At 40.3% G+C, this 288,358-nt stretch overlaps 6 protein-coding genes across 14 annotated transcripts in view; 3 read left to right on the top strand and 3 right to left on the bottom strand.

The window, feature by feature from the left end:
- The window catches only part of CHST11 (carbohydrate sulfotransferase 11), a 155,101-nt gene extending 53,923 nt beyond the window's left edge, over positions 1-101,178 (top strand). For both annotated transcript variants that reach the window (XM_085227879.1, XM_085227890.1), the window contains exons 2-3: positions 8,896-8,981; positions 96,201-101,178. In XM_085227879.1, coding sequence (XP_085084005.1) covers positions 8,896-8,981; positions 96,201-97,049 — 935 coding nt within the window. In that variant the 3' untranslated portion in view covers positions 97,050-101,178. The remainder of the gene's footprint in view (positions 1-8,895; positions 8,982-96,200) is intronic.
- An 8,829-nt stretch (positions 101,179-110,007) lies between these two features.
- Positions 110,008-162,802, bottom strand: SLC41A2 (solute carrier family 41 member 2). 5 transcript variants are annotated; one of them, XM_085227866.1, is made up of 13 exons: positions 162,272-162,802; positions 161,813-161,906; positions 154,407-154,510; positions 152,177-152,919; positions 149,045-149,152; positions 143,301-143,372; positions 142,298-142,442; positions 140,610-140,756; positions 134,891-135,038; positions 134,287-134,366; positions 124,660-124,791; positions 122,447-122,595; positions 110,008-112,225 (listed from the first exon to the last, which is right to left on the bottom strand). In XM_085227866.1, the coding sequence occupies exons 4-13, from the start codon at positions 152,729-152,731 to the stop codon at positions 112,040-112,042; spliced, it is 1,722 nt and encodes a 573-aa protein (XP_085083992.1). In that variant the 5' UTR covers positions 152,732-152,919; positions 154,407-154,510; positions 161,813-161,906; positions 162,272-162,802; the 3' UTR covers positions 110,008-112,039. The 5 variants fall into 5 exon arrangements, with proteins under 5 accessions (XP_085083992.1, XP_085083983.1, XP_085083999.1 ...); XM_085227857.1 differs by lacking the exon at positions 154,407-154,510; XM_085227873.1 differs by lacking the exon at positions 161,813-161,906.
- Positions 162,803-162,925: 123 nt separating this feature from the next.
- NOPCHAP1 (NOP protein chaperone 1) lies at positions 162,926-166,474 on the top strand. Its single transcript, XM_003202388.5, has 4 exons — positions 162,926-163,074; positions 163,279-163,365; positions 163,931-164,067; positions 165,805-166,474. Exons 1-4 carry the CDS (start codon positions 163,005-163,007, stop codon positions 165,985-165,987), a joined length of 477 nt encoding a protein of 158 aa, XP_003202436.2. The 5' UTR covers positions 162,926-163,004; the 3' UTR covers positions 165,988-166,474.
- Positions 166,475-167,574: 1,100 nt separating this feature from the next.
- Positions 167,575-196,733, bottom strand: ALDH1L2 (aldehyde dehydrogenase 1 family member L2). Its single transcript, XM_085227839.1, has 23 exons — positions 196,668-196,733; positions 190,810-190,951; positions 188,403-188,637; positions 185,143-185,308; positions 184,404-184,505; positions 183,573-183,662; positions 182,473-182,607; positions 181,996-182,121; positions 180,409-180,500; positions 179,483-179,630; positions 178,609-178,728; positions 177,311-177,438; positions 176,159-176,309; positions 175,373-175,443; positions 175,129-175,234; positions 174,689-174,776; positions 173,643-173,736; positions 173,287-173,383; positions 172,388-172,486; positions 171,535-171,700; positions 170,283-170,388; positions 169,011-169,210; positions 167,575-168,322 (listed from the first exon to the last, which is right to left on the bottom strand). The coding sequence occupies exons 1-23, from the start codon at positions 196,716-196,718 to the stop codon at positions 168,267-168,269; spliced, it is 2,769 nt and encodes a 922-aa protein (XP_085083965.1). The 5' UTR covers positions 196,719-196,733; the 3' UTR covers positions 167,575-168,266.
- Positions 196,734-205,317: 8,584 nt separating this feature from the next.
- On the top strand, positions 205,318-245,674 carry WASHC4 (WASH complex subunit 4). 3 transcript variants are annotated; one of them, XM_085227801.1, is made up of 34 exons: positions 205,318-205,454; positions 210,288-210,427; positions 211,187-211,240; positions 211,399-211,464; positions 211,619-211,664; positions 214,198-214,265; positions 217,326-217,408; positions 218,687-218,729; positions 219,227-219,330; positions 219,995-220,115; positions 221,203-221,326; positions 221,421-221,548; positions 222,593-222,753; positions 224,363-224,489; positions 224,972-225,097; positions 225,611-225,718; positions 226,723-226,869; positions 226,977-227,056; positions 228,062-228,167; positions 228,849-228,965; positions 229,641-229,809; positions 229,951-230,105; positions 231,173-231,247; positions 232,046-232,150; positions 234,332-234,466; positions 235,239-235,347; positions 236,065-236,131; positions 237,098-237,184; positions 237,664-237,811; positions 239,368-239,464; positions 239,901-240,097; positions 241,283-241,382; positions 242,522-242,597; positions 243,310-245,674. In XM_085227801.1, exons 1-33 carry the CDS (start codon positions 205,394-205,396, stop codon positions 242,587-242,589), a joined length of 3,522 nt encoding a protein of 1,173 aa, XP_085083927.1. In that variant the 5' UTR covers positions 205,318-205,393; the 3' UTR covers positions 242,590-242,597; positions 243,310-245,674. The 3 variants fall into 3 exon arrangements, with proteins under 3 accessions (XP_085083927.1, XP_085083935.1, XP_085083918.1); XM_085227809.1 differs by having other exon boundaries at positions 242,901-245,674; XM_085227792.1 differs by having other exon boundaries at positions 242,522-245,674.
- Positions 245,675-245,704: 30 nt separating this feature from the next.
- On the bottom strand, positions 245,705-278,707 carry APPL2 (adaptor protein, phosphotyrosine interacting with PH domain and leucine zipper 2). Of its 2 annotated transcripts, XM_085227821.1 has the most exons (21): positions 278,463-278,707; positions 274,027-274,125; positions 264,975-265,034; positions 264,426-264,497; positions 262,367-262,454; positions 260,218-260,259; positions 260,041-260,099; positions 258,955-259,101; positions 256,671-256,753; positions 253,138-253,296; positions 251,763-251,951; positions 251,416-251,458; positions 251,280-251,336; positions 251,084-251,172; positions 250,034-250,186; positions 249,872-249,924; positions 249,051-249,225; positions 248,374-248,410; positions 248,116-248,256; positions 247,893-247,940; positions 245,705-247,268 (listed from the first exon to the last, which is right to left on the bottom strand). In XM_085227821.1, exons 1-21 carry the CDS (start codon positions 278,514-278,516, stop codon positions 247,140-247,142), a joined length of 1,977 nt encoding a protein of 658 aa, XP_085083947.1. In that variant the 5' UTR covers positions 278,517-278,707; the 3' UTR covers positions 245,705-247,139. The 2 variants fall into 2 exon arrangements, with proteins under 2 accessions (XP_085083947.1, XP_085083951.1); XM_085227825.1 differs by lacking the exons at positions 264,426-264,497; positions 264,975-265,034.
- Between the last annotated feature and the right edge of the window lie 9,651 nt (positions 278,708-288,358).

Raw genomic sequence — 288,358 nt, 5'->3', positions numbered from 1 at the left:
CTCAGAAACTGGGCCTCAAAATGTTATCAGTTTACTTCATTCCCACTTAATTCAAGAAGAAAAAAAAAACTACTTGCATAGCGGTCTCACATATGTTACAAAGTTCTGTTACGAAGCATGTCCATGACGTTTGGAGGAAGAATCTCTGTCTGGTTAAAAGGCTCAGCATATCCAACATCCTTTTTGGTGGTGATACTAGGTATGTCTTGTGTAACTACTGCTTGGTTTGATTCTCCTATAAATGTTCTCATTAAAGTGAAATCACTAAATGGTCTTTGCTCATTCACTCCTTTTTCCTCTTGAACTGCCCTTGGGAGCTGGGGTTGGTTTCTTGGCCTAACCACTTGAATATGTGTGGAACATGACAGCATTTCCTGGCTGTAGACAGAATGCACACAGAGGTTTTAAGTGAACATATTGAAATGATGGAAGCAATGGAAAGAGATAGTGAAAGGAGCTGAACTGCTGAAAGATAAGCAGCCACTGAAAAATAGTAGATTCCAGGCAAGCACAGCTCTGAATGGTTTTCTTGTGTTTGGGGAATTTCTCCTTAGAGAAAGAGAGATCCAAAGTGCTCTGTGTATCGCCCAAGGTTGGTTATAAAGCTGGGCTCTATCATGATAATACAGATTATGCAAATTGAGCCGAAGTTTTATAGTGCTAATGCATGTTTTACTCTTCTGTGTGTTGAAGTGCAGTGCGGGTCTAAGGGAACTGACAATGTCCTATTCATATGTAAAATGTTTTGAGGAATCTGTGGTTTGGAATATTTCGGAACAGCCGCATGTGAGAATTCTTCCATATGAAAGCAATATTATCTGTATTCAGCTTGTTGCTAACAGGGAGAGAAAGAAGAGTGTGTGAAAGCAGCCTCCCAGCCTGTGTATGGATGTATGGATCCTGCTGGAAGAAGGCTTCCAGCTTCCACCATGCAGTGCAGGTGAGGAGCTGGTGGGGCTGGAGGTGGCCCAGAGCGTTGTGCAAGCATGGGCCCAACCGACTGCTGGGAAAGTAAGGGATCTCACAATGGAGCTGATTGCTTCTCTGTGCCTTAGGATTACTTATAGTTTAGGAGTCTTAAACAGAATTGACAGGACAGCACAGCTGTGTATTAATTATTAGTCTGGACATTTTGCAACTCACAGGATTAGGCCTTTACTGTCTGTGGTACTCTTAATATCAACATTTGGCCTTAACATTGCCAAGGAAGCTACATCCTTATTTTGTAAGAGGTCATCTTCTTATCCAACAAGCTGCAGCCATAATCCTCTTTGACATTATGAGTAACTGCTCTGGAAGTGATTACTACAGGATTTCATACTTTTTTCCCTGCTTATCAAATTCTTTAATGCTTCATTTTTTTTGTAAAGAAAGTTACCATGCGTAAGTCACAATAAAGTATATAGAGGATATGGCCACGCTAAAAATATCAGAGACACTGCTTCAGAGGGAATAAATCCCTGTCCATGTGGACACCTTTGTGGAACAGAAATGGTTGTGACCCTTTCATTCAGCTTGTGTCAAGTGCGGTGTGCACATATGTGTGCAGGTAGCGCTTCCCCCAACGTTCCAGCTGAGACCAAAAGTCTGAGCATTTCCTTGCCCTGGGCTAAAATGATTGCTGCAGCTTTGTTTTGCATTCTGCTTGGCTTGTGAGAAGGCTTGCTGCGCTTTTTAGTATATCCATAGCAAACATGATTTTGTGTTTCATCTTCGCTGCACATCTGTTGAGGAACAGCAAAGACATAGTGGCTCAAATAGACTGCAGCTGCAGCAGCCATCTTTCTCATTTGGACTGTGATTCAAGATAAATGCTTTTAAAATTACAGCTTTCTAAAGAAGCCTTCCTCTTTTAAAGGTTTTTCTCTCATTCACTTTTTTTTTTTTTTTTTTTTTTTTGAGTGAGCTCATACAGCATATTCTTTGAGTAGACTGGAACTGACAGCATTATGGAAATAGTGGGAATTGCAGAAAATAGAGTTCCAGCTTCTTATTCTTTAAGAAGATGTAAATGTAGGTTTGTCTTTTTCTTTCCCCTGGACTTACATTTACGTAGTAAATTTCATTTCATTTGAAGTTAGATTAGAGCGATGGGAGATAGGCAGCTATCTAGAGGCTGGAAAACTTGGCTGGTAAGAACTGAACAGAGTATTCAGTTCTTCACAAAAAAGAGTACCTGAAGGCAGATATGCCTGCTTGTGTTGTTATAATGAGCATCTAATAATTGGTGGGAGGCACGTCTGGAAACTTGTAAGCTTCAGTGGAAAGGCTGGAAAATTTCTAGATTATCACAGCCTCATTTTGCAAAAAGTGTGGCTAATATGTAGTGGGTAAGTAGAAAAAGTGTAATGACCAGAAAAAGATGGGTTTTTTTGTTCTGTTTTGTTTTTTGTTTTTTTTGGCCTTTTGAAATACTGGATACACGGTGTTCATTCATGCAAATTCATAATACATAAGTTTTCTTGTGAAATACGTACAGTTAAAACCAATCACAAATTGTTAGCTTCTTCCTTTGTAGAAAGTTTCCTTTTTTGGGAAAAGGAAACAATTTTTTTTTTAACGAATCACATAAACTTAACAAAAATATGTTCTTTTTTTTTCTGTGAAGACTTAGAAATAGGTATGGGAGATCAGAAGTAGACCCTTTCTTCAGTGTTTTGAAGCATGTGGCATAACTGATGGATAGTGTAAACCTGGGGGTACAAAGAGATGAACAGGTAGCTGACGTGCCTGTGACCCGTCCAGAATAGACCCATGAAATATTTCAATGCCAGTGAAAACAAGGCTGTGTCAGAAAAGTTCTGACCAAGCCTAAAATAGTTGGCACCCACAAAATCTCCTTGCTGCATTAGAAGCAATTTTTTGCCTCTGTGGGACAGAGATGAACAAAACAGAGCTTCTAGTGTGGGAAATGAAGCTTATGGGAAAGTCTCTTGATTTAGGTTTGTGGATAATTTCATGAGACTTCTAAAGAAATTCCACATGGATTAACATTAAAAAAAAAAATACTGGAAAAAAGTTACTATTGTTCATTAGCAGGAAAAATGTTGTGTTAATTTATGCCACATGCAATGTCCATAGGGTGGCCCAGGATCTAAGTCTCTGTGTAATTTCACCAAGGATATTAATTTCCCCACTGTGCCCAATTAAACCCATTCCCAAACTAATCTGAGAACAAACAGGATAAAATACGAAGTTATTTCTGAAAATCTGTCGAAAGCAAAAAGTAATTAAATCTCACTCTATTCTTTGGAGGGCATTTACGACTTTTGTAATTAGTGATTAGAACTCAGAAAAAACGTTAAGACTTGTTTCCTTGCTCTGCTAGGATTTGTTTCATGCAATTTCAACCTATGTAGGCTTGCTGGTCAGTGGAATGAAGAGGGAGGCCACCTCTGTGGGCATACAGATGAATCCATAGCTGCAGCTCTTTGTTGGTGGTGGGAGCTTAAATGAGTACCTTAGAACAGACACTTCACTTCTTAAAATGAATGTGATCTGAAACAACTAATTTGCTTTGGGCATCTTTTTAACCTCTTTGCTTCTCTTTTTTTGTTCTGTGAACTGAGGAATGTTACTTCACTGGCTCACGGTCTCTTAACAAGTGGCTTTGCTGCTTGTGTCAGCCAAAATTATTCCACTAAGGATTTGACCTCATTTTTCAACCTTCACTGTCATTGTGTCCATCCACAGTCTTACTCTGGTAGGTTCCTCTGGCAGATGAATGGGAGTAGCAACACCAGACAGAGTAGGGTGGATGTGTGGAGGCAGTGAATCAGTATTGCTAAACTAAAGCATGTCATCCCCATTCCTTGGGTGGGGCTCTAAAACTCTGAGCTTTGGGTTTTTTTTTTAATCCTTGCCATATCTATGCAGCATTGAGCTTAGTAAGGTGTCTGGTTTGTCCAGGAGGCACAATGGTGTTAATGTTGTAAGGTGCTCCAGTCACACTCTTGCACTTGTTTTTCACACTGTGCAATACCCTGTGTTTTCAGTTACTGTAGAGCATGAGGTAAAATCTAGTTCTGCAGTAAAGTAGAGGAAAAAAATATTGCTTCATTCTCTGCATTTAAGGCTTTGGCATGATTACATACAATACCTAGTCTGACTTTTACTTTCTAAAAATAGATTTCTCAGTCTCTGACAAAAAAGCTGCAGTTTTGCCTTAAGAAAACAAGAGAGTCCAGTCAAGAGTTTTGTCATAAATCTTTGTACCTGTAGTATCCATATCAAGGACCAATAATACAGTCTAAAATCTTCTGCTGAGTGCAACGCAGTGCAAGGACCCAAACATCCCAAAACGTTACTATCCATCAATTGATCTTTGTGAAGGATTAGCATTCGTAAATGAATGCCAGGGAGCTATCTGAAATATTGTTACTGAGGCTCTGGAGCTGGTGCTGTGTGCCAACATTTGCATTCACTCCTTGTGCTCCTGGCTGCTGATTAAAAAATAACCCTATAATACTATTCAGTGTCTTTAGCCTGATCAGTCTGCTAAAGCAATCATAGGAATTTTTATGAAGTCTGAAATAAGGGCAGTATTTATTTTTCTGCTGAGTTTGATTTTTGTCTGCAATTTGGACTTTGCTTAAGTGAAGTCTTGCAGAACAGATTGTTGTAAATTATTACAGAAGGCTTGTTTTCCTGAAGCAGAATGATCCCGTTAATGACAAGCTTGTTCAGCATGATTTTAGCTAAGAATCCAAGAGGTATGTGTACAGGACTTTACAAATTGCCACATATTCAGTCCAAAAGCCTCTGACAAACTCTGGAAGAAGAATGCTTCCTCAGGTCACTTATTCCAACTTAGTATCTTCATGCTCGAAGAGCATTGCACGAACAAAATATGTGTTGAGCTGTGCTTGGCTTGTATTTGCATAGCTGGTGCTTTTAGAAGTATTTTTCTCTGCTGTTTTGGGGTCATTGCAAATGTCTATGCTGGCATTTGGAAGACAGACCACATCCAGATCTTCAGCCCAAGTGAATCTCTGAATCTTCAGTCTGAGTATAATTAAATTATTCTTAATTTGCTTTAAGAGTTGAGGAAGCTTGAGGACTGTGACATAGTTAAATATGTCTGGAGACACCAAAAGTGTTTTGCTACCACTATCTTGCTAGGCCAGATTGCACTGATTTTTCTGTCTTTGTTGAGTAGAGGATGTTTAATGAATGTTTAGCCTTTCCCGGCTGTTTGTGGCTCTAGGATAAGGTGCTATCTTTTGTACCTGCTCATTGCTGTCAATTGAACATGGCTCCATGGAAAACATTAACCCTGGACTGAATAGCTTCTTTGTTTCAAACAAGAATGGGATCACATCTTCAGTAGGAGTCTCAGCATATTGCTTCCAGTGCCATATTTTGCTCTTTTTCCTTACAAGACGTCTTCTTTCCCAAATAAATGCAATGAATTATGCATAGGAGCTTTCAGCAATGCTGTATTAGGGAATTTTGTCTTTGTACTTGAGACCAGTGTAATGAAAAAATTAAATATTAATACAACCTCAGAATTTTTCTCAAATGTTTATGATATGAGACAGTATATTTAAGAGGCATTGAATGTAGGTGGTGTTTTTGCATTTGTTTTTTGCTGTCTCGCAGGCTGGGAGTAATTAGGATTTTACAAGCAGTGTAAATTAAACATTACCAAATAGCAAAGTTGTTGCTAGAAAGCAAGCAGGGATCTTTTATTCTACAGAAATCTAGGAAATGGGAGTGTCTGACCTTTGCGAAATTTAGAATGGGAGTGGCATAGATAGCTGGTTTTGTATACTCAGCACTTGAAATGTCACTTACTTGTTTCTCTCAGAGCAATGAAAGAAGTGGCAATTACTTTGGGTGGCTCTTACTGCAGAGTGGCCTTTGTTACTTGATCCAACAGGCTTATGAGAAATGGTTTCACTTGCTCTTCTGACACTTGTGAGAAGGTGCCCTTTTTGGTTGTGATTGCACAGATTTTAGTAAATAGGACCAAAATTTCGAGTCATTCCTAAAGAGAGAAGAAAGTTTGCGTCTTTACAGCCCTTGTATTAAAGTGACAAGCTAACAGTTCGTTCAGTTGCTCCCAGTCCTGGCTGAATTCAGGGCATTGCTGATTCTGCTGCAGTTGCAGTATTAACAGCACTCTTTAATCATTTGAGGCATTATCTACTGTTGTCAGCTGCTTCTCCCACTTGGTGTGCCTGAACGGGATCTTTTAATCAGTCCTTGGAGCCATGCATATGCACTACTTCCCGTTAGATTATAATTAACTATAATTATGGATGGAGATCAGCCCAAGCCATAAAATGTAAATTTCGATATTTACTATGTTAATAAGAAGATTTGGTGAAGATAAAGGGCTTGATTTCTAATTTTCACTGTCACAATAGTGTGAAGGAGTCTATGAGACAGTGTTGTTGAAATGAGTGTAACTGCAGTTTGCACCCACATTGTGGTTTTCTTACTGCAGATTGCTATAAATCAAAGAGGTCATGTCATGGACACAATAAAATGCTGCCTCAGAGGAGCTGAGACAGCAGAAAACAGTTTGCAGGGACCCCAAGAGGTGAGTTTTCCACAGATGTGCTAGAAAGCATTCTGAAATCTTCGTATGATCCTTTGTGGTAGCTATTCACCTAAGGTACGAGTGCAATTTCTGCTCAGGAAGGGGGAATGTTCCCATTTGTGTCAATGCTGAGGTTACATTCCAGGCATAAGCATTATCCAGGTGCATATAGAGTTGCTGCTTACAGCTGCAGCAGCATGTGCTGTCACAGATGATATGTGGGGAAGCGAGCCATGTGCTGAGCTGCTGTGTTGCCATGCTAACTCCACAGTCATGTTCTAAAAGCTTTATTGGAAAAACACACCCATCAAGTAATATTGGGATTCATAACAAGGGTTCAGTGGTTTCTGTGACTTAAGTTCCACATGAGTATTTAGCTTTTCTGGGGAGACAGTTTCTTTCTTGTTTATATTTGGGAATCAGATCTTACACATTGTGCAAATAATTTCATGGCTGCTCCTGCTGCATGTAACGTGTTGCTGTGTTGCTGGTTAAGTGAAGCAGGAAGGGATGCATTTAAGCACATTACTGCTGATTGCATTTAATGGAAATGAAAAGTGAAGTACGAGGGAAATTAGGAAACAGCGCTCTGGAGTTCTTCATCTTGGAACAAAGACTCAGTGTTCCAGAACCCTGGTTAATCAAAGTGCAGTGAACAGCCGCTGAGGGTGTCTCACATCCTGGCTGTAGGATTTTCTTCCTCAAGCCACTTCCAGACACCAGAAGCTGACATTGCTCATGAAATTCTTTTCTAAAGTTTTAGTGGTTTTAAACATTTTTAGAGTTAACTTTCAACAAGGCACTACTCTGCTGTTGCCACTACAGCAGAGCAATTGCAACATTTGGCTGCGTGTCTAGAAAGGTTCAGAAGCTTATCAGGTATTTAAACATAAAAATTGCAGCCTCTTATTCCTATTCTAACTGTGAAGAAAACATTTAGCTTCTTTCCTTACTAAGCATGTATGTCTAAGCCCTGTTAGAAGACACACCGAATGGTTGTTTGCTCAGGGAAAAAGCGACATGGCACATTACGAGGTGATTACCTTCAACTTAAAAATAGATACGGTCTGAGTGAAGGAGGCTGTTATGTCTCCAGACTGGAGCTGCATACAGTGTTCTGTCTGCATGGAAACTCTTACACGTGTTCATACTATTTGACATATTGATTATGATCGTGTACAAGCACTCTGTTTTAAAATGTAGCTTGACAGTATTCTTTAGCTCTTGGCCTGACACCTGCAATAGTATTTCTGTCAGCGCTGCAGTTCACAGTCATTACTGCAGGACACTTCAGCAGTTTCCTACTACAAAATCTGGCAAGTGATGCCAAGCTGCCCAGAGCCCCATTCAACCTGCCCATGAGCCACTCCAGGGAAGGGGCACCCAAAGTGCTCTGGACAGCCTGTGCCGGTGCCTTGCTGCCTTCTCAGTGGAATATTTCCGTGACATCTAACCTCAGTTTCTTCTCTTTTAGTTTAAGGCCTTCCCCTATCACTATCCACCTGTGTAAAAAGTTGATTTCCCTTCTGTTTATAAGCCCCTCTTAAGTAAGACATGGAGTGTGGTTGAAGTGAAGTAGCTCTTTATTTAAACTTGTCTGCCTGTGGAGGGTCTAACCTGAAACTGGTGATCTCTGTGCCTGTTGGGACTCAGATCAGGATCCCTAATGGAAAGACTTACTATCCAAAATGATCCTGGATCAGCCCTCTGACAAAGCCTTTAGTTTGAAAATTTGCTTGTGTCCAGCTGGAATAGCAGTCTGTGTTGATTTTCAGACCAATTAAATATTCAGTTGCAATACATAGAGCTAAATACAGTTTGGATCAAGAAAGTGCAGCAGTGATTGGCATATGTGTATTGCATACTGCTGAGCATCTGTTCCAGGACAAGCCAAAGCTACAGGCCAGAAGCTTTAAAGTGTTTTAATATTAGGATCCTGTGGGCCTCTATATTTGGGCTCAGAAAGGCTCAAACGTTGCCTCTTGGAGATGTCAGTTGTAGGAATTTATCCAACTGATCCACGTTGATCAGGGAAGCAGGTACCTACCACTAGTCGAAATGAGGTCACTTTGGCTTCAGTATTTGTGCCAGAACTCTGGGGCACTCCAGCTGAAAGCTTTGGGGTAACAGCTTTTATAAGATGAGAACTAGAAAGCTTTGTTTTAGTACCTTCCACAGTAGATCAAAGATTTAACTCGTGGATAATTTTTACAGATTAGGAATTAGTACACAATACTGTCTGTAGAAATCCCCGGTTTATCAGAAAACCTGTTCTTGCTGTAGGTATTGCAATTGATTACTGCTAACCAGTGTTGCTAACCTGTATTAATTTCAATTTCCCTTTGCAGTAATGCGTAGAAATCCATTTGGGATGGACATTTGCTGCCGGAAAGGATCCAGAAGCCCACTCCAGGAACTATATAATCCCACCCAGGTGAGTGTCTTGTGGCTACGATCAAACTTTCCTGCCTGATGTACTTAAATTAAAGGTGGTTTTTTTGTTTGTTTGTTTGTTTGTTTGTTTTTAATCATATATATGCAGTAACTGCTGTGTGCTTGGAGAAATGATCCTGGGACCTGCAGAGCTGAGACGTAAAGTTCTGCGGTTTTAGCTCAGGGCCTGATTTCTGATGGTTTTTAGTTGTCTAATGATGCAGATTCCTCAAAGTACTTTTCTTAGGTACCTAATAGCCTTAGAATATTTTTGATCTCCTAGTGAGATGCTGAAGCATCCTAATTTAATCGATTGGTCAACACACAGAGTGGCAGGGTGGGGTGAGAGTAGGTAATATACTGTACATGAATCAGCAAGTGCAGGAAGGCAGAAAATTGCAATAGTAATATATGAAAGTAATTTGTATGGTTTTTAGGTAGCCAGTTGCCCATCCTGTCCTGGTTCATTTCTTCTAAAGATCAAGACAAAGCACAGTAGCTAACATTCTTCTTTACACTGTGCATTATTTGACACCTCATGGTCTTGATGGGAGTTTACAACAGTCTCCCTGCAATGTGAAGAACAGGAAAGTTATCTGTAATTTGTACTCTCATTTGTTCTCCTGCATCGATTTGTTCCCTACACATGGCGTGAATCGGCACATTCAGGAGCAGCATTTCCTGTTGGCAACTGAGGGGAAGTGCTGCCATTGAGAGAAAATGCCAGCTGACTATTAAACATATTTATTAAAGTTTAACAACCGCCTATTATACATTTATACATCAATGAATACATTGAGTTTGACTAAATAGGCTGTTAAGGAAAGTGACTATCCCAATAAATCTAACTTGTTAGATTTAACAAGCCAGTAAATGCTTTTAAATACTGTTTGATTATGAAGAGGCTCGCTATACAGTGTGCAAAATGAAATCTAAGTGATTTAAAGTATTTATATGAAGAATTGACAACAACCCAAAGATATGTAATATCTGATACATAAAGTTGTTAAGCTCCATTTACTCCATAGTGTGCTTTTCTCGAATGTAGGATGACTTTCTAATTCAATTGGAATTTTGTGCATGGGTGGGAGCATGAGCTTCTCATACTAATGTACTGGCCTTTATTGACCGTTGTAGGAGTTAGTGTTGCATAAATGGAAAGTGTAAAAAGCCCTGATGAGTAACAATTGGGTGCTACAAAGGAGAAATATTAGAATTTGCGGGTCAAATTTAAATATTTAAATACTCTTTGCAAATGCTCAAGAAGGATGGGTAAGGGAAGAAGCTGTACTTTTGATTGTTCTCTCTGGGGTATGCATTGTGTAAGGAGATTTTAACTGCCCGTTTAACACTGTTAAACACAACCCCATGAGAGAGAAGCATCTCCATCCATTGAAGGGCCGGTGCCCCTGGCAAGCTTTGTCAGCTGAGCTTCCTGAAGCAGAGGATGCAGCTGGCAACTTCATTCCCACCTCTCCTTCCTTTCTGCATGCCTTGACCAAGTAAAGCATCTGCCTGCCTTTCTGGGCTCTCCTAGGAGGTAGGCAGAAAAGTCAATGTTTGAGTAAGCACAGCATTTCTTGCAACCAGTGTTGAACTAAGCAGATGACATTTTTCAGTCTGAAGTGTTTCCATCTGCTCAGTGATACCCCTTCTTGTCAAGCTTTTATATTTTGTTTCTTTCTTTGTTTTTAGTAGGTATTCACTCACTTTTTAGATGGGGCTTTGCACACTGCAGACAGTAATATTGCAGACGCTGAGTGATGTATCAGGCAAGCAAGTGCATGCAGGAACAAGAAGAGGCAGCAAGTAGAAGCTGACATAAAAGACATCAGTCTGGAAATGACCCCTAGAATATTCCTTCAGATATGTGGGTCATATTTCTTTTTTTGCATTTTTGCCCAAAGAAATGTCTGTCTCACCTTTCTTAAGTGACAGATGGGAGACGGGTTGACAGTGGAGTTCTTGTCTTCCAGCTGTTCACGAGTGGTAGTGAGGAGGGGAGTGGAGATTGGGCCCCTAATTGGTCTCTGCAGTTCCTGACTGAAGCAGTCACGATTGGCCATTTGTGAAGTCAGCTTAGAAGCTGATAAAATACATATGCAGAAGAATGCTCTTCCTTACTGATACATATAATTGAAACATCCAGTAGGTCTTTAACTCTTGATGTTCAAAACTGATGTTGAATTCCAAGTGCTGAGAACATAGTGCAAGAAGCCCTGCACGTATGGCTTTGGATTGCTACAAGCTAGATGCAGTGGTAAATCTTTAAGGGCGACTTTAAAGAAACTTTAAATATCTGGTGTGTTCACATGCATGTTTTTTGCATGACCTAGTAATAGGAGTACCCAGCTATGGCTCATCATCCTCTGCTATACAGTACTTTCCACATACTTCAGGTTTCCTCAGGTAGGCAGCAATACACAACCATATCTAACTTCTATGCTGCTGTTCTTGGGCTGTCTCCAGCATCCCCAGGAGAGATAGGCAGAGAAGGGGACTTTATGGTCCCAGCTGGCTCCCTGCTTTGAGATGATATTAGGGCCCATATAGGGCTTGCAGCCTCCTCCTGGCTCCTCCTTATCAAGGGAGGAGATGGCAACACAGTCAGTTTGAAAATGAAGCCCTAGATAGGATCAAATATCTCTCTGATTTAAAATGCTATTGTAAAATGTATTTTAATATGAATAAGACTTTTTACAGTGTGTTCGGCATAAGGTTGCACTGCCTTTGTAAAACCAGATGGAGGCAGGTTGATTTACACCAGCTGAGGATTTGACTCTGGGTATTTACTGTGTTGACATATAACAGCCTTTCTGATCCTGCACTGTTTTGTTTCCATCTATGGAGTTGTTTGGGTTGGTTGCGGATGCCACCGTTCGTCTTTTGAGACTTTTTGGCTTTGTGAATGATCATGAAAAGAAAAAAGAAAAGGAGAGGGAGAAGAGGAAATTTTGGACTTGAATAAATTCAAATGTAGCAGTGATCCAAGGGTGACTGAGCCAGTGGTGTACAGGAGCTGAATTTTTGAGAACTGCAGTTAGATTTTCAGTGGACTGATTGTAATTGTTCAGGTGCTTGATGGAGAAGGAGGGAATAAATGGGGTAGAGATAGGACTGAGTTAGGATCAAATTAAGTGTCTATGACAAAGCCCATGTGTTATTTCTGTCATAGTTGAGTGCCTGGCCTTCTGGGTATTGTAAAAGTAGGAACAATACTTTTGCTCTTTTTCCTTATTAATAGGGCACAAAGTAAGAAGTGCATTTGTCTGTGGACAAAAGGTTTCTTCTCTAAGGCTCTTACTGCAATATTTTTTTTTTGTGAGCACTAATATACCATGAGGGAAAGAAAAGTCAATATAACTCAACTGGATTTACAGTGAGTAAGTGAAAGTGTGGTCCCTGAGTACATGCAGACAGCATGCAGCGTGTCTCTGAGACTCTATTATCTTTTTTTCTTTCATCTTTTGTTAGAAATTACTAATAAAGTGCAGAGGTACCAGTGGCAAATTTTGAGGGCTGAATGAAATGGTTGATTTCTTTAAAGGGTTTGTTAAAAAGCCAACTTGGATCTGTATTAACTAGAACTATTTTCCTTCTGCCAGATAGTTGTAATGTGGCGTAGTTGCAAAAGAGAAAATCTAGATGTCACATTCCTGCAAGGCTCTTCATCTGTGTTCAGTTACAAGTTTGCATTGCATATTGACTTTTTTATTTTTTTGTATATCAAACCCCAGGAATTTAAGAACATGGATAAACAAACATTTTTCAAATTTATTCTTGGAAGACAACATATGGAACTGTGTCTTGTAACCTGCATGACTGAGTATAGTCCCATTGCTTCAAAAATAACAGATAATTGGGTATTGACTTGTTGAGCTGGAGTTACCAGAAGTTCAGAATTGGATAACATCGTACTTGAGGCTTGTGCACCATTAGGGGTTGACATGGATTTGTTTGAAGCAATGAAAACAGTACTGAATTACAACATATTGCAAGCCAAAATAGACCTAATGTTGAAGGAAAAGGAAATAACTGCACCTTTAAGTCAGAATTTGTCTTCTCCTTGTCAAGGTTAACGGCTAATTCCCAGGAAATCTTTGTCTGATCTAACTACCTACACTGGTGCAAGCAGCATGGCAGAGATAGTACTTTATCCATTAGGATCCACATCCCAAGGACAACTTTGTTTCTATTTCACATTGCCTAACTAACTGACTAATGAGTCAACGTGACTGTTTAACCAAAGGTCAAACTGTTTGTCATTTGTTACTTTCCTTTTCAAACACATTTCTTTTTGTTGAGGAACTGCACCTCTAAGTGGCTGCTTTTTTGGTGTAACGGGAGCCAGGTTGCCTCATGAGTCGCTTAACCTGGTGAGTCAGGGCTGTAGACCTCACATTGCCTTTGTGTTATGAAATTGTATCGGACTGTTTCAGAGGAGTCATTCCAAAATGACCTATTTCTTTTATTATGTCCACTTTTTTTCTTCCCTTCCTTCCTGCCAAGTGAAAACAAAGTGAGCTGCTGCCTTGCAGACGGTGTTTATACATCTTCAGTCACTTCAGGCCGAAAGTGCTCCTTTTTTGGAGATGCTGTATGGTTATCTGTGGCTCAAGCTGTCTGGATAGCATACGCAAACATCAGCCCAGTTCAGCCCACATCCCTTAACTTTCATCTGGGTTGGTAATTTCCTATTTTCAAGTTGATTTCCACTCACTAGAATGACCCTGGTCAGCTGCAACTGTTAGTGGACAGAGGTTTGTGGGAAGCTTTGTGGTCTGAGCTCTGTGTACATGTTGTCCACAGCACTTTGAATCAAAGGTTCAAATGCTTAAAACCAGTGTTTCTGCCCTTGGTGATCTTGAGGTACTGGGAGCTCTGCAGCTTATTTCTGTGTTCAGCAGCTTTTTATTCTTAGAAATACAAGAAGCAAAGGGCAGGTCACTGAGTAAGATGAAAAGTCCAGTTTGTCACTGACAGCAGGTGACCAGGGCAGACTACCAGAAGGATAAATGACTCACGATGCTCTGCCAGCACACAACAGCCTGTGGCTCGCGGGCTTCCTGAGACAAGCATGTGTCTTCGTCAGCTACGTCACGCAAGAAGAGTCTGAGTTGTCAAACAGTTATAGCAATCAAGAGGAGGGAAAAAATGTGACTTGCCAGTTTCAGTAACAAAGGAAGATTACACCAGTGCTGTACACTAACTTTTCTGCTCTTTTCACGTGTATATGTTGTGGCTGCTTTATTTTCTCACAAGGACAGTAATACCCTGATAGAGTCATTAAGATTGGAGAAGACCACTAAGATTTTCCAGTCCAGCCATCAGCCCCTCCCTACCATGCCCACTAATCATGTCCCTCGGTGCTACATCCACCTGGTTCTTGAACATCTCCAGGGACGGTGACTCCACCATTTCTTTGGGCAGCATGATGTGAACTTTGGAGTACAAGAAGTAGTGCAGCTTGAAGAAGAATACATTAGAATTTATTGATGCTTTGCATTTGGAGTGAATAGTCGTAAGTGTATGTGTGTCCTTCTGTGGACAAGAAATGACCCAGAAGTTTTACCAGTACTGACAATGTACGCTGTGTGATTGATACTGATCTTTGTAGGCACGTTCATGTACATAATAGCAGCGTGGTAAGTGTAAATCTTAATTGCAGTATTTGATTGATCATAGATTAAAAACATCGTAATGGAAAAGATGCAGAATAGAGACATCGGGAAGAAAATTCAATGTACAGTGCCAAACTTTGGGAACATAATGCTGTTGGTAAACAACAATATTGTATCTAATTATCCTTCCCTGCTGCAGCAAATGCCTGCTGATGAAAGAGAAAGTAATTGATTTACTCTGTGGATGACTTCGTATGCAAAAACATTACTTACTGTCGTGCTTGCAAGTCGTAAAACAGCAGCTGGCTGGGGATGAAATATTACATTAACCTTAGCAGAAATACTACACTAGTGAGAATGCTTTGTTATTAATTACTGATTACAAATGATAAGAGCCTGTTTTAGATGCTGGGGAGATGACATAGGGAGGAGAAGGATTCAGGTACACTGTACTTCATATATTGTTCCTTGTGACATGATGGATGCCTTTGTCAGTCAGGAGGAATTAATCAGACAAGTATGTACAATAACTACCGGCACTTAGGGGCAGAATTATCTTCAGGACAAGCTCATTCAAGTTACTGCAGTGCATTGGGATGGATTTTTAGGCACCTGTGTTTAACTGAAGGCTTATTACCTGCATGAAATGAAACAGTACAATTGTCACTCAAAAAAGCTCCGATTTCCCTGTTAGAAAAGAAAGAGATCTCTCTTTCAATTGTTCCAGTCCTTGAGTCATTTTATTATTTTGAGGGTTCATGCATTTAAATATAAAGGCTTTCTGGAAATATACAGTTACGAGAAGAAGTAATACAGGAGACATGGCCAAAACCAAAGGAATTCTATGTGTTGGAGGGGAAAGAGGATAACACGATTTTCACAGCTGAACATCTGTGTGTGACACGTGGACTCCCTGTTAGACCAGCACCAGCTGGGTGGAGGAGAGACCTGGGCTGTGCAGTCTGGTCAGCATCAGTGAGGCTTTTTGTGTCTGCTGACTTGGACATGTTGCATCAGTGCGTTGCTTGCTTAGAACCAAGCAGTTCGAGTCACCTGCCTGTTTCTCTGCATTAGATTCCTTTCTTTCCTCCCTAGGTTAAGGTTTTATACCAGCTTGACCAGTGGAGAAAACTTGGATAATTACACTTCAGAATGCAGAGAGATGTGGCTCTGTTCTAATAACCTCAGTCTGGACCTTGTGGTTATTCACAGTGTAGCCTCTCTCATTTATTTCTGGTACAGATAGTCTCAGGACAGCTTTCTCCACTCACTGCAGAGTAGCAACTGCTTGTTTAAGCATTTGCCTTTTTCCCCCGCAGTCTTTGTTATCAGAGAGGTTTCTTAACTCTGTGCAGCAGAACCATACGCTGCTTTCAGCAGGGCAAGGCAATCTCTGCAAATCCCAGGAGCCCAGCTACAGCCACTCACTCCCAAAAGAACTGCAAAGAATCCCAGTAGGCATAATTATGACAATGAGAGAAGAGAGACATTTTAAAGCTATCTACAGTGCTTGTAATTCTCATTTACTATTTAAATTTAAAGACAGGGAGGAGCAGACATTAAATTGACAATTATTTTCCAGAAATCAGATTCCCCAAGTCCCATTCTGTATCAGATGCAGCTTCTCAAGCCCCACAGACTGACCTGTAACATTCATTCATGCTTTTTAGCTCTATACAGTATGAAATGTAAATTCACCTCAGTAATGTGACGGGCTGCACCTTGCCCAAGCTTTTTTCAGTCACGGTGCAGTAATCTGCAGGCAATGCAAGGTTAAAATACTGCCTCTGGAGAAATGTGGCTGCAGAAGCCACCATGCATTTTGACACTGGCATGCAAGGAAATTCCTAGTACTGCTGGGAGGCAAGCTGTAGAGTTTTAGGACAGAGATGTAGCTAGTTAAATCCAGCCTGGATTATGTAATGAGCCCTTGCTAAAGTCTATGTGGTGCCTGCTCCACTTGCCTGGTGTTCTGGTGAGGCTGGCTTACCCTTGTACTGCCTGAATGATCAGTTGACTAGTCATCACCTAGGCCAGCCATGCTTTGACTGCTTTTAGTCAGTAGCTTTCAGACCTTGATTCTTAATGATGTGGGAGAGATGTAAAAATTAAGTGAAAAAGCAGAGTTTACAAGGTAATAGCTTTATTGCATATGAATATAACAAAAACAGTGTTTATAAGGCACGTGTCACTTTCTTATTTAGAAAAACAACTTATAACAGTTGTATATCCTGGTGTGGCTAGGATTTGATTTGATTTTTTCCGTATGTTTGAGAAGCAACATGAAACTCAGTAGTGAAATGTGGCAAAAAAATTGTTTCCCTCATACTTTGAGTATAGTGTACTTGTGCTGGAGGGGGGCAGTGGCTTCCTCTTTTAGGTTTTCCAGTGTGCTTGTCAGCATGGATGTTTCTGTCCATTTGTAGCCTTGGGAGAAAAGTGAAACCTGATCTCTTGAAGGTCAATAGCAAAACTTCTTGTCTCTGATGAGGCAGAGGGAACTGGGTAATTGCAGCCATTGTTTTTTAGCAAAAGCATCTCTTTTTTAGCATTCCACATATCTCCTGTGCTGAGGAGTGTAAATCTGATGCTGAAAAAAATTTTTTTTTTCTTCTTTTTTGTTTGGAAGTAAGATGACTATAGGTGGACCAAAGAAAGTTGGCAAGCTTGCAGTGAAGTTTATATATCTTTCTAGTGCCTGGAAAACCCAGGAAGGAGTGTTTCTGTCATTTCAATCTGAAATAAATCTGAATGACATTCTGAATGTGGTTCCACCATAGAGCTAAAAGCAAAACGTGGTGAAAAATCGCAATATTACCACAGTCAAATTGCATGGAGATTGCGTGGCTGCGCAGCGAGCTAGCAAGCCTCTACAACATTCAAACTGATGACCTAATATAAATCCTTCCCCTCCTCTTGTAAGCGTGGGTTGTGTCTTTTAGATCATTTTTGGACAAGTGTCTGGGGATTAGTAAGAGGAAGTGGATATTAATTCAATTAGAGGACAGAAGACAAATGTACAAGCTGGCATGGGGAATTGACACTGGGAGCTGAAGGAACAAAGACATCTCTTGCTGTGAGAGGACAGTTTCATCTATTCAAGCCATGTTTGGCTTTTGCTGTGCATACATTTGACTTATGAAATGTTGGTTGAAGGAGTTGTATTTACATAGCAATGTAGTTAATGTCATATTTTGGAAACTAAGCCTTGATGTCAATAGATAGATGGAAAGCTGGAGAGCATATGCACAGTGGTAGCTTTCAGTTCATTCCGATACATTAAATATTCATAACAAGCTCAGCTGAAAGAGAAAAGAAATGTTTCATTGAACTGGTGAGGAGAAGCTGGAATCGCTGGAACTTCTCCAAAGCGTAATGTCTTACTTAATGTGAACTGAATGAAGGTTCCCGTGGTGAAGGTGAGGTGCAATACGAGGTACTTCCACAATTACTGCTTTCTTCCTTTAAAAGATTGTTGTGCCAATGACATCACTCTATAAAATAATAGCCAAGAATTACTGCTTTGAGCAGTTTATGTAGGCACAGCACAGGTTTTTTCCTTTTTTTTTTTTTTTTTCTTCCATAGCTTTGGACCCACAAAAGCCTTTGCATGGACTTTCTTATGTTTAAATGCTATATATTTACAATCTTGAAACCCTCCCACATCACGGTTTTCAGACATGGACATGCTGTCCCTGAGTGGATATCTATAGGCATCTGTCACCCTGTCTGCGTGCTCTGTGTCTGCCATGCTTCTGCCCTAGTGCATGAAGGGCCCAGGCCCTGGTCCCCCTGCCACACAGATCACTGTGGGCACTCTCCCCTCTGCTTCCCTACAGTTTCTGCCCCAGGCTGAAGTTGACTGATGGCAAGGATTGAGTTTGTGTGTTTGGGGATACATTTTAAGCATCAGAAATGTCTGTGCTGGTATAACGTGAGGCCTAGCTTCCCTGTGTCCCCATCCCCAGAAGCCATGGGCTCACTCACGCCACGCAGGGAGCGCTCTGACGTTAAGCCCAGAGAGTCAAGTGCCTGATCGTAGGGTGGGGTAGTGCTTCTCCCTATGCAACTGCTTCTGGCTGCTTTCTGTCATGTAAACATGGCTTAGTAAACTGTGGCAGCTGTGTGCAGGAGGCATGATTGTCTCCTTGCCAAGACCATCATCTTTTCTTGCCTTGTGCTCCCTATTTCATCCAATCCTGGAGTCTCCTCTGTCTAGTATCATAGAATCCTTAGAGTTGGAAGGGACCTCTGAAGGCCATCTAATCCAACTCTCTTGCAATGAACAAGGACACCAGAGCTAGACCAGGGCTTTCTCCATCCTCACCTTGAAAGTCTCAAGGGACAGGACATCCACCACATCTCTGGGCAACTTTTTCCAGTACCTCTAGTGTCTTCCACTTTGCTCATTCTCCCTCTCACTTTCTTACTTTTTTAAATGGAATCATTGAATCACAGAATTATTTATGTTGGAAGGGACCTTAAAGCCCCCCCACTTCTAACCCCCTGCCGTGGGTAGGGCTGCCACCCACCAGCTCACTCTACCCAGAGTCTCATCCTGGCCTTTATCTGATAAAGGCTGGAATATTTTTACATGAGGCGTTGTGCAGGTCTGTGGCCCATGGCTTTGTCTGAAAGTGCAACAAGTTAAAGATTGAAAATGGGCAGTTGATGGCAAAGAAGATGGAGAAGAGATACTTATTCCTCTGAAAATTATACTGTCATTCATTTAATCTTTTCAGCCAACCAGTGCAAAAACAAACCAGGCAAAAGAAAAGAATTTTGTCTATCAGCTGGTAATGTGAGCTCAGTGTCTTTTGAGTTTATAGAAAGCAGTACTGTTTTTAATGGGAATGGTGAAAAAATCTGTTGTGTCAAGGAAATAATGGCAGGCCAAGTCTTGTGCTTATTAAAAATGGAGAGGGTTTGAAAACAAGCAGTGCAAGATTTGTGGCTTCACCTCCAACAACCTCTTAAAAAGCCACGGGAGTCTGAGATGTGAGTGCATCAGAGGGCTTTGTTTGCAGAGGGATGTAATAGATCTCTCCGTGCATCCTGCTTGTGATTGCTGATTTGCACAGCAATGGGGATGCAGCAGGCAGTCTAGGAGAGTTTTAGAGCATCACCTTCCTGCCTTGCACAGGACAGAGTCTTCAGTTTTCACTTGAGCTGTTAAGTGAGTTAGTGTATAAAATATTGAAGCTGAAGAAAGAAATCTGCCTTTTTATCGAAGTGTAAATGATCTTGAAACAAAATACATGGGATAAAAGAATGATTTTCTTAGGCAGGTTCAATGAATAATTGATTTCTGCTTCTCATAACATTATCAGTGTAATTAAATTGGTGGATGAAGAAGTAAGACAGAAGGTATCATCTGTTAGACACTGAACCTCTTTCTTCAGTCGCTGGCAAAGCACTGCCATCTGGCATTTAAGACTGTGCAGCACTCATGCAGGTTCATGATCTGTCTTGCTGCTAACAAATCAGTGCTGTATGAGCACCAGCATGATAAAAAAAAATCCATGCGTTCAGTCATTATCTGAATCAGCAAATAACCTAAATAAGCTCCCTTCCTTCTTTGCCAAACTTGCTACTGTCTCTGGAAGCTATGCATAGAAATGATTTAAAGTAATGCACACTCTAGGTTCTTGATTTGTACAAAGAGGCTATGCATTGCTCCCTGTGGATGTGGATTTTGGCACAACTAGGCAGTGCAGCTATTCCTATGGGTTTGGCACAGAACTGTGGAGGTCGTTAACTTTGGTCACTCACCAAGATGCAGAAAGTGATCGCTGTTGTAGTTCCTTTTGCTGTTTTAAAAATCAGAAAAGCCAGATAGAATAAGAAAATGGAGTAGGAAAGCAGTCTGGTTGTGACTGAGCTTGTCCAGCTCCTATATGGGACTCTTATTCCTTCATATGGATTCTGCGTTGGAGAATCCATATGAAGGGTTGGAGGGTAATTGCAGAGACAAAGCAAAGATAAAACTGAAGATTTAGAAATTAAAGATAAAAAATTATTAACGTTACAGTTACCATTACTTTATCCTGCAAAATTAATTCTGACATGTAACACATCCACATGTCACTACAAGGTTGCCTTAGAGTAATGTGCTCCCTTGTGCATCCTCCCTGCCATGTGTGAAAGCCTCAAATCCCGCACTGGAGCGTTAGAGCGTCATAGACTCATTAAGATTGGAAAAGTGCAACCATCCGCGTAACACTGCCATAATGCTAACCCATGTCCCTCAGTGCCACATCCACACGGTTCTGGAACACTTCCATCACCTTCCTGGGCAGCCTGCGCTTCTGCAGCATTACTGCTTCTGAGAAGAAATTTTTCCTCATATCCAACCTGAACCTCCCCTGGTCAAGCTCAGGCCATTCCTTCTCATCATATCAGTAGTTAACCTGGAAGAAGAGGCCTACGCAGTATGTTTCCTTGTAAGGCTGGAGATTCATGTGGAGTAAGAAATCTAAATGCCGTACTGCTTTGTAGGTCGATGTTATGATCCAGTGTCTTTTGAAAGTCAGTGAAGATCTTTTTGCTGACTTTCACAGCTGTTAGACATTCCATTCTATCCTGCATAAGGGGAGTCTCATCCAAAGGCTCCCGAAGTCAGCAGAAAGATTCCCACTGCTTATTTTGGCCAGTTCCTTAGTTGAAGAGGCTTGAGGGAAATATTCCATTCATGTTGTTTGCACTCTGATTGTGCTATAAATACCATATTGAGCAACTGATCCTACAGAACTGATGCCTGTTCGGTAACACTCAGTCATGCATTCTGAATTCAGCATCTTTATGTGTAGTTTCACTGGACTGCTGTCCTGGTAATACAGCAGTCACCTTAATGTTGGAGCAGTGGTCATTCAGCAAAGTGCAGTGCTTGCACCTGTGTTCTCCCAGTGCTCTTGTTTGTACAATTTTGCGTGATAAGAACAGGGAGGAATCCTAAATTTTAATGCTGGTTTTGCCGTTCTTTGTCACCAGATCATTTTGTATCTGTCTCCACATTTCTAAAATGAGGGATGCCTGTTTTCCTTTTTCTTAGGGATAGTGTGGTGATATTATCACTGTCTGTGTAGTGTTTTGATTATAGAAAATGACAGGTATAATTACTGGTTCCTAGTTAGATTGCGTGTCTACCAGAACTACACACCTGCCATGAGATGTGTCTCTTAAATTCCTCAGTTACTTGAAGGGAAGCCAAGTGTTTGGTCCTGAATGTAATGAATCTGAACTGTTTTTTGATATACAGGCTTGTTACTGCAGTGTTCACCAGTACGTACAGAGTCTAAAATGTTAGCAGTGGTAACATCAGGGAGAGCCAGTGTTTGTGTGGAGGCCTTTACAGACCACGTGCAAACTTCCTTGTGTACAAACGTGAGCGTAGATCTCCTGCTACCACTGAAATCTATGAATTAAGGAAGTGCTCGGTGGTATGAACAGATTTTGTACCAGTCAAAAAAGCATTGATTTTGTATGCCCAGTGCTTTATTATACTACCAAATGTATGTTAGTAAGCTTGAACTCTGAATCCACAAAATCTCTTTGCATGACTGGGGATGGTTGGTTCTCTCTTTGTTCTCATTCCCTTGCTTTGAGCTTTAAAAAAATAAATGAATAAAAAGCAATTCTTGATGGGGAGACTAATTGTTTCAGCGTGGAATTAAGTGGCTAATTTATTAGAAATTCCAATGGCAGGGAGTGCATAATGTTACTCATTGTACACTAGTGTGTCATTGTCATGGATGCCATGTGTGCTCCACTGAAATGTGTTAATTAATATATGCATTTTTATTGGAAAGGGTTAATGCCTGCTTGGTTGTTGAACAGGATTTGAACGCACCAGACGCTGGGAGCCAAGGGCTTTTAGAGAGGCTGTGCTGCTGCTGTAGAACACAGGAGTCAGATTTTTAAGGGCTGAAACATTTAGAAAGTTTCTTTCCTTTCTGCAGCCTGATGTGAACACATGAACGAAGTACCATATGATGCTGAAATCTTGTGTGCCCTGAGCATCCTGCCAGGCCATGCCCTGCACTGTAACCTACACATGGGGCAGTCCCACAGCAAGGGCTGCATGTTACCCCCCAGCATATCTGATCTCTGAACTGAAATGGCTGGAAACATGATAATGTACCATAATGAATTATGATGAGTATTAAACCTGAGTAGCATCTGGCTCAGACTAAATAATTTCAGATAAAGTAAATGTATTTCCCATTGTGGAGGACTTCCCTGCTGCAAATGGTGTCTCCTGGTGTGTCTCCTGCGTGTTTCAGAAACAAAATTATTTATTGTGCTCATTTGCTTTGGAGCGAGGCATACTCCAACTCTGAGAATTAACAGCAGTCTCCTATGCTTAAAGCCTGAGGGCATAAATGTAACCTGTTGAAATATCATTCTTCAGTTATCCCTTGAATGGTCTGCCTTCCAACTCCTCCCCTCTGCCTGCCTATCAGAAAGATGATACATCTGCTCTTTCACTTCATTTCCCTAAACTGTAATCGAGCACTGTCTGAATAGCAAAAATGAAAAGAAATATCTGGCTGGAACAGCATTCATAGCTTTTATTGCTGAAAAATGCGTTAATGGTCCCTTATCAAATACATCAATTGAACAAATCATTCAATTTCCTTCCATCTTCAATTCTTTCTAAAAAGAAGTATGCTTAGGCACACTCTGACACTCTCTCCAAACTATAAAGGCCAAGCTTGATTTTTTTTTTTTTTTTACATTATAATTTTGTGAAACCTAAGAATAGATTTCAGTAAATAGCTCATTGACCCCTCATTTGTTTAAAAATAGCTAAAAGATTATAGCCCCTTACTACATCTGCTCTTAACTTGCCATTTGCATTGCTCTGTATAGCACAGCCTGCCACTGGAAATTATATTTAGGTGTAGGGTAAAAGCTTCAAACAAGCCTGTGTGTCTTCAGCTGAAATCTATTTCCAGTCTGGCTGGGGCAATTAGAAAAGCGAGCGATTCATTCAGGTTTCTGGCTGTGAAGTCTCAAGGCCAGGCATTCAGACACTTTGGAAAGCGCTTCCTTTTCTATCTGCAGTCAGAGGAAGAGAAACTAAGGGAGCGCTCCAATTGCTTGTCTTTGAGGCTTATTTTTTCCATTTTTGTAGAGGCTTTATGAAGATCCTTGAATCAGCAAAGGAGTGAAGCCAGGTATCTCGATCTACCAAATGCCTTTTTGCATTTGCCTTTTGTAAGGCAACCCTGCACAGGTGTGTGACAGAAGAGGTTCGCATCCAGTGATGCATGGTCCAACACAGCCAGCAGCTCCTGAATGAGAGGAGCCCTAATTGCAGGGCTGGTGCTGTCTGTATTAGAGGTGCTCCATGGGCTCGGTGCAAAGCAGAGCGTTTGGCTCCAGCCTGCTCATAGCATACATCCCTTTAGTACAGCGGAGACGGTTGTGTGTGTGTATTCAAGGCAGCATTCATCTCCCTGCAGTATTTGGCTCCAGTAATTATCAGCATTTGGCTGTTCTCAGAAGTGCTGAAATTCTATGGAGAACACGAGCCCCATTAAGGCTCCCTGCTTCCCTGTGCATACAGATAGAACATCGTGTGCAATCGCTGATTTTTCCAAGCTGGTTTTCAGTCTTGAAGCATCACACATGTACTTATTTTAGTGCATCTGTAAAGGTGCATGAGAAAAAAAAATTGCAAAAAAATCCGGCAGTTTGGAGAAAATAATAGTATGGGGAAATTAGTAGGTATTTTGGGACACTAGCTTCTGATAAAATTAAAAATCCGTGATTATTCAGTAGCTGAGGAAAATAAAGCCTTGACGGAAAAAAAATAAAACAAAATCCTGCTGATCTGCCCCTTTACAACAGAGCTAACATCAATAATTCTTACGTTGTGCATTAAGTTTTAATGTGTAGACAGGCTCTCTGTGCGTAGTGGGGTGTCTGCGGAGTCATCAGTGAGAGCTGATAAATGCCTGTCATATGAAGAATGCATTACAGAGAGAGTCAAGCTAAGTGAATCATTTAGTTGTCATTAGTCATTTTTCATTAATATTTGTAAGTGTAGTATTATCCACTGCGCATTAGGTAGGATAGAGAGGATAACACTTGCAGTGCGCTTTATCCCATGAACAAAGGCTTTGTCTGAAATATGTGGTAGGATGTGATCAGGATGAGTGCTTCAGCTCTGGTCACACTGGTGTATCGGCGTCTTTTTTTTTATTTAAGACTATAGAAATCCAGTTGGGAAAGGAAATAATTTCATCACGTGCTTTGGCATTAACCAGCACCCACCATTTACATTCATGGGAATCAAGTAAGTAATAACTGTGCTGGAAATGGAGTATCTGTCAGTGTTTTTAATACCAGGGATTAAAAATAACATCCAGAAAGGAATTTCCACAAAGGCATTATAGCATCCAGAGCATCTTATGGTGCGTTTGGGTTCTGAGCACCTTCAGCTGCTACCTTTACGGCTTTACAATGTGCAGTGTAAGTGGGGATGGGGGCAGGAGGGTACCTGGAAACAGCCATAATCCCAAGGATCCCACTAGGCTCTTCTCAGCCTTAAAGGGTTACAAAATAATTGTTGGATCTTACATTCATAAATTTTTCCCTAGGATAATGCACTTCTGCCAACTTATATTTTTCCTTTTAATCTGTTATTTTTTATTGCTTTCTGTTCTAAAGTCCCAGATACTGCATTCTATACCCGAAAACGATGGCATGGTCAGGCATATAGGTGAAGATATACCATTCCCAAAGTGCTGTGAAGTTAGCAGGTAAATTTGATAGAAAGGCTTGTCAGCATGGATTTAGCATTACTCCTAATGGTTTTTGCATCATTCTTGACTTGCATCAATACTGTCCCACTTGCAGAGCTATTTTCTAGTAACCTCAGAGGCTCCAAGAAAGAAATGTAAAAAAATAAAAAATAAAATAATAAAAAAAATTGGTTATGCTTACAAATTTCTTCAGTTTCTTTTCCCATTTGTGAGAAAATTGAAAATAAGTCTGATGGCTCAATATTTCTGAAAGCTAGAAGAGGACATCATGGTTCTCTTTAGTTAAATGAGATATTGCCTTCTAAAGCTTCGAAAGCTTTGGTCTCTGCTTTTGATGAGTTGTGAAATACCGGCTCCAAAACATGTAATTGTCTTGGAATGAAAATTTGCACATATTCCAGCTCAGGCTAATATTATCCAGTGGGAAATGTGTTCACACTGTAGGAGGAAATAGGTCCAAATTCTTTCTTGTTGTGAAGCAAATAAGCCTTGCTAGTATTTTCTATGTAAAGTGCCCCCAATTATTTTATTATATACACTCCAAAAGTAATTTGTGCGTATGTATGGACATGATTTTTTTTTTTTCCAGAAGGATGCTGAAGTGTCAGCTGTGGATCTAACCACAAATCAGATATGTTACGACTCCTGCTGCTGTTCCCAAGCACATTTACCATAGCAAAAAGAGCAGAGTTTAGCCATCAGTTCTTTGACTGCCAAGTAGCACTGTGCCTTGAGGGTTAGGACGTGTTTGTGGTGCAACCGCAGCATTTGTTTCTGTGCACCACTGAATGGCTTTGAGTGATAACACCATCTTGGCTCTGCACTGATGGCTCGAGGTGAGAGCTTTGTGTGTCCCATAGCTTGTCTTCAGGGCTTCTGAGCTTCCGGAGTCTATCATCAAGAACTTTTTTCCTTTCTTTTAGCTAGTGATAGCAACACCAGAAAAAAAAAGGTGTGAATGCTGACAGCTCCCATTAAAGAATTAGTTTAAGAAGTAATTATGGTGACTTTAGACTTGAGAAGATTTAGATAGTAGGTAAGATGTTTAAGAGCACGTGCTCTCTCCCTGCCCTCCAGGTAACCCCATTCCCATCCAACACTTTTGGAAAGGGTGTATCTGCGTTACACTCTGAGCGTGAGGAATTCAGGAGAATCTTTGGCACTACCAAACATAGCTTGTACATCTGTGGCTTGATTTGCAATTATACTTCATGGGGATGACCCAAAGAGCCCCAGTTGGCTGCAGGGATTTCGTGTGAGCCCTGCACTGCAGAACAGTGGTTAGGACATGGTGTAAATCTTTGGGGGATATAAATTTAAGGGATATTATCAAGCTGTAGACAATTTGCATACCAGACAAATCTCAGGAAAAGTGAGCGGGGCACATAAATTTACCACCTCTCTGTGCTATGTATGTATGCTGATTATCCAGCACCAACAACTTCTTTAATGAGAAGAAATATTTTACTCTTGCACGTTCTCCAGGGCTTAATTTTTGTAAGTGAACTGCTGATTCAGTTCTACCTCACAAAATAACTCAGCTTGGCAATAACTCAAGGCTAAAAATGTGAGCTCTGCTTGCCTGCTATTTATCAAACAAGCAATTACACAAAACTGTGCATCATTCCACTGAACAATGTTTAAATTCTTCCAATTGTGTTTTATAAAGTAACTCTCGTTTTGGCTTTTGTTACTTGGTGGCTTCCAGTACGCAGGCAGTCTGTGGCTCATCAGGAGTTGCTGGCAGCCCAGAGTGATGTCTTTTCCTCACAGTGCTTTCTTCTGGTCTCTGCAGGGTTTGAGGGGCCAGGGTTGATGAAAAAACAGTTATTTGCTTTTGCTACTACTGACTTGATGAACCCTGAAGCTAGATTGAATCATCCAACTAGGCCTTCATCTGCTTCTTCTTTCCCTCACTCCGCAGCCACTTGGCACCAAGTATTTTACTGCCAGTGCAAGGTCCCTCATATATCTTATTCGTACATCATCTATGCGTCATCTGTAATTCCTCAGATCTTACATAGAGAGCTGCAGAGATTTGCCCTAAAAACTAGATTTTGACTCTACAGCTTGAATGGAATGGTTTTCTCTTGGTCCTCAAAGACCAGTTGAGCATCCGTACTTGAAGTTTGGCCTGTGTCTCCGTTCAGTCTCATCTCTGATGCTGATGCTTTTTGCTGGGTTTGAGTAGCCATACCTGACGTTCCTTGGGCTGTCTGATGAGGACTATGTGCTACTGAGTTACATGTAGGTGGTAGCATTGTGCTGCAGTGTTGGTGAAAGGAGCTATTCCTTCGTGGGCTCATTTCTGAAGCTCATTCCATGACAGAGGTGAGATATGTTTTTAGGATCACTGTGAGTAGTGCTCCAGGCAGATGGGACCACAGAGAACATGAGAGCGTAACTCTAGCAGAAAATACCTCCTTTGCATTTTCACAGAATCACTGAGCGTGGAAGGGACCTCTAGAGATCACTTAGTCCAATTCCCTGCTACTAAAGCACATTCCCCAGAGTAGGTTCCATAGGAAAGCATCCAGGCAGGTTTTGAATCTTTCCAGAATAGGGGACTCCACAACCTCTCTGGGCAACTTCTTCCAGTGCTCTGTCATTTTCAAGGTAATTAAGTTCTTTCTCATGTTCATATGGAACTTGGTATGTTCCAATTTGTCCCCATTGTCTCACATCATGTCACTGCAAAAAAAAAGCCTGACCCCATTCATATTGACGCTGCCTCTAAGGTTGTGTGCTGATGACTGGAGGGGCATCTTGACCTTCTTGTTTTGAAATTTGGTTTGGGCTCTGAAAATTGGGCATTTTTTTCTGTTTCGCTTCTGTTTTCCCCTTCTGCAATCAGAAACACATGCTCAGCAGACCAAATAACATCCCCAGTAAGGCTGGAGCAGTCACTGGAGTTTCCACTGCAGCCTATCTTTACCCCTTTGCCAGTGTCTTAGAGGATGAATGCAGTAAATTTGCTGAACTTATCTTCGGTGCAGTGAGAATTGTGCAAGTCTGAAATGCTCTCAGCAGGATTATTTGGTGGTAGGGTGGGAGAAATAGGGTATAAGCTGGCCTTTTTTTCTTAATTAGGACTGATTCTGGGGGGCTGAAAACAGCAAAATCCTGCAAGAATTTTAGCAGTTGGTGGCTTGGGATTTATTTGTAATTCCTTAGGATGGTGTATCTATAACAGGTTTTGCGGAATTGCATGGTGCTGTTTTTGCATTTTGCTTTTTAGAGCTAAGGTATGTTTTGAAGAAGGAATATGCTGCTTGCTTTTAGTCTCTGTGAAAGTCTTAAGGTGATTTCCTGACTGGGTGGGTGTGCAGTGATTATCATTAAAAAAATGAAGTTTCATTATCAATTTAAGGTTAAACCTGGAACAGTGCAGGATTTGCCTGAATTTGGAACAGATAATGCTTCTGACAGTTGAGATGCTCTGATCTGAAAAATAATACCTCTGTAGATAACTGTATGAATTAATATTTAAGCCCATGTGGAAAATATGTCCTTCAGATAATTATCTTTTGACAAAAGTCTTGAAAAAAAGCTGTCAGGATACCATTTCTCTTGCCCAGTTATTTTTACTAGTATTGCAGACATCCACCAAAACTCAAACTGAAGACCTGAAGATTGCATTGTGCTGTCAACCAGTGTCACAAGAGCACAACTGCTTTTTGTCTTTGGCAGCTGCTGCTCCAAGTAATGACTTTGAAGATATACCCCTAAATTTGAACAATGCACAATAATTGAAATCCTTATGACTAAATCAGTTCAAAATGAAACAGATGAAACTCCTGCCTGTTAACAGAGATTGAATTGGGATTAATAAAATGTTTTAAAGAACAGGACTCCATTATGACTGCTGCAGTCATAAAGTAAGCCTTGTGGTTATGTCTCACCACCAAATGTCAAGGAACCTCTGATAGTGAAATGTAATTTTCAGTCTTGTTTTTTTACGTCACAGAGATTGAATTGGGTTTGCCAGGTGTTGTCACTGCTCTCTGTTTCCTGAGCAGTTTCCTGTTTTTTGACCCTTCTTTTGATGAGCTGACAGCTTGTGAGACATCTGGCAATTACTGTTCTTTAAGGAGCCTGGGCAAAGGTGAACAGGTGAGAGGAGCCTTGGTGACAAGTCGCTGGCTGGTCAGGTACTCATGCTAGAAAAGCACTGTGATAGAAGGGATGCTCAAGTGAAAACAGAGAAACCCCTGCTACCATCTAGAAATACTGAGCACATTTTAATGTAACCTTCAACGTGTCAAAAGTCTGCACTCATCACCAGAATGCATCTGCTGCTCAGTATTGTATGTTGATGGCACCTGTGACCATAATGGCTGGGCTCTGCTGCCTTATGTCCCCCCGGTTTCATGCTCTGCTGGATGCCAAGACCTTGTGCACAGTGACATTCACAGGCAAGAGCTTCTCTTCAAGAATGAACTTATGTAAGTTGGCAAATTGAGGCTTAGGTAGGGAATGCTATATTAATAAATCTTCATCCTTTTTACATAAGATAGTAGCAGCAGTTCCAGTCTGCCAATCTGACAGTGTGGGTGAATGCTGAGGAGGCAGTGATTGGGGAAACTGAGCTGTGTGGTTGTTCTTCCTTTGCTTTCTTCATTATTCATAAATTCATAGTTACTGTCTCTGTAGTTAATAATTCTCTGTGCTTCTTACTGCCTTCTATCAGAAGACCTCAAAGTACTTTATGAGCATCAATTAATTAGCATCCTCTCACCTTTCTGTGGGCATTTTTATTCCTGTACAGTGCCTGGTGTACAAGTGTGCACTGTGCTGGTCGCAGAACATGCAGCTTCTATTTTCAAGGTCATTACTCCATTGTACTAAAAGCAACCATCTAACCTTAAACTTATACTCCTGTGCTAGAATATAATCTAGACTTGTTTCATCTTTCTTTATGAGCCCATTTAGTAATAAAATCCAAGGAAATGTACACTTATGTATCTCATAAACTGAAAATTCAAGGACAGGAGCAGCAGAAAAAGTGATTAATTCTTAAGTTTTAAAGCAACTGCAAAAACAGAAAAAGGCAATTTTCTCTTAAAACATTAACATACACCTTCTCTGACTCTACCACTCAATACGTAAATTACTGCAGTGCAGATCAGGGCTGCATACCTGGCAGTGGCCATCAGAGATGGTTTATTAGAAGAGATGCTCCCTTGACTTTCTGGGATGCTGTTTGATGCTAGTGTGAACTCCATCTGACATTGTCCCCTGCCTCTCCCCAGTCCTGCTGGCAGAAGTATTACCTGGGTGCTTACTGATCTGCTGCAGAAATAGATAGTTGGTTTTTAGGTTATCACGGCAATGAAGGTGTGAGGGCATCCATTCCACTGGAAAGGATGTTAACTGTTTGTACAAAGCAATGATACTAACCACAGAAACTAACCAGCCTACAGAAGTGTTGCCTGATAGCTAAGAAGTAAGAGTTAGTGAGTGGGAAAACTGCAGTACCATGGGTCATCCCACATACTGCTCTCTGTCTGCTCTTTGGAGTTAAATTGGAAGCCTTTGTTTTCCTGGCTACTTGATTTTCACACAGCTCACCAAAAAGCCTGGCTTGCTGGAAAACTTCACATTTAGCACTGGGCAATCATTTCTTCCTAATACACACAGTTCAACAGCTCTGGGAGCTTGTAGTTTATAATTGGAGTGTTAAAAATAAAGCAGAGGGTGTTAGTTATATGGAAGAAAAGTTTTGATTTAAGAGATTGAAATAAAAGAAGTATTACTTGAGTGAGGCCAATAAGCATCCTTAAATTTCTGGAAACCTTCATTCTGGATTTACCCCCCACTCTCCTGATTTTGATTGTTATCCCAGCAGCCTTCTAATCTAGTTCCATCTTATCTAATAAGCTTTCTAGCTTTGTAGGCATTGGATGAAGTGTTAAGATAAGATTCACAGCTAACAAAGAGAAAGCTAGCCGCTTGAAATCTCTCCAACAAGTGAGTAAGTTTTCTGCATCTGAACATACTCCTGGCTGACAGGTTTTGAAGTGCTGAAAGTTGTACTCCACAACAGAAGGTCAGTGTAGCCAATGCTTAGAGAGAAGTTACAGTGATGGTTTTGGCCACCTTCAAGAAGACTTCATTTCCAGCCTCAGCTTTAGGGAACTTTTACTCACATTTTAATATCTTCATCGGCCTTTATCCACTGCCCTTCAGCAGAACTGTTCAAACGTTGCTCAAACATAAACCTACGCTTGCCTTCATCAAGTCAGGTGTATCTGATGTCACATTCATCACATCCATCCCCATTTGCCTGATCTTGATTGTAGTCAGTTTGCGAGGTGATGCGTTGTGTGATTCATTAAGTGCCTGGGACGTGCTAAGCCATTTTCTAGATTGACAAAATGGGCACGGTGAAAATGTCAGTAATCTTCACAGCAAATGTCAGTCATTTTCTTATCAGCGCACTCCTGTACAGCTATTGTGTTTCAGTTTTTCAGTTTCTTCCCACTCAGTTTTTGTGACACAAAGGAGTTGCAGTGGCAACTGGAGTTAAAGTCTACTGTTTCCACATTGGAAATCTCAATGTCACAAGAGCATTTTTCTCTCTCCTTTACTTGCTCCCTCCTTGCTCTTTTTCCCCATCTTTCATCGCAGCTGACAGCTGGATGCTGTTGGGCTGATGGGTTTTGAGTATACAAAGGGGTGGAAGGATGGGGTTGCCAAGGTCAAAATCTCTTCTGTATAAAAATGTGCTGCCTTAAGTTTGCGGAGCAGCTCGCTGGTGTTCTGTGCCTTGAGAGCACAGTGCTTGCCAGCAGGAGCAAACTGTTCCAGCACAGGAACTGAGAGTGCTGCAGGAGAGCCGCACATCGTTCTTTTCTTTCTCCTAAGCAGTTCTTTGCATAAAAGGAAAATTAATTTGTCATTAATGTAACCGTATTTGTAATCTAGAGGGAGTTCTGATTGAAACGCTGATAGCATTTGGCGGCAAACCTTAATATAATAGATAGTCCTCCTTTCCAATCGTTGGTTTTGCATACATTTGTTTCTAAGAAAAACACAAAGGTGGAATAAAGTAACTATTAAGAAAAACTCCAAATGCAGCGTGTAGACAGTGCCAGGAGGAGTATAACTCTTCCTTTTGTACAGACGCATTGTCTCTCTTTAAAACATTGAGTATATATTCTAGTGGAAACAGAATCCCATCTTTGCATGACCCCAGTATGTTCCTAAAGCCAGTGGAAGCATTTACTGGAAAGTAGAATTGGACCCCTTGTGTTTCATGCTTCTGGAGCAAGTAGACTAAAATGCTTTTGTCTGAAGTATAAAAGACACCAAATCTTTCAGAAACTGGAGAATTAATATAGAATGTGCTGCAATACCTGCAATACCTGCAATACCTGCAAAGTTAATCTTTTTTATTCATCAATACCTAACAACCGCAAAATTTAGGAAGGTGAAAACCTCTGACTATAGAAGTAAATTTCTTGTTGTTCTACTGCTGCATTGTTCACCCTGTTAATACCTCTCACAACTCAGAGGGCAAAGAGGAGAGAGCAGGCTGCCAAGCTGGGAAGGCACAGGGACTTCTTCCTGGGTCTCCATCGGTATCTTTCACAACCTGCTGTCTTTTGTCAGATAGGGAAGAGTAGACCAAGTTGATTTCTAGAAAATGTGTTTTCAGGATGGGTGACTGTTATTCATTGCTAGCTTGGACCATAGTGTTGGAACAGCTGTTCTGGGTTGGACGGGGAGGCTCCTGCCTCCAGCCTGTGGTTGAAAGCAGGGAGGTTATTCCTGATTAGAGACAAGCAGCATGGGTTGGTATTATTTAGTCTTAAAGTGCAGGGGGAATAGAAGCAGCTCAAGGAAAAAATAACCTAGTTTATTAAGCTAAGCTGACCGTAGTAGCTCATCATGGCTGGAGTGCATTACCTGTGACAGCAGCAGGCTCAGGGTTGCTGCAGGGGCTCTGGATTCGCATTTGTCAGGATTATGGACGTCCTGCTTGGAAACACCATTATGGAGTGTGGTTCCCCTTTTGGCTTATTGAAAGCTGCATATACTCTTCCAAACGTGCTCTCTATGTAGTTTCATGCTTGTTTGGTATTAGTGCTGTCTAGATAACATACTCCCTGGTTCCATTGCTGAATTGATGTTCAAATGAGAAAAATAACAATATGGTGCTGGGAAAATAGATTGTTTTTAATTATTATTTTTGAATCTTTTTCCTGTTCTAATATATTTCAGAAAAATAAGTTATATTTTAAAACTATGAATTCAGGACTTCTACTTATGGTGCTCAACTTAGTCTGCCTCTTAATAAAGCTTAGCATAATATATAAATTTCCAGTCAGCATTTTGCCTGCATAATGTCACCATTCTCTTTTTGCCTCATCCTACTTCCATTCCTGCTCTCCATCTTCACTTGAAGAGAAGAGAGAAATGAAGACCTCCCAGCCTAGCATGTATGCTTTAACCCTTCTCTAGCATAGTAAAATAAAATATATTAGACAGACATGGCCAGCCTATTTCATCTGGATTATAAAAGCAGTAAGAACAAAGTTATATACCTAAATGACATAAATGGACTGAACAGTAGTGAGTGCTTCTACCTATGGTAGTTTATATAGAATATGCTCTCTGCATTTATGTTAATGTTTGCCTGATCTCTGGTGCTTCCATGGAGATAAGATACTTTCTTCCGATCCCACAATTGAAGCCTTAGCATTATCTGTCCATCAAAGTGTTTTTTTCATTATTATTATTGTTGATATTATACACTTACAGTAGAGCATAAAAGGTGCAAATTGGATAAAAATTGTGCTTAGTCAAGAAAAATTCTGCATTGCATTAATGAGTTGAAGATGAAATCCCATAGCCAGTAACAGAGACCAGTGTTGGAGGCTGCTTTGACATTTCAACTTTTACTATTTCTCTGAACTTTATATTTGCACAAAACATTTAATCCAAACACATGACTTTTGGTTCAAAATGACAGCTGTTTCATTTTAATAAGCACCAAGATGTTACAGAAGCCACAGGAATTTGCATAATGAACTTTTAAAGTTTCCTCCCTTCTTTTTTTCCCCGATCTCCTAGTGAGGATAACAGTTATTTCCCCTCGGTGTTAACACTGTAAGAAAAATGGATGACAGCATTAATGAGAGAGATGTCCAAAACATGTGCTCGAAGAAAAGGCTGCTTTTAGGTCTGCACTGATGCACTGAAGTGCTTGTTTAGGAGCTGGAAAGGTGGATAAGGCCAGGAAAAACAATGTACTTGCTCCTCTACCCATCGTCTTTCTCCTAATAAACCCTAGATGAAGAAACCATGTTCTGGAATAAGAAGAAAAATGTAATCAGTATGAGTAACTGCAGATAGCTTTTGCCACTTCATAATGAAATGAACCGGAATGTGAAAAATAACTGAGGCAGTTCCCAGTGGCAGGGAGGAGATTAGGGAGTGGTAGACAACGGAGTATGAGCTTTCTCCTCCGCAGGGAGGAGAGGAGTGACCATGAGGCCCTGCAGCCATTCTGATCATGCAGCCTGACAAGGACATGGTGTGGGACCTGGAGGGACGGTGCCATGTGCAGAGAGTATTACCGAGAGCCATTTTCACATGACTGAGAGGAGAGGGATCAGAGAAGAAAAGACTTCAGGGAGACCTCATTGCGACCTTTCAATATTGTAAAGGGAGCTTATAAACAAGACAGAGACTGACTTTTTACATGGTCTGATAGTGATAGGACAGGGGGGAACGGTTTTAAATTAAAAGAGGGGAAATTTAGATTAGATATTAGGGGGAAGTTCTTTTCTTAGAATGTGGTGAGGCACTGGCACAGCTGCCCAGAGAAGCTGTGGGTGCCCCATCCTTGGAGGTGCTTAAGGTCAGGTTGGATGGGGCCCTGGGCAGCCTGAGCTGCTGGGGTAAGACTAAGTGGTCACAGAATTATAGGGGTTGGAAGGGAGCTTTGGAGATCACCTTATTCAACCTCTTGCTAAAGCAGCTTCCCTACAGTAGTTTGTATAGGGAAGTGTCCCAACAAGTTTTGAATCTTTCCGGAGAGAAGGACTCCACAACCTCTCTAGGCAGCTTGTTCCTGTGCTCCTGTGCTCGCAACAAGGAAGATCTTTCTCATGTTTATATGGAACTTCCTACATTCCTGTTTGTGCCTGTTGCCTCTAGTCCTGATCCTATGACATGCAGTCCTGTGGAACAATCTGGGCTGCAGCTCAGGGAATGAACAATTGGGTTATTTCCTCAAGTTACGTCTTTTCCTCACCGTATTGTAGTCTGCTGTTCCCTGTGTGACAGCAGTGGATGTGTGAAGTTGCTGAGTAAGAGCTGTGTCACTGCCGGAGGAGCCTACAAGGAAAACTGTGTTGACCTACGGGGTTAGGTTTGCCTGACGTCTGTATTAAAGCGCACATATATATTACAGCATCTCTTAGGAGGCAGTTAAGGTCATGGTGTACTGTACCGGGATCCTGGTGAGGCAGATGAGAGATTCCCATTCCTGCTTTACAGGAGGGGAGATGAAACAGGGAGAGGTTCTATAGCTTGGTGGAGATTACAGATGGAGCCAAGGGGAATCAACTGAATCAAGGTCTCAGGAAGAGCGTTCTTTGCCTTTAATTAGTCTGTCAGAAACATGCCATAGTTTCTTTTACAGTGTATCAGTAATTACAAAAGCATGCACAGCAGCCTTTCTTTGGAGGGTTGCCCAGACAGGAAAACAAAACTGTTTATTGAGCAAGTAATGAGATTTGTATGAAGGCATAATAAATGAAATTTATCTTAAGGTAGCTTAGCAGATAGAAATTGGTGGGAGGAGGCAAGACTCACTCAGAGTGAGAAAATGCAATAGTTATCATTTTATTTAATTACACTATGAACATCCCTACTAATTTATTAAAAAGCCTTTTAGTGGTTTTCTTTGTCTGGAAACAAAATTAGTGTTGCTGACAACACCACCACATCCAGCAGTGGAGAAGAATATAGAACTTTGTATCGCTGTGTTCTGGCAGCAGTGGACTTTGCTGCAAAATGGTGAGGAATGGGATAGTTAGTATCTACCTGAGCATAGGTGTGTTAGACTAATGCTAAATGAACTGCAATTCGTAGACCTGTCCTGGTGATCTGAAGGAGATCCTGCAGGGTGGGAGGGCTGGGATTAGTCTCCTGAATCTGTCTTTTGCTTCTGTAGATCTCACCCCAAGCACTGTCCAGCAGTAAGGATACTGAGCTCAGGACCTGGTACAGCTGCTATTGGTTCTCCTGTCCTTGAATTGTATGGCAGCTCTGCCCTGGGAAATCTGAAAGCCAGTCTCCCAGGGCCCCTGCACAGAGCTGAGGCACTTGTAGCTGCAAACAGAAGTTGCCATTGTTGCAGTGAAAGTTTTCAGTAGAAATTCTCTGAAATCTGTTTTCTCATTTGGTGTCATTTCCATATGTGACAGCAGGCATTTCTGAAAGAAAACCTTAGATTACTGGAAAAGTTGGTTTAATCTGTTGCTTTACTGAAGAATAATCTTTGCTTCATGATCTGTATCCTGAGCTGCATCAGCAGAGGAGTGGTAGCAGGGCGATGAAGGGGATTGTGTCCTTCTGCTCTGCCCCTGTTAGGCCCCATCTGGAGTGCTGTATCCAGGTCTGGGGCACAAGATGGATGTGAAGCTGTTGGAGCGGGTCCAGAGGAGGGCCACAAGGACAATCAGAGGGCTGCAGCACCTTTTCTGTGAAGAAACATTGAGGCTGGGATCTTCAGCATGGAGAGAAGGCTCCTGGAGAGGGTAGACCTCATTTTGGCCTTTCAATACTTAAAAGGAGTTTATGGACAGGAGGAAGTCCAACTTTTCACATAGTCTGAAAGTAAAAGGATAAGAGTTCTAAGAATAACCAGGAGAAACTGAAAACTAGGCCCAAACTTTGATGCCCTACACCTCTGTAGAGGTTCTTGTCATTTTGCAAAACCAGATGCTTGAAAGATTAATCAGTTAAAACACAGCTGTAGATAAGAGGCAATTCTTGATTTAAACTTCCATTAATGTCAATGGAAATCATTAATGTTGACTTCAGGAGTAAAGTTAAGATCCGTCCTTACACTCCTGATGCAACAATGTGAGTGCGTGTGAAATAAACAGACCAGACAGTTCTACATGTGGGCTATCTGCCTCCGACAGCAAAAATGCTGGAACGTCAGCTGGAGATTTCCTCCTCTCTCAAGAGAGTGACTGATGCAAGCTGAAAGGCTGCGGGCAAAATTTTACTTTCTCTAAGAAAATCTGTCGAAGTATTCAAAACTGTGTCTCCAGTTGGTACTGTTTAACCTAGTGGACCATTTTGCAGAAAATAATACTGCAATCTGTTGTTTCAATGTCTTATTTTCTTACCCTTGTTACTGATCCAGTGTTGTGAATTCTTGCTGATATTGTCTTCCAGTAACTTTGGACATTGCAATGCAGTGGACTTAAGAGAATCTTTCACGTCATTCAATCTCTGTGAAAAATCACAAATGGATTAAAATATTCAGTTGATTCAAATGCTTGCATTATTGAAATAACCTTAAAAAAATAAACATTATGTTTAGTAGCCAATAATCTCTCTCCAAGTGAACAAAAAAATGAACCTTGCAATGGATTTCAATCTTCTAATTATTTTCCTTCCTACTTTACATCTGAATAGAACTGAAGGGAACGAGGAAAACTCTGGTGATCTCATCCTCAGAAAGAAACCTCAGGAAGAGATGTAGCCCTGGTCTGGATGAAAGGGGAAGGACGATTGGTGTGCAAATGAGTACACTTTTTGTCTGTGCCCTGTAACCATCTCTCATATATCTGGCTTGTGTCATTGTAGGCTGAGCATCTACATACAAAGCACCTGGGAAGTTCAGATCTCTGTGCTAAATCTTCATGTGAATTTATTAAGTCATTATCGGGGAATTGCCTAAAGTACACCAGGACTCCCCAGAGCCAAAGTAACCATTTTAATGATCCCTGCAAGACCACCCACTGTCATGTGTAGTAGCTAGGCACAGAGTGGTGTGTTCATCTTGGAGCAAGAAAAAAGGAGAAGGTAAATTCTCGTGGATGAAAACCCAAATCTTTTCATCCTGAATAGCTCAAATGAGCAGGAAGATTTACTTTTTTCTGTGCCTTTAAAACCAATTTTCCCCAGAAGCAGTGCACTTTAATGGTGACTTATGCACTGATGCAGGTCTGACATTTAGTCCTGTGCATGGTTCTTTATTGTAAAGTTATCACCTAGGCTGCTTCTAAATTCTGAAGAAAAAGGAAGAGTTTTTGATTGGAAGAAAATTTTTGCAACATTCAACAAGTTTTCAGTAGTGATGTTGAAGCTTTTACTAAAAACAAATAGCCAGTTAAAATTCCTCAGCCAGATAGTGAACGACAAAGGTGGTTTGTGTTTACAAGCCCCTATGCTTTCAGCCACACAGGGAAGAATACGTGCAGCACAGCACTGTGTCCACGTGACAACTTCACATCTGAGTGATGGTAGTAGGCTGATGATGGCAGTGAAGATGGCTCCTCCTGCCCAGTTGCAGTGAACATGTTGTAGGTATACCCATCACCAAGATCTGTCAGAACAACTGCGATGCATGTGAGAAAGTTATATCCTGACAAAACAAACTTCAGCAGTGTGCCAGGTACCTCCAGAATCAGTGCTGGATGTTGAAATTGCTCATGCAAAGCCTTGAAAGCTGTCCCATTGACATGTGAGAGAGAATCTTGAAATAAAGAAAACTGCGGAGATGGCGTTTGTTTAAGCATCTGGATGCTGTGGAAAGTATTAGCATTAGTGCCTTCAAGTCCTGATGTCCTTGTCAAATTTCAGTCATTCAGTGTGTTACAAAGGGAAGCACTAGTACAGATGTGTTAACAAATAGTGAGAACTGTGTATAATGGCAGGCATTGTGTTCTCCTTACGCATTCAGCAGTACACTATGAGAATTATCAGAGGAGCGTGTCAGCAGAATGTAAGCATTTGCTCATCATCTGTCTTTTGGGATTTCAGCCCGGCAAAGGCCCTTGATGATATGTCTGCTTACTTCCCACCATCAATTCAAGAAGTATTTAAATATTTTGATATTATTTGTTCCCAGAGGAATAGAGAGGATGGGAGAGAGGGATAAGAGACTGAGATCCCTGTTTTACTCTGAGCAGTGTTTTTTTTTTCCCCCCCCTTGTACCAAATTGGAAAACGACATCAGTTTTAGGGAAAGTTTGATACTAAAAAAGTAGCAGAGATGTCATTATAGTGTTTTTCTACAGAAAAATAGGAGGTGATAGGCATGATGCTGATGTATCACAAAGCACCGCGTGAAGATATGGCTTCACCATCCCCTGCTGAGGCAGTTTGATACGGACACAGAGGGTGCATTGTGTGCTCCCTCATCAGTCTCCATCCCTCCTGCTCTGAACCCTTTCTAAAGGCTTCATTCAGAGCTCGCAGTGCTCACCAGCCTCCTCGGACAGCAGAGCCTGGTGATAAGCACTGAGCTGCGGACGAAGTGTCTCGTGAAGGTCTTAAGGGATGTGCTGATGTAGGAGAGCTGCCCCAGCACTCTTAATTAAAGAAGTGTTCTTTGAATCCCATGACTACTCTCATCAAGAGGAGGAACATGAGTGGTTTGGATGGGAAGCTCTCTTGACCCAGTATTGTTTGCTGAAGTTTAGAAACACATCGTTTTCTTGGCAGCCTCAAGCATGCATTAAGTTTTGATTCTTGTGTATTTAAAATAGGCTATAGGAAGATGTACAGTGTTTTTGATAGAGCTTTCATGCTCATTATTAACTGTAAATGTTAATTACGTGCCTTGTGTGTTTTGTAAGATAGGAAGACTTTATAGCTGCTGTTCTTTAAGCCCTTTGCTCTTCCTGTCCTTCTCGGCTGCTGTTGAAGTTGTTCCCATTGAAGCAATTTTTACCACAGAGAAAACATGGCATGGCGAATGATTATTGGGCTCAAATTCTCATGAATGTTTTGGGGAACAAGTTAATGCTTTAATTCAATTGCCATAATGATCCTTGATTGGCCTTTGTGTCATTCTTTGCACTGAAGGAAAGTATTTGCTTTACCACCAGCAACCTTGCAGCTGCTCTGTTCACATACTTTTATTTTAAATGCACATATTTTTTATAACTCTTTATACCATTTTTCACCTTGAAAAACATTTCAAAATCCTCTCCTGGTTTCCTCGGTCCCAGATTCTTGATCATCTGTTGGGTACCTTAATGTTTTCCTTGACTGTTAATGAATTCCATTTCATGGCAAGTCATCTTGCCAGGAAAAGGAATGACAGGAAAGCCATCAGTCGCTTTCATTGAGGCAGGCAGGCTTTGAAAGAAAGAGCAATATAGAGGGATTGAAGTGAGATCTGTCAGCTTTGTCTTCTCACTCATTCCTCTGGTTCTGCCTTGCTTTAATAGTCACAAGTGGTAGCATGTTTTTGTGGAGGCCAGTCACTCGAGGATTTTTTAGAAATCTCTGCATCTGGATGTATGTACTGGCACCAAGGTGTGCTTAATGCATATTTTACATTATGCCCCATTGTGTTGCCTACATTTGTAAATTAAGGCTTCGAATACATAGAGTTTAGAAGCTGGGAGATACAGCCGATCTTTAGACCAATGCTAAGTGTTTAGGCCCCAATACAAAGTCAGTGGAAAATCAATTCGTCTTTCCATTTCCCTTAATGGGCTTTTGGATCAAACCCATATTCTTAAAAGCATTTGAGTGCATGAATAACATCAGATTTTTAGACAGATATTTAATTTGTGAGCCTGGGAGATTGCTAGAGGAGCCACAGCCATGTGGACAGCTGCAGCTGGAGACTTATGCGTCCGACTGACTGAACCGTAGCCCATGGGCACCTGTATCTGAAAAAGGGAAGAAGTCCTCTGAAGCCCAGACTAAAGATCAGTTAATTCAAGAATTTAATATTTATAAGTAATAGTGTAAAAAGGCAGTCTGTCCTCCTCCTTCCCTGCTGGAAGTTTGGAAGAAAAGGTTTGGTTTGTGCAGTGGTTCAGTGCTCTGCAGGGTTAGCTATGAGCTCGTGCTCCGCTGCAGTGATACAGAACTGCCTTTACTGGAGTGCCACAGAGGCTGAAAGGCTGCGGGAAGGGCTCTGTGAAAGATAACAGTAAGTTTCCTTGTGCTAAAATAAAAACCAACAGAAGCACTACTAATCTACGTCATTATGCTATAGATCTTTCAAATGCAAATGGTTTATTACTTTGCCTGTACGATAAATTCACTGCAAAAACAGCTCCTCATATGCCTTATGTTTTTAACCTTGGCCTTGACTGCTGAAAATGTTCTTTATTTAAGGCTTCAGCTTTCCTAGTGCTTGGCAAGCTTATGGTTCAACACATAAAGGGAATTTGATGGAAAGGCTGCGCTACATTTAGGATCAGATTCTCAGTGGCCAATTCATGATGGATGAAGCACAGCTCAGTTGAAGGAACCCCTCAGGTTTGTGGTAGCAGAGGTTTGTTCTGCCGAAAAGCAGTCGCCTTTTCAGTTGGTGCAGACTGGCAGAAGCCTTCTCTAGCAGATGCCTGGTTGATCTTGTCCTCCATTTGCGTGAAACTATCTCCAAGAGTGGCAGTGCCTCCGAGACGTGCGGAGCAGCCTCTTGGAGCTGGATCTGCCATAAGGTGTGGGAGGGCAGCTTTGCACCTGCTTCTCGCACCGCCTACATATGGAACGAGGGAAATGAGGTAGTACAATTCTGCGAAAATGTTATAAAAATGTGAGTGCCCTCCATGGTGCATGGTGTGTACATGGTTTAAGCAATTACCAGTAAAACACTTTCTGAAGGTCCTTTCTGAGTCTTAATCTGAGAGTCTGAATGCTACTGTGTGCTTGATGTTGCTCTTCTTTTTTTTTTTAAACTATGTGTACAAGCTTTAAGTCAGGAATCAGAGGTACGGAAACAACGAGAAGATGCATACATTAAGAAAGTCAAAGCCATTTGAAACTTCTTGGATGACTTTTGTATCTTCTCTTTTGCATTTGCCTTTTTAGCTTCAGGCTGGAAAGGGAGGTAGGAAATTTGCATGGATATGGAATTACATCTACTCTTTCCTCTTCGAATTTACATGGGCTACTCAATTTTTTACAGAGGCCCAAGGTGTGATATTATCAAAGTCCATGTAAGCAGCAGATAGCATATAAGGTCCAGCCTTCCTGGCCTACCTGGATACTGCATGTGGCTTCACAACTGCACTGGGAGAGGAACATAATAAAATCCATGCTTGCCTGTACAGTTTCAAGGTGTTGATTGTCCTTTGACAAGATCCTAGTGTGTCTGGCTCTTGAGGAAGGACTGCCCAATGTGTAGACCTTGAAGAGTCTAAAGGCCACCTGAGGAAGGTTTGGGAGTCTTTGCTCAGTTCTGCCACAATGACATACTGCCTTAGCCCCAATCCTGAGGTGTTTACATGCTTTGCTGAATTTGAGCTCCCAGAAAATAATGAATCTGTATCTCAGGCATGCTCCTTGTCTTCAATCATTCTTGTGCATAAAAAGCTTTGATATTGTTTGGATAGGAAGCTCCAGCTGTAAAGAGCAATCCTTGCTATTATCAGCTGAGTGTTTGGAAGTCCTATAAGCTTTTATTTTGGGGAGAGCTTAGAAGTACCTCATCGTTTTTGTTGGAAATTCAAAGAAGTTCCAGCACTTGTGAAAATGCATAGCACAGAAATACTTCTAAACATCTACTCCCGACTGGCTGCCCAAATCCACACAAAAGTAGAATAAGGAATTTCACCAGGTTTTTTCCCATCTCTGAGTGTACCCCAGGAGCTGTGTTATTCTTGCCATAACTGTTTGGCCCCTGGGGAGGAAGGCCATAAGTAAACTGGTGTTTTAAAAATAGCTCGTAATGTTTCACAATTTTTCTTTTACTTCTTTTAACTTCAGGTTAATTAGTAGAAGTCTAGTTGTCAGTGAAACAAGGACTTGGAGAATGGTGCACAGGGCGCTAGATGGCCAATCTACACTGAAATGCAATAGAAGTTGAAAATTTGAAGTCTTCTCTCTTCTTTTGAAAATCTGAGCCATAGTCCCTACATTGCAGTGGGATTTTCTGCAGTCTAGTGAAAAATTATTTCCTTTCAGAGCTAAGTAAATCCTAATGGTTTAAATCCATCTTTTACATGTGTTTGGGGGCAGGGGGAGATGTTTGTTTATTTATTATAGGATACACTGGGTAGCTGTCTGGGTTCCCCTGGCAGAGAGCAATGCAATAAGAGACCCTATTCAAAACCAGTATTAGTGGTAGACCGAGGCTACAGGGAGCAATCTGAAAATTTCAGAATGTACTGATGTGTAGGTTGCCAGATTACTCTTCCCTACCCTTTTTTTTTTTTTTTTTCTTTTTTTGGCATACACTTTCAGTGTAATTTGGCCTGCACAATTGCATTTATTTTTGTTGATTTACTTGTTTGGTTTTTACCTTCAAGGCACTGGATTTGCTGCAGAGCAGGGCTTGAGAATTTCACTGACACAGAGCATTCGGACTAAACAGTGAGGACAAATCTGAGTGTTAAAGAATGGCCTCATGTTTCATTTTGTCTTGTTCCTAAGCCGAAGTTTATGTGGGTCATTCAGGAACAAATCTTGATTGACCACAAGCAGCATCAGCTTTAAATTCACTTGAATTCTTGCAGAAAGCTTTGTTTTTACCTGTTGATGATTAAGACAGCTATTTGAAAACCATTTCTGGAGTGGATTTTGGCTTACTCTGAGGTATTGTGTCTCTGCAGAGAAAGCAGGAGCAGATCCTACGGGAATTGTACAGGATCTTGCTGGTCACAGCACTGCTGATAGACGATTATGATCTAGCGATGTTGGCTGTGCGTTGTGAAGAACCCATGGGACTGTCATAGCTTTAAGCCATCTTTGCATCCTGCTGCTCTTGGATTAGTCAACTACTGCCCAAACGTATGTCAGCCCAGGTTGAGTTACTGGAAGCAGTTGTAGGACAGTGGGAGAAAATTAAGAAACAGATTTTTTGTGCAGGTTGATGCGGTCTTGTCACTTCTCATCTGCTTACCTTTTGGTCCCACACCTCTCCTTGCCCCCTTGCATTTTGGAGTGGGGTGCCTGGCTGTGCCACCCCTGTTCCTCTGGGGCATGGAGCTCGCAAATGGCAGAGGGACATGTGACTGAAGCTGTTCCTTTAGAGCAGGGCCCAATGCTCAGACAGTCTCAGGTCTTCCCCAGCCCCAACTGCCTGCTGTGTGCTCCCCTGTGCAGCTACAGTGAGTCCTTATAGTCTTGAGGTCACTGGACTCATTGAAGGGGATTTCTGTCATTTGAGTTGAGTGGGCTGTAAATAAATTCTGCAGTATGCTTTCCTTTTCTGTTATTAACTTTCCTTTCTTCCTGAAATTACAAATAATTCAGTGCAACTTTTTTTAAAATTTGTTTCTTACCTCATTCACATTCTCCATCAGAAGTCAAGGGACAGCCCCTTTGGATGGAGAGAGCAGTGAGCTTTGAACTGAAGTGAACAGCTTCTCTCTGCAAAGAGGAAGGGCCTAGAAACCACAAGTTGTGCTTTGTACCACCCCAGCATCTCTGGGGTTGGCTCTCCTCCCTCTGCCTCCTGACCCCAGAGAGGGAACCTTCGTGTGTTGCAATTCCCACAAAAGGCTCTTTACTCCTGCTTTAATTTTCATCATTTATTTACATATATTATCTTTTTAGAAAAATCTGCACGCTGTGCCCTGAGTGCTCCTATGTATTTTTGAAGAGCTTTTAGCTGATTCCCTTGGTGTGAGCAATGAGATTGATGAGTGGAGTAAAGACCTGTTGAAATAGAGAAGTAAGAGGTCATTCGTTACCCTATGCCATCACATATTCCTTGGTTTCCAGCTATTAAGAATACATGAGATACAGGGCTGTTGAAAATGGACACACAATCCTTACTCTTATACTAACGTAGACTCTAACCCATGCAATTTAACAGCGTCCTAAAAGTCCTGCTTGTATTTTATGGGCTCCCACTTTGAAGCATGATACTTTTAGCACTCGAGATACAATGGGCATTAAATTTCAGCGTTGGGTTTAAATTACGAATAATTGTCTCCATACTGCTCAGTTTTATGTCAGGCAAGAGTAAAGTAAGATTTCTACATTAATCAGTGCTTAATCAGAGCTCACTTGTGCTCTGCCTGTGGAGTGACAGAACGCACTCAAGTTCCCCATTATATTTCAACAGCTATTTGAGATTTGCAGATATTTATTCCCAGCTAAGGAAGTTGGAGGACTTCAGGGTGACCTGTTGGAAATGTGTGGGAACGTCTCTCAATAAGCAATCTGTAACTGCTTTGGCTGAAGGTAAAATTTAGTATCCAGGCAGGCCAGTGGTGGAATAAAGGCATGCTTTCTTCCCTTCTCCAGCACAGGGAGTCGGATTTGGAAGGTGAGGGTGGAACAACGCTGACACTGTTCCTGACACCAGGCTGCCTCCCCTCCAGTAGTTTTCCATAGGGGCAGAGTAAGCTGAGCAATCTGTGGAGGTGAAGCAGGCCTTTAAAGGAAAATTTTGTGCATGAGGAAAAGAAAAATAAGACAAGGTAGCAGCTCCCAAGCTGGTATCATTGCTGTGTGCCTTCAGTCAGTCTCCAAGCAACCAGCAACGTAACAAGGACACAATGAGTCAGGCTCAAACTGTGCCATTTCTGCACCTTTGTGCGAAGGTCTGTATATATTCATCACTTTAGGTCCTATCTTAGCTTCTTTTATCCACACTTTTTTAAAGGCAAAGAGCTGGTGAGCTCCTGGCTGCCCAGCATGGCTGGTGCAGGCTCCTCAACCAGGTCTCCAGCTGGAGTGCTGGGTCAGGGGCAGCTGTCCTCACTTCTGCCAGGCCTCCCACAGCCACCTTCGGAGCCTAAAGCTCATTTGCCAAGGTCACCTTTGCATCTGGCATCTTTTCCATAGTGTTTGCTGAGTCTCAATCTTCCCCCTGTAGATCTGCAGCCTGCCTTTGCTCTGAAGGTCAAAGCTGTGCAGAGATGGATAATGATTTGCTGGTGAAAATAAGTGCTAGACCTTTCCAATGAGCACAGGAGGCTAAGTGTGATGTGCAGGGTGCATTTTGGTATATTGCCCTGTTTTCATGGTGCTGTTGGTAGCACCTTGCACTGGCCATATTGTTCTGCTGAATGCTTGCTCTTGATGGCCACGCTGCTCACTGCTGGGCTACAGGAGCACATGCCCTGGTAGCTCCATCTTCACTGCATTGCTGGAACCAGCTCAGCATAGGTAATAATGGAATGCTTCATGGCAGAGAGGAAACTACTGAAAGAGAATACTGTTGCAAAATAAGAGTGAAGGAAATTTCCACTGGCTGTGCACAAGCCTCGCTGGATATGATCTTCAGCAGGGTTGTTCAGTACCCCAGTATTATTCTTTCAGAAGAATGGCAGTTCTTCGTAACATTCATTGTCAATCAGAAGACTTTGGAGGCAATTGATACATTTAAGGAATTAGAAGTAGAGTTTTCATTATTTTGGCTCTGGGAAATGATTTCAGTACCTTTTAGATTTTCATCCCTGGATTTATTTTTACTTGAGGTCCTTAGGTTTGAAGAAGAGGAGGAAAGATAGAAAAGCTGAGACAGGAAAGAGAGATGCATTGACCTAAGTTTTATGTGCTTCACCTTGACTGATTTCCCACCTCCATGTGGCAACCACAGGACAAAGACTTCTGAAAAGGCTTCCGTGCATGGAGGGGCTTGGCAGTTTACCTCAGGCCTCACTTCTTGAGGCCATTCCTGCTGTGCACCCTACACAGTGCTGCTGTGATGGCAGCTCCGATGCCCTAACCAGCCCCAAGGCCATGCAGAGGCAGGCAGGATTCAGGCTCTCTGGTATCCCTCAGGCCCCAGCTTGCTTCTCAGCTACCTCCAGCTCTTGTAGCACGAGGCCTGTCAACCGGCTCCAGACACAAAGAGCAGAAAGAAAGAAGAAAATTATTAAAGATAAAAATTGTTTGCTTCTGCTCATTAGCCCCTTTACGTTGGTAGTTGCAGTGAGGTAGTAAGAAATGCTGAAGTAAATAACTCTACATCTGTTAAATTTTAATAAAGATGGCTGTCCAAGCACTGAAGACCCATATGAAGATCCGTTCTTACAGTATGTCTGTAAAAACAGTATGCTTTTCTTCACAATATGTCCTGGCCTGGAGCTAACAAGTCCAGCCAAGACACCATGGGGAAAGTCCTCCTCTGCCAGCAGTACAGGGAGTGCCCGTGTTACAGCACAGCCCCAGTGGCTTTGTGGTGGAAAAACTCACTGCACTGCAGACACTGTTCCTCTTACAAAGGGAGGCAGGAATACCTTGACAAAACCTCAGGATTCTGGCATGGATAAAATCCAAGGCTGGGCTCCTTGTAGGACGCCCTGGCGTTGCTGTGTTAGCTTTTAATGGAAATTAATCATCAGGCTCTTGCAGTAAACACAGTGCTATGTGTCCTCTCCTTGCCAATGCTAGACTGAGCAGCCACAACAGCTCTAGCATATCACCACTCCAAGGATAAATGCCCCATTTTCACACAGGTTATAGTGGCTGAGACCCTGGTCTTGATTTAGGTAATCCCTAGACCTATTTGTCTGATAATGCTTGGCATTATCACCCATCTGGCCAAAGTTTAGCATTTTGTTTTCCTGAATTGATTAGTTGTTTGGTTTTTTTTGAACTTGCAATTAAAAAAAAAAAAGGTTGTGGGTTAACCTGGCCATCTAGATCCAGACCTAAAGGTTCATACTTACTTGATAAATTCTGCTATGTGCTCATATAGTTTGCTAGGAAAAGAATCACTATAATTTACTTTACGTTTTCATTACTTCTTTCCCTCCTCCCCATTCTTTACATTCCCTTTGGTTCATACTTTCTATAAAAATAACCCTAATTCTCTTCTGCTCTGGATAAACCAGTAGCTATTATAAACTAGAAGAAAAAGGCCCTTTCATATTGTTGATATTTGATGTTTGTTTAATTTCAGTAGGGCCTTCTAAAGGTGTAATGCAAGTAGGGTTTTTTACTATTTGAGTCTTTAATTGCTGTAGTAATATTTTTTACAGCTCCTTATTTTTATGTTTAAGGGTCCCTAGACACTTTGATTTATTGGCATTGGTGAATGATTGATAAATGATTGAGGTTAAATAGAAAAACTGAAGGCATTGTATGAAATATAAATGGTGCCAGAATGACCATGCAGGAGCCACCAATATATTTAATGATACATGCAACACAGCTGCTACAAGCCAAAGCTATCACAAATATCAACTGTTCCCTGGGAAGGGAGAAAAAAGTGTAACAACAATAAGAGTGTTTTCTTTCCTGATAATCAGGAAAAGTGTGGTTTGTTCTGTTGCAGACCAGCTTTTCATTTCAATGTCTCACGGTGTTTATTTCTGGGATATCATAACCTCAGAAGGAAGGAAGGTTACAGACAGGTTTTTCACAGGCATATGAAGCAGTTAGGCACCTCATGTCTTTAGCGTTTCAAAAGGAATTGGTTATTTTTGTCACTTTTGTTCTTTTGGAATTGCAAGTGAGGTTCTCTGTTTCAGGCTTGGTGCACACACAGAACTGCCACTGCCACACTTCACTGTTCTGCTTACATGCAGATTTTGGGCTCAGGTGCCTGACAAATTGTTTGTATCTTATATCACTTATATTTTTGTCCTGAATCTGGAAAGGCTTTCACTTGGCAGAGTAAGAAGTAGTGGGTGTTTGTTCCTGGGTGAACGCAGATGACATTTGGAGTTTTTAAAGCCCCTCATCTTCTTTCCACTCGTTTGCAAGTAGTAACTCCTGGGGTGGGCTGTTGTGTGTAGTCTGGTGCAGGGTGGACCCCTGCTCCACCACTGTCACTATCCTCAGCCACAGGATCCCCCCTTGCCCCAGATTTGGCAGCAGTGAAGCCATGGGATCAGCTGGGTTGCCTCACTTCAGTATTTGTACCCCATCAGTGAGCTGATCCAACTCACCGCACTGCAATGCCAGGTAGGGAATGAAGAACAGGACTACCTGATCCAACAGAAACTCTGCATTACGCTGAATGCAGCGTGACACAGACCTGCAGCTGTGTGCTGGAGCAAGCCCTGCTATGGCATATGTTTGCAATCAAAAAACTATTAAAAATTCACATTGACAAGTAACTCGGCTTGAGTCTGTGAAATTGTGCGCTCTGGCCAGCGTGGTAGCCCAGGCTCATTGCTCCTGGTAATCTTTCCTAATCCCATGAAGCTGCAGGAGCTGGGAGAAAGATACTTGTTTTGGCTGGATTTTCATTTTCTCAATCTTTAGGGAATGATTTACCTTCCTCCAGCACTGGCACAGATGTGTGCTGAGGGACTTGGCTCTGAACGTTATCTTCCTCGGTCCACATTTTGGTGAAACGCAGTGTTGGGGAGGAAAGGAATGATTATGTCTTTACGTTAATCACATGACCAGTGCAATTATCTGGTTTGGACTCTCTGATTCTGGTTTACGAATATAGAGGTCATTAAAAGGATTGCATGATCAAGAATATCTAGCAGATCTAAAGCAGATTCTTGCGAAATTGCTGCTAAGAGCTTGAGATGATCTCCACTCCATATCAATAAAGAAATCTGATTCTCCACATCTTGTGCTAGAGATGGGTGCTGCCCTTGACTGGGCAAACTGGGCAGAGCCCAAGATGGAGAGAAGAGAGCAGGGAAGCGTATGCAGGTAAGGAGTGCTGCAGAACAGCAGCAGCCCCGGCCCCATGCAGACATTGGTAATGTGGAGCAAGACACATGGCAGTGTGTGATGGACTAGGTCAAGAAAGGCTTATTATGGGCTTGTGCAGCGCTCTAGCAATAAAAATAACCTGATACCAAAAAAGCAACAAATTAGATGTTGGGGTAATTCACAGTTGGCAACCACACTTGCACTTCAGTGTGCTGGAATTGACAGATGCTAAGGGCTTTCTGTGAGAGTCTGTGCCACTTGGCAGTGTCATGGGCTTCACTCTGAACTGCACAGAGCTGGGCATTTTCCACTAAACATGTCTGTCTGTCCTGTCCTGCCCTTCTCTTACAGGCTGTGTCACCAGTGGCTGCTTCTGAGGGACTGGGCTCTTTCTAGCAGCCTCCCATAAGAGTCAATTAGTGTTTCCCTCCGGGTGTCCTGCATGGCAGCTTTTGCCTAAGGCAAAGATAGAACTTAAATTTATGCTGTATCACTTACCAGAATCTTCATGCCACCCTTTTGCCAAGGTGCACACAGCCCTCGAAGTAGGCAGAGAAGTGGGAGACCGTAATGGAGAACTCCATTTCCTCTGCATCCAAGGGAGCAGTTTTTACCTTCGAGCAATTGCTCAAGAAACCAAGTTATTAGCAACTTCTCTGTGTCATGGCAGTCTTTGGAAAAGTGAAAATCATTAAGCAGTCAATCCTTGTTCAGAGTTGAGCTTTAGATAAATAAGCAACTCTTGAAGGCACAATTTTGTTAATCGCCGACAATTACATACTTTGTTTTTACATTAGGCCAGCTGTGCTGAAAGTTCCTGTGCCTCTGGTGCCTTTTCCATTTTTTAATGGGCTTGGTATTCAACCTCAACAATCAGGAGCTTGTTTTTATGTTGGAAAGAGTTCATTGTGTGATCTTTAAAATTAACTCGATAATTTTAGCTCCTCGGTATTATTTGCAGGGCTTTGTTTGTTTGTTTATGAATCCCTTCTTCCTTCATTTTGGTTATTCATGTACATCCTTTTTTCCTTTGAGGTTATTTTTACATGACAAACACTTTCTTGATTCCAGAATGAGATGCTTCTGGTTTGGATTAGTGTGGATCTGAAAAACTTGGCTGTATACTTTTGGAATATTACACAGTTTGATAAGGTGTGAAAATATGTTTTTATATTTTTATTTGCAAGTCAGGTAAATGCAGAGTAAACCAATTTCTGAGTTTATTTACTTTCATACGTTTACTCCGGCATGCAAACTAACCTCACTTTTGGGATGTGGGACAAGGACAAACACAGGACTGTGTAAGTGAAATGGGTGTGTTTTCCACATCTGAACATGTGGTTCTCAAAGTTTGGGACGTGTAAAAATATGCAGTAAATGCAGATGTCCTGTGCCAGTCTGAGAGTGTCTCTGAAGGGTGGAGTTCCAAAATACAAGTATAGCATTTAGATTTCTTTCCTTTTTACATTTGCTTCTTTAGAAAAGGGAATCAGCACAAAAAGAAAACGTAATGATTGTGTTCTTTCCTCTGAATTAGATGCAGAGGAAGTGTGCAGTAGCTGTGGGCACCATGACTATGAGGTGCAGAGTACGCTGGGGAGAACAGGGTAATGTCAGCTCATAGCACTGAGCTGGGCTTTGCAGGGGTAAAACAGGCAGAGAGATACCAGCACTTCTTCATGTCAAATCGTAGTGACTGCGCTTCTGGTGTCCACAAGGACTGAAGTCCTGGTAAGTCAGACCCACAGCAGCTGGACAGGAGGAGAGCAAGCAGATGACTGCTCGATGCTCTGCATCCCAGTATGTCCCAGCCACACTAGGCTGCTGCTTAGACCTCTTGAGTCTGGTCAGCACCACTGCGAGTTCCAGGAAGTGCAGAAAGTGCATTTAATTCTCTGAAGTACAGGACTAGACCCATGTGGGCCCAAAAAAAGGCATCCAGGGTCTCTCCAAGCCTAGCTGAGCAATGGAAAGTCAGCCTAAGCTTGTGATGGTTGGACTGGCTAGTCCTCTGGAGTGGTCATTGGTGAATTTGTGGAGATGTGCGTGCAGTGAGTTTGGCATACCAGCTGCTCTTTCAAAGCCTCAGCTGAGCTAGGCACTATCTGGAAGCTTTGCCAGCTTGATGAGCACAGAGCCCAGATTAGTACTGTGGGGTGGTGGCAGGGAACAGTTGGGAGGTTCACTGCTGTGCCTTCTGTCACTGCCTCCTTCCCCTAGTGACTCTCACAAAACCTAAATAAATAACATCAGTGTCCTGTTGAGAGCTGACCATATTACGGCAGTAAAGCTTTGCTCCTCAGTGGAATAACTCTTCTTTATTTTTCATACCCAATGCAGGAAGTTAGTGCTCTTATGTAATAAATGTATGTTTTTCTGAGATACTCCATAAAATGAAACCTGCAGTGGATCTGGTCCAAAGCCCGTTTGAGTGAATCACGTGGACTCCCACAAATTCAGTGGAGTTTATGAATCGAGCCCTATAGCTTTCAGTAAATTACTAACAGAGAATGCTGTTTTACTGTTGATGGTGAGCCACTTGCTCTTAGATAGCAATTAGTAAGAGAGCAGTGTCTTTAGTCAGTGCTCTTCTCCGCCCTTGAGCAAAGTCATTTCCGTGGGTTGGAGCAGAGTTTTTGGAGTTTCCATAGTTAACCATTTAGAGGAGAAGCTTCAATGGCTTTTTCCTTCTCCTTACCTCAGTCTAACATTGCAAACCTCTATTTTGTGACTGAAGGCCAGAAGAGTGGACATGTGCTTGTGTGAGAATCATAGAATCATAGAGTAGCCTGGGTTGAAAAGGACCACAATGATCATCTAGTTTCAACCCCTTGCTATGTGCAGGGTGGCCAACCACCAGACCAGGCTGCCCAGAGCCACATCCAGCCTGGCCTTGAATGCCTCCAGGGATGGGGCATCCACAGTCCCTTGGGCAACTTTTCTACTGTATGAGGAAGAGAGGAAAATTACCTCTTTCAGTTTACCAATGAGGCAGGATTCATGGGTATTTTTTCTGACTTAACTAGACCGTGGAGATGCCACTCCAGTTGTAGAGGTCTGCACGCAGTTGGTGCTGAGTTATTCCTGAGTTTCAGGTTAATGTAGGCTTAACTGATAATAACAAAAGCTTTATTCTATTGACACTAATTCATATTTTAGGACTCTTAGATATTTGTGGGGGGAAATGCTTTAAAATGCTAAAAAAATCATGTTTCAACTTCTCTGCTTTGCCTGTTCCTTGGGGGATTCCTCCAAGCCTTTCTGGCATGCTGTCATCCTGAATCACTGGCACACTCCATAAAGTTATGGTCGGAACAGAGAGCCTTTCCTCCAGGTCCCAGTGGATACATGCAGCCCCTTTCCCCCTTGAGTGGGAATGCTGCCAGACCTCTGTAAGGAAAATCCATTCCCAGTCTGCAGAAGAAGAAAAAATGCTCATCACTTTATGGTATTTCTGGATATACTTCTAAACCTGTCTGTTGATTAGATGTAGGCTACCTCTTACCCTGTGCTTTCACAGCTCCTGACTCACAGAGACCTTGATGAAGCTGGGGTATTATGGGGATCACAAGTATCAACATCTTTCCCAATTAATGGAAAATCATTGCCTGCTTCTCCCACACTTGAAAATCAAGTAACTTTACAAATTGCCAAACTGTAAAGAGATCTAAGAGCTGTCTCCTTGGTGCCACCACCTTGTTCCTTTTGTACACTGACTGTTCTTTGTTTGCTCTGAACCACCAATCTAGGCACATCACGCTGGATACTTGCACAGTTATATGGGAGGATGTGATGAGGGATAGAAAAGAAAATCATTTTACTGTGATCTTACTTGATATTTCCAACCATTTATTTTCTTGTTTGTTTTTCTTTCTGAAGTAGTAATGAATCTCTGGTTTTGTTTTGCAAAGGCTTTCCTCCTCTCTTTTGGTATCAAGCGTAACAACTATCTCTTCAGCTGCTCTCCACCCTATCCATTTCCCATTCAGACTGTCAAACTGAGAAGTTACTGCTTCAAATCTACATGCTGAAAATGTCACTGGGGCCCTCAAGTCATTAGATCGTGTGAGGATTTGTTCAAACTGTTTATCACTGACTCCTGCTCCAGGGGGACTGGTGTTTCAGCTGCTGCTGGCAAATGAGACTCCGACAGGCTGCCCAAGTCCGCTGGAGGCTGCAGCTCAAAAATGTCCTCTGCTACCTTTGTTTTGGTGTTTCAGCAGCTTGTAGGTGATTAAGCAGACTTATGACAGGGGAGCATTTGAATTTTCCAAGCTCCATGTCCTTCCTTTTCTGCCAGCAGCATGGCTGGAGGTACGCTGCTGCACAAGCAGTCCTAAACCTCTCCTTTGTTAGAAACAAAGCATCACCCCGGGCAGGGAGTATGTTTGGGCTGAATAGTCATATCATCTGGCAGCCATGCTGGGAGGCACGCTGGTGGGTCTTGCCCATTACACAGCATTGGTGTTTGGCAGCCCACATTAGGGTGCTTCACATCTCCTCTGCCTGGGCATTTTGGTGACCTCTGCACCTGAGCTTCCTCACATGTTAAATGTGGACAGGGTGCATGCTGGTGTCAGAGAGGCACTGAGAGAATAAATACCATGTTTCTAAAGCATAATGAATAATGGACATGTTTAGGTGGGTGTTACTTTTTTGACCCCTGTTGACCTAAACAACAATTCTCTGTTTGCAAAATACTGTCATCACCTAAGCCTTGAAGTGAACTATTTCTCCTACAGTTATATTGGATGTGCTGTCAGGTAGCATTCTTCCACTTATTCATCCTCCTTTCTTCTCATACCTAGGGACTGAGCAAAGCTTCCGCTGGACTCTTAATCAGCTAGTAGCAGTAACACTGTTTTTCTTTTATATGACCTTACAATGTGAGGAACTGAACAAAGCACTATCGCTATTAATTTATAACACTTAATGAAGCCCATGAGATAGTTGGTAATTATTATGCTGATGGAAGCAAGGAGATGGAGATTCAGAAGGGGCTGGTGGCTGTGCAATGTCACAGGAGCTTGCAACAAACCCAGTTATTAAATCTCATGGCTTCTGGCTCCCAGTCCTTACTTCCAGAAGAAGACAAAAAGCAGACTACCAAACTAACAGGCTTTTAAAAAAATATGGATTTGGACATTTGTCTTTATTAGTGATGATCCTGTCCACAGTGCCTCCCTCAGAGGCTGAGGCCCCAGGTAAGAACAGCCGGTCTGCCCAGGGGGGCTTGCGGCCTACAGGTCTTCCCAATGCAATTATCTGCTCTTAAAGACCTCTCTGATAGCTGTTTACAGCACTAAACAGGGAAAACCTAAACACAAGAGAAATGATGCTTAAAACTACTCTTTGGAAAAGTGCAGCAATCTGGTCCTTCTGGCTTCATGTGGATTGGCATGGTAACAAGCATCATTTCTCCCTTTATTACTTTCCCCCCCAACTAAACTTTATGTCTGCTATAAAATGTTGTTTGAGAGATGCTGTCACATCCCTGGCATGATGATGTATTGCACCAGTAACACAATAGGGATTGGAAGTGTCTGGAGCGGGGGAGAGATCTTGGGAGCAAATCCAGAGGTGAAACCAATGCAAGATTTATTTTGCTCCCGTGCTCGCCTGCTGTCTGGAAGAAGGCTCTGCTGCAGCACCACTGAATCACTCCTTATAGCCAAGTTTTATATTAATAGCTGGCTTGAGTCAGGCTTGGCACAAGTGAGCGCTTTATTTCCTTCTGTCTGAGACACGCATTAACCTTGTTCTTTTATATTAGAGGTCAGCTGCGATTTATCCAAACAGCCCCAAAAGCTCCACTCTGGAGGCTGGGCTGTGATGAGCCCTTGCACCCTCATCCCATCCTATGCAGCTTCAACCCCTTTGCCAGCCACAGCACAGCATCACCTGGCTCTTGTGTGATATGTGGACATCTCTCCTCATCCTTGAGGCGTGCTTGAAGTCAAAGTGTAAGACTGTCTCCTCTTCTTCCAAAGTGAAAAGTCCTTGCTTGGACTTCTGCCTGACTTCAGTCCCCTAACAGGGACAGATCCACTCCCTTCAAATTTAACCTTGGCCTAACCGCATCCTCAGGTGCTAACCTGATGTGAGGAAGGGTGGAACGGATTCTGTCCTTACCTAGTGTGTTATCTTCTGTGCTGACTGGAGTCTGTCAAAAGGTGATAACAAAAAGATAATTTTGCCTCAACTGAGGCTCCCTGAGAGTAGTTGAAAACGTGTTTCTCCCTTAAACTCTTAGTCCACATCTCAAGAGCCACAATTTCCTGCCACCGTTGAAAAACAATAAAAAAATAATGAGTTATGTCTCCTGAAATCATATAGTTTAAAAACAAAACACCCAAAGATGTGTTTGCTTTTATTTCCTGTTTAGTTTTTGGGTCTGAAGATGTGCTTTTCACATCTGTGTGATAATAAGCATCAATAAGCATCCTGCTTTCCCTCACCTCAGGTGAAAGCCTCATTTAGGAAAGCCATCCAGGCAGGTACGTCATCATGCAGGTGTGTCATCTAGGCCAGGATGTCTTCTCCGTAGCCTAATACCTTCTCCCAGCCACTAAGGCTGCAAGGACATACTGGTGTTATAAAGCTTGCTATGTATTTGAAGCAGTTGGCAGCAAGGCATTCCCAGACCTAACCGTCTTCAAAATGTGGCCTATATTTGAAACGCTCAAATGAATTCAAAACATAATTTTCTTGGATGTCAAGAGAGCATGTATAAACTGGCTCTGACAGAACCATTGGTCTTTTGTAAATTGAACCTTTGGAGATTCACACAGCTCTAGAGGCTAAATTATATCCAGTACATCTCTCATGCGCAACCTGACTTTGACAAAACCAGTGCAGTCACAAAGGGTAATTGTTTTTATTGCTATTTTTATTCTTATTTTATCTGGATTGACTACAGGAAGGCTTCAAAATGAATGAATGTTCCAGTGATTCCTAAGATACCAAACACAATCTGCAAACACTGATAAAGCCAATGAAGCGGTGCAGGTTGTGCCCAATACACAGGGAAGTCTGCAGTGAGTTTGCTCTCTCATACCTCAATCATACAGTTTTATGAGCACAAACAGAAGCCTCTGCAGACTTAAGAGGTGCAGAGTGTGCAGGCAGTGTCGAGCTCTCAGGCCCTTAATAGGCTGCATAATGTTTTGCAGCAATCCATGGAGTATGACCGCTCTGCTCCCCAGAGCAGCATCTAGCCGGTCATTTGGATGGAAACAAATGACACATTGAAATCACTCCTTCCTGCTCCTAAAGGATTTCAGGCAGTCTTGCTTTTATTTGTTTGTTTATTCGTGGATTTAAAAGAGGAAGGTATTTCAATGCTCTTGAAAAGCAAGTACCCAGCAGGACCAGGAACAGCCTGAATGGATGCTGGCAGGCACAGGGCGTTTTCCTCCTGCTGCCAAAGCCCCCCAGGCCTTGCTGACAATAGTCCTATTCCTGTCCCATACCCCTCCAGAGCAATGAGTGAAAATGGCACCTCTGTGTTGATTTGCTGTTGTTGTTTCTTAAACATATAGCAGCTATGTGCTTAGTCTTTATTAGCCACCATTAAAAAGTAAATGAAACAAGGAACAACAAATGAAGCTTTTATTTCAAGCAGAGCTGGGTTAAACAAATGATCAGTCCTTCAGCTGGAGGAGGGAATGTAGTGGTTACAAAAAACAGACCAGAAAACACACAGAACTGCTTTAGGAAAAAAAAAAAGCACAACAACTCTGAGACAGTGGGGAACAAGGAGTTATTCAGTGGATCAAGTGATAGACGCAAATGAGGGGGATAAGGGGTGCACAACCTTGTGTCGAACAGAATTTCATTCAGAATGTCTCAGCTTAAGCCTCTTTATTGGGAGGGAGTTTATACTGAAAAAGGCAGGATGTATTACTGTGCGTATCAGCAGTGACAGGGCATAAAGAGCAGCAGTGTTTGATCAGGCTTTCACAGGTAATGTAATGTTTCCACTAGGAATTAAGCATAAAATTTTTCTGCACTTTATAATACAGAGGAGGGCAGAGGGGGAGAAACTCGTAACAAACAATGGCTTAATGGATGTTTGCAACTCAAAACAGCACACTAAAGAGATGCATAATGGTGTTATTGCTTTATGGAGGTAAGGCAAAACGCCTATCTGTGCAGAATGATTCAGCCGTATGCGCAGCCCAGGATGCAGTGCTGTGGTATTTTTTAAAGCTTTAAGGACATCTGTAAATGCTTAAATGAAATAGTGCTGGTATTATCAGTGTTACTACATAGTTAGTGAGCCCAAATCAAGAAGAGAACGTACACTGTGTAAATGCAGAGCGAAGAGCTTTCCCTCTTATGAGTTGTGTGTGCTTGGAGCTGCTCAGTCTGAACAAAGAAACCATGTTATGGGCAGCCTGATGGAGATGCAGGGCTGTGGCAGGAGTTCTTTCCAGGCTCCCAGCACAGGCCAGAGCAATGCACCACTGGTAACACCTATGCTCCTTGCTGTAGCTACAGCTCCAGAGAACTAAAAAATGACCATGAGGAAGGCTGCAGACTTGCACAACCCAGCCGTTCTCTCTTGCCTTTAAAAACAGGAGAAAAGGAAGCACCTAATGCATTCTTTTGAATACATGAATGATTTAAGGCTTGCAAAGTGAATCTTGCAAGCTTTGGAGGGAAGTGTGCAGTGAGAGCATACTTGTAAAAGTATATTTTTAAATATATGTTTTTAAATCAAGATGCTGTGTACGTAGCCTGCATCACGTCGATAACAGGTTTGCTTCAATATTTCACAGATTTTAGAATAACTTGGTTGGTTGACCATCAAGTCCTTCCCTGCCTGCAGATTAGCAGATATCCAAACCTCACTGCTCAGCCCCTTGAGGTTTTGCTGAGTGGCAGAGTATATGAATCTCTTGAGATATCCAAGCTAGCTCTCAAAGGACTAAGTGAAGCCTGGGAGTCAAATCATAACATACACCATAGCAAATTTAATGGGATTTTGCATGAGTGCAGTTATTTCATTGAATCATTAAGGTTGGAAAAGACCACAGAGATCATCTAGTCCAACCACCAACCCATTCCCACTATGCCTACTAAACCACGTCGACAGTTTCGGCATCCGTGTTGTGTTGTGTAGAGGCACCACATCTCTAGAGATCGTGGAGATGGAGACATGCTGAGAGATACAGACTTTCTAAAACCCAATTAGGATATCCACAGTCACTGGAGTTCGCTCGGTGTGGTTCCTGGTCCCTCCCTGCACTCTGAAATTGGAAATTTCTGCCCAGAGGAGCCCCTCCAGTTCCCTGCGGGTGTTTCTGCCTCCAGCAAGATTCACAGAGTATCTTCTCCTTCTTGCCCCAACTGTCACAAGCCACGAAATATAGCTCAGCACCATGGTTTTAGATCTGTAAGGGAACAGTAGAAATCACAAGAATGGTGACTTTGGAAAAAAAGCCTCTGCCTCAAACACACTTGGTAGTGCAGATGCAGTGTAGCCAGGGGGACCTGGCTGCTTTCTGGGTTTTGTTTTTGCTTCATGATCGCTAAGCTGACTCCTGGATCTCCAGAAGTGTTTTCTGGCACTTTCTGAGTTTAACATTGAATTATTTGAGCTGGCATTTGACTTTCACTGGAGTACTTTTAAAGAATTTCTTTGGCTAATCAAAATCATACGCTAAAAAGGGAAAAAAGCTAAAATACACAGCGAGGGTTGTAGGATGGAACGGCAGACCAAAATAGATTGAAATCCAACAAATTGCACTTAAACTTGTTCCTAGGCATGTAAATAGTAATATGGACTTTAGCTGAAGCTCTCCACAGAGTGTAACTGGATTGTCATCTAGAGACACAGGAGATCCCGAAGGTGAGTATGTCTGATGATAATAACGAAGTTAAATTTTCCTGCTCCAAAATGGTGGGCAGGTGTATATAAAAATTTGGGCAACATTCTGCCCATAAAGAAGTTATAAGCAACCTTTGTAATTGTTAGGTACAAGTTACCTTTCTTTAGAACTCAGCTTGCATTTGTCTGCCTTTTTAAATAAACTGCAGATTATTTCATGTCGTCTTTAAAAAAGACCAGCGTCTTTCCCTAGGTATGTCCCTACTCTTCTCTCTAAAGATTTCCATTTATAGTTTCTCAAATATTGGCAAGTATGCAGAAGATGTAGGCTGTGTTATTGCAAAACCTAGCACATGTCATCACCAAGTACTTACCATACAGAAACGTTAAAGTAGAAATATAGCTGGCTTGCTAGTACTTATGCTGAATAATTGATTTCTTTAGCTGGTTGGCCAGCCCAAAAAAATAACAAATTTATTTGAGGTCAACGAAAGGAAGGCGTTTCCCAAATGAAAAGAGGAGGGATTAAACATTTTTTGTTCCTCAGTCCAAAGTATATTATTTTTTATGGAATAGAAAAGTAATTTTTACATGATAATTTTCCTTCTCTCGACAGACCTTTAATTCTATTAATTCTTTAATTCTGCTTTAAGTTGATTAAATACCCACAAAAGCTTACTTATTTTGATTGAAATAATTTGTTGAATTTGTGGACAGGTTTGTATGTGGACTGAATAAAAAAGTATATTTTTAAGAAAAAAGAATTGCTGCTACAAATTTGCTCTACTTGTTAGCATTCCTAAAGTTCTTTCTACCTCCCTGGACATTAGGTATATCCTTCCATTTTGCTTTGTTTTCCTTAGAGAGAAGATAGGGGTGATTTTTTTTTTAAGTACAATGAGCAGAATGATTTGGCATGTTTCTGTGCTCAAGTTTTTTGCTTGGAATCTTGAAACCTAGGTGTGTATGTTGCTGAATGAACTAAGTCCTGACGTGAGTTTTCGGACGTGCCACCAGAGGCCCTTGCCAACCGCTGTGATTCTGTGAGGGTCATCATATCATCTTAGGGCTATTAAGACTTCCATCCTGTGGTATTACACACTGAACATGCAGTAGTTTGAGCACTCATTTGTTTAGTCAGCTCTTTGAAAGAGTAGATAATGGCAGGACAAGGGGAAATGGTTTTAAGTTGAGGGAGGAAAGATTTAGGTTGGATATCAGGGAGAAGTTCTTTACCAAGAGAGCGGTGAGATGCTGGCACATGCTGCTCAGAGAAGTTATGGCTGCCCCGTCCCTGGAGCTGTTCAAGGCCAGCTTCGATGGGACCCTGGGCAGCCTGGTCTAGTATTAAATGGGGAGGTTGGTGGCCCTGCCTGTGTAATCTAAATTAAATGAAGCAATGTCCCTTTACTTTAGCAAGACATCGCATCCCTATCACCAACACAAAAAGCTGGTATTGTAATAAGCTGACATTTTAATGAATTGTTATCATGCATGCTATGAATAAAGAAGTAGAGAGCACATGCAGGTGCATAATTGTAGCTCTCAAAAAAGATGATTTCTAGAAATCAATCCTTGCTTATTGCCACTACCAATTTGGCAGGAGAATGAGGACATTCAATTTAATATGGCAATGAAATGTAGCAAGAGGTGAGCAGTACAAACTGGTGGCAGACAGGATAGTGTTTGAGAACTGTAACATTATTCTAGTTTCTTGCTTTACTGCAACATTTCTTGCTTTACTTTGATTACTGCATTAGCTTTACGGTCAGTAAATTCGGTTTTGGTATGAAGAACCTGTGGCATCGTGTAGCTTGTATTACGGTAGGAGTGCTCCTCTTTGGGCTGTGCTCCTCTGTGTGTGATCACATGCATGCCAACTTCCCAACCATTGCTTGGCACCTAAGGCCTTAGAAACTTTGCTATAATGCTTAGATTTTGTACAGGTTATCAGCATGTTTTATTTATGACGTAAATTTCAGATTCTCAACACCCAGAAGTTGAGTCTCCATAGGTGAGTGGCAGCAAGTGGGAAATATCCTACTATTAGTATACAGAAGAAACACTCTTGACGTTTTAGGTCTTACTACTAAAGGCTTCTTCAGAGTTGCCAATGGGCATTTCTTGAAATTGTATGAAGGATTTTAACTTTGGTTGCATGAGCTTGTCAGGGCACTAAGGGTCATGGGCTGGACATACAAAAAAGGGAAACTTGACTGTTCAGCATGAAGTCCCTCTAAGGCATTTTATTGAAAGTGTTTTTTAGAATCCATTGAGCCTTCAAGTATGGAAAAATTGAAATCTTTCATCCTGCAAAACAAAAATTTGGAAGAATATTCTCCACAGATGCTGATATTGGAATGTGGAAAAGAAAAAGACCCACCAACCATAATTGAGTTTTGGAGTTTTACAAACAGAAAATGTACTTAGAATTATATGTCATCATTTTTATTGAGGTAAAGCCTCACTGTTTCTTAGTGATAGGTGGCAAATGAAAGTGGTTTTGTTATTTTTTTTCCTTAAGCTACAAAATAAATGAAGTCCTTTGCCTCTAATCCTTTTTATTATTTTCTCCATAAGGATGAATAAGGTGCATCTGAGGGGGGAATGGTTTTAAACTGAGACAGGGGAGGTTTAGGTTAGATATTAGGAGGAAGTTTTTCACACAGAGGGTGGTGACACACTGGAACAGGTTGCCCAAGGAGGCTGTGGATGCCCCATCCCTGGAGGCATTCAAGGCCAGGCTGGATGTGGCTCTGGGCAGCCTGGTCTGGTGGTTGGCCACCCTGCACATAGCAGGGGGTTGAAACTAGATGATCATTGTGGTCCTTTTCAACCCAGGCCATTCTATGATTCTGTGATTCTATTGTTTGAAGTCCTGGAGTCAATAGGTTCAGGATTTATTTAACGATAGCAGTAGGAGCAAATGGCTCATTTGCATCTCATATCTGCTCGAATATAACCTGCTTCAGCTTGTGGGCTGCCTGATCAGACGTGACCTTGAATCATCATCACTTTGTGTTGACCCTTTAGTGCTTCTGAACTGAAGCTCTGGGGGCATGTGCAGAGATCTCAGTCCTATGAATTGCCTGGATAAAAACACATTTAACCCCTCCGAATGCAGAATGTGATGTTCTGGGGACACTTCAGTAGCTCCAGCTTTAGCAACTGTCCCCACTCCTCCTTCCCAGTCCTCAGCCCCAGGTTCTCTGTGTGCTGAAAACTTGTTTGCTCATCCTTTTGCATTTGCAAGATGTTGAAGGAGGGAGGACAGCGCTTTGTTTTTAGTTCCTCACTGATACTTGCCAGGTCTGGGCTGTTAGAGCTGAGTGCATAAATGTCTATGGGAGGAAGAGCGGAGCTGGTTGGTTTTGCTTTAAAAACAAAACAAAGGCCCAGCTAAAATTCACTCATGGGCCAAGGAACAAACGTGATAAATTGCAGCCCGGAGGGTAATTCTTCTGGAAAGGTAAAATCATCTAAAAATAGCATCTTAGAATGAAAGCGCTTCATTGACAATAACTACAGTGTTGCTACGGTGATGCTGGAAAAAAAATAAAAAAGATTGCTGATATTCAGACAGCCACAGAACTGCTCCCCTCCTTGCCATAGCATGAATCAACTGCTGGTATTAAAATCACAAATTTTGCGTTATACTGCAATTTTTTCCTTGTCTGAATGCTTTTCTGTTCTATTGAGTGACACGCAGACAAGTGAAAGACCAACCAAGAGAAGGGCTTGAAATGAAGTTTATTAGTCACCTCGGTGCAATCTACTTGTGTTCTGTCTCAAGTGGAGTTTGATGCCGTCTCTCGTATTCAGAGCAGCTTGCTTCAGGAGCAGAAAGCCTGCAGTCGGGATAAGACCCAAAGATAGCAGCTTGCTGGGGCTGTTGACAGCTTTTTTTTTCCCTGCGGCAAGTAAAAGAGGTAGTACTGGTACAATCCTGAGTCTTTTGTTTCAACATGTTCAGTGAAACAATGCACGAGGTACACACTGCCCTGCTTTATGAAGATTATGAGAGATGAGAAAGTTGACACTACATTTCTTTTGAGAAAACACAGCTTGGCAGTAAAGAGTTTTTCTTTCAGCATACATACCAGCAACAAGAGAAGCTGTCGAATACCCTTCTGATAAACTCAGCCCACTCAGGTCCAACCTGTGGGATTTGGAATGCAACACAGCTTCAAAACAGTTGTGACTCTGCAGAGACTCTGTTTGCGGGCAAGGAAAGCTTCACAATCTTTTCTGTGGCAGCTGAAACCTACTTAACCGGCTGCCTTAGGTAAAACTGGTAAATGGCTCTGTTTACACAGCAGCTGCATCTCAAATGTGAGCTATACAGCTGGCAGCAGACCAGTTGCAATGTAGATGATATTTTAATTTCCCCATCAAATGCTGTCTGTAATTTGCAGGGCTTTCCTTAGACAAGTGAAGTGATACTAAAACACACAGTGGGTACTGTTAATATTTTCTGCCTTCATTGAAGAGCCTGCAGTATGCTGGTTACACTGTAGACAATGTTGTATGAATGTGAAAGAAAAATATATCCATGTGTTCTTGAAATTACATTCAATTTCTAAGTGCATATAGACTCCCGTCCCTCATTTTTTCCATGTTGATGTAGGGTTAGAGCCAATAGTATTAAAAAGAAATCCTTTTTATATGTCACCAACCTCTACCTAAAGAAGATACAGCGTCAAGGTCAGTCTCATGGGTTTTAGCAGTGATATAATTCAGAGAACTTGTGGCTCTCTAAAGCTAAGAATTAGATTTTATGGGGAGTGATTTTAAGAGTGGTCAGCTGGCAGTGGGAGAGGATGGGATGTTAAATGGCAAAGGAGCATCATTTAACTAACAATCTTCCCCCTGTCTTTGCTGCAGAACAATTCCTGGGCCTCTAACTGCACTGAATTCAGAGGAGGTGGAGGCATCAGAGAATTTGTTGCGTTACATAATCTATTCTAGCAGTGACTCAAATTTATTTTTACTAGTTGGAATGTTTAGCATTTCCCTTTGTAGCTGGTATTCCAGCAGCGAGGAAAAAGAAAGTAGAAGAAAGTGAGGTTAGGTTTAGATTTTCTTGCTATACATGGAAAGATAATGATGGGTTCTTGTCATGAAGAGGAGCTGAGCAAAAGGATTCAGTTCATGAGGGTGTTACAGGAAACCTTTAAAGGATTTCATAATGCTTTTTTTCCACGTGTTTATATATAGCATATTGCTTTTGTTCAGCTTTGCATGGTGTTCAAGGTATGAAAGGCTTTGTTTAGAATGTATGATTATGGTTTAAACTGATGCTGATCCGTGCTCACTGGAAGTAATGAAAGACTTCCTTTGACTTCAGCAAGCTTCAGAAAAGGCTTACAAGGCAGGAAGCTCAGAGGCAAGATCTGTCTCACACATCCTAATGCTCTGACACAGATTGCCACAGCTGACAGGGCTGGTAACGAAGAGCAGGATTTGCACTTCTGAATGTCATTTGGTGCAGGTCTGTCTTGCTGCTTGCAATGCACAATGAGAAACAATATGCCAGGGGACAGCAAAATTTGGCACAGCTGCCAAGATGGGATGCAAAAGCTGGGAGCTGTGGTGTCCAAGGCCAGGGTGGTATCATCTTCCTACAGTGTCTGAAATTCAGTGAGAACCTTGCACAAAGAGGGGATGCTGCCATGCAGCTAACTGATGGCACTGGGCCTCTACCAGAGGCAGCTTCTCCCAGCCACTGCTGGAAGTTGGTATGTACAACCCCTGCTTTGGGAAAAAGGAGAGCCTGTCCATCGCTATCCTGTGCTGTGCTTGCTTTGATTACAGCCTTCTTTGTTGCACTGAAATGGAATTGGATCAATAGTGTTGAGCACTGAAAAGCAACATTTAGAAGGGCTGTTTATTCTTGAGGTGCTGATCTTTTGTACAAAGAGGTAAAGGTATCTGTCCTGGTTGTCCAAGCTTCATCCTCTGTGTTGAAACTGGACAGATCATAAAATTGCAGATTTGCTGACCACGGTGAGTACAGGAAAAGAAAGATCACAGTGGAGCCATACTTTTTTCTAACTGGAAGCATAGTTCCTAGTGGAGGCTGTGCCTGTGGAAAGTAACACTTAAATGCTGGCCGAATCAGACTCCTGAACCAGCTTCAGGCAGAGTTATCCAATCCAGCTCTTCATTTGCAATTCATCTTATAGGATCTGTCTTTTTAGTGTATGGGTAATATAAGATGGGCCCAGTTGCAGTCTCTCAGTGTCATTGTCTTGATGAGGGTTAGAGTTGCTGAATAATTTGTATGTGTGTGAAAAAGAAAGAAAATCTTCTGACCTCTCTGCTCTGGGAAAAGCACATGCTTAAGGAAGTGTAGGTATCTAAAAATCTGCTTGCTTTGCCTCTGGCTGAGGAGTCGGTCTGAATACACACTGTGTAATGTTAGATGCCTTGGGGATGCCTTCCAAGTATGTTAAACAACCTTCTGCGTATTTCCCCTTCTTTTCTTAAGGACTTATAACTTTTATCAATATATACAGTTCCTTTCTCTTCTGGTTTGATGGTAAGTAAGTTTGCTTAGCAAATGACAGCCCTGTGATGGCCTCTTAGCTCTCCTTGCAGGGCTTTGAAACTAAACATTTGCTCAAAAATGTGTAAAAGCTACTGTGGTGTTAGCCCAAAGCTTGAAAAGTTAATCTTTGGATGAGTATGTCTGAAGGAAAAGGAAGTCATAGAGGGCTTCATCTGTGATTGCCTTCAGGAAATGGACCACAGAGACCCTTTATGAAAATGCTGAAGAGTTACCTCTGTGCTTTCATAGGAGTACAGGCTGAGTGTTTTTCTGAATAGGACTGGAGGATAAAAGCAGGATCAGACACTTGAAGGGAAATGGTATGTGAAATTCATTTCTCCACGGGAGGCTGGCATATAATCTGTGTCCCCTTTTAAGACCCAGAGAAGTCCTTTTTCGCTAGTAAGCTGCTGCTTTGCAGGATTTTTCCCTGTTTCGTGGACTTGGTGATTGCAGCCCGTAGAAAACCATGTGCATATGTATAAACATGCCTGACACAGAGATGTGTGCTTGCCCAGAACTCCCAGTGTGGAGTCACATTTTTAGGACAAACAGCAAATACCTCATTGCATGCAGTGGGTCTTGTTAGTATATACTCCACTGAAGCATCTCCCCATTTGACCCTGAGAGGTACCTCAAGCTCATCCACCCACTTGAAAGCAGTACCAGGGCATGGGGCAGTCCTGTTGGGGGCAGGGGACCAGAGACAAAGTGGTTGATAATCAAGCCAGTAGGATGTATCTCAGTGAACGTCTGACTCCAGTTCTGCACCTCCATTATTCTGTTCTATTCTCCATCCCTTTTAGTTGCTCCAAATAACAGCAGGTTGAGGGCAAATGAGGGGCAATGAGGGCATGACCTAGCCTCCTGCTGCTGTGAGGCTGGCTTGCTTTCCATCAAAAGACCCTCACAGGCTCTGTGTTCCTGTTCCACTTCCTACAGTAATTACCATGGCTCATGTTAAGGCCCTGTAATATCCAGTGTATAAATTGCTGTGGCAGAATCATTGCATTGTATATCCACTGGGATTAAAGTAATCTGTTTTGTTATTCAGAGAGCTCAGAAAGAGGGACCCTTTCCTACATTTCAACTTCGTTTAGTAGAGGTTTTCTAAAACTTCTTTCTGAATCTTGCTATGCACTTTTATAAAAAAATAGCCAGGAAGACTTGATCAGCACTATATTCATATGACATGCTATACTTATCTTGCGGTTAGTGGAGGTTGAGGGACATGTAAACAGATGTCCTTCAGAATGATCTCAGCCTTGTCCTGAATAACAGTGACCTCTGGTAGACAGTGATGCTGTTATGTTAATTACTGGGCTTTTAATAGATCTGGCCTCAGCACTAGACAATTCCTAGGTGTTTGAAATATCATCCTTGTGGTTCCGCAACTGAATAAGTGTAACAGAGAGCTTTGAGTGGGCTGCAGAGTGAGATTTCATCTTCTCTGAAGCATCAACTCAGATGGTGTCTGAATCCCTGACCACACACAAAACCTGCCCTTGTGGGCATAGTGGTTCTTAATAAGTGGGGCAGCTTTGCTTCCGAATGCCTGCTCTTCCTGCAACAAGAATACTCCTGCCAGGAGCATCCTCCTCTCAAGCAATTATATTCTTTTCATATTGCCTCAAGATTTACTCTTTTCTCTGCGCCTAGAGAGATAAGCAGGTCCTCAATCTGCTGATTGCTAAAGAGCTGCTTAGGGAAGCCCAGATTAGGTGATTTTCCCCTACAAGCCTCTGCTATATCTAGTGCTCTACATGATGTACCCATGAGGATGTACTGTCCAAGTTTTGCAGGATGGCTGCTCTGAACCAGCTTCAGCTGTGCAAGGCATCCAAGCACCTGAGTCAAGTCTGCAGCAGAGGCTTATCTTTGGTCATCAAATTCAGTGCAGTCTTTTGTTAACCTTGAATGTGGCCTTTGTGTAGTAAGAACACGGGAGTATAAATACAGATCAGGCTTTCATTTGTTGCTTTGTAATCTTACGTGAATCTCTGTAAATTGTCTTCTCTGATGTCCTGAAAATTCATTAAGCACACAAGCATTTACCCTCATGGACAAATTACAATTGTTTTTATTCTGATCTTTTCTCTGTGTTTACACATCTTTTTCTAGCTGATTGCACCAACAGCAAAGGCCTGCCTACGTTTTAGCTATGAGTGTGGAGTATCACTGCTCTCTGCTCTGAGACTTGCTATAGCATTAGAGATAGCCTTTCTAAATGCAGCCATCTTTATTACTTATCAGAAAATTAAAACAGCTTTCTCCAGGAACCCTTTTGTTTTTGTTCCATCTCAACATAACTCATCTTATTCAGACTTTTGGAGAACGTAGTTACAAAGTTCAAAGCCCCTATGGCAGATGGGTTACAGTTCAGTACGAGAACTGACAATAGTTTGTGATCAGTAAAGACATCTGTTGGTCTCAGATTGGTTTCATAAGTGTCCCTTGAGTTCCAAGAAATACAACAGTTTTCTAGTTCACAGATGAGCTTCAAGTCAAAGTCTTCGTTGAGCAGTAACATTTCCTACAGTGGCTTAGTTGAGAACATGTTGATCTTGATTTGACGGATAGGTCTGTGGGTCAGTTCTGTGAGTTCAGCTTTGGAAGTAAGTGTATGTGGTTGCAAGAATTAAGGGCTTGATTGTTGCTTGTGACACTGGACCTGCCTGTCTGCAGTCAAGCAATTGACAAACAGTAGTCAATGTACTGAAGATTGTGCATTGTTTGAGCCCGTATTGTTGTTCTTGGGGAAAGAAAACCTCTCTGTATTCAGTAAGAATTAAGTGTGTTTGCATGTGTTTGTGTTGATAGAGTGCTGAAGGGGATTAGCAAAGGATCATTTATTGTTGGTAGTTGCCAGAAGAAATATTTCTAGGAAGTAACAGCCTCCTTCATCTTTGTCATTCTCCTTTATGGCAACACCTTTCCATGTTATTTTTATTTTTTTTTTCAAAACAATTTAATTTACAACAATTTTCACAGCAAATTATTTGCCTGAAGATGTGTTCTTCTCTTTGCAAGCTCTCTTGTTTCTGTAACGCAAATGCTTCCTTGATTCCTCTTGGTTCCATTGCTATTGAAAGTCTCAGTCATCATTAACTTTAACAGGCCTACACACAAGAATGCATGATAAAAAGTCAGTCTCTCAGAACTTAGTAGTGAATAGGATTAAAGATGCCTGGCAACCTTAACACAGTCCCTCTGGGTCTTAGAAAACAGACTTGGATTACGCAGTCACAAGTGACCTAATGGCTTTTCTAATGAGCCAAAGTAATATGTAGCTCAGGATGATAGCCAAATTGGAACATGCTTTGGTTTCCTGTCCTTGCTGCTCCCAACATCCTTTCTTTATACAAGAAGAGTGAGACCTGTTGGGCCACTGGTCTATGCATGGCAGCGTTTGCCACTATGCGTATGGCATTCGTGATAGGTTTTAAGGGAAGATTTCTTCCCAGTAGGCACTTTTGCAGGCATTAGCAAACACAGAAAGCAACATATGGCATTGTAATTGCTTTCTTGTCTATCAGGTAGGCAATTAGGCCTGGTTTTTAGTAATTAAAGTACAGTGCAAGCTTAACGCTCTGGGACAACTATTGCTAATTGTCTCAGTAAAGGCAATTCCATACTTGTCTGTCCCTAGCATTATTTTCCAGGGTCTTGCAACATATTTTCTTTGAAGCAAAAGATTAGGGAGACAATCTGGCTAGCTTTAAATCCCTCAGAAATATCTATTTGTTTGAGGCTAATACTTGTGTATTATGAATGTGAGGTATGCTTGGCCTGCACAAGCCATGAGAAGGTTTGCCTCTGATGTCACACCCTGTGGCTGTGGAACAGCACTAGCATGAGGAAGCAGTAGGTGTTGTGCAGTGCCCTCAGCCATGCCTCATGGCAGGTCATCTTCTAGAGATGAGTCCATGTTGGGGGCTGGCAGGATGTTTGGCACAGGAGGAACAGTGGTCAGGTGTGGGATTTCCTTTCTCTTTGCATCTGGCATTCAATAAACCATCCATAAAGGAGCAATAAAACACATGGCCTACTGCCCAATGCATGGCCTACTGCCCAAGTGTGTGACTGCTGCAGTATCACAGGATGCTGTTTTCTGCTTGGTCATGGGAGTAAATGAGGCTGTATACATGGCAGTGTAGGACAGCTACTCCCCTGCACCACAATATGAAGCTGAAGTCTTGATGACTGTGACCAAACTGGAATAATTTGTTGTTGACCTGAACATCTCTTCTTTCACTGACATAATTGATTAATTCCACTGAGTGTATAACCTCAAGCATGCCTTCTGAAACATATCAGCAACTCTTTTCCACAAAACTTCCTCAACAAATGTGTGTGCTTCAGCAATATATAATTATCCATCTCCGTTGCTTAGTTTTGATAGATGAGAGCTATGAATCTGTATCTGGTGTAGTGCAGTATCTGGGTTTCTATGGTGAAACTTTGTACAGCACAGCTTTCCTCAATAATTTCTTCACCTTTTAAAGGGAGATAGTAGCTACATGGAAAGACAGTGGACATGGGAATTACTACTTCTTACGTGTTATGAAGAAGGAAGCAAGGTGGTTTGGGTCACATTACCAAAGACATCCCTATTTTTAGTTACAGATCCAGTCTTCAGAAATGCCAAAGCACTTGAAATACCTGTCCTCACCAAAGTTTAATGGAAATCTAACCTTTCATGTGAGCTGCTGTGTGTTACCATCCATGCTTCCTACCTAACATCTTGCAACATTTTCCAATAGCACATGGCAAGATTATCTGAAATCACACATCCATCCACAAAATGTGACAATAATTACACCCCTCTTTGTTGAGAAACTGTAGCAGTCATGTAGAGAGATGATGATGATTATAATTTTGTAAGGGTCTAAAAGATTCCTTGCATATTAAGGGAGATTAAATAACATTAAATAACATACCCTTTGTAGTTATTTCTTGAAAAGCAGAAGGCACAGTTCTGCAAAGTGGCAGAACAGCTGCATGATTTTCATGATGATTAAGCATAGGCTTAAACTTAAATGTGCACTAAAGTGCATTGCTGCATCAAGATGATGAGCTAAGCTGGAGTCTGATATTTTTTTCATAGATACATATAAGCGAGAACTTTAGTACGTGATCTGTTCAAGCCACTAACTGAATCAGCTGAATGCCACTTCTTGGATGTGTGCTCTGAAATAGACAGTGCCTGTAATGTCCATCCATACAAATGGATCCCTTCTCCTTCCTGAATGAAAGGAGAAGCCTATTTCAGCTTACAAGGCAATGAATGTCTGAAATGGCTCTGTGTTACTGGCTGTGCCTCTGATTTGCTTCTAAATCAGTTGTTATGAAAAGAATTTACCTTTATGGAAAAGACTAAATGGAATTCTGCAGTTGAGCTCTGGGGATGAGACTAAAAAGAAAGCCCAAAATAGCCAAAGCCTGCATCTCCCATGGCTGCTGCTGCTGTCCTTATAATGCTCAGGGTAAAACGTGTATTGCTTAATTTTTAATTTTAGAGGATGTGCTGATAGCAGTGAAAGAGCTTGTCAAATCCTTACACCTGATATAATCTAAATGCTACTAGGGCTGGTAATTTCCCTGCAAGGACAGAATACGCAGTGCAAAGTTCAGCAGAGCCCAGCTCCACAGGGTCCTGGCAGGAAGGTTTGAAGGGGTAGAGGGGTATTCCTGGGCTCACTGGCCATGTTTTCAGACTGTGGCAGAAGGGACTTCTCCACAGGTCTCCCCCAGACGCTCAGGGTGCTACAGGCTGCTGCTGCTGTGGCCAGCAGGATGGGTCATGTCAACCCACCAGCCCAATGGGTGGAGATGGACGTCGCTTGGCCGGCCTCAGAAAAATGGCTCTTGACAGGATTTGGGACCCCACCCTCTGTGAGTGATGCCATTCAGTAAAAGGATGAGTTAGCCATCCTCAGGGGACCCAACTAAGCCCAAATAATGAGTAAGCCATTACAGCTAGGCCCAGAGGAGCAAAAGGTTGGGTCTGGTTTTGCTACTCAGAAGGAGGATTTAAAGGATCCTGAGCTTAACAAGTTTTGGTGGTATTCACTAAGCTTTGGATTCCATAAACTGTATCTTCACAAACATGCTGTGCCTGTGCCGTGTGTTTCCTTTTGCCCAATAAAGGAAGGTGCACTGTGATGGGCAAGGATAACACAAGGCTGTACAGAGCATTCAGAAAGGTGTCATGAACTGCCAGAGAGGAGCCTCTGCCACGTGGGATGCTTGCTAAAGTGAGGAGAGAGCACAGAGCAATGCAAGCCAGACCAGTGGCTCCTGTGGATCCTCCATCTGCGAATCAGCTGCTGTATGTATCCTCCCCAGGAGCAGGGGACAGAGTGAGGTAACAAGGGCAGTACTGTTGGTGTCTCTGCTGGGTGTGTGTGAGGGAGGTGGTGCAAATTGCACAAGTATCTGGTTCAAATAAGATTGCATTACATCAGGCTGGTATCACAGTGGGAAATAGGCTCTTGACTACCATGAAATAGGATTTTTTTGTAAAGGTTTAACATCTAAAGCCCAATCTGAAATGGTATCCAAGTAAGTAAATGTGGAACTGTATCAAGCATGAAAGCTTACCTGCGCTGAACTAATTATAGGATCAATATTGTGACATGAATCACAGGTTTGTGCAATTTGTATCAAGAAAAACAGAACTAAATCAGATAGTGTGGAAGATTTAGTATTATTGTCCCTGCCAAACAGTAGTAAGAATTGTTAACTTCATGTTGTAGAAGGGGAGAACTGTGGCTGAGGTTTAAAGGTACTTGACCATGAGCTGCAAAAGGAGTCGGTCAGGGTGGCATTATTCCGAAGAACATTTTTGTTGGTAGTTAAAATCCTGGTTTTCTCCTGCAGTGTGCATCCCACATGCCTGTTCTTATTGCTGTTGAAGGCAAACAGGAAGGGAAACTTTCCTTTTTTAGCAACAGCATTGGGATGCACTCCAAAAATGGATCTAACTTACCCACAGGGAGTGTTTACTAGAGAGTGAGTCCCATGCTCCACCTTCCACATGGGGAAGAAACTTGCCTTACAGGCAGTGCTGTGCGATGGCCTCTTTCAAGAAGCTTTGTGGGAACTTCTGGCTCAGCATGTCAGATAGTGCAGAGGACTTAACACTGACTCTCAGCATTAACAAAAATGGGACGTTGTTGTCCAGCACTGCCCAGTCTTGATAAAAATTCAGTACTGTATTTGTATTATTGTCTGAAGTACCTCCAGCATGCCTGTGCATCCTTGTGAGACTAAAAGGTGATAGAGAACAGGCTGTATCAGAGTGTCAGAGGGGGATGTCAGGTAACAGAGAATGGCATTTAGAAAAATGGGCATAATTTAATGATAGTAGTGATACAAGTGAGTTCTCAGATACATCATTCCTCCAGGGCAGGACTTCTTGTTGGAAGTATTTGGCACACATTTCAGACTTACGCATTAAGTTGCTTCCACTTGCATGAATAAGAAATATTACATGGAAGTTACTGGCGTTATTGGCTAAATGAGAGTTAGTTAAAGGAGTCATTGGGTACCAATTTTTCAGATTGAATGAAAAGATCCGGTGGGGACAGACATTCCTTGAAGCAGTGCTTCTTTATCCAATGCCAACTTTGTAGAATGTGTCCAGAAAGCTGTTATTTTTCCATTGGAGGCTGAGCTTTGTTCACTGTATTCTTGGAGGCAAAGACTTGGTAATTGATTCTGGATAATAAATCACAGGAATTTACAATCTGTGGTATGCCAGGAGTATTTCCATCTTACTCCTGTGATCCCCTCCCAGCATCATTTATCAGGTGCTTGGTACCGACTTACAACTCAGATTACTCATGTGTCTATAAGTTGCACTGTTCCTATTTGCACTTGCTCATCAGTTTTCCAATAGTATGTCCCCAGATCCTTCTCCACCCACTTCCCCTGCTGCTGAAATACGTGAGCATAATAATGGAAACCACTCAGGCATTACTGCTACAGAGGGGTCCTCCCAGAGTGGCTGGGCAAACTCACTAGATGGAGAGAGGCTACAAGAACCTAAGGGCAGCCTTCAACTTGAGTTATTGTGAGACTAAAATATACTGTTTTTTTGTACATTAGGAAGGTTTCTGAGCAGTCAGCTAAAGTCTTTGAGCTTTTTCTCTGCAGGTTGCACGGACTAGTCGTACTGTGGATTGTTTCATCACTAATCCTAATGATTTGCCAAGAGTGCTGCCTGCATTATGCTTTTTGAGTATTGCTTTGGGCCAATAACTCTCTATACTAGAAAATTTAATGCATTAGGATGTGTAGAATTTATAAAGGTTTTGATGATAAGCTTGAAATGGGGGGCAACATCAACTATTTTTGTAATGAAAGCCCAAAGACCAGGAAGACTTTTAAACTCAAAAGCATATCCGAGTAAAAATCAAAACATTTAGCTTTTTAGAGTAGAGAGAGAACAAAGCATGGGATTTAACAGTGAGTGAAAAGAGCCAGACTCCATTCTGAGTCCTGGAGATGAATTGTTGTGGCACAGATCGCTTCCCTGCAGCTCTCCCCAATTGCCCTCCAGACCAGAATGGCCATGTTCAGACCATCCAGATGCTCTGGGACTACTTGGGAGAGGGCAGTGTGGTGCCTGTCAGTGCACTGACTTCTGGCGTGGACAGCTTCAGGCAATTGCTCGGACCTAGGGAAGACTCCATCCAGCCTGATATATCTGTGTATCTATGGGCTTGAATCCCTCGCTTTCAGCTGAAAAAGCCTTGTATATCAATGCACTGAATTAGGTAGCTTCATCAAGTGTTTAACCCATTTTATCATGACTGTGCAACATATGGCATATTAGTAGCCTTAAAGTAACCTTTCCATCACTACATTGGAAGAGAGAGCAGAGTAGGGTGAACCTTTCCAGTCACCCCAATTCTTGCAATACTGTTGAATTATTTTAATCTAGGAAGCTCATCTCATCAGCTGTCTGAGAGCATATGGGTAACTAACAAGCAGACCACGAAGGGGCAGTCAATGTAGCTGCTAAATGGATAAGACCTATTATGGAGTCACAGCTACAAGAGGTGAAGCGCAGCAAAAGTCTGGTTTAATTACAGCACTCAAATGTGGTGCTAATGGACAACATTTTAAATCTCTCGTGGAGTTAGGTCTTTGATTACCTTTTTAATGAAATACTGATTACGTTGTGCTAATTGACGTGAGTTCTGAGTAGTCAGAGGCAAATGAAAACAGTCTGGCAACCTGGCTGCTGCCACGCATTGGTGCAACCGGTTCTTTTTTAACTGCTCATAGGTGCAGACTGGTGGGATGTTACAGATGGAGTGAGGCAAAGGCAGTGTGATAGGACCTGTTCTGCCTATTTCGCTAATGAAGGTGTCCATCACCATTGTGCTTTCTTCTTTCTGCAAATTAATTGAATTCACTTCTAGAACCTGTTTCACTCATATTTTTATTTGCTGACTTGTCTGGTTTTAGGCAGCCAAGTAAAATAAAGTTGTCCTCAAGTTAACTGTTGGTGAATAGATTTTGTATCTGGCCTCATGGACTCTCATCAGAATTTTTCAAGCTTGCTTCCTGTTTATGTCTATAGGAGTTCTCTGCTTGCTTCCAGGAACAGAATCTTGTGCAAACATTTTTGTTTAAGATAATCATATACTGAATTTATGATACGTCTATAGCTGAAGTGCAAGTACTGGATGGAAACAGTTATACTTTATTCTCAGGACAGGAGCCTGAAAGCTTTCAGAACGTTGACCTTTTGATTGGACCCCATTGCTTAGGATTGACTTTCAATTAAGTGGTTGCTTTGCTGTTAAATGAAGATTTTCAACCTAGGCACACAAGCCTGAGTTTCATCTTGAATCATCTTAACCGTTCTTTCAGAAAGTCAGGCTAAAAGCTCAGTGCTTGCTGAAAATCAAGCTACTTTAATTTATCTAAAGTTGATTTTCGATGGTTTGTTAGCTATTTTAAAAAATATAGGCCATTATCTCTTGCAATGTAAACACTGTGGAAAATATCACATTTAATAAAAACTTTGACCTCATTCACAGCCTTATTTTAAATGAGTTTCATTATTTTACTCAAGATATTAGTTATTCATGTATTCAAATATATTTATTCAGTGAAGGCAGAGATATTTTGATTAATTCAAAGACTAAATGCTCTGTACTTCACATGCAAATTGCCAAAAAAAGAGGTAAAACTCTCTTTGTACTCCAAAGGCTAAATGCATCATCAGAATGTAATGAATGCTGCTGCTTGTGTGCAGTCAAGTGAGGATTCATGTTATCATCAATCTCTCTGTGTGGCTTTTATTATTATTATAGCAAAAATAAAATTCAGCACATGGGTTATATATCTGCTCGTGCTTATTTACAGACCCCATTTAAATGGGAAGTAGAATAAGTGATCAGATGAGCCTTGCCAGTTCCTCAGTGAGTTATAATGGGATTACTCCAATAGCTCTTTGCTATTATTCCTGTATTTCTACCAGCTTTGTCTTTCTCAAATGGAATATAATAAATAAAAAAATAAACTGTCAAGTAAGATAGATGGCATCTTCAGAAAATGCTAGCCATTATAGTAATTAATGTCCCACTGAAGTGGGGAGTTAATCTCACTGTCCTGACATTGATGGGAGCAAAATTCTAGCCAACGCCCAGCACTTCAAAATAGCCAGGACAGTAACATGTTGTAAAGTGTAGACTTGATTAAACTTGAGAAATCCCCTGTGAATTTGGCTTCTTTTGTTTTTAACGCACATTCAGGGCAGTATTTGTATTTTCTGTCCCTGCAGTGCTATGGGCTACAGAGCAAATTGCCAAGAACGGTGCAAGACCAGACCGCATGCTGCAGTGTGCATGCTGGGGTTGTGACGAGGCTCTCCTTGGGGGTACGGCTGGACAGGAGTCCAAGGCAGTGGAAAACAGAGGTCCTTTCACTGTGTGCTGTATGCAGAAACACTGCTGATGGCATCCACCAGACGTTTTCCTGAGCATCTTGCAGCAAACAGCCTTTGAAATTGCAGGACGAAAATTTTGCTCTCAGATCTGCTCTAATCTTTCACTCTCATGTTGTATTCAGTCCCCAGGAGGGATTTCCATTGACATTAGGTGATCCTCTGTGCATTGTGGATGTGAAAGAATAAATTTTGTGCTCAGATTGCAAGACTTCATGGAGACACAAAAAAAAAAATGACACTGCTGCAGCCCTGTAGAAATCTCTCACAGAAACAGTGGCTTTTTCATTCTGATTCCTTATAGATCAGCCCCCCAACACCAGTCCAGAGGTTCCTGCATCCTCGAGTGCAGGACAGGGCAATATTTTTATCTACTTTTTGTTGGTTGGTTATTTTACCAAGGCACAAATTAGAACACTTCAATAAGAGAACATCTATTTCTTGAAATATATGTGTTCTTCTGAATTGTTTTAACAAAATTCTGCACTATACTAAATATTTTTTCAATATATGAAGCACAGAATGGTGACTGTCTATCTACCAGCAGATTGCATAAGTTATATCAGTAAGTTGGAAGTATACATCCATTTACTAAGGTAGATGAGCTGGAAGTTATTGGGTGGCTTTTATTAAAAGCCAGTCTTTTATCGCAGACTGGCTTTACTATAGAAGCAGGACTGAGCTGAATTCTTGATGCTTTTATTGGCCACTGTGAAATGGCCACTCTTAACTGCAGCATCTACAGGATCATCTAGTAAAGCTGACCGTTGAAGAAGAGAGTATCCTCAGAGACGTAGGAGTAAGCAACGCTGTCCTGCCGTTGCAATTTAGAAGTCATCCAGCACAGTGGAACCGTAAGGCATGATAGCAGCACCTATGGAGGCGACCACTGGCAGCTGAGCAAGCAGGGAATTACAATCTTTCAGCATTTTCAATTCATGACAGATGAGCGTGATGTTCATTCATTCATTAGAAAATGGGCTCAGAGGAAGTGTCCTTCTCATGGAATTTGCTCAAAGTAAGAGCTTTCTGTTCCAAAAATCACGTTACAGAGATTGGATTATTACTGAGAGCATGAAGTACTGCTTTGGCATGAATTTTTCTTAGGCTTCCAGTGATAGCACAGGCAACCTGCAGGGTTGTAAAAATGTCTTCAGGTTTGAACTTACCAAATCTCAATGTCTGTGTTATGCTCTCCAAAGCAAGAGAGCTTAAAACAAATCCCAGCACCGCAGGAGGCAGCTGTAGAGCGCTGCGGTCTGTTGATCTAGACATCAAATTCTTGTAGATTCTTTGTACTCCACACTCAGTTCACATCTCCGTCTGAACTTTCTGAAATGGGCTCTTATTTAGGATATCAAAATCTTTGCCCTTGTCATTTTTTTTAATGCCCCCTGTGCGAAAACTCTGGTGTGAGACTTAATAATAAAGCCTGTGGGCAGCTCTCATAATAATATAAATCTCTGTCATGTTAGTGGATCATCTGCTCAGCCCTCAGCAGGGTGCAGTACATCCTGCACAAATTCCCATAACTTTCTCAGGTTGGTATTCTCATGATAACTTTTGGACAGTTCCCATCATTTGTGACTGATGAAAACCAAGAAGCCCCAGAGAGGCGAGGAGGTTGGGGGGAGCATGTGAAAACCTGTTATTTGTTTTCTTAAAAATTAACACTTTTTTTCTGAAACTGCTGCTGACACACCAGCATTAAGGCTTTTTAAGAAAAGCTTTAACACCTGACTTTGTGATGAAACAACTATTTCCAATAAGCATTCTGGTATTGTTTGTCTGCAATCTAACTGTTGCTTGTTTTCTGTGCTTTTTAATTTGAGTGTGCTCAACTTCTCCATTACTTTTATTGTTGTATCAGAACAGCACTTATTGGTCTCAGTTAGCAATGAGCCCTTTGTGGCTCTGGACATGCACAAACACAGCAGAGGAAATCCTGAATTCCTTGAAGTCTCTGTCAGGCTTGACATTGATTTTCATAAGGCTCACTGTATGATCCACAATCTTCTCACAGTGAAATAAGAACAATGGTAAAAAATTGTACTGTACTCAATTCCAGTCTTCTTAATGGCAAATACATTTTTCACTGAGCATTGAACTCGATAAGAAAGCTGAGAAGGGTGATGCAGAAAGAGAAACACTAAACTAGAAACTGTGAAACCTTTATTTTCATTGTTACATTGGTGGATTTACTGCTCACAAAAGCTGGGATTAATGGCAGGAGACAGGGACATTGTTAAGTGTCAAGCTTGGCTCTGGCATAGATTCACCATGTCAGCTTGAGCAAGTCAAGGACATTCAATTCAAAAGAAGTTGTACTTCTTTGAATTGAAATAATTGAAATTATGGGGAATCATGTATGCTTTACATAGATGTTCATAGATGTCCCAAGTGAAAGGCTTCTGCTTTATGTTTGGGTGACAGAAAAGTTCGGTCTGTTCATAGTTTTGTTGGCATTCACCTTTTCAGTGTCCACTGGTGAGAACACTGCTGAACACGCATCTTAAATCTTTACATAAAATACATGCTTTTCTCAAGGTCTTTCTAGGTTAGATATAAAAGACAGGTTATTGTGACTAATTGTAATGTAAGTTACCAGTGTCTACATTTAGACCTGTAAAAACCAAGTCTGGGAGCAGTCTGTGGTTTGTCTACTTTGTTAGGCAACAGATGGAGCAAGCTTACTTCATGCCCACTGACCACAGCCATAACTAGTCAAGTGGTTTTGCCGGTATAATTAGAGGTTGCTTTTTGTTCTATTCTCTTGCCATGGGAACTGATTTACACGTTCTCTCAAACTTTGTGTAGGGCTCAGGAAGGCCATGAATGCATGGAATGCAGGGCCACTAAAAATAAAGCAAAATGAAGGTATCAACATGTGCATTCTAAAAACAGATCCATAAATTTTCCATCCAAAATTACATTTGTTATTCTTTGCAGTAGCTGTATAACTTTGAGTTGCTTATTGAATAACTCTAGCATCCTTGAACATAAAATTTTGTTGCGTAAATAATTTCAGAAAGTGTTTTCTTATGGTACTAGTGAATCTTTTTAATGATCCCATCTCTATATACTCACCCTGTCTGATCTGAGATGCAGTTTGTTTTAAAACTCCATGAAGTGATATGTCCCCAGCTGCATTCCCACGAGTTTACATATCCATGCGTTTCGTTTACTTTGTCAGTTTGGCAGCAAACCTCCCACATTGGCAAGTTCTGGGAAACCAGATGGTTGGAAATGCTCAAGGGTCAGTGAGTCACCAAAACCCAAGCTTGCTTTGCCACAGGCACGCTCATGGATGTGCACAGAATATGGCTCTTTGTACATGCTTGAGCTGAAAGGATTGGGCGCTGTGGCTGCCTCCCGCAGCTTGGGGCCTGCTGGCGGCCTTCAGCCCGGCTGTCAGCTCAAGCAGCCTCCAACTGATTCTTAGGTCTGGCGACCAAAGGGACATCTGTGTCAGTGACTACCACAAGCCTGTAGCCTAGGGAGCTCTTCAGATGGTCACGGTAGCCATGGACAGGACAACAGACGCATGGCCACTCTTCTGCAGCTAATGTGGCACCACAGGAGCAGTTGGGCTCATCTGCAGATCCTCCCCTGGCAGAGCTCCTTGCATTGGGCATCCCAGAGCCCTCCCTGCATGTTGCATCCTGCTTCCACCCATGGCAATGCTGGTTGAGAGCATTCCCCAGCCAGCAACTCAAAAATTGTCAGGACTATTGTCAGGACTAGAGCAGAGTTTGTGGATTTTCTATTAAAAAAAAAAAAAAAACTAATTATAGACTTTATTGCTGAGTGCCAGATCCATTTTCTTCTCTTCTGGGAGCCATTCAATAAATTTTATGTTCTGAGGTAGAGCAAAACTGCAGTAGTTTAATGCAGTGTTTTATTCACATTCCCTGCACTCCGACACCTGATTTTTACTAATACTCCAATGTGGATTTTCCTTTTCTTTCTAAATGATATTAATAGGCTGGAATTGCACTGTGACCTGTCATTTCTCTCTAGAGACTCATTCTCTCTTCCCTGGAAAGAAGCCTGTGCTGCCAGGAGCAGTTACCTGCGCGGGTCTGTAACCCAGCCATGGGATCTCAATCTTAACCCAGCTCTTTTGCTCAGGATCAGCAACCCCATCGAATCAGGACAGCTCCTGGGTGCCAAGGAATGCTCCCCTGAATAGTACCTGAGTGGTTTGGGTCTCTCTGGCATCCACCACTTGCAGCATAAGTACTTTGGGATGAGGGCTTGCTCGCTCTTCGCCATGGCAAATGCTTTCCAATGTGATACTTGTGAGGAAGGGATGCAGTGGTTTTATGTGGTTTCTGTAACTCTGAGCCTGGGGATACAGGTTGTGATTACATTTTCTGAAGGCCCTTATCTGAGAAGCTCTATTAAAGAAGAAAACAGTGCAAAGGGTAAAATTTTCAGATGATTAGCATCTGTGTTTATACTCCTTTCACAGAACCGTGGGACTTTGTTAGTGCAAGTCCTTGGGCATAAACCAGAGCAAACCATGCCGGGAAATGAAAAAACAACCTTACCTAAAATGAAAACCTCATCCAAGCAATCGACCCACAGAGAAACAAGCACAGAATTGAGGTTGTCACAGTGGTTTTCATTCAGACCTCTTGAATTGACCTATTTCCCCATGCGTGATCTTTTGGCCAGGGATATATGTAATTGGGAAAAAAAAAAAGGAAATGTAAACTTTAGCTGGGTGTCAGAAGAAATGCTTCTCAAGAGAGAGATGCAGTAGGATTATAAAACATACTCCTCTCCCAAAGCAATCGGGCTTTAAAAATTAGAAGGCTAGAGAGTACGCTGAGTATGGTACAGTATGACTGCGTGGCAGGAGGAGGATTTTAGAGTGAAAGCATCTTTTCTTTCTCATCAGCTTGTGATGAGAAAGATTCTCAAAAGCTCCGTGAGTCCATTAGTGGAGTATCTCCCGTATGCAGTTTCAGAAATAATTGTCTCCATAGCACTGCAGGTAACATGCCCACAGTGACCCATGGCAGGACCTGGGATGCTTCTGAGTAAAGAAGCTGTTAACTTCTGGATTTGTAGCATTTTTCTGTGCCTCTGGATGAGCAGGGGAATATCTGTGGAGGCTGGTTCCAGTTCTTAACAGGATCAGAAATTCCCAAAGGATCAAAACAGAAGTTTCTGGAATGCAGGAGGAAATTTTCTCTTCACTTCATTGACTTTTGGATCGGGCTTTTGTATGTTTTTTTTTTTCTTTTGACATTGCCTGAATACAGAGGGGAAGTTGTTTCTTGATAATACAGAACCAGATTGCAGGCTCCGTATCTTCTCTTTAATCCAGATCAGCTCTGCTTTTATTAGGTTTGTGTTATCTCATACTTTACCACAATCTTTTTTTGCATTTCATAAATATTAATTCCCCTGACAGTCTCTTGTGTTTAGTAGCTTTTGTCTATCACAGGCTTTTCTGTTTTTCTTTCCTTTCTTGTCCCACAGAGATGTCATACTCTGCCATCAAAAGCAAGAACTTCTCTAAAGCAACCCTGCAGCCTAGAGAAGTAGGAGCAGTATTTTTGCTGTACCTGGCCTTTTTCTTCTGCGTGTTATTTCTCCTTCACTTTCTGATGCCGGAGCCAGACTTTCATTCTCCTGCACCCTTAGAGGGGGGTGTAATGTTTTAAAAATCTGTCTACCGATTTTTGTTACTGTCTTCCACAGGCAAGCATTGTAGAGCGGTCATTCTTCTCTGTGCCAATGTTGAGGTACGAGATGCCAGTTAAACCCAAGGAGCTGCTCCCAGGCAGCTGTGACATTGCTAGTGGATATTTTTATTTCCCTTCGGATTGCTTAAACCACTTTTCTTCCTTCAGGCCTCCTTTCACCTTCTCTACCATGTTTCTGGTTGTTTTTAATGCAGCAAGTACAATATGATAGGTTGAAGTGTGTAGCCTGAGTTACAATACTTCATTTAAGCTGTACCCACTAAACTAGCTTCTTCTAGCACTTCTAACCAGAAGTGCTGCTTCTCCAAACTGTACTCTTTTGGCTTAATACTGCACAGATACTTGAGATAAACTGCGCTTCCCAAGTCTTTGTTGCTTGCAGTGAACATAGTACTCTGCCAGAAAAAAAAAGGTGCCTCCTCCTGCTTCTAGCCATGCCCCTTACGTATCCACGAACTGTTTTATTTTCAATAACATACCAGTTATTTTCAAACTCATACTATCAAAACTCATACTATCAAATGAAAAACCAAATCAGTGTGCATCCTTTCTTTGTTTGGACTTCCGTGAGTTGGTACAACATCTCGTAGAGTTCTGATCATGCTGAGTTTTGATGACACTGCATTAGATCTCTGTGTTGTATCCAGTAGTTGTTTTGTTGTGTGTGTTGCTGCTATATGTCTTCGCAAGAGGCAATGCTAATTGCGTGCTGATAATTTCTAATAAACACCAACTTGATACAGAAGTTACACCCAATGGTGAATCTCATAAATATTGGTTAGGGAAGGCATAACAGAGGAGGAACATGCAAATCTAAACCAAACATTTTGAATACTTGTGATCTGCTGATACCAGAATTCTTTACTATCACAATTTCTCAGCCTGAATGTTGAGACTATGCTTTAATCCTTTGACCTTTATGTAACTGAGAGGACTAGAAACTTAAGGGAGGACAAATATTTAAAGAGAGAACTTGTCCTGAAATTCTTCCAGAGAAGTACTGAGAACCGGAGCTGAAAAAGAACCAGTTCTCCATTCTCCTTCCCCATCCTCATCTCAAAATACCTGCAGAATCACAGAAAATGGGACATGCTCATATCAGTGGGTTGCCATACCTCAAACCTAGCTGCTTCCCGTGGGCTCCTGCTGCACCTGGGCAGGGAAGGGTTGTCAGGAGGGTCCCTGGGAGGACAAGGATGACTCTGTGAAAAGGGTAGAAAAATACAGTAACTCCGGACCAGTTCTTAGTGGTTTTGTTCTCACATCTGGAAAGCAGGGATAATGCAGTGTGCTTTGAAGTTTGCAGACAGCACAAGACCAGATAAGTATTATTTTTATCCCAGACCTCAGTCTGCAATAGCAGTTCCAGATGCAACTTCAGGAGGAGTTATTCATCCTGCCAGCACCTGCAGATTCCTCTGCAGTTTGTCTGAGGTTTGTTTGGGAACTAGCATTTATTCCCATTGAATGTGCACATCTGTTGCCTTCAGGACTGCTCCACCACCTCACTGCAGGGAACAGAGAGATCTCATGGTAATTCCAACAGGCTGCTGTCAAGTTCCTAAGATTTAGTGATCACACTTGGTCCAGATAAAGTAAGTAGGGGAGGGAAGACAAGAAGGGGCTTACCCTGCCTTCAATGCCGGGGTAAATAAAGAGGGAACTAAAAGTGTCACTAGGCTGATGCACAGGCTCTGTATAGCCTTGTTGCCTGCTCGGCAGTTCTATTTTTCTCAGCTAAACTTGGCGAGTGTTTTCTCCTTCTGGAAACGGTGTAAGTGAACCTGTCAGTTTCTCTCTGCTCAGGTGGTCCTTCTCTCGCTAGAGCTGCAGACAAGGGAGCATGAATCATTAAAAGTGAAATAGGAGCAGATGGTCTGCATCAGGTTTAAACTAGCTATGTATGGTAGCTGCTTTATCTTAATCTCCAAACTACTAAGTGTCTTACGGAGCAGCCTCTCACTCATCCTGTTTAACATTTATGCCTTCCTTTGAAAATGTTTGCATCTCCTGCCTCTGCTCGCAGCCCTCCATGGGTTTGAAAGTTCATCTTCAGCTCTGGTGGTACTGAGTGCAGCTCGCAATAGAGATGCTGTGCAGGTTAAGTAGAGAGCAGCTGAAGAGAGTGAGAAACAGCAGTGTGAAAACATGAATGAAAAAGAAATTCAGGCAGAGTGAACAGTTAAGGCTAACCTTAAAATAACTAGGATTATCTGCATAGCATTAGCAAGGGGCTGGGAGTACACACTGACATTAAATTTGAGGGGCCTTGACTGCTCCCAAAGAGCACAGGGGGAAGAGACTGAACGTGGGGGAATCCACTGGCACTTGCAAAAAGAAAGGCAATAGTGAATTGAATATAATTACAGTGTTCTTGAGAGCAGTGAATCCCATGTAATGCTTTGCCTTGTGAATGAAGTTTGTTTTCAAACAAAACAAAGCCAGAGATAAAGTTAGGTCATGGAGCAGGAAGAGAAGATCACTAAAAACAGAATGAGTTGAGAAGAGGCTCAGTAAGACTTCCCTGCTTGTGCTAGCTGGAAAATACACATGGGGATGGAGTGTGGGAATGGATGTAGAGTTGCAGATCAAAGCCAGATCAAAAGCATTTAAATGCGGTCCTTGCAAATGGGACCTTCACATGGTGACCTGCTCCAGCTACCATTAACCTCCAGAAGGGATTTAGAAATAACAGGTTAAGCGGACTTTCACAAAATCACTTTCATATTTGAAATGCAAAGCTGAAAGGGTTCAGAGCATTTTGAGGCCACTGTTAATCTCTAAGTCAGCCGTGCTGATGCATCCTGTCCAAAACATGATACGTTCAAAGGGCAAAATCTGTTGTTAATTACTGGCGTGTCTATGGGAGACGTTTGTGCCACAGGATCCCTCCTGGGGTGAAGGGCTCGGTGGTGCTCGAGGCTGTCATGTGAGCCAGGCAAGGAAGCATCAGCCCTTCCTTTGTATGGAGCTGGTGGGTGGAAGCAACTGCACAGAGCCTGAAATGACAGCACCCTTAGTTGCAAACTGTAATTTAGATTGGCTTCTCCTCTCAGGAGTATCAGCTGTTCCAGCACTGTGTAAACTTGTTGCTTTTCCCCACCCCTGAGCGCTTGTCACCTGGCAGCTGTGGACAAGGACAAGCTCCATTTAGTGAGCCACGACAGAATCAAGTTGCAGTATCTGTTGGTTCCTTGTAAGTGCATTTCAGTGTAACTCCAAGATGCTGTGTGCTACCTGTGCTGAAGGGAAGCTGCCTGTGCTGGCAGCCTATGGCACCGAGCAGCCCTCTCCCATGCAGGAGCAGGAACAGCACCAGCCCTGTGCCTCGGACAGAAGCTGCCCTGTTCTCTGCTGCAAAGGAAAGGGCACATTTCCATCAAGCACGCGCTCTTGCCTCTCACCGTGTGCACAGCGGAATGCTTCAGCTCACTCGGTTGGGCTTCAGGGCTGCAGCCTGGCAGCTCTCCCACTTGCCTGGCCCTGCTGCTGGTGGGCAGGAAGGGACGGGACAGGGGGATCCCCCTGCTCTTTTCATCCCCTCGGTGAGCGCTGTAGTTACCTCAGGGGCAGCAAGGACCTGCTGTGGGGATTTGATGTGCGAAGGGGAGTGCAACGAGGATACAAGGACAATGAAGAGGGAGCCGTCAGGAGACATGGAAGAGACTGACAGGGACCTGGCAATGCTCAGGAGCCATGGCAGGAACAAAGAGATCGTGCTTGGCCAAGCTGAGAAGGGCCCTGGAAACAACAGCTTGGAGTGGCCTTTTCTGCTCGATTGACTTGGGAGGTTGAAACAAGACCGAACAGTAAAAAAAACAGAAAAGGGAAGAAGAGATTACGTGCCATTTCTTTCAGTTGAGGGAATGGTTTAAAAAAATATCAGGCATTTAAACAGCATGCTAAGAGTTTGTTCTTCCATTGTAAGCTAACACTTACAGCAGCGCCTAAATGGATCTGTTGTTAGATAAGACAGACATCCTTAGAAATCACAGTAAACACAGCTGTAGAGATGAGGAAGAATAACAAGGCTTCTTGCTAATAATTGTACCTTCCTGTTGTGCTAACCACTGGCAAAAGTTACTTTTAACATTGCCCACGTGCTCCAGTGTAAGAGGGCTTAATGTGGCAAGTCAGACATTGTCAGGTTTGTCAGGATTTAAAGCAGAAAAAGTCAGAAATCCTTGCAGAAGCAAACAAATCCCCCTCCTTTGTTGCAGTGCATCTTCAGTCTTTTGCTTTGGTCCCTCTGTGGACCTAATCCTGATAGCACTGGATTTGGAGTGAATGCCGGTGGCTTTCTGGGGTTGAGAATCCCTCAGGACTGGAATTGCTGGTATTTGTCTCAGGGTAGAAGAATCACAGCTAGGAAGCTCTTGATGAAACAGGCTTTTTGTGTTATTAACCCAGAATCATTTTTCATTCTGTGGCAGAAAGGTTTCCTGGGAAGCCTATTGTAATTAAGATTATAGATGGATGCTGGCATTTTAATAGAAGAGATCTTTTGTCTTCTCAAGCAGGCGGAATGGTAGCAGAAAGGTGAGAACTTTGGAGCTCCTGTAATTAAGGCTGTGGAGAAAGAGCAACCCTGGTTAGTCACCTTCTGTGAACAGCAGTGAGCAGCATGGATAAATGGGCCAGAAAGAGGTACCCGTGGGGCAGCAAGGTTTCATCTGAGCAAAATAGAGCTTCACAAAAGAAAGCAAAAGAAATTCGGTGTTAATTTGTAGTAGTGTAGTTAAAGATTAAAAAATCCACTATCCAGAGGATTTAGGTGTTTTTCTTATCTGTTTCCAGATGAGTTCGGGTCTTTATATGAGGAAAAAGAAACGAAGATGCAAGACGAACTCTATTCTTGTTTCTGCCATGCACAGCACCCAACCCAGTGGTGGGGGATGTGGGCTCAGCACAGCTAAACATGCCATTGTGTGGTGCCCCTCTCCTCCTATGGGTTGCTAAAGACTTTGAATTACATGTAAAGAAACCAACTATGCAGCAACTATCTTCTGTTTTTTTTCTTATTTGGGTTTGTAAAGCGTGGGAGCTTGGCGCATCGCACGCTGAGTTAAAAATTGGAAATGTATTACTCTGATTTAGCATGAGACTGAGTAAATTGTATTCAGTTAAAATAGCGGGTATCCTGCTGGGAAGAAAATAAGTGTTTCTACTTGACTGTGTGACACCTAAGCTGCAGACCAGAGATACAAGGGGACTCGCAGAGAGATACCTTTGCGCATGGCAGTCACTTATGGTCTCTCCTGTTACCTTCCCAGCAGGTTCATGGAGGTTCCTCATGCTGGAGATACCTCACTCTATTTCAGCACAGACGTACCTTATCCTCTCCATTGGGATTTTTCCCACATCTAGAATGAGTTTCTGTTGTTTAGCTCTATTACTACGTAGTCAATGCAGAGAACAGATTATTCCCTTTCTCCTTCTGGATTTTTTTACGTATTTATGAATTTACTTATCCACTTCATCCTGTTTCCCTGCTCCACCCAGTTTATCTCATCCTCCTACTATAACGTTTTGCAACATAGAAATAGATGTCAGTGTTTCCGTTGTCTCCTGGATGCCTGCTATGTTAAGACGCAGTTCCTTGCTCTATTTTTCAAGGACTACTCCCATCTCCACCCTGGCTGACTCCATATCCCAGCCCAGTGCTCCTCCTGGTGCGCCACATGCAGATATACCAAGCATTCCTTTTGTTAACTTGGTCTCAAGTGAAAACCACTGTAGCTCCCAAGTAGAGATGCAGTAGCATAGTACAGCAGATGGTGGACTTGAGGTTCACAGTGCATGAGCTCTTCCTGGGCTTAGGTTGTCCTGCTCTGTGGCTCACAGTGAAGGGTCTCCAAGGGGAGGCCAGAGGCCATGGACTCCCACTCAGATGGGAGGACACCAGCAGAGCCTTGTACCCTCAGACACGGCATGCTGCTGCATCCCACTGCAAGGTCCCCTCTCCCTGTCACAGAACATCTGTGCCTGGGGACTGGGAAAGATTAGCAGGACTGTGGCTGAGCTCCCAGGCTGCACGTACAGGCGGAGCTGGGCTCCAGCCATGTGTGTGTGCATTGGAGGGGAAAGGCTGGAAAGTTTTCATTTCGAAATGAAATTCATAAGACATCCAGACCTTTCAGCTTTTTAATACGAGCAGTGATTTATGGCAGCACTTAAGAATGAGCCGGGAGCAGGCAGATCCATCACGTGCTGTCCTCCCCTGTCGAGACAGTGGCAAGGCCAGGCCCCGGGCAGAACCGTGCTGCAGGATGGCAGTGCAGCTCTCGCCATCACCCATCTGTCACGGCAGGTCGGGGCCAGCCCTGGGTCTCATCCACTCGTTTGGCCATGAAGGAAAAACGGATTGGTTCTCTGCTGAATTCCCCTTGCCCCCTCCCTTTCCACAGCTGCCTTGAAACGCTGAGACGATGACAGCAATGTGCTCTTTGTACATACAGTGAGAGGTTCCAAGCTTGTCTCCTATGCATTATGTCCCAAAGAACACACTGGCTCTAAGATTTTTTGCTTCCCTGTACTTCCAAGTGATTCCTTTCCTCTCTTAAACTCAGTCACTTTGATTTTGCCTGTCCCATGTTTGCAAGATGCCCATGGACACACAGTTCAGTCACCCCATGTGGACAGACCATCGATCTTTCTACCTGTTTTTCCCCAGCACTTCCAACTTTTCCATCTTCCTGTTCAAAGTAGACCTTTTATAAGTGTGTACATTCATCTTGTCAGCCCCAAGCCCTACTCGCTGAATGAGCCCTGACACCAGACAATTTCTAATAAAATGGCAATGGAAAAGCTCTCAGAGATGGTCAGGGCTACAGGAGGCATTGTCATTTAAAGGAAGCTCACTCTTTTCTTTCCAAATCCAAAACTGTATTTGGTATTAAGGATTTGCAACAATACAGTGCCAGCAGCTGCTGTGTAAGATGGTTTTCCCTCAAAACATTTGATCCTTTTTTTTTCTTTTTCATAGCTCCGGTGTATTCTGTACAGTGGGAATTTAGAATAGCATGGTTATCTTGAGTTGCAATACAGAGAATTACTTGAAGTAAATGCCTATTTGGCCTTATCTTCTCTGCGGGGCAGTAAGTTCAATGAATTAAATGGAGAAAAGAAAACGGCTTTGTAATATTTTATGAGTTTTTCTTCAGAGGATACGATTTGTCTCTAACATTTTCTTAGCACAAATGCTCCTAAGTAAGTTAATATTAGTTTTCTTATCTTTTACTATTCAGCCACTCTGTACAGACATTTTCATAGCAAATTTGCATTCCAGTTTGTCCATCTACAAGTTCTAAGGGATGATGTTAAACGTTCCCATCTCCCATAGGCATTGTCTACTCTCTAGTCTGCTTTATTGGACTCCGAACAAATATTGGTCAAGGTTTTGATAGGGTTGTTTGAGTTCTGAGATTTTTATGAAAAAGTTAAATCAAGAATAATATACTATGAAATGCCAAATAAATCAATGTGTGAAACATTTCAAACCTATTACCTCTTTTTTTTCAGCCCAGGTCAGTTTAATAAGGTCTCTTTATCTAAAATTTCCTTATTCTTTTAGGTTTGTTTTATTGATTCACGTGCCTGTTCTTTTCTGTCATCTGCATAAAGAGTAATTAATAATTATGTGTCAATTATTAGAAATGTTCATGTTCGGACTGTGAGGTGTGAAGCCTTCTCATTTATTGTCTAATGATGAGTGTTCTTGAGAAAATAATCTAGAATCATAGAGTGGCAGAATATGCCAAGTTGGAAGGGACCCATAAGGATCAAGTCCAACTCCTGGCTCCGCACAGGACCACCAAAAAGCCAGACCATATAACTGAACTAGATGTATAGAACTTGGTGAAAGAAAGCATGCATACCAAATATGGCAGTTGTGAACTCGACTTTAAAAGACAACCTCTAAAATGATGTATAAAATATGTTTGTAGCTTCAAGGCAATGCATCAAGACTGCAGCAGCCATATTCATGTCTTTTATGTGAGAATAAGATAGGAAATGTGCTTATATGTAGCATCATACTAAAAATAAAAATACCTGTAAACATTTGGGAAAATATAAATACCAAGAAATATTTTACATAGTAAATCCTAAGCACCTGCTGAAATTCGGTTGGTGTGGTTGATGGGCAGGAGGAAGGAGAGCTATTAGTGTTTGAGAGCCTTCAGAGAAGTGAATTTGTAGTGGCTGTAGATGTCACATAAGTTGGACTGTTAGTGCCACCTATAGTTGGTCTGCCTGACACTTTTCACTTTAAGATCTTGCTTTCAGTGGATTATGGGTCTGCTCTGCTCACCTTCTTAAGAAGGTACTGGTGGAGATGAGCTCTGGTTCATGCTAAGCTTAACAGTGCTGCTGGATAGACACAACTCCCAGTGCAATGGAGATACTCTTAATTTTGGTAGCTGCTTGAAGCACAGATAACTGGAATGCTCAGCAACTTGCATAGTTCTAGCACAGGACAGAAGTCAAACCTCAAACATGAATGTAACTGAGGAGGCAGCTGCAAAGACTTTGTTAATGCAAAACCGAAGAGAAAGAAATGGCAATATAGCAGGGCATGGGTCTGCAAACCCCTGTCTCAGTATTTACCCTCTTTGATCCACTTCTTTAAACTGATTCAGATACTTTGGCCCTTCAGTCTGCCATGCCCAATGTCACGTTAGTGTTTCCAGCATCAATGATTTGTGAGCCTACTTACAGCAGGTAAGAAGCTGCAGCTGCGGGCAGTGCAATGGGAACGAATAAACCCTTGCCTTTTAGCAGTGAAGGGATACTTCTTTGCATGCTCATTTTATACAGAGAGGTCAGCTTAATAAAGTTTGTGTTAGGTTTTTGGGTTGAATTTTTTGAGTGACAGATTAGTGTTCCTGTTTTTCCATTCAAAAAGTGCTTTCAGTGCAGGCAATTCGATGAATTCAGTTGATCTCTGCTCCTGAGCTGCAGTACACTACTCTGCTCAGTTTAAAAAAATTATAATTAAAAATGTCCTGTGTTCAAATCTGAACATGCTGTTTGATCGTCTGGCTTGGAAAGGCCATTAAAGATTATTTTAGCCTGCTGTGCCTAAGCAGTCAGAAAGAAATACCTCCCCTCTCATTACTGTGATTTACCTGGAATAACCTCTGTGTGCCAGGGCTGAAGGCTGTCAGGAGGCCAGCACACGTATGTGTGTTCTCTGACAGCCTGTTCTCTAATGCACTATGGAGGGACAGCCCTAAATGGTGGCAAATGCCACGGCCTCACCTCCTGCTCGAACTGGGGGCGGTCACAGTCAGAGCTCCATGTGTATGAGGCACCCACACTTGCAGGGCATGCTGGACTGAGTGTTCTTCCTTTGTGTCAGTTTGAGACTGACGGAAGTGAGAAGCTTTTGGTGTCAGTGTCACCAGATTGCTTTTTTTTTTTTTTTGTCTTTTAAGTGTTGCTGAGCTTAGGAGTCTCCCACTGCTTGTGTTGCTTCCCTGTTTAACTCAGTTGCTATCAGTCCTTTCAGGGCAGAGCGGCTGCTTCTGTCAGACACCTTCCCAAGCCCTTCAAGGCCCAGCTGAAGGCCACACTGAGCTGTTGGTGGGCAGCGAGGCACTGCCTCTCCCACTGCCCCCCACACTGCTGTGAAAGAACCCGGCCCTCGCTGCACAGAGAGCCCTCTCCCAAAGCAGGGTGGATTTAAGCCATTGCTGTGGCTTCTTGAACTGAGGGATCAGCAGGGACCATGGATAGCATTCGGCTGTCAGGACTCAGCCGAGTGTACAACTCTGAGGGATGAGCGTCCATGTCCCTAAGGGGTTTGACTTGTCCTCTGTCATCCATGGAGGTCGACATATCTGTCCCTTGGGTTTTCTTGTCTCTACCTTCTGAAATCTCTAAGGGATGTTTTCCTTTCAATAGCTGAGAGCATATTCAGTGAGAATAAGGCTGTTGGATTATCACCTTCATTGGGAGGGTTGGGATTGTTACACTGCACAACACACTGAAGTCTGGGAAAAAGAATAAAGTGGAGCTTTCAAAGCCGTATTTCCTACATGGTTCCTCATCCATCAGCCATACCAAGTGGTACTGCAATTTATGAGAAGAGAGCAGTATCTCTTCATCATCAGGTTGCTATTTGAGTATTGCGTGCTGCCAGTCAGGCTGGAGCAGGTGCAGAGCTGGCCTCATGGTGCTTGTGTATGTTTAGTGAATGTAGCTGACCACTCTGGTGCCATTTCATCATATTTCATCTGTGTTAACAGTGGGAGGCAAGTACCACTTCTAAATGCACAAGCACTGTCTTTTAAGTGAATTTAATGCAGCACAAGCTCATTTGCAATTGCAGATGGTAAGGCTGCATTCTTCTCCTTATTCCAAATGCCTGAAAATCTCATTAATGTTAATGGATGGAGAGGAAGTGCTTAGCCTATTGATGTTGGAATGAAATCAGGAGCAAAGCACAGCTCCACAAGGACTCATCCATAGATTAGGGGCAAAAGCAGCCATTAGATTATCAAGTCTGACCTATCTAACACAGGTCGTGGGATCTCATCCACTTAATTCTGTGTTTATCCCAAGACCAGCAAGGACAGTGCATTAACATATTGTAATGTAACGGTATCTACAGGCTTCGCTTGTTTTTACACTGAAACCAGAGGCAAACAGTAGTACAGTGCTATATGATGATGACAGATAATCTACGGAGGAGAGAGATTTGGGCATTTTATCTGTCTGTAGAGAATTTGTAAGTCTCTATGTTCGCCTAGGATTTTGTTTAGTGCTTTGTAAATTATTCCCTGATAACAAACCAGTGCAGAGCTGACCGCTCGTTCCGTATCTCTTTGAGGATAGCACAGATTGAAATAGTGATTTTTTTATTTTTTTTTTTTCCTAATGAAAGGGGGATTTTCTCCAAAAATCTGTGTGGTCCATGACAACTGCTTTCTAACATCTTACTTTGGAAACTCCTGAGCAGTCATTTCCCTAGGAAACGTGAAGTGTGTTTCACACTGGTCTTCTCTCTTGGACTCCAACACAAAACTGCCCTTGAAATGCACCTGGAAAGCGTTCAGGGGGTTACCACACACGCACAAAAGCTGAGCCAAGCTGAATGAAGGACTCACTGGGCTACTGCATGTTTTAACCATTAGCCAACATTTTGCTGAACAAGGGACTAAAGAGATGAGATGTGGAAGGTCTCAAGGAATCCAAGAAAAGTGGTGCTTGGCAGTGTGCAAAATATAGAGGTCCCAGGCTAGACACGTACGTGCTGGCCTGAAGGAAAAATCCTGCTGTTCAAATGTGAGGTGCCTTTGGGGTGTCCTGTCCCTCAAGAACATCCCTCTGCAGCACGGAGAGACGAGTGTTGTCTACTGAAGTGTTGAAAAGTTTTCGTTGCCCTTGGGTGGATGAAGTATAGGCTTTTAGGGTTTGCCCATAAAAGTAGCAGTTCTATCTTCTTTCATTCCAAAGCTCAGATGTCCTACATTTGGCTTCGGTCCATTTTTCTGTCACTAAGGTGTTTTCGGGGATCTTGTTGTGAGCTGTTTTTTGCCTCTAAACTGCATTATGAACCTGTTTGTTAACCTTTTTCCTTAAATTGGGGCTACTGATATTGAAAGCAGAGATGAGGCCCCAAGCTTGTGCAGAGCCACTTGCCTAGGGGAGGGGAAGGCTTAATACTTGCTCAGAGGCCAACCCCTGTCCCCAGCAGATGCACTGCTTCAGCTGCTTCACTGTAGGATCCTGTGATTCATGCTGACCTGCTTAGAAGGCATTAGATGAATATATTTGAAAGAGTCAGTGTTCAAGAAGTCATTTCACACCTTTTGCCTATCAGACTGGAAGGTCAGTACTTGCGTTAATACTTGGCTTTGAGGCTAAACTAATTACTGTGCATAAGGCTTTTTGAAATCCATAGGTAAGCAGCATTAAGTAAACGTAAATGCCATTACCAAAACCTTTCTCCTGCTGCTGTGATAAAATTCATTCAGAATATGTAAAAAGGCATTTATAGCAGTGAGGGCAGTCTGCACAGCAAAACATGGGCCCATGCTGGGACACCTCAGGTAGCTCTGAATAACCAAAGGTAGGAGCCCCGTGTCAGCGTTGTCCTTTGCCTGGGCTAACAGTCCTTGTTTCCCAGGGGGTTCATTACAGCAGAAAATCATGCTGTACAGAGTGTGGTAGCTGGTGGCTGCTGTGCAGCAGCCCAGTGGGCCCTGTGGACTCCCCTGAAGACAGATTACAGCCTCTCCAAAGCATCCAGTAGCAATAATAGTAGAAAATTAGGGAGCTATTAACAAAATAATAAAGGGCTGTGGGTGAAGATAGTGCAGCGTGTGTTAGGAGGCCATGTGCTCTTTCTTTCTGTCAGTCTGACTTTAGCAGAGAGGCAGATTTATGGCTAATACTCTCCCTGCTCTTCAGAAAATGTTGTCTGTGTGAATGTTCCCCTTAGGGACCAGCAGGAGTCTCCATTGGCTTCATATCTTTTGCCAAGGTCATAGCCAACAGACAAGCTGAGATTATTAATTCTCCAGAATAAAAGAAATCAGCAACAAAACCACACACAGTTTTCATTTCGACAAACTTTCCAGATGTGGTGTACTCCAACTCCATCCCAGCTGCAGGAAGCGAGACAGGGGATGCTTGCTGTAGCAGGAGGAGGGATTGTGGACTGGGGATTGGTTTTTCAGGGCTCAGGAAAGCGGTAATGACATCTTAGGCTGCGAGTTTTGTGTACATACATGTGCCACCAGGATGTGTAAGCGCCTGTGCTCCTTTGCATTGGCTTCAAAGCAAAACCCTGAACAATGTGAACAGCACTTAAGCAGCTCTTGTCAAGAAATTTGGAGGCAAAAAAGGCTATCTTCTCGTCTAGGAACATTTCTACTCAGCCTCATAGTGAATTCTTTTAAGTTTCTACAGGCATGAATCTACTTTTTTCTGAATTGTATAGTAAGTAAAAAGGTAGTAAACTTCCAGCCTACTTGACTTACTGGTTCATATGCTTTCCTTGCAGTTGTCCAACACAGCCATTCTCCATCAGATTAGACGAGACCAAGTGACAGACACGTGCCGAGCAAACAGTGTCTTGAGCAGGAAGCGCCGTGTGCTGACACCCAATGATCTCAAACACCTGGTGGTGGATGAAGATCATGAAATGATCTATTGCTACGTCCCTAAAGTGGCCTGCACAAACTGGAAGAGAGTCATGATGGTTTTGACGGGAAGAGGCAAATACAGCGATCCAATGGAAATCCCGGCCAACGAAGCGCACGTGTCTTCAAACCTGAAGACCCTCAACCAGTACAGCATCCCAGAGATCAACCACCGCTTGAAAAACTACATGAAGTTCCTCTTTGTTCGTGAGCCTTTTGAGAGACTGGTGTCAGCCTACAGGAACAAGTTCACCCAGAAGTACAACACTTCCTTCCACAAACGCTACGGCACCAAAATCGTGAGGCGCCAGAGGAAGAACGCGACCCAGGAAGCTCTGCGTAAAGGCGACGATGTGAAATTTGAAGAGTTTGTGGCCTATCTCATTGACCCGCACACCCAAAGAGAAGAGCCCTTCAACGAGCACTGGCAGACTGTGTACTCTCTCTGCCACCCTTGCCACATTCACTATGACCTCATAGGAAAATACGAAACGCTCGAAGAGGATTCGAATTACATTCTCCAGCTTGCAGGAGTCGGCAACTACCTGAAGTTCCCCACCTATGCAAAGTCAACGAGAACTACTGATGAAATGACCACAGAGTTCTTCCAGAACATCAGCTCGGAGCACCAAACGCAGCTGTATGAAGTCTACAAACTTGATTTTTTAATGTTCAATTACTCAGTGCCAAGCTACCTGAAATTGGAATGAGGGATGGGTTGGGGGGAGAGAGGGGAGAGAAAGCCTGATTTATTTAAGATTTTTATTTGTCATAATAAATATGGAGAGTGGGTTATTTTGTAAATTAATAATTTTTTTTTTTTTTTTTGAATGATGCTGCGAGCAGCACAGTCAAAATTATTTAAATCAACTGTAAGAAAGGACAGCTCTCTTTGCAGGGTAACAGGATTGTGACGATCTAGCCGTAGAAATGAATAATACTGCTGTTGAAAAAAACATTAATTGTGTTCTGGTGAATTTCATTGATCTTGCGTTCCTCAAATTCTAATTAATATTATTTATACTTATTTAAAACATGGTCTCTTGGGAGGTTTTACTGTAGCAACAGAGGTAAGATAACATTAGGACAAAAGCAATTTGGTTTTACTCTTTTTTCTGTTGAGCTTTTCTCTGGATAGTAATATTCTTCCGTTAGTCTTTCATGCAGGTAAATATAGGAGTGGTTCTTGATACCACACACCTTGAGAATAATGATGGAAATAATTACTTTAGAAAGTGATACTGCACTTAAACGTACTATAAAACTGTCTTTCTATCCCTGAAAGGGAAAAATAAAACCAATTTTCATAGATACATGATCTCTAAACTGATCTCTAAACCCCCTATTGCAAGAAAGGTGAATGTAGTCCTTAGGAAGAGAAACTATGAACTTAAAAAAAAAAAAATCTTGACTTAATCATTTTATCAAGAATATGATGTGTCCCATTGTCTCATAATTGGATGGCTGCCCACCCAAATGAATGCGGATTTGCAGATGGCTCCATCTGAAAAATTGTCACTTCAAATGTGACCGTGAAGATATTTGAATGCCCAAAGCAACTGATGTTCACTTAATTCATATCCAAGATGGGGGATTTAGGGAGCTCCAGCCTCTAGAAGTCGTGCCTCCTCCTTGATCTTAAGATGGGCAACCAGAATGGGCTAATGTGCTCAGGAACCACCAATCATGATATGTTGCTAGAAAGAATGTTAGCATGTTATTTAAAAAATCAGAAAGTCACCTTTGTGTTGATCTCTAAGCAGGGCAGTAAAATAGGTCCCAAGCTTCTGATATGCTGGTTTCATGGCTTTTTCCTATGGGGATCAGGGGAATCTTCTTTTTTCAGTTGTCAGTGAATACAACAGAGATGAATTGACAGGAGTGTTTCTAGTTTCCCGTCAGTCAGTATTTCATCTAAATCAGGTCTAGTGTTAGAACATGGCCTTCTTATCTAAGGTGAACATCTCTGTGGTGGTTATTTCGCTTGCTTTAATGCAATGCCAGTGAGATGTGTGGCCATGAAGGCAATAGGAGCAGGGCTGGGATCTGGTTTGGAGCCAACAACAGGTGTTTGGAGCAGGAAGGAGAGGCTTTCTTCCAGTGACATGGGCCAGCAGCTCGCTGCTTGGTCCTCAGGGCTGCAGCCTTTTGTCCACACCACCAGGCAAAATACAGATCTCCAAAAGACAAGGGGCAGGTTTGATTTTGCAAGGCTTTGTTCGCATGGGGTTTTGTTCAGGGAACAAAAGAGAAGCGACTGGCACAGGCTTTAGTCGAGACATTTATGGGAATCTAAAATCTGTTCTAAGGTTGTTTGTTACAGTGGGGGTTTGCACTGTCTGCACATCTGTCTTCTTTAATCAAACCCAACACTTCCAAAAAGAAAAGCAGATTTAGGTAAACTCAGCTGGAGCCAGAGCCTGGCAGGCGCAGTACACAGCAACTGATGATGGCTGCTGAGTTACACAGCCCCCAGGACACCACGTGGTTAAAGAAGTGACACAAGTCTGTCTGATTTTGCAAAAACAAGTCACTGAGTGGATCTCAGTGATGAATGAATGAACACAGCAAACAGCAGCTGAACTCCTTTTGCAATTGTGCTTGCTCTTACCCAGGCTTCGGGCCATGTTTATCATGCCCTCCAAAAGAATCTCTCACCTACCCTGCAGCAGACAGTTTTTGTAGCCCGGCTCCTGTTTATAACTCCATTATTACAAATGCCCGGCGGAGCACTGGCTGCTGGATCCGACAGCTCTGAATTCCTGAGCGCTTTTTGATCGCTTTATTTGATCAAGTGCTGCTTGATGAGCAGCGCTTTACTTGAAAGCAGTTTTGTCTCATTTCGAGTACGTGGAGCTGTTGCAAGTGCCTATCTCAGTGTGCCCCGTCTTTCTTTTGGCTGTAGTTCAGTGGGTATATGTTTGTTAAAAAAATAATACATCTGTATGAGGGTAGATTCTCCTTCCCCCACCCCCCAGTATATCCTGCAAGCAGTTTGTGTGCTTGTTTGGCGTTGTACCCATGGCCGTGAATAATTTTGTCTAATTTTCTTAGTTGTCAGCTACTCCATTTCAACAGAGTATGATTTCAATTTTTTCATTTAGGAAAGAAGTTACTTTAGAAAGTAAATGTGTTATAAGCAGGAAGCGCTGTCCCCCTTATCATACTTACTTAGCTCTCAGCACCACGTTTTTATCTGTTTTTAAATATTCTCTTTAGCATTCACTGCTTTGGAGACACAGAGAAAACAACCCCATCTGGCAGCTCTGAAATTTGCAGAATCTTGCAGTGGAGAGGCCTGCTCAGGAGCTCTGAGGGCTGCTGCTGTTGGAGCAGGCCATGGTCACCCCGCAGAGCCCTCTGCTGGGTTCTGGGCCCTGAAATGGCCACTGCTTGGCCAGGAGAGGTACTTGAAAACCTCATGCTTTCTGAAAACCCCAATCCCAAACCGCTACAGTCTGTCGATGTAACATGGTAGATCTGTTTTGGGGTGCTTTGAGTTGGAGATTCCTGTTTAGATGAAGAGCTGGCGCGCTGGGTATGACCACATCCTGCCTGCTGAACACAAAGCCCTTAGGATCCTAAGGAGGATCACAAATGTTAACAAATTTAGCTTGGGTAGGTTTTTTTCAGACTACTGGGTGTGCTGTTCTGACTGAGCCAAAAACAATCTCTTTCCCCTGCCCCCACGTAGGAGGAAGCTCAGGGCTATACCTCCTTGTCACAGTGAGATGGCGGCCACCTCCTACAGAGAGAAACCTGGCACTGGGCTGCTTTCACCCCCTATGTTCACTGGGTCTCCCAGATGGAGGAGCAGAGGGTCTGATCTGCTCCCGAGTGCCACCTCCTTATGGAGCTCAGTTTTGCTGTGGTCACAGCTGGTCCCAGGAGATGAGCAGGCAAAATTCAAACCACAGATGTGTGCAGGAGGTCTCGAGGACCAGCTAGGGAGATGCTGTTTTGGAAGGAGGTACTGCCCAGGGAAATGGTGGAGTCACCATCCCTGGAGGTACTCAGGAACCGTGTGGATGTGGCACTGAGGGACCTGGTCAGTGGGCCTGGTGAGTGTGGGTTGGTGGTTGGATTAGGTGATCTTAGAGGCCTTTTCCAACCTTAACGATTCTATGATTCTGTGATCAGTTGCGGTCAAGTAGTGGTGAACAAAGAGAGGAACCAGCAGGGACGGTCCCACTTCTGCCACCAGCTCCGTCAGAGCCTGGGCCAAGGAGCAGCCATCCCACAGCCCCTTTCCTGGCACCGCTCACCCCAAACACCTTAACCTGGAGCCCACCTGAGTTCAGCCCATCCAAACACAGCGGTGGCTCCAGGACATGGGGTCCCATCAACCTGACTCCTCCCATCCTTTAGCCTCTTCATATACCATGCCCATTGTCACAGAAACTTGCAAACTGCCTGAACCACGCGCTGCATAAGACAAGTGAACTAATTCACGAGCTGAAGTGCTTTTAGAAATTAACCCCAGATGTCTTAGGGTTTCACTGTAGTCTGCTGCACTTTTCAGGTACAAAAAGGGACTGTCCTTACTATTACTCTTGTTACAGAGAGTGTTATTTTCTTACATGCATGCACAATACAATGTGTACGAATAATTTAACATCAATGTGGGGTTGGATTTTTTTTTTTTTTTACCTATTTGTATGCAGTAGAAGGCTTGTTGTAGAAAAGTATCTCCTCATACCTAAATATACTGTTAATAAAGAAAAAAGCTAAATTATACATTGCCAACACAAGTGTGAACTGCTCATGAATCTTTCCTTAAAAAGCCATTCAAGCCTGATTATTTTTCTAAGTAACTTCAATTAAATTGAAGAAAGAAAATTTCTCTCTGTGTGATTTATTTCTGACTCGCGCTCTCAGGGCTGGGATTTTGTTCATAAGTCTTTGCTTTCTTACAATGGATTATTGTGGTAGGACCAGCAGAAGACTCAAAATTGTCTACTGCTTTGGAGCAGGAAAGCTAATATCATCCACTGGCATCCCTTCCTCCCCAAGTTCCTAGCCAACAAAGATGAGGGCTGTTGATTTGAGACAGCAGCATGCAGTCTTGAACACAAACTTGTGTGAGGAAATCAGAACCATTAAGTATTTAGGAAAAGCCAACATTAAGGAAAAGCTGCTCACTGTGAGGCTTTGTTGTTGGAAGAGCACTTGCCTGCTGCTCAAGGTCACCAAAACTAGGCTGGGTCTGACAAGCCAAGGTGCCTTCAGGGACAGAGAGCTCACGGCTTCCCTTGGTGCTCTGTTGTACTATCTGCCCAGCAAAAATGTTTTCCAAGTCACTATGAGACTCAGCCTTCAATTTGCATCCATTCTGTATCAGTAGTAGAAGTCCCCATCATTAGATTCCCAGTTCATCATACCACTACCAAATTAAACAGGCCAGATACTTACCCTTCCCTTTGTAGGTTATATGCCTTACTCCTCTGAATATCATAGCCCATCACTACACCCTCTCCAGCAACTCAGCATACCCCTTGAATTAGGACAGCCTTAAAACCAGATGCCATATTCGGGGTGCAGCACAGCCCATGGCAAACAGATCTGCAGGCTCTGCACTTCAAGGATGCACCATGAGCTTTGTTATTCACAATGGGGGCAGAACGTTAAACAGAAAATATGAAATCTGCTGAGTAGGTGCCATGGCACACAATGTGCACCGTCCATCTTTGGAGACCAAAACCATTTCCACCACTAAAGCCGCCCACACACCTTAAGTAACAAGCAGATGTGGAGCCTGGCTTCCTGAGCACACAGCCTTTTGAGTACAACCACCTTCACACTGCCAAACACCGCTCATTTGTTTCCTCTGTGGTTTTGATCCAAGGGAGGTCATTAAGGAGGTCTCAAACTAAGCAAATGCTCAGCCTGGCTCAGCCACCGTGCTGACTGCTCTGCCTCCCCCAGCAATTTGGCAGCGATCACACATGCTTCAAAGCAACCCGACCCTGTTCTGTCAGTGCATGGGGCTAAGGAAGCTGCCACCATCCACAGCCTCTGCAATACCCACATCACAGGGATGGATGCCTGCTGCTGCCCCAGGACAGCAGAGCTGGCACAGGGGTGACCATGGAGCCTGGAGGGATGCAAGGAGACAGCCACATCCTGCTCAACCCCTGCAGTTAGACTGGGTGCTGCGTGGGCATGAGCTCTGCAATCACTTCCGAACATTTCATCTGGATGAAAAAGCATTTCCTTTAATTCTACTGTAATTTTAAAACTAAAATCTGGGAAACAAGGAGGAAAAGAGAAAAAAAAGCGCACACAGACAGCGGCAGAATGGAAACTGGAGCATCTGCTTCCCAGAGTGCTGTGTGGGGCTGTTCTCACTGGCTGCACTGTACAGAATTGCACATAAAACTCCCGGTGGCACACAGAAATAGTTCGCCTTTCCGGTTGCATTTACAGCTTTGCCAAAGCTTGAAATTTTTGAAAAATTACATTCTAGTTTCATTCTGCCTTAAGGACAGCAGATGCTAGAGCCACCTCCCCTAACCGCATGCAGATCAGGTTTTAGAAAAAAGTCTGTTGAAAGAATCACAGAATCATAGAATGACCTGGGTTGAAAAGGACCATCGAGTTTCAACCCCCGTGCTATGTGCAGAGTCACCAACCACCAGACCAGGCTGCCCAGAGCCACATCCAGCCTGGTCTTGAATGCCTCCAGGGATGGGGCATCCACAGCCTCCTTGGGCAACCTGTTCCAGTGCGTCACCACTCTCTGAGTGAAAAACTTTCTCCTAATATCTAACCTAAACCTCCCCTGTCTCAATTTAAAACCATTCCCCTTTGTCCTATCACTATCCACCCTTGTAAACAGCCGTTCACCTTCCTATCTAGTACTGGAAGGCCACAATGAAGTCTCCCTGGACCCTTCTCTTTTCCAAGCTAAACAAGCCCAGTTCCCTCAACTTTTCTTCCTAAAAGAAAGAGAAGAACCAACTTTATTTTCCCTATTGCTGTGATGCACAACCATGTTTTCCCATATGCTGCACGGCCGGGCTGCAGAGTGCTGGGCTTCGGGGTTGGCGCTGCTCCCCTTATGGCACTGCTGGGCCTGACACAGTCTCAGGGCTGAGTGTGGGGCTTTCTCATGGGAATGAACAGAGACAGTAGTTTCATTCCATCCATCCAAGGTCAGGTTGGAGGGGCTCTGAACACCCTGATCTAGCTGTGGGTGTCCCTGTTCTACTCCCCTCCTTCCTGGATTTGGAGCTATATGGAATTTATTAAGAGTATTTCCTTCAGCAATATGGAAGGACATAACAGTTTCGCTGTTGTGTCTTAATGGATGTTGCTATTTTATCATAAAAATGTTACTGCTGTGTACGCAATGAGATTTTATGTGCAATATGTATCGTTCCTCCAGCAGATGCTTTTAAGCCTCCCTTTTTTGCGTTAGGAAAATTTCAAAAATTAACTCCACAATTATTTTTTATGGAAAAAGACCTCAAAGTCAATGGTGCAGAAGGGACAGTTAAGGGAAATTCAGATGAGAAATTAACTCTGTGTAAATATGGAAAAGGAACGGGAGGAAATTTAAGTTGCAAAATCTCTGCAGAAAGTCCTGGGAGTTTTATTACGAGATATTTAGAATTAAATGAAAGAAAAGCATTCCAACTACAGCAAAGCGAGCAAAGCTGCTTGGCTTATGGCAACGTGGCTCAGGCTGCCTGGCCAGTCTTCGGCAGGAGGTAGATATAAAGCTACAAATGACAAACACAGAACATGAATGAGCACTTCCATGCTGGGAAATGCAGCCGTGTAATGGCACGCAGGCTCCCTCACAGTTTCTCAGTGCAGAGTTGCACCTTTGTTTGCAGCGCTGGGATTTCAGCCTCATTTTTCATGAGCCTAAAGATGTCAGGTGGAAAGCCCTCACGTCAGCATTTCTGAAATGATCTGCTTTCAGGTTTAAGACATTGTGTGCTCTGTTTGGAATGACAGAGGCACCACCTGAAGCCAATAGCAAAAGTGTCCTCCAGCCCTTAAGCCAGGCTAAGGCTGCCTCATGCTTGCAGGTGCTGTCACAGTCTTTGTGATGGGTGTTACTACCAACTTCTCTTTTATTATTAAATTGTCATGCAAAGGGAACTTTTCAGGTGAACAAAGATTTGCAGCTGGAGACAGAGATGCTCTTTTGCCCTCCAGCAGAACATTTCAGGAGCTGTATTTAGCCAGGTGTGCTCCTGATTAGAAATAAAATAATGCACTCACACTTGCCTTAGATCCAATAGAGCCTAGGGATGATTAGCTAAGAGATGGCAGTGGTGGCTAGTGGTTTCCTTCTGCACCAGAGATCTTACTGACCAGATCTAGATGTATCTTAGGACAGATGTAAACTGAATGCTGCCATGATGCATTGCCTGGTGCTTCCCTTCTCCTTGGAGGCTACCAGGCAGTGGAGAAGCATCCTAAAGGATGTGCAACCTGGCCCTCTGCTGCTCACAGCGCTTTATTTTTAACAAATGACCATCAGAGTCTGCTATGCAGAGCAAACGTGGCTGCCTCTATTTTTTGTCCCAAACTTGAAAGGTTTTATGGCATAAAATCACAGAAAATCCCGATTTGGAAGGGACCCACAAGGATCATTGAGTCCAACCCCTGGCTCCACACAGCACCATCCAAAAGCCAAACCCTGTGTCTGAGAGCGATGTCCAAAGCTTCCCGAACTCTGGCAGCTCAGGGCCGTGCCCACAGCCCTGGGCATTCTAATCCATGCCCACCGCCCTCTGGTGCAGACCCTGTCCCTGACATCCAGCCACCCCCTCCCTGACGCAGCTCCATGCCGTTCCCTCGGGCCCTGTCGCTGTCACACAGAGCAGAGCTCAGCGCTGCCCCTCCGCTCCCTGTGAGGAGCTGCAGCCGCCATCAGGCCTCTCCTCAGCTCCTCTGCTCTGAGCTGAGCAAACCCAGGGCTCTCAGCCGCTCCTCGTGTGTCTTCCCTCCAGACCCTTCACCACTGTTGCAGCCCTTCTTTGGAAGCTAATAGCTTTATGTCCATATATTGCAGCCCCAAACCTGCACCCAGTGCTGAGCACTGCAGGACAAGTCTTCCCCCTGTCTGGTAGAAATGCTGGGCCTGGGGCACCCCAAGGAATTGTCCCTTTGGGCTGCCAGGACACACTGCTGGCCCCTGTTTAATTCAGTGCTCAACACCTCAGTTTGGTTATCTGCCACAAAAGGGGTGTGATGCTGCTGAAGGAGAATTATCAGTCGTAAAGGTGAGCACTTAATGATGTTTGACAAATGAGTACATGTTGTGAGAGACTTCTTAGGGGAAAAGGACATTATTTTGTTTCCGGTAAGGAGTGCTGCAGACATTCAGGCTTATCTCTCTTAGTGCTGTTCTGAAAGCTGAACATATTCCAGAGGTGTGTTTCCATTAATCAGGGCTCTAAGTGCAGATTCTGTATCTATTAAACATTTATGTCATGCAATAATCTCATCAGACGGACTTTAAAATATTTACATGTCTTAATAAATGTTTAAAATTTTTTGTACAAGTAGAACTGGACTTTCTGTGAGCCAATGGACATTTCTGCATCTTCCTGTGTTTCCAGCAAGAATTGAGAACAGGGAGTGCAGCAGAATATGCATGCTGCCCCATTCCAGCAAGGTAAAGGAGAAAGGAAGCAGATGGTTGAGACACCCTGCGTGGGGCAGAGAAAAGGGTTGGACAAACTGTTGTGCAAACAGATTTTACTTGCCAATTTTCCGCAAAAAAATCTTATCTTGCAACCAGTATAAACCATACCACGACCACAACAGTTGTCTGGGTGGCTGCTTTTCCAGCCATGGGGCTGACAGAGGTGAAGTACTGCATATTGATTATAGTGCCAGTCCTATCTAATGCCATATTCAGTTTCATGCCAAGATTCTACAGTCTGGCTTTGCTCTAAGCAAGGAAGTTAGTTCTCCCTAAGAGGCTAACACTGTCACTGATCATTTCAGTCTCATGCACATAGTACATAACCAGACACGGCATCTAGATGAGCCAGGTTTCATGTTTTTTGGCATGGTTGTCTTACAGTGATTTATAAAAAGTCTTCAAAAATTTAATCAGCTTTCAACTACAAGCAAAGGCTGGCTGAAAATTAAACATAGGAATGAGAGTGTTTTTCAGGATCTGAATTCACAGCATTTTAAATCTTTCATTTTGTATAAATAGCATGCAGGGCTTTTTGGCAGGTTTTGGTTTGTTTGCTTTTAAAGGCCTCAGTCTTCCACTCCAGAGGAGGACCATAGTTTCCACAACACTTAGTGCAAAAAAGCGATTTCAAAGCATTAAGAGTGTAAGTAGTTGAGATCTCAAATGGGAAAAAGAGGGAAGAGTCATCAGCTGTTCTTTAAACATTAGATAAATACAGTTGACTTGCATCTCCCTTTTGTACATGAATTCAGATAATCTTGGTACCTGAGTGTCCTCAGATCACTAATGTAGTCAAGTTCAAAGAGCTAACTTCTATTTTGGAAAATCAACTAATTCCAGAGATAAACTTCTGTTCTAAGTGAAAGCTACCATCCATCTCTCTAGAACTAGAATGAATAGGACATGTCTATATTTTCACTTAGTAAAACTTTGAGTAAAAATTGGCTTAGTACTCAGAACGATTGAAATGAAACATTTAACATTACTCCAGAACTTTGGATATGCCAAGAGAGAGAAAAAAAAATTGGTTGTGTCAACACAGGGACAAACATTTGCTTCAAACTGAAATTGGAAAATACAGCTATGCATGATGTAAAGGCAGCCATAGCAAGAGGATTCTCAGGAAAGCAGCCTACTGGATGATTGCTTTCGAAATATAAATTGACTTTGTACAAGTGTTATTGATCATGATTTTTGGAAAAACATTTAGAATGTCGATATTACTAGATTGCTGTTCTACTTCAGCCAGAACACGGCAACAACTTCATTAATCAAAACCAGTAGACACCAGAAAATATGAGTAAACTGACAAATCTTTCTTAGCCCGTGTTCACATTAAAACCTGTAATGTAGATCAGAGAACTTGTAGATATTAAATTTCAAGGCACTACTAAGAAGTCGATCATTCCCAAAGATGTCTAGCAAATAATTCATTCAGTAATCTCCTTCACTAGTAAAAAGATTTAAAATTATTGAAAGAAAGCACTTCCTGGGCCTCTCAAGACTTTTATCAAGTCTTGTGGAGGAACAAACCCTCAAAAGAGCAATCTGAAGAATGTTCAATCACATTAACAGGCTGGTTAAATAAAAGAAGAAGCAAGTTTCAGGAATGGTTAGAGCTTAGAAATAGAAGTGTAAATAGAGCATATGATGAACTCTCCTGCATATTGTGTTAACAACTAGCAGGGCTGAAATCAAATTAAATTTTTAACTGCAGAGAAAGTAAAGCCCATCCAGAATGGGGGTACAGCTTTATTTCCACTTGAGAAACTCACTGTCCTCTAAGCCTGACAATGCTGAATGACTAAGAGATACACTACTGCTCTTGGGTACCCACAGAAAATATGGTAATTTTACATATTTATTAAACATTTTGGTTCTCAGCTTTAGTTATGTATTATTCGTGATCTGTTAAATCAGGATTTTCTAGAGTATCTTGCATGACATGATCAAATTTCCATTGAATTCAACACAAACCCTTTCTGTAGCGAATATGAGAATGATGCTTTAATGATAAAACACACCTCTACTAGTTATTTCTCCCAGCCTTCATATACTGAAAGCTGATGTAGAGTATCTATGGGAAAACAATGACCCAAAAGACAACAGAGGAATAGACTGACTTGGTTAGGAATGGATTAGAGATCACAGAACAACCTAGCCAAAAAGAAAAGAAAAATCCTACTGGAGATTTCTGGTACCTTCAGTAGTGCTTTTGAGCATCATTGTGCTCTTCTCTTAGCAGTTTGTAATTTAATTAGCATATTCCTTTGCTATTTTCTGTTTCACCAAAGAGACTACCCACTTTACAATAGTAATGTTACTATAAGAATGAATTTCAAACACTCTATTTCACTAGTGCTTCCTAATGTGTGTATTCTGCATTACTTGCATGATGCTCAGAACTGAAGTCAAATAGCAAATCCATTAAGAAGATCATAGGCCTTATTTTGTGGCCTGATTCTTCAAACTAGACTGCATTTATAAGCCTTAATCCTCATGCCATTTTAATTTTTGTATAAGAAAAGTCCAATTTAGTTGGCAAATCATAAAAAGAATTGCAATTAATTTGCTGCTCACCAGTTTTTCCATCATCAACGTTCTAAAAGCCCCAGAGAAATTAATGCATTAAACACTGGAATGAAAGAGAAGATCACAAATTTAAACCTCTCAGATTAATGGAAGACGTACAGTGATGCTGAAAAGCTCAAAATGTTGATCTAAATAGGTTAAAACATACACCCTGCCCTGTGTCCAATGGCATAATCTAGCTGTGGAACTATCCTGGCTACTCTAAAAAGTGGTAGTTCAAGAAATGAAAATTTCCCCTGTCAAGCACACTCATAGAACAGTTGAGATGGTTACAAAATTCTTCAAAATGCCAAACAATGCCCTTTTCAGAGAACTTGCCCTTATTTCTGTTTACCATATGGACAGTTCTGAAGCAGATAAGAGCAGACAGTGGGAATGGCCACTCCATAGGAGCACTCCAGCTATTACTCAGCATCAGGTAACAGACAGTAGCTCATAAAGGCAAAGCAACTGGAGTTTTGGCTGGTCTATCTCAGCAGAAGAGTAGGAACGGTACAAGAAGTTGCAGGAGGAGCTTTAAGAGGAATTGCAGCTTAAATGAGGTGAATAAGGAAATATGAATAAGAGCAAAATAAAGAAAATGCTACATGCTGACATAAAAATCAAATAGATGTAAATAAATAATAGCCCTAATTAGGCTAGAAAAAATACTAAGGGAGATATGAAAGAATATTCTTCAGATAGAAGGGAGGAAAATATTTAATTCATTTTAGTATAAAGAGTGATCATTTTATCAGCAAGATTATAAAATATAGCTGTTTTGAAAAGAAGAAACAGAGTAACATCTCAGGATATACCTTTCCATTGAGTGCTCTAAATGATACAAAAGGGACTTGTTATTCTGTCTTGAATATAATGTTATTAACATTTCTTACACATGTGCAGAAAAGAAAATGACTCCTACTAGGATAAGCACAAAAATCAAATTAGTGATCTACTGTAGCAAAGTAGACTTGACCAGAGTTAAAATTAATCTAAGGGTTTTTGAGCAGATGACAGATTCTCTTGGATACAACAACTTTTTTGTGCCTTCTCCCAGGTGGTCATTGTGCAATGGGGTAATATACCCTCCAAAACTTGGTCATAAGGGTTCTTCTTCTTCATAATATTTGTGCAGAAGAGTTAGCAAACCTGCATGTTTAATTTTAGATGCCTCTTCCACATAGGAATCAAAACCTTTCCAGGACATAGATTATTAAAGATGTGTATTTCTGCCTTTCAAATTTCACTGAATTTGTCCCATTTGACATTTCTTTCCCAATTCTGCAGTCTGATCACTCACCTGTCTGTCAGCAGACTGTAACATCAGTTGTTGCTTATTTACTGTGAAAATACTGAACACAGTAAGGATCCTGCCATGGCCAAACACCATGGTGGCCTCATGCATCATAAAAGCACAGATCACAAACATCTCAAGAAATTTTAATTGTCAAGAATCTTGCAATTTGTTTTAAAAGGCCTTTAAAATCCAGTAACTCTAATGAGAAAAGCATTTGAAATACTTATTTAGTTAACTCAGATGGCAGTTCTATCAGAATAAAAAATCTTGCATCCAAGTCTGTACCAAAAGCAAACAATCACGAATGAAAATAAACAGATAAGTAAAAAAATAAATAAATAAAATTAACATTTAGACCATTTTAAACAATTTAATAGGAGTATTTCCTGCAATGCTACATACAACTAGTTTAAATAACATTAATAGAAACTAGGAGAAGTCAGAGAACTTGAAGTTAGAAAGATTTCATCTTTCACATAATAAAAGACATAATACATATGATTCATTCAAACAACTATGTCATTTAGCTCTAAGAAAAAGCTCAAATAAAAATTTTAAAATGAGAGTGCTAAGTCAGGCATCTAAATCCATGTCTAGGCACTGAATAGCTGGTTTAATTTTCAGAATTACACTTCCAATTTCCACACAGTTTAAGGCGACCAACATCTACAGAAGCCCCATTACCACTTATGCATTTAATTAACTTAATTCATTTGAGTCGGTCCATCAAATTAAAAGGGACAATCTATATCCATAAATTTCAGGACTAATGTTTACAGATTTACAGCTTACACTGATAGGTGGATTTAGTTGTCTAATTTAATTCTCAAAATTAAAAACTTTTGATAATAACGTTTAAAATCAGAGTTATGTCATTATGCATTTATGATTTATGCTGTAGCCTTTAAAAAACAAATGCCATGAGGAATTTCCAGTAGATTATAAACCAGAGCAATTAGTGTACTTTTTTCTAAGTGGTAACGAGAGTCTCCATGATCAATGCATTATCTGAAATACTGTGGTATAGAAATAAGATAAATCATTCAGAAGCAGTCATTCCTTACAAACAATATTACTTCTAGAACTTGAAAGCAGAAATCCTGTTAGCAAGAATGGAGTTTTTCTGCTTGGAAGTGGATGATGTAGACAGCTCTGGAATTTCAAAAGTTTATGTAACTTCCTATGTGCCTAAAATAGCAACATAATCTTTTACCCCCCAAGTTTTAGTCAGGGATAAGCATTTGTGTTTGAATCAACACCTCGAAATATTTCCTTCAAGTCAGGACACTGGTCATCACAACACTGTTAGTATGAGTTAGTCCAACATTTCTTTCAGTTGCTAAATGAAAAGACACTTTCCAGCACAAGGAGTTTTAATAATTCATCCGTTATTATTGATCAGGTCAGTCTCACGTTCTCTCTCTTCACTACACTCTTCTAATAAATTACATCAGTAAAATAATTAGGTTGCTTTTTTTAGCAGAAGGAAAAAAGGCTCAGTCCTGCAGACACTTTTCAAGTGTCTGATTTTATAAATGATGATAATTCTATTAGCATACATGAAGCTTGTGACAAAACATTTTAACAATCAGGGTACAAATCACTCCAACAGTTATTATTGATATCAAGTCTGCAGTGGTCAGTTACAGCACTGAAATTGCAAGATAAGAACGTACCAGCTAATCAGGTCTATGAAAGAGAACTCATCTGTGATCCACTTCTGTGGGAAGATGAGAACACATACCCACTTTGTATTAGGGAAGAAAAACAAGGTAAGCTACTGATTGTTTTTTACCCTCTTTGTCACCACTGAATGAGAAATTAAGAGATTGTTCTGGTTTGTACTAACAGATAAGAAACAGTTCTTTTAAAAGACCAGCTCTTTTAAAAATGTAGAACTTGATAAAGGGTTGATGTGTCCTTCATTGTGTCTACTCAGATGTTTTCAACTAGCAGCCATCCACCTTGTTTTCAGTCTAAAGGCCTCAAGTCTTCTCCTAGATCCATCCTTTTTTACCAATCCAAACCAAACTGATTAAGGCTGTTTTGTATCTGCGTCAACTTGATTTACCAAATGGAACAACCATTTTGAGGACCATCAAGTGGAATGATTGCTTGTCTCAGTACTTCAGGAAAAGTCATTGCATCCATTGAAATAATTAGTCTCCAACATCACCATCTCTGTCACCTATGAGCCATAGAAAATGAAAACCTACGGCTAATAGGGCAGTTCCAAGCAGGTCTCCCAGTGCAGTAAGATAAGGGATAGAGAAACTGTCAGGATCCTTTCCCTTTTTCCAGAAGTGGTGCACCATCCAGTCAGCAATCCATAACAGAGTAAACACCTATGGAATAACAAATATCAATATCAAAATCCGTATTATTCTCACTTGAATTACACTGTAAAAGAGACAACAAACAACAGCATACTAGAATTTAGCAATACTGCACATGAATGCTTTTGAAAAAATATAAACAAAGTGAATTAATTTTAGATTGAAACTACCTAACTGTGGGGACAGAGACATTTATCCAACTTCTCCTAGAAAATCATGTGCACAGGCAGAAAGAACACAATGAGTCACTGGTAGCATTCTTCATCCAGTCTATGCTTGAGAATTTCTGACAATCGTAAGAACACCAACCAAATGTGCAATTGCATTTCCTACACATGACATCACTCTGTGTACAGTGAGGACATAAATGGGCTTTCAAGATCACACACAACTGACTGGTGTTACCCAGATGAGAGCACTCAACACAGGCATTGCTCTTGTTTCCACAAATCTAGACCATCGATGAAATCAGACATGGTATAAAGAATATGGAGTCAAATTAAGAACAACTCCATCTGGATTATTTGTAACACCGAGAATGACCTACACACTACTTCTGTGTGTGAAATACCAATTTCATGTGCAGCCCTTCTGTATGAGACACACCTGCAATATATATTATGAAACTGTCACTCCGGGCTGAATTTGTCCCAAAGATTCATTCCCAACCGTGAATGTCTGAACATTCTAGAGGTTTTGATATCAAAGGTATGCATAATTATTAACCCAGTTTTAGAAATGAATTCTTTTAATGGTTACACAGCTGTATGGTAAAAGATTCTGGTTCAGTGGAATCATGCGGTGTGAGATGGCACAAGATGAATGGAGAGAAGACCACTAACTGAGCTTCCATTTCTTGTGTCTTCTGAAGAGCTGCTTAAACTGCGATAAATGTATTTTATGCATTTTACTTAATCAGATCTCTAAGAAGGTTAAACTTAAAAAGTTATTACCAAATTCATTTTCAAAAAGTCATACAACGTACATAGAGAAGGACAGTAACAAAAATAGTATAAGGTAGAAGACTCACATTTTGTTCCATAAATTATCAATTCTTGGAATTGAAAATGTGTATACATGTATGCATTTGTTAAATGAAATACTGAAATGATATCTGCCAAACATTCCCCATAATACAAAATACTGTAAAACAAATGTCAAAAAAGAGAAAAAAACTTATAAAAAAGTTCAAATATTCCATCTTTGCTGTGCAGAAGTATATTTTAAAACACAAGCCCAAACTTCTAATTACCAAAAAAAAAAAAGGGGGAGGAGGGAGAAGGAAGAATATTTGCTTAATGAAAAATGCATGGCTTATTTATCTAAACATATCTTCTGAAAAAGGAACTCTGTAGTCTAAGCTAATTATGCAAGTCCTAGGTACGCTGACTGGAATCCAAACAAATATATTTAAAACAGATGTTTTCTTTGGAAGATTATCAGATTCTTTGAGTCGGCTCCTTCTTCTAACACGGACAAAAAGAGGTCTGTTTATGAAAGATACTGCATAGTAACATCACCTCCAGGATGCGCACAATACTCCGTAGCGCCCCACAGCTACAATAGCTCTGCTACTGTGTGTTCTATTAGAAGATGAGAGCATTCACTGAAAAAGTAACTCGTATTTCACAATCATTTACACATGACATACACAATCCAACTTAAATAGCAATGTATATTTCAAATGTATTTTAAAAGTAATAACATGAAAACTTATCATTCGCCTATATACTTTTGACCCTAAAGCAACTGACTTTGACTGTTGTGAAAAATAGGTAGTTATAGAATCACAGAATCACAGAATTGTAGGGGTTGGAAGGGACCTCTAGAGATCATCGAGACCAACCCCCCGCCAAAGCAGGTTCCCTACATCAGGTCGCACAGGTAGGCATCCAGGCGAGACTTGAATATCTCCAGAGAAGGAGACTCCACAACCTCCCTGGGCAGCCTGTTCCAGTGCTCCGTCACCCTCACCGTGAAGAAGTTCTTACGCACATTCGTGCGAAACTTCCTGTGCTGCAGCTTATGTCCGTTTCCCCTCGTCCTGTCTCCACGTACCACTGAAAAGAGACTGGCCTCACCGCTATGGCCGCCACACCTCAGATATTTATAAACCTGGATCAGGTCCCCTCTCAGTCTTCTTTTCTCAAGGCTAAACAGACCCAGTTCACTTAGCCTTTCTTCACAGGGGAGATGCTCCAGGCCCTTCACCATCTTTGTGGCCCTCCGCTGGACTCTTTCCAAGAGATCCCTGTCTTTTTTGTACTGGGGAGCCCAGAACTGGACACAGTACTCCAGATGAGGCCTTACCAGGGCAGAGTAGAGGGGGAGGATCACCTCCCTCGACCTGCTGGACACGCTCTTCTTAATGCACCCCAGAATGCCATTGGCCTTTTTGGCCACGAGGGCACACTGCTGGCTCATGGCCAACCTGTCGTCCACCAGGACGCCCAGGTCCCTCTCTGCAGAGCTCCTCTCCAGCAGCTCATCCCCCAGCCTGTATTGGTGCATGCAATTATTCCTCCCTAGGTGTAAGACCCTACACTTGCTTTTGTTGAACCTCATCTGGTTTCTTACTGCCCAGCTCTCCAGCCTGTCCAGGTCTCGCTGAATGGCAGCACAGCCTTCAGGTGTGTCAGCCAATCCTCCCAACTTCGTATCATCAGCAAACTTGCTGAGAGTGGCCACTATCCCCTCATCAAGGTCATTGATGAAGATGTTGAAATAGTTTGGAAATTAAGTTTTGTGAACCTTCCCAAATAATTTATTTTTGGCATATTAGCTTATGGGTATATAACACACGACACAAATTACAAGAAACCTGTAATAGGAAAAAAGTTATAAGATGATATTGTGTCAACTGATGACCGTAACGGTAGATGATGGGGGTTGAGACACAGCACTTACAGGGTAAGTTATGAGACTGCAGTCTATCAGCCTTTATTTGGAGGAAGGAATAAATAATGCTATTAGTGTTAGTATATTATTTGCACACCTAGAAGCTCACTAACTTTTAGGAATTATATAGATCTGTTTTTGGAAATGGTAAGTAGTCGGTAAGAAATATATGGCCACAGTAGTAGTTGTTGAAAGATAGAAGTCAATCAATGTAACTTAAATCTTTAATGAGATTTTGCTTCCAATCAGTGTTAAGAGGCGGAAATCAAAGTCATCAATCCACAAATTTTGTCAAATTTTTGGCAAAAAATAAGCAAAAGTTCTATTATGAGTTTGCTGACTTTTTTTGAAAGTAAGAGAATTCTTGCATTTCAAGTGATAAGAAAAGTCACTTGCAAAGATCTAACAAGTGAAATAAAAGGAGAAGAAGCGTAAAGGAGAACAAAGACTAATAAAAAGGAAAGATTTCTTAGGCACAGGTGGAAAGTTACGTAAGAGACATTTTAAGACAGTTTAGTGGCAAAGCACTTTTCATTTGCAGGGATTTGTCAGTGACCTATACTCATTTCAGCAAATTCACACATATGGCATAGTAGTATAAGTACAGCTTACTTCTACTCTGCTCTCATTTTACAAATAAGCCTTCATAGCTCAAGCTGAAAGGCAACTGTTCTTGAGGGAAAAAACAAAGATGTCATCAGTACAGAAAAGCCATAAAAAAACCATAAAATGCTGTAGGAAAGTGAGAAGAAATGCTTGAAAATGTATGCAGAACTGTTGTTTTAGTTTAAAATATTAGTTCACATCTATTTAATATGAAGAGAACAATGAAGTGCTTTTTGAAAGGAAAAAAAAAAAGGTAGAATTATGAAACAGTAGCATAGGAATTTTTCAGGACTGAAGAATGAGGTAACCCTGTGGTTTAAGGAAGGTAAAAACTAACGAAGTAGCTATTTACATGGGTTGCTCCAAAAGTAATGCCTCCTATTTATTTCCATGGAAAATTCAACAGGAACGAAGAACACAATAACACTATTTGATAGAGCAAATACTCAGCTAACAATAACTGTTTTTAAACACAGACACCACCACTAGCTGCGCATTTTCACCAAAATCCTGTATGTATGCTGTGCTTGTAACAGTCTGCATCAGTGGAGGTAAACCACCACCACTACTATTGAAACACATCTACAGCCTAAGTACATCCACTGTTTGGTCTCCATAAATGTTTAGCAAACATCAATGGATGTCAATGGGTGCCATTTTTTTCACGTAGATGAACTCAGTAACACACTTTTGCTTCATACACATTTCCATGTCAGGCGCCAGTCTGTCAGACTGCCCCTACGCTGCCATCTGTTGCACAGCAACAAAACATAATGGAATACTGATGGAAGGCTCTGCCTCTACTGCTGTCCCACCAACATCCGCCTCTGACATCATGGGACAACATCAAAAAATATGAGATATTTCTTTTAGAGCAGACCCTGCATAATTATTACTGAAAACCTTCACTTAAGGATCTCTAAATGTGTCCTGACTGACATCATTCTCATCTGAATTATGGTTTAGGTTTTTAGTGGTTTTGACTCTTCATTAAGTTAATGATGAAATCACACATTTCTCAGATTTTAAATACCTTTGGATATCTTAATTCAAAACTAAGAAGTAACTGTAAAGCACTCAATAGATTTACACTGAACTTACTTGCTGAATCTCTGTGGTCTACAGCCAAAATTCTGTAGGCTGAGCAGGGTCTACATAGGTAACACACACGCAGGGAAACAACTCAGTATCTATCTTCTCCAAACAAGCAATCACTTCCTTCAGTGTCTGGCTGTAAAAATCCCCATAGTTCTCTCTTACTATTGGTATTTTAATTATCTTGTGATTTGGAACCACTGATTTAATGTCTTTGGTACAAAGATAGATACCTTTAAGAAGGTCCAGCCCACTCATTAGACAACGTCTTGCTTCTCCAATAACACTCATCAATAACAAACACACTTCACTAGCCTTCTGTCCTTCTGGACTCTATCCAAGCACATAAACAGATATAGCAAGGAGTTTTGGCACGTCTGTACACAAAACTCTCACCAGTTTAATCAGTTTCCAAGCTGATTTAGGACTTTGGCTAATGAAATTTGGAAACTCCCGATGCAGCCAATTAAGACATTATAAACTCCAACAGTCTTTTAGAAACTACTGCCACCATATTGAGGTCAAGAAAAGGCAACACATATGTCTGTGTCTGACATTCTTTTTTCAGCCTTCCACAGAAGACTGGCATTACACTGTCAATGATGGTGGTCTTGTGTTTCCAAGGTGGACTGTGGTCAGGTGTGGACATGTCCTGCCACATATCATTCTAAGGACAGAAGAGTAGGACAAGAAAGAATGAGAAGAATGGGCTGAAGAAAGAGAGTGTCAACATCAGCTATCAGAAATGGTTGCTCTTTGCCATTTCTTAGACAATCTATGATACAAAGCTTAAGAAAATTGCCATGAGACTTAAATTCAGTTCAGTTTTGTATTGCTTCCCTCTAACTGCAGCTAATCTATTGGGAGCAAGGACAGAAGCCTATCTGCAAACTAAAGATTCTGGTAACACTCATTCAGTTATGCTCATTCAGTTCCTAGCATAAAACCTTTATACTGCATGTATGCAGGCAATATGTATAATTACTTGCTTTCTGTCTGAAGTGCACAACTCTATGGTATCTGAGCATAAATTATGTAAGACTAACGCCTCATTTAAGTAAATAAAGACTGTACCATTTTAGCTGAAGGTGTTTCTAAATCAATATAGTTGTATCAGTGTAATTGTGAATTAACTTTTATTTTTTAAATTATTGTTTCCAAGTTTAAATCCAAATTCCACAGAGAGTCTTCTTGCTTTCTCAGTAGTTCTGTCAGACATTCTGTGATCAAGGCAGTCCTAACTTCAGGCTGTTTGCCAGTCTGAATTAGGAGTACAACCCAGACCATTAAGCCTTCAGGTATGCTCAGCCTACAGTAGCTGTAGCACACCTCAGTGCATTATCCTACCTACACAACATCACAGAGGCAAAAATGATATATCCCTGCTGATGACATTGAAGGAGCCTTCTGCCACAGGCAGCAACGCCCCTGGAGGTGACAGAGCTAGTGATGTCCACATTCAGATCCCAATGAATCTGACAAGTCTGTTTCTCACGCTGCAGTGAAAAACCATTGAAAGGGCAGAACTGTCCAGATTTGGGCCTTAGTTTCCATACTGCCTTGAATCATTAAGTCTTCCTAGCAGTTATATCCTCTACACTTTGGAAGTAGCTTTTCCTATCAGAAAAAGTAATTTTTAAAATGCAACATTTTCTCTATAAACATAATCTTCCTTATTTATGTATAATGTACAGTATACTCTGTAGCCTGAAGCAGTGATTGAGCAACTGGTGGAAAGGCAGGGCCAACCCAGGCGATCTCAGGTGCAAACAATGCACCTGAGTGATCAGGATCCACCCCTTCCCAGACCACATTTAGGGGTTGATGGGGGAGGCAAGAGTATCTTGCTGGAGATTCCTGCCTTCTGGAAGCATTCCAAAGGGAAGCAGGTTTTTTGTTTTGTTTTGTTTTGTTTTGTTTTGTTTTGTTTTTTCTTCTGTCCCTTTTGTTTCTGTGTCCACAGCTGCTGCATTTTGGCTTGTTCACGTTTGCTGCAGCCTAGGATTGTGCCACCCCACTATTATTGCTGTGCTTTCCACCATGTTATACAATATTCCATGATTTACTTTTTTGCATTGAAGAGGCTTGCACTGTAATTAGAACCCTCGGGCTATCGAGAAGTCCAAAACATTTCTAATGTGAACAGAAAGTCACCACGTGCGTTGCTGAATTGTTGGTTTTCTATTGCCCAAACACCTCTTAAGGCACTGCAGAGGTTTCTTCCCAGGAGCAGACACCTGATCTTTATTGCATAAGGACAGCCACATTTTAGAATTACTAATTTGCTTGGTAATAGCTCAGGGAAGCTCCTATTGTTTGTTTATTCTCCGAGTATTTAATGTAGCTGTGTGCTCAGATTTGGTTAGGAGGTGTGAAAATTCCTCAGAGGGCGTTTTACTGGCTCAGTGAGAACATTAAGAACAGAGGCTGCCTTTGAGTGCTCAGAGCAATGTGCCAGGACTGATGGCAGTTCCAGAGCTGCTCTCATTCTGCTGCAGGTTGACAAGAAAGAAGCTGAAACCTTGCTTAGTGCAGAGCTTTATACAATTAAAAAATACTTGAGGCCTTGCAAGATAGAGGAGGAGGACAGTTTTTTTTAATTAATATATCTTTGTTGGTCCAAACCAGATTGTAATGTCACACAGCATACTGCTGTATTTTTTTATACCACTCATTAAATTTAACCCTCATTTCAAATCAATATACTAGTTTCAGTGGTGCACAATGTCTTGCCCAGCTGCTCTATGCTGTATTATGTGAAGTACCCTACATACCTATGGATTTCTTGCACATAGGCAATGTTCCTCAAAATATTTTTCTTTCTCTTTCCTGGTGCTGCCATTCATAAACACGTACCAGAGTCAAGCATGAAAATCTCAAACACAGAATTTCAAATGAGATTAATATAAATACGTGTGCAGTTTTCTCCATGCTTATGAAGCTCTAGTCTCACTGAAACTAAAGAAATTTTTGCCTTGGATTTCAATAGAACCAAATTATAAATTTATTTCAAGAATATGCATTTCTTACAGGAAAAAAAAATTGTGCTGTTAAAGTTAGGAAAATTAAATAAAAACAAACTAAAACAGTTTCTGGGTTTTCTTACATCTGGAAACCCTGAACTATTTTGTTTGGAGGGAAGCAGATAGAAAAATTGCAGATCACAATCCTGGCTACTCCTATTATTTAAAATATCTCACTTTAAAGTTTTTTAGAAACAACTGCATATTCAGTGAATCTGTACTTTGTTTTAGTACAAAGTCTATTTGGGGTCAATAATAACTAATCATACCATTGCTAATTGCATGTCATAATAAGAAGTTATTTACCATAAATATCTCCTTTACATGACATTCAGGAGACAGAGTATCTGAATACGGGTAAGAACAGAGTAAAGACAGTGCTTGGTATTGGAGTTATATAACTTTATAGAGCAGTGCAAATAAATTCTGTTTTATCATTTTGGGAAGTATTCTGAAGTTTACAGTTAACCTGGAAAACTCTTGTTAAAATGCCACATAGACAAATTCATACTTACATTATGAATTTACTGCAGACAATGTAGAATAACAAACTGAGCAACAGATAAAAAGCTTTAATCATTACTTTTATATTTATGTTAAATTTTCCTTAATTTATTCCAGCTTACTATAACACTTCTACTTTCGTCATTTTCTAACCCTCTTTGTCTCCATTTTAAACATCAGAAATAAAACACAGATCTTGAAGCTAATTAAAAATCTATTTTAGTTCACACTAAAATATGTCAAGTCTGACTACAAATAATTATTTTCCTTGAGAACTGAGTAATGTACAATCATACAATTCCAGCAGGGAAGCTCATCAGGCTGAGAAGTAAATTAAATAATTTCAAATGTAAGGGTTAATGCAAGAATGTGCTCTCTGAAAATTTTACATCTGCTGTAATCGTAGGTATGCAGAACCACAATAACCACTACTAGAAAAATGTTACAATAATGAAAATAGGGAAAAGAATCTAGTTACATAGAAGGTGTCAAAAAACATGGGGTTCCAAATTGTAAATCTGTCAAGACCCATAAGAATTTACAATGTGCAGTACCATTACTTGGTTTCTAATCTCAAACTGCCTGCCACAGCTAAAGACAGAAGGTAAAGAAGGGAAAATAATCTATTAAAGCAATAGGTGGGAAAAGAAGAAGTTGTATATCTGCTTTTCTACATGAAAAATTTAGAAAATTAGATGTGGCCTTATAGACTTCAAAGGAGATACGTGACTCTGAAACTGAATACTCTGATCAGGCCCTAAATTCACAAAAATTAACTTTGCACATGTATTTGTTCCAGTACTTGTCTTGAACAACCATGTGATCTGAAAGCCCTGCCCTAATGCCTCAACTTGGAATTTCCCCATTTCTCTCATCTTACCCTCTTTTGCTTCAGAAGAAAAGGTTTGTAGCCCTGAACATATTATGACTGTAGATCTGTGTACAGGAGGACCATATGGATTTCATATGGATTTGTCTTGAGCTTGACTCCCATTTCAAGTCTTTGAAATCTGTTAATGGCTGATATCACACTTCAGTCTTATAATTTTTACTATGACACTCTTACACGCAAAATGTGGAACTTTTAAAGTAACACTGTACAAAAAGAGTATAAAATTCTCATATAAAATTAAAATAGTAGCAATCTTCAAGACTTGTTGTTATTGGAGTAGGGATAAATAAACACAGACAACTTTGAATATTAAAATCATTACTATCTCGAGAACTTATTGGTGATAATGCTGTTAGTATTTTAAAACTAAGTTGGTCACACTTTAGAAGCAATCAACATATATTGAACATATGGATATTTCCACTATATTTTGATTGTGTAATGTGAACATCTTGTTACTTTTTTAAAGTACAATGAAACGTTCCAGTTAAGTCAGCCAAGTTTTAGCTAAAAATGGCTGTGGATTCAGTAAAAAACACTTCATTTTACACTACTGATTTCTAGGAGAAACTGTTTCACTTTAAGACATTAATATTTCAGAAGACATCCTTCAAAAACCACCACTGCTGAGGTCTGGATAGACCACTAGGTAGTAGCCCATAAAATAATGTAACAATGTTTGACAATTATGCAATTACAATTTCTTGTACACTGATCCTTGTTACACTAATTTCAACTTTAACTAAAATTTCACCAAGTGATAGCAGTCCAATCTACTACCTTTTTAACTGCACTAAAACAGGACCCTGAACCATTTTGAGAAACCACTGTGGGAAATTTCTCTGAGAGTTTTCTTAATGTATTCTTTATTCATAAATACTGCTTTTCCATCTCTACATTTCCCCTCCAGTTGATTAAAATGATGGGGGTTTTAGATGCTATGGTGCTAAGAAGCACACAAAAGAGTGCAAAATGCATGACTGAGAAGTAATGTAGTCAAGTATCTTCTGAAAAGCACTTAAGATACGGATACATGTCTACAAGCTATATGCATGTGGAGATAATTAGTTGCTTTGTAACTGTGCTGAAAGCCTGTAATAGCACATCTCCTCTTTCACTTATTCATGACATTTCAGAATTCAGATAATATATGATTTTCTTCAAGAACTTAATTTTATGTATGTGAATATTTCAAAGTGTATTTTTCCTTACCTGTAGCAGAGCTGCAAACAAATATACTGCTATGAAGATTGGAGTTAAGGAAGTGTGGCCACTTTTCATTAAATGAATAGTGTACAAGAAAATTAGATGACCAGGAATCACCAGAAGAAGCAGGACTTGGGCTGATTTGTTATTTACTCCTACAATTAAAAAAAATAAATCAAAAAACAAAATTCAGTTAAGCTTTTCAATTTCTATACCATATTCTTTGCCCACAGTTTGGATGGGTGTATGCTCTGCTAGATGAAACACTGTCTGGATGGCTGGGCCCAAAAAGTTGTGGTCAGTGGAGCTAAATCCAGTTGGTCACAAGCAGTGTCCCCCAGGGCTTGGTACTGGGGCCGCTTCTGTTTAACATTTTATTAATGATCTTGACGAGGGGATCGAGTGCACCCTCAGTAAGTTTGCAGGTGACACCAAGTTGGGAGGGAGTGTTGATTTGCCAGAGGGTAGAAAGGCATTACAAAGGGACCTGGATAGATTGGATCAATGAGCCAAGGCAAACTGTATGAGTTTCAATAAGGCCAAGTGTCGGGTCCTGCATTTTGGTCACAACAACCCCAGGCAACCCTGCAGGCTTGGGGAGGAGTGGCTGGAAGCTGCCTGATGGAAAGGGACCTTGGTGTACTGATGCACAGTCGGCTGAATATGAGCCAGCAATGTGCCCAGGTGGCCAAGAAGGCCAATGGCATCCTGACATGGTGAGCACGACTAGGGAAGAAATCCTGCCCCTGCACTTGGCACTGGTGAGACTTCACCTCGAGTACTGTGTTCAGTTTTGGGCACCTCAGTTCAGAAAGGACATTGAGGTGCTGAAGCAGGTCCAAAGAAGGGCAACAAGGCTTGTGAAGGGCTTGGAGAATATGCCCTATAAGGAGGCATATGCCCTATGAAGGATCTTGGGCTGTTTAGTCTGGGGAAAAGGAGGGTGAGGGGAGACCTTATTGATCTCTTCCAACACCTGAAAGATGCTTACAGCAGAGTGGTGTTGGTCTCTTCTCACTGGTGACAGGTGACAGGATGAGGGGAAATGGCCTTAAGTTGCACCAGGGTAAGTTTAGGTTGGCTATCAGGAAAAACTTCTTTACAGAAAGGGTTGTTAAGCACTGGAATAGGCTTCCCAGGGAGGTGGTTGAGTCACCATCCTGGATGTGTTTAAAAATCGTTTGGATGTGGTGCTCAGGGACATGATCTAGTGTTAGAGTTATGGTAGTATGGTTAAGGTTGTGGTTGGACTTGATGATCTTTAAGGTCTCTTCCAACCTGAATGATTCTACGATTCTATTATTCTTATTGATGTTAATATGGGAAGAAGTTTTGGCATTCCACAGCATTGGCTATTGTGGAACAGCATGTATTATTTTCCACTAAAACAATCCTTGAAGTTTTCCACACTGGGGGGGAGAGGGAGGAGGAGGGGATGTCATCCCTAATGTACGCTAGCAAAGTCAAGCAAAGCTCTTCCAGAAGAAAGGGCAAGCTGTGTGTTTTCAATCAGTGCATTTCATCCATTTGTGTTCTGTACTTAAGTAATATCGCCTACTTTTTTGGAGCTCCAGTGACCTCCTAGAGCCTTCCTAGCAAAGAGGATGTCTTGGATACCATATTCAAGCCATCTTCAAAAGTATCTCATACGTCTAAAAATTCCACACTATTTTCACATCTGTCCCAATGCATTTCATAAATATTACATTGTAATACATGCAATTAAATGTCAAATTTCTCTACAGTTACTACATTATTAGGAAAGGGGGAAGTATAGGGAAGAAACGAGCTGCAGAGGAAGCATTTGGAAAGAAAATGGCAAATGAGGAATGAAAATAGAGACTAGATTAGCAATGATGCTACAAAAAAAATTTGATCTGAAGACTGATTTAAACTCTGGAGTTAAATGACAAAGGCTGGAAGGGAAACAAGGAAAGACAAAAATTCTTCTAAGTGGGTATCGTCAGTGTCCTGCCTGATTGGTCTCTGTCTTTGATGCCAGCCAGAGTTACACTTTTCTCCCTGATGCTCTGTATGCACCACCTCCTGCAAGCTGTTGCTTGTGGTTCTTATGTGTAAATAGCTGCAGGCAATGGAAACTGCCAATCCTTTACTGCTTTTGAATTGCGTTTGAGTCTCTCACTGGGGTTACAGTCATACAGGGAGAAAAAGAGGAAATATAAGACACTAGTTTTAACAATAAAGTGACTAATACATACCTGTACCGTAATAGGTTCTGCATGGATAATAGCAACCCTTGGCTTCTTCTGGCAGCTCTCCAGGAATGCTATGCAAATGGAGGTAGGTAGAAATTCTGCTAGCTTGAATAGCTACTAGATTACCACCAATACCTGAAATACAAAATATTGGTATAAAAACTGGTACATTTTCAACTTTTTTTTTTTTTTTCCCCATTAGTAAGTAAAATTTGTAAAAATTCCCAACCTCCTCTCTGTTTACCACAGTCCCCTAAACATGAAAGTCAAAAAAGTGAAACATCTTCAGAATATGTGTGCTACAGACAGGCTACCACCAATCTCTAATATAGTCAAACTTAGATTTGGTTTACTGTATCACTGAAAATTTGGTTATCTGGAATATTCCAATTGGAAGTTTGGAAATATTGTGATGAGTTTTAATTTGGAGTAAATGCAAAAAATTCCTCCAAGGCATGCAACCTGCTACTTTTGCATAGGTGAAGCTCCATTGTAAGGCTCCTTGTTATTTGGCAATCCCCCTTGGAATAACAGAAGTACTACACTGCTGGATGACTTTCCTAGGTCGATACTGCTGATGTGTATAAATAAGGCAGAGCTGATGCACTCATTACCACAAATACAAATGCAGACTTCACACACATAGGGATGAAAAGGAATTCAAGAGATATTTATCCATTCCCCTTTGCCATATATCTTCTCTGTGACAGCTGTTGATATGATTTCCATTAGGAGAAAAGACTGCTGTGGAACAAATTTCATCTCAATGAAATGAAAATTAAACCAACTTGATATAGCTATGTTACAGAATGGAGTGGCACTAGCATAAAACTCCATTAACTATTACACTTGTAAGTTGCCTGCTTGCATATCAAACATATGCCTTTTTTTTTTTCCCCCATATGCTTTATAGATCTGAGAAGATATGATTAGGTAGAAGTCATGCATATCTTGTCCGTGATTAAGCAGGAGAAAGCCCTTGGTTATTGTAGTTGAACTAATTTGTATATCTGAATCTTGGGGCTTTGGTCTGTCATCACCAGAAGAACCCATCTGCCAAATCTCTTTGGGGACCATAATGTGTTTAGGACAAAGACCTGATACTAAGAACTTAAAGAAAATTTTCTGCCTCACCGCATCTTAAAGATGATTTTTGCTAGAATCTAACAAAGGAGTAAAACTTCTAAACAAAAGGCTTCAAATAAAAATCAGGAAATAAGGAATTAGAAAGTAGTCAAAGAGTTTGCAGAAAGGACAGTTTATCAAACCTACCTGCCTCTTTCCAGCCAGGAGGTACAGGGAAAAAATGTGAACTGTGAAATGTTTATTCAGCCTTTGCAAAGAAAATTACAGTAACAGATATTTTTTTCAGCAAACTACAGAAACTGAGGTAAAATAAGGGATGTATATAAATGATAAAGGGGATTTGAACAAGATAAAAAACGATCTAAGTAGAGCCCAAAGTCTATTTTTTGAATAAGAACAATTATTCTGATACTTCTGACTCATGAGAATAAGGTGAGAAAAGGAAGACAGAAGTTAAATGAAGGATCAGTGCACTACATTTGGATGGGGATCAGATAATTTCTGTGACTGAACTACAGAAAAAACTGTCATGTAAAACTGCATTTAAATAAAGCTACAAAGCTCAGGATGATGCTATATGATGAGAAAATAAGAAAGTTTCTGCTTTAAAAAGAGGGGATAAAAGCTATCTGGGTAATTGCAGGCAGGCTAGAAACTGCAACAACTGATATATTCAATTAGGTACCTCTTCTCTCGCTATCCCCATCTTTTAAAGCATTGTAAGAAGAAATAAAAGATAAAAGAAAATAGAGCTATCTTCCAAGGTATGTTTTGAGGCTTGTAGCAATGAAACTATATATGATGTTGGCACAAAAAACTGACTTCAAGTATTTCCAAGGATGTAGGCAATTTCCTCTTGTGATTGATAATCATCTGCTGTAACAAATCCAGACAAACAGAAATATGATGGATTATCTGGACATCTTTCCCTCATTAACAACAGAAGAAACTGAGAGAAAACAATCAAGGAAAATGGAAATTCAACCATTTGAAATGATAATATATCTGGCTATGTAACAGGGATGTAGACTAATGCACGAGAGAAAGTATGAGATTGGCTGTCAAATGTTTGATGGATAGCTATTCATCCCAAATAGTTTTATAACAATAATTTAGCAAAAGCAATTCCCAAACCTTATTGGGTATGTAGATTTCAGATCACTTATGGTCTGAGTCTCAATAATCTAACATCAGTGTTATAGGGATATTTTTAAACTCAGAGAACCTCACAGGATACACCACTGATAGCTCTCAAATAACCTTATGTGCTTTATGCAGGTGCAGTATAAAAAACTTCTAGAACCCATGGTTCCTGCTCAGTCTCAACCAACTAACAGTATATGATGATGGACAGCAGTCATACCATCCTTTAGTTCTGTCCAACCACTCTTCCTCCTAACTATTTGTGAACATTTGGGCCAATTTCAACCACATCTGACAAAAGGCTTTCTATAAATAACAACTGTCTCCAAGTACAAAGGCTAACCAAAATGAAAGCATGGCTAATCCTAGGTAAATAAAGATTCAAATCCATGTCCTAAGTGAGTCAAGGTAGTAATACAAGCTGTGTATTTCTCAGCATAGGCGTGCCAGCTGCACAGTCAGCACACAGCTTGGAGTGAGGCACGATGCCTCTTGTTCAGCTGGCAGTTAAGTGATACAGAAGATAAATGACGATGTCAAAAGCAAAGGGAGAACAGAGAGTGTTGTGAGAAATAGGTACTGCAAGGACATGAGGCGTCAGAACACTGGCTAGAAGGGTGCTCTAAAAACACAAGATATAAATCAACACAGAATGAGGTTTCATTATTCTGCTGGTCAAAGAATGACCTGAATAAAGCTGTGCTTGCATTAAATGAATCACTTCACTATATACAGAGATATTCAGGGCTTTTATTCAGGCAGTTACTATGCATGTGAAATTATCTCAGCAATATCAGATTAATCAGATCCCTACAAGAAGCAAAAAAAAACCAGATAAAACTGTGTAGGTTGACAAAATGTCAATACACACAATTGATAGCTTCTGAGCATCTCTGAATGCATAAAACTGTAATGTACACAGTAGCTGCTCATGTTATGAAAATCTTTTCAGATGTACCTATAGGCCATTTCCAAGAATATTTAATTGAGAAAATTTATTTTCTGGAAAATAGTATTGTAATCATCATAGCACATAATTCATAACAAAGACTAACTTCCTTAGCTTCTTTTCATTCTCATGAGAACCGTATCACAGAGGAAAATAATTGCTTTCAAAAGTAAAATCCTGCATCTGCATTCAGGATAGCTTGAATGCAAGGTGCTACTTTGTACTTCCCCTAAGAATAGACATTGCCTGCTAAAGTGTGAAGGTTGTTATGCTGTCTTACAACATTAAAAGAAAATTGAAGACCTCATCATTTTATTGAATCAGTCAAGGGCTAAGCAAGAATAAATACTTCTGAATTTTTTTCACAGCTCTTTTTTCGCATAACAAGCACACAAAACCGTATTTAAAGTAGAGCCAAAACCATGTCATGAATTTGTGAATATGCCTCTGGACATGATTCTACTAATCATTATGTGGAAAAAGGCCTGTCTAATAGGACATTAAAATCAATGGATCTTAAAGAGTATTTCAAAGAAGATCTGTCTCTCTTTACCCACATTAGTGTTTTACAGGTAAAAAAAGATAAGTTAAAGGAAGCAGGACCAATGTTGCTGATGCATCCTAATCTCAGATCATCTAATGTTCTATGTAATACACCAGATTGCTGGGGGTTTTTTTGTGTTGTTTTTTTTTTTTTTTTGTGATTTTTTTTTTTTTTCCACATACATTATACTTCATCCTTTGGGTAACATTGGGAAAACTAGGAGGAGTGGCTGATACACCAGAAGGCAGTGCTGCCATTCGGAGGGACTTGGACAGGCTGGAGAATTGGACTGATAGGAAGTTCAACAAGAGGATATGCAAAGACCCCCCTGCATCTGGGGATGATCAAGCCCTCACACCAGAACAGGCTGGGAGTCAACTATTTGAAAAGCAGCTGTGTAGAGAAGGACCTGGGGTACTGGAGGGCAAGAAGTCAACCATGACCCAGCAATGCGTCTTCATGGCAAAGGCAGACAGTGGTATTCTGACCTGCTTTAGGAACAGCATCATCATTAGGTGGAAGGAAGTGATGTTTCCCCTTAGCACTGGTGAATGCTGGGGGACTCATAGGCTCATTTTTAAGAGAAGCCTAAAAGACAACCTTACCCATGCAAACCATTACATTTTAAAACTGAATGGTATTTGTGTGATTCAGCTCATAAATAATTTCTTTCCCATGCATAATTTTTAAAGTGTTCCTTGACTGTCAAAAAATGAAAATATTTTGGATCTAGTTGTGATGTGGGAACTAATCATTACTGAAATCTTGTAAAAAATGTATAATATTTAACTATTAAGTATTATATGTAAATGTAAAAATACTTAAAAGAAAGAACTCACATCTATTACAGCATAGATTGTGAAGGTTTGCTTGTACAGACTAGCAACTAAAAAGGAGTAGAACTGTCACCTAGTAATGAATCAGAATTAAATATGCAGAATCAAAATCCTTCTCCTTTTTCATACCAAAATAAGGACTGAACTATTAAGTTCTCATTCAGTATAGGTGTGTTGTAAGACTCTTACATGCTTTCCAATTCAAGATAAAAGCTACTGTGCTACTCAGCCAATTTGCTTTAATACCATAAAGGTATGTTAATATCTTTGTAATTTGCAGAGGAAATTTTCAGAAACTCAACTAAGACAATGATTGGCTTCTAATCAAAGTATTTCTTTGTTGTATGAAAGCTGAGAGTACAACCATCTTATAACAGAGCAAAATACATAAAGTAACTGAAAAAATAAATTTTATTTTTTGAGGAGGAGTGATTTCTGTGTGTTTTCTTTCCACATTCTCATAACTTACAGGAAAAGATCTCTGGAAAGCCTGAAACTCATTCAATTTTCCTACTAATTGTACAATTAAAAAGTATAATTTGGGGAATATATTACATAAGCTTAACTTTCATCTCCAAGCTAACTGACACTCAATAAGTTTTGTGTAAAATTTTCTCATACATGTTTTTAATATTCCTTGATCTTCATTCATTTCCTCCCCATATCAAATGCTCTTGTAATTTGTGCAGCCAAAGAGCAGGAAATATTATAAGCAGTTGGTGTTACCCTTAAAGAGTCTTGTTTCAAACCATACGTAAATGCAAGTTTTTTTATTTGAAGCCTACAAAGTGGTTCTGATTTTCAGGCATATTTGGAATCGATCTGCAGAACCTCCATTCTACAAAATGCATAAAAGTGGAGTGAGATCTACTGAAATGTTGGTTATTATGCAGTAACTCTCACAGTGTTTTGTACAAGCATAGAAGGAATATGAAAAAGGAAGTGGCTTTATCTAGTAACTGCACCTTAGTTCATTTCTTCTGATTATTCTGAAGCATGTAATTGTTTAAAGTACTATCTTTTTCCTGCAAAAAAGGAACTCAGTTACTTGCAAATTGCAGTTCCTGAGCCAAATTTGACATACTGTGATGCTGTGAGAAGATCTGCAAATTTTAACCTTCTCATCCATTGGAAAACATTAAGATCAACTTTTGGTATCTAGGCTGAAGCACAGCCATACTGGGTGTAGTTCTGTTCTTCATAACTACACTACATCAAACACACATCTAAGCCTCAGCTAGACTGCAAGTATCATGATGGCTAAAACCACAAAATGATTTATTTATTTTCAGAAAGCAGAGTTACAATTTAACCCAGCCAACTACAGAATTAAAAATAATTATTCATCTCAAGAAATGTGTTTAACAAGGGAAAAATGGAAAAATGGTTGTAAAATACTTCTGCCCAGCAGCAGTAAAGTTCACTATAAAATGTCTGTCTGCTTAAGAACTATTTAATATCCTTGGCAAATATTTGTAGTTATTGTTAATAGGAGTAGGAGCCTTTGAGGTTGTTCAAATTCCAGACCAATATTTCTTAAACCAAAAGATACATGGTTCCAAACCATATGTGATGAAAGTGACTTGTCCCACATCTAAGAATACTCAAACCACTTAAATAGGACCATGTCAAAAGTCATTCAATGGCACACACAGGAAGTCTAACACCTGCAGTGCAGGCCATACTGTCCAGGATTTCAAGACACCCAACAACTGGCACTGAAAATACCAGTGACAGTTTGAGATCACCGTTAAATTTATATTATCCTCAAATTTTGGCTGGCATAATCCCAATAGATTAAAATTTTCCCTTCAGGTTTCCCTATAAAATAGGAGCAACAGTCTCTAAAGGAGAAGGAAAAATGTACCTCAAAAGCTTTTTGAGAGGAAAACCCTTCAGCAACTTTCACTGCTTATGCTTACAAGAATTCCAAGGACAGGAAAGCATTCATAGAGAAAGCTTTCAGCAACATTAATATTTTAAAAGTCATCTATTAAGTGGCCTAGCACACCTTTTAGGTTAGTAAATGAGTGTCAACAGATATGCTTTTTTAACTGTAAGATTAGGTTTCTGTTGTTACAGTCTGAGATAATAGCAAAGAACCTCAAATATACGGACACAAGACAATAAACAACTAGCTGATGGTCCAGACATTACTACTTACTGAAGACATTTAAACCTTGAGAACTGGGAAAAGACAGCTTTATGCGTAACAAGTGTGAAAAACCCAAATGAGCCATGGAATAAGGCACCTCTTATGGCCTGGAAAATAATATTCTCAGGCATTGCGCAGCAGTCCAGGAGAGCAAATGTCAAAGGCTGAGCAGCCTTGAAACACAACACATCTATAAAAATTCAGCATTTAGAATAGGGGTGGTGCAATAACCACAGGAATCAGCAGAGAACCACTGTGGAACTGCTACAGCTACAAGTCTGCTGCAGTAGCCCCAGCTTTCCCTCTTTCCACCTGCCTAATTCTTCAAGAATCTTTTGACCTGCCAGCTAATCATCCAGAGCAATGTATAGCATTTGGCTAGTTCATTTTCTCTCAAGACAGTTCAAAAGAACGTATGTACTATTGCCTTAATTCCATTTATTAACTTATGAAAGAAAATAAGAAATAAAATGGGACATTTAACATTTTCTCCAGAAGTATGTTTATAGCAAGCTGTCACTCCTAGCAGTTAAAATTATTTACTTAAGTCTAATCATTAGCTAAAAATTGTAAAAAGGTAAAATATAAACATGCAGGCAACTCAGGTTTCACAGCCAATTTCTGTGAAAGAAGCCAACCTTGAACAGGATACAGAATTCCACTTACAGCAGCAGTCCATTACTGCTGTAAGGTAAAAGAACATCATCACTGCAACATTTGGAAGGAGCATGAGGCCTTGAGAAAGGCCTGAGTCCTTGAGATCTGTATGCACTGTAGGCAGCAAGACTAGAACAAGCAAGTCTATGGAGGAAATCCAGAACTATTCTGATACTGTACTGGAGCACAGATAGAAGTCTGATGGAAAACAGTACAAAACAATTGCTAGACAGTTGCTTGCATTTGTAATCAATGGATATCATCTAAGAAAGCAGGACCACTGGTAAGAGTTTTGAGTACACCTGACTAACAAGAAAACAGGATCCTCTTCTATATGGAAGTTAATCTATGGAGTAACTAAAGAGGAAGTAACCAAAGAGGACTATTATGAGAAAACTTTCAGATGTAAAGCAGTAAAAGCTGAAGATCAACACAGTTGCTCTGCTCTTTAGATATCTGGATATCAAAACAAAACAAAAAAAAAGTAAATGCAAATACTTCTAATTTTAAATGAATATAAAGGACAGGTGCAAGCAAGGGAGCATAAAAACTAAAGAGTAAAAATCAATCTACAGTCAGCAAGGAACAAAAGTGACAATATTGAAATGCTTCATATTTAATACAAAAACAGAAAAAAAGGAAATATAGCTCTGTAATGGGAAGGAAGAACAAGCAACATGCTTTATGGAAGATAGAAATACATGATTCCTTTTGTATCCTGTCTTTGTAAGAAATGGTGATGCCTGATCACAAACTTGTTCATATTAAGTCTGTAGTGTCTGAGGATAAATTCAATTTAAGTTTAGAGTGTCCTTAGAGAGCCAGATGAACAATCCATGAATTATCAGTGAACATTTTTGCAAACTGATTATCTTGGAGGTTAGTAAATACCAGAGGGCTGTAATAGGGAAAACAGAAAATGTATCTCTAAGGGCCAAAAAAATATCACCTGGGGAATCTGCATGTCACTGAAATTTATTCCTAGACAAGTACTGGAACAAATTACTAAATAGACAATTTGTAAGCGTTGAGAAGACATAAAAGTGGTAAAACAAGAGCTAACATGAATTTGCCAAAAACTTGCTTCCATCAAAGTAACACAATTTCCTCCTTTAACAAAACAGCTTGCCTAATGGGCACAGAAACAGATAAACTAATTCTTGACTGCAATAAAGGTTAGCAAGATGTTTTAATGCTGCCCCATGCCACATTTATATTAGCAACCTCTGGCAATTAGTTACACAGTGGGCAATGTGTTTCAAAACGATAACTCATCATTAATATTAACATTCTGTTATCAAAGATGGTGAGCAAAATTAGTGATTATAATTTATTTAATTGATACCTTAGAAAAAAGTGCCCCTAGAGAATTTGCAAAGGCTAAGCTAAGCTAAGTCAAAGCACTCTGTAAGCCAAAATCAGAAGTTGGAAACATCTCGATAAATGGAGAAATGGTTTTTAAAAATAGCAACGCATTAAAGTGCAAAATAACGTACAAAATCAAATAAAGAAATACAAAAGAGGATAAGAACAGCCAGGCAGCAGTATAGTGGAAAGATATCTGGCTATTATAATTACTGCAAGCTAATTACATATCAATCATGTGATGTTGATGTAAAAACATTTGAAAAATATGCATTTTCATAAAACATTCAGACTAAGTTTAATAAGATATTAGATATTCATACAGAATTTGCCTTGATGTTAACATTACATGTTCAAATTCTAATTCATGGAGTAAATTATCATCAACACATTCTCACAACTGGAAAGTCCACCACAAACATAGGAACCGATACAAATATTTCTTTAGAAATCTATTTATTTGCCTGTAGTATCTGTGTCAGTTCTTACACCTACATACGTTGCAAGTAAATATTAAAATACTCTTTTGAAAATTTGCTCCTGAATGTCCAAAAGGAAATCCTTTGAAATAAAATTTTATTTACGTTTTCCTCGGTCAAAACAGTTTCAATATTATATTTGGTAATACTTGTTTATACCTCTACTTACATTTTCATGGTTTCTTAATGCACACTTTAGGTTTCTATTTCTTACATTTAATACTTTAATAGTTGTAAATAGGATCAAGAAGCTCTCCTTGGGAGTTCAAATTAACAATTGTTGACATCAAAATCAAGAATTGCAATGAATATAGCAGATCCTAATTTGCATAACAAACATTTACTGTAACAGACTTTTATCAAACAAAGGTGCATCAATTGCTATATTGAATTATACAGTCCTGCCATGGTCTTACCATTGATTACCGGGGTATAAACAACAATTCCAACCAAGTTTGGATCAGATACAGTTGTGTCCAGAATAAGGCCACCAATACTGAAAGACAAAGTACAATATTTAGAATAAGGCCAACAGACACATTAGTCATTATTACAAAACTATTTTAGTAATCTCATCCTTGTAATATCGCAATTTTCTTCTCAGTTTATCTTACTAACCTTATTTACTGGTCAACCTCATTAACGTGCTACAGTTCCTGGCTTAAACATTACAACTGACTATTGTATAACAAAGACAACAGAATTTCATGCAATCGCTCATCTTTTAAGATTCATAGCTTTCATTTAACTAAATCACAGTTTTGATAAGAAGCTGCAGGAGTTGAATAGTTCACCATTTCCTTCATTAGATATGACACACTTCTGCTGAACCATTTCCATAGCATTTTGTTACCTTCTCCACTTGTTCCAAACCATGACTTAACTACGTAACTTCCTAATTTTTGGAAGATTAGCTCCCATATTCTAGAGGCTCCTTAAATGTTTCTTTTAAGCAAAGTTAAACTAGATATATGGAGACAGAGGAGAGCCAACAAGGCAAACCACAACAAACAGACTCACCTGCTTATAATCATGGCAGTTATAACAGGCTCCCATCCTGAATGGAGAACAGTTCTAGTAGCTGGGTGTTTGGCAGCTATGACAATCCCCATAGGAGTCAGAGCCAAAAAAAAGGCACCAACCAAAGGAGATACATAGTAATATGTTTCTGAAAAATAATACAGAAAAATAAATGTTTTGCTCTCCAGACATAGTATAAGTTGTATTCTACATCAAGCAGTTTAGAAATTTTAATAGTCTTTATCACTACTGTTTTCACTACTGCATCAAACGATATGGTTGGTATAACATCTACCTTATGTGATCACTTTCATCCATCCCATCAAGGACAAAACTATCTGTGCAAAGTAGGAACCTTTGAAGAACGTTTTTGTTTGATGCTTAATGATAAAAATGCAATAAAGATGTGGAATATAAAACATTATTTTGTTACACGTCTACTAAAAAAAAAAAGGAACTGAACATATTGAAAATATATATTTTTTTAATATACAAATTCACAGCATATGTAAACCTCCTTCTTGCCAAAGTACAGATAATATGCTAACCTTCCCCAACACAGCACATCTAAAATGATGCAAGCACAAGGTGTAATATTGAAACATTTTTATTGGTAGTTCAGTTGCTTTATAATCCGTCTGCAAGACTGCAAATTCACAGCCACAATTCCACTGCCTGCACCCATCCATCGGAACAGCATAATATTTCATAGAAACACAAACAGAAATACCATTAACTGAGTACCATCATAAAACAGAACTAATAATGCAGAGAGCTTTCTCCACAGAAAGAGTAATAAATTTTTCAACTTAGTTCAGTCTTAGAGTCCCCTCCACTCAAAAGCCATCACAGTGATCCAGAACTTCCTAATTCAACAGTGTGGTAAGCAACAGAAAATTTATCTTCATGACAAATATATACGCAGCTCGTAAAAACACCTCTTTTTTGCATATATTATTTTATGAGAAATGTGGCAGTGTATTTAATATTAAACACATTTTGTCTACATTTTCAGAATTTAGACAACTCAATGCAAAATATATTTTAGATTAACAGGCTGAAGTAGTGGTGTTTTTATTTGAAGTAATATTGAGCCCCCAATACAAGAAAGACAGGGAGCTGTCGGAGAAGGTCCAGAGGAGAGACACAAAGATGATCAGAGGGCTGGAGCACCTCCCCTACGAAGACAGGCTGAAGGAGCTGGGCTTGTTCAGCCTGGAGAACAGAAGGCTGCGGGGTGACCTCATTGTGGCCTTCCAATACTTGAAGGGAGCATATAAACAGGAGAGGAGTCAACTCTTTGAAAGGGTAGATAACAGCAGGACAGGGGAAATGGTTTTACATTGAGAGAGGGAAGATTTAGGTTGAATGTCACGGGGAAGTTCTTTACAGAGAGAGTGAGGTGCTGTGACGTGCTGGAACAGGCTGTCCAGAGAGGTTGAGGATGCCCCGTCCCTGGAGGTGTTCAAGGCCAGACTGGATGGGGCCCTGGGCAGCCTGGTCTAGTATTAGATGGGGAGGTTGGTGGCCCTGCGTGTGGCAGGGGGTTTGGAGATTCATGATCCTTGAGATCCCTTCCAACCCAAGCCGTTCTATGATTCTGTGATTCTGAGATGTAGAACACATAAACTCTTCAACAAAGACAAATACCCAGTATATATAAACATATTCCCACCCAAGCATTATGGCTTATTACAAAGCTTGCAAATTCAAGCAATTACTACTTTGATGTTATCTTGGTGGAGGGAGGGATAACAGCTAAAATTACTTCTGAAACACTGCAGTATTTTTAGATGTTACTATCCTTCTGCATTGACTGGTAACAACCTCTGCAGCAGAGCTGGCACAAGAGACTAAGATTCCTATCACTGTGTAAGCTAAAAGGAGAAAGGTATCAGAATGAGAAAGAGACAAAGCCCAAAACAGAAGTAATTTTTCCATTCTTTTTCTAGCTATTTTACAATATATTATATCCTTCCTTTGTAGTGCCTTTTTTTCAGTCTTTTCTTCTCTTTCTATAAGCAGAGATGGGCCTAATGTAAAAAAGTCTAACTCAAAAGAACATACACATGATACTTTTGTTCTGTCAAACAATAAAAAAGAAGAAAAAAAGTATTCATACAAAGTTCTTGAACTTTCTGTCATGTGGACCGCTGCTTACTGCACAGGTAAATGCATTTAGCAGAGGGTTGTTAGAGTTAGGGTAGTATGGTTGGGTTGTGGTTGGACTTGATGATCTTTAAGGTCTTTTCCAACCTGAGCAATTCTATGATTCTATGATTCTTCCCTCCATTTGAAACAAAGAAAGATCCCTGCGTATACTGCAGTTGGTCACATGGAAAGGCATCATTTATTTTATACCTATTTTCTTAAACCTTTGATACTTCCCTCTTTTTCTCCTTTTAAGAGATGTTATGTTCCTGTTACTTATTCATTTTCTCCCTCTTTGTCTGTTCTCATATGTACCCAAATAGAGGCATTTACATACACCGGAGCCACAGTAACTGATTGAAAGGTCAGAATGAGAAAATAGTTCTAAGATAGGATCCTCTGTTGCAAAACAAACAAAGAAACAAAAAACACTTAGCAGCAGAATAGAGATGTAGTGTTGAGCCTTATCCCAATTACTCACCAGTTTTTGAAGGTCTCACTTGTATACTTGCCCATTGTACTTTTATGAAAGGATTTTTACCAACATAGGAAATTAAAGTTCACAAAAGCATGGTATTAACAGTGTAAAGAACTTGTTAAAACATGTTCATGAGAAAAGGGAGAATATTTAACTATCAGCATCAGTCTCTAAGCCTTGAGAGCTTGTTCAAGAATTACTAAGAACACTAAAAATAAGCATTCTTCTAGTCAACTATGTTGTATAACTCCTTCTTCTGGGAAATAAAAAGAAAAAAAGCACAAAGATAAAAGAGAAACCATTCCAGCAAATGTACAATGATTAGTAACCAAGAGCTACTTAATAAGCAGCTTTTAAATAAATTATGTAAAATAAAAAATGTATGTACAAATGTATCATCCTGCCACAGAAATGTTTTATAAGGTATGGAAAAAAAATAAAAAAGCAGAAGACAGTTTTCAGTGTACAATGATTCGTGAACTATGACCAAAATAAATGCAATTTACATGTGCAATGCAGCAGGATTGTACTATTTCAGAAATCAACAAACAGTCAGAAGAAATGGAAGGTTTACAACCCTTAGGAAATGCAATTAACTCATGGCTGATTTTCAACCCTTTTCACTAGGTGAACTCAACAACAGCAGCTACATGAAAAAAAGAAATGCATATCTATACGACAGCTTTTCAATCTACAGTGAGGAAAGCAAAAGTTAGATGAACTTTCAAGAGGGTGAATATATGTTTTATAGTAATTTTTAAAAAGTGTTCAGTGATATTAAAAACAATAAGAAAGAAAATGCAAAAAAAAACCAAGTGTTTTTTACATACGTAAGAGAGGGCTGTCAAGACTACTCGGCAATAGTATAAATTTCCTCTGAGACATCAAGTGAGAGGAGTTATTTTTTTTGGCCTTATTTTACATATTTTACTATGTACAAATGTCTCAATTTTATCATGGAGAAAAATACAGAGAAAAATTTATACCTGACACCTTTGAATGGAAACAGACATAGACCAGATTATAAAAGCTACCCAGTGTTACAAGACTCCTAAGTCCCTTCCTGAAAAGAATACAAGCCAAAGATTGGTTCTCAGGAGTGAGAGATGTTCAAGCTCAAGTCCAGAGCTTAGATTTAAACAAAGCAAAACAAAACAACAGCAACAAAAATCCTACAAACTTCTGTTATGATAATATACTAGCACTCTATTAGGATTCCCTGGTTAAAAAGTACTAGAGAGAATGATGAATGATAGGCTATCAGCCATGCTCATACTGCTAAAGAGGAAAAAATCAGGTATACATATTAATCAATTTACCCGTTTTAGACTACACAACTAAAATTTACCTAGTTTTTAAGGGAAAGAAGACGTAAAATTCAAGCCAAGGCAGCTGTTCCTTAATTTAACTTTAAATTATACATCTCATCTATTAAGTGTATCTAAAAGTAGAACCATAGAAGCAATTAATAGTTTAGAAACATATCACAGAAACTGTCACAAGTAAGCTATGCTAGAATCCAGCTCCCTGCAAGACCAGAGAAACTACTCAGCTCAATCCAACTCTTAGAAACAGCATGCAGAACTTTCCTTTAGCTATGGGACACTCTACTGGTAGAACAGCTTACTACAAAAATCTTAGGAGACTGTAACCTCCAGATGCATCCCAGTCATATTCAATTCACAGAGAAATAAAAAAATTATTCTACAGTAGCTGGAAAAGGGGAAATGGAATAACTGAGTCCCCTGTTAGGGCTCATTTATCTCCACTTTTGATAACTTTGTAATGTTTAGCTGGTAGATTTTTACATGGGAGATGTAATCCTGCTCAGTCTGCTCTGGTGGCTCTGCTATGGAGTTTGTGACATCTACTAGAGAAATATAAATCCTAAAAACACTCAACAGTTCTTCAATAAAGTTGAGCCTGTGAGCCTGAATAAATAAAGAAGGAGGAAGGAGAGAAAGGAAAAGGTTCCCAACCAAGTCCTTACTGATCTTCAATTATTTTAAGCCCCCATCCCCTCAGTAAACACCGACAGCCATCAATCTTGTCTGGAGAACTCAGATGCACAACGTTTATTCCTTATGCAGGTATCTACTGCAATTTACTGCCCAAGTGTGGTGCCACTGAAAATAATGCAGCCTCTGGTAGGAATTAGATATGAATTAGAAGTACACTGCTTCTGGGATTGGTCAGCCAGGAGAAGAGGAGGTTCAGGGGAGACATCATCGCTCTCTACAGTAAGCTGAAAGGAGGCTGTGGTGAGGTAGGGGTTAGCCTCTTCTCTGAGGTAACAGTGATCGGATGAGAGGGAATGGCCTCAAGTTGCACCACATTTAGGTTTGATATTAGGAAACACTTCTTCTCAGAAAGAGCGGTGATGCACTGGCACAGGCTGCCCAAGAAGGTGGTGGAGTCAAGGTGTTCCAAAACCGTGTGGACGTGGCACTGAGGGACATGGTCAGTGGGCATGGTGGGGATGGGCTGACAGTTGGACTGGATGGTCTTAGAGGTGTTTTCCAACCTTAATGATTCTATGATTCTACTTCAAAGCAAAAACTAGGAATCTGAAAACAATAATGGGAAGAGCACGCTTTGTCTTCTCAATCTACGCATAAGAAGACTTGATAGATACGCGCATGTGTTCACGGCACGCTCTGTAAGGAGAATAGGCGTTAAACGAGGTCCCTCCGTGAGCACGAGTGACAAGGTGCCAAGGGCGGGCCTGGAGCGCCCCCTAGCGGCAACTCCGCCCGCTGCTGGAACGGGGAACACGGACAGAAGGACGCGTTCCTCTGTGCGAAATTCCTTTCCCCTGGCTATGTAAGTACGTAGCAATGTGTTAGAGGGTGTCCTAATGTTATGCAATACGTACAATGCGCACTAATTACGAAGTGCACAAATTTGAATCATAAAGATCAAGACAGTTCAACACCTTCAGTGCAAAGGGACAATTCAACAGGGCTCTGGGAAGTAAATAATTGACACAGTGGGCATGCAAGAAAACTGGATTCTCCCTCCCTGCCTTATCCCTACCAGTCCCAAACAAAAGAGGCTTCTAGGGATAAGTAAACCTAGGAACATACTCACCAAGGCAAGTATAAAGACCCTGACTTATCCATGCTAGAATAGCAAGAGTGATAAGATCTCCAAAGCTTGCTGCTATAGGAGTGGCAACGTTGTCAGGATTAATACCAGTCTTCTTTGATCCAACAATAACTCCAACCATTATTATTCCTAGATTCAAGAAAGAAGAAAGTACAGTAGTGGTATCTACTGTTGTAATCACTTAGGAAATTTCAAGATAATGGCAATTGGAAACCTAGTAATTAAGTCTTTGCTTTTGTCCCTCCCACTTGACTGACTACTGTTTTAAGTTTTAGTCATTTTAAAAAATTAAGTTAGATTTAAAAAGAAAATGACACTAAGCATGCACCAAAAAATCAAGAACCATCTGTATAATGTATTATTTAGCTTACGATTAGAATTAGCAAGACTGAAATTGTATATCAACCATTCCCTGAAGAAAAAACACTCAGCATATTACTTCTACATCCCATTAACTTTAGATGATTGAAATTTTAATGCCTCTACCCTGAAAACAACATTAGATTAAATATCCATGTGTCTGAAATTGTGAAAAATTGATATTACAATTTTCATCTATTTTAGCGAGTAGCATTATTTACTGCAGGCTAAATTAGGAGCTCACTTTCAGAGAAACTGCCTAGAGAATCACATGCCAAGAAATTCTCAACAGGACTGAAATGATCCTATCAGATGTCCAAAGTGCCTGCTTCATGCACAGGAGCTTGATGTTCAGATAGTAATTTCCTGTGCAAACCCATCACCAGACAACACCAAAAGTCTATTTTCATGTCCACCTTATATATGAGAAAGGGAAAAAACACATTAATGTTCCCCAGTTCTCCTGCTGCTCTTAATTCTGTAGCATGATCAAATTCAATGGCTTTGTAGTTACTAAAAAAAAAGTGTAAGCTCTTAATTGAATGCATAACCTTAATAATTTCATAATTTTTGCATAAATAAGAAAGTCAATTTAATAAAAAGGAAGCAACATATTTTACTTGATTTACTAAGACTTCTGATACTGTATTTTTTTTAAGAATATTTCAAAGGTAGAGTTGCTCCTTTTTCACCCTTTGCGTCCTCTAAGTACTGCCCTCTATGGTTAAATATTTCCTGACAATTGGCAAGAGAAGTTTAAATCCATCACACTGCGTGGCTCAGGACAGATGTATTGATGCTGTTTGAAGAAGGGGACTTTAACTTGACCCAAAGCCTTCACAGAGCAAACCAAATTGTTCACTTCAGAAACAAAGCAGAGAACAAGATAATATATAAGCATGGATAAACAGGAAGTTTGGATTCAGCTGAACTAAAATCCAAGCTCACTTGATCTTAATTACAAATATGTCCTACCTGCTTAGCATTAAGAATAAACTTTGTACATCATTGAATACAGAAAGTAGGGGAAAACAAATTCTTCACTCTACGAGGTAAAATCTAAAAGACATATGTTTTGTTTTAGACATGCAAAGGAGGACAGAAAATCAAATCTTTTTGAAAGAATATGACAGATGTATGCAATATTCAGGCTTTTATGGAAAGTGCAAAAGGATATCCTACCCGTAACTGTGTTTGAGATGTTTTAGACCCTATTGGACTTAGTTTCTTAATGAACAGCAGCATAATATACACTCAGCATGCACAGAGAATTAAAAAGCTATAAAAAGTAACATATATACTTCTTTTACCTTGTAAAAGAGAAGCTATGAATGCAGTTGCTACACTGCTAGAACACAGAAGGATTGAATGACTGAAGCTGTATTTGCCTTCTGGAATCCAGCCCAATATAACTGCTGCCACTGCTGCCAGAAAACCAACTACTGTTGCCTGAACCTGGAAAAATAAAAGAAGGAAAACAATTGTTTCTTAGTGATAAGTGACTCCTAAAATAGTTGATAGTCTTAAGAGGATTGCAGAATGATTTTCTGTTATTCTTTCCTCCACATTTATTTGCAAGCTGTAAAGGGAGCATGCTCCACTCATCTACTTTGTGGAGACAATGATAACTCTAGCTGACCAAGAAGAAAAATCTCATGCTAACAGGAAAGGCTTTAACCACAGTTCACAGACTGAAGAATAACAGAAGTCAGATTAGGGAAAAGAGCTGAGGAATTACAAGGATCAGAAGATGAAATGCTTCAAAGAGGTTCCTAAGCCACTTAAAACAATGAAGTCACAGCATAAACTTTTCACTTATTCTTGAGTATGTTGCTTTATAACACAGCACATGAAATAGTTCTTAAGATTAAGAAGTAGTTGCTTTGGAGACCAAACACTCCTTTCCTCAAATGAACAAACTATTTAAAATATTGCTTATTACCCAAAAACTCCGTCACATATTCTTTAAACGTTGCATCCAATGAAAATACAGCATTGAAAATATTTGGGAGGTCAAATTCCTTAGAAATGTGTTTTCAAAAAAATTAAAAGGAAGTACTCTTGCTGCAGGCCCAAAGAATACTTTACCTTTTCTTGTGATAAATATAAGTTTCTATTGCTTTATAGAACTACGCAGCACTAAAGAAGATCAGTAACAAAAACATTGCACATTAAGTATGAGACTTAAGTATAAGTAGAATTTGTTTCCTGTTAACACTGTCTGTCTCCTTCTTGTCCACATTTGTGATGGGCTTTTTAAATAACTTCATTTACTTAAAAAAGCTAAAAATCAAAAAAATCAATTACATTTACCTGTTTTAAGGCCAAGTTGCCAATTATTAAGTTCCATTTCTCAATGGGAGAATCCATTTTTCCAATATTTACCTGTCAAAATCGTAAGAGAATTTCAGACATTTGGGTTTAAAATTATATTACTTTGAAAATTCACTAACAAAGCAGAAACCCACAAACAATTCAACTCTCATTGCAAAAAGAGACATTTTGAAACTAAAACTGCGCTGTGCTTTTTCAAGTTAAACATTCCTGTTGATTTAAAATTGTATTTAAACCATCTATACAAAAGTAGCTAAGCTCAGTGCAGCTTTACATGCTAGCTTGTTTAACATTAGCTTATTGTGCAAGGTACACTAGCTGCCTTGTGTTCCAGGAATGTCCAGGCACCACTAGTGATTAGATCAGTGGCTGAAAGGGAAAGTTCTCAGTGTTCAATCACCATAGGCTAAGCTTGTTTCTGTGGCCTTTAAATTGCATAAGCCAATCAAAAACTGCACAGGAATACAGTGTATGAGCACAGCACTCTCGTGGGAGTATGTTAATTGACTGCAATAGAAATACTTGTATAGAGGCATTGGAAGTGATTAGAGAAGATGATAGACCACATCTCATTGCCTTTAGTATTCTAATTTTTCATTTATACAGCACAGCTAGAGACTTACGATGCTTTAATGATATAGGTCCAATTGAAACACAATTGCTGGAAAGACAGTAAATTAATTATTCTGACAAAAAAGTATGCACATATTTTTACTCCAGCATTTCATACCTGCATTTATGTTTTGAATTAAAGGAAAACTCTAAAGATAGCAAGTACCACTGCAATATGACAACATTTAAAATAACTTCCTTCTTGAACTAAGTTTTTAATATTTTTAGCATAAGCTGCAGTGGTGTTGTTCACAGAATCCTAATTTTTAAAGTACCTTATATTTCTTTATAGGTCTTGATGCATATTTTTTTCCTCTTCTGATAATTTCTCATTGGTTTTACTTCTGTTCCATTTCATTCCATTTGTGATATTAATCAGTTGCGCAGAACAAAGCATTAAAAAAACACCATCTTAAAAAAGGGAAATGAAATAAGACACTATCTCAATCTGCACTGTCATTATTTTATGGTGTTTGAAATACAGTCAAAGCTCCATAGGGAGGTGATAGTCCCTCTTTACTCTGCCCTTGTGAGGACCCATCTGAAGTACTGTGTCCAGGTCTGGGGCCCCCATTACAAGAAAGACAGGGAGCTGTCGGAGAAGGTCCAGAGGAGAGCCACAAAGATGATCAGGGGACTGGAGCACCTCCCCTATGAAGACAGGCTGAGGGAGCTGGGCTTGTTCAGCCTGGAGAAAAGAAGGCTGCGGGGTGACCTCATTGCAGCCTTTCAGTACCTGAAGGGAGCCTACAAACAGGAAGGGAGTCAACTCTCTCATCCCAGGCTAGATGTGGCTCTGGGCAACCTGGTCTAGTGACTGGCGACTCTGCACATATCAGGGGGGTTGAAACTAGATGGTCATTATGGTCCTTTTCAACCCAGGCCATTTTATGACTCTTTACAAGGGTAGAAAATGGCAGGACAAAGGGAAATGGCTTTAAGTTGAGGGAGGGAAGATTTAAGTTGAATGTCAGGGGGAAGTTCTTTACTATGAGAGTGGTGAGGTGCTGGAACAGGCTGCCCAGAGAGGTTGTGGATGCCCTGTCCCTGGAGGTGCTCAAGGCCAGTCTGGATGGGGCCCTGGGCAGCCTGGTCTAGTATTAAATGGGAAGGTAGGTGGCCCTGCCTGTGGCAGGGGGGGTTGGATCTTGATAATCTTTGAGCTCCCTTCCATCCAGGGCCATTCTGTGATTCTGTGAATCACCTTTGTATTCTTTTTAAATATATACAATAAATGAATTAAATGACAGACAATGGAGAGCTTCATTATTTTGTTGTTGTTGTTGTTCTTTGAAGAAGCATTTAAAAAGTATCCAAAAAACCTGTTAAAACAGTAATCTTGCGAAATAGCCAATCCAATCCAAAAGTGAGCTGCTAGCAGAAGGTGCAGTTCTTCTTTCCCCTACCACTGGCTACACATTTGTCGTTCTTCAGCCAGATCCACCAGTTCCACAAGTGAGTTCACATCAACTCGCATGTCAAGCAGAGATTGATGGAAAACATTCTCTTTTGTGTAGTGAAAAGTTTTACTTTTTTTCCTTCTAAATGATCTGATCCACCCATGGTGGCAGAAATACTCTTTGGATTTGAGAGGAAGAAGGAAAGTAGGAGGACCCCTTTCAGCTGCAGATTTCTATTAAGTGAGGTAAAGTTTATTGAGATACTGTGGAATACACAAACCCAAACAAAAGGCTTGTAAAGCCACATTGCTAGCCTGATTGCACACAGTAAAAATGAGATTGTGCATAAAGTTTACAGGGATGTCTGGATGAGGGGGTTTGGTGTTTTTTTCTTTACTTCCTCTTAAAAAGGGAGAAGTAATAAGGAGAAAAGGCAACAGTGTGAACAGAGAAGATGAGAATGACTCAAAAAAAGCCAAAACAATGCTGAAGAATACAAAACATATCATGTAAATATCATACTTGAGCAGGCAGTTGACCTGTGTATACCTCATACACTTTTCAAGGAGTTAAGAGAAAACTGTTTACATCCACACTAATGCCAAAGACAAGTACAAGCTATACCCTGAAGTTGATTGAAACCATAGTCTTGAGACAGTGAAATGACTGATTCCAAACTGGAATGATCCGTAGCAAACAGCTAAAGCAGGAATTTGAGCAAGAAGATGAAGGTAGGTGATCAGGTAAAACTTAAAACCAGAGGTACTACTGATAAGAGAAAATAATTAGTTTATAACTCCAAAAACATAGACTCAAATACAAATTCATATGCAATTAAAAGCTAGCTGAGCAAGAATTATCTCCAACACTGAAGTCATGCTAGGAATCTTATTCACGGGGCACAGTCTTGCGTTTAGGGTGTACCTGGTGGGGAGCTGGCTTTGGCAAATTTAGGAGAGAAGATTAATCATACAACTGCCTGCAAATAACTGCTTAGATATGCCTTGTATTAATATGTTCCTTCAGTTTTCACTTAGGATGAGGATAACAGGAGCAAGGATGGGATGGCTGAAGAGAGTCAGAGTCAATTAAATCAATGTGAAATGTGCAAAAGTCAGAATAATCTCAGAGAACTGACATGTAAATTACAGGTCCAGTAGCAAGCTGTTTGATTAAACTTTTCAGAAGGAATGATACAGTACAATATTGCACCTCTTCTCAAAAACTGGGGAAGGCAGAGCAACCAGTGCAACTGATCATGAGTTTAAACTCTTATGTGGTTCTACGTGGTTCAGTGATTGTGTCATCAGGCAATGCCAAGGAAATCAGAGTTCCCACATGCGACACTGCATTGTCTGAAGAAATGTATGCTTTTCCAGTCTCTTCTTGGTCAGTTAATCAACCTTTATGTTGGCAGACTGTTAACAGAGCTGGCTAACCTGGCTTGGTCAAGATAGACATGAAAAATGTTTGCTTTGATGTAAGAGGAAGCCTTTCATGATATGCTTGAATAAAACCAACTGAAGCATCAACTGACTTACGTTTTGGTGAGACTGAATAGCACTGCCATGTGATACTGGCAATACTCCTCAAACTAAGCCCCTTCATATTGGGCTGTTCTTATGGGTTTTGTGCCTCAAATGGCCAAATTGGCTCTGAAAAAAATCATACTTAAGACACCTGCAGATTATATTATCACACAGATTATGAGATAAGATTTCCATTCCATTCAGGATTAGGGAAAGGGGAATGAACCCCATAGTGTCCATTTTAGTTAACCACTGAGAATGCATCCAGTATTGTAGAAACTCCAGTGTCAATTTTCTCTGTGTGAGGAAGACCAACTCCTGTCAGTTTGGTAACAATTGATAGATGATATGAACTGATTTCCCAGTACAGAAAAAGGGTCTGTGTGACCTTTTTCCAAGTGTATGATGAGAGCTATGAAGATCACAAATGGCATTGATAATAATGGGAAAATCTTGCACTTAATGGCCTGGAGAATAGGTGTTGGAGTCATGATCTGACAAAGGTCATGGGTTGTAACTGAGGCAAAGAATTAATTATCCCATTAACTGTACCAAATAGTGGACTATTCAAGATGTTCAGCTGACTCTGAACTTCTTTATAAGTTTTCTGTAAGTCACTGGTAGATAATGGACTTCCCTGGATACATTTTTCACTATGCAATACAAACATTTTCAATTCTGAGGCCATGACGTACAGCAGTCAGGAGCAAATTTAGCAAAAAGGAAACACAAAAAAAGAGTAAAGTAGAAGACAAACCTATTAATGTGTGACAGTAAAGGCAGTAAGGTTTAAAGAAATTATTTTTAAGAAATGATAAGAATACACTGAAAAGTAAGCATTAAAATCAAAGAGAAAACAAGACTGAATAGCGAAGACTACAACAAAACATCGATTCTTATTTATAAAAGAAGGTGTATGGGGCAAAATTCATCAGTTTCTAGAATAAGCACAAGGAAATCTTCACTGGATTGCTACGGTTATGTCCATCACAGTGTGCATTTGGGCAGTAATTCAGTATAACGTGATAATGAAATTTATTAATTACAGAATGGTGAGAGGCCTTGTCAATACGAAGCATTTTAATATTATACAGAAACTGGATGACCTTGAGGATTACATCAAAAGTGATGATATTCAACAGTACAAGTGCAAGGTCATGCACTTACAAACTAACAATGTTTCTGCCAGAAGATGGGAGTGACAACTGGAAATAACACAAAAGAAGAAATACTAGCACACAGTAATTGATTGCAAAGTAACTATGAGGTCCCAGATTGACATTACTAGAAGAATAAGTAGATATAAACAGGAAAGTTTCAAGAGCAATTGTACAGAGAAATATGGAAGTGTTATTTTACAGTGCTCAATGAGGTCTCATCTGGAGTTATATACACCTTTGTTCAAGCATTTTCTACAAAGATTCATGCAAGAAGGAACAGGCAGAGAGAAGGTGGCCTTGATGGAAAATGGAAAGCTTATCTTACAAAGGAGAAGTACTACAAAGGTGGGGTCGTACAGAAATACATAATTCAGGCACTAGAAATAGTTTAGCCACATAATTAGAACGCTGTTCACAATAGCTACTCCCACACACAGAAAAATACATATGCTAAGGCAGTCTGGCCTGTTTAGGCTAAAAAAATTGAAGGTACAGAACATCTCTTGAGATGTAGAAAAGAACTATGACACATACAAAAGAAGATATAAAAAAAATAGTTATCTTGCAACACTAACAATAAAAAGAAAGATGAAAAAAAGCATAAAATTATTTAGCTAGAAGGTTAATAAAACCAAACCTTCCAGTTTAATCAACAAAGGTCTGGAGTAGCTTCATTTCAGTGTTAAGAGGGCCATGGAAAAACATGTTCAAAATATGCAAAATCTGCATGTTAGCATATTGAAACCCCACCAAAGTCAGAGACATCAGACAACCCTGCAGAATACACACATAAATCTCAATGATCTACTATACTGTTCTGAATGATGGCTTAGAAGAGACCAAAGAAGTAAAATTTTGATGTGTGGTGATTGGAAGAGGCTTGCCTTTTTAACACTGTCAATTTAATAACAGATTAAACAGCTCCTGCAAAAGCCAGATTAAGCCATAAACATAAAACACTAGCATTCCAAAGATCTGTTTTCAGGAATTTACAACACTTATCTGAAGAGAAAGTTACTTACTGCAGTTGACAGCCTGGATGCCAAGGTCATTTCCAAATTTCCTTTGAGACCAAGAAGAGCAGGAACCAAGATAAAAACTTCAGTAACATTCTTGAATACATCCCAGTGCTATTTAAAGGATACAGTGAGAAAAAAAAATAATCAGTTGAAAAATGCCCTTTGGACCATCTTAAAAGTAGTGTCAAAAAATCTGTAACTCATAATTTAGGTCTCTAAAAAAATCGATCTTTTAAGATTAGACCCAAAAGTCTTTAAGGCAAGAGTTGCTATCCATCTAGTTAATATAGAATTGCGCCTGCATACCACTACTTCAAAGACCAGAATATGAAAAGCAAGCGATACAAAATCTCCACTATTGCACTTTCTCTGCATATTTAAAATAGAGATTGATTATAGGTCACTATAAAATTATTCTTCCTGTTTTATCAGTATTTACTTTACTCTCTGAGAAGAGTTTAGGTACTTAATCTCTTTGAAGCATATAATTTCTGTTTGATTAAGCATATTAATTTTGGTCCCTTAAATTGCACTAATACTACTACATCAAAGTCATCACCAAAATAAAAAAAAAATTAATAACATTTACTTTATACTAGCAGGATGCTAGAACTTAGGCTTATAAAAAAAAAAACAAAACCAAAAATAACAACAAAAAAACCCTAGTTAAAAAGAGATGTCATTAATTTCAAGGTTTTTAAAATTTCAAAATAGTACTGGGTGCTATGAGTGCTCTTAATTTATAGCAGTATTTTCATCTCATCTCTTGCAGCTCTCTAGAAACCTCATCTGAAAAAACAGCTAGGAATAAGTTACTGAACAGAGCCTGTACATGAAAAATTGTCTCTTAACTCTTTTACTTGTGAGAAATTTAGAAGAATACAGATTTCCAAAACCCAGACTTTATAAAGCAAACCAAGACAAACTCTCCAACATTATTGTGTGTGCTGACTTCTCAGCACAGTAGCTGTGCTACTTCATATGCCTGTCTATTCATGTATTTAATTTCTAATCACAGAAACTTCAACTCAACTAACAAAACTTTAATATATCATTTTAATATTTTAAATTTTTAAATATCATTTTAAAATCATCTTTGTATTCAGGGATTTGCAGCAATTTAAAATATGATTTTAATTAAAAAAAGGATTCAATTTTCAAATGCAAACAAGATCGGAGAATTTTCTATGGATGAAGTTACCTATATATTTACTACTGAAAAAGAGTAGCTATGAAATGGTTTCAAAGAGCTTTGAATTCTTTGTCTTCCTTAAATTTTTGTTTTCACAATGTATTCTTTCACGCTTCCCTGCTTTACTGACATTATGGTTTCATGCTTAGCTTCGGGTGGAAAAAGGTAACGTTGGCCAATTATTTTTGACTTTGTGCCCTCTCTCTCTCACTCACAGTGCTGGACTGGGAAACCAATAATGATTGGAAGTAATGCAGAAGGAAAAAAAGATGATAATAAAAGAAAGTATTATCTCAATCCAGATCAAAGAACAGCTAAAAAAAACGAAACACCAAAATAGCACTTCTGTCCCTTTCAGAGAAGAAAGGCATTGGGAAACATTGGGTTGGAAGCCAATAGTGGCGGTAGGCACAGCTGCCTCTTTTGGCTGATCATTAAGCTGTATCGTGACGTAAACCACATATTAACAATGTATGAACAAAGCATCCGCAAAAAGAGTAAGATTGGCACAAGCAAAGCACAAGACTGATGCAAAACAGGGTAAGGAAGCAGTAAAGTTTGCTTGTCAATTATAATTTTCCTTTTTCTTGACGCATGAAGTGTCTTTCCATTGTAATTGATTTAAGACCAAGCTTTATTTTCTCTCTCAAGTTTTTGGGTAACAAAAAACAGAATAGAGCAGAGTAATTCCTGTTGGAAGGGACCCTCATAGATCATAGTTCAATGTGCCATTTCATGGCAGTTAACAAAAAGTTTTAAAAAATGGCCACTTCTTACTCCTCCTTCAAGAGAACTTTTTTTAACTCTAAGTATAGCTAAAGAAAACCCTAAGACAGAATGAAACAAAACAAAATAGAAGCAAATTAATTTTCCTACTGCCTTTTCATTTTGAATAGCATGGATATTTGATCTGTTTGAATATATTTTTTCTGAAACTACCCATACGGAAAGAGAGAATCTATTAGATTTTTGCTTACAACAAATTTCAACTTTGGGGAAAAAATAAAAGTAGGTAAGAAATAAAAGCAAATATAGCCTCCAAAAAAGCAAAGAGAAAGCAAGAAAGTAAGCTAATCTGATAAACCTTCCTTAGCTGCTACTTTCTCAAGAATTTTCTTCAAATGTCACTGCACAAAGAAATATTTGGTAGGAAACTTTTGCTTTTAACTTCACTAAAATGCTACAGCTATGTTAAGCTACAAAACCAGAACTACAGAAGTTCTGTATCAGTAGGATCTTACTGATAAAACACTCAAAACAGGTTTTAAAAAGGTTATTTACGTAAAACTTAAAATTCAAAGAAAGTTGATTGTATCTTAGCCCTGAATAACTATCATCAATTAAATCCGCTATCATGAATTAAGACAGTCTGCTTCTATGGACCTATCACAACTATATTTCAAGGTGAAAGTGACTCTGCAGCCTTGTTCACACCAATAATGTTTGTAATTCCAAGTGTTCAGTATACTTAACACTACATAAAAAAAGTCACACCTGGATATCTAAAAAAGCTCTAATTCACTGCAGAAGAATTTCACGTAGTGTATGAACTTTAGGCATGCTTTCACATATGATACTCATTATCTTGGATCAAATCTATACATTATGTGAGAAACTGCAGAAACCTGAAGCACAAAAGGAACATTTATTACTGACCAGAATTTTTAACTGATTCATGCTCATTATATTTCTATCTTCAGTTAAAGCAGAAGTAAGTTTTTTTCCACCAGTTCACTGTGGCTGTGATAATACTTACCAAGTCTTGAGTCACTCCAAATAAAATATTTGAACTGTTTAAGATAATCTGGAAGGGAAAGCAGTTCATAATAGCAGAATCACACACACTTTATTACTTCTCATTATTGTAAGCATCTACAATACCATGTGTTAAATTATAACACAGATAACCTGTGAAAAATATAGTTCCCAAAGCAAATACCAACCTGTACAATATCCAAAACCATGCCAGCTGAAACCGTTCCAAATCCTGCTAGCAAAAAAGGTACAAGTATCTGCAGTGCCATAATACTACTAGATTCCTTGGGTAGCTTTCTACTCCCTTCCACAATAATATCTTCATTACTGTCACTAGACAAGTTGTCTTCCTGCAACATTGCATCTGTTTCTGAAGTGTCCATTCCATCACAGTAATTATAACTGGAAAAGTCATCATATTTAGGGCTACAGCGAGAAGGGCTGTGTCCATTACTACCATGAAAAGTTTGTTCTGAGAAGTGATGATATTCCACGTGCTGGTCAGATTTAATATTATAATTATGTCCTGCTGGTTGTAATCCATCTTGCCAAACACCATTCACTTTTTTGTGTCTTTCATCCTGGTTTATTTGGTAAACAACAGGAACCATACTCAAAAGCAGATTCAAAAATTTATCGGACTGAATTGTACTAAGACTTATGGTCCAGTTTACAAAACCTTCTCTGTCATGAACTTTGCTGTTTGTTTTGGTGATGGTAGATCTGCCTTTACAGTTAGTCATAGTGCTACAGAAGTACAGGTTGGAAAAGCACTTTGTTCTTCAGATGTCAGTGAAGAAATCTTGTAGATGAGTTATCAAGTGCCACACTTGATAATTCTAAAACATACATTTAAATGATGCTTTCTTGAATGCAAAAAGTTTTTTTCATGGATGTCACATCTTCAGCAACTCCATACACAAGTCTGGATCTAAAAAAAAAAGAAAAAAAAAGGTATATATTGTAATGGCATATTACATTTAATTAAAATTAAGAGGAAAAAAGGAGTTAGGATAAATAAGACATTAAAAATCTGATTTTAATTCAAATTTGCATGAGGAGTAGGTTGTAAATATTTCCTGAAATATATAACATTCTGATGTCTAATAACGACTAAACTATAATTATTTGATCAATATTAACACCAGTCATGGTCACTTTGTTTTGCTTTCAGTAAGTCATCAAATCCAATTATATCTTTTATATTTAACATGCACCTCATGTCATTTGACATTTCCTCCATTAGCAGTCACTTTACCTTCCTCTTCTTTAGCTTTTATGTTGTGATAATAGTTACAGTAATTTACTCAAAGTACATTATTTGACTTGAAATTTTGTTGATCTGTTTTTATTACTGGATGCCACAAATACAAGAAAATCATTGGTGCAACCAAAGAAACAAACATTGGGCAGACTACACCACAATGATGCTGAACGACACAATTCCACAAGCTCAATACACTATATATAGAATCATAGAATCACCAAGGTTGAAAAAGACCTCATAGATCATCTCATCCAACTGTCCACCTACCACCAATATCTCCCCACCAGGGACAGTGACTCCACCACCTCCCTGGGCATCTTGTTCCAGTGCCTGACCATCCTTTCATATATTTTTCCTAATATCCAACCTGAGCCTCCTCTGGTGCAACTCAAGGCCGTTCCCTCCTATCCTACTGCTAGTCACATGGGAGAAGAGGCAGACTCTCACTTCACCACAGGTCATCATAGAGAGTGATAAGGTTAGCCGCTCTTGTGAGGTCCTACCTGGAGTACTGCGTCCAGGCCTGGGGCCCCCAGTACAGGACGAACGTGGAGCTCTTGGAGCGGGTCCAGAGGAGGCCACTAAGATGATCAGAGGGCTGGAGCACCTCTCCTATGAGGAAAGGTTGAGGGAACTGAACTTGTTTAGCTGGGAGAAGAGAGGGTTCCGGGGAGACCTCATTGTGGCCTTCCAGTGCTTGAAGGGAGTGTATGAACAGGAGGGGGAATGGCTGTTTACGAGGGTGGATAGGGATAGTGAAGGGATAGTGACAAGGGGGAATGGTTTTAAACTGATACAGGGGAGGTTTAGGTTAAATATTAGGAGGAAGTTTTTCACACAGGGGGTGGTGACACACTGGAACAGGTTGCCCAAGGAGGTTGTGGATGCCCCATCCCTGGAGGCATTCAAGGCCAGGCTGGATGTGGCTCTGGGCAGCCTGGTCTGGTGGTTGGCAACCCTGCACATAGCAGGGGGGTTGAAACTAGGTGATCATTGTGGTCCTTTTCAACCCAGGCCATTCTATGATGCTATGAAAAAAACATAACATAGTCATTGACAGTCTCATTCAAAATATTTAAACAAACCTATACTCTTTTTCTTTTTTCTTTTTTTTTTTTTGAAGTGCTGGTACACACAATAACAATACTCACCAGTGGGGGAACAGTAATGTAGAAGTTCCTCAAATGCATATTCTTTGGACTGCAGAATTCAGGAGCAAATACATCCACAAGCATTTTAAAGTACTCCATTCCTTCTGCAAAGTTACGTGTGAGGTCGCTAAGGACAGAGTCCAATTGCCTGCAAAATTCTATGATTCTATGAAGGTTTCCCTCGCACTCCAGGTGTGGCCTCACCAGAGCTGAGTACAGGGGGACAATTACCTCCCTGCTCCTCCCGGCTACCCTATTTCTGATACAATCCAGGATGCCTTCTTAGCCAGCTGGGCAATGCTGGCTCATGTTCAGCCAAGTGTCAACCAACCCCCCAGGTCCATTTCTTCCACACAGTCCCAAACCTGTACGTGTCCAGCCTTCTTGGACCCCTTTACCTTTCAGCACTGAATCCCTAGGAACCCTCCCTACCACTGTTCTGAATAGATCCAAGTCCACTGTCTGGAATTCCAAGGTAGCAGTTTTGTTGACTCCCCTCCTGGCTTTACTAAGAACAGAGAACTGCCATTTTGCAGTCACTCTGCCCAAGATAGCTCCTGACCTCCACACCTCCCACCAGCCCTTCTCTGTGAACAGCAGGTTTAGCAGGGCACCTCCCCGGGCAGGCTCTTTTACCAGTCAGAAAGTTATCCTCCTGAAGACTCTAGAAACCTCCTAGACTGCTTCTTCTGCACTGTGTTATATTTCCAGTATATACCAGGGAAGCTGAAGTCCCCCATGAGCACAAGACTGGTGTCTGCGCAACTTCTGCCAGCTGCCTGTAGAACACCTCGTCCATCTCTTCAGCCTGGTTAGGCAGTCTGTAACAGACCCCCACCAGATGTCAGCCTTGTAGGCCCTCCAACATGCAAAGCTGGAAAGACTTCAATTTTTACAGACTGCAGGAAACAAAAATAGTTTAAAATAGGAGGATTTTTCATCTCCTTCCCTATGAAGACGAGGCTCCTACATTCACATTTATGTTATGATTCCTATACTTTCTCTTCCTCCATTTCAATGTTTTTAAATAAGCTAATATTTTTCTATCCTATTAAATTTCACAGAGAATAGAGAGGTCAAAGCTATCAGCCTTACTAGAGATTTACATTTGTGCCCTTGCTGTAAGTCAACTTCAGATCTGCCGCACTTGGTTTGCTTTTCTGAGTGAAGACTCATATTTACCATGAAGACTTTCCCCCTGCCAATTGCTTTATCCAAGGCAGCTCTGACAAAGAAAAGAACATTTTGAAAGCAACAAAGGAGTGTAGTGCTTGATTTAGCAAAAGAAAAATATTTTTTTTTCCACATGACCAACAAAGAAACCAAGATTCCTGAAATAATTTTTTGCTACCCAGTAGTAAATTCAGCTATGCTGAACCTTTTATTATAAGCATATAAAAACTCCTAGGCCTCAATTCTAGTTTCCACACACATCATTACGAGTAACAAAACAACCTCTGTTCTCTCCCAGAGGAGCTCTAACCACAGGCCAAAACGGTGCTGGGTTATGTGCTACAGAAAGGCAACAACAGGGAGCAATTTTGTTTCTGCCCGGCACAAAGAAGGTTTTAGCTGTGTAAAAGAAAAGATACGGTGCATAAAAAAATACAAGCAGGTGTATCATTAAACTAGCAACCTAACTACTACCAACTTCTGAGACAATAATAAATAGCTTTATTGTAGAAGAATTAAAAGGAGTACAGGAGAAGAGCATTTCATAGAAACTGTGGAAAATTAAGATTGCAGAAAGGCTATGGCTCTGGGTGCTGAAGGTGGCCAACTGATTTATGAGGATGGAAAGTGGTACAGTAGCTATGATACGTGCAAAGGGAAAATTCAGATCACTTCCAACAGGTGAGTTTCAGTTGACCACAAGAAGCATCCAGATTGGAGAAACCTTATTAAATAATTCAAGAATAGTGTACGAAACTAAGATGTGAAGTGTTCACGATAAAAGATGCTTACACCACAGCAGTCTCATTAGAGGTCTTTTAGGGGTAGTGATTTTTTGTTTGTCTGTGTTTGAGGAGTGTTCACAAACGAATGACTTTATTTCACTCCCAGGGAAATACACTGAGAAATTTTCCCAATAGCTTTAAGATGGCAGAGTTTAGCTGTCACTGTGGTTTCTCCAGTGTCCTCCACTCACATCACTGGAGTGCTAGACTGGTGATTCATGGAAATTATTCATTGCTCAGGAACTCTGACTAAAAGTATTTGGGTTAATTATCCATATCTTTATACCATATGGGTTTCTCTCCTTTTAAGTTTATACTTTCTGTTTTTTCAAGAAATAAACTCTTTGGGGATATAGTGGTTTCATTTAATGCAATGAAGTGTTAACAAATAGAAATGGCATCTACAAGTGTGAAAAAGAGATAGAAAAATGTTTCAGACAACTGTAAAAGCTACAAAGACAGACTGGTAGCCAACAGCTAAAACAAAAAAAGCACTAAAGCAGTTTAGATGGCAGTTATTTATACTTTTCCTACCAAACTGCCTGGAATGATAAAATGTGAGCTAATGGTAAATGCTGAAAAGGAGAACTTAAGAAGATAAAGTGAAAAATACACTACAGTACATAAACCTACAGTGAAAAGTAATTACATCTTCAGAGGATAACTGTACAGTCCCCTGAATTCAGCTATTCATTTCTAAAAACCTGCTCTTCCAAATGTCACCTGATGCAATAATTTCATTGTGAGTTCCGGATGCTAATATTGCTGTAGTTTTACTTTTTGCTTGCAGCTACAGAAAGAAGCAAACCATCTACAGAACAATATGATCTTGAGGATCAGAAATCCCTGTGAAGCTTTATCATTGACATGAACAATTGCAATTTTATTGCGTTGTCTAGAAAAGATACAGCCAGGTAAAGAAGCAAGCACTACTAGAATAACTCATGTGAAATAAAGGAGGCAAAAAGCTCAAAAACGAGTCCAAAACAGGAGGAGATAAGTGAGTCTGGTTTCCTGCCATACAATTAAGCTGCCGAGAAAGGAGAAGTACGAGAAAAATACAACCAGAAACCAAGAGATAAAGATTCTTTGAGAAGCCATAAAATTGCCTCAAATTTATCATACTTGGCATGTTATAAGCCAAGAATGCCAAATGAAAGAAGACCTTGTCTTTCTCTCTACAAGCAAAATAGTGAGCTATGCCCAGATATAAACATTTTCAACTCTTTGTTTCCTAAGCAGCTACATTTAACAGTTTTTCTTTTCCTTCATTCACATGTCAATTACTGTGCATTATTTACCTCTCTTTCTCAGCCCTGCAAATGTACACAAACGGATATACTACCACACCCCACTGTTTGCTGAGGACATATTCCTGAAAAGTGAAACACTTAGCAGTTCAACACACAACAAAGCAATTTTCCCCATATAGAATTAATGCAATTGATGAATATACCAATTTTAAAAATACCAACAGAGATTGAATGTATGACACAGAAAATGAACAGCAGAAGCAGATGGTGTGGAAAATACACAGACCCATAAGCAGGAAGAGATGCTGACTTGTGGAAATGGGTAACTGCTTCAGTAAAATCTCACACACTTCAGCCATGAAGCTGAACACTGGACCAGTATCACATTTTTCCATACTTCACCTTTGATTGACTTGATTGCTTTTGCTTCATCTGAGGAAGATGAAGGACATGAAAATGTAATTGTTTGGGAAGGAGTAAAAGGAACACATTTCATCTTCTAAACATTGTTTCAGTCACAGTCTTGATTCAGTTCTCAAGAGTATGGGTAGGAGGCGCTTCTTCCACACATCCCCATGTGTATTTAAAGAATAAAGAGAGGGTCCAGAGGAGAGCCACGAAGATGATCAGAGAGCTGGAGCACCTCCCTTATGAAGACAGACTGAGGGAGCTGGGCTTGTTCAGCTTGGAGAAAAGAAGGCTGCGGGGTGACCTCATTGCAGCCTTTCAGAACCTAAAGGGAGCCTACAAACAGGAGGGGAATCAACTCTTTGAAAGGGTAGATAACTGCAGGACAAGGGGAAATGGTTTTAAGTTGAGGGAGGGAAGATTTATGTTGGATGTCAGGGGGAAGTTCTTCACAGAGTGAGTGGTGAGGTGCTGGAACAGGCTGCCCAGAGAGGTTGTGGATGCCCTGTCCCTAGAGGTGTTCAAGGCCAGACTGGATGGGGCCCTGGGCAGCCTGGTCTAGTATTAAATGGGGAAGTAGGTGGCCCTGCATGTGGCAGGGGGGTTTGGAGCTTGATGATCCTGGAGGTTCTTTCCAACACAGGCTATTTTGTGATTCTGTAATATCCACCATTGGAAGGATTAAAGGACTGGACATCATGCCTAACAGTTTGACTGTACAGCAATTAGTCTGCTAAGGATTAATTTAAAGCATGAAAACAGTAGCCATGCTTTTCTAAGTTCATTCAAAGAAAGCAGGAAGAAGAACAGTGAACAACAAAACATGAATAGAGTCAGCATTATGACAGGCTAAAACAAATATTTATTGAAGTCTAAGGCTGGGAAAGTTAATTTTCTGATTTCTTTCTGAGTTTGGCAAACCAAACCAAAATATAACACCTAGCTAAATAATACTGAGCTTCTGCAGGATTCATATCTAATCATGCCATAGTCAAAATTCTTTTTTCCTAAAAACTGCTAGCAGTTTTTACAGGTAATCTTTTAAAGCAATAATACTCTCTATCCTGCACTGCTGGGTGATCTACATAAAACGCCACTGGTTAAATATGTCTGAGAAACACCTCTCAGGCATTAATGAAATATTGAGCTTTAATACGTTATCATAACAAACAGTAAGTGCTACCTTAGAATGAGCCTTTCTTTGGATGACGACCTGCATATGCTTTTTACTGTTTCTACTATTTTCCACACAGTAAAATTGGTCTTTCCAATTAATAATTACTTGTAGAGAAAATTTAAGGCTTTAGCTTTGCTCATTTTCTTACTGGTTTGTAATATACTCTTCTTCAGAACAGACAAAAACCTAATGGCACGTACAGCAGCAGGAATTTTGCTATTCATTTAAGTGAGGTTAGAGTTTAATAACTTTGGATACGCTTGTAAATGGCATTTATTAAATAAGGAGAGATCTGTTGTTCTGAATATTGTATTTAAATCATCATATTTAATGATCATGGAGGAGATGCTGACCTTGTGTTTCAAACAGTTTTCTAAGCCAGCTTTCATAGCTATTGAACATCTAGCATGATTTTTTTCGCTTTGCAGACTGTTTTCATCTGTTCAGCTTAGAACTAGAATCACAAGGATAATTACAATGCAATGGTCATTGCCATGCCTAAAGATGGATATAATGAAGTAGGTCATATGGCATGGCTATGCTACCATTCACAGGGGACTAGAGGAATGGCCCAACAGGCCATGTAGTTTAGTAGCAAATATAAGTCCTGCCCACGGGAAGAAACAATTAATGCACTGGACACACTGGGCAGCCACCAGCTTGAAAGCAGCCACGTGGAGAAAGCCTTGGGGAGGACAGGTTGACCATCAGCCAGTTACGCGTCCATGCTGGAACAGCATGCCAGGCTGAATCCTGCAGGCAGAGCATAGCCAACAGGTGGAAGGAGAGAATCTTTCCCTTCTGCTCAGCAGTGGTGGGACATGTCAAGAGTGATTTGTCCACTTCTGGGTTCCCCAGTACAAGTGAGACATGAACAAAATGAAGACATCCCAACAAAAGGCCATGAAGATTATGAGCACTGAAAATTCTGATTCAAGAGGACAAATTGAGAGAGCTAGAACTATTCAGCCCCAAGAAAAATGTGCAGAGGGATCTTATCCATGTGTACAAAGATCTGGCGAGGATAGCAGGCACAAATTTAAGCACATGAAATTCTATCGTCCATATTTGTAGGGGTCCAAAGAAAGGTTATGGAGTCTCCATCCTTATTCATACACAGAACCCAAAAGGATGTTGCCCAAAGCAACTTGTTGTAGTTGAGCCTACATTGAGCAAGGCTGGGTGACAAGGCAACGTCTAGAGATCCCTTCCAATCTCAAGAATTCTCAGATTCTGAAGTTCAGAAGGGGAATTTTGTAAATTTTGAATAAGATTTATGCAGATAGACAGTGTTCTGCACAGCCTCTTCTCCACTGCTGTGTCCTGTGTGTTCACGGTATCATGCTGATATCTTTATGACAGAGATGGCTGTCATTGACACTGCTGTATCCTAGTGAACATTTCAGTAGAAAGTGAAAGCTACACCAGATCACCTGAACATACAGAGTAAGCAAACAGACTGTTTTATCATTAACCATTTTGTAGAATTCAGAACCAAGGATAGTGGGCTGTGCTATGATTATTTATAACAGATATAAAATGCTTGGTACAAAAAGATGGAAAACGTGCTGAAAAACAATAAATGTCACATGCAGGCAACATTATGGGCAGTACATACCACTTTTAAATGTTATGCAGTATACTTTTTAACATACTGTTTATTTTGGGGCAGTTGTAGTTTAAATCAACAGCAGAAGAAACAAAAGAGAAAATAGCGTGAGGAAAAGAAAGAGATGAAACAACCTCCAAATGCCTTTGTGAATTTAACTAAGACACCGAAAGAGCAGCCAGCCTCAGGCTCAATTTTCAGACAAGTTTTAGACTGCTGCATTTCACTTCCTGAACATGTCAGCTTTCGATTTTGGCCCCAAGGAAGGGAAAAGCAGCTGTCAGAAAAAAAGACTTGGTTTGCCTCTGACCTTCAATTCAATTAAAAAAAAAAAAAAAAAAAAAAGAGCAAAACAGAGAAAGAAATGAAGCGGCAGGCTGTGAAACGTGGTCATGTTGCTACATCATCCCAATGGAATGCCAGCACAAAAACTACCTGCCAAATCACACCCAAGCCATCAAAAGCAGGTGGGAAAAGTCTGAAATAGAAGAGGTAACATGCTCCTCTAGATTATGTAACCCGTGGGTACTTAACAGGATGAGTCCTAACTGTACTATCTGGGATCTTGATTACAGGTTTCTAAGGGGAGGATGAACTGCTTATTAAGTCGGGCACTAGAATACAGATCTCACATTGTTTTTGGAGGACAATACCCCAAAAAGTATTTGAAAAGAAAATGACACCCTCCTTTTTTCTTTCTGAAATGTCTACCCATCATACTGTAGCATTATGGCTCCAGGCTCAGAACTTCACTAAGGCAATACATGCAGGGAACAGTGTCAAAACAGGTCAGCCCATCTAGTCCCATCTGTAACCTTCAGCGTTACTGGTAAAGGGAGAATCTCACTTAAGGTCACATACAGAATCACACAGAATTGTAGGGGTTGGAAGAGATCTCTGGAGATCACCGAGCCCAACCCACAACTGTTAGGATGCCTATTAACAGCTCGTGGGGCTCTAAATACAAGAGATAGATGCATTTTTCACATGTTATTACTTACAGTAAGACTAAGCAATAACATTTTATACGCAGCCCGGCTGATGTTCCGTGCTCCATAACCTGGGATCAAACGGAAGGATTCCGACGACCGCATCCTGGACAGCACAGGGCGAGAGCACGGCAATATTTTACCGGAATTAAAGAAAGCGCTCACAGCTGCCACTCGAACTCAATCGGGTAAAGGTTTCACGCTTTCGCGGTGGCACATTCTGGCGTATCCCAGGGGGGTAAAGGCGGGAGCAGAGACGCGCACCCGCCGAGACGAGGCGCGCGCAGAACGGCGGGGCGCTGGGAAGGCTGGAGCCCGCCCGGAGCCACGGGGATGGCAGCGGGCCGGACGCGCCTCTCCGCCGCCGGCGAGGAAAGTTTCCCGGTCCCCCGCCTCCCTCGGCCCTCGGCCGCAGCTCGCCCGCCGCCCACGCCCGCCCTCCCCTCACGTTTCCCCCCGCCGCCCCCTCACCTGGGCGAGGGCGAGGCCGGCGGCGGCTCGCGGTCCCGCTCCATCGCGGCGGGCGGGAGGGGCCACCCGGCGGCGGTGACAGCTCCGGGCTAGGTGAGCAACGCCGCCACTGAGCAGGCGCGGAAGCGGCCGGAGAGAGAGGGCGGGCGGCCCCCGCGATGATGTGGCCGTGATGCGCCGCAGCCGCCGGCCGCTCCGATCCGACGGCGGGCGGGGAAGAGCCGAGCGGCAGCCGCCGCCCCGCGCCGCTGAGAGGCGCTGAGGGGACGGCGAGGGGGCGGCCGCTCCCCGCACGGGGGGAACAAAGAGGCGGGGGCGCTCCCTCGGTTCTCCGGCACTCATCTGCCTGAATCCGCAGGTGGCGGACGGGGAGCTGTGCGAGGAGCTGAGCATCAGCTCCATTGCGTTGGGAATGGCGGTGGCGATGCGGGACCGTCCCAGGCGGGTCTCATGAACGCTCACACGGGAACAGAAAGAACACCACGTGTGTGTTTGACCTATTGAACCAATATGAGGCCGAAGGGGAGAGTTTGCTGGGCCACATCATTAGCAGAGATGAGACGTGGTGCACCGCGGAGGTGAGGGAAAGCAAAGGGAACCTTCCCGCCGCCCACGGCCGCCAGCAGTCGGCGCCCGCCGAACCTCGGGGAGGAAGCGGTCCTCCCGACCTGCAGGGAGCGCTGCGCCATGGTGGGCGGGGAAGGGAGAGCCTCACTTCCGGTCTGCGGGGCGCATGGCGGGGTTCGGGCAGGCGGCGGGGCCGGCCGCCTCTCAAGAGCTGCTGGCCGTGGGGCGCCGCGGAGGTGAGGGGCCGAGGGATCGGTTGTGCGGGGCTCCTCCGGGAGCGAGAGCTGCGGGAAGGCCGTAGTGCTTGTTAACTGAATCCTCATCTGTTTAGGTTTGGCACAGATGGGTAGAGAAGAAGCAGCAGGAGGAAAGCCTCGCGGTTAAAAATGTGGAGTTTGTGGTTGGTGTAGGTAAACATGTAAATACCTGTTTGTTTCTAGGGTTGGAAGAAACGTTACTGATTAGTTCAAAGCCTGGCAGCAAGAAGGCTACTACTTTACAGACTGTTAGGGTGCCAAGGAGTAATGGTAAGTATAACGCTGTTACTAGAGCTGTGGCAACAGCTAAGTAGTTTATTTAACGTAACTGAACATTTAACACTTGAATAATTTTAACGTATTTTTGCTTCTGTGAATCATCAAATATTTCCTTGTTTTGGTAAAGGGGGAAATTCATTCCATTTCTCTTTGCTTTGGGTTCTTAGCCAAATCTAGGCATAGACATCCAGCATTCTCTTTGGTGTGTTTCTACATGTAATGAAAAACTAATATTCTTTAGAAATTGTGTTATCATCAAGAATTTTTCTCTTCCTGAAAATAGACCAACGCTCTTTAGTCTCAGACTTTTGTTTCCTGTATAATCAGCCTTGCTGCTTTTTGTTGAGCTTCTTGCATCTCTCAGATGTAATTCTCAGTGTGAAATATTTGCTACTGCGGTTGACAGTTGGGAATCACAGTTGAAATTGAATCTGTTTAGACACTCAGATTTCTGAGGTATAAAACTATAAATAAATGTGTCTGTGTGTATGGGTGTGTGTATGTGTATATATATATATATATATATACACACAGGTGGTAATTATTTCTGTTTCAGTTTTGGACAGAGTACAGAGCTTTTTACCACAGATGGCTCATGCAAATGATGAGCTAAAAAGAAAAATGGTAACAGCACCAGCTCATCAGTTTGATATTGAAAATCTCGACAGTACCACAGAAAAAGTTATAGAAATGGTAAATAATACATTTTTGGTTCTACAAACTACATTTTGGTATGATTAAAATATCCTCTGATCTTACACTGAGCTAGTTTGATAAATAAGGTGGAATCTTTACCATTTTATTCTGTGATCTGCAAATTCATAACAAAAGTAGTAAAGCCTTTTGGGGTTGAAATTTACTGCTTGGTTTTCATACTTGCAGAATATAATGGTTAGGGATGAAGTAGATTAAGGTCAGAATAAGGTATTTTATCTTTTGAATTGTAAACTCTGACCTGAAAGTAAGTTGCTAATTCTATTTCAAATGTAGGATATTTGATTTCAAAACTGGATGTTGTTCTTAGTAAGACATAACAGAAGGCTTTAATATAATAATAGCTTTGGGTTGAAAAATTGTGTTAGTGTTATGATCTTTTCCAGTTAATATATACATTCACAGCAATATTTTCATTCTGCTTTTAGCTGAAATGATAAGACCACATGCTCGTGTAGGAAAATTTCATTATGAAAGTGATGTGATATACGTGTATTCCAGATAGTGTCTTCTGGTCTGCAAACCCACGAGAAATAAGGCAGAAATGGGGCAGCCAGATAGTTTGGTCTGTGAGCTCTCAGAGCAACTGCTTGGATGCTGGTTAGATCATAGAATGGCCTGGGTTGAAAAGGACCACAATGATCCCCTAGTTTCAACTCCCCTGCTGTGTGCAGGGTTCGTCAACCACCAGACCAGGCTGCCCAGAGCCACATCCAGCCTGGCCTTGAATGCCTCCAGGGATGGGGCATCCACAACCTCCTTGGGCAACCTGGTCCAGTGTGTCACCATCCTCTGTGTGAAAAACTTCCTCCTAGTATCTAACCTAAACCTCCCCTGTCTCAGTTTAAGACCATTCCCCCTTCTTGTAGATTGTACTCAATCTACGTGCAATAAGTTGTCAGAAAACAAAATGGATCCTAAAAATTGTTTGTAGTAACATGCTGGTGTGGAACGAGTTGGATTTTCAAAATATTTTTCATGTGGCAGTATCTGACAGGTCTTGGCTTTATAATAAACAAGCCAGGAGATAATAGCATCATGTTATTTGCAGATCATGGAAAACATTTATTTATGTAATATATGTGTATTTCTGTATTTGGTATATTTTATGTTATAAATATTTTGTATAAATATGCATTCGTGTATTTTGCCTTGCAGCATGCAGGAAGTTTTTGAGGTGAGGATCAGCAGTTTAAGACAGATGTTTTCAGAGAGAAAAACAGCCCTCAGAAATTATAGCTCTACTTAAGAAACTATATGATCACTTTTGATTCAGAAAATATCCTGGTGATTTAGACTACTTTGCAGTAGTTGTAGCAGCATGAATAATACCAGATTATATGAATAACATTCATAAATGTATGCTTTTATATATGTACGTATAGCATAACCTCTTCATACTCTAAGTGGTTTAAGTTCTTTATTGGATGCCTCCTGCTCATTACTTTAGATTTTGATTTAGACTGAGTTCATCTATTTCATTTCTCTCTTTTATAAGGATATAAAAGTGCCCTTGTATTTGCTTTGGGTGATAAAAATTACAATTTAAATATTTGGGAATCTGTTTATGATATTTGTCTTAGTCATGTTAGAACCCAAAAGTCTAACTGTGGTTTTCATATGGTAGTAGAGCTGATTTGTTTGCTTTATGTTTTAATCAGATGATGGAAGCAGTACAGAAACATATCACGTGTTAACTAAGATCTTTTCTTCCAGAACGTGGCTGTAGTTGAACTGAGTGATTCTGATACAGATGAAGAGAATCTAACTTCAGAAGATGACCCAGAATCTGAAGATGACTGTATAACTGATGAAGTGACAATAGACAACATTAAGTTTCCTAAACCAAAGGGAGAAAAGGGCAAAATAGAAATTTTGGACAGCAAAGTGAATGAGTGAATCAATTTTTATTATACTTAAAAAAATAATAATAATAAAATGAAGCAAACCACGTTTTCTTACTTTGAAGACTTAGCCTTTAAATGGCCTTGTTTTTCCATGTGGGATTCCCCAGGATCCTGTGAATTGCTATCGTTTACATGGTGGAGAATTCAGGATCCACTCATGGCTCTGAAGCAAGCCACATCTCTGAAGAATTAAGTAATGTCTTATTCATCAAACAGCATGAAAATTCCAAGCTTCCTTGTGAAGTTAGACTAAGAAAGCAGCTACAAGTTGGAATGTTTGAGCAGAAAGGTGTACTGCAGAGCTAGTTGAGAAAATTCTTGTTCTCTTGTTTTGTTGAAGAAAGATTTTTGTAGTGTGCTTAGAATAAAGTTTTGCTTTGAGGGCAGGAAAGAAATGACAAGGAAAAATCTGTTTTTTATTATGTCCTGTAAAGTGTTAGTGTACAATGTCTTCAATATTAAACGTTACCTTAAAGTACGTTGGAAGTTGTTTGTATGTTGCTATCATGATAGTAACTGCTGAGTAGCAAAGCAACAGCTGAGGCTGTTTCAAGATGAGGTAGCATAGGTAAGGATAACATTTTAATAAGCCATGACTTGAAAGAGTTCAACAAAGAATTACTTATGCTTCTTGGCTTGCACTGAGTTACGGGTAGGTTGCTGCTGTTCCCTGAGCTAGCTCCTGTCTGCAGTGTTTGGGTGAATACCTGTGGTACTCAGGTCAAGCCCAGCTCTGCGGTGTTATAGTTGCACTAAGCCATGCTTCTCATCTCCTGCTTTATCACATTTCTGCTCATTTTGTTAATTGTCACTACCAGAAGAATCAAAAAGTTTATTTTCAGTTGGCCTCTCCTCAGGCTAGCTTGAAACAATCACGAAACCATGATCAGTGAAAATGTCTCATTTGTACTTACCTCAGATTGATGAAATACAATGATCTGGGCTGCTGTGTTTACTTTACAGATTGTTTCGTGTTTCAGAAGTATCTGTCATGCTCCTGTGTATCACAGGTTGTTTCTTAAAGTACTGTTTTATATTTGGTACATCATTAATATTTTCTGTATTGTATTTGCTCAGATATTAAACTTGAAAAATAATGAATTGAAACCTGCAGTTACATACACGACTTGTTTCAAGCAGTACTTAATTCTAAAGTTTTCTTTTTAAGACCTGTTTCAGTAGTGTTTGTATAAGAAATTACAAGGATTCTTTTTTTTTTTTTCCTTGCAGTATTTCTTAAAAATGGAAGAGGGGTACAATTTATTGAAATCAGCTGATTCAGTCACAGAATATTTTAGGAAAGAGGAAGAATAGGAATCAAGAAGTGGGGCTGCTCTTTTTAATGGCAGTCCAGAGATCAGATTAAGCTTTAGGTGGAGGTACAGTGTAGGGAGAGCAAGCAGCATTAAGTACGGTCTGTTTGTTGGGTAAGGTCTTGATCTGTATGGAAAACTTCAAACTGAAGAAAATTGGAAAGCCAAAGTCTTAACTCGGTCATTTTACAAGAGATTTTCACATAGATTTAAAAAGGAAAGACACGTGAAATACAAAGTAATAGTCATGCCATGTAGAACAGTGATAAGAGTCTGTCTGCACCAAGTGATTTTATTCTTTTAATGTAGCCACTTGCAGGCTGATCACACGTTCCATTTCAACAAAAAGATAGAAAATATTTTCAGTAACTTTAGCTTGGTATGCATAGTTAACATGGATGTTGAACTCTGTATGTACTATACAAAGATCATAGTAAGTGCACTTCCTTGCATTGATGTACTTCTTATGGCACAAAGGTTTTCTGTACTGCTGACGAATCACCAGAGCAGAATGTTAAGTTGCTACTGTAAAATCTGAACCAGTTAATAGCAAAAATGACATAATATGCATATTTTAGTTCAATTTTAGAAGAAACCTAAGAACTAAGTTTAAAATGTTCATGTAAATGCGGTCACACAAATAAGAAGTAGGCATGTGAGAACTTTCTATTCAGTTGTATTTTTTAAAAATAATTCAAACTACTTTTTTATTTTTTGGCTTGTGCTAATCACTGCTACTGTTGCTGGATCATTTATATTGTGTCAGGATAATTCCCAAATGCTTCTGTCTTTCAGTGAGACTAAAATTTGGACCTGATTTAAAGAAATTATCTGTGGAATGAGTGTATTTGTTTTTTAGTTGCAGCACTGCAGATGGCATATCCCAGGCATGGTATTAAGTGCTTCATGGAGCCTTTAAGATTAAAACTGCCAAAAGTTTACTTTCCAAGTGAGGTTGTTAATATTCCACAGTGACAGCCTTTGTTCTAAGATATTCATGAAGAGCTTCTTCACCTGTACAAGCAAATATTAACCAGTTAGAATAGTGGCTGAAGGAGAGAAAGCTGTCAGGGAAGGTAACTGTATCATTAAAATAAATTCGTAATGTGTTAGCCAACATTTGAGTCCTTGAGACATGATGAGAAACTAACGGATTTACTCTCCTTTTAAGATTTACAGGACTGGTTTAACAAGAAGAGCCAAAACCCAACAAGTATGGAAAGAAAATGCAGCTGAATTTTAACAAGCCACCGCCTGGGGGGAGTACTGAAGCAGCAGCAATCTCTAGGTGGCAACTTGTGTGGGGGAACTCGGAGCTGAATTTACAAATTGGTTTGCTTATGTTAAGTTTCCAGGTAAAAAAAAGATTACGTTAGAAAATTACATTACATAGGGGATTTTTCCCCTATTAATAATTCTGATGAGGGGAAAAAAAAAAGGGGCTAATACTTGCTAGGGATTCCAAAGGCAAAAACGTATTGTGTTACTCTTTGCCATGAGGCTTGATCTGTCCAGTCTTGTAATAAAATGAATAATACTGGAGATATTGAGGTGGGAATTGTAAGGACAGGAGACGAATTAGATCACTGTAGCTGAAGGAATGTGGGAGATGCAGGAAATACATCTGTAGTTTTCAGGTAATATTATTTTTTTTCATTGACTTAGACTGTCAGATGAGAAACGAGGGGAGAGAACAACTTACCTAAATCTTTTCCGAAGCCAGACTGTTTAAATCCACCAAATGGTGCTGCTACATCAGTTTTGTTGTATGTATTAATAAAAACTGTTCCAGCTTCCAGCTTTTCACTGATATAGAGGGCTTTGCTTATGTCCTTTGTGAAAACTCCTGAGGCTAAACCATATTCTGTGGTGTTTGCCCGTTGCAGCACTCCATCGACATCCCTGGAGGAGAAAATACTGATTTAATTGCTAGGAGGTAAAACAAGCAAGTGCTAGCAAGCTTTGACCCTCAAGTTTGATAGAAACATCTTTTCCCATGCTCCTTCTCTTCTCTTAGCTGTTACAAAGACCCAGTTTAGTAAGAACTACTCTCAGTGTCAGTCTGTCTCATTTATGGAAATTCATACACTTGCTTCAAGCTTGTAAAGCATGTGTTTGCATTTCAGTGTTTAAAATCTACACTAGGAAATGTCAAAGGAAAGCTGCATTATGCACACTTATCTTCACTCAACTACACTGTACATCTTGGGGATCAGAAGAATACAAAATGACTTGTAAAGCAGAACTTGGCAGCACGTTATGAATCAGTTTGCTAAAGTCTGTCAGTTAATGGAGAGTAAATGCTGAACCTCAGCTGTGACGCATCTTTTCAAGCAATGTTCAAATTGCTATTTCTATCCAATCTCAATTAATTTTAAAAATCCATATGTTAAAACTTCAAAAACTTATTATAATCCCATATCTCCATACATAATTTGTAGATGTAAAGGGATTTCTATGCGGCCAGTTCCCAACTTCTCTTTCACACCACAGAAAAAAGAAACCTGGTGGAAACAACTGTATAAAATCTCTATATAAGGCTGTTATATTATCTATTTGTAAAATAATTCCTACAATGTAAAATGAAAGCTATTAAAACTGATACTCCACAAAATACACAGAGGGATTTTCATTTACAGGAGTAATGTGCTGCCTTAGGCAATGCACAACACTATGAGGTCCTTTTTGTCCACTGGAAAAAAATGCACCTTTAGCAATTTGATCCAACCTCTGTGTTTGTATCAACTTGAGTAAAAATCTTTCATTGAAAATCGAGTCTTATTTAAGAAATGGCACTTGCTGTTCCCTCCTGCTCCCTTGCATGCTTGTAACAGCATTTATTCTATACTGACATGGAGAAGGACACTCATACTAGAAAACCTCTGAATTTAGCTGAGTTTCAGCTAGATCTTAGAAGATTAAAAGAACCATCCAACGTATTTCAACACACAGGGTGAAAATGAGAAGAATGTACCCATTTTTAAATTTGGAAATCACCATCACAGGACCAAAGGATTCTTCCTGGGCAATGTACATATGGTCTTCAACATCTGTGAATACAGTGGGTTCCATGAAGAAACCTAAATAGAGGATGAAGCAACATTTGAGTGAAGACAAAATGCTTTGTGGTTTGTATTGTCCAGGCCTATCTGTACTTGATGTCACAGATACACTGAGGCTTGAAACAGAAAATACCAAGATCAATAAGAATTAATTGTGAATGGTGATGCATGTGTATAACAGCAGAAATAAGGCTGAAAGAATGGCCTTTCTTGATGAGAGCAGTTAACATGTGGGTCGTGTGCAGAGCAGAAGGCCTGCGTGCCACAAGGCCAGGCCACTCCTCAGAGGCAGATCCTGCATTCTGGCAGCAGGAAGACAGGGTTACAGAATGTCAAAGAGAACACTGCTTTTCTTGTTACCTGACAAGAGGATAGCCATACCCATCTGTATCTTCCAAAAACAAGAAAGAACATGCAATGGGCAGCAACTTTGCCTAAGATTTATTGAGGTTTATCTGAAACAAAAGCTCACCTCATAACTACTGTTCCTTTCTAAGTGGTATAAAAGACCCGTCTATAAACTAGTTCACATTGTTGCCAAGCAAGAACTGTTACAGTGTTAGACATAAGTGATTTTGGGTATCTACATCTACATGAGTGAGTATATTTCAGAGTGAGTGGATAAAGCCAGCTTCCAGTGTTTTCTATAATCACCTTTTCATTCCTATTTTTGTTATACTGACTTCTTACAGCTCCACTTTCATTTTCTTTGGGGATGCAGTCCTATGTTTTAAAATTCTGATGCAAATGTTTCTTCTCCATTACTAATAAAGGACAGATCATCATGACAAAATGTTGCTTTTATGCCTTCCTGTTAAACTTGATATATGCAGTCTTCATACAAAAAAACAGGCTTTTGATAATAATATCTAATGCAGACTCTTTCCACTTTCCAGCTTAAGTATTCTGTTCATCAAAGTGGATGATTACACTTACAGTTCAAGGTTGTTACAAAAAAGGCCTCTGTGCCTCATAAACAATATGAGTAAATGACTGCAAGATACTGCTACAGATGGGAATCTTGATTCATTTTGATATATTTCAGTTGTACAGCATTTCTTAATATGAGACTTGAATACTCTGTCCTCAGGTCTTTTCTTGGGTTTACTTTGTATTCTTTCCATCCTGCTTTCTAACTCCTAACACCTTTGACCAGTATCTTACCTGGTCTACATACTTGTCTTCCTCCATACACTAGAGTGGCTCCTTCTTTCACTCCAGTTTCACAATACTTTAGCAGCTTTTCCAGATGGGCTTTGTGATTCTGTGGGCCATGATCTGTTGATCTATCAAGTGGGTCACCGATTTTCATCTTTTTTATTTCTTCCACCTATGGGTTACCCAACCAAAACGAAGTTACATAACGAGTAGTTGTTAAAATGACCAGTGATTCAGCATGCTTTGTTATTTGTGTTGCGAAGCTTGGCTCAAAAAAGGGATGCGATCTTAGAAGGTGAATGCTCTTCCCCTTCTAAAATGAAGCTGTTTATATGGTCTTGTTTGGTAAGCTCCGGTTACTTCTTAAAGTTTTTGATGCAGTTTGCATGTAATAATTCTCTTATGATATTATGAAAGCAGGTAAAATGTTAGCTTTTACCAGGAGTAAATGAGTTACCGCAATAATTTCCTGGGCTAAGCTAGATATATGAATTGTCCAGCAGCTCACTGGGGTAACTATTGGATTTTTATGACCAGCTACTCTTCCAATAAGCATTTTTCAAAATTTCATAGCAGTCTTCAGTCACAGTGACTGAAGTTCAAGTCATTGTTTTCATCTTACTTTCCTAGTGAAATACAAAGTATCACTGAAGATGCAATATCTATTTCAATGTCACTTATCTGCATAACTGATGAAAATATTTGCCTTCAGTGCCTTTCTTTTGACACCGTAAGACATTCACAAGAAGTAGAATAGTCTATGGTAATCAGTAACAAAAATAACAAGAAATGCACGTGTCATAGCAGCTTTGTGCCATAGTAATACATCTGCTTAAATTTTAGTCTTCAACTATCTTACCACTTTTCTAACAAATTCGTCATGTATTGACTCCTCCACAAACAGCCTGCCAGCAGCAATGCAGTTTTCTCCTTTGTTGAAATATACTGCTCCCATACCCTGATCGGGGAAATAAAAAACATTTATATTTATATTTTTATAGGCATCCTTTTGTTCATTTTCTGTTTCATTTGCTGACTGCAAAGTTTCAGCTTTCACTTTCCATATATGAGTGAAGACACTGAGACTCTTGTCCTGCCAACAAAAGTTCAAAAAAATATGGGAAGCTTGTAATAATTTCTTTCTGCTTTTGTTGGTTCAGAGAATCAATGGAATTAGCACTTTTTGTAAGCACAGTGTGGGAGACCCTTGCTTGCTTCTTAGTGAGCGAACTGTATCTGCTGTCATTTTGATCATCTGAGCAGGAAACAAGCTTAAATCTACCATATTTCTCATTTTCACACGTTACTCATGTACTTTAAACACCTTATGGTTAGTTGGGAAGGTGGATTATGTGATTGATGGTGAATTAATAGGCACTGCGTGACAATAGGGAGTATACTGTATATTTTAGCTCATTTTCAGGCTTTTCTTTTTAAAGCTTGTTTTTCTTGGTTAATAGATTTTAACAGAAATCGCTTCTAATACGTTAACTTGGCTAATGTAAATTCTTCCTTGTCATATTTTCTAATGTATCCTTATTGTAGTACAAATCCCTATCTTTTTGGTGCTGCACAAATAATTTAATTATGCTGACACAAAGAAATATCCTATAGAAAATGAGTCTGTTTTCTAACAGATTTCATGAATCTTCATGCAAGGGCTTCCTGCTGAAGTTTTTCACAAGTCCAGAAGAGTTCTACAATACTGTCAGCATGTAAGATCAAGGCTTCGAATATATTTTACTTCAAACTAGTTACCATTTTTACAGCTTTGTCAAGTTCACAGTCACTGAATATGATCAATGGTGATTTACCGCCAAGTTCAAGAGAAACTTTCTTCAGATTAGTGGCTGCACTGAAAAAAAAAAAAAAAAAAAAAAAGTACAAAACACCTTTTAAACAGCTCATTTAATCATTTCCTTTCAATCATACCTAGTGAAAATGTACAGTATAAACCTCTACTTTTCAACAGTGACTTAGCAGAATTTGAGATAAATGTAAACAAGCATACGTAGTTATGCTTTTCTACTATGGCTACATGAAAGATAATGCTAATAAGGTGCTTAGGAACTGGATTAAGCAGCATTTATTCATGAATCTTATGCTAAAAGTACCTCTTCATGATCTCTTTACCGGTTGGTGTGGATCCAGTGAAGCCAACTTTGCGAACATCTGGATGTTTAGATAAGTGCTGTCCCACTAAGCCACCTGGGATGAGGAAAACACCTTAACTGGACAGTACATATATGATTTTTACTACCCCAGCAACAGCACTATATACAGAAAGACTTATGTCAACCAAATGAAATATTACATTCTGGTTGATATTTATGGCTTTATTAATAGGACTATGAAAAATCTTATATTAGTTAACTTAAATCACATTGATGGGTCCAAATTCTCCCATCTCTCTCTTATTAAGAATTTTTTTCCTAATATTCCACTGCAGGTGCAATAGTATAGTTTGTAGTCATTTTTTTAGGGGAAAGATGAAAATGATGATCTAAGGTTGTGGTATGAAGCACAGCTAGTTTATAGTGACCAAGAAACATCTTATCAGCTTGCTCTAGGCCTCACAGTCACATTTAAATACTTCTAAGTGATTATAAAATTAGGAGAAAAAAATGAAGTCTTATAGGCAAGTGCAATTTGTTTCTCTGTAACGCATTCTCTTTCTCAGAGTTTTCATGCTGTTTGTATGGGCTTGGAAAAGGTGTGGGCTGAGAGCTCTTACCACTAGATAGAGTCATGTGACATACAGAAATTTCCAATTCTGTTCAGGAAAATATGTGAAATTGCTGCATGACATAGATGCAAGACTACTATCGACAAAGATAAATGAACTTATATAACAGGTCTTCAAAGGTAAAATGCTAGTACACCAGCTTTAATATGACCTGTTCTTCAAAGAAAAATGATTTCATAGAACCACAGAATCACTCAGGATAGAAAAGACTTTAAAGATCATCGAGTCCAACCATAACCTAACCATACTACCCTAACTCTAACAACCCTCTGCTAAATCATGTCCCTGAGCACCACATCCAAACGATTTTTCAACACATCCAGGGATGGTGACTCAACCACCTCCTTGGGGAGCCTATTCCAGTGCTTAACAACCCTTTCTGAAAGAAGTGTTAAAGGTTTGTTAAAGTTTTACCTGAACCAGGCAGTATATTTATAACACCCTTAGGAAATCCAGCTTTAGCTGAGAGTTCTGCAAACTTCAAGGCAGTCAGAGGTGTGACCTAAATAGAAACACTCAGGTTAGGTCTCCTGTTTTAATGAAATGCATAGTGATAACTCTTACACTCAGTAGTTCTTCACTTTGATACAATATCCATCTTCTTCCTCATAGTACTGACAAATCAAAAATGGCATTTTCTTGCAGAAAGGAAACCATTCTTGAAAATGAAAGTAACGTTGGAGCAGAATTTAAAATAATTAGTACCTGGTATGATCACAGTAATTTATATAATTATACCTCCACTTTAAAATGTATGAACAGGTCGAGCTATGAATGAAATCTGCTAGATGTATGAACTATTCTGTCTGAACAAAATACTGGAGGGCCTGAGCCACTTGAGCATTCCTTTTTACCTGAGCTGTCTTGAGAACCAGTGTGTTGCCTGCAGCCAAGCATGCTGCACTCTTCCATGCAAGCATCATCAGTGGGTAATTCCAAGGGATAACAATTGCACAGACACTTAAGATTAAAAACAAACAAACAAACAAATAAGCAAACCAGAAAATCAGGCAAAAATTATAGTTTTGAATGCAGCTTTTTAATGATTTTTCTATATGCCCAGGCTATCACTAAGAAGGAAAAAAAAAAGATAGTTACCCTATTGGCTCTTTCTTGGTGAATGTTAGATTATGGTTTGGCCGGGCCTGGCTAATTGGAATTGTAGCACCCTGAAAAAAAAGAAGACAGATTAATACTGGTACCATTTAACCATTTATTTTTTTTACAAATTCAACTGCCATTTAAGTATATTTTAGAAAGCCACAGAACAGTCTTTAAAACCACAAGCATTTATTCAATTTATGCATCGTGGAAAGATGTTTCTAATATAACATTTCCTGCTAAGAGTCCAGTAACCAACTCCCGATTTTCAGCTAGGTAACATAAAAGCGTAGATAATAAAACTATGGAAGAGCATAAGTGAGGAACGAATGGAAGAAAGAAAGCTGAATGATATTCTTCATTGTGCACCTTAAAGATACTTCAGGAAATGTTGTTGAATTTGTGCCACTTGCTGTGGTACCAAACAACCACGCCAGCCTTGATCAGAACATTATATATAGCATGAGTCTTTGCACTTAGCAGCATGACTGTAACACAGCGATTCTGCTCCAGGAATAATCAAGAACTGACTAAGCTTACCTGCCCAATGACATCTCAATTAATTTCTTAGATATTTGGAGTCAGATTCGTATTCTCAAATTGAAAGTAGACTGTGCTTTTTGTATTGTCTGGAAGACTCACTTTAGGTAAAATTCTAAATTTAGTTTAATTTTTGATTTCTTGAGTGATTTTGTTAATACTACTTTTTGACACTATATCAGCAAAAAGAAAAAGAAATGTGTAAAGAAGCATCATCATCGTTTTCTTTACACATTCACTTGCCTGAATTTTGTCACACCATCCAGCAAAGTATCTGAAAGTTTGTACAGACATTCCAATGTGGGTCTTCAAAGCTAAAGTGTAGACAGCTCCTGAATCGATAGACTCTATAGTTGCTAACTCTTCTTGATGTTCTTCCATTAGGTCTGCAAGCCTGTAATCAAACCATTACAAATGCACGTCAAAGAGAAGTGACATCTAACCATTGAGAGTGTAAAACTGTATTTTGTATGGCAAAGACCTGTAGCTAAAATAGCATGGAATACTGATATAGTGTTAGATGCTTCAAAGGCACACTGTCGTTCAAAGATACAGATCCTAACATAATGCAAATTGAATTTTATATGCCTCAGCATGTTTAAGAATCTGGGCTAGTCTCTTTTTAGGCCTCAAGTTCTCTGTCTGTTAGCTTTGTCAAGCACATCAGTGAGGTATAAGACTGTCAAAGTGTTTGTGATAAAAACTGTTAATACTAGCTATAGGAGTGTCTCATTGCTGTCCCCTGCTCAGCAGAAAGGCGTGTTTGCATGAACAGATTTTTATAATCACGTCTTAAGTCTCTTATATAGAAACGAAACATGTATCAAGGTTTTTCTTAAGCTTCTGTCTGTGTTTTGTTACTCAAATGTACAATCAATGCTCTCATGTGATTTTAAGAGGTTAATTATGTGCATTTTAGATTCCATAAAGAGTATTTAAAACTAGGTCTGGAAACTATTTTTTCTACTATGTCAATTCTGCTCATTTAAACAATTTGCAGAGATGTGGAAAAATGCTCTTCAATACTTGTTTTAACTGCATCCAGCAGTTAATGGCTAGGGCATCAGCATTAGTGTGCAAAAGGATAAATATGGCATGTCAAGTACAAAGGAGAAAGTTCCACTTAGTGCATGCCTAATATCTTCTATTAATGACTCCTTAAGACAAAGTAGCAGAGGTAGGGGTTTAACAGTACAAACTTCTCCATTTTGGCATTCAAAAGGTCTAGTCTGAACAGAGGCCAGAGGAAAAATGGCCCTTGTTTGAATGAGGTGGACAGTGGGAGTATGAATATCCAACATATTCAGAAAATATGCAACAGTTCTTCAGAGGAGCTAAACAACATGATTTAAAAACAAAACAAAACAAAACCCACGCAAGCTGCCCTTTACATACTTGTACATGAGTCGCCCTCTTTCCCTTGCATTCATTCTTCCCCATTCACCATTTTCAAATGCCTCTTTTGCTGCTGCCACTGCTCTGTCAACGTCAGCCAAGGAAGCAGAAGATACACTGGCAATTACCTGTCACCAGGTAGAAATGCCTTAGCTCAGACAGAACGGCTGGATGCAGAGTGTTACTCTTAACTGGGCATAAGCAAATAATTGATATAATAACATAGTAAATAATATCATCGAGCCAATCAGCTGCCATGGGTGAGACATGCTGCAAGAAGTTGAGACACAGCTGATGGAGGCAGAACTTGGAAGACAATGTAGGAACTCTGATTCCTACATCCTTTCTCACAGCAAGGCACATCATCCCACTGGAAATTTTCTTTCTATACGTAAGATCAGCATGGTACTACAGATCTTGAAGGTCTTAATATTATGATCTTATATCCAAACGTGGTAAAACGAGTCCAGAACATTTCATTTCTAAGAAGCTGAGTTTCTGTTACCATGACTTACATGTAGTATTTCATGATGATTGTGTTCTGTACCAATATACAATGTAAATCCTAAAACAGAATTGCTATGACTTTTATTCCATTCCATAATGAGGTACAGAGAAGTGCCACATTCTGGCTTCTGATGACAGTGAAATTTGTGCTACTGATTTTAGCAGAATTCAGTTACTCCAGAAATAATATATGGGCATCAGAATGACTTCTTCTGTTAATAATTCTGAGTTGCTCAACCAAGATTTAGTGCTTTTGAGAGGAAAAAGTGAAAATGTATTTTCCTGTTCAAAAGTCATTTTTCTAACTGGGAATTTAATGGGATATTTTAAAGTCACATTCACCGTAAGACAGATTTGTAGTAAGATAAAAGCTAAAGTTAATGACTGAAAGGAAATACATACAATATTGTAAAAGAAATACCTCTTTAGCAACTAAACATTAGCAATTTTTGTTGTGAAGATAAACAGGAATGAGAACAAGGTAAAACATACAGCTGTATGGAGATTAACATGCTAGCTGAAGTGAAATTGGGTTATTTTTAAAGCACAACTTGACTGAAATGCAAAAAATGTAGAATATATAAATTGAGAACTAAACTTAAATTCAAAATTATTTTGGGAGGTTGTTTAATGTATGGTTTTGAACATGGTGATTTTTGGTGCTTCAGATTTTTTTGTAGGCAAAATAATTGAAATACACTGAAATTGAGAGTTGGACTAGGTGATCTCCAGAGGTCCCTTCTAAGCCTTACAATTCTGTGACTCTATGATTGTATTTAAAAATTACTTACTGATCCATCTGTTGGATTTATGGTATCGTATGTTTTTCCATCATCAGCATTGACAAATTGACCATTAATGAAACATTGGTATGGCATATTCACAGTCATGTTGTTCACATTTTTTGAAACCTAGGAGCAAAATAAATAAGAAGTTAATCTACCTTTTTAACAACTAAGGTTTTAATGCGGTTTATCAGGGTTTTGATATGTATACATATACATATATATATGGATAATCAACACTGAACTGAATGGTTTTTTTTAGGATGTATATATGGCTGTTAGGAATGCCCAGAAAGGCAAAATTAAATGGAAGTAACATTCTCCATTAACACCACTGCCCACACTCCGAGACGGTTAAGCTGATTTCTGTATTTTTTATCACTGGATCTCTATGGTTAAACAAATACTAAACCCTGGTTAAGGCTAGTCCCAGTGGAATTGAAACAGATGCTTAACTTCTAAATTCAAGAAATTCTGGCTTGCTTAATTACTTCACAAAACACAAAATCTTCCCTTTTCTTAGGAGTGAGTCTGGCACATTTTGCCTCAGGATAGAAGGCCTGGAACCACTCTGACTGAGGCGTTCTGTCAGGTAGGATAGTGCAGGGCCAGTAGGAGTATCTGCCCATGTGCAAGCTACTCTATTCTAGATCTCACAGTTTCTAGAACATCAGAACACTGTAAATGACATTACATACGTACTTCCAATCCACAATGCCAATATGTAAAACTTAAAAAATAAAAGTTACAAAGGAGAGTTTGCATGACCAAACAGTTGCTTTTCCCATTGCATCAAGCAATCCAGTGTCTATTCCCCCCCAAAAAAAAACCAACAACACAAATAAAGAATAACCAAAGAAGGGAAAATAAAAGGTCTTACATAATCAATGACCAACTCTTCTTCTCCATCCTCTCCTCTGAGTTTTCTGACAGCCATTTGAATAAAGTCTGCAAACTTAGTGGCCATATACACATCTTCATTCTGAAGCTGAAGCCCGCTGTATTTTTGTTTGATCTCTTCTAGCATTCTGAGGATTTCAAAGAAAGAATAAGTTAAATTACAAATGGAAGAATTATTCAATTCCAAACAAGCCATTAGAAGGTGGAAAGAGGTCAAAACTGGGCACCAGTTCGTATGCATTTGAATACATGTGTATCTGTTTCTCTGAGAATACTTTCTGATAAACATTTGTAAATAGATGATAAATAGCATATATTGATTGACAAAACTGCATATGAGATGACCCTAACCCATACACAGAGGCAGTCTAGAGCTCTATGAGACTGGTATTTAAGAAGGACAATAATACATTAATTAAAAAAAAACAAAAAAAACCAATGATATGCTAATCTTATATTATGGCCTAGGATATCTGATTTGCAAAAAGAAGTTAATCGAGATGACCCATTAAATGGGTTGAATGCATGGGTTGAACTACTTCTATGAATGGCTTCTCTCTCCCTCTGGGGAGTCCTTTGCTCAGCTTCTGAATCAGCCCCCCTGAAATACTTGTCACTGCATGCAGATAGGTTTGGGCACCACCATGCTTCCCTGTGAGGCTGCTGTTCCTGATGTTAAGGGGAATTTCACTTGAATAGAAAGACCAGTAACTCCTAATTTTGGGAACAGAACTCCATCACATTTTCAAAGGTAGAAAAATCAACATTTTGAGTACTGGAAAATATACTGGAATTTTTTTTATTTTTTTTTTTTTAATATTATCCACCCTGATTTAAAAGCACCGTGACAATATTGTTCCCATTAACTTTTGCTTCATAATTTCCTTGTTTTTATTAGTTTTTTACCTGACAACATGCATAGAGGATGCTCCAGATTTGAAGAAGTCTGTGGAATCTTCTATTACAGGAACATTGCTCAAAATTCCTTTCCAGATAGCCTAATAATATATAAAAATTGTGGAAGCAATAATGAACAATCCTCTAATTGAAAGGAGCATTTATCAGACAATATTTTCTAAGATATCCATGCCTATAAATGCATTATTTCTAAGGATCCTAAAACAGAAGACTATCTTAAGAGGATCTGGAAATGCAGGCCACACATTAGCCAATAAAATCTCCAGCATGATTACATAAAAAATGATTATTTCATCCATGATATTTTCACCTAATCAGGGAAGGAACCTAAATGCTACAATGCTAAAAATGTACAGGCCCATTTTTAAGGTCTTTATGAAGAACAATATTAACAATATTAACAATAACTGCTCACTGCATTATGGAATATGCTGTCAGCAGAGGTGGGAGCAGCCTGGAGAACATTGTGACAGGATGGATGGAATTTCTGGCACCTGGGCAAAGTTGAGAAGTAGTTTAACCTGCATGTATTCAATGGATATCTCTGCTAACACGCAAGCTGAAATAACTAGCAGAGTGACATATCAATTAAGTATAATTAGGCTCCAGAGTTAGCAGTTCATGTCTTGAACTAAAGAGTTTATATTTCTTTTAGATATTGTCTCAGTCAGTCAATCCTTCAGCACTTCACTTGCTGGCAAGCAAGTTCAAGGTAATGTTGGAGCAGCAGCTTAAAACATGAGTGCATCAAGCTGCCTGGCTTGTGTCAAAAGTTACTGACTTTTGACTGTACTGTAGCAGAGTTAGCAGAAGGGAAGACATCTATGATTCAGTTGCTCTGGCACAAAACCTAAATTACTGACCAATATGGCTTTCAGTTAAGCACATGACACTCATTACCGAGGGGCAGATTACAGAAGAGAGCAAGGTGCCTCTCCAGCCTTGGCAACCTTTTGCTCCAGGTGCCCTACTGTTGCATCCCTCTACCAGCAAGATCTCCGTGCTCTTTCTGGGCTCTCAAAGTAGCACCAGTCCCTGGACATCAGGGCAGAACAAAACTATTGGAGCAACCTACCAGCCAGCTTACTAATAGCTAAGGCAACAAAGGCATAGAGAGAAAATCTGCTTTTCTCCTTCAGACTGCTGTTTCAAGACTCCCTGTATCTTGTCCACAAGAACCACTTTTGACAGCATCCAAGTGAATAACATCACAGTTCAAGGCTGTTTTCAGTAGACTCACTGTTGTGAGATAACTTCACTGTTGTGAGATAAAGATCTTTTAGTTTCTCCTCACTTTACACTTGCTCCCACCTTCATCATTCATAAACATTTACCATAACTGACTCTGTGATCACTGTTTTTGTATCACTTGTATATGAAATAAAATTTGATAGGGATACGTCTAAGCTTATTGTGAATTCTTAAATCCATTCAAATTAATTTTACTAACTAAAGATTCATACAGTATTTCTTCAAAGACGATCTGCATGGTTAAATAAAAGATATGCCTATCATGAGAATGAAGTAATGTTTTCATCTGTAGTAATATCCAACTTAAGCAGTTTGTTGAATTACCTTAATATCTTCTGCCATCTTCTTCTCCTCTTCTGTAAGTTCCAGGGTAGTTGTTTCATCAGCAGAGAAGTATTTAGAAGCAGGGATCATTTTTCCATCCTGAAACTGCAGATTTCTCACTAATACCTGAAAATTGAGGGGAAATGAACTTTTATGCATCAGTATGGTCACAAATAGTAAAATGTGTGGCTTGCAGGAAAGCTGATAAGATATATATAATATAAAATAGGACATTCTTAGATGTCTTTCAGATTATCCTCTATACTAATACATTTTAATCCTTACTGAAAATGAACATGTATTGAGTGTGAAGCAAAACATGGATATCTTCCCTATAGGATGGTGGTGGACTGGTAAATGTCAAACAAATCAGCTACCATTTGCAGATGGATTTGTACAGCCTGACAATTCCACACTATCTGCACTTCTTGCTAATTTATTCCATCCATACTCATGTTTGTCAGATGGAGCACTTACCATCTTCCCATCATTACCAAAAATGACTAGACCATTCTTGGTTACAAGTCCAGGTCTTGAAGCACCTCTTATTGCCAGCTCTTGTCCAGCAGGCACTGAAGCATCAAGTAATGATGAACCATAAAAAGTAACCACCTAAAAGTAAATGGAATTAAAAGTACATAGATTCTAAACATGTTTTAAAAACCAAATAACTGACATTGTTTGGAGACTGAAATACAATACAAAGTAATCAAATATAAGTAACTACACATGCAAACCATGTTACAACGTAATTTCTGTATCTTTACAACCCAGGACACATAAAAGCAAGCTGCCTAAACCTGCAAAGCTGCTTAGCTTTAACATTGTGCATGACTAAACCAGTGCAAAAAGGGAAGGAACATTTGACAGTATAAAGCTAGCGAACAGCAGAAGCCTGACTGTAAGTGGTGGAATCCTGATCTGCCTCCAGGCTGACACTGCTGAACTTGGGCTCTTCTGCTTTTTCTAGGCTCTCAAAGCATCATCACCCCCTGGACACTAGTGCAGAACCAGGCTTTTGGAACAACCTACCCACAGATGGCTTATTTTTAAGTAAAAAAAATTAGGATGTCAGAGCTAGGAAATGTGTTTTTTAAAATATATTATGCAAGTAAAATGTGGATCAAATGCATAATGGTCTTAAAACATCAAAAGGAAATAGCCGTTTGGGATAAAATTAGGCATATTTATTTCTGCAAGTGATTTTTGTATTCCCAGGCCCGAATTTCTTTTAGAAAACCCTTCCTTTGCTATTTCTGGTACTCACGGTGTTTCATTTTGCTGTTACAAGGTGGCGGTGCCCTTTCAGTATGGGTTTCATTACACTGTAATGCATATCTGTTTCCCAAAATGGCTGCGGTTCTAGCCTTGTTATTTACTGCTTCATATCATGTGTTTTTTCTATATACTGTTCTTATCTTTTAATTAAATTATGATTTAAAAAAATTAGCTATATACAGTCACCAAATGAGAGCTCCTCCAGTGTAATTCACATCTTTATTCACCTGCATGTAGATACTTTTTGTTTTTATAAGAGAAAACAGCCACAAATGGAGTGTGGAATTTACAGAGCATACCTGGTCATTTATTGTTGCCCATGCTCCAGGTACTTTATCATGCCCTCGAATCCAGTTGTGCAAAGCTGCTGCAGGTTGATCCCAGGAGATCTAGGAAATCAGGACACAGCAGCTAATTCTTCTCTCTTTAGTTACAAATCAAGTTATTAATGCTTATCACTTTACAAATTTTGCCCTCACTTTCTTTCAGTTGTTAAGAACACAGAAAGGGTCTGATCTAATATAGGAAGATCAGTGATCTCTACATGGCTAACTATCAAAGATCTATCAAATGGAATGCTCTTCCTATCATACGGGATGATCTTAACACTTCTCTGCTCTGTGCAGCTTTTATCTGTCCACAAATTCTCCTCCTCAGACTAAAATACTGATAACATAACTCTTACAACTAGGTATTCATTGACTCATAAATAATATTATGATTAACAAATTTAATAAGCATAGTATAAATGTAAATAGTGTATGTTTCCATTTCCTAATGTCCAACCCATTTCTGGTAAAGAAGACAGCATAGACTATTGGCAAACATGCTAGGATAGTTATCCCCATTCAGTGTTAAATTTCAAAGTATGGTAACTTGAGTACCCACAGAAGGCACAACTGCCATCTAGCTATGTGCAGATGATCCCAAGTAGATGAAGTTTCTAAACATATGTAACTGCTGGCTGGCAATCTGAACTTAACCTGAGTCTTCATGAATTTGTCCCAGAAATAAGAAGGGAGGAAGCAACTGAGTTAAAACCTACATTCATTTCAAGTGACTGTGATTGCAGTCTGAATTAGCAACTTTTTCTAATGATTGGCACGTATCACAGTGTTATTTAACACTACCTCTGCATTTTCCTTTTTCTGGATCCCTTCGTATGTTGCCCCTTCTTTTGGCTGAGGTATACGAGGTGCCTTACCATCAGCAATTAGATGTACAGCTTCCACCTAAGTAAAAAGGAACAGATTTAACATCAGCTTGGTTCTCCTTTTGTCCTCAGTCATGCTTGTGGCAGACAGAAGAAAATTTTCTTCCACAACAGGAAATGGTTTATTTTCAAAACCCAGGTTTTCCAAAACCTAGGGGACCAATGTGGCACTGGATAATATACATATATTCTTGAGAAACTTCTATGACAAAAGAAATAGCCTCAGAATATGATGGGAGTACCTAGTCACCATGCATACAGCAGCTGCCTGAATTAAGCAGGACCAGAGTTTAAGTAAGGACAGAATGTGTCTCTGTACCTTTGCATTCATCTCTTTCCCTTTTCTTTCTGCAAAGAAAGTTATTTCTATACACTCAAGACAAACCCGACCTCTTGCCTTCTGCAGAAACTGGATATGCTCTGCCCGCTGTCTGCAACAAATATTCTGAGGCCACCTCCTCAGCTGTTGTAAAGCTACAGAGTCCCTCTGAAGTTTAAAGTTCCTCCGAAGTTTAGAATTCATCTGAAAACACCACAATCTCTCTTCCCAAATGTAACCATCTTGTCTGTATTTCCTTTTTTTTTTTTTTTTGTCCTTTCAAACTCCAGCAGATGCTATTCTTTTCTTATAAAATGTTTAGTACAGGTAAACATACCATAGCCTTTACTCCTTCTGGGAAGAGAAACCGGTTATACAGATCATCCACAGTATCATTTTGGCCAACATCGCATTCTCGCTGCAGAAGTATTGGTCCAGTGTCCAAACCATCATCAGCCCAAAAAATTGTAAATCCTGCTTTCTTATCTCCTTGAATTAAAGTCCTGGAGGTAAAAGAAACCTTATAGTAAATAGAGAAAATGCGAAAGCAGTCAGATATATCCATATATGTGTTACACATTCATTTGCTTTATTCAGATAGAAGATCCCAACTGTCTTTATCACCAGTTTCATTGCTCATTTCATAGTCAAGTACCCAGAGCTTTGATACTGTATATATATTTTCACAAAGTGACATAAGAAAGGCTGCAGCTGAATCCAGAGTGCCCATCACCAGTCGTGCTACTTAAAATGTATCATCAGTGGCTTAAATGTATAGAGCAGAGAGTGTGCAATAGCTGCATGCATTTGAAAGATGGAAGCGTCTAAACAGTCTAAATAATTCCTAATTGTTTACTGTAATTAGCTAAGATTCACAGCTTATCTGTAGGTCAGCAAGAGAAGCACACTTGTCCCACAGCTGAAAAAGAGCTAAACTGACAGTGGAAAATGATGGACACTTAGCAAAATACTAATATACAACTATTTAAGGAAAAGACACTGGGGGAATTTATATCCAGCCAAATTCTCAGCTGGTCTTCATGAACATAGCACTAGTTATACAGCAGACCTATACTGATTTACATCAGCTCAAGATTTGTTTCTGAATTCGAAGGGAAATCCAGCCAGATAGATTTTCCACTTCTCCCTTGGAGATGCAGGTACTTCAGAATGATGGAAAGTCAAAGTGCTTAAGGGAGCAGCCAGAAGCGTCTGTGTGCAAACATCAATACCATTTTTGTAAGACATATGACATACATAAGTATTCCTTTGGCAGTCCATGTTGTGAGAGGATCATCTGAAATCTGGCTTATATATTTGAAAATTCACTATATGAACACTGAAAACTACATTATTAAAAGCATGCATTTGTGCAGAAAGAGGAGCAAACTCTGAAGACAGCTGGAGGAGTTAGCAGTTCAAATAAAAGTGAAACAGATCCTCCACACAATGAAGCAGCATCTCATCTGTTTTATATTATCTGGAAATACAGAATGATCACCCTAATGCATGTCCTCAGCATTGCTCTGGCAGAGAAGAAAGTACTTTGGAAAACATCTCTGATGCTAAGCAGACAACAGGATGAGAACTCCTGAGAACTTCTTCCTCTGTGCACCATCTCCAAGCTCCCTTTGCAGATGGCTGCTGATAACAAAGTGGCAGCAGCTGGAAAAGGCTGTAAAGAATGGAGTGAGGAACCCTCAGAGGTTCAGGACCTTTGTCTGTAACAGATGCCTCTTAGACATGCCTCATTCCCACTGGTTTTCTAAGTCATGGTGTTTGTGTGGGAAAATGGTCTGCCACAGCTCATGGGCTGCGGCCACAACAGATGGAAGAAACTTCCAACAAGAGCAAGGGTTGCAAGGCTGAAACACGAGAGTCATCAGAAAAGGCCAAACTAAAGTTAAATTCTAGCATAGTTAAAAGGTCTTAGGACAACAGCCTTTATCTGCAAAGGGCAAAAGCAGATGCTTACAGAATGAAGATGCAAAACAAGCAAGACTTGGTGATAGACCACTGGGATACATTCCTGATTCTGGAAACCTTTACCTCAGGAACTTACTGAAAGACAGTTGGTATGCCTGTATCTACACCTTCCTGTGGAACAGATCTTAATGAACCCTTTCTCCAAGAAAACTTCTTTCTTGACCTCTCTCTCTAGATGAACACTTCCACAGGTTAATAACTGACTGCAAGGAGAAAAAGTACTTTATTTATTTAAATCCTACCATCTGTCTCTTTGTTGGCTGCTTCCTCACTTTGATTAAGAAAGAATGAGCAATCACTCCCTATTCACCTTCTCATGTCTTTCATGAATTTTTACACTGCTGACATATTTCCTTTCGAGTGATCTGTTTTCCACTTTGAAGACTCTTAGACTTATCTCCCATCATGTGGAAGTTGGTCTATACCAAGATTTTTCTGAGGCATTTCTACTTTCTTCATGCACTAAGATCCTTCCCATGGTCTCTTTTCTGAACTTAGATTTTACTGCTTAAACATAGTCAGCTTTTTTTCCTCTTATGTATCATTACCTAATGTTTTTTTAACTTCAAGTTTTACCTCCTGTCTTCTGGATCTTAATTTACTCATCTATGTATTGTAATAACACTTTAAGCTCCTCCATCTGGAATACCAATATAAGTCTCCTACTATGCCATTCTTTTTGCTCAGCACCTTTTTGTATCAAACACCTCTACATATCTCCCACCTGTAGCACATTTGAGAAATTATTCAATTTTGTGCCTTAAAAGCTGGCCCTTTATATTTTTTACAGACTTGGTGCTTTTTCTTATTTTACTTCTTTGGACAAAAATACCACTTTCTGAAGGATTTCTTTGAATCTCTAATGGTCTCCTTTACTCTCCATTCAAGTACTCTTTTCAAGTACTTCAGCTCAGCTTTTTTTTTCACTGTGGGTCATTATTCAAAAAACAAAATATGCTTTTGCTTTGAATTTACAGCATTAATTTTTTAGATAATCATCATGACGCCTGCAAGAGTCTTTTTTTTTTTTAAATATTTAGGCAATTTCTCTTTGAATTTAAACATAATGATAAAGACATTTCTTTTGACATGGGAATGCTACATCAGAGCCCATTGTGCTCATTACTGTAGTTTAGTTCTTTCAAAGTACATTTTCAATCTAGTCTTGTGCATTGCACAAGATGATAGAAGTTTTTCTTATGGATTCTTTCATCTCTTTCTTTCCCTTCTGTGAAGTCTTAGACTCTGCATGAAGCCCTGTTGTGACAGTTACCTATTGTTTCAGGGGGGCTAGCTGAAAGGGTACCATCCTGCCTATGGAAACTACATATTGCTGATTTACCTATGTGAGTAAAATACTCAAATGCACAGACCACATCACTGATCATCCAGGAATAACAGCTGCACTTGTGGTGGAAATAATGTTGAGTCTCTGGTATGAAGTGAAGTCCATGATCCAAATACTCAGCTGCTTTGGAGAAGTTGTTTCAGAGCAGTTGCAAGGCAACAGAATTGTATCAGTGTTTATATAAATAATGGATTTGGCCCAACATACTAACAGAAACATCAAAACTACACTGTAGTTTTGATGAACAACAGGCAAAAGCTTACCAGTTGATTGCAGAAGCTCCTCGGTGGCGTGGTAGGATGGATGGATGGTAAATAATTGAGCCATGTTTTGGGCAGTCAATGACATCCATTGGGATGAACTGTGTACAGAATGGAAGGACATTCAGCTCTGCTCCAACCGATTTGTAGGCTGCAATTACTTCCTGGATAGGCTTGCCTTTAGTTCTCCATCTGGGAAATTTAAAAACAGGAGTGCCATCCTTCTCTGCTGCCAATGCTGAGGGACAAAAATATACTTTTCTTTAATTCACATTTTGTGTTAAAAATTCAAACTGAAATAAGTTTTGTACGACCAGATAACCCAGATAATGAAATGTATTACAGATAGCCCTTTGTACTGTTCTGTAGGCTGTTTAAATAAAACTTTACACTTGGATAAATTTGATTATTATGTCATTGACTCTCATTATATAGCTTGGGCCATTCTCAACTTTAATTTTGCTCTCATGGCTTGGATAGTAAGAATGATGAATGCCACTGAATATTAAATAATGACACTTCATTTCTTGTCTGGTCATTACAGTTGCCTGCAACTTGTTCAGCAGAGCTTAATTTTGCCTTTCACATTTCTATGTGATTACAATTACGTGCTTGTGTCAGCAGCAATTTACCATGTGGCTCAAATAATTACAGATGCTAGCAGCCTTCAGTCATTTCTTCAATATTCTGTTTACTGATGCTTTCTGGATATGCTCCCATTTATCTGTGAGAGACACAGCTACACCAAGAATTTAGCTCAAGGGTGAAAAAAAGCAACGGCATTATTGCAGACAGAATCTTCAGATATTTGATAAACTCCACTGAACATCTGCTTAATAAACCATCACAGAAAAGATAGTAGAGTCAAACTCTACAGCTATTGAGCTGGATCTGTAATAGGAAGAAAAGGGAATACAGAAAATTTACTTAATTTAACTCCTATTTCTAAACACTTTTTGGATTTCCTTCCTCTTTTTCATTTCTGGAATTGAATTTTGAGTTTGACCTGAAACATCATTAGCCTATTAACATAGGTCCTAAGTAAATACTTAATGAAGTATCATTCCATACAGTACATTGGAAACTAGCATGCACTGGAATTGCTTTTAGAAATACAAATCATAGCTGACTGAGGATATAGAAACATTAGAAAATTTCACTTGTGACTTAAGTTGTTTGGATCATCAGAAAGTAAAAAAAAAAAAGTCGTCTTAGGAAAGCAACAAACATTCTACAGCTCAATTAAAATGGTCATGATGGAAATCAGCCGAAGATTTCTTGAGTTATATCTGCTAGTATAAAAACTGTATAATAGTAGTTTGTATAATGCAACCAACTGTAACGGAATGCTTCCAGAGCTGGACAGACACATTGTCTTTTTTTAAACCAATAGATATCTCCTATAATTTTTCCAGTGTATGATTAATTCTTTCAATGAGGTCACAGAATGCAACAAACTTGAGAGCCGCTGGGAGTGCACAGACCAAGTAAGAAAAATCTACGTTTGATTCTTCCCTCATTCTATAGAAACATGTCAGGACCCAAACAGAAAAAAAAGAGACATCTGAGACAGCTCATGGAATGTAGTTTTAATTTCTGCTCATTCATAAAGGTAAGTTCTTTTCTGGCACTTGATAATCCTATTAACTCACCATTTTTGTGAGAAAGAGAAAGTTAAATTCAGATAATGACTTCAAAGCAGCTTCTTCACCACGCTATTTCCCGCTGTATGAATTCAATTTTGAATATCTCTACAGCAAATGCTTAGAAAGTTTGCAAAATCTTGGCAATGTAAAAAAGAAGAGCAATGCCTCTTCTACTCTTTCCAGTGAGTTTTCCTTAGTCTAGATGGAAGAGAAATAGGTTTGGCAGATATACTGCTGCATACAAGCTTATCAGAAAGAGCAGAATGAATAAACAGTCTTGGCTCCAAGCCTGGAGTGTCCCAGACAGCACCATGGAACAGGTGACAGACATTTGTGTTTGTATGCAGGCTCAGTAGCTATTTCCTAATACATCCTGTTAAGTCAGGAGCTAATCAAGACTAATGCACTGTTCCTCAAACCTATTTTTACATATTTTGATTATTATTATGATACAGATCTAGTTCAGGATGGTACTTCTAGGTAGACATTCAAATAAGGTACCCAGATTACTTTATTTAAAAAGAAAATATCATAGCATATGGCCCTGCATAGCTAGAAACAATTTTTAAATACTAATTAACAAAGTTAAACCAGCTCTGGGACTTGTGTATTCATTTAAGCATAGTTCTTGTGCTGAACCCAATGTATCAAAGGCAATATATGTAATATATGTATATGTAAGTCACTCCCATATAGACATCTCACAGCAATGCAAGTTTGTTAAGTATGCCTGTAATGTCAGCATTTAGATTAAGTACACTTACCCAAAGGATCAGCTTGTCCATTCTTGTCAGGCACTGTGAAAACTCCCACAACTTTATGGCCCTCTTTCCTCAGCTTGTTATAAACCTCTTGTCCAAAAATGCTTTGACCTATAAGAGCTAGCTTTAGCTTATGCTGGTATGCCTGATCAAAAGAATTAAAACAAACCATGTTATAGGATATAAAGTATTTATGTCGCTGCTTATGTTTCTCTCTTCCTCTTTCAGCATTATTTTTGATTTAAAGTGAAATAATCTTTTTTCATTTCAAGTAAAAGCAATCAGTTTTTTAGATAAGCAATTGGCAATGTGTAGTTCTGTGAGACCACACTGAGCATAAAGTATCAGCAGATACTGCATTTATGTGTATCGGTTTCCCATAATTTTCATTATTTTCACTGCTTGCTACAAGAGGTATAACAGGCTCCATTATCTTACACCTGGCCATAAGATATGATAAGAAATGAAACAATAATTTTGAAAACATTAAAAACATTTTCTCTTGGTATAACATTAGTGCCTGGAAGATGCCCTCTAAATCCCTATAATTAAATGGTGGCATATAATTTGTGGTTAACATGGATACACAAAGAAGACAAGCTCATATTGTTCTTACCAAGCTAAAGGTAGTGATCATTCATTTGATCTTCCTACAAGGGAATACTGCTAAATACTCAGTGCCCTCACTGGACTTTCCCAGCTTTCTGTGTTTGCTTCTAAGTTCAGTAGATACAAGTTTTTAAGCTTCTTCAGACTGAGCAGGTGCCAATAGCTGCCCCAACTTTTGATTTTTAGGGGAGTGAGAATAATGACACTATTATGATATCAAAAAATCACTTACTGCTGCTTTACTTAAGCTCTGAAACCCTGAGAAAAGTACTAATTCCTTTAGACTCCTCAAAATCTGAAGAGCAGTCTTCTGCAGAATACCAGCATTGAGGACACTCTAATTTCTCTTTTTCCCTTCCAGGAAAACATGCCAGCTGGAGCACAGCATATGTTTTCTGGGCAGGATGTAGTACTTGTATGAACAGGAAAGGCAGGGAGAAGTGGCCCAGATTCAGTGAATCTGCTCCAACTTTGAAACTGTTCCAAGATTAATAGAATTTTACTGTGAACACTATAAGTACACTGGGATGCTCTTCAACATAACCCAAGATCTTGTAAAACCACAGAATCATCCAGATTGGAAAAGACCTTCCAGATTCAAGTCCAATATCTACCTACAAATACCAATATCTGACCTACGAAATCCCGTCACTAAGCCTCGTCCCTCAGTGCCACATCCACAATCCTACAGTCCTCACATACGCCTCCTTGCTTCCTTCCTGCACAAGTCTTCCTGAGGGTACTGAGATAGGTGGACACTGACCTGACAAAGCACGCCTAATTCTTAACTGATTCACAGATCTAGTTCTTTGCACTGCCGTGAGCCCTAATGCAGGTCCAGCAGAGTACAAGAATGAGCAGAGGGTGGGATTGCTCCTGCAAGTGCTTCCTTTGCATTTTTCAACCTTTAAAAAACAAACGGACCTGGCTAGGAAGGAAAGGTTCACATAGAATAAACAAAAAAGCTTGCCTTCCTCCAAGCTGAATTGGACAGAAACTTCTTCTAGACTCAGACAATTAAAGACTCAGATTTCTCGGGAGGCCTGAACAAAAGGTGGAATATAAATCCACATCCTTACCTTCATCCTAACTTTCATCTTTCCCAAGTGGACTTCGACTGCCATTTTTTTCCTGAATGACTCACTGCATGCCACAAGCTCAGGATAAATAGGAACCAAAGCACTGTCTGAATATTTTAGCCACTGGTATTTGTGCTGTATGTTGACACACGTTTTTCTTCTCCTTCCTCTCCTCCCTTTCTTATGGAGGCTGGGACATGAGGGTACCTCGATAAAGTGGATTGTTGACTGGATGCTAAATGGTCTGGACTGCCCATCAGATCATATGATAAATGTCCTGAGAAACAGATTACTCAAAACCACAGTCCATTTCATTACAATTCATTTCACAGTTGAAATACTGTGGATGAATCTTGATGTTTTCAAGCTGTTTTAGTTCTGCAGATGGCCTCAGAGAAAGGGCATTACAATATAGAAGATTCCACTACAGGAACATTGAAGCAAGCTTGTTATTTTACGCATATCATTTTTATATAAAGCAGTAGGCAATAACTATTTGTCCAAAGGCAGTATTTTCCATCAGAATGAAGCTGCATGGCCAAAGTTCTCTGTATTACAGCATTAGTCAGCTTGCTTGCAATTAAAGTAGTACTAAATAATTGCAAAGGTGAACATAACTTGGGCCATTGCAAGATTAGATTTTTAGGGCTGGATGGTAGAAATCCTTTGCGGGACCAGTGATACTGGTGCTCCTAACCAATGCTGCACTGTTGCTAATTATGCCTAAAATACATCCACTATCTTGATGACATTAGTAAAGACAAGTCTCTGTTGTGAATTTAATCTAGTAAAGCTCAGTGGATACAAGTAGATTGTATAACCAATGTTTTATGACCAATATTTTTACTTTTACAGTAGAAACACTGCTGCCTTATCAAAATCAGTCATCAGATTTTCCTAATTGTTTAATTATTTTAAGTATCCCAGAGGAAATATATGGGGAAAGATAAATGTGCTGGCTCACTGAACATGCTTGGCATGGTAGGAAATCCTTTCATCTCTGTACAGAGCCAATTTAGAGTGGGAGCCCAACCAGTACAATGAAGAAATATTGAAGATAGTCCAGATATGAGTTACTTCTACTCTCATCCTTCTGTTAACATCTCTCAGTAAGAACACAAGACTGAAAGTGCTCTGCTTAGTTAAAATCCAGTCTTATGCCATCACAAGTGATCATGTAATACAATTGTTTTCACAGATTTATCCAGCCTCCATTCTAAATTACTTTTCAAGTACTTGCTGCTGTACTCTATTGCTTTTTTGATACTCGGCAATCCTCTTTGAAATTTACAGTCCAAATTTACCATCACTTTAAGAGCTACTTTCTCTTCACTTATTCACAGTGTTACATGTAGCATTGCTGTTTATCTTGCTCCACAGCTTCTGCTCTGAACAGTTTTTCTTGTATTCCCACATAGCATAATCCTAAACTTAACTCTTAGTTCATGTATCTCTGTGAAGAAGTCTGGCTATCATATTACATGGAACTGTGTACTAGTTCCAGTTCCAAATCACAAGTTGCTGTAAATCATTCCTTATGTTAAGCAAGTTATAGTAGCTTAATTCACATTAATTGTGGAGCTAAGTCAACAAATGGTAAGAATAAAAGAGAGGACTATGTTTTATGAAGGACTGAAGAGTTAAGAATGTAGATGGGCTCAGAAAGTTTAGTTTCTTAATGGCATTGCGCAAAAAGATCAGCCTGGCAAGAAATCAACTCTGGTGTCTCATGTGCATAGAAAGTTACTCAGATGGAGACTGAATTCAATTTCAGAATGGATCTTTCAGCTGTAGATTCTTCAGTTACTTCTCTAACAAATGGTACGTGTGCATTGTGTGACTGTTATTAGCTCCTGGCTTAGACGTGGCAGTTTGCTTGTCTCACCTTAACAAATGCTCTGTCATCAGCAGAAAGCAGGAGCCAAACTCACAAGTCTGTTGGGTTCGGTGGGAGAAATCCCGTATGTGGAAGGACTTAAAAGTTCAGACCACAAATTATTTTTTGTCTCATTTGAAAAATGACAATTGATTCACTGCAGAAAATCTAAGAGCCAGCTCCTCTCTTACTTTGGAAACTCTCCTAAAACATTTCTACCTAAGATGAGTTAGACCAGTGAAAGTGGGAAATCCTCTTTGAAGAATTAGGTTTGAACAAAACACCCAATTAAAATGGAAAGTACTACAAAACTACACAGAAATAAAAAATAGTTTTTTTCTTTCTTATGGAAATGGTATATTTAGGACAGGATACCATCAGTACCATTCACCATAAACCTGTAGAAAGGAGGTCTTTAAAGAACACTGAAACAATGCTACTGAATAAAGTGATGGATAGGTACCGGACTATAATCACTGACACATCCAAAGAACAAACTTATCACTGTTTCTGTCGGTGATGTTAGGACTTACATCGGATTTTGTTTGCAGTTGCCTGGCTCAGTGTGGGTATATGGTATTCATCAACAGATACTTCTTTTCATGGGAAAATTAATGGTTACGTATAATCACGGTGCACTTCTTGCTTTACTTCTGCAAGGATGCCCAATTCCTACTTATGGGAAACAATGGAGCACAGGCGGTTTGGAGAGATCTGGTCTTTCTCTTGTTAGTTCAGTAGTCACAGGATAACAAGGTTAATATGACAGTGCTCCCAAAATATAAACTGCTGCTCACTCTACCATAATTCTGTTGGTTTTGAGTTCAACACTGCATAGAGAAGCAGCAAAACAAACACTAGTGACTATTCTCAACTCTTTGAAAGGGTAGATAACAGCAGGACACGGGGAAATGGTTTTAAATTGAGGGAGGGAAGATTTAGGTTGCATGTCAGTGGGAAGTTCTTTACTGTGAGTGGTGAGGTGCTGACACAGGCTGCCCAGGGAGGCTGTGGATGCCCCGTCCCTGGAGGTGTTCAAGGCCAGATTGGATGGGGTCCTGGGCATTCTGGTCTAGTATTAAATGGGGAGGTTGGTGGCCTTGTGTGTGGCAGGGGGATTGGAGATTCATGATCCTTGAGGATCCACAGGATCCATTGATCCACAACCTCCCTAGGCAGCCTGTGCCTCTTCTAACCGTGGCCATTCTGGATTCTATAATTTTGTGATATTCTGTCAAACTGTTCTTCCTAACAAGGGAATCAAGTCCAAGAGTTACACATTCTTCTTTCTAATGCTACAAAACTTTTGCTGATAAGAATATTTATTTCGTAGTTAAAAATCATTTTCTGTTGCTGCCTCTCATACGTGAGCATATACACAGGTCTAACATGTAACGAGTTATCAATTTCTAATCAAATTTATTGAAGGTGAATGCTTAATAACTGCTACTCTGACTGTGAAGCTACCAAGAACACTGCAATATTTTATTTATTCTCTACAAGGATGTAGTGAAGCTAGTAAATATTTCAATATGCTGCATCTTTTCAAATATGAATTTAAAATTGTGCTTTCTTTAAAAAGCAGTGCTGCAGCAGGATTTGTGCTAAATTCCAGTGCCTTCAAATAGAATCCAAGCGTAGGGTCTCCCTCCCTCCCATTAAACACATCTGAGGGCTCACAGCAGTTATTCATTCTTATCTGTTGGCCCCGCTGACTGCATTTCGTGTTCAATCTCTTTATTCTGACCTTTCCATGCAAAATCCTTAGGATGATTTCCTTGCACTAAACTGAGCAAGCACAAAACACACAGCGCTCTTTAGGAAAGCAGAAGCCTTCTCCCAGCCTCAGCTTGCCAGACCCCCAAGCATCTGGACAATGTGGATCGGGCAAGGCACTTCAAGGCACTTGTACGGTCTATACATGGAAGAGGAAAAAGAGAACAGCTCGGAACAAGCGCTCCTGAGGCAGGGGCCGCGGAGGCACTTAGGCCGTGAGGCAGAGCCAGACGGGCTCGGGAGCAGCTCCACACCCGGGGGGAGATGGCATCCACAGGCCCCCGCCAGGCCGGGCCCGGGGCCGACCGGCTCCTTCCAGCCGCATCCCTGCGGCGCCCATTTGATGACCGCGGGCCGGGCAGGATGCTGCTCCGGTGCCTCCCGAAACGTCTCGCCCTCCCCTCGCCCGTACGCGCCCTACAATCCCCCCCGGCAGCGAGGACGCGCATCATCCCCGACCCCCGCCCGCCTCGGTTCGGCTCGGCCCGGCTCCGCCCGCCGACGTTCAGCGCCCCGCTCACCGCGGAGCTCGTGCAGATGGTCCGCAACAGGCGCGGGGCTGCCCGCAGCATCTTGCGGTGCGCGGTCGGGCGAGCGGCGCGCTGACCCGGCGGAGCGCCTCGTCTGACGCAACCCGCGCCGATGGCGCCCGACCAGATCCTGCGGCCCCGCCGCGGCGGCGCGGCCCCGCCCGGGGTGCGGCATGGCGGCGGAGGAGCAGCCCCGCACCTGCCGCCACTGCCCGGGCAGCGGCGGGAAGCCGCCGGGGGCAGCGCCGTGCCGGGTCCTGCGGGGAGGTAAGGGGATCCGTGTCGTTCTCAAGCCGTAACAACAAATTCTCGTTGCGGGTAGAATCCTAGAATCGTTCAGGTTCGAATATACCTGTAAGATCATCTGGTCCTACCTTCAGCCCATCCCCACCGTGCCCACTAAGCACATCCACACGGTTCTTGAACACAACCAGGGACAGTGACTTCATCACTTCCCCGGGCAGCCTGTGCCACTGCAGCACCACTCTTTCTGAGAAAAATGTTTTCCTAATATCCAACCTGATCCTCCCCTGGTGAAACTTGAGGCCATTTCCTCTTATCCTAATACTGTGACCTTGGAGAAGAGGCTGACCCCTGCCTCACCACAATCTCAGGTTTTTGTAGAGATAAGGTCTGCCCCGAGCTTCTCTTCTCCAGACTGAATAACCCCAGTTCACTCAGCCGCTCATCATCAGACTCGTGCTCCAGACCCCTTACAGCTTTCTTGCCCTTTTCAAGTTCCAGGGCCTCAATGTCTTTCTTGTAGTGAGGGGCCCAAATCTGAACACAGCACTCAAGGTGCAGCCTCACCAGTGCTGAGTACATGGGAATGATCACTTCCCTGCTCCTGCTGGCTGCACTGCTTCTGCTACAAGCCAGGATGCCATTGGCTGCCTTGGCCACCTGGGCACACTGCTGGCTCATGTTCAGCCAGCAGTCCACTAACACCCCAAGATCCTTTTCCTCTACATGGCTTTCCAGCCACTCTGCCTCAAGCCTGTAGCGATGCATGGGGCTGTTGTAACCGAAGTGCACGACTCGCCACTTGGTCCTGTTGAAGCCCATACAATTGGCCTCAGCCCATTGATCAAGCCTGCCCCGATCCCTGGGTAGGGCCTTCCTACCCTCAGACTGATCAACGCTTCCTCCCAGCTTGTCATCATCTGCAAATTTAGGGTGCACTCAATCCCCTCATTAAGATCATCAATAAAGATATTAAGCAGGGTTGCTCTCAGTACAGACCCAAGAGGAACACCACTTGTGACAGGTTGCCAGTTGGATTTAGCTCTATTCAGCTCGAATCTCTGGACATGGCCAAGCCACAGGCTGTCAGCTTCCCCAGGAGAATGCTGTAGCAAACAAAGACTTTACTAAAGTCTAGGATGACTACATCTACAGCCTTTTCCTAATCCATAGTCACCTGTTTACAGGAGATCACATTGGTCAAACAGGACCTGACTTTCATGAAGATAATGAAAATACAAAATTTGGAATGCCAAAAAATATCCCAAGGCAAATGAAATTGACCCCCGTAGAAGGGCTACGAACAACAAACCAACAGCAGATACTATAGCAGGACTATGAGCATGACTGCTACTCGGGTCAGGCTCAAACCTCAGCAATATTTAACATTAAAGAATGGAGGTGGGTAAAAGACTGAAAAGTGCTCTGCTCTTCTCAAGAAAACAAAGAAGAAAAAATGAAACTGTTTATCATATGAATGGCTCATGAACCACATTAGAGAAGTCAAAAGCAACACTTCCATTGAATTTATAATCTGCACAGGTCTTGTTGCAGTAGAATGTGGAGTTGAAAAAGTCTTGCCTTGCTGCTTTTATCCTCTTCTGCAAAAGAACTGTGATAGTAATGCCTGGGGTTCCATTACAAGGTACCCATAATCTTCTTAAGGTACTCCCATTGCTCAGCTATGCCTGCAAGAAAGGCACTTCTGCAGCATGGCTGCTGCTCCTCTGTGCTCATGGGGCATGGGAAGCAGAGGTACAACATGAGATAAATTGTACCAGTCCCACAGGAAAAAATAATTGAGGTTTTATGGACTCATAGAATATGATGAGTTGGAAAGGATCCTAAAGCAGAGTACATATCCCCCGTGTAGTAAAGTGACACGGGGGTTTGCTTCGAGACCCTTGTAATATAATTAATTATTGATTTACTCCTGTGCAGCAAAAATATATTCTGCCTTTTACTCATGGTGAATAGGTGACATGAAATGGAATCTATGCAAATGGTAATTAGGACAAAGTATTAGACTTTGCTTTTGCAGTGAAAATTCAACACTGAGAGCCTCTAGTAAGTTCCTATACTTTCAACCCTTTTTTAGGGTGAAAAACCTAGAAGAATACTTTGCCAGCTTTACTGAAGTTTCTCATGATGCCTTCATTCAGAGTATGTGGTGACTTACTAGATGATGGAACAGTCAACTGAGGGAATTAAGTTCTTTTGCTCTGAGATATTGAAAACTGAACTGGCTAAACTAGCAGAATTCATCAAAAAGTCCCACTATAAGGAGGAACATGGTTATACAAGTGATTCCTTTTCTAGTATCTGTGGTCCTAAGGGTTAAAAAGAATGGTGTGCAGTAAGAACAAGTTATGCAAATTCCAAACAACAGAGTGTAAAGAATTTTTACTGTAAGTGCTGGCGTGAAAAACACTTCCATACTGCAAAGTTTGGAACTGGATTCAAACACTATCAAAGTTTATGAGATTCCAGATCTTGGTTCACGGTCCCAGATCCTCTCCAACTACAATACCATTCACCTGGAATTTAGCAGTTGACATGCAGCCTTACGGCAAAATACCTTGTATTCTTAGATAAGCAATTTGTAATGACTTACAGCTCTATTCCTTACACCCCCACAGCACAAATACAACAATTCATGCAGAATACAATAGGACCTTAATTAGTTGGCACATCTTGGTCTCCAAAACACAATGCCAAACCCAATGAGCCTATGTCTCCATTTACCATGGCTTTACTCCACGAACTATTAAAATGTTGGGTGACAAAAAGGAAAAATCACTGGAGAAGGTGTCCCTTGTCAGTAGAATCATAATATAAAGAATAGCAGGGCAGTAGGGTTCAAGACCTACTTTAGATTTTGTAGTAATGAAGAGGGAGAAGAGAAAAGACAAGGAGAATATGTAAAATCACATGCAAGGATGGTATCTGCATACCATGCTTCTTTCTTGTGATCAGAGTTGATTAACTCAAACACCAGAGCTTCTAAAACCTGCTTAGTAAATTGACCATGAGAATTTCAGGGATCAGTATAAACATTCATAGCCAATTCACAAGGATTTTTTTGGTCACCTGGAAAATGACTACATTGACCTGTCTCAGAATGAGTAATAGTAACTTGCAAATTATCAACATTTCTTGTTAATCCAGGAAAGAATCCTAGCTCTGATGATATCAGTGTAGATTTTTGCAAATGATTTGGAGCACATTTTAAACATTGAGTTTTCTTCTCTTGATTTCTTCCAGTTCTGCTTACTGGTTCTTAAAGCCAAAATTTAACTTTGAAAAAAATTGCTATTATCCTCAGTAAGATTTCCAGCATGGTCTTCCCCCTAACCCAATTGATTTCCATTCCCTGCTTTTCTAGTGAAATATGTCAGCAAGGGGCACAAACAAAAAGAGTGATATGTATAAAAACATGACACACAAATATTATTCCTAAGTTAAACTTGTTTGTTCAACAGCACACTTACAAAGCAAAACGTGGTTGTATGTGCAGAAGTGCACAGAGCAGCTGTTAAACCAAATCCAGATGAGCATAATATGATTTCTATAATGTAGAAGTTACTCTGTTTTGAGAGTGTCTTTAAAGATATAATCAAGAATTGGCAAGACCATTGCGGAAGGCTGTGTTCCACAGTACACTGAGTACACACACGTACTGAACTGCTTGGGAAGCTGCTCAATCTTCCAGAATTTATTTTCTTTTGAAAATCATACCCTGGGGTTCAGTAATTGGCTAAACTAGCTTTGAACAGGCTTTTTGTAGTTGAAAATCAGCCTTGATGGGGCTTTTCATAATGAAGAAACATTTGGTCATAGTTCAGACTCACATTCCTCAGGAGTACTTTACAGTTCATCCAGTTTGAAACACTAAGTGATTAAAAAAATAAATTGAGGCTTTGTACTGGTTATTCCCTAACTATGTTAATTGCATGACAAGTTTCAACTCAAATTTTGTACAGCAGCAACTTTTCTTGTTTTGCCACTCACCACCACAGGAAGCTTCTATTTCTTCTTTTCTCTCTGCAATATTTATATACAAAACTTGATTTAATTTTTTTTCCCCATTTCAGCCTTAAATTAATCTCAGGTTAGAAACTCACATGGTTTCCAGTGAGGCTTTCAGAATTTACTGATACAGATTTTCTGTCATCTAGACAACCCCTTAAAACCAAATGCTTAACATTTCATGTTTCCAGAGTAACAAAACAGAGCATATATTTGGTGAAGAAAGGGAATTATTTTACTGATTTAAGCAGTAGAAAGAATTGTGACGTTCAGATGCTTTACTCATACATACAATCAGAAGTCTCTCAAATTCCAAACAATAAGCTAGAAACTACTTTTGAAAAAGTATTATCTTTGTGGATCACAGTTGTAAAGAGCAAGTCTCAGATAGTAAGTATTTTCTGGGAATCCTGCCATAAAAACTGAGCAAGAACTTTATTTTACTTAAAATATTCATAGAATTTAGCATTAAACGTTCCACAGACAAGGAATGTATAACATAGCTGCACTCCTGCAGATCCAGCAAGCCACATTCCTTCTCCTGTAAGTAATTACAGTTCTACTAATCTTGCTGAAGCTGTGCCTGCACACACTAGAAGCAATGTTTTCTCTGAATGCGTTTCACCGTTAAAAAAAAATAATGGCTCCTACTTGCATTGTTAAGGTTTCCACTAAGCTACCAAATGTCATAAAAATTCTGTGAAAAATGCCACATTACTGTATTGGTGGAGCCAGGAGTTGGACTTGATGATCCTCATGGGTCCCTTCCAACTTGGATGGCTCTGTGATTCTGTGTTTCAAAGGAAAAAAAAGTTCAGTACCTCACACAGTCAAGTCTATGCTGTTTTACCAATTTATAGACAACTAGCCACTGCATAAATAAAACAGTCAGTACCAAGTTAGTTATCCTGTATTTTGGTCTTTAATCTCCCTCCAATCCTTTATAGTGCTCAGTATAATGAATGATTTCAACTAGTACAGATTTACATGAGACTCAATGCATAGGAAAGTCCAATAAGAAATTTTACCTTCTTTATCACTTCGGTCTGTTCAAAAGAAATGAATCAATTCTCAACCTCTTGAAATAATATTCAGATTTCCAAGAATATCCGTGCTAAACAAAGTCTAAAGATTTTTCTGACTGCTGTAATTTCTAAAGACGTTGGCAGATACTTGAGCAATCTTAGCAACTTCTTATAAGCCGGTAATAAATAAAAACTTCCTAGCACACATGAAAATCCTAAGTGTTGCCTGACTTTCAGAAAAGATACTTATAAAATCTGTCAATGCTTCCACTTCTGCAAACAGCATAAAGCCATTCAATGAGAACCGAGTACAGTAAATTTATCAATCAGAGCCAAAATCCAAGTAAGAAGAAATAAAATTATAGCAGCAGCTGGGCTTGACCTCAGTGTTGGCAACAAACACTGCCACCTAGCGAGGCACAAGAAAAACAATTAGTCTTTTAACTAACCGCATCATAAACGCCATCATAAAATTTAACTGATATACTTGTTTGATTCTGTGAGATTTTCAGGTAATTAGGGCTCCTGCTTCTTTCTAAGAAATGCATTAGTTCTACAATTTTCATTCTTAAATACTTTACTTTTCCCATAATCAAAATAAGTCTTGCAATGACTTATGGTATGGTTATCCTGGTGCAGCATGGCCACTGCAGAAACAAACCAGCTGCTTAGTGCTGGTGATCTCACAGCCTTGCAACAACCAGCCTGGCAGTATTTTACTCCTTCTGTATTCACTTCAGCTGTGGAAAAAGAGGGTCCTACCAACTGCCAGCTCTTCAGCTATATCCTGAAGGTGGTACAAGGATACCTCTTTTCTGAGTCAGAAAACAAAACCAAAACCAAACCAAAGCAAACCAAACCAAACAAAAAAAAAACAAAAACTTTTAAAGTAGTTGATAAGCCATTTGTGTGCAGTTTTCCACAGGAAGAAACAGTATTTTGTTTCCACAAAAACTAGATGATTGTAGCAAAATTTTTCTACTGTTCTGCTTACCAAAACTAAAGGACATACCTTGCCTTTGAATATATGTATGCCTGCTCTACTGAGTTCAGTAAAAGCTGAATCTATATTACTGTAGACAGAATGTGATCTTTGTAGTCAAATATAAATTGTGATTTCATTTCGTGTGACACTTATGTCCCCAGAGGTACATGCATGCACTGCCAGCTGCCAACATCCTGCACAATTACATTACTAGGGAATTAAAAGCCCCATTTCAACAGCTCAAGCTCACACAGTAGACTGTGAGTAGAGCAGGTGTCCTTGGGCTCTGATCATAGAATCATAGAATCACAAAGGTTGGAAAAGCCTCTAAGATCATCTAGTCCTACTGCCAACCTACCCCCCCCCGTGCCCAATGACCACGTCCCTCAGTGCCACATCCACACGGTTCTGGAACACCTCCAGGGACGGTGACTTTACCACCTCCCTCAGCAGCCCGTGCCACTGCAGCACCGCTCTTTCTAAGAAGAAAATCTTCATAATACTCAACCTGAGCCTTCCCTGGTGAAACTGTAGGCCATTCTCTCTAGTTCTGTTGGTGTTACCTGGGAGATGAGGCCAAATCCCTCCTCACCACAATTTCCTTTCAGGTCACTGTAGAGAAAGATAAGGTCTCCCCTGAGCCTCTTGTTCTCAAGACTGAAAAACCTCAGTTCCCTCAGCTGCTCCCCATTAATGCTTGTTTTCAGACTCCTCACACGCCCAGATCTTTCTCCTTTACTCAGCTTTTCCAGCCACTCTGCCCCAAGCCTGTAGCTATGCATGGGGCTGTTGTGACTGAAGTGCAGGACCCAGCACTTAGTCCTATTGAAGCCCATGCAATTGGCCTCAGCCCATTGATCCAGCCTGCCCTGATCCCTCTGTAGGGCCTTCCTAATCTCAGGCAGATCAATGCTTCCCCCCAACTTGTGTCATTTGCAATATTAATCAGAACTGGGGAAAAAAAAAGAAAAAAAAAAAGTTAAAAAAGAAGATACTCTGAACGTTTTTCATATGATTTCTCAAAAAATTGGTTTTGATCTCTTCTTTCCCAGATCTAGGCTGTGTAGGAATGGAACGTTGTTTCTGCAATAGATATTAAAAAGGGGGAACTGATCTGAAGAAGTAGTGCACAATGTAATTGTATTTTGTAACTTGTCCTTAGAAATAGCTGATGTGAAAAAAGTAGGAATAGCATATATGTTAGTAACATACTTTAGAAATACAGTTGCTGAATTATGTGATTAATTCTTGCTTGCAAAACTGCAATAGTCTCTAAATGTTCCATTTAAATGTATAGGTATAATATTATGGACTAAAAAGCATGTTGTAGGGCTATTCTGTTTGGATAAGAGACCCTCAGCAAAAGAAAAACAGACTTAACAAACATGAAAGAAGGCAGGGCCTCCACACAAGGCTGGATTGCCTTGCTCTGTGGGTAGGTTGGGATGCAACAGGCAGGCATCAGGATACTCCCCCGTCCTCCTTCCAAGCTTATCTCTATGCAAGGACGAGCTGATGTCCAGAAACAATGACCGAGTGTTGAATGAGCAAATGTGAGAAGTTAACTAATTAGCGATATATGCTTAGCAAGCAAAAAATTATGTTTAGCCAGTATCTGTGTGTTTAGTTGAGCGTCAGGAAGATTGTGAACCTGAAGTGAACCAGCCAGTGAGGAACCAGGGGAGAAAGAGATAAGTGTTGAGGACATAAGAGATGTAAGGCTGTTTTCTGTGTGTTCTCCTGCTTGCAGGAGGCCTGCCATTGCAATTGCAAATAAAATCTGCTTTATCAGAGATACCATCCTGATTAATTATTTGGATATTTCCAACAGTTGGTCTCTTGAAATGTGCTGTAATGAGCTAAAAACTCACCGATAAGAGCAAGCACACCAGCCAGATCCTAGTTCCCTCTAAAATTAATCGATTTGGCAAAGGATGGATTGCTTGTCTCCAGAAAACAAGTGCAGCAGTGCTATTTTCAGACTGGCTGCATTACAGAGCTAGCTTTAATGGACGATCTGCAATTACTGATCCATCTCTCCGTGGAGCTGCTATTTCTGTTGCTCTCAGCCCCATGAAACTGCTGATGCTCCCACATCGTTCTTCAGAGCCATTTCCGTTTCTGCTGATAGCACAGTAGTTACTGTGCTGAGGTAAAGTCATCGCTGTGGGCACCGCAATCGGCCCCAGTGGCACTTCCCCTGTCACGCTAAGCGCTTTTACTTCTTTTGTCCTCTAACTGACATTACCAGCGTCCCGCATGGGAGCGAGGTGACGGCGGGGCTGACGCCGGCCTCCCCCTCCCTCCACCACCCCGCCTCCTCCCGGAGTCCCGGCTTCCCCCCCGCTCCTCCGCCTCCATTTCCCAGAGTGCGGCGCGGAGCGGGGCAGGAAGTCCCGTGCGCCTGAGTCAGGGGAGGCGGGCGCGGCGCTGCTATGGCGCTGGAGACCCTGTCCCCGGAGTGGGAGTTCGACCGCCTCGACGACGGCTCGCAGAGTGAGCGCGCGGGAGGCGGGAGGGCCGGGCTGGGGCAGGGCGGGCGCGTGTGCCTGAGGACAGAATGGGGCTGCGGGCTGAGGAGACCCCCGCCAGCCCCTATCGCGAGAGGCGGGCAGTGAGGAAGAGGAGGAAGCAGCCGTGGGAGCTGAGCGGGGCCGGTCCCCATCCCGGTTCCTGCCCTCTGCTCGCCGCGTTCAGGGCGGGCCCTGCTCCGTGCTCGCCTCAGTGGCTGTCGGGGGGCGTTTGTATTGGGGGGGGGCTGCTGCGAGCTTTGCTCGTGCCCCCAGCGCGGCGGGGACCGCTGTCTTCGGCTTCTCCCGGTCACCCCTGGGGGCCCACGCATGTGTGCAGCATCCCCCGAGCAGGCTGAGGCAGCCTGCTGAGATCAGTGCGTTGTATGTGCTTTCTGCCGATAAAGGCTGTTTGGCATGGAGCTGGGTGTTCTCTTTCATCTTTAGAAAATAGATACGTGAGACCTCGTGGTGCTGAGCACTGTCAGATGGGTGCGTGTGCCCCATCCAAATCCATGTGTTCTCAGCCTGTGGAGGTAGCTGACCTACTTCCTAAATAGAGGTGTATGGCAGTCACACTGAGATACATGCTGTATGTTAAACTGTGCCAAATTGTGGAAGGAAGGGATCCATTCAGAGGGACCTCAACAGGCTTGAAAGATGGGCCCAGGTGAACCTAACGAGGTTCAACACAGCAAAATGCAAGGTTTTGCACTTGGGCCGGAGGAATCCCAGGCATCCATACAGACTGGAAGGAGCGGTCCTTGAGAGCAGCCCTGCAGAGAAGGACCTGGGGGTCCTAATGGATGAAAAGCTTAACATGAGCCAGCAGTGTGCCCTTGCAGCTCAGAAAACACATGGTATCCTGGGCTCCATCAGAAGAGGGGTGGCCAGTGGTGATTGTCCCCCTCTACTCTGCTCTTGTGAGGCCCCATCTGGAGTACTGTGTCCAGGCCTGGAGCCCCTAGTACAAGAAAGACAGGGAGCTGTTGGAGAGGGTCCAGAGGAGAGCCACAAAGATGATCAGGGGACTGGGGCACCTTCCCTATGAAGACAGGCTGAGGGAGCTGGGCTTGTTCAGCCTGGAGAATGGAAGGCTGTAGGGTGACCTCATTGGAGCCTTTCAGTACCTGCAGGGAGCCTACAAACAGGAGGGGAGTCAACTCTTTGAAAGGGTTGATAACTGGTGAGGTACTGGAACAGGCTGCCCAGAGAGGTTGTGGATGCCGCATCCCTGGAGGTGTTCAAGGCCAGGTTGGATAGGGTCCTGGGCAGCCTGGTCTAGTATTGAATGTGGAGGTTGGTGGCCCTGCATGTGGCAGGAGGATTGGAGCTTGATGATTCTTGAGGTCCCTTCCAACTCTGGCCATTCTATGATTCTGTGAAATTAATGACACTAGGTGTTGCTGTGAAAATGTGTTACTTGTGGACCAGCTGTTTCAAATACAGCATTACCTTAGGATGGTTTCATTAATAATAGCCTATTCATTATTCTGTCTTTTTGGTAGAAACTGAAGCTTTCCTGAGCTGAGGTATTTGGCAGCTCTCGAGCCATGGAATGCGAAGTATGGTTTTTGCTCAGAATATCAGTTCTCTGTGGGACTTGATCATGGCATTACACGCAGCCATGTTACATCACCCAACATCCTCTCAGTATCAAAAGAGAAGCTGTGAAAAAGAAGGTGACAGACTATTTACCAGGGTCTGTTGTGACAGGACAAGGGGAAATGTTTTCAAGCTAGAAACTGGTTATATGGAAAAAGTTCTTTACAGTAAGGGCACTGAAGCGCTGGCACAGGTTGCCCAGAGACATGGTGGATGCCCCATCCCTGGTTTCACCCAAGGTCAGGCTTGAGGAGCTCTGAGCACCCTGTTCTAGCTGTAGATGTCCCTGTTCATTGCAGGGGATTTGGGCCAGATAGCCTTTGAAGAGCCCTTCTGACTCAACAATTCTGTTACCACCATCTTGACTGTGAACAGTGGCAAAGTTCACAGTACAGTATACAACTTTCAAGGAAAAGCAGGAAAAAAAAAAAGTTATTTGGAAAGAAAGTGTTGCTTTGCTTTGTCAGTTTTCACTCTATACTTGTATCACAAACTTTTAGAAATCACCGTGTTCTTAACTGAGGAAATAGGATGCTGTAGAAGTCCAGTTTACTTTTTTGTCCCAGGTATTTATTGACGTTGCACCTGCAAATCCTGCTGTGGCAATGGATGGCCTGAGTATTGACAATGCTGACTTTATGGAAGAAGATTAGATGAAGTTGGAGATTTTGTGCTGCTAAGTATATCCTCATGCTGTTCCAGTTGTAAAGCTTTCATTTTATCACCTGAGGAGAAACTAAATCAAACTTCATTGTAAACAGATATGCCTTGTGAAGCAGGTCTGTGGCTTGGAAGAAAAAGATAATATGTGATTTCTTTTCCTTTTGCATGTAATCCAGTTTCTTTATGAAAAAAAAAGTTATGCATGCTAGAAATCTCCCTCCAGCTTGAAGCCATTTTAATCAATTCAAGCCTACCTGTATCTGGTTCACTAATAGCTTTCACTCTCATGTCTGCTTTAGAGAAAAGATGATAAATTATTCACACCTGCCTTTTATTTTTTGTATAGAATCAGTATGAGGTGGCACATCAATGTCTGGCAACATTTAGTTTTGTCAATACCTGATATCACCTCTGTTGAGCTACAGCATGGTTTAAGTGCATCTTTTGGCTGCTGGAAAGATGATGGTTTGTGGGTTTTTAGAGGAGTGTTGCTGCTGTGAGATTTTTTTGAATATGTTGCCTATTTAGTCGAGGGAATTGATTTGAGCAGCAGTGCCTGTTTCTTACTCTTGTATGACTTGTTTTTTACAGTTCTTCCTATACAGTCCCAATACCTCTTTCAATATTTTTTCTGCTCTTAGCTTTGCCTTTTGTGTGAAGAGAGAAGGAACAGGAGGGGATACCACAGCATGCTTCGAGAATTTAAATTTCCATGCTCTACAGCATCTTCTAACAGTAAAGTACTGCAGCTGCTGGGATGGCAGGTTAAGCTCTGTTCTGCAGGGCTCTGCATTTATCGGAGTTCTAGTGCTTCAGTGCATCAGGGCTTCTAGAAGATGTGCTGGAAGGGATTTGGAAGGCGAGGTGAATTGATGGAATAGAAAAATATGATGATACAACACAAGGGCTGCAAATCGGTGTCTGAAGGGCATACTGCTGATAGAGAGTGTTTTGTTCACTTGCTGCTTATCTGTTTGCATGAAATTCAGTCTTCTTCATTTGGTGGTGTCTGTGAACCATCAAGACAGGCAGAACCCAACGGCGCTAATGTGGAACTTAGTGTGATATAGCTCACAGTGCATCTTGGACAGGCTTTGCATTTGAATTGCTGCTGGTTTCAAAGTAGGAGCTTTGCATTAGTTGAGGAGAATTTGTTCCATTTCTCCTCAGTCTCAACTCCCCAGTGTGTAGTCCCTCTCTTCTTTGACTCTTCATTTGCCTTCGTTCATTCCTCCCCTTATTTGGCTAGGGCACTTCTGCAGGCACATTTTCTCTTTCTCCAAAATATGTCTGTAGGATAATTGATTCAGCAAAACTGGTTTACTGAAGAGTAGTCATCAGCTACCATTTGTCTCAGTTACAGACAGTTTAGATGTGTAGGAGGTGAACCTGCAAAATAAAAAGATTTTTTAGCTTTTGTCACAACCTACTTGCTAAAACACAAAAAGGGCATATATACTGCTACGTAAGCTAAAAAGATTGCTGTCTGCAGAGTTGTCATTGTGTTTTGACAAAATTCAGTTATCCAACTAACTTAGGTTCTTTGGTTTATTTATTTTAAAGGCAATGCTATTTTCAACAAAAAGCAAAAGATTGTAAGCTATTAGATGTTCAGTGAAGTCAAGGAGGGGACGCTTCAGTCATCAGATGAGAAAGGATTGTAGTTCCTTATGAAGCATGGAAGTCCTGAGCTGTGATCACTCTTTCCATAGTTCAGATTGTGCAGCTCAGTCAGTGATTATGTAATTCTTTTTTGTGTATGTGCGTTAGTGTAGGAAGAAGAAAATTCAGGATAGAGTGAATGAAACTTCTCTGGATCAGTTGTCTTTAGACTTCCTATACTAATTCTTACTGATCTTGGTATTTGACCAGCTGAGTATTTCCTTTTGAGCGTAAGAACCTACTTGGAACTATCAGTGACAGAACAGCTGTGCATTTCTATGTTCGGGTGCTAAGCAGAAGAAAAATTCTGCTGGAAAGTAGTGAGTTGCAATATGGTGGGATTGATTGAAAACCATCAGCTTCCAGTTTAATACCCAGATGACTTACTAAGAGGTAATAGGGGGAGAGCAGAAGACAGATTGCTTCCCATACAAGTTCTACTCAGACCAAAATGATAACACCCAGTGCCTCAACTGTCTCATATCATTGTCTATGGCCTGGCTTTGCTGATGGGTAAAATCATCTGCCATGCTGCAATGTGATCACTCAGTTCTTTGCTCTGCAACTTGGTGTGGTAGTTAAGTTTGTTCAGATCTTAGTTTGAAAATAAATGTACACGTCAAAAATATTTTTTAATAAGCCTCTTAAATGTTTGTTATTCTTTCATATTTGGGGTTTATTTGAAATGGATGCTGAGTTGGATGATTGGTTTTCAACAAATAAGAACTTCGTGTTACAAAGATGCAGTTGTTTCAAGAAGGAAATGCTGCACCAAAACTTGGAATGCAGTACTACTAGCTAAATAGCAACAGATTAAAACGTTCATGAACTTTGGGATATTGGAGTTTACTGAGTATTTTATGTAACTATCAATGTTATGAATTCTCAGAAATCCATGCTGAAGTGCAGTTGAAGAATTATGGAAAATTTCTTGAGGAGTACGCGTCTCAGCTGAAGAGAATTGAAGATGCTCTGGATGACTCTGTTGGAGATGTTTGGGACTTCAGTCTTGACCCTATTGCTTTAAAGGTCTGCTTATATTTAATACACATTGAAACTGTTATTTTCCTCATTCCTTCTTCCTTTCAAACCTGATAAGTGAAAGCTTCTTGCCTTTGCGCTTCTAAAATGTTGACTTTTGTGTTTGAGAAGCCTATCAAATAGAGTTTTAATTTTTCGTCTTCCAGAAGTGTTTTATTCCTTGGTCATAAGTTTTCTGTCCTCTGTAGAACATGAGTTTTTTTCATCATCACATTTCATAAAAGTGAGAAATACTTTTCAGTGTTGTTACCATATGGAACTTGTATGTGCAGAAGATGTAGTCTCAGTCCTCCATCTATTCAGATTACATGTGGGGCCTCTATAGTGCTGAGCATATGTGAACTATATGTCAGCAATGAAACTGACTTCAGTACAAAATCTCAAGTGCCTGCATGTAAATAAGCACAATGCTTCCTGTTTCCTGCATTTGGAATTCCTAATTTCTCTTAGATTTCCGGAGTTGTTATTTTTCTGTGTGCACCGTAATGACTGTGTTTTTACATTTCAAGTTTTATGAGTAAATTGATATAAATCCTATATAGTGTAGCTAGTTCTTTCCCTTAATGCATGAATGTGCAAAGGGAAGGTTTCCTGCAGCACAGGTTGTTGGTAATGTGCCATAACTGGCTCTTTTTACTGACCTTACTTGAGATTAAACTGTAAAAAAGTTACACTACTTGCTTAATTGCTTAAATGTGGTTTTGACAAGTGTTTTCTAAAGCTTTTGTTTGTTTTAATCAATTCTAGCTTTTGCCTTATGAGCAGTCCTCTCTACTGGAGCTCATAAAGACGGAAAACAAGGTAATTGCTTTATGATTAAAAGAAGGGGGGGGGGGGGAAGTTGTGTCATCTAAAACTGATCCATCTCATCCATTTTAAACATGAAAAATGCTCTGTAGGATTTTTATTTGCTGTAGTTCTGTGATAGTAATCTGCTTTTTTTTTTTTCCTGAGTCTAGGTTCTAAACAAAGTAATAACTGTGTATGCTGCCCTTTGTTGTGAAATCAAGAAATTAAAATATGAGGTAAGTTCAGCTTTAATTATGTGCATGAAAGATTGACGAACTGATAAAGATTTATTATTTTGCAATGAATAAGATATAATGATATACTGTCTAAATAATTTTTGTAGCATGATCACTTATTTATTAAAAGACAAATTTATGTTTCTGTTGATAGGCAGAAACGAAATTTTATAATGGCCTCTTGTTTTATGGAGAAGGAGGTAAGTAGCTCCCTTTACTGGAGAAGTTTGTAGTTTACTTTGTTGCTTCCAATTGTATTAAATGCTGTGGGAAGTCTGTTTTTATATTCCAGCTGCATGCTTTCACTGTATTGTTAAATGATAAATACAAAATAATGGACTTTGTGGTAATAGAGCTGGCATCAAGACTTTATAAATGAAGCCTGATTATCTGCAGTAAATGTTGTCATGTTAATGGGAAGTTTTGTTGCAGCATGACGTACATGAGAAGTACGGAGTATGGACTTGACATTTTTCTGGCAGATGACCTTTAAGTGAAGATAATGGGAGAATGCATGAAGTGTATAAAAGCAGTGCTTTTGAAATTCGTGACTTTTTTCAGTAAACACCTTAATGAGATTAGTGTTTAGGTGTACAGAAAGCTGAGTTTATACACTGTAGCAGCTGTTTTTTCTAAGTATGGGATTGAATACCTGTGTTCCACTTGGAAACACATTATCCTCAACCAATTTACTTCCTGTTGGGACTGTTTTTTGCAGGAGTTGTTGTTGGTTGTAGTAAAACAATGAATTTGCAACCTGTCTGTAGTAAATGAAACTTAATAATACCTTTGACCAAGTCTACTCTTGGGATCATGGTTGTTTCAGGAGGAATCCCGATCTTGCTAAGGTCGTCATCTGTGCTTCGAGTGAAGAGAATTGCTCATTCTGTTACTTAAATGATGACATAATCCAGGGACAAAAGTGTTTGAAAGACATTTCAGTTGCCAAACCTTGCATTTTGTCATAGAATTTAACTGGTAACTCATCCAAAGGTCTTAAGCTTCTATGTTAGAGAGTGAGCACACATCCTTGTTCCAAGGACTCAAGTGCATTTCTGAGATAGGAGTGCCGCCTGACTTTTGCTTTCTGTTTCATGAATGTGAGACAAAGGAAGGCATGCCCCATTCAGTGTAGCCCTGTAAAACAGCTCTTTTTGAAGCTTCTTAAGAGCCTTGATTGTGACAGCAGTATTGGGGAAGGTGGAATCTTGGAAACAGCAACTGTTAGAGATTGTTGTAAGTGCAGCATAAGATACCTGTTGTGGTTCAGTTAAGGAATGTCAAAAAGAACACCGTGCCTTCTAATATCTGAAAAGAAAGTGCTCTGCTGTCAAAACGATAGTAGGGGGTCCCTCAAAACTTCTTCACATCTCTAGCATGAGAAAAGTCATACTGTGCCAGATTAGCATAGTACAGCAGCAGTTTGTTCCTACTTGAGTGTTCTACAAGGAATGCTTGAGAATGGAAGAAACTGAGAGGTCGACATTCTGTGGGTTGGGTGGGAGTACAGGAATAAAGTTCTCTACTCCCAGATCCCACCTTGTAGCATATGCTTTGGTAACAACTGCCTTGCTTACTTAAAACGGCTAGTAAAGCTGCTGCCTCAAGGATGGCTGAAATTGGATGGAACAGAGAAATACCGTGTGGCTCTTGCCTTCTCTATATAGCAGGAAACATTTTTTTCATTTTATCCTCTAAGTGACTAGGATTACTGTAGGAACTTCAGCTAGTTGGTTGCCTTTTGGATCATCTGCTAATTTCAAGAGAGGAAAGGTTGCATAGAAAGCATAAAGGGGAAGGATGCAGTATCTAAATGGAATTATAGAGGCTCGTTTAGATTTTGGTCACTGTTCTAAAGGAATATTTTTACGAAGACCAGAAACTTTAAACTAGATATATTTAGAAGTTTCCTTGTACAGGTTGAAAGATCACCTCTCTAAACAGGAGGCTGCTTTTCTTTAACACTACTTGGTTGTTGTTATGGGTTTTCTTTGTTTTGTTTTGTTTTTTGTTTTTTGTGGATGAACTTGTAATTGTAAGCTATTTTTTCCGTAGTTGCCCAATAGAAAAATCTCAAATCTAGAACATTAAACTATCATCTCTTTAAAAAGACTGTCAGGTAGTACTACAACTATTCCAGCTGTCCAGAAGAATTCGATGTGGTGATATGATTTCTGCTTCTCATAGTATCTGATTAGTGTACTTTGTCACACATGTCATGCTTTGGACATAAGGTGAGAGCCAGTTGTTTTGTGCTGGATAGAATATAGGAAAAAAAAATCAATTTATTGATGAAGTTATATGCTACACAGGTTTTCTGTTGATTTGAGATGTAATATATTCTTTCAGCTAATAACTATACCAGCACACATTCTTTGCAATGTAAATAGCTTGCTTTTACAAACTTCTTTTAATGGAAACTTTGATATACAGTTATGTAAGGTATATCCTTTAAGGAATTCAGTTTTGTAATTATTTTCTTACAGGTGATGGAAACTTTTTTCCTGCTTTATGCATAACTTAAAAGCAAATTAATTCTATTGGGAAAGGAAGTTAAAAATAATTCTGCTTTAGGAAGGAAAATTAAAAGCTTTTAAAGTTCCACCGGTAGGCTTGAAGGTGTACACTGAGTTTGTATGACAAACATAACTGATTTGGAAGGAGAGCTCCAGGGTGTAATGAATAGCTCTAATGCAGCCTTTTTAAATTAGTGACAGTTCTTTGTCTTTGAAGCCACAGATTCCAGCATGGTGGAAGGAGATTGTCAGATACAGATGGGAAGATTTGTTTCCTTCTTGCAGGTAGAGTATCAGGATTTTTGACATCAATTATAACATTAATTTTGTTTGCGAAGTGGATTGAGATGTCTTCAGTATCCCGCTTGCATCTTGCTGAAAGGCACTGCAGTCATTTGATACTGTCATTGTTTTACTTGCCCATCTGTTGCTACCACAGTTCACTTAGAACACTGCTGTTTAACTTGGTTTGATCATCTACTCATATTTGGCTTTTTTTGTTTACACTAGTCTAAAACTTTGGAGGACTCGTGAGAGGGTAGGTTATGATTTGTGTGATCTTTGTCCAAGGAAATTAGAATTTCTTAACCAAGTTTCAGGAAGTGTGGGGTAAGTATATGGGGTTGTTCCATTTGATAGTAAGGTCAAGGATTTCTATTCTTACAGTTTTGATTAGCAAGCTTTCATTGAAAGCTGGACATGAATTAATGGTTCATAAACTGTTATGTAGCTGTTGGGAGGTGAAATTAAAGTATGTATCTGGGGAAGAAAAATTGTTTGTGTCACACTCAAGCTTTCAGGAAAGAACATTCATTTTGGATGTAGTTTGGTTGCTATGAGTATACTTTGCATGAAAACAAGGTCTGTGCTTCTTCTGGTGACTTCTTGTGGTCTTAGATTTCAGTTACTCTGGAATTTCTTTTTCTTTATTATAGCTTAAGTGACCTTTATTCCATAAATGTATTTTTATTCAATATTTCTTGTAATGAAGAATATGTTAAAGTGGAGAAGGTAAGGAAACTCTTAGAATGCTTAAATGAATTAAGATTTTTTTTTCTTTCTCTATCATGGCAGTGCTTATTTACTGAGTCATTAATAAGTTGAATGCCATACAAAGTTGCTTCTCAACCTCTCTTCCTGTGCCCAAGTGCAGTTAGTTGTTAGGGAAAAACAAAAACAACAAAAGACATCCTATCTTTTTCATCCTTTTTGCCTTATTAACATGGTCAGTTCCTTTTTTCAAACTGTTCCTTACTGAGGTGATGTTTGTGAGATCTGTTGGTGGTTCTGAGATGCGGCTACTGTACATTGTGGGGTTTTTTTTTTGTAGACTTTTTTTTTTCCTCCCTGTTAGGATTTTCTGAGATAAAAGCTGAGGGCAAAGTACTTGGCAGCCTAGATATCTTCAGCGTAAGTGAAATACAAAGTTCCTTGTAGTACAAGATACGCTTATGGGTTATATCCCATTAAGTGTGTTTATAGTGGAAATGTTACATAAATACAGCAGTCTTACTTGTGATCCCACTTTGTCTATGTCCTACCATAGCTTGTTGAATATTGAACATGAGAAAACAGGCAGACACAGGACATTGTCCCAAAGGGAAGGTTACCATACTGACTGTGTTGGTTTGGATAAAGCTATGAGGAAAACTTTTTTCCGGTCTTTTTCAGCTGTTGTGTTGTTCTGAACCCACTCAGCAGTAACTGATATTTGCCCATTGACTGCAAAATGCTGTTAAGGTCAATGTTACAAACTTTTTCCTGAGGGCAATGTAAAAGCATAACCGAAGACTATAAAAGAGATGAAATGTTTCCACAGAGCTAACACCTACCTTCTGGTTTACTGACAGTTTGGAGTTAAATATTCTCTGCACATCAATATACCTTTCTTTACAACTTAATTAACTAAAATTTGCTATGTAAAAACATTTAAATTATCAAATCGGTGCTATGAAACACTACTAGGTAGTGTTGATCTTGCAGAAGATTGTATTTGAAGAACCTTGACAAACTGACAATTGTCTGTATTAGGTAGCTGATAAAATGCTATTAAATTGGACCATTGCCTGGAAATTTTAAAGAGGCAGCTGGTGCACCCTCCCAAGGAAACGTGATCTCAATTGTCTGTTAATGTGCTTTTCTGGAGTCTGCTGGCTGGTTTCAGCTGCATTTGATAGAGCAATACAAGCGTAAGAAGTAAAGACACTTTCGTGTTTTATGGAAACTGGTGACTAATAGAAGGTAGAAACCCAAATAAGATCTATTTTTGATGGAGAGAAAGACAGAATTCAGCTGTTAGCCTGTCTTCTGGCAAGAACAGCAGGCTGGCTGCTAGCCTGTGTGGGTTGTCTTGCTTGGGAGCCATCTGTGTGCTGACTGGCCAGATTCATCCCGTGCAGGCTTCTCCCTGATTGGATTATAGGATGAATTAATAAGCAAGTACTATTTGTGGTTAAGGGAAACTCAGATTAATTTACCCTATTTCTCAAGGAGTACCTTGTTAAAATCCATTAAAGAAATTCAGAATTTTTTATGGTCAGAGTTGAGCTCTTTTCAGTCATCTTTTACGATATAATTGAGCTCAAGTTTTGCTTTGCTTGAGCATGCCTCTCAAAGGCAGTATTCTTTTATTTATTTATTTATTTATTTATTTTTCTTTGAAGATAGCATTCTATGGCTGATTACTATTATAGTAAGCACGGGCCCCTCCTCTTTGTTAGTTTCTAATTTGAACTTGTCTGTCACCAGCTCCCAGAGTGTGACTCTTGAATCTAGTGGGAAAAAGCACAGCCTTTGCTTTTAGGAATATTTGAATATTCTCTGCAAAGGTACCTGGACACTTTAAGTCTCTTCTCAGTGTTTCTAATCAATTGAACTATTGAAAAATTAACGGCGAGAGATATTTAAAGCACATTGAGCTCCTGAGGGGTGACTCTTTCCCATGCCTTCTCAAAGACCAAGTAAGCTTTTTAAATGTGGCCCTTGAGCATCGAATATGGTATTTCAGTATCAGTCTCAGCTTGTGAAAACAAGCTAGATGCAGGTGTTTTCTTTAATAATCTCTTCTCTGTCTAAAAGTGCACATTGGTACTTTAATATTTCAAGATGTACTGGGAGCTTTGTACAGTAACCTCTTGACTTAAACCCAAATCCTTTTTCAGACCTCTTAATTACTAGGATAATGTTTCCCATCCTGTCATAGGTCTGTCCACTGACTTGGATTAGGGTTGTATTTGCAACTTAGGCTGCAAGTTTAGAGATTTATGTTCTGTATTTTGGAAGTAATGATGTTATGCAGAAGAAGAGGCTATATATGTATGTGCTTTTTATCTTCTTGTATTTCAGGAGCTGTCTTGCTTTGTTACCCGATGTTACGAAGTGGTGGTGAATGTAGTACATCAGTTGGCTGTTCTCTACACCAGCAACAAGTAATTATTCCCTGAGATGCTGTAGCACTTTTTATGTAGTTTAAGAATGTACATGATATAAATGCTCTGCCTAAGGCTTGATTATTTTGGGAATATTATTATCTAGACATATGGAGGATACTTTGTTGCACAGATTTGGGCTTCGTTACCCATTTTTCAAGTTTATTTTCAGAAAAGTTGGAGTTCTTATTAAATGAGATGCAAGCGTTGTGTTGTTTTTTTTTCTTTTAGATAGACTGATGCTTTGGAGGCTCTTAAGCTTGTTGTTCAAGAGATCCTCTTGCTATTCTTGCAGTCTCCCTCTGAGAGACTCTTTCTTTTGACTGCAAGAGTAGATACCAATAGCTTTCAGAGCTTAAAAATCAAATCACTTTCACAATCCAATGTTTAAATATGTGGTTTTCTTGAACTTGGTGGTTGAACTGATACTGACAAACAAATTACTGTCACTTGCCATGTGACTTTATGCCTTTGCTTGCAGTGATGTTTTGGCATGACTGAGAGAGCCCCAAGTAAGTTGCACAAATGAATCAGTGGTATCTATGAAACCACTGGTTTATTCTTTAGTATTCAACATTAATTATAATCTTTAGATAAAAGGTACTACGGGTGAGGTTGCTGGTTGTTTTGATGTTGCCAGTCATGGCAACATATTTCTCACAGAGCAGTCATGGTTTTAACACATGATGTTGAGCTTAGTGAGGGTGGTTGTGCTTAGTTCTTCTACTGAAAGGAGAGATGAGCCCTCAGTCGAATTGTTGAGTTTAGCTTTAAAGATCAAGAGCCCTGCTGTTGTCTTGCTTTTTCTCCCCACAGAGATTAGCATCGTTCTCAGTTTTATTGGTTGTTTTCATTTTTGTCTTACACTGCAGCACAAGATAGACTTTCTGTGTAGTGCTGAGTGAGAAAGGCTGGATGTGTAGCTTAGTTATGGCTTAGCTGAATGTGTGAAGTGACTTTGTACTTTTGAGCCCCAGGACTGTATCAAGACTGCTTAGCATAACTGACTTGGGAATTGTAGTACTTGTGCACTGGATGAAATCAGTGGTTTAAACCAGTTACATGCCTTGCATTTGAAACTGCAGTACCAAATTTGATCATAGCACACATTTCACAAATGCTTTCATCATATTTGGAGGCTTATCTTATTTTCTGAATTTACTGTGTAAGTGAAGAAACATACTTTAAGAAACAAAAAACCACGCTTTGGTACAGAGGTGGTAAAAATTCTCTTTTCTAAGGAGTAGAAATATGTTAAAATACTTATTTTACTTACAGGAATGCACCTAAAATTATAGAGACATCAGGAGTTCATTTTCAGGTGGGAATAACTTTGTGCCTTTTTGCTTATGCTATTTTTTTGGCTAATGTATTTGTCTTAATTAACCCTGAGAAAAGTAGCAAGAAAGTGAATTTCAGGAACAACTTTCAGTCTGGAGTCACCTTTACAGATTGTGTTTACTTAATCAGCTTTTTCTGGCCTTTATGTGGAAAGGGCTGCTACTTTGTTCCTGTCAGACTCTGGCTTTCCTAGCTGAAAAGTGTTTGCATGCTTTGTTACTGTGTGTAATATGTGCTTCTGCTTTTAACTAATTTTACAAATCCTGTCTTCAATATCAGATCAATGAACCTGAGGGGATGCTTGCATGCAAACTGTTTTTCCTTGTTTGCCATTACAGATAATATTAAATACTTAAGCAACCAGGAAATCTGATGTAACTCTCTAGCTGATGCCTTGCTGGCTCGTCACATATTGAAAAGAACTGGAATTTTATATGCATAAAATTCATTTTCTTCATTTTCTTCTTTTTCAAACAGGCGATGTATGAGCATCTGGGAGAACTGCTGACAGTCTTAATCACTCTGGATGAAATAATTGACAATCATGCCACTCTGAAAGATCACTGGACAATGTACAAGAGGTGTGTCTCTGAAGGTGTGACAAACACTCTCATGACATAAAAGATAAAAGCATGTGCATGTGTCTTCTTCCAAAAAAATTAGTTTGGGGACGTGGAATTTTTTAGCCTCGAGCATTATCCAGAAACCTCTGGAAGGAACAGGGCAAAGCTCCCATTTTGTCCTTCTAATAGCATAGGGAAGTTTTTAATGCTGAATTTTACGTTTGCCATTCCAAAAGCTGTGTGTGGTAAGTATGTTGAGAAAGAACAATGGTTCGAGGGGTATAAAATGCATTTGTGAGAAATCTTATTTTGTGTAGAAATAAGAAATAAGATAAGAAATCTTATTTTGACCTAAGACTATTCGTATCCATATTGATCAAAGGCTTTAGAATAGATTTGAGTAAGAACATTGTCTAAAGCAAGAAGTAAAGAATCAACAATTATGTAGGCTGTTAAATTAGTGGAAAAAGAACAATTTCAATGAAAACCTCAATAGATTGTAGTTGTTTAAATGTAAGTAGCCTAAACAGACTTTTTTGTTTTTAATAATAATTTTGGAGTTACTGCTGGGCAGAGATACAGGCAATTAAAACCTGTTCCACAAAACAGTGATATTAGAATACTGTAGGATATGGTAAACTGTCAGTACGTCTTAAATTCTTTTTATGTCTTCTCCTTACAGGCTGCTAAAATCTGTCCATCACAACCCTTCCAAGTTTGGGATTCAAGAAGATAAACTGAAGCCATTTGAAAAGTTGCTTTTGAAACTGGAATGCCAGTTACTTGATGGAATGATATTTCAGGTAACAAAATCAAAGTTCACCAATATGGTAAAGAAAAATGACAGTAAAGTGAGATTGTTTATAGCATAGTTTTTAATAGGATGCCACACTTGTGTGTATTTTCTTTCTTTTCTTTCTGTGTGTGTGTGTGTGTGTGTGTGTGTGTGTGTGTGTGTTTGTATATTTTTGTTGTTGTTTGGTTGGCTTGGTTTGTTCTAGGTAGTGGATCTATTGTGAGATCCTTCTGCTTCCCTTGTGCTAGAGTTGTGCCAAGCTTTCAATGGTAGCAGTTAATGCTTGCTGTTGTGTAGAATGAAAGAAATACAGCAAACTTGGCATTAGAACTGTGTATTCTCAGGGAAATTCTTCTTTCATCCAGAAATTTTCATGGTGGTCAGGCTATATATAGATTCACTTAATTCCAGCTACAAGTAAACTGCTAAATGATAAAAAATAATTTGTCCTTTCCTTTCACAAGGTGCTGCTACCAACTATGTGTTTTTTTTTCATCTTGACTTTCTGTACAAAAGCTTCATTATAGGTTTAAATTCTGTTATTCATTCATTTCCCCTCCCGTCCTGCCAACACCTCTTCCTAACAAAAATACGTGACTAATTTCTCAAATGAAATCTTATTGAAGATTATAATAACAGTTATATAAACAGTCTAAAATGTTCATATTTTTGCATTTTGACTATTGTGTGGCTGTGATTATTTTCATGCTACGAGATCATGATCCACATCATACATAGGATGATCTTGCTTAGGTAATGGACATTAGTAAATACTATTACAAATACACATCTGGTTTCTTGTTAGCAGCACATCATGTGATTTCTTTATAAGTGTCCCATGACAGAAATTTTAAATCATTAAGTTTTTTTTAAATGCTAAGTATAAGAGAGGTTTTTAATGTTTTGTGTGGTTTAGTATATGAAACAACCTAGACATATATCAAAATCCACGTGAAGTTTAAGGTTGCAACTTCAAATAAGCACCGTCTGACATATACCAATGAACCCTTGCATAATTCTTCTCTTGCAGTTTTTTTTTTTCTTTGAGGCCTGAATTTCACAGCTTTGTAACTTTTTTTTTTTTTTCCCTATAGGCCTGTATAGAACAGCAGTTTGATTCCATAAATGGTGGAGTGTCTGTGTCAAAGAACAGCGCGTTTGCTGAAGAATTTGCTCATACTCTTCGCACAGCCTTTGCAAATGTTGAAGGCAAACTTGGTAATGCAAGCTGATGTTTCTCCTGTCAGTTTCACTGTTTCTAAACATGTGAGTAGACTTCTAAAAGGGCTTTCTTGTGTGTGTGTTTCTGCAGGTGAACCTTCAGAAATTGACCAGAGGGATAAATATGTAGGCATCTGTGGCCTCTTTGTACTGCATTTTCAAATATTTCGGACCATAGACAAGAAATTTTACAAGTCATTGCTGGATGTCTGCAAAAAGGTGAGTGCTTTGCTCTTTTTGTTAATAATTAAGAGGAAAAGAGTAGTCTGTATAAATTAAGGGATTAATTTTCTTGGCTGTGCAGTGTGCTTAAGACTTGGGAATAGAAGGAACACACAGTTCACCATTGGAGTCAGAAAATAGATTTAATCTTTTCGCCTTTTTACAACATCCTCCCCCTCTCTCCTTTGTTTTAAAAGATGGTCTAAAACCCATGCACTCACTTTGTGTTTTATACTTAGTAAGCAGCAATGTAAAATAACTTTAAATTACCATTAAAATGTTTATTCTCAGTACGGCAGTGAGGACAAACAGTTGTTGGTTGAAGTGTGAACGTTGTGGGACTGAATAAATGCTCTGGGATTTGGCTTGGTTGCATGCATGTTTTGAAAGCCCTCTGAGTTAAAGGTGATCAGGGCTTTATTGTTTTGGGTAGCATTAAGGAATGGTTAAATTCTGTAACACTGTAGAGGAAACACAGAGAGTGGTAACAGCTTTGCTTGTAATGTCCTTAATGGACTTCTAGAGGAAAATGTTTTTGAGGACTTTTTAAAATGTGGTCATTTATACTTTGAAACTGATTATGCAGATATAAAAGAAGCTGAATTGTTTGTTGTGGTTTATAAGGGGCATGAAAAGCAGATGTTTGATAAGTGTGCATAGTGCCACAGTGTTTTCATGTAATTACTTATTATTCATTAATTCCGAAGTCACAGCCTCAACCTGATTGAGCACCTAGTGAAGGGACACTTCACTAGCCCAGCAAGCCCAGGGAGCAAAAGTGAAAGCAGTTCACCTCCCTAAGCCTCATTTAAAGTCTGGCTGCCATGAGGGAAGAAGGTTCTCTACCTGGAGATTCTTCCTTTTGGAGTACTTGATAAGCCCTGATCCTTGGTCACAATCCAATTAAAGAAAGATTTGTTTACCCATTCCATCACCCTTTTTCAGATAATTTAGAACTGGTTATCTGCTATTGCCTTTCCCTACACTTATTAAATATACCTCCCTCCCCCTTTTTTTTTTTTTTTTTTTTTTTAACTACAGGTACCAGCCATCACGTTAACTGCAAACATTATCTGGTTTGCTGATAACTTTCTGATTCAGAAGATACCAGCTGCTGCCAAACTTCTGGACAAGAAAAGTATTCATACAATTAAAACACAAAGGGAAAACTTCTTACAGCAGAAGGCTCAGTCACTTACCAAGTATGCTACTAAATATTACTTCATTGTGCTGTTTGTAAACACGTGGATTTCTTTATTCTTTCCTAAACTTAGCAGTGCTACAAAACACATTAGTACACTAAATAGCAAGAAAAAAGTTGGTGCACTTTCTACAATGCTGCTTGAAAAATGTTGGTCAGAGCTAAGTGTTTTTTCATGCTCTCAGAAAAACTGTTATTACTTGATCTAAATCACAAAGTTCTTGATGGTTCTAAGTTTCTGATTTTTCTCATGTAACTGTTTTTATATTTTAAGCTTTTTTTTTTTTTTTAATTAATGTCTAGTAACCTGAGCTGCCTTTTTTCTTTTTTTTTCTGTTAAGCCTCTCTAGTTTCTGTGTGTCCATGGACATTAGGTTAAGTAATTTATGGAGGGATTTCTTCTCTACTCTGATACTTCCTCTGCAAGCATTTATTTTCTTTGTCTTCAATTACTTATTTAATGGTCTGTGAAATTGTACTTGTCAAACGGCTTCTTTTTTGTGCTGTGTGTGTCACTTGCAGGTCATTTCTTTCTCAAAGGTCTTTCAAAAAATCTTTTAAAAGCTGAGTCCAAACTTCTGAGTTGTCAATCTTATGAACAGTGAAGCTCTGCACTTCATAGGCACATAACAGGGCTAAGATTTGTTTTTGTTGCAAACCAATCCAAGAAAGTGGAAATTGGTTGGTGAGACAGAAATAAATATGAGAATTTCAGAGGTTTACTTCTCACCCTATTTGTAGAAGTTGGTTTGAGAGGAGGGGTTGGGGGGAGGAAAAGGGGTAGCTATTACACAATCTCATAATAGTAGGACAAGGAAAAAATGGCTTTAAACTGAAAGAGAGGAAACTAAATTAGACGTTAGGAAGAAGTTCCTTACTCAGAGTGGTGAGACACTGGTACTGAGTGCCCCATCCCTGGAGGTGCTCAAGGCCAGGTTGGATGGGGCTCTGGGCAGCCTGAGCTGGGGGGTAGCAGCCTGAGCTGGGGGGTAGCAGCCTTCCCATGGCATGGGATTTGGACTGGATAGGCTTTTAAGGTCCCTTCCAACCTAAACCATTCTATGAATTCCATGCCTATGTTGTCTTTGAGCAAATTATTTTTTCACTGCTGTCTTACTTATGTTTCAATCTGCTTCTTCCTATAACTAGTATAATTAAGGCAGATTATCTTATGGAGAAGAGATGGCATGGATGTGGAAAGTTATGGTACATTATAAAAATTTCAATTTAGAGGGAAAAATTAGCAACTCATGGAGGACTTTTTGGCTACTCTTTAGAAACATTTTTAGCAGACTTATTTACTATATAATTTTAAAGAAGTTCAGTGTATGTACTCCATAGAGAGCTGTTGTTCTCTTGAAAGAAGAGAATACAGAAGTTTTGGCTCTCTTTGGGGTATTCTTGCACAGATATAATGGGCAGATTAACTAATCCTTATTTATAGATAGGATAACTGAAATGTATGCTATAATGAGATTCAGATGCTTTCAGGAATTGAGAGAACTCTAGGGACTGAACCTGTAGTATATTTTCCATGGAGGAATTTATGCTTTGGAAATAGTCTTTCTGATAGTCTTCCTTAAACACAGTTTGTTTGTTTCCCTGTCCAGAGATATGCAGTCATATTATGTCTTTGTGAGCTCATGGATGACAAAGATGGAATCTATCGTGTCGAAAGAGCAACGCATGGATAAGTTTGCTGAAGATCTTTCTAACCGCTGTAATGTCTTCATTCAGGTGTGCAATCTTTGCATGTGGTGATATGAAAAATGATACAAAAAGTAGATGGTTTTTGTATAAGCTGTTAGATGTCAAACGGGATCACTGAAGTTCTGTGTTAATAGAAGTAAGCTAAAACTTGAAATGCCTATTTGATGCTCTCTTAAGTAAACCTGTAAAAGGTGCATACCCATATGGCGGAAGTGAATCTGCCTAAATATTCAGTGGTGAGACTTCTTAGTATTTCTCTTGAGAGAGCTTCACTGACTAATTTACTGACCTATGCTTAATTTGAAAGATTCCAGGAAAGTTTAATGATCATACGATTTAATAACTGTTAGGCAGGTTTGGTCTCTTTCAGCTTTGAAATCCATCTCAGACTTCCCAACTCAGGTGGGAGTTCTCTATTAGGGGTAAAAGTTAATTGTCTGGTGTGTATGAATAATATGTAGTGGGGAAAAAAGAAACATTTTTTTTTTCTGTCATTACTTTACTTTTAGGGTTTTCTTTATGCATATAGTCTTAGCACCATCATTAAAACTACAATGAATCTCTACATGTCAATGCAAAAACCTATGACCAAAACCTCAGTGAAAGCTCTGTGCAGACTTGTGGAACTTCTGAAGGTAGGTCACTGGATGAGAACTGTTGATCAGATATCATGTGTATTTAAAATGAAGGGGGGGGGAGGAAAAAAAAGGATGGGAGTGGAAATGATGAAATAGGGAACCTGAATGAGGAAGTAGTTTTGCATGATTTCTTTTTCGAGACTGGGTTTGTACAGGAGGATTGGGAGACCAGAACTGATTGGTGTAACTTGCAATCAGCTTCCTTATTTGGCATTTTCTATTCAGCCTTTTTCCAAAAGGAAATAGTCTGCTTTGCAATTGCTCTCTAAAATTTTGTTGAGCAGAGCTGGGTTATTCAGACAAATGACCATGAAACAAAAAAACAAAGCCTAGTTACGCTCTTGTATGGCTTGATTTTTTTCTCGGTTTCTGAGGGTTAATTGCAACTGTCAATACATCTCAAAGTGTAAAGAATCTGTATGTGTGGATGAATCAGCCAGCATAAAACAAATTCTGAAGGTGACAGTTTCGATAAATACGTCAACTGTTGTGTTTTGGCATTGATTTAAGGCAATAGAACACATGTTTTACCGAAGAAGTATGGTTGTGGCAGATTCTGTGACACACATTTCTCAGCATCTGCAGTATCAGGCTCTTCATTCCATTTCTGTAGCCAAGGTATGTAACCCAAGTTCTAATAATTGTTATATTTATCTAAGGTTTTTTAAAAGAAACTCTAATTCTTAATGTCAAGTGGAAGTATTTTTCTTAGTTTTGCAAAACTAATAGGTATATGCATAAACTTTCCAGTAAATCAGAGTTTTATTCTGGAAACTGTAACACAAATGATGGCTTTCTTTTTTTTTTTTTTTTTTTTTTTTGCCCAGTTGAGGTCCTGTCTTACTCTTAACTCCTGCATCCTCATTGTATTCACTTCAATTTTTGTTTCCAGTGATTTTCAGACTGACTTTCTTTTTTTAATGTCATCTCTGGTTTACATTCAGAAAGCACTTGGATGCAATTATAAGCAAGAAGGCTTTTATTTACAAAGTCATTATCCACTTAGTGAAATAGCAGTGGTTAATATGATGGCTTACAGGGCTCTCGTGAGAGTGTAAATTCACTGCTCATCTCACTACCATAATACGTACATAATTTTTTTGTGGGAAGATGTGAGTTTAACACACGTTTTGCTTATCAGCCAAATGTAAGGTGAAACAGATTACAATTTTAACAGTAGATTTCTTTAATTGCCAAAATTGTTTGATGTATTTGAAATTTGGCTGTAATCTCAGTTTGTCTGACATCTGTTCCTCTCAAAAAAGTACTTCTAAAAAGCTGTTATGTATATAAATATATGTGAACATACTTGACCTATGTATATGTATATGGCTGAAGAAGTTCTCAACTTCTAATGTACCTTAGAACAAAAATTATCATACAGTCAAGATGCAGCTTACACAGTATTTTTGTACTGTATCACCATACCCATATTTCAAGTTTATAGTTATATAATACCCCTGAATGGATAGTACGTGAATCTGGACTCAACTCTTTTCACAAAACCTGATTTGTTGTCAGAAATACCCAATTTACAGTAAACTCATACACTTTGAAAAGGACAGGTAAGCTATTGCTTTCGGGCTAACTTTCCTCTTAATTTCTGTCTTTGTGTCATAAAGAAAAGGGTCATTTCTGATAAAAAGTACAGTGAGCAACGCCTGGATGTCCTTTCTGCTTTGGTGTTGGCTGAGAACACCCTCAATGGGCCCAGCACAAAACAGAGGCGACTGATTGTTTCCCTTGCGTTAAGTGTGGGAACACAGATGGTGAGTGCTGTGATTATTACAAACCTTTGTTTAAAATCATAGAAATGTTTAAGTTGGAAAAGAGATCCCAAGTGTTGTATCTTACAAAGCCTTTTTCTTTCGAACAGAAAACTTTCAAAGATGAAGAACTCCTTCCCCTCCAGCTAGTTCTGAAAAAACTAGACTTGATCAGTGAACTTACGGAGAGGTAGGCAGTGACTTATAATACATAGAAGGCAGGAGAGCTGGCTTTTCAGTTGGCAAGTTGCAAAATCTGGTGGCTGCATGCTGCGATTTTTGCATGTTGTGGACCAGGGATGGACAGAAAGAATTCTAGACCTAAACCTGAAGCTTGCTAATCTTTGGGTAGGAAACACAAGTCATGTTTTACTTAACTGTGGCTGGCTAGATTAATATACTTCTGATCATTTTGAAATTGTGTCAGTTCCTAAGACATGAAGCTGGTTAGGCTTTATGTTAAATGAAAGCCTTCCTGTTAACTCAAGCTATAATCACCTAATAGCCATAAATGTCACTGCAAGTGCATTTATGTGTAGAATCTGGTAGCTTTTAGAACTGTTGGTACTTGGGCCGTAAGGCAAACTGAAGTAGTCAGTTCTCTAACGTGAAATTTGCTGTAGCTACTTTTGAAATGAGAAAGACTTTATTACCGTGGGTGTAATTTTAGGGGCACTCATTGTGTAATGTTAGCTATCTCAAAGCCAGGTGAATATCTGTACTGTGTATATTTTATGGAGACCTCCAGTGGATGACTTATGGGATAAAGTAATTTATCATGGGGTAAGTATTGCGTGCAAGCTGTATCAGGAGGGGCCTGTTTCTGTTTTTGTTTGACTACAGAGGAAGCTTAGGATTGTATGTTTTGCTTCTAGGCTGCTAATTGCACGCAGTAAGAAAATTATTTCAAATTTTGCTGTGGAGTAAGGCTTAGTTTTTTCACAGACTAGCCCTTATTTGCAAATGAGAGTTTTGTTTGTAAATAGACTAATTGAAAACAGAAATGCTGAGTACTTTTTTTTTTTTTAAAGGCTATTGAAGGACATTGCACCTGGATCATTAAAGTAACTGTAAAAAAAAAAATCAGCTTGGAGAGTAGTTGTTTTTAGCTTAAACACACTAGTGTATATATATTGCTGTGTTAGAAGAACAGCTTGTTCCAATTCTTTGTCTAATTAGTGATCTTGTATTCTAGAGTTCGAGCACAATGTGACTGTTGTTTCTTATACTGGCATCGAGCAGTCTTTCCAATCTATTTAGATGATGTGTATGAAAATGCAGTTGATTCTGCTAGACTGCATGTAAGTAATAATGTTAGTAGTGGGAGGGATTCAAAGGAGAAGAGGAAAAAGTTTTAGTATGCAAACAAGGAAAATAATGCAGGGGGAGCGAAAAAAAGGCAAAACTCAAATGAGTTACTCAACCTGGAGGACATAAAAACAATTTTTGCTCAAAATCCAAAGAGCACTGTTAGTGCTCTAAAAATTTGTCTTTAAGTGTCTGTCTCCACTCTAATTTGAACTTAATACTTTTTGCTAGACTTGAGCATTTTAAGCCCTTGTTTGCACTTGACTCCATGTTCTGTGATACAGTGTGGGATAACTGACCTGTAGCTTCTTTCACTCCACTTCTCCTCTCTTTGCAGTATTAAGTTCTTGCTGTAGAAGTGAATCATGCTTTGTTATACTAATCCTGATAAAATCAATGATCTGATCCATTGTTGTGCATGCCATGGTCAGTTATAGCATATAGATTGTAGAACAGATTGTTGAAGATGAAATTGCTAATAATTAAGTTAGCAATTAAGGTTGCTAAGGTTGGCGTGCTAGGGACAAGGAGCTGTAGTAGTAAATGAAGTCTTGTTTTGATAAAAATGGGAATGCTGTTGGTTTTGATTTGTTTATTAGCTTTGAGCACTCGGTATTTGAGGTGTTGATGTGTCTGTCAACTTGTTGGTTATACATCAAAATTTCTTTTCTCAGTATATGTTTAGTGCACTGAGGGACTGTGTTCCTGCTATGATGCATGCAAGACATTTGGAATCTTATGAGGTGCTTCTGGAGTGCTATGACAAAGAAATCATGGAAGTGCTCAATGAGGTAATTTATGTGAAAAGGAAATGGAAGGCATCACTGTTTGGAGTATCTTTTAGACGGTATCAACTGTACCAGGCCTGATGTATTGTATAAAAATATCTTAGCAACCTTGAGGTGGTGTGAAGTATTTCAGTAACTGAGACAATGATCACTAACCAGCTTGAATATTTACAACATATCAGTAGTAGTATCTGTGTTGTCCAGGAACTTGAAAATGCTGCCCTCTAAATTATATAAGCTGGCAAAATCTGAGTTACGGTTTCAACTGTGCGGGCTGAGAAGTGCAGTTTTTCAGATCAGCTTCTGCTTGTATGAATACCTAAAGTGTAATACTGTTTTTAGTGTATATACTTGGCTTTTAGTAATAGAGGCACTATGAATGTGGGTGACCTCTTTAGTGACTTACCTAGAATTATAAAGAATGTTTGACAGAGAGCAAATGTGAGTTCAGATTTCCCAAGTCTTAGGTTTAACCTCTGAACTGCTTTTTTTGGCTAGTCCAAAAGCAGATGTTACATATTCTGCAGCAAATCAGACCAAATTGCTGAATGAGGTCTGATTATCTAATCTTTCTTCTTAAGATGAGAAGATTGAGAACATATTTGAAAGGAGATGTCAGTTCTGAAGGGACTGAATGATTTTTCTTTAATTATTTTTTAATTTTATGTCTCCGAGTAGCACTTGCTGGACAAATTATGTAAGGAGATAGAGAAGGACCTACGCTTGTCAGTTCATACACACCTAAAGTTGGATGACAGAAATCCCTTCAGAGTTGGTATGAAGGATCTAGCTCACTTCTTCTTTCTCAACCCAATACGTTTTTTCAATCGATTCATTGATATAAAAGGTGAGTCGTTGTACACTTTCCTGATCCCTTTGCTTTCATCTCTGCTATGATTTGTTTTAGTGTATCTTTTTACTTTTTTCCTTGCTTATGTAGCTAAATTGAAAGGCTGAATTTTAGGTCATTTTATTTATGTATTTACAGCTCATGTAACTCACTATTTGGACAAGACCTTCTACAACTTAACAACTGTGGCTCTACATGACTGGGCTACCTACAGTGAAATGAGAAACCTAGCAACTCAGCGCTATGGTTTAAGTATGACTGAAGCACATCTTCCCAGTCAGACTCTGGAACAGGTATGCTGCACCATTTGTTCCATTAAGGTGTCATATTGACTGTCTGTTTAATACCAAGTCAGTAGTATAGACACTCACTGTTTATAGGGTGAATACTAAAGAAGTACAATTTGTTTCCCTCCAACATGTAATATTTTTGATATTTTAGACAGTTAGCTTCATACCATCATTTGCACTATGGAAAGCTCTTAGAGAGACAGCCTCTTTTTTTTTCCTCTAGTGCTCAAGTTGGCTTTTTATTCCTGAATTGAAAGACAACATTGAACTACTTTTGTACTAAGTAGATATAAAATAAGTGCTGTGAATGATAGTTTCTATTTCTGGCTTTTGTTATTGGCATCTACTGCCAATGGTGTTTGTTCATTATATAGTTGTAAAGTGTTAAATCATTTCACAACATTGGTTTCCTAATAGTAATTTATATGAGCTTCACTTCAAAACAAGAATACACACACAAACATACATGTACCTGACTCCCCACAAAATCCTGGCACAATCCTTGGCACAACTGGAAAATGTATAGATTAAACAGTATCCTCTCTATGCACAGCAATACTAAAAAGGGTTATTCAAGAGATTATCAAGCAAAACAATTTTCAGACTTGCACTGTAAATATAAAACTTCAGACTTAGTATTGTAGAGAGATCGGATGAAATAACATCAAAAAGTAGCTAGCTGCTAATGTTCTTATAGATATCTGTGTGTCCATAGAAACCTGGACAATTAAGTTGTCTCCTGAAATCTGAGAAGAGCAGAATTTTAAAAGTAAATTTGTGTTTGTGGGATAGAGCTGCGCGTCCCTTGATTTCGGAAGAATTTGGAAACGGAAACGGGCAGAAATGTAAATTTGAAATGTGAACTGAATTTCTTTTTTTTCCCTCCACGTGTCATCTTCCAGGCACTGAACTAAAATTGTGGAGAGATTCACTTTTGAAAACAGAAAACGTTGCTTCCTAAAATGCTTTCAAGTAACTACAGAAGTAGTGCTTTTAAGTCCTAGTGATTAGGCATGTCAGTGGTTCTTGAGAATTATCATGATACAAATTGATAATATGTGATGTTTCAGGGTCTGGATGTTTTGGAAATCATGAGAAATATTCATGTGTTTGTATCTCGCTACCTCTACAATCTGAATAATCAGGTAAGATGATTCTATACTTGTTCTCTGAATTTGGCTCCAGCTGAAGACAAGTGCAAATTATACATGTAAGACCACAACCCAGGCTGTATATATGTATGACAAACTGCACAGTAGCTGTTGCTGCTTTAGAAGATCTTTGGGGATACCCTATCTAGACCTTGGAAGATGTTCAGTAAACATACATTGATTATCATGTGCCAGTAAGATCACTCAATGTCAAAAGCTCTGAAGCTAGGCTGCTGCAACAGGGCAGGTTTTCTGCTAGAAAAGGATGTATGAAGTACACGATTTTTTTGGGGAAAAAAGGGACATAAGAGGATGGATTGTTAGAGCTGCGAAGCAGTGAATGACATGAAGAATATGTACAGGAAACCATGTCTGTAGTTTCCTCATGTGAGAATGAGGGTAACCTCTGTGAAAATAAGCAGCTGCTTTAAATAAAAGGAAGTACTTTTTCTGGCATTGTTAAATTTGATGTTGGAACTCACTGCCGTGATATACAGTAGGACCAAAAGTATAAACAATGTCAGAAGAGTTTGGGCCAATGAATGGACTATAGTCTCAGTAAAGAAGAGAGTTAGGTGCAGCGTCTGCCTGGGAATTGTTGAATCACAGCATTCCAGGGACTGGAGGAACATACCAGATAAAGCTCATTATGTGCTTGCTCTATTTTCTTTATTTCCCTAATCACCACCTATTAGCTGCTTTTAGAAAACAGGATGTGACCTACCTAGATTGGTAATTTTTCATAGTAGTTTTGGGTATAGCAAATAACTTTTTCCTCTCCCCCTGTCCCAGATCTTCATTGAAAGAACTAGTAACAACAAACACTTGAACACTATCAATATTCGACACGTCGCTAACTCGATTCGAACTCATGGAACAGGAATCATGAATACAACAGTGAGTATTTATTGCATAGCTGGTAGTTTGTGGTTTTTTTTTGTTTGCATTTCCTGAATATCACTTCTAACAGTGCATGAAAGTGTACAGGTAAATTTCACGAGTGATGTGTTGAAGCACTGAAGGTTGAACCCCTGCATTTCCTAGTGGCATATCATTATTCCTGACATGTCTTGCCAAGTTCATCTCTGTGCTGTAACTTTCCCGATGCTATCCCTATCCATCCAGGCAATGTTCCTGTATTATTCCCAGGAGAAATCTTCCTGATTCCACTGCCTGTGCATTTACTTCTCAAACTTTAGTTGAACATTAGGCAGCTGTGTTGATTTCCTGTCTTCCTTACCTGGTTTCTAATCCATGGGAGTCAAGAGTTCTTGTGCACTAAGTAAAATATCCAGAGCTGACCGGTCTTTTCTGCTCCTCTGTCTCTGAGGGCAGTTTCTCTGAGACTCCCCTCCACTAATTCCTTAAACTGCAAGTTTGTTAGCCTGGAACTGTCTTTTTTCCTCTATTCTCCTCAGGATCCATAATTTCACTAGGACGTGATTGTTGCAAGCCCACACAGCTGCCAATGTTGACTTCTCTAATTAATTGATTTGTGTTGGTAAACAGTGGGTCCAATGATGTTTCTCTTCTGGTTGGGCTATCTCCTGGATTAAGAAAGTATCTGGGACCTGCTCTCCATGAGTCTTCTAGACTGCTTATAGCTTGCTGTGCTGCTTTTCTAGCAGGTATCAGGGTGATTTTGGTATTCAAGAAGGATCAGAGCCTACAACTGTGGTGCTTCCTGTAGCTGATGTGAAAAAGCTTTGTCAGCATCCTCCTCTTGATAGGGGTGGCCCATACTGAGCACTGTCTATGATGTTTCCTTTGGCTTGCCCTCAAATTTTCAGCTATAAGTTCTCAACTGTTCATTGCTGCTTTTCAAAGACAAGTCCGTGAAATCCATTTTTCTTTTTTTCTTTTGCATAAAAGGCAATCTCATCATGTCTCCTTCCTTGCCTGTCCCTTCTGAACAGTTTGTAGTCCTTAATTGCAGTGCTTCGGTTGTTGAAGGATTTGTCTGTCCAGACTTCAGTGACAGCAATTAGATGATAGCTTTCTAGTTACAGTGTCTTCTAGCTCCCCTTATTTGTTACTGATGCTGTGTGTTGGTATGGAGGTGGTTCTGTTAGGCTGTCAACTGTATCCTGTTTTTTAAAGGAGCAAGCCTAAATTTCTCGGAGACATTTGCAAGTGTTTCCCTGTTGGTTCCTAATAGGTCAGCATCCAAAGACTCTAAACTGTTATGCAAAGCTTCACCCCATTCCCTTGCTTAGCTTAGTTGAAAGCTCTCCTTACAAATCTGACCACTTGTTGACAATGTGCTCTTAATCCTTGTGGCCATGTGAATCCCATCAGTTTTCAAGAGACCTGGTTTCTCAAAGGAAGATCTGTGATCACTGAAGCCAAAACCTTGAGCGTGGCACAAGCTATGCAAGTGGTTGTTAGAAACCTTAAGGTTTTCATGCTTCCTTGCACTGTGAGAAGTAACTTCCCTTGCTCTATTCTGTGAATGATTTTGTTTGTGAAATAGTTAATCTTGGGAATTTTGGTCACTCAAAAAACTGTCTTGTTACTTCATTCATTTCTTTGTGATGCAGATTTTGGTGCTTTATTAACTTCAGATCACCAGTAAGGCTGTTTATGCAGACACGAGAAGTAATTGAGATGTGTACGGTGAAAGCGTGCTCTATTTCGTGGTAGAGTACTTTAGAAACTTTTGAGGAAGCAAGAAGGTTTGTCAAGGTGTTGGTACAGATTCCATGAGTTGAATGAAGACACTGAGCATGTGTGATGCCCTTTTCAACTTCAAATGTTTGTATTGTTTCAAAAGGACAGTTTCAGGATATTCCAGATGTAAAATAGTTGGCTGTGAGGGGAGGTCAGCAAACTGAAATAGCTACTGTGTTCCTTGGTCCCTTTGCCCTTTCTGGAGGCCTTCCAGGAAGAGGAATTTTTTCTCTTTCTTTTAGATCAGTGAAATTAGGAAGGTAAATTGAGAATAGCAGATTGAAATAAATTGACAAGTTTCCTACATTATCATAAATACAAGTTACTTTGTAAGCCATAAAACAGAGGTCATTAGAGATGCATGTTGCTTTTACAACTTTCTTGGTTTGACTGTTTATTTTATTCCAGGTCAACTTCACGTATCAGTTCTTGAGGAAAAAGTTTTATATTTTTAGCCAGTTCATGTACGACGAACATATCAAATCCAGGCTTATCAAAGACATCCGATTCTTCAGGGAAGTCAAGGATCAAAATGATCACAAGGTATAGTAATTTTTGAAGACTTGTGAGTAACCTGTCAAAAAAAAAAGTAGTGCTGGTCTTGTGTGCCTGTAGGTACACTGAGCCATAACATTTGAGAACTTTCCTATTATTTATATGTGCGTTTCCAGACGAAATGACAACTTTTTTTCCAAGCAAAATTGAATGTTTTGAATTTCCATGTTTGGGTTGGCTTTGTTTCATTCTATTTTCTCCGTGATTATTTTCTTTACTATGGAATTGGCAAAAATAATTCCGTCAGTGACTTGAAAACAATGATTTGATGCAGTTGTAGTCTGTTGGAGGACCCTAAACTTGAGATGCAAGTAATGTTTAACAATTGTCAGAATCCAAGGTGATGTGAAGATGTAGTGTTTATTCAAATATATCAAGATTTGGATACTAGAGTCTAATTTTCTATGCTGAAAAACTGATTTTTTTTTTTTTTTTTTAAAAACATGAATGTGACATACTTCAGTAAAATATGCTGTCAGGTTCTTTGCGTGTTGAATGCTTATTTCTTCTAGGAGTACTTTCTTATTCACAGCAATGATTCTGTTCCATTCTCCAGATTACAGAAGTGATTTAGTCAAATGATTTTTGCAAACTGTTAGGGATGGGCAATGTATATAATTAAAAAATAAACAACTAAGCTGAAGCTATGGTGTGAGAATGGAATATACTGTAAATACAAATGTATTGATGTGATGAAAAAATAGACTTTTTGTGGAGAGCCAATTCTGACAGTTCTTTACAAATTAATATATTTTTCTAGTATCCGTTTGAAAGAGCAGATAAATTCAACCGAGGCATCAGAAAACTTGGAATAACTCCAGATGGCCAGAGCTACCTTGACCAGTTCAGACAACTCATAAGTCAAATTGGTATGAAATGTTATTTAAAAGAGCGTTATAAATGTTAGTAAGTGGAAACTCTAGACTTCATTGTCTAGTAACTGAACTCTTAGCGCAAGCTAAAATCTAGATACAACTCTAGTCAGATGGAATGGACTTCTCCTGTAACCTGGGAAAATAAATAGTCTCATCTAATTATACAGAAATGGGCCTTGTGTGTCGACACATTTTAGATTAAGGCAACTTGCATAGAAACCTGTTTCCTTTTGGTTTTCCTCTTTATTATGGAAATGACTTCTATCCAGGTTGAGTGTGTTTCCCAGAAAACAAAGCCAAACCTTCTTGTGCTTTTCAGGCAGAGGCTGTGTATCCAGCTGAAGTAACTTTAAGTCACACGTGACACTGTGATAGCTTTTTTGGCCATGGATACTGTTGATGTGTAGGACTGATCAGAACCTGCAAGTGTTTCATGTGCCTGATGGAGAGAATTTGGCCCTTAGGCTGTCATGCAAGTGAACTCAACACAGCTAGATTATGGATTTGGGTTTTAATCCTCTGGACAGATTATTGACATTGGTTTTCAGTGTAATATTTTATTTTGCTTGGTTTTTAAAGCAACTTCTTTGTTGAGACCATGTGGCAACTTACATTTCAGATATTGCAGGAATACTGAAGTGGGTGTATGTTTATGTTTCTCTCTTTAAATAAAGACTAATTCTTTCCCTGTTTTTTTTCTTGTTTTTGAAGGCAATGCTATGGGCTACGTAAGAATGATAAGATCTGGTGGTCTTCACTGCTGCAGCAGTGCAATTAGGTACTTCTGGTTTTTTTTCTTTGCTTCCTATTTTTGCTGATGTTCTTTGAAAAAGTTATCACCCATCTTCATAAATATTTGGTTACATGATACATTTAAGAAGTCCATTTTTATGCCTTTCTTGAAGTGGAATCATCAGAAGTAGAGTCTGAACTCAGACTTAGTCAATCATTGTCATAAAATGCCAAGAGCCCTCAAAATTATATGGAAATACACTGTGAAGGAGCTAACTGCACATGTAAGTCATTAGTAGTAAAAAAAAAAAAAAAAAAAAAAAAAGCAGTAATTACTGACTTATGGCCACAAGTTGTACCAGAAGAGGTTTAGGTTAGACACGAGGAAAAGCTTTTTCTCCTATAGAGTGATCAGACACTGGAATGGCTGCCCCGGGAGGTGGTGGAGTTGCCGTCCCTGGCAGTGTTCAAGAGGTGTCTGGATGATGAGTTACGAGGTATGGGTTTGTTTGTGATAGCAGTGGTAATGAGAAGATGGTTGGACTAGATGATCTTACAGGTTGTTTCCAACCTTGTGATTCTATGATTACTGATGTTAATCACTTCAAGAGGGTGCGTTAAAGGAAAAAATAGGGCTAGACTTGAGGAATTTAAGAATGAAATTAATGTTTGTTTGATGCTTCTTTCCATAGAGTTGTGTGCTTGTATAAGGTCATTGAAAACTAGAGACCATATGTACCAAGGAATAGATTTCTTGCAAATATTAGTAAACTTGTAGTTATCTAGAGTGAGGACTAGGGAGAACAGATGGTAGCCTGGTAAAAGCAGAAGTATAAACAACTTTGTGTGAGTTGAGAAGTGGGCTTAACGGCACTCAGGTAGGAGTATGGCAGAAATGATATCATTTTAAGTAGTTTGAGCCCACAAGATTTTAATTTTATTATAAATTATGGTATATGCTCCAGTGAATGTAACTAGTTGAATGTAATGCTAACAAGCAGTAAGTTTTCAGGTTCGTTCCTGATCTGGAAGATATTGTTAATTTTGAAGAGCTGGTAAAAGAAGAAGGACTCTCAGAAGAAACACAGACAGCAGCGAGGTATCTTAACATCACACTTTGGGGTCTGGGCCAGGGTTGAGAGGAAAGGGTTTTAATTCTAAAGCTGTAAGTGCAACTGTTGGTTGCTTTTGTGTGTGTTAAGTTCAATTAGTTCTGTGCAAAAATGTTGAAAATAGAATAAATGAAGCATACTCTTCCAAAACCAAAAAAGAATATAAAAGTATCACTTGTAGTCCTGTTTCAGAACCTGGTTTCTTGATAATATATTTGATGGCTAACAGGAATTTTTCACTGCATCTGACATCTGTTTCTTGGATATTTAAGGCCTTGGGGAAAATAAGCAATTATTCTATGGGATGTTTTTGTGAAAATAAAATCAAAGTATATGGTGGAAAGTGGCTGTAGAGGTGGGTTGGAATGTTGGGTTGTAGGTATGGCCAAAGGATGACGAGTGGGATTTTACTTAAGTAAAGAAACTTCTAAGAGAAAGCAGGTAACACATTGCTTGTCCTTTGCAGGCAATTGGACTCTGTCCTTAGTGACCTCACACGTAACTTTGCAGAAGGAACGGAGTACTTTAAAATGCTTGTGGATGTATTTGCTCCTGAATTCCGCAGTCCAAAGAATATGCATTTGAGGAACTTCTACATTATTGTTCCCCCACTGGTGAGTATTGTTATTGTGTGTACCAGCACTTCAAAAAAACAAACAAACAAACAAAAAAAGTACAGGTTTGTTTAAATATTTTGAATGAGACTGTCAATGACTACGTTATGCTTTTTTCATAGCATCATAGAATGGCCTGGGTTGAAAACAACCACAGTGATCATCTAGTTTCAACCTCATTGCTGTGGGCAGGGTCGCCAACCGCCAGACCAGGCTGCCCAGAGCCACATCCAGACTGGCCTTGAATGCCTCCAGGGATGGGGCATCCACAACCTCCTTGGGCAACCTGTTCCTGATTATGAATGGAATTGCTTCAATCATGGCTTTGTTAGCATTCATCCATAGCCTCGTGTTTCTTATCTTTACACCTAACATAAAGGGCAACCTTTATGCTAGCACTCAAAAAGTAACTTCAGAAACTTCTTCAGTAAAACTGTGTCCCTTTCTACTGCAATTAAACTTGCCTTTGTTAATGAGTTTTCTTGTGAGTCAAGCTGAACTGAGTGGATGCAGTTCAGTTTGAAGGCCTAAGTGCTCTTAAGAGCTTCATTTCATGGCATGACATCCTATTTGTTGTGGCTTTACCCTGGCAGGCAGCTCAGTGCCATGCAGCTGCTTGCTTATTCCCCACACGGTGGGGTAGGAAAGAGAATTGCAAAGGTAAAAGTGTGAGAACTCATAGATTCAGCTAAAGACATTTCAGTAGGTAGAGCAAAAGCTGTGCACAAAAGCAAAGAAAACAAGGAATTTTTTCACTGCTTCCAGTGGCAAGCAGATATTCAGCCACCTCCAGAAAAGCAGGGCTCATCACACATAACAGTATTTTGGAAAGACAAATAGTATGACTTCAAATGTGTCTCCCTCCTCTTGCTGAGCACGATGCCGTGTGGTGTAGGATATCCCTTTGGTCAGTCTGGGTCAGCTGTCCTGGCTCTTTTTGCACCCCCAGCTCCTTTCTGGCAGTATAAGAAGCCAAAAAGTACTGGGCACTGTTCAGCAACAACTACAATATTGGTGTGTTATCAGCATTATTCATATCCTAAATTCAGAACACAGCACCATAGTTGCTACTAGGAAGAAAACTTAATTCTACTCCAGCTAAAACAAGGGCTGAGAAACTAATTTTCAAATGGCATTGTTCCACATTTTGAACTGTGAGAGAATGAGTACGTCATGGTGGTAGCAATGAGAGATGGGAAAGGGTTAAGACCAAAACTACTACTTTTTTTTCTTCTTGCATGTGGGATTTCCTTCTGATAAGCACAGTTTCAGGAAAATGCTGTCCATTTTACATTTAAAATGTGTTTCAGTGCGGTTAAACTCAGAAGTGTTTTACGTATGCATGTGCAAATGTTTCCCAAAATCTAACCTTGTCCTTTTCTTAGGTTTTTGGGGCTTTTCATACAAAAATGCCTAATGATGGGAAGCACAAATGCCATAGTTTTGGACATTTTGGTCAGCTATGTCTGTATCTAACGACATACGATTATCTTTTTTAAACTTTATAATACTGTTAAGTCTCCTGATGATTCCAAGAGAGCTTCTCACTTTTTCAGACCCTCAATTTTGTAGAGCATTCAATCAGTTGCAAGGAGAAATTGAACAAGAAGAACAAAAGTGGGGCAGCCTTCACTGATGATGGGTTTGCAATGGGTAAGTTTCAGCATGCTGATGGGTCTTCAGGTAAGCAAGTATAACCGATGTTTGCAGGAATAGTTTTCTAATTCTGTGAGTTCCCATTTCCCTTAATTTAAATTTGGACTGCCTTGACTCCAGCACAATGGATTTGTGGGCTGTTTGGCTCAGAATCTCTTTAGCATGGAATAATTAGTTACGACAGCAGGTGGTTTTGTCATAGATGGGTACTCCCTGATTTCTTTCAAAGCTGCAGGCAGTAGATTAGAGTTTATACAAATCTTTGGATATTCTTTATTATGACTTTCTTCCCATTAGATTTAATTTAAAATCAATTGCAGTTTGAATTCTATTTGCATGAGAATTATTGATTAACCTGATCCATTAAAAACACTCTCAAAATGTCTTATAAATTACATGTTGACTTTGGCGTGTGTTTTGTTAATGACTGTAGGTGTGGCTTACATTCTGAAGCTGTTGGATCAGTACCAGGAGTTTGATTCGCTGCACTGGTTCCAGTCTGTTCGAGAGAAGTATGTGAAGGAAATAAGAGCAGTAGCTAAGCAACAGAACGTGCAGTCAATTAATCAAGATGAAAAACTGCTACAAACTATGAACCTTACCCACAAGCGACTGGAAGTTTGCTTACAGGTAGAGCTCGGGTCTGCTTCTGTTCTGTGTCAGTGCAGTTCTGGTAGCTATTTTGTGAAGGAGCTTATCGAGAATAAATAACATTAAGACACATAAAGCACTGCCTAGAAAAACAATGCAAAAAATGAGCATGAAGACTCAGGTGGTGTGCTGTCTGAAGGGGATGGCATAGAATCATAGAATGGCCTGGGTTGAAAAGGACCACAATGATCCCCTAGTTTCAACCCCCTGCTATGTGCAGGGTCACCAGCCACCAGACCAGGCTGCCCAGAGCCACATCCAGCCTGGCCTTGAATGCCTCCAGGGATGGGGCATCCACAGCCTCCTTGGGCAACCTGTTCCATTGTGTCACCACCCTCTGAGTGAAAAACTTCCTCCTAATATTTAACCTAAACCTCCCCTGTATCAGTTTAAAACCATTCTCCCTTGTCCTATCACTATCCACCTCGTAAGCAGCCATTCCCCTTCCTGTTTATATGCTCCCTTCAAGTGCTGGAAGGCCACAAAGTCATAAGCGTTTCTGATGTTTGTGTGAGTCAGGAGTTCAAGGTGGTTGGCTGGAAGTCTTTGTCTGCTAGACAGAACTCTTAATGCAACTGAAACCTTTATGTTTAGGTAGGAGAGAATGTTGTAGGGAAATCTTTGTTACAAGAAACACCGTGAACCAAATTTCTTGGGTGTGAATTCTGAGTTCATGTGATGCACACCAGTTGTCAAACAGAAGAACAAAGATGTATTTGAATATTTAGGTTCAACTGAAGTGTAAATGCTTCCTGTCTCTCTCCTTTGCTTTTGATTTGAGGGGGCTGTGGGACACATCTGCAGGCGTTTGTTTATGAATAGTTACTGCTTGGTCAGTAACTGAGCGTGCGGCTGTTTGAATTATTGGGTTGCATGGGCTTTGCTTCTGTGGGCAAACAGTTCCACGTTTTCACTGTGGCTGCAAACCTCACACTCGGCCTCAGTAGCATACATATTGCAGTGATGCTGCTTTACTTAAATTACTCTTAAAAGTTTCTGGCTGACTTGTGTCCTGTAAGATGGGTGTAAGTGGGGTATGAGTGGGAAATGATTGTGATACCGACATCTAATTGCTTTTGTTGCTTCTGAACAATCACATTGATTTGTATGTGAATTCATTGTTGTGATAACACTGACACTCCTCTTCTGTATCTTTTTACTTAGGAATTTGAACTCCTTTATTTTTCGTTAAGTAGTGCAAGAATATTTTTCAGAGCAGATAAAACTGCAGCAGAAGAAAACCAGGAAAAGAAAGAAAGAGAAGGTGAGTGAATATTGCATATGGAGTGCTTTGATTCTTGAAGGTGTGTTTTGTAGGGCAGATGCTTTCTTCCGTAGCCACTTCCTTGCTATTGGCTTGAATCAGTATTCCTGAGGGAGTTTTATAGGGTTGAGGATAATTAAGGAGTTGAGAACACCTCACTGAGACCTTCTTTGGAAAAGTGAAACTTCAAACTGGATTTCTGAGAACAAAAGTTGAGAGCAGGGAGAACTGCACACTTGCAGTAATATTAAATTCAGTGACTTCAGCATCATACTTACCCACTTCATTCCTGACTTTGTTAATGACAGCCTTTTCTGCAAAACCTTTGCTGATGTGAAATATAAACTAGTGTTTCTCAGCTGTCATTTGGCAGCTGTTTTTCACTTTATGTAGACACATAATGCAAATACTACATGCATGATTTCTGTATGTTTAATGTTTATAAAGTGTTTTGGTCTACCATTGAGTTACATTCCAAGGGTGAGATCTCCATCTGTGCTATGGTTTCTTGACTTGGGCATCGTGGGAATTTGACACGTTGAGTGCATGCCCATGTATGTTCCTTCATGAATTATGGGAAACTTCCCTGAGTATGGGAAAACTATCCTCCAAGAAATGAGAGGAGTAAGATGTAGAAGTGCAGTTCAGTCACAAGTTGCTTAGAGTCTTGGGTTCTCATGGCTGAATGTAGCTGTATGATAAAGAATGGAATTGGCAAATAGTTTTTCTCTGTAGTTCTGACAGTGATGTAAATCATGGTTACCTCCCAGATCACCGAGCCAAAGCAGTTTGCAAAGAAGGAGGTCTTCAGTGTGGATTTATACTTTATGTTTGTGGAGTTTCTCAAATAACTGTCCTACTCAAAAAGCCATCTCGGAGCATTGTGGTAACGCTAGATATATGCCTTGGCTTCTTCAGGAGAACATTTGTAGGACTGCAGTTACTTGTACCTCTCACCCCAAACATGGATTTCTCCATAGGGCAGGGATCCTTTGTGCTGCGAGGGCAGTTAGCATATGTGGTACAGTGTATCAAATGTTTTGTGACATCAGCATGCTATACATAGGCTAAGATCTTGTTCTTACTGCCTTTAGTAAAATCTTAACTGTAATCCATGTCTCCAATTTCTGTTTTTATAGAAGAATCTGTTAAAGCAAGCAATGGAGATCTTTCCAACTCTACGCCTGCAGATCCTGTTGTGAAATGATGTGGCTGGTAGGGGGTGATAATTACTTACTCGAATAACTATCTCTAACACTCTGGAGGGGTAAAAGCTCTTCATTTGACTTTTTCTATTAAACCTAGCAGAAAATGTACAATAGTATACTAGCACCCAGTTGGGCTAGGTCTGTGTTTGTTTGTTTTCCCTATAGAAACTTCTATTTTTCAGGAGTTATTTATTTACGTTACTAACAGCACTTTCTCAAGATTGAAAATAACTACATAAAATATAGCTTGGAGGTAATTATTTTAAATTACACTTGTGCATATCTAAGAAAAAAAATCTTTAATTTTTAGATGCTTGCTTGCATCTCTAACAAAACATTAAAAAAAAAAAAAGACACGTGCATCTCATCAACCAGAAGAAGAAGATCAAAGGAAGATGCGTTGCTTATCTGTTGTCCAGATGTTTATGCGCTCCTTTTGTATTTAATGTAGTCACAAATTACACTGTAGCTGTAACAGTGTAGGTTGTGAATGTATGTTAAAGCTATTACACAAAATGGCAGTTCTCATGAACGTGTGTTTTTTTTTCTACGAAACTTTATTATTAGCATGTTATTTTCACTCTGGAATCAGGGTCCTGCCAGGCGTTTATCTTCCCCTGTTCTTTTTTCCTCCCATATTACAGAAAGGGAAAAGCAGAAAAATTAATGTAATAAACTATTTTTTCACTTCATGCTGAACGTCTGATTTGCATCCACAGAAGTAAGGAAATCAGGAGCCAAGACAGAACCAGAATCAGCTCTTCCTTCCATGACCAGACACTGTGTGATGGGTGTCTGTGACTATTAAGTGATCTTACACTTCATGAATATGTTGTGCCTAACTGCAAGTTTCAGCCTCAACCCCGTCTTTCTCAGCCTTTGTAGGTCCATTGCACTCTGTGTTGTTAATACAGTCTTAGTTTCCTGATTATTAACAATAATTGCACTGCACGCTTCAGAAGCTGCTGAACACTGTGAGAACTGTGTGTAAAATTTAACATCTGTTAATGCCTGTGAGCAGAGGTTCTTAGATTGTGCAAGAGTTGCTCAGATTCCTGACGTAAGTAGCTCGAGTTAGCTTAACAGTGAATTCTGAATTCCACTTCCATTGAAAGACTTAGTTGTGTTTTAATCTCCTGGAATATAAAACACTTTGAGGTTTTACTAGCTAGAATAAACTACTTTAGTCAGTCTGAGAATTATTTTTTGTTTTTTTTGGCCCTCTTAACTGTACTTAATTGACAGTCTTTTTCATCTCTTCTAATTAGAAAAAAGGTGTTGTTTTAATACAAATGGCTCAAATTGTTCCACCTGCTCTTTGGCCATGGGTTGGCTAAGACAATTCCTGGCAGGCTTTGATTCATCCTTTCCTGCCAGTGAGTTCAGCATTTAGAGAACTGGGGCAAACGTTTTGGTTGCAACTGGACAGAGGGGCTGATAAGAAAGTCCTTTCATTGGTTCTGAAAACTTGACACAGAAGCTTTGTAAGCTGTTTAAATCGGCTGGCCTTGTTCATATTTTTGTTAAAACTGCAGAGACTGCCCTAACTAATGCTGCATTGCTTCATTTTGCTTTTTTTTGGTCATAATTTACGTGCACTTTCTTTTTTGACCAAGCGGTGCCTGCACTGAATGGTTGGAGTAGGGTAGCTGAGAACAGCAGCAGTCTCAGTGCTTCTGCTGATTGCCATCATGTTGCAGTAGCAACGTATGCATTTCCATATCCTTGTCTCATCTCAAGTCATGTAAGCTCCAGTTCTTCTCTAGCAATGGCAGAACCACGCAGAGCAGAGCACTTGTTCTCCTTCAGGATGGATGTGCTAGGTAGTTAGATGCAGTCAAGCCATGACCTGTGCTCTAATTATTGAAGTCCACATTTGTATTTTCCCTTCTATGATTTTTGGACCGATGGGATCTCAGTTAAGTAACACTCTGCAATTCGTTATGTGTGGTGAACCAACTCATGTCATTCTGGTGATGGAAATTCTACAGGAAAGACAAAAGCCTATTTTTATAGAACTCCAGTGGATGGTGGGACCTGAATGTATACTCTGTGGCAAAAGTATATACATTCATATGAATATGTGCAGTGATAATAGAGCTATTCTTGCTAATAGAGGATTGTAGTTTATTATAGTTACATTCTATTGTCATGTAGCAGCATATATATATGCAGAAAGCTTTTGTTACCTGAAATATGAACGAGATGGTCCTGGTTTGGGATGGTGCTCCTGTGTCAGTGAGTCACCACTAAATCCTCCTCCCAACCCCTGCCCAACTACCTGGAAGGGGTGCAGAATTCTTGTGGTGCTATTTTCATTGCCTTTACCCTCCTGCTCTGATTATAGGAACAAAATGGAACCCAGCGGGTTGGCTGGAGATGAGAATGGATCTAAAAAGAAAAAAATAATGAAATTCTCTAAATGAATCGGAACTTTGCTGCTCACTGGAAATTCCCAGAGGTGATGAAGGGAGGATGATAAGTTTGCTGCAGGGACGTAAAATGAATCTCTATTATTTTCCTTCAAGGCAGGCACAGAACAGGCTGAAGGAGTCTGCCTTCCTGAGGAGGCAGCTGCCACCGCAGCCCCTTTGTGCTTTGTCCTGGGCCAGGGCTGCTGGGGGCAGAAGTGGTGGCAGTGGCTCCCCTGGTGGCCTTGCAGTCTGTTTGTGATGGAGCTGGGCCCTTTTATGCCACAAGCCATAGGGCTCCAAAGGGGATGCAGAGCACAGCTGATGCCCAGAATCGCGTTCACCCTGAGGTCAAAAGGCGTTGGTCACTGGTGGTGTAGAGGGTGCTGGTCCCAGCAGCCCTGTGCTTCACTGGGTTATGTCACTGGGTTGCTTTGCTCGGAGGGTAGGTTCTAGAGGTCCTAATGAAGTCTGTAATTAGAAGTAAATGAGTTTTCATCGGATGTCTGTCAACAACAGCTATTTTCAGCTTCTCAGGTACAAAGGACCAAATGTAACCATGTTTCCTAACTCACTGTACAAAAGGGTATTTTGTTACCTCAGTCTCTTTGGTGTGTGGGTAGAGTACCTAATGTACATAAAACTGTTAATAAATGTAATTTTCAGAACCTCACTCTTAGTGTCTTCAGTAACAGGACTGCAGGAGGGTTTAATTTCTTTAATATGACAGCTTCAACTTTTATTGAGGAAGGAATGCTTGTGTCAGTTACCGGCAGTTTTCTTCCATGGTTCTTACAAACAGTCAGCAAACCAGCTCAATGAATTTATTACATGTCAAACACTGCAAGCTGTACTCATCCAGCTGCCCTAGCACAGATTGCTTACAGAAAACCTACATTCCTATTAAGTGCTTGAGATGAGTCAAATTCAGTTGCAAGTTTTCAGCTGTTTGTTCCATCTTGACTACTATAAACCATGCCCCATACGGCCTCCCCCACCCCTCTCTTCAGTAACTCCCATTTATTTGTTTGTTCTTGCCAAGTACAGCTTCTCACATCTTCAGGTTAAGCTGGAAGGAAAAAAGAAAATCTAAACTTTTTAGCTGGTATGTATGGCTTCTAACATCAGGAATGTGCAGTGAAACTAGTCTGTGTGCTGCAGCCTGCTCGTCTAGCATTTTATTGCTCAGCTTCTGAAAACTGAAGATTGCTGGTAGGCTCCAATGCTTCATGCCACCATCACGTTAAGAATACAAAGAACTCTTTATTATAAAATTACTCGTCCTACAAGTTGTCTCCGCAACTTCTCTTAATTTTAAGATCCCTAAGCATAGGAAAAAAACCGCACTCGGCCACTGTGCCCCACTGCTGACTGCCTCTGATGCCTGCATGTACTTCCAGCAGTAAACCAAGGGGGTGCGTTCTGCCCATTATTAAATGATGGCATGTGAATGCGGTCCCCGTAAAGGTAAGAGTAGGCACTTGGATTTGTTTTGTAAGCTTATTCCAGGAGCAATATAAAAATAGATTATATTAATAGGAAAAAATTTAGTGTTTAACAAATTGCTCTGTAAATAGGCTAGCACGAAAGATAAATCTTGTTACGCTTAAAACTAGACTAAAAATAACTTCATCTGAAAATAAAGTAAATAGTGCATTTTAAACCTTCATTCAGATGCACATAATCATGCAAACTATAAAAACTGACTACAGGAAGAAGTTAGGCCTGATGCATTTCCTAAAGGAGCTGACAGCTTACAACTCGTGCTCGTTCCAGCAGCAGTGAAGGCTGCTCCCTGTGAGCCTGCGGAAGTGACGTTAACCCTTTGTGGCTGACAGCTGTGCTGTCTGAGCTGCCAGCAGCAAGGGGCTCATGCTGGAACATTGCCTAAGATTGCCAGTGTCCCAGGCCCACCTCTGCACTACACATTCACAAAAGTAAAAATTTCCAAAGGCCAAAGTTTTGCTGCTGTTCGCTGCAAAGCCCAAGGAACCTCCGCAAAGATGCTGCCATCCCCCTAGCGGGTGCCGGAAGCTGTGGCCTCACGTGTGCACAGATGATTTAAAAACAGAGATTCTTGGACAGTCTCCCAGCTTTTCCTTGCTTCCATACAGGCTAGAGGAAACAACAAGAGTTCTTCATGCTTCTGACTCCTCTCCTTCTTCACGTGTGGCTCCATCCTCTTCTGACTGATCGTTCAGCAGCACAAACTTCCCATCGTTTGTGAAGGGCACAGATTTCATCAGCTGAGCTAATGCTTCTGGGTCCTGACGGAAAACAAAAGTTCAGTAGGCAAAAGCAATCTTTTAGAGGAGCACCTTTTCTCCAGCACATGTTAATGCTTTGCAACTTGAGGTTTTTGTGTTGGTTGGTTTTTTTTTTTTTTTTTTTTCCTTTTGACAAGATTTAACCTAAAGGTTTTAATGGGAATAATTCTGGCTTAAGGTTTTGAAACATAATCCGTTTCAGCAGAACAACTCTTAGGTAAGTAAAAATGTCATTATTTTGAGCCTTATGCTTTTCTTACCTGCCACTGCTATAATTACTGACAAACAAGGAGAAAAAAAATTAAAAAACCCAGTTCTTATTTAGTGTGCTTACTGCAACGTGACTAAAAGCTCATTCCCACAACTTGTTCTATAGTTGCAGTGGTGAAAACATGCAGGAAACCTTACTGCAGTGGTGTCACATCTTTACATGAATGTGTTCATACAACAGGCTGGGTAACATTGGCATTTATTCTAAATGGAAAACCTTCATTATTTTTTTTTTTCCCTCCCTAAAGGAGAAAAGAATGGGAGTTCTAACTTAGAAGTGAAACAGTAATGAGTGGAAAAAGCAGAAAAACATGCAGCAAAACAAGCAGGTCTGTGAGGAATCACTATGCTTACCTTCTGGGCCTCTGCAATTTCTTTTCCCAAGCTAATGGCATAGCAGATCTGAAATCAGAAATGTGGGTCAAGTTCAGCTTTTTGTTATTGGCTTTGCTGCTTAATCAGGGTTAAAACAGGAGTATCAATGCAAACTTAAATAGGGGTGTAAAAGGAGAGGCAGAATACTACTTCACTGTAGTATTACATAGAAATAAAGTATTTTAACAAACATTATGCAAACCTTTTCTCCTTCTGTGTTGCTCTCAAAAACATATGCACTCATGGATTCTTCTCCTGGGATCTCACGGAGGTGGACCACAAAACCAATCAGTCTCTTGTTATCCTGATGAGCAGCAAACTGAGTCACAGTGGCAAGTTCAAACTGGAAAATTGTAATAAAAGCCTTTTTTAATCGGCATGTAGCTGGCTTGGTCAAGAGCTCAGGGTCACGGGCCTAAGCATTCAATGCTGTGATAGAAAACCAGACAAAGTTACTTACACTGGCTCGTGTAACTTGCGTTTGAGGATCTATTAATCTGTAATTACATGTAGGGGAAAAAAAGATGTTTTTAGAGCAATTCTTATTGGTAACATCCAGGTGCTTTATAATTATAAGGCAATCACTCTATCAGTTTTATTGGTGAGGAAACATATGCATGGAATCAAATGTTTTATTGCGATTTCAAGTCAGTCAATGGCAAAGTTTAACTCCAGACCAACTCCCAGCTGTATAATTTGTTGGTCACATCGACCTTTGGAATCACCAGTTTGATGAGCATCCAATGGGCACAAGCTAACGCTGTATGTGTGCTACGAACGTGTGCTCCAGTTGAAGTCTTGTCCAAACATACTCTATAGTGACACTACTGACAACAGGACAGAGCAGTGCTCTTCTGCTGTTATTAGATGTAAGGTAAGAGAATCTTTCAGTGCTTTTTTTTTTTTTTTTTCTTTCCCCATTGTATTTGTAGGATTTTACAGCCCCACAGCCCCCTCTACATTTTGGCAGGATGTTCTTAGAACTGAAGTCAGGAGGATATCCTTTAAAGTGAAGTCAATCTCTGGGTGTCTCTCCCTTGAAGGTGCATTTCTTGGAGTGGCAAAAAATCCTCACCCCAAGTTTCATGAAGAAAACACCATACTGATAAGGGATAAGCAATGAAGATTTTGCAGTACCTCAGGTTCTTGCTGGTGACCATGAGATGAGACTCAGTCATACGGAATATGTTATGGATCGCACGAGCAGCTAACACTTGTCTCATGGCTTCATAAATCACCTCGCTTGTGTTGTCTGACTGAACAGCCATGGATCCTAAAAACCGAACGACGAACATCTGCTGCAAGAGTGAATCTGGAAGATAAAAGGCATAACTTCTTTCACTGTGCTACTTCCATTTCCTAGTAGTAGGAAATATCAATGGAGTTACTTCCTTTCCCCTTGGAGAGATAAACACGTAGGTGTTGATTGCCTTCTATGGGCCAGATCTTGCTCTGTCCCAGTTTTAAGCTGCTTCAAGTGGCAGCATCACAAAGAATGCTACACTTCAGCTGTGCTATGGCAGTCCAGCTGAGACACAGCAGGCACAGGGCATTGCTGTCAGTCTGAGACACTGGGCACTGCACACTCCCATGTCCTGCAGCGGCTCAAGGTGCTGCTGTTGCTGATGGTGTAGAGGTGCCTGCTTCTCATAGCCCCTCTGTGAGCCATCCTACTTTGCAATGGGCCAGCAGATCTAAGAAGACCAAATCTTTTTGCCTGTAAGCTTTTGAAATAAACTTAATTTCCAATACAGCTTGGACTGTCGAAGAAGGATGTGCTTGGATTCACAGGCAGCGATATTTAATAGACAGGCTTCTGTAACACAATCAGCTTCAACTATACTATGGGTTGCTGCTCCTACTCCATGATGCCAGGTGCTTTCATTAAGAGACACTGGAGAGGGCTGAATTAAGCCTGAGATCATGGCTGCTTTTATCTGGGAAAATGAAGCACTGACCTTCCTCCTCATCTTTGCTACCGTCTTCAGACTCCCCAAATGGATTTGCACGCCTGTGAAAGAAGAATGAAAGCTATCATGATAGATTCTGGTCTGTAACACCTGATACTCCCCTCCAAAAATCACTCTGCAAAGGTGAGAAATCACCATCTCTGACCTTACCTGCCACCTCTGTTCTGGTCCAGGAATTCTGTGGCAGGCAGTACAATATCAAACTGAATTGGTGTTCCAAGAGCAATAAGTTGCGTGGAGTCCTGAATGCCAACTGATTCACTGGGAGTTGTTTTACCATTATCTGTATTCTTTACATTCTGGCTAAAATTAAAAGGAGGGAAAAAAAAATTTAATCAGTGATACCTGACACCACATCTGTGCTTTGGAAGGGAGACAAGATTATCCCAAGATCCAAAGTGGATTGAAGCAGTATTCATTGATATAAACAATTACTGAGGTCTAAAGTAAAATCTGTCCTATTTTTTATAGCTACAATTATTTAGAAACAAATAGAATTGTTGGTATATTAAACGCTAATGCGGATCAACTTTATGTGGACTGACTGCCAGGAACATGCTGCTGTTTGCCTCCCTGCCCTCTGGTGGCCATATTTGCAGTCTGGTGACCAGTTCAAACAGAAGAGACCTGGAATTGTTTCTGAACATGCAAATCCTGGCCAGTCTTTGAGATCTTATATGGCCACAAGCAATGTGATAGTTAAGAAGTGTCACATACAGATCTCTTCCTGCATTTTCTTCAAAGATTGATTGACTGACTTGAATGAGCACATGAGAACAACAGTAATTATTTTGACAGCACAGTGAGGCATCCTCCTGTGACGGACTGACAGGAATTAGCTGAGATAACGTGCAAGAATATTTCAGTGTACAATGGGAGCTCTGCTGTATTATCCACATCACAAGTTGTTCCTTTACTACGAAGCGCTTAGAAGTAAAGCTTGTTTGTTTTAGGAAAAACAACAAAAACACAATGGCAACTACGTGGAGCTTCAAGGCTGTGCTGTGGAACAATAAGTTACCCTCAACACTTTGCATCTCTTCTGGCTTTCAGCGGGTAAGTTCAGAAGGAACTTGCTGGAACACATAAGATAGTAAAGGCAGGGGCTAAACAGGACCTTCTCCTGGGTGACTGCTGCCACATGAAAGGAGTGTGACTGAGCAGGCAGCAGTCTCATGTCCATGAAAGTGAGTGCAGTACCTGGGATGGTGAGCTTCATGTTTTTTTGCAAAGCTAGTAATGGGAGTCACTGCCTGTAGGGCTGTCTGATTTAACTTGATTGCGGCTGCCTAGGAAAACAAAACAGAACAGAGCAACATTGGATATATTGTCACACAATGAACAACAGTAAAGCAAATGGTAAGGAATGGACTGAAAAATGGAAACAATTTCCCACCTCTGGATTGTCGGTGAGATAGATCTGTCTGGAAATGTTGTTGATGGCACATATCCACTAGAAGGCAAAAAATGAAAGCTGAACACTTCACGCTCACATTTATACAAGAATGACAACATTAAGACAATATTTTTACCTCCTCGTATTCCTTCCTGCTTTCTGCTTGAAGAGTTATACCCCTAGAATTCAAACATAGTGTATCAGTGCTAGCAGTGGACAGAAGGACTCCCAATCTTACAGTGTCAATAGACCATGTCTCTATTAACTTTTAAAGGATCAAAAATCACAAGAAGGCTGCAGCTAAAGGATGCTGCCTTTGCCCTTCAGATACTTGTTGGGGAAGATGGGAATGAACACGCTCTTAGTTAACAACCTTCCAGAAACCCAGAAAGGCTTGCTATTACAGCAAGCAAGTTTTACATGAAACAATATCTGAGCAGGCAGGTGTGACTGGCTGTCCTCAACAGAGCCTGTCTCTCATACGTTTTGCCTGTAGGAGTAGTGATCTGAAAGCAGTATCTTCTGTCTTCGCAGTCCACAGCCATAACAGAGCAGTTGTCCAGGTCCTGAATCAATCCTCCAGCTACTGCTCCCCTCGGCTGACACATCAAGTTGCCACCTTGGGTGAAGAAGTACAGTCTTTCCCAAGTTGTAGTCACCAGCCCTGTTTTACTAAAAAGAAGATGCAATGATAAAAACCCATTACTATTTAAAAATGACTCCCCATGACCTAAAGAAACTTCAAACGTACCCTGAACTTTATGTTCAGGTGTGCAAAATTTTTAATGATGAAAAGTAAAATCAACACCTATTCCTAACAGAGATTAATCTTTAATCTAAGGTGAAGAATTAATCTCATAGAATGGTTGAGGTTGGAAGGGAGGTTTAAGATCATCTAGTTCTAACCCTCCTGCTATAGGACATCTCCTACCAGCCTGGATGGGGCTTTCTAATTCTAAACATCCCAAGCTAAGAAGATTCTCTGCAGTATCTCCTAGTTATGGGATACATGAGTTGTTAGCACTGAGTAACTGACATGAAATACTATCAAGCTTGATTAAAAAAATAAAAGAAGTATTTATTTTCAAGCTGATAAGCAGCATGAGCAATTTTAGAACAGAGACATTGCATGTGTCTTCTGCAGTATTTCAAACCTTATCTGCCTTGCTATGAAATCCTTTCTGTTATATTGTAACCCAGCACTTAGAATGCTGCTAGAAACCCTAAGTATCCAATACAAGAAAAACAAGAAAAGAATATTATAAGTAAAACAGAAATGAACTGACTTTTTTCAGTTATAAAGACCAGGTTACTCTGTGCCACCTAACTTTGCTGCTGTATACACAGCTCCTCTGGAAGGCTCTGGAAGATTTTATTTGGAAAATCTGCAGAGGTAACTCTGTAGATTGGCATACATTTAACTTGTACGGTCCATAAAACTTGTATTTATGCAAAGGAGGTGGCTTATGAAAACCCATATTAAATACAAAAGATAGCTGTTCTCTGTAAACACTTTGTTTTCCTGAGCCCTAAGAACTGGGAACAATCTGAGCCCAGACATACAGGCTTCTAACTTTTACCCAGCTAATCACAGAAAATCATCCCTGAAGGCAAATTCAACCAGAAGTAAAATTCTGTTTTCAGGGAAATTGTATCAAATGCCTCTAATTGGGTTTAAGCTTCTCAAACACATTTTCGGAGGTGACAGAGACACTTAGGAGTTGAAGGATAAAGCTAACACAGCGATTCAGGAGCCTAAAACATCATTATCTGAGCAGTCTTGAAGACCTAAAAAAAACAATAATATAGCAACTAGTCAGCAATTACAGAAAGCAGCAGGCAGCAACTACTGTCTTACTTTCTAAGATTAAGGTAGCCAGCCTTCTGGATGAGATTCCTATTGATAGCAGGTGAAGTTACATCAGAGTCTGGAGTGTAAACAGACTCATTAACTGAAATTAAGTCCTGCTGGGATATCCTCATTTTTTCAGCTTCAGCATCCAACTCTCCCTGTATGCTGAGAAACAAAACAAAACAAATTCAGAGCCACCATTAGTCAGTTCATAGCAGAATACAGTAACATCTGTGACCCGAAATGAACAAAAAATATTAGTTGAGATTATATATGAATCCATTTAAATGTATAAAGTATTTGAGTAAAATCTCCTACCAGTTGGGAGAGTAATGAATGCAAAGATAAACTTTATTTTTAGATGAGATCTCATAGGAAATGTAATTTAAGACAAGGTCAAGGTGGCAATGGGGAGCAGAAAACAGACATTTACCAAGGATAAATTATGCCTGACCACCCTGACTGCCTGCTGTAATGCAACGTCTAGCTTGGTGGGTGATGAGAGAAGATCAGTGGTTGTTGTTTCACTTGTCATCAATCAGCAAGACCTTTCCAGTGTTCAGTGGTGCTTCTTTTGGGTCAGTACTGAGGCCTACAGGTTTACAGTCTTTAATGAGAACAGGACAGTGAGACAAACTGTACCATCAGCAAGCATGCAGATGTCACCAAATTGGGAAAGCTAGCTGATATGCCAGAGTACAGGCTGCTCTTCAGAGGACCTTGACAAGCTGCCCAGTGGGCAAATGAGAACCTCATGAAGTTTGCCTTAGCAAAGGCAAAGTCCTGTCTCGGATGGAGAAACCCCATGCAACAGTAAACACCAGGAGGTATCTGGGCAGAAAGATTTCAGCAAAGGACCAAAGGTCCTGCGGCACAAACCAGCACCATGCTCTTAAAGTAAAAAAATGCCAGCTACATCCTGGGCTGCATGAGCAATAGTACAGTTAGCAGCTCACTGAAGTCATAATTCCCACCTATCCAGTGGTTTGTGAGCCTCCAGTAGGATACTGTGTCTAGTTTTGGTGCACCACCACATGAAAATCAGAAACAAAGAACAAGACAGTCAGGAAAGCAGAGCATGTGACGTGAGAAAAGGCTGTAGAATTGTTTTCCAGCCTTATGAAATGAAGATGAAGAGGAGCTAGCTTAATAACTTAGTGACAGAGAATAAAGCAGATGGAAGAAGATGGAACTAGCCCTTCTTGGAGGTGTGCAGTGTTAGATGAAAGACAGTGGACACAAGCTGTAGCAAGATACTGTGCGTGTGAGATAGAAAGAGACTCAAAGTTCAGCTGGACACAGCCTTGAGAACTCTGCTCACGCAGGTCCTGCTCTCAGCAGGTGACCGGATGAGATCACCTCTCAAGGTGTCCTGCAGCAGCTGTCCTTGGACTTCCAGAGAAACAGTATCAGTAAATGTTTGATTTATTTTTTAATTTTACCAAAATTAAAATTATCACAGAGTCACTGAAACATAAGGGGTGGAAGGGACCTATGGAGATTATCGACTCCACTCCTGCTGCTAAAAGAGGTTCCTTAGAGTAGGTTCCTAGGATATTAGGAAAACTTGTGGGGTAGGAAGATAAGAGTTTTTGTCATTGCTCACCTTAGAAGGCATTTAACACTGGACACCTATGCTTTAAGCATCTTTTACCTCTACTTGCTGCCCTTTTGGAGTACATGAGTACATGATACATGCTGTAGAGAGCCTGTGTTTCTTAAAAACAAAACTTCCCTGACATCTTTGGAGTTCCTGAGACTGAAATCCTCTTCCTAAGGCCCACCTTTCTTATCTTCAAGATAGAAAGGTAGGAAAACCTGTCAATTCTATATACACATTTGTGGCAGCTAAACCAAATGGTTAGTGAGAATATTTCAATAGTTTATCCTTTCTAATGTGTTTTGATTCTGCTAGCAGTATTTACTATATAGATCAGTATACTTCTAAATATGAAGAGTCAGTTTCACAGTCAGCTTAAACAGACACGAGACTACTTCAGTGCTGAAATTCTGTATCTGCAGTGGCTCTCCTCAGCTTGTTCCAAAGGAAAACAAATCTACAAAAAGCTTTCAGTTTGATTAGCAAGCAGAGCTGACTCACTGAGGCCTTGTGATCCCCAGCACTAAAGGAGGAAAGGAGTGGGCAGCACGTTTTTCAGGGGCTGTGTAACCTTTAGTTATGAAACCATGTCCTGTGTCAGTAAGTGCTCAGCTGCACAAAGCCATTCACAATTCTGCGAGCTTCTCTTTGGGGTTTTCCAAAGACGTCACACAACTGCACCAGTTACATTTGAGTGGCCCTTTCCAGCTTTGCTGCATGACAGAAAAACATCAAAACCAGACCCAGACAAATACAGCAGTCTATTTTTGCTTCCATTCAGTGTTGTGTCCTATCTAGAACACAAATGCCAGACTTTTTGACAAGTGCTTGTTCTACAGTGGTGAGATTCTCCAGTGCTGATTCTCTGCCTACTCTTAATGAAGGGCACTACTTCAAGGGAGCTGAAAGCCTGTCCTCCAAATTGTACAAACACTCTGCAGACTGTAGAGGAATTTATCTCAGAATTGAGCTCAGAAAGAGATATAAATAAGCATAAAGTTATAGGAAATAAAAAATGATGTAGAGAAAGACAGTCTCCTACATAGGGAGATTACTTATAGCACTGTTCTCAAATTAAGAATGCATTATTTAAAATGCCACCAAGTCAGAATAAGTAATGATTTGGATATACTCCAGTTTGAAAGGTGTGAAGCTATAAAGCAAAGGGTTCAGTTCAGTGTTCCTGCTGATTTAAAATAAACGGTGAGTGTTCTCTCTAATGTGATTATGTTTTAAATGTAAAGTTTACAACATTTACAAGGACTTAATTATAATTAATGTCAATCTTCACTAGAACAGAGGAGGACAAAGAGAGGGAACAAGGAAGAAAGGATCTCAGAAGTAGAAGCACAAAAGTGGGGCAGTTTATTGCAGTAGGTACTTAAACAAAGCAGGCTGAACACAGTGAACTGACACAGCCTACACTGGCTGTGATAAGTTCTGTGTCTAGGGCAAGGAGCTTTAATTACCTTGTGTAGCTACAACACCAAACGCAACAAGTCCTAAATGCTTATTTAGAAGGTCGCTGTAATAATAATCTATGATTATTATTACAAAAGAGCCAAAAAGTATAAATACCTCTAATTCAGCATGCACTTTCACTTCATTATATTAATTCCATTAACCCATTTCAAGCCCAAATGTCATGCTTTTGTGTTCATGAAGAGACACTGTGGTATAAGAAAGCATTTGAATGCTTCTCTGGCTACATTGTAAAAATACTCCTCAGTGCACTGACAGTACTTTCCTTTATGTGCACAAACATCCCCCAGCTTTCCACTTGCTGCTGTACCAAAGCACATCCAACAGTGCAATACGAGCACGGAAGCACTCTCCTGTGTTACAAACAGTGGCACTGTCTATTACGTGCAAAAGGTTACAGTGCTATTACTCAGAACTCAAAGGAACAAATAAAAAAGAAACAAAAGTATTACGTCACCTCTGAACCATGTCTGAAACAGATGTCAAAAAGCTGTCCAATCTTTTGGAAAACATCTCCGCTCCTTTCTTAAAGAAGTTGATCTGAAAAATATAAAGAAGGGACACTGGAAGTCATCTCGGTTCTGGCAGACAAATAACAGAGGGCTGCGTTAACACTGATCCCATTGTGACTGATGCTTTGGGCTGGCAAAATAATGGCTGAAACAACCGTGTTGCCTTTCTTTGTACTTTTCTCTTTTGCATCTTTCCATGCTCTCGTATGCCCTTTTTCTCACATAAGCTATTGGCTGCTGACAGGTATGTTTCCAATGAACTTGCTAAATGACCACAAAGAGGGAACAGGCAGCCTTCTCTCACACTGGCACTGTGCAGAATTGGGTCTGTGGTGTTACAAGCCACTGCAACGTCACCTTATCAACAGGAATGGAACATGAATCATCCATTAGATTTAGTGGACCAACCTGGAAGTCTCTAAAGTCAGTCAGGAAAATGATGAAGTGTAGCTGTGCTAGCACACATCTCCACAGCAATCAGTTCTACACAGTTTTACCACGGATTTTGTTCTACTAAAAGAACAAAAAAAAAAACAAAACAAAAGCCCCACAAAAACCAAAGTGTGCTTTTTACTGTGGAAGCTGCATTCGCTTTGCCAGCATGGCTCAGCCAGCATTCAACAGCACAGCTACACAGTTCCATGTAGGCTTTATCTTGGATTCTTGTTCCGGGGCACAGTAGGAACACGGCCATGGCTTGTGGTGTGTGTGTACGTGTGTAATTAATTAGTTTTATCAAAAACATTTAGCAAACTATTCTAGAAAGAAATGCAGAAACTTCAAAACAATTACTTGCAATTAAGCAGTTTATTTAACACAACACTACTCGTGATTCCACTTATTTTCCCTAATTCTGGGTCGTAGGATTCCTCTTACTCACATCTCGGATTTCTGCAACTATATGCTTGGCCACAGACTCCCTTTACAAAGGAGAGAAAGCAGACTCTCTTCAAGAATGCTTCACCTATTTATTTCAGAAGCCTACTGCAGGAGGGAAGAACACTGCATTCCAGTGACAATAATGAGAGACTGGCGTGTCCAGTTTAGATTTTGAGGGCAGTTTTCAGTGAAATAAATCCTGTACATTAGCCACTACTTCTAAAAATTCCTTATGTTCTGCTCTTTCTTTGGAAATGTGAAGTACTAGCCACACATTTTGAATCATTAATAAAGAAAATATATAGTTTAAAAACTGAGAGGTGATTCTCATTTAAACATCAAAATCAACCGGCTTCTGGCCATTCTGCTTTTCCCATGACAAGCTGAGATTTTCCTGCACAAAGCACTGAGATATTTTTCCACATAAAGGAAGTTGTTTGGCTTCCACAAAAGGGAAACTGGTGCAGTTCTTTTGCTCAGGATAAACAATTATACAACAAAGAAGCAGTATCAACTGCCATGGTGGGAAAAGTGACTGAATTCTCATTAAATACCTATTTTATATAAAGAACATTATCAGCAAAAAGCAGAGGACACTGGATATGATGATCCACACTGCCATCTCAAACAGACCATTGCACCCATTTTTATTATATTTATTATATACCCAGCTCATTTTTCCCTTTGCTTTCTTTCATCAGTTTCAAAGCACAACAGATACTTAAGATGGGCCAGTAATGAGAATCAAGAGCTGTGAAAGCACTCGTTTATTAATCCCCCTAACATCCTGGAGAGTCAAATTAACAGTATTACTACCTCATCAACTCACAGTTTTGAGAAATATGTGTTCAGCCATTACAACAAATTGCTGGCAGAATGAAGATTAGACACAGGATTTCCCAGCCTTATGTTCAATCCACCCTACTGTTCTGTTCTTCTAGTTCTCCAGTGCATGCTCTGTTCCTTGTGGTGTGCACTCCTCATCAGTATGCTGAGCATTATGTGCCAGGAGGGGAAGTGCTACATAGAGTTTGTGCAGACACTGAGTAAACAGTAGAAGTAAATGCTGTTGTACTGAAAACTTAGCTGTGAAAGAATTAACCCCAGGCTGATTTTGCATACAAGTGTACAGTACGTTTCCCTCCCCCCCCACTGGTATCTCTCTTTGATACCTAAACACTGAACTACCTGTCACAAATGTAAACAGCTGTTAGAACCCAGGCATGCTGAATAAAGTTTCGGGTTATTTTTCTCTGTTTTCATTTGTCAGTTTCCTAAATTGATCAATCCAGAACTACAGTGTTTTACTTTTCCCTGGGAGAGGCCTAACTGTAGTTTTATTGTCCATACCTGTCCTCGTGTATATCCTAGCATAGGTTCCATCATTGCCACTCTCTTCCTGTACTGCAGAGCATTCAGGGCACAGTAATATTGCAGAGATGAAAGATGCTGCTTTCTCCTTGCATTCGCCACTTCTTTTGCCACTTCTGCCTTATGCTAAATAAAAATTGGTAAGTAGGTTGACAAATTGTTACTGTGCCTAAGGATATATTTACTGATTATTTTCAAGTTATCTTTAGACAAGGTTCATTACAGAAGGTTCATTAACATGAAGGATGAGAAACTAACATAGGAAATCTAAAACCCAAATCAACTTCAAGCCCTGCTCTGTAAAAATACTTAAACATTTGGGCAGTCCCTGTGGTTATTAACTACAAAACTACCACAACTAATATTCTGGATCTGATCTCAATGCAAGAGATTTGTTTGCAGCTGAGATCACAACCCAAGCCTCCAAGTGCAGAACACAGAGATGAATAATTCATAATATGCTGTATCACATTCTGTTCTGCAATGCACACCCTCTGAAGGACTGTCCTGTAGAACTGAAGCCCTCTCAGCACAGGGTCATCGTACATTTCTGGCATACAGAGGCATTAATTTGGAATAGTGGTCCAGTGGGCAAGGAAGAAGAAACGCAGAGCAACCCCACCAACACAGTTTGGTGTGCCATAAGTGACAGCTTACAGGCAGATGTAGAACAATGGAATGCTTTATAAATAGCAGACACAAGGCTTTGAGACACGCTTTGCAATGAATTGCACCCAGTGCTACAGCATCACCACATCAGCTGTAAAACAGTAGGCCTATACAAGTCTATTTATAGCCATTTGGCTATTTGCCTGAAGAGATCCTCTGCACTGCAAGGGCTGTAGTTCAGCAACACTTGCCTAGCTTGGAGAAACGGGTATAACTGCTGAATTCATGTCTAAAAGCTTTGTGTCTGCTTAGAAACTAGATCACCAGTATTCCTGAGCTACTGTGAATTTAACTGATAAACTCTCCAAAGCTCATAAGCTTATGTAAAGATTAGCTACAGTGATGAAGACAGAATGGCTAATGAAAACTTCTCTTTTTCCCTTTCAAGTTCTTTACCTTTTCATTTTCTTTCCTTTTCGGTAACCTGCTATACTTTGCCATGGACACGTCATGTTCTGTAGACAAGGAATATTATTTTTTTAGAAATGTGATGTGTGTGTGCATAGATTAAAAATGTCTTCTGTGATATAACAGGTGCATAGGATTAGAAACAAACGAAACTAGGAAACATACCAGTGCTGGCAAGGCCAAAAAGATCCTTCAACGTGCTTACTTCTGAAAAAGAGAAATTGAATATTCAAAGTAGAAACTGCTGTAAACACTTGGTTCAACTGAGATCACTGATGGCATGCTTAATGCCTGTCATTCCAATCCTTTCAAAGCAGTGTCATGCCTGTCTTCAAAATTATATCATACCAGATCAGTTGCAAGATAAACAAACAGGCAGACAGGAAAATAAGAGTTGAGTTAGTTTACTTGAAAGTAATCACCATGAAAAAGACTCCTTATCTGTCAATGTAGTTTATCCAAAGAAGCACCATTTCACTATGCTTGCTATCACAATAAGCCCATGTCTATCAACAGTTCTGAACATCCCAACAAAGTTTACGTGATATCAAGAAATTTAACACAGTCCCAGTGACATATGATCTAAGCCTCCTTCATGTATGTAATTTTCTCCATCAACGTGGAACTTCTTTTGCTACTCTCTGTGAAAATAAATTGTTATCCAATACATCTGATTGCCAGCTATGATGTTGATGTGACAAACATTGGCCACCAGTTTCTCAAGCAGGTAGAAGAGATACTAAACAGCTGACTCAACTTTGAAAAGCATGGGGTACAAACTGCTCTTAGTGCTCCTATCAGTGTACATTGTAACTGGTAAAATCCTTCTCAAAAGGCTACAAAGCAAACACATTGGTAAGACCTGCCATTATGCAACTGTGAAAAGAAAAACAGTACAACTGTAGGATGTTGTCACGGACTCTGATTATTTGTAAAAATCTATTCACAAATCAGCTTCATGCCAGCTCTGTCTCCCCAGAACTCTTCCATGTGATTCTAATGTAGAATGATATTCCTTCCAGGTCAGACTAACACCTAAAAGTTTCTACAATATTCAATTCATAACAAGATCAGAAGTTTAAAAAACAAAACAAAACAAAACACAGTTAATCTTCTCTGTTTCCACATTTAATCCTATGATGAAATTTCAACATGACCAGTCCTCTAACAAAAACGCTTCTCTACAGGTAGTGAAAAACAATGACCAGCTCATGGACAGGTAAAATGAATAAGATTTTGACATCTAGGGAAGTTAAATAAACTTTCATTATTTCTTATGAAGAAGCTGAGGCTTTGGCTTCTGTCTTTTCTGTCTCCTTTTATGAACAAGAAACAAAATCCCTACAGATGGGAACAGATTCACTGTATCGGTTGAAGCCACATTAAGGAGGTATTAAAGCCTTGATAGAGCCAACATCTTACCATCCAAACACTGCTACGTATTCTTGACACTATACTGTGAACAACATATCCATTTTTATAACCACCTTGATGTCTCTGCAGTTTCAAATGAGATTCTATGATTTAAGAAAACTAAACTACTTACTATTTAGCTGCAGGGTTCTGGGTTGTTTTTTGTCTCCCATATCATGATGTCTTTAAGAAGCATATAAGCAGGAGAGTAAATTTAGCATGAGAATTGGTTGTTTTTTCTTTAATTCTGCAGTAAGAACTCACGTTCCTGCTGCATGAGTAGGCTAGAGTGTCCTTGAAAAAATTTGTTTCTTGAAATTCTACCCAACATTTGCGCTATTGCTTTGCTATTTAAGTGTGGAATTTCCAAGTTTGTGCAACTGAGTTACTTGGAACTACCCGTGTATGGCAGGGACTTAAAGAGGACAAACTGCTTAAAAAGGAAGGGACATATTACACAGTGAAGTTAGGAAAGTATTCCTGCTTGTGCTTTTCAAACAATCCCAGACTTCTGCAGAGGGATTAATGTTGTTTGCAAACCAGCTTCACTGCTAAATTTCCCTGTTTTAGGCAACTAAATTGTCACTGGCTTCAATGAAAGTATGCTTGTGTAAAAGTGCAGTGACACAACAGAGAACAAGGCTGTGTATTTCCAAACTTCACCCATCCAGGGCATAATGTATATGTGATGAAATTGTGCTGTTTACATCTCAGTGAAAGTATATGTCAATGCAATTCTACAGCAGGGAAAAAAAAGAAAAAAAGAAAACCCCACAGCTTTAGCGTGGATTATCAAAAAGAACAAATTCTTTTATGGGGCTATATGACTATGCCTCAGCTTATTACAAAATAAGCAAGAAGAAATACCAAGGGAAAAATGAAAATTTACAATACAACTTACCTGTGAGATCCTTCTCCCGAAATTGTATGATTGGGAGAATCATTGTGTCTGCAAGCTGTTTTGCTAATTCGGAATGGAGAACGTTGAGCTAAAACAGAGAACAGGAATGCTCTAAGACACAACACAATTAAAAAAGTAACACACACTGCCTGTGTTGAACTCTCTGTAGCCAGTGCTGATACAGGCTATAAGGCACGTTTGTTAACTTTAATCACAAGCAGTAAAAAGTTCTTAGCAAACCTTTCATCAAGAAAAATTATGTAAGGTCTTCTGGTGGATTTATAATTCCACCATTTGGGATCAGAACTATTGCAGTAAGACTGCCAAGAGTCACAACTATTCATAGAACTACAGAATTGTTTAGTTTGGAGGCATCTCTTGATATCATCTGCTCAAACTACCTGGCTCAAGTAGGGTCAGCTAGAGTAGGCAGCCTGGGCCCATGTCCAGTCAGGTTTTGAGTAACTTCACAGATGAACACCTCTACACTATTAATTGTTCTGGCCTCATCCAAGCCTTCTCCAAGGCACTAAAAATACACAAGCAGCAAACATCAAGCAGTTTATTGAAATTCTGCTGTTGGGCCTTTATATTGGTTCCTTTGGAAATTCGTGTCAAACGCACCTTAACACCACCTAAAAAACTCAAGTGCTGATCAAATTAATAGAAAAATGACACTCGTGGCTACAGACCAGTAGTGATTAAAGCACAATTCTGAGAGACAGATGGGGGTTTTGACCCAGGTTAATTCCTGCCTATTGTTTTCTAGGGATCCAAGAACTTTCCAGTTCCTACATATTGCGTTAGGGCAGTTCACCGTTAATTCTAGTCATTAACAAAATAAGATTACATGTGTAATCTGCTCTTACTGACCAGTTTTTGTTAGTCTCTATAACACATAGTAACAAATCCACTTCTGCGACCAGTCTCTCTCCATTCACGAGGACTGCCCAGGACACACTCACAACAAGGGGCAATATTCAACTTTCACAGCATTTTCCTGTTCTTTCCTTTGCGTGTCTCTAAAATTCAGCAGATGAAGACATATTTTAAAGCATGTTTGACATCGTTTAAGATGAAGGACAGGCTCTCATGTCAGCAATGGCATGCCGAATCTTAAATGGGTTGTGACAATTATCAATCACACTGCTAGAGCACCTAATATGGGATTCTGCCTTACGCAGACATGATAATCCCTGCACTTGCTCACAGTACCATTCCGAAAGCCTCCAGGCAGATTAGGAAGGAAAGGATGAAGTCAGCTTTTCTCACCTGACAATACAGACCTTAATGAGAGCAACTCAACACCTGTAGATAGGACATCTGGAACAAAGGTTTAGGGGCTAGCTAACAGGCTTAAAAGAAGGCTGAGGAACGGAGAAGGCTCTTGTGAGGGAAAACGTGACTGAAAAAAGTGAGCAGCAAGGTTCTCTCGTTTCAGCTCACAAAGGGAACAGTTCTCTCATATCAAGGAAGGAGAAAGTTCTAGTTTTTAACTGCTCGTACTTCACGAAGACAAGTACAAGGCTCATGGCAGTAAATGATCCTTTCAGCTATCTCCTGAGAGCACACGTGCAGCAGAAGGCTAAGGGCAAACTTCACCTTTAAGATTCTTCTCATCGTATCATTAAAGTAATTCATGGGGTAAGCACAGCACTTCAAATTTTTAATGTCCTGCATTCATCCATGGGCAGTTCTGGCTCAAACTAAAGCATTTAGAGCTTGAAAAAGTATATGCCACTTTTAAATCAAATGAAATTTCCACTCTATCTGAAACACATCCTGCTTCAGACTCTTTTCTAATCCCCCTATTAAGTAAGTTGAGATTTGCTTTGAGAATAGCACATGAGAGGAAGCCACAGATCCAGCTCTGGTGCTCCACAGAGCTAAAAGCATCATTACTAAAAGGCAGTACTACACTTCTTTCCACCTCTGTTGAAATGACTCTGTAAAATCCAGGCACAATTGAACCTTCAGTGGGAAGGTTCAGAACTAAAAGGGAAAAGACCACAACGTTCCATTACCATTGTAATAACAGAATACTGGCAGTTCAAATTACCTCATCCACAACTTTGGAAAAGTAATGAAGGGTGGATATCACTTCTTCATCTCCTTTTCCTAAGGCAAAATGCTGAAAACAGAAACATGCCTTTGGTGAGTATCAACAAAACTGACACAAGAAGTGTTTTACTACATAGGTAAAAGATAATTCCACAGTTAAGACTAAATGAAAAAATAGCAACTCATTAATAATTAAGTTCTTTATACTCTGTTTCTCTTGTTCAAAAGTAATAGGTTTTAGACAACATGCAATGAATGCTTATTAGGCTCATTTGAAAGTAATGGTCACACAGTAGGAACCAATTAGCTTCCATCTTCATAAATTCATTAACTAATTATTTGCACTGTTTCTGTTTCTTTCTTTCTTTTATATTTTAAGATCCTGAGAAGTGACTTAACTCTGTTGAACATCTTGGGGCATTTTGCAAAACCCTTCATATGAAATCAAGTCAATCCTGTGGACTAAGCACTTTCGGAAAGAATGCTTTTTGAACAGGCTTCTTTGCAGGTGCTGAAGGGTAAACCAAAGGTAAGATGTTGAACATACCTGCTTCTCGTAGGCAAGGAGCTGCTTCGAAAGCTGCTGTGTGGCAAGACACATTTCATTCTACAAACAAAAGTTACGTATTAATAGAAGTATTTGAAAGTCTGCAGTTTTGCTGTTAATACTACTTCATGAGCAGCTCCTTGACCAAATCTGTAACTACTTACACTGATGTTCAGTTGTATATGAACATTCCCAAAACACTTGCATAGAAAAGCAGTAATTTTGACAAACTAAAGACATAATCAACGCAGCTTTTTTAAGTTTCAACCTCTTTGAATAGAGGTTAATTTGTTGGGATTTTTTTCTTCCAAGATGGATTCAGAACAACTTCCAATATGTAAGTTGTTGAAACATCCTAAGAATGATTCATATTGGTTAATCATCTTTCCCCTAAGTCTACAAGAACAAGGAAAACTGGTAGATGTGCCCTTCTACAAGGTATTACTGCTTAGGGAATGTACTACAATTTAACTGAACTGCCTTAAGTTGATGCAGGACTACAAAACAGTGCACAATTCTGTGTTCTTACAGCTAAATCCAGTGAAAGTATACACACCCTTAAGAGTGAGACAAAGCAAGACTTGTAGGGAGGATGTATAATTTTGCTTGAACTAACTGGAAAATAAAGAAAAGCATTTGGATATGTCAATTTCTAATTAACATATTCACAACACTAGTATATAAACTGCTATTGCCCTGATTTGTTAGCAATGACTTAAAAATGAGAAAGTAAAATGGAGCAGGGGGAAATGAGTTCTGCTTTAAACCTTCACAGATCCTTCTCTTCCTTGGTAAAATACAAAACTCATCACTTTTCATTTAAAACTTTACATATTTGGAGGGGAAAATAAAAGGTGTTAAGGTCACGGAGAGCTTGTAAAGCTCACGGCAATCTCTGAACTGCTTTAACAGCATTATGCTGGGGCTGGTACAGAAAACGATTAAAACTAGGACAGAGTTTGTGTGTTCCCTCCCTCTGTCCCTCTGAGCAAGCAGAGCTAGCCATCTGGGCCAGAAATTCTGAAACTCTGGCCTCATGCCACCTCTGACATACTGCTCTACAGCCTGCCGTGCCTGCACCACCGTGGCACGCCACAAAGGAGGGTTAATGAAGACAGCAGGCTCATCCCAATCGTTCAGCCAGGCTTAGGTGTGCACAGGAGCACAGAAAGAAAAAAGAGGCATTAGCACAGCCTAAGTAACAGCAGCTGTATGTGAAGAGCTGCACTGTAAGCGCACAGCAGAAAAAGGATGAGCTAACTCTGACCTTCTTAAAACACTGTGCTGGTTACACTCAGAGGAGGCTGAAGACGGCAGAGCAGAGGCCTTCCAAGTCACAAACAAGGGATCTGAGTTGGAATTAATCTGGGTTCAAATTCGGATCATGTGCATCTCATGACTATTCTCACAATGATGGATCAGAACTTGTTTCTGGTCTCAGACCAATCACTGCACTTTCATCAAGTAGTAATACTCAGGATTCATGCAAGATCTGCAGGTTTGTTATAAAGACTGTGAAGCTTTTAACAAGAAAAAGCTTTACACAACCACTTGGCACATAAGTATTTCCGAAGCCAGTGGATGGATAAGGATGTTGTGACTTAGTAAGTTAACCAGCCTTGTTAAGAGCTCAGGGAAGGATGGGAATAAGCCTTAACTACCCATCCACAGGCAGCACAACACCCGAGAGACTCTGCCACTTGCAGAGTGGGAGCTGGCTGGCAAGCAGGGACTTGATGACAGGAGGAGGCTCTCTCTGTGTGGACTGATGACATGAAAAGGGTGTGCTTGTTTGCGTGCGTGTGGCTGGAGCCCAAAGTTGAATTTAAGACTACAGAAAGTAGCAGAAGTTCTCAGGCCTGGGATCTCAGCCATGAATACAACCTCAAAGCAGAGTAAGAACTGTAAGAACAGCAAGTCCTCTCACAGCAACTGTGGGGCTATGTGCTACTTTTATAGCTGGATTGATGTCAGAAATCTTTTGAAATCATCTGAATTTAGAAATACACTTTTTTTCCCCCTTTTCTTTCCCCACAGAAAGTTGGGCTGACTTGGGAACAACCATTCCACATATTATTCTGCCACATATTACTTCTGCCCCGTTGATGCCAGCAGGACACATTTCTGATGGCTCTTACTGGATTGATTCTTTGTGTCAAAACACCACCAACCCTTTACTCAATCCTGCCCACACAAAAGAGGGAATCCCAGGTCTTGCCTTGTGTTTCCCAACCACGCCAGACTTTGCAAAGATGCTTTCATCACGTCACACACACAACACAAACACTTGTAAAACAATTCACACTAAGCCAGTGAAATTAAATGCAATCACACTGCGTAAGGAACAGGAAGAAGGCAAACTGCTCTGCTGACCTAGTGGTAATACTGCATTGCTAAACACATTAATCTGGGAAAGTTTGGTTAATCCTCCTCCATTTGTTCCTAATCAGCCTTCTCCCTCCCCCTTCCTCCCGACTCCCACTACTAATCAGTCTCAAGACTTAAAAGCTATTTGCATTTATTCACTTGGCAGATCCACCAAATCCAGGGAAATCATTTTAATAGGTTTCAAGCCAGTTCCTAAACATTTTGCTACAGAATTACAGCAATGTTCACTTCCTTTATCCTGAACTGACTGAAATTCAGCAAACAGCAAAAGAAAAGTTATTACCCAGTCCCAACTGCCTGCTCAACATCTCTTCCACAATGAAATTTCAGAATTCATCAAGTATTGCTGAGTGGGAGAACTACTGACAAAGTAATACTTTCAGGCAGAAACATAACAGAGACCTCAATAGAAATCCAGATATTCTACATGAAGGCAAAATTAAACAGCACTGGGCCTCAAAAATATATTAATTTTCAGTTGATGATTGTACACACCAGGAAAAACATCATTGCAGTATTGATGCAAAAAAAAAAAAAAGTACAGTATTAGGAAAGACAAAAGGTTTGGCACAAATAGGTACCAAGCAAACAGTTATGACCAGAGATCAAATCCCACGCTTTCTTAAATTTAAAAAACAAACCAAAAAGCTCAATTAGCATGCTAAGGCAAACCCTAAGAATAGATTTTTCTAAGTTCACTAACATCAGTTCACATCGCTAAGGTCATGGGAGTGGTGTCTTGAACTTAGCATTAATCTAACACAAGCGAAAAACCAACAGATCAAACACCGTTCAGTTCAGCTCTAGGGTTACTTCAGTGCCTCATCCTGCCTTCAAACAAGTCAGCTACAAAACGTCCAACTGTTGGTGTCTGATCTAGTGCCAGAGTAAAGACACGTGATTTTCTGGGCTGGTTCCTCTCTCTTCATTATCACCCCTATTCACCAAGCTCTTAGTATCAGAAGGGAGTGTGATTCTTCTGTTACGCATCTGTAATAGATCTCCACTGCATTAACCATTTATCAGTGAGGCAGTCTGTCACTTTTCAGAATCTCTTTCTTCTGTTTTCCCCAGATAGACTCAGAAAACCAATACATTCAAGTCAGACAACTGTCCGCAGAGTGTCTTCCAGCAGACTTCAGATTCGAGGTCATGTAAAGGATTAGGTTGAGCTATAAATTAACTTCTAAAGACAGGGAGCTCTTCCATCATGTCTACTTCCAATCCCAGTGTAATAAAGCTTTCTGCAAAGCTACTTTCCTACTCCAGCTAAAGCTGGCATTTTTAAAACTCTGCAAGTAACCAGCACACAGAACTGCTAAGCACTCCTTCATGTAAACAAGATAATGGAAAAGGTGTTTATTCACACAGCCTACCTGTACAGAATGAAACAGAGTAATGTTTGGCTTACATTGGGCTTAATGTCTGATAAATTAGGGGAAAAAAAAAACCAGTGAAGTGGTAGAAGGAGGAGGTACAGAAAGCAGCTGCAGCCCTCTCATCCTTCCAGAAGCAGGGAGCACGTTTACCTTCAAAACCACATGGCACAGAAAGAACTGCGTCTTGATACGACTGTTTTGTGTGTCTCTGTCTACAAACACGTTACCTAACTACAAAATACAATTCTCCAGCAGCCTAGTATACATTACAGCCCTACACATTTAGGTTTCCATATTAAACGGCTTGGAAACTTGAACCCAAGGCTGAATGAAGCCAAGCCTCACCAGCACACTCAGGCTGCCCAGCACATTACAAGATCAGGCAAAAATACAGTTTCCTCTGCTGCTGAATCACAGCGTGGCATTCAGTCCTTACAAATATGAATGACTCAGCAAAGGATCATCTAACAGCTGGAAAAAAGAAAGGCACTGGTCAAAACTCTACTGTAAAACAGCAGAAGCAGCCACTGTAGGATGTCTAGTTAATATGGAAAGAATCTCTTTTCAGTACCCTGCAAAATAACTACTATCAGCAGGGCATCAATGTGTGATGCTTCCTTGGGGCACTCAGACCTCTAGATCCTGCTTAGTGCACTGCTGGCTTGCTTTCAAGCATGGTGTCAACTCCAACTTCATCATAAGTATTAAAAGCAACTCCCAGGGCTTAGTAAATACATTAGTTCTCATGTGATAACACTCTGTTTACCTGTCAGCAGCATATGGTGAATAGACCTCACGGTGCAAACCCACAGTGAGTACGGACCAATAATAAAATACACAATATTTCACAGAAGTCACTTCTGAAGGTAATTTTTTCAGTGTTTGTCTAATCTGATACTCTGTTGAAACTTCTTTGTGAGACTGAAATGCTAACAAAGTTTATTGTTTCAAAAGATCTGCAAGGCAACACAGCTTTTCCACCAGCCATGGAATTAAGGCAATTAAAAGAAGGAAGAAACAGTGTTTACTCATTATTTTGGCACAAACTAATTAAAGAATTCAGAACTCTTGGGGTTAGCTATGTGACATAATAAACCTCAAAATCCATACAAGTTCTAGAGAACTTGACATAATCTACTGATTACAGGCTGATATATACTGATTTACAGTCAGGATGATGAAACAAGGAGCACTGTTGAAAAATGAAGTGCCATGAATTTGGGCAGAGAAATAACACTGTTATGGCACTACTTCAACTAGCCCTGGACAGATCATCCTACTACCTAGTAAAGCAGTGCACACAAACCAAGACTATTTCCTAAGTATGGAGAGTTTCCCTAAGGATCTGGCCATCAAGAGGCAGTCAGCCCCAGAGCACCTTGCTGTCTTACCCATGCGACTGCCATCACAAGGCAACTGCTCACAGAGACACTGACACTGAACCCAATTCCTCCTCAAAGTCCCCACGCTGTTTTCCTTCTGGATATATTGCTGAAGGCAATGTGGGTTTATTTTGATTCCCTTTATGCCACCACTGTTTTCAGTATCTAGACAGATCTGTCAGAAATAATGAGATGAAACCTCTTTCCAAGGACAAAATAGTCCATCTCATTTTCCTCTAATTTGCTTAATCGTTTATTGCTTCTTATTGCCTGCAGAGACACAACAGTCTCCAGAGTTTTTAAATGGTATTTTGTTTTGTCAAGTGAAGATCACACATTTCTGCAATGTGATGAAAAACCAGAGATGATGGCAAAGCTCTGACAATAACATCCTATAGCAGTGGGAAGTCAGGAATGTGAGCTGCTTACCACCACCACCACAGAAACCTCAGCACATAATTCAATAAACAAAGTTTTGTAACAGTCCCTGCTAGCTGCATCACCTGCTGCTCAGGTAGCATAGTGAGCAGAACAGTGAGCACAGCACTCACAGACACAGGCAGCAGTACTGCCAGGTGCAGCACAGAGGTTTGCTTGCAAGGATGAAGAACAAACCCTGCAAGGAGCACTTCTTCTGTGTGACCATCCACGTGACAGACTATCAGCGGTTCGACTGGAGAACAGAACTACAGCAGGAAACACAATAAGGTTTATTTGAAGAAGAGATATAAAAATACTTCTCAATATTTACACACGTGTGTTTGCCAGATCTGAACCTCGCTCCTTGAGCACAGCTCACGCATTCGGTCCCTGTGACCTTCTTCAGAACACAGCAGTCACACACTGCACCTGCTCTGCAGGCAAAATGAAGTTCTGCTGGAATATGTATCGTTCTGAAAAGTGAGATCCTCAGCACCTAGCAAGATTCTGTAGCTCCAAATTAAAAACTTAGGGATTAAAAAAAGAACAAAGGAGCTCTCAAAACAAATTTCTACTGTCCAACTGTTTTTAAAAACCTCTGAGTAAGGACTTCTATCTGTCTCACGTTCCTTTCAAATGCACTGATCCAAGCACTTAGAGCAGCTCTCACTGTCAGTTTGCAAACTTACTGTGGCAACGCACACAAAGCAGTGTCCTGGGACAAATATCTGTGTATATCCACAAGGGTAATTAACAGCTTTCAAATGGTATTGACAGCAAGTCCTCGGAGACCCTGCAGTGCATCCATTAAGAACCACCAACTATTGTTATTGGATCACAAGCTGTAGTGGTTTGAATTACATGGCAAGCCAAGTTTTCGTCATGAAGAAACACCAATATTCTAGTGAACGTCTCCAAAAAAAGTTGAAAATATGGCTGAGATAAATCTGGGAGATCTTGCAGTTTAGAACATAATCAAAAAGAAAATTATTTACAATGTTAGAACTGTCGTTCTGTTTTCGGGGGGCAAAAAAACTCTGATTTTTCAGTACTGTGGATGGGTACAACCCACTTGTTTAGTCTAATTGCCACGACTGTGATCACAGCCATTTTTATGGCTGTGCAAGCAGAACTTTTATCACTGCTTCAGAGAAGGTCAGTCCCTGTGATTCCTATTGTACAGATAAGGAAGTAAGAGTACTGAATGGCAGCAACTTTGCAAAGACAAAGCAGTCGGGAAAATAAAGCAAAAGGAAATTCAGAATCTGTCTGCTCACTACTCTCAACTTCTACACTCTCTCCCCTAGATCTCATTCCCTCTCAACCTTGAAAGGTGCTGGGAACACATCCTGACAGGCAGCCAGTGAGGCCCAGATACTGAGTCTCCGAACAAAAGCAGCAGGAAAAAATTATTTTCCCTAAAGTTGTGATTGAGCAGAGAAGAAATATTACATACTGATATTTCTTAACCTCCCACTCACGTTTTGTGGCCAATTCAGTATCATATTTCTCCTTCTGATGCAAATGCAATCATAACATTTTGTAGTAAAGGGTGTGTGCAGCTCCGAAACTGAATGTGAATTCAATCTGAAAGCGCGCGTTCTTTGGAAATATTCAGAAACAGCTCCTTAAAAGGAAATGCTACCACTTGCAAAGCTTGGTAAAATTAGTCAGAAATCAGCGTTATCCTACCACAGCATAATTAACTACAGCATATGGCTGAATTAATTTTTCTCCTTAATTTTTATTTAGAAGTCAGAATTTTATCCCAACTGTAGCATAATCTCACACCAAAATGCCAAGACTTTTTAAAGCAGAGACAGGGGGAAAAAAACTTGTGGTTCCCTTTAACACATAATTAATTTGATCTTTTTCTTGTTTGCTAAGCAAACAAGCTTGGCCAAGTCTTTATCTCAGGCTGCTAAACCTGCATTTTCCTAAGTCCATGGCAGTGCAGAGGGCCCTCCTGTGCACCCCTACAAAGCTCGACTTTAAATAACAGATGTGTGCCTTGTGTGCCCCCATCTCCAAATGACATCAGCTATCTGTTGAAATATCTCAAGGCACACATCTAATATTCCTAAGTGACTGAATATTTAGATCAAGCTAAAGCAGAAGCTGTGCAGGAAGAAGTGGCCAAGAAGTGCTAGGAAAATGCAAAGACTCAGTAGTACCACAAAGCACAGATGGGTAAATGCACTGGTATAATGAGAGAGGAAATAACAGTCAGGCAAAAGAAGACTAAAAACTGAGATGGAAACGAAAAGGCAAACAAAAGCAAACTAAGCAATTTTTTGTGAATCACAAAGGCTAAAGTCACCACTTCCTACAATGGCATCTGAAAAAGGCATCAGCAGCAGATAGGGACACAGTCCACGAACTGGACACTTAAAAATCAAACCTTATTTACCCTTTGATTTCTTCTCATTCCAATCCCACCTGCTCTTTGGTCTCAGATTTCCACCACCCAACAGGCCCACAAGTTTAAATCTCAGTGAGACTTCCATAACACCCATCACTGACTCATAGTGTTGATTTCATGCCTCCTCTCGAACTACTGCCAATATGTTCCATTGCTTTCCAACTATCTGTGCTGTACTTCAAGTCTTTGACAGCTCTGCATTTGCATAGGATCCAGGATATTAACACATAGTCTTCAAAGCTGTATCTTCATGATGGAGGCAGCTAGACTGCTCCTTCTTCCAAGTCACACCACCAGCCAGTCCAAAGAGTAACCCCAGCACCTTCCACATTCTCTGCTGCACTGCTTTAAGAAGAGAAGTGTTGTTTCTAAGGTGTTTAGGCACCCAACTTACATGAATGCTTGCACAAGTCCCATGAGGTACTGGGTACATTTCTAAAGACCTAGATATGGTACTTTGAAACGTCTGTCCTATGCACATGGGAACCCCTAGCTTCACTCTCACCCAAGTTTATTTTATTTTTGGAAGCACTGGATATGAATGACAGGTTTTACTTTCAAAGGGACTCGGTCACCTAGGTTGTGTAAGTGCTTGAAAAAGTGGTGTTCTGCTCCTGCTCTCCTGTTTTTCACACCAACTACTTCAGGTACTCACATTCAGTGTGACTCAAAGTATATGTCCTCTCTATAATCAACGGGCACAGAGTTTCTTTCAGATGGTGAGTCACAGCATCAAAGCTAGATGCCCAAGGTCAGTGCAAATATCTGTTGGTGTATTGTGTTTACGTGCAAGCAAGCAATTTTGTGAAGGGTGGCCTTCTAATATACTGTAAAGTAAGGACATACCACAGTATCTCTTCTCTGAACTGTATGGAGGCAGTCAGAGCAGGTGAAGACTTTTTTTATTCATACATACATAAAGGACTGAACTATCAGATGGAAAACACCCCGAAGCTACAAGAGGTGCAGGTATTTGGCACCTTTCATGTAAATAACAGCATCAGAATAGCAACTTATCTTCTGCTGCCCACGTAACAAAAGAAAAACTAATGAAAAATTACCTGAGCACCGTAGACTCGCTGCATTGCTTGAAGCAACTGGTTTGTGTATTCAGTGAGGGTTCCTGCATCTTCCTCAAAGACACTGAGCAAAGAACGAGTCTTCCAAAAGAGAAAAAAAGCAAACAGTTTCAGTCTCAAGGGAAAATATTTAAAAGATTCACAAAAGACTCTAAATAAGTGGTAGCAAAAAGACAGATTAGTCAGAAACAATCAGCCTCCCACTTTGTATAGCTCTGTTCATTCAGAATTTCAAAAATTTGTAGAAATTAGCCATTCTGATAGGAATAGGTAAACTGAGGCAGTAAGAAGCAAAGTGATAGAAAAGTTATGGCCAGCTCCTGATTCCCTGACGCCAGCTCTAACTAATAGGCATTCCTTCCAACATAAGCAGGAATGTAAAAAATCCTGAATATCTGCCTGCTGACTACAGTAATCCAAACCACGCTAAGGACTCTGGGTCAAACACCAGTGCTTGCTCACTTTACTTCCCTAACATCAGACTGCATCGCAAGCACTCCTTTCCATTAGGTAATTTACAGAGTATTATTTACTCTCAACTGTCTTGAGCAACTCTTAAAGGGCCACTGACAAAGCTAGGGGACATAACCACACTAAGCTGAGTGCTCGTCTACAACAGCAAGCATACATGTGTACACATGTTCAGAGATACCCCCTACTTTCTCCATTCTGCCAGCTCATCCTTGGCAACAAATGGAGGGGAAAAAAGAGCACAGCCACAAGTTTTATCTTAAAGACATGAATCCCCTTGGCTTGTTTTGGTGGAATCATCGGGAACTGTGAACTACGTTGCTTCTGAGATGGGAAAGAAAACTATTTCAGAATAACACCAAGCTCCAGAACTTGCCAGATCAACACAATATCGTAACGTCACTAGATGTGACAGAGCCCCTTTAACAAAGTCATGATCCATCCTTAGTCTTAACGTTAGTAAATCCAATGAGTTTGATGCTAACTGGCAATGCAGTGCCCATCTGCACAGCTAATTTATACTACTCCAATTAGATTCATCTGCTTACCTGAGGGGCACCCATAAACTCCAGTATTTTAATACTAACAGAGTGAGTGCTTCATCCATCCTCCTATTACAGGAGCCTTCTAATACTGCTGAAGCATCCAGGTACCAATGTGGTAAACTTATTTTAGAGTCTTAACACAGTTTTAAGGAGCTTCACTACATTAACAAGAAGTACTTCCCCAAAATGCTTATTTTTTGCAAATCTGGCAAGATTCTGTTGGTCCTGAAGAACTCAAAATCAGCATCCTTCAAGAACTTTGTCCTGAATGTTCTCTCTTCCCTACAGGGACAGTGGTATGATTCTGGAGTTTTCAGCATTTAATTATCATTTCTGTAATTGAAAACATGCTGCTTTTGAAAAATGCCTGCTTTTAAAAGTTTCATCTTCAATGAAAAAAAACTAAAATAAGCAAAACTAAAGCCATCAACCTATCTCCTACCTATACAGCGCTTATCTTCGCTGCTGTGTATTAGAAAAGCAGATAAACTCCACAGGGTACAAAGATGGCTAAAAAAAATAAAACAAAGGAAGGTAAAAATGACACAACTTGACACACAATGTTGATCAAGGCCAATCTCAAGCTAAGACTGAAAAATTAAAAAGCAGCTAACTGAATCATAGAATCAAAGAATGGTTTGGGTTGGACAGAACCATTAAGACCACGCAATTCCAACCCCCTGCTATATGAATGAAACTACATATGATGTTTCTGCATCCTGGAAAAGGTTTACAAACCCAACTGTTATTCCAATTCCTAAATCTTACTGAATTTTTGCACATTCAGTTTTTCAGATGTCAAAATATGGGTAAAGCAGCATTGGGAAAGCATTTCTGAAAGTCTTGGTCTCAGTTATTGGTGCTTTGATCAAAAATAATAAAAACAATAAATTATTAAGCAGCTTGGAAATTACGCTTGGAAATTTTCATATTGAGGAACACTTTTAAATTACTTCAACAAAATTCCAATGTATGTAGTTTTTGTTATTGCTGTTTTGACAAGTTCTGGAATGGCAGACACTGCTGCTAAAACCAAGCAGTAATCCAAGTATAAGCTAACAATTCTGGAGGCCCCGTTAATAGCATCACCATCTTGGTTGCTGGAAACACAGGAAAGAAAATCTATTTTCACTTAAGTATTTCCCTTGGTTTTAGCATGGCAGCTTAAGTAAATTTCCCTTCTACACTGTGACCAAGCACTACAAAAGTAAGCCATTTCTTAAGTCCATTTTCGGTCAGCACATGGAGACAAATCAGAAAAAAATGCTCTACTGCTGGGGGATGGAAAATCAAGTTTCAGAAAAGTGATGAAGAAATAACAATGGTCTAATCTTCTGTCTTGCACTACTTTACATACCTCACGCACTTTCTAAAAAAAGTGAGGTTATGTCCTCATTTTATTACCCCTCTGTCAGTGACTGCACGAGGCTGAAGAGAATCAGGTCACTTTATGCAGAAGTATGATCACATAAGCAACTACACTGCAAGCTCCGTGGGACAGAGACTGTCTGTCTGTTTTGATTTTGTAGTACCTAGCTCACAGAAGAACACAATAGAGCTGTGAATGTAAAGTCCACCACTCAAGAGAAAAAAAAAACAACTAATAAAAATGGGGGGGGGGGGAAAAAAAAGAAAAAGATGTTTCCCTGTATGAAAAATTAAATTTTATCAACAATGGACCATGGACCATGGCATAAAGTTAAGCAATGCCCATCTCGTCCAAAGTTACAGAACTTGAATAAAAAGTGATGACCAACCTAAGCCAAAACAGCCAGCTTTATGCACAGCCCAGTATTTCCAGTAATTGAAAAGGATATGTTAGCAGCCTTCAGGTCAGAAGAAAGACTAAGACCTCCAAATTCAATTCAGTGCTTTGTTCAGCTGCTTCCACTCAGTGTTACATTTTTAATCATCGAAGGAAGCGTTGACTGAGGAGGAAAATGAGTTCACCTACCCTGTGTATCAAGTTCTTCAGCTCCACAATGCACTGGGGAGGTTGCTATTAAAAACATTAATAACTGTTCATAATAAATCTAGCACACTTTGGTAGAGAGTGGAACACTGTACAGTTCAGGTCAGAAGGAACTCTGGAGGCCATCTGGTCCAACCCCTGCTCAAAGCAGGCATCAGGCTCCTCAAAACTGTTCCCAGTTGAGTTTTGAAAATACACAAGCTTTGAGATTCCATGACACATAAACATTTGATAAAAATCATTCTTATTACGATGAGCTTTCATGAAATCACAGGAAAATGGGTTAAGAAGAAAAGCTCACGAGCCTTAAGACTCATTAACTCCTGACAGGTACAAGTCCAATCTTTCCTTCAAATGACTCATGACAGTCTCTATAACACCTTTTAGCCATCTGTTCCACAGTTTACCTATTGATTCCTCCTCCTAGTCCATCAGCAGATGAGTTTGAGTTACAATATTGGGATACTTGGGAGCAGCACCCATGCAGACCCGCCCTGCCCTTCTTTCTCCTTCCTTGCTTCACCCACTACTTCTGTATCTCTGCCTGCTTTGCATTTTGACCTCAAGTGTACCTTCCCCACCCTTCTGAGAAATTTCCACTCTCCCTTTCCCCTTACTTCTTTCTTCCACCCCTCCTCCCACCCTCTCTTGTCAGCTCCCAAGGCCTCACACCCCGCTGGAACGCCCACAGCCATCTCAACACGTCACGTTCTCTGCTACAGGTTTTTCACAGTGCTCAGGGGATGCTTTTGCACTGAAGAGCAGATGCTGGCATGGGAGCACAGAGCTTGCAGAGACTGGGAAGGAAAGAGTGACAACTGCCTGGCCTCCTTTCCTGGCCCCATTTAAAATGGGGTCACCTTCAGTAGGATTCAGTCCACTTATCCTCAAGGGAAGCCCCTGTATCTGATGCATGGCCCCTGGGGCTCTTCACAAGGAGTGGGGGAGCGCAGCCACTGGCAGCCAGATCCACTATCCTACTTCTGTTGCCTCTTTCCCTCACGTACCAGGAGGAAGTCAGGGCAACACGCCGTGCCCAAACATGCCTCACCTCCAGCACACCCGGGATAGGACAGCATGAGGGAAAAGCCACGGAAACAAGAATAGGCGTCGCACCCCGACCTGCCCACAGCCAGCCTTTTCCCCAGCGCCTGCTAGACGCAGACATCACCTGTTTTTCCCTGACAGATGACCGTCAGGAAGCCAAAGCCTTCCACTGACGCCACAGGGCTCCCACCAGACGCAGAGCATCCCTGCTCCCCCCGCACCGACGAGCTAAACCCTCCGACCCATTCTCCTTCCACCGGTCGGGGGCCGCCCCCCGGCCCCATCCGTCCCGCTCTGCCCGCGGACACCGCTCTCCCGCCCGCCCGTCCGCCATCCCCGCACAGCTTCAGCCGCGCCCCCCGGCCCGGCTCGGCTCCCGCTACCTGCGGGCTGTCCTGCAGAGCTTCTTCCAGGAGGAGCTTGTCTACGGCGGGCATCTTGGCTCTGCGACGCGGCTGGGTGCAGGGAGGGCGGGCCTCGGGTTCGGCTGCGGCGTCCCTCCCCACGAGGGCGACCGCGGCTGTCCGTCCGTCCGTCTGTCCGCAGGCTGCGGGTCACGGCAGCTGGCTGCGCTGGCGGGGCCGGAGCCGCTCACTCCTCCCAGTTCCCGTCCGTGGGAGGAAGCGAGTCACGGGGCAGGGCTGGCAGGGGGGTGGCTTCCTGCCGCCATTAACTCCTCGGGGGCCAGGGGGCTGTGGGGAGCGTGGTGCCGGAGCCCCTAGACGGAGGGTGCCTCTTCTTCTCCGATCGAGCTACCCTGCTCATGGCCCTGTGCCCCACACAGCAAGAAGGGGCTGTGGGTCCTCCCCTCAGCTCAGGGAGATGCACCTTGGCTGCGAGGGAGCAGGATTGCGATGAAAATGAGGGGAAAAGTGCCTCATTTTGGGGGCTTGAGGGCCTCTGGCAATCTCTGGCCCGTTGCAGCGCTCCTTGGGGTGTCCCCGCTGTGCTCAGGCAGTGTACTGTCCCTGCAGGCTCTGGGAAGCACCCTGACGGCTGGGTGACTTTCTGGGTTCAGGGCAATCTCTGGAGTACTGCATCCAGGCCCAGGGCCCCAGCACAAGAAGGATGCAGAGCTGTTGGAGCAGGTCCACAGCAGGGCCGTGAAGATGCTCAGCGGGCTGGGGCACCTGCTCTGTGATGAAATGCTTAAGGAGTTGGGCTTGTTCAGCCTGGAGAAGAGAAGGCTGTGGGGAAACCTCTTTGCAGCCTTTCAGTACTTGAAGGGGGCTTATGAGCAGAAGCAAGACTGATTTCTTAATATGGTCTGCTAGTGATAGGGCCGGGGGAATGGCTTTAAACTAAAAGATGGGAGATTTAGGTTAGATGTTAGGTGGAAATTATTTATTCAGAGCCTGGTGAGACACTGGAACAGATTGTCCACAGAGGTGGATGCCCCATCCCTGGAGGCACTCTAGTGAATGGCAATCCTGCAGGGGAGTGGAGCTTAGTCTTTCAGGTCCCTTCCAACCTAAGCCATTCTATGATTCTGTGGCTAAGCCAGGCATGCTTACAGGCAGTCCTCATCTGGGGTGTTTGCATTGCTTCTTATCTGTGGATCTCACAAGCAGAATTACAGAATGCAGAGTGCTTCAGGCGTGTCACTTCCAGCTCAGCTATACCTCTGTGCTGGAGGTATTGGAAGGGACATGTTTTCCTTTACTGGTCATTTGTGTACAAAGCCATGGTTCTGTTACCAACATACTGCTGTCTTAAATGTGATGGATAACATAAACGTTTGAACTTCAGATGTGTAAGTGATACCAAGTCTAGTATATTCAAATGCAGCAGTCATTTCACCCTCGGGTATTTCATTATCTTCACTTTTTTGGAGAGTGGCCATCACAAAGCCCACTGGTTTTAGATGCCTCAGTTTTTATAACAGTCTCAACTTCCTGAACTAAAAATCAATTAGAATAGTAGAATAATTGAATTTCCCAAGTCATAAGGGATCCATAAGGATCATCAAGTCCAACTCCTCCATACTTGCCATGTGTAGCCTTTCATTTTTCCACTTGCTTCAGGGCAAAACTAGAGATAATCAAAAATAAAATCCCATTTAAAATAAACCGAAGCATTTCTGAAGAGCCTTGCCTATTAAGCAGATTATGCAAACAAAAATATTGGCTGCAAAATGAGAAGTTGTCTTCTTAGAAAAAATGCTCACCTCCAGATAATTCATGTTGCTGATCTCCTTTGAAAGAAGAAGAATAGTTGGAGAAGGAATCATGCAATCTGAGTTGTAAAAGAAGTCCAAACATTTAGCATTTGCTGTTTTGCCATTATAATAAGTGGATGCACTTTGCATCTAAATCCTGTTTGATTTTCCACTTCTGTTATTCCTAAGCAATAGTAAGCATTCTATATGGCAAGAAGGGTGACTGCTAAATACAGCTCTTCTTGTTGAAGAAGACTGAACTGAACTGACTGATTCAGTTAAAATACAGTCTTAGAAAAATGTTACAAAGCAGCTGGATGATCATTTTCTTTAATTGTATAAGAAATGATCACTGAACCCTGCAATTGTGGCTAAGGTATTTCTGTGAGTCTGACATTGATTGGTATTAATTCTGAAGCTTGTGATAGGACCTTTAACCCAATGTGCCAACTCTGCCGTGGTATGACTTCACTCCAGCAGTCCTGAAGCTGGACTCCCTGTTCCAGCCCCTATAGAAGGAACAGTGTTCTCACGTTCAGTCTCCTTTTCCTGCCTGAATAAAGACACCGAGCAGTAATGCAAATCACTAGCTAGGGCTGAATGTATCAAGTTTGGATGGACAGTATATATTTACACAGTGGGAAAACAAAAAAATATATATGGCTTTATAATGATAATGTTTCAGAGAATTCTAGAATAGTGCAAAGAAGTCAGAGGTTTTTTTGTATCTGTATAGAATATGAAGCTAGGCATTAGACTTAGGAATCCGTGACCTCTTCTGAGCCAGTTTTGTCAATCTGTATTAAAGGCTTATTTTTCTTTCTTCAAAGATTTTGAAAACATTATTTAAAATTCACTGAGGAAGAGAAATCTGTGCTTTATATATCTGCATCTGCTAAAGTAGGTTCAGGGCATTTTGGAATATTTCCCAAGTATTTGTTACAATTATCCCCATTTCTGTCTGTCCCCTTCCACCCCCATGGCCTGAAATAGCTCAGCAACAGCTCTTCCCCATTAGGTTGTTCTTTCACCAACAGGATCTAAGGATGGTTTGTGTTTTCATTTCACGTTGTTGTCTTCCTTCACAACAACTATCTTATCTTGTTCTCGATGGCTTTGTTTAGTGTAAGGCTCGTGTGTGGAATCCTGTTGTCACCTTTCCAAAATTGAGGACAGTTAACAGATCTCACTTAAATAAAACTAAAAGCCTTCAGTAACTACTGGAAGGTGACTAGCAAGTATCTCATGTTCTTCTTTGCCATTCCTTACAGGTCTATACGCTTTATTGATCTTATGCATAGTGGGCAACCTGATCTAGTGGGTGGCAGCTCTGCTCACAGCAGAGGATTGGAACTGGATGGTCTCTGAGGTCCCTTCCAACCCCAGCCATTCTGTGATTCCATGATTCTATGAACATCTCAGAACATTTTTATTACACTGCCCCAGTGTAGTCCAGATGTTTTTGAATAAAAAATAATATTCTGCCTATTAATTGTTGGAATTATCTTTTCCTTGGATTACTATGAATTGAAATTATTTTCCCGAGCAGCTAGTTTGATTAGGTCTCAGGAATTATTCTTCAGTCTTGACAACTCTGTTGTTTTTAAAATAGCTAAAATAATCCATAGTGCTACCACTGAAGATTTCAACTATTTTTGCCACGGTAGCCATACTAGGCAGAAATTAGGTACATGACAGCTGGCATGCTTCGAGGCATGCTCCGGTGCCTCTACCAGTTTTGTGCTCAGGCTGACTTCTTCAGAGCTTGATAGCTTTGAAGAAGAATTTTCTTAGCTATTTCATGAAGACATATTTAAGGTGAACATTGTACATATGGAAAGAGAATTGGGAAGCAATGAACAGAGTGCCTAGAACCAGTCACTTGAATGTACCTTCTATTTCCAAAAACCTGTCACAGCATGAGCTGAGTTGGAAAATAGTTCCAGTAAGCAGTCCAATGAATTTTTATATGCCCATACTGAAAGCCATAGATGACTTGATTAGGTTAAGATAAATGCCTTTTAGAATGTGAAGGCTTGAGGTTGGAACTCCTGTAATGGCTAAAATGAAATTAATGTGCACTGCTTATAAAACTAATAAGACTTAGTGACATCAAATAAAATCAATACATAATTGAGTGTTGAAGATGAAGTAACACATCTCATGAACTAACTGTACTGTTTCTAAGTAGGAATGGTAAAAAATGGCAAAAGCCTGAATGTAGCTCAAGGATCTCATAGTTGAGAAAAGCGAAGATTTTAAAGGCAAGAAGAAATTTTGGATTGATCTGTAAGCTTGAGATTTGCCTGCTATGTGTATCTCTTGGCAAAGTGACATGAACACCTACAACATTACTGCAAATTGGCAGAAATCAGTGTGTCTTCAAACCTAAGTTTGGGCTTTTATGCGTGATAGTTTTGTTTGGGGCTGGTCAGGAATGTCTGTTGGTAACAAACCACCCCGCTGCCCAGTCAGGGCTGGAAGCAGTAATGCTGAATCTGTGTGGTGCTGCGCGTGAGTCAATGAGCCCTGCCAACCTTAATTGACTGGTTTGGAAACAGGGCAGCTGTTCTGCATCCTTAGCTTAATTTATTTCCAAATTTGATAATCCACCCAGAATTAATGGAGAGCTGACTGTAATTATTTGTTTCCAGTTAGACTGGTTACAGACTTAGTCACGTTGCATTGTGTTTTCTTTTTCATATGTTTCATTATAACTTTAAAGAACATATTGCATTATACTTCCTTTCTGGCTTCATACCTTGTATGTTAGAAGAAATTTCTGAGCAGTAATGTGCTAGTCACATGTTTGCTAAGTCAGCTCAGTCTATTTATGCATTTAACACAGAGACAAAGAAACCTTTGAACTACGGATGACTTTTAGAGGTACAATAGTTTACCCTAAGTTGTGTAGTTGCCCTGTATAAATACAGAAGGTATCTAATACAGAGGGTATATAATAGGTGCAATAAATTGCTTCAAATTAATTTTTTTGCAGATGAAGGATTTGAAAGATAGTCTAATTACTCTCAGTGCCAGAAGCATCTGAAAACAATTTTTAACAGTATGTAAAGACATTGCTGGTTAGATTAATAATAGGGCATCTATTGCACATGAGAACTCCTGGACACTGAGAGAGTGTCTTGTGATTTTGTGTGTGACCCGCAAGATAATACCAGGCTGAAATAAAATTCCATTGAAATTATTAATTGCCATGCAACCAAGACCTCATGCTTTTTGTGTTAATGTAAAACACATGGCTTTGCTTATTTCCATTAAACACATTAGTAGTGTGCCAGAATGGAGATGTACAGATGTACTTGAGAGTGGGATGGATCAAATTAAAACCTCTTTGAAGGTGAAGGGTGTAACTGCCATACTTAATTTCATGTAATTTAAGTACAATTAAGTTCCCTTATGTAACCAGGTACTTGAATCAGCAGCAGCCTCCATCTAGATCCAGAATAAGAGCATGGTTTCAAAAGCTCAAGCCTGTGATGACAATGCCTGCTAGAGGTGTTGCCACCGCTACACCCATTGCTGCCTCTGCTGGTGTCCACGTGGCTCTTTATCTGGAGTCTGACTGCTGAAGGGTATCTGCTTTACCATTTTGTATTTGCTTTCCAGGTAGGAGGAGCAAGTAGAGGATGGGCAGCTCATTGGTAGAAGGAAGTACTGAAATTCTTTAAGCTAGTATTACCTTCTGTATGCAGTTTTTGCAGTGCTTGGGAAGATGCTACAGGCTCCTTTTACCTGTACTGCTCCATAAAGTAGCATAGCAAACATCTCCCCTGTTCCAGGTGATAATCCAATGGAGTCTGTGTATCTGAGGTAGCAAGAAAAATCTTGCTGTAAAATACAAGTAGCATAAAGAAAAATAAGCATTTCATCAAATAAATGTGCACGTGGTACAATTTTGTACGCTAAAGTAAGAGAAATGTAATGCCTGATATATAATTGTTTTATGAAATGTTAATCATTAATCTGTTTGCTGCAAGGGTTACCAGAGGCCAAAACACCGTGTTGCCAGTGCAGGTTGGCTCTGCAGGTAGGGCTGCCACTGGGTGTCAGAGCAATCACTTACTCACAGCCATTCCTTGATCATTTTTAAAATATAACATGAATGCAGATGGCACATGCAAATGCACCTACTGTCATTGTGTCTAAAGCCAGATTTCAGACTTTTTTTCTTTATCACGAGGCCATCTGAACCAACCAGGCCCTGCACTCTGTTTTGAACAACAGAGTTGAAAAGTTCGTATTATCTAACTTGGATCTCTCAGTTTGATTCATCTTCCCTTGGCATCACTCCTTCTGCTTAAACTAAAAGAACTGATTGATAGGAGATATTCAGATTTAGTCAAAGTTAAAACTTTTAGTTTTACTGAAAGTTAAACATTAAGATATCAATATTAGAATATATCCTAAGTGTGGAGACTATTAGAAGTGCATTAGTATATCCCTTTTGACCTTCTTGCTTGCTTTTGGGGGTCTTCTTATTCTGTGTATATAAATGCTGTGATAGTGAGGAGCTACAGGCTGCCCAGAGAGGCTTTGGAATCTCCTCCTTGGAGACCTTCAGAAGCTGCCTGGATGTGGTCCTGGGCACCCAGTGCTGAGTGTTCCTGCTTGAGCCAGGGCTGAAACAGACAGACCCAGGGGTCTTATCCTGTGATTCTGTGATATGGTGGTGCCACAGGGCATCATTTTGTGTTTGCAGAGAAAGAGCAGAAAAAATAGAGGATGAGACAGAAAGCAGGGAGGAAACTCTAAGCAACGCCTGTACGAGCAGTGCTACCACAGTCTGTTTATTTCCTGAAGGGGAGTGACTCCTCTAGGCAGAATGCCAGGGCAGTGTCATGAACATGGGTACATAAGCAAGTGCAGCCATACCAGCAGAAGGTAATGCTGCCCTCTGCCCAGGCAGAAGGTTTGGACACCTCAATCTGGCGCAACAGGAACCATCTCACCAAGTTCTGTGTTCTTCCAAAATGCTCAGAGGCTTCCAGCTTCACTAGATCAGACTTTCCAATTATTCTTCCTGTGATAGTCCTTTAGAAGCTCTTAAGCTGCATGGAGAAAGCCAAATAAATACTGGAACCCCTTCCTCTCCTTTGGATGAGGAGAGGACCTGCGTGATGCTGCAGCATTGCTGCCAGTAGCACAACTGTCATGCTGGCATGCTGGTGGCCTGGGGCCCTTCAGGAGTACAAGGGGTGCAGATAGCTGCATGATTACAGCAGAGGCTGCAAGCCACTTACTGCTACTACCTGTCATAGCCTTGTAGCTCTTGGGCTGTCTTGTTTGAGATGCATGGGTTTGACACCATGGGTAAGAGTGTGGTTCCTGGGAGGGGTGACAGCAGGGCCAGGCTGCTGCTGTTGCAGTAACGCTTCCTGTTGGCAAATCTCTCAGTGTGCTCACAGAATTTTTCCAGGGGAAAGGCCACGGCAAGCAAGTTACAAGCAAGACAAATTACCCCACCAGGCCACGTGCAGCTTGCTGGACATAATCAGTTCACCACGTACTACTGCTTGAGCATCTTTCACCAAGTCCTACTGAATCTGCCTTGTAGCTAGGAAGCTGCCCTGCCTTTTGCTTCCTATTTTAAGATTTGTGCTACAGGCAGGAGTTCTGTAACACCTGCAGCAATTCTTTGTGTTACCTGTATGCTTGGCTACATAGATCCAATCCTACAAATATAAAAGTCTATATCTGGCCTGCCAAATTCTTTGAGATTAATCAGGCATATTAATGTTGGCCGGATCAGTAAATAGTTTTCCAGCTCTTTCAAATTCATTTATGGTAATACATTGCTTATCCTTGTTTTTCTTTCACTTTTTAAAAACAGAACATTTAGTTCAGTGGTCACATTGAGACATTATCTTTAAATACTCTCTAGACATAAGTGCTGACAAGATCCTAGGTCAGAAAGCATCTGTCTTTGTGAAAACTACAAAGCATGTGGACAACATGTACAGCAGACAGAGTCAATAGGATCTAATTATATTCATGGGGTTTTTTTAGAGGGGGACTCGTAGTTCCTAATTAGTTTTTCACTCTCTGAAATCAAACTTGTGTGAAATAGCAAAAACAAAAAAAGCCCAAAGAGGAACAGCAATGCAAACCCATGACTGGGAGAACAGAAATAACGTCATGGAAATTGTTCTCATCAACATTTAAACTAACGTAATTGCTTTGAGAGATATCTATGACAAAAGAGTCTGCAGAGTTTTTCAGCCCTCACCTGAATGGAACTTCTTGTGTATACATACAGTGCATAACATTTGCTTTCCACTGTGTCACAGCATTGCAGAAGGGAGCAATGCTGAGTATCTTAAAAACTACATCAAGAGACAGGGGCTTCATTTCAATGAAACCATCTGCTTGTCATAGAATTGTCTGAATTGGAAAGGACTTTTAAAGGCCACCTGGTCCAACTCCCTGCAATGAACAGGGATGCTTACAGCTAGATCAGGTGCTTACAGCCCCTCCAGCCTGACCTTGGGTGTCTCCAGGGATGGGGCATCTTGGCAAGCTGTTCCTGTGCCTCAACCCCCTCGCTGCAAAAAATCTTTTTCCTTATATCCAATTTAAATCTCCCTTCATTTAGTTTGAAACCATCTTCCCTTGCCACAATAGACCCTGCTGAAGAGCCCTTCTCCTTCTTTCTTACAGCCCCCCTTTAGATACCGAAAGGCTACTCTCAGGTCTCCCCAGAACCTTCTCTTCTCCAGGCCGAACAGCCCCAGCTCTCTCAGTCTGTTCTCACAGGAGAAGTGTTCCATCCCTTGGATCATTTTTATGGCCCTCCTCTGGATGAGCTCCAACAGGTCTCTCCTGTACTGAGGACTCCACGCCTGGATTCAGTACCCCAGTGGAGGTCTCACCGGTGCACAGCAGAGGAGCAGGATCACTTACTTTGATCTGCTGACCACACTTCTTCTGATGCAGCCCAGGAGGATATGGTTGGCTTCCAGGGCTGTGAGGGTATGCGTTGCCATTCAGGGCAAGTTTGCTTCTTGGGTCATGAGGGAGATTACGTTTTTGCTCAAAAGAACCACTCCTTATTATTGTGGATGGAAGAGCAAAGACAAGCCCCAAAATGTACATGCTCACTGATCAGAAATCAAAGAAATCAATCTCCGCAGCAATTATTTGAAGCTAAGTTCATAATTTATATGAAATCTCATGTATTTCCAGAGTCTCAAGCCCTGATTTTTGAACAGATTTACATGTACAAGTACTGTGAAACAAAATAGTGGTGTTCTGGGAGTAATGCCAGGGATGTTTTGAGGAACAGCTCATCTTGGGTTTTGGTGTGTTGTCTCCATTGAGTTGTTAAACCTGAAACGAATGAAACTAGATAAAATGTATCATGCGGAGATTCATGATCTCTGTTTCTGTGGTTCTCTACCATTTACTTCTGCTTTTGTGTCCAGAAGTTTATTTCATGTCAGAAAAAGAGTGAATTTCTTCATTGCTATTAATATAAATGTGAGGACATTGTCCCCTTTATGCAGATGCTAAAAGAATCTCTTTTGTGAGAACATCGTGTGTCTGCTTACTGATTGCTTACAGTCTATTTTATTGCATTGCACAAATACTCTGCTCTTATAAATCCTGCAGAAAAAGAAACCCTTTAAGTGCTTAAAATTTACTCGTATTTTATGTCTGTCAAAAATTACATTCTGATTAAAATTCAAATGTAAAAACATAATTTGCTCTTTGTCAATCAATGCAAAATAATATAATTGTCCTTTTTTGAATAAACTAAAACACCCTGCTTCCATGTTGGTAATTGTATGAACAACTTCTGTTTTCTGTATGCCTAACATGACATCAGCTGCAGTTAATCTAAATAATTAGCATCCTCTAGTACTAAATGCATATTTATAGGAAGAGGCGCTGTTTTGATAGACATATGCTTCTCTCTTTTTAAATCTGGCTAATATTTGTTAAAGCAGAATCCCATTTTTAATTAAAATGGCACAACAAGTTCTAGAAGTCCTGCCCAGTGTGAATCATATATAGACAAAGCCATTGTAAAAATAATGGCAAAATTTAGCCTATCTTGGTCTTCAGAAGATCATAGAATCACAGAATCATAGAATGGCCTGG

The sequence above is a fragment of the Meleagris gallopavo genome, chromosome 1 (assembly GCF_905368555.1).
Source record: "Meleagris gallopavo chromosome 1, MGAL_WU_HG_1.1, whole genome shotgun sequence".
In the NCBI taxonomy this organism is placed as follows: Eukaryota; Metazoa; Chordata; class Aves; order Galliformes; family Phasianidae; genus Meleagris; species Meleagris gallopavo.
Note: the sequence above shows the minus strand (reverse complement) of the source record. Positions and strands in the feature narration are given on the sequence as shown.

Bases quoted from the DNA above. Each gene is read 5' to 3' on its own strand.
- ALDH1L2 (XM_085227839.1), bottom strand. From the start codon at position 196,718: ATGCTGCGGGCAGCCCCGCGCCTGTTGCGGACCATCTGCACGAGCTCC. The intron at 182,122-182,472 runs GTAAGTGCTCCA...CTCAATTTTCAG, and splicing joins TTGGTAATGATGGGAAGATG to GTATTAGTGAGAAATCTGCA. The intron at 173,384-173,642 runs GTACTTTTAGCA...TTTTTTTTTCAG, and splicing joins GGTAAAGAGATCATGAAGAG to TGCAGCCACTAATCTGAAGA.
- APPL2 (XM_085227821.1), bottom strand. From the start codon at position 278,516: ATGCCCGCCGTAGACAAGCTCCTCCTGGAAGAAGCTCTGCAGGACAGC. The intron at 260,100-260,217 runs GTATGTTTCCTA...CCTTGTCTACAG, and splicing joins TTTTGGCCTTGCCAGCACTG to AACATGACGTGTCCATGGCA. The intron at 247,941-248,115 runs GTTTGCATAATG...TTCTGATTTCAG, and splicing joins GCAACACAGAAGGAGAAAAG to ATCTGCTATGCCATTAGCTT.
- SLC41A2 (XM_085227866.1), bottom strand. From the start codon at position 152,731: ATGACTAACTGTAAAGGCAGATCTACCATCACCAAAACAAACAGCAAA. The intron at 140,757-142,297 runs GTAAAAGAAGTA...TCTTGAATCTAG, and splicing joins CATAGCTTCTCTTTTACAAG to GAATAATAATGGTTGGAGTT. The intron at 135,039-140,609 runs GTGAGTATGTTC...ATTATTTTTCAG, and splicing joins GGGTCTTTATACTTGCCTTG to AAACATATTACTATGTATCT.
- NOPCHAP1 (XM_003202388.5), top strand. From the start codon at position 163,005: ATGGCGGGGTTCGGGCAGGCGGCGGGGCCGGCCGCCTCTCAAGAGCTG. The intron at 163,366-163,930 runs GTAAGTATAACG...TTTCTGTTTCAG, and splicing joins TAGGGTGCCAAGGAGTAATG to TTTTGGACAGAGTACAGAGC. The intron at 164,068-165,804 runs GTAAATAATACA...CTTTTCTTCCAG, and splicing joins CAGAAAAAGTTATAGAAATG to AACGTGGCTGTAGTTGAACT.
- WASHC4 (XM_085227801.1), top strand. From the start codon at position 205,394: ATGGCGCTGGAGACCCTGTCCCCGGAGTGGGAGTTCGACCGCCTCGAC. The intron at 211,241-211,398 runs GTAATTGCTTTA...TCCTGAGTCTAG, and splicing joins TCATAAAGACGGAAAACAAG to GTTCTAAACAAAGTAATAAC. The intron at 227,057-228,061 runs GTAGGCAGTGAC...CTTGTATTCTAG, and splicing joins ATCAGTGAACTTACGGAGAG to AGTTCGAGCACAATGTGACT.